This window comes from Tetrao urogallus, assembly GCF_951394365.1.
Source record: "Tetrao urogallus genome assembly, chromosome: 17".
Classification (NCBI taxonomy): domain Eukaryota; kingdom Metazoa; phylum Chordata; class Aves; order Galliformes; family Phasianidae; genus Tetrao; species Tetrao urogallus.
Window position 1 is genome coordinate 9,198,953 of NC_136830.1, and position 279,694 is coordinate 9,478,646.

General features: G+C 47.7%; 18 protein-coding genes across 21 annotated transcripts in view; 9 read left to right on the top strand and 9 right to left on the bottom strand.

The window, feature by feature from the left end:
- Nucleotides 1-2,169: 2,169 nt before the first annotated feature.
- RNF10 (ring finger protein 10) lies at nt 2,170-16,476 on the bottom strand (the record flags this gene model as incomplete). The annotated part of the gene is made up of 17 exons (XM_079543902.1): nt 2,170-2,246; nt 2,520-2,678; nt 2,823-2,883; nt 3,089-3,186; nt 3,875-4,009; nt 4,445-4,546; nt 4,854-4,971; nt 5,466-5,599; nt 5,810-6,068; nt 6,222-6,350; nt 6,868-7,028; nt 8,569-8,705; nt 8,782-8,966; nt 9,966-10,056; nt 10,745-10,944; nt 11,963-12,165; nt 16,314-16,476. 17 exons carry the CDS (start codon nt 16,474-16,476, stop codon nt 2,170-2,172), a joined length of 2,412 nt encoding a protein of 803 aa, XP_079400028.1.
- Nucleotides 16,477-17,741: 1,265 nt separating this feature from the next.
- Nucleotides 17,742-18,108, bottom strand: LOC306952956 (dynein light chain LC6, flagellar outer arm-like; the record flags this gene model as incomplete). Its single annotated transcript, XM_079543733.1, has 2 exons — nt 17,742-17,879; nt 17,977-18,108. 2 exons carry the CDS (start codon nt 18,106-18,108, stop codon nt 17,742-17,744), a joined length of 270 nt encoding a protein of 89 aa, XP_079399859.1.
- Nucleotides 18,109-18,595: 487 nt separating this feature from the next.
- LOC306953123 (dynein light chain 2, cytoplasmic-like) lies at nt 18,596-19,926 on the bottom strand (the record flags this gene model as incomplete). Its single annotated transcript, XM_079543973.1, has 2 exons — nt 18,596-18,733; nt 19,795-19,926. The coding sequence occupies 2 exons, from the start codon at nt 19,924-19,926 to the stop codon at nt 18,596-18,598; spliced, it is 270 nt and encodes an 89-aa protein (XP_079400099.1).
- A 673-nt stretch (nt 19,927-20,599) lies between these two features.
- LOC306953211 (dynein light chain 1, cytoplasmic-like) lies at nt 20,600-22,179 on the bottom strand (the record flags this gene model as incomplete). Its single annotated transcript, XM_079544080.1, has 2 exons — nt 20,600-20,737; nt 22,048-22,179. The coding sequence occupies 2 exons, from the start codon at nt 22,177-22,179 to the stop codon at nt 20,600-20,602; spliced, it is 270 nt and encodes an 89-aa protein (XP_079400206.1).
- A 1,000-nt stretch (nt 22,180-23,179) lies between these two features.
- Nucleotides 23,180-28,227, top strand: COQ5 (coenzyme Q5, methyltransferase; the record flags this gene model as incomplete). Its single annotated transcript, XM_079543629.1, has 7 exons — nt 23,180-23,330; nt 23,700-23,849; nt 24,150-24,374; nt 25,869-25,975; nt 27,612-27,700; nt 27,898-28,009; nt 28,126-28,227. The coding sequence occupies 7 exons, from the start codon at nt 23,180-23,182 to the stop codon at nt 28,225-28,227; spliced, it is 936 nt and encodes a 311-aa protein (XP_079399755.1).
- A 1,284-nt stretch (nt 28,228-29,511) lies between these two features.
- Nucleotides 29,512-30,714, bottom strand: LOC306953001 (dynein light chain 1, cytoplasmic; the record flags this gene model as incomplete). The annotated part of the gene is made up of 2 exons (XM_079543792.1): nt 29,512-29,703; nt 30,583-30,714. 2 exons carry the CDS (start codon nt 30,712-30,714, stop codon nt 29,566-29,568), a joined length of 270 nt encoding a protein of 89 aa, XP_079399918.1. The 3' UTR covers nt 29,512-29,565.
- A 3,436-nt stretch (nt 30,715-34,150) lies between these two features.
- Nucleotides 34,151-35,195, bottom strand: GATC (glutamyl-tRNA amidotransferase subunit C; the record flags this gene model as incomplete). Its single annotated transcript, XM_079543690.1, has 3 exons — nt 34,151-34,206; nt 34,551-34,654; nt 34,768-35,195. The coding sequence occupies 3 exons, from the start codon at nt 35,193-35,195 to the stop codon at nt 34,151-34,153; spliced, it is 588 nt and encodes a 195-aa protein (XP_079399816.1).
- TRIAP1 (TP53 regulated inhibitor of apoptosis 1) lies at nt 35,194-35,683 on the top strand (the record flags this gene model as incomplete). The annotated part of the gene is made up of 2 exons (XM_079543852.1): nt 35,194-35,340; nt 35,529-35,683. The coding sequence occupies 2 exons, from the start codon at nt 35,194-35,196 to the stop codon at nt 35,610-35,612; spliced, it is 231 nt and encodes a 76-aa protein (XP_079399978.1). The 3' UTR covers nt 35,613-35,683.
- A 2,093-nt stretch (nt 35,684-37,776) lies between these two features.
- On the bottom strand, nt 37,777-39,011 carry COX6A1 (cytochrome c oxidase subunit 6A1). The gene is made up of 3 exons (XM_079543630.1): nt 38,893-39,011; nt 38,549-38,688; nt 37,777-38,033 (listed from the first exon to the last, which is right to left on the bottom strand). Exons 1-3 carry the CDS (start codon nt 38,990-38,992, stop codon nt 37,947-37,949), a joined length of 327 nt encoding a protein of 108 aa, XP_079399756.1. The 5' UTR covers nt 38,993-39,011; the 3' UTR covers nt 37,777-37,946.
- Nucleotides 39,012-80,282: 41,271 nt separating this feature from the next.
- Nucleotides 80,283-105,118, top strand: MSI1 (musashi RNA binding protein 1; the record flags this gene model as incomplete). Of its 4 annotated transcripts, none has more annotated exons than XM_079543804.1 (14): nt 80,283-80,341; nt 80,592-80,632; nt 80,753-80,834; nt 80,949-81,033; nt 85,407-85,448; nt 87,022-87,114; nt 96,262-96,310; nt 98,315-98,397; nt 98,942-99,059; nt 100,128-100,208; nt 101,500-101,556; nt 104,310-104,405; nt 104,486-104,658; nt 105,077-105,118. In XM_079543804.1, the coding sequence occupies 14 exons, from the start codon at nt 80,283-80,285 to the stop codon at nt 105,116-105,118; spliced, it is 1,101 nt and encodes a 366-aa protein (XP_079399930.1). The 4 variants fall into 4 exon arrangements, with proteins under 4 accessions (XP_079399930.1, XP_079399931.1, XP_079399932.1 ...); XM_079543805.1 differs by having other exon boundaries at nt 104,310-104,378; nt 104,504-104,658; XM_079543806.1 differs by lacking the exon at nt 101,500-101,556.
- Nucleotides 105,119-110,249: 5,131 nt separating this feature from the next.
- LOC306953092 (phospholipase A2, minor isoenzyme-like) lies at nt 110,250-111,934 on the top strand (the record flags this gene model as incomplete). The annotated part of the gene is made up of 4 exons (XM_079543936.1): nt 110,250-110,283; nt 110,366-110,525; nt 111,291-111,418; nt 111,810-111,934. 4 exons carry the CDS (start codon nt 110,250-110,252, stop codon nt 111,932-111,934), a joined length of 447 nt encoding a protein of 148 aa, XP_079400062.1.
- Nucleotides 111,935-121,952: 10,018 nt separating this feature from the next.
- LOC306953035 (phospholipase A2, minor isoenzyme-like) lies at nt 121,953-123,277 on the top strand (the record flags this gene model as incomplete). Its single annotated transcript, XM_079543851.1, has 4 exons — nt 121,953-121,986; nt 122,069-122,228; nt 122,667-122,788; nt 123,156-123,277. The coding sequence occupies 4 exons, from the start codon at nt 121,953-121,955 to the stop codon at nt 123,275-123,277; spliced, it is 438 nt and encodes a 145-aa protein (XP_079399977.1).
- Nucleotides 123,278-129,466: 6,189 nt separating this feature from the next.
- Nucleotides 129,467-132,270, bottom strand: SIRT4 (sirtuin 4; the record flags this gene model as incomplete). The annotated part of the gene is made up of 3 exons (XM_079543998.1): nt 129,467-129,619; nt 130,492-130,786; nt 131,771-132,270. 3 exons carry the CDS (start codon nt 132,268-132,270, stop codon nt 129,467-129,469), a joined length of 948 nt encoding a protein of 315 aa, XP_079400124.1.
- A 4,119-nt stretch (nt 132,271-136,389) lies between these two features.
- Nucleotides 136,390-175,550, top strand: PXN (paxillin; the record flags this gene model as incomplete). The annotated part of the gene is made up of 12 exons (XM_079543691.1): nt 136,390-136,591; nt 157,896-158,122; nt 158,564-158,679; nt 160,632-160,771; nt 161,111-161,312; nt 161,813-161,948; nt 168,761-168,883; nt 171,821-171,994; nt 172,339-172,512; nt 173,072-173,153; nt 173,504-173,652; nt 175,284-175,550. 12 exons carry the CDS (start codon nt 136,390-136,392, stop codon nt 175,548-175,550), a joined length of 1,992 nt encoding a protein of 663 aa, XP_079399817.1.
- A 1,902-nt stretch (nt 175,551-177,452) lies between these two features.
- Nucleotides 177,453-179,871, top strand: RPLP0 (ribosomal protein lateral stalk subunit P0; the record flags this gene model as incomplete). Its single annotated transcript, XM_079543794.1, has 7 exons — nt 177,453-177,506; nt 177,658-177,833; nt 177,903-177,990; nt 178,234-178,380; nt 178,777-178,962; nt 179,399-179,539; nt 179,675-179,871. The coding sequence occupies 7 exons, from the start codon at nt 177,453-177,455 to the stop codon at nt 179,834-179,836; spliced, it is 954 nt and encodes a 317-aa protein (XP_079399920.1). The 3' UTR covers nt 179,837-179,871.
- Nucleotides 179,872-180,117: 246 nt separating this feature from the next.
- Nucleotides 180,118-220,054, top strand: GCN1 (GCN1 activator of EIF2AK4; the record flags this gene model as incomplete). The annotated part of the gene is made up of 58 exons (XM_079543921.1): nt 180,118-180,135; nt 181,912-182,014; nt 182,664-182,727; nt 183,291-183,422; nt 184,361-184,469; nt 185,005-185,103; nt 185,194-185,328; nt 185,783-185,851; nt 185,938-186,046; nt 186,440-186,514; nt 186,753-186,881; nt 187,105-187,155; nt 187,527-187,625; nt 187,907-188,080; nt 188,714-188,866; nt 189,589-189,681; nt 190,506-190,581; nt 190,736-190,895; nt 191,771-191,960; nt 192,089-192,213; nt 192,564-192,742; nt 192,914-193,007; nt 193,708-193,821; nt 193,905-194,103; nt 194,890-195,045; nt 197,817-197,998; nt 198,149-198,229; nt 198,718-198,861; nt 199,575-199,702; nt 199,867-200,056; nt 200,452-200,522; nt 201,323-201,488; nt 202,519-202,713; nt 202,887-203,133; nt 203,516-203,637; nt 204,284-204,398; nt 204,885-205,064; nt 205,417-205,637; nt 206,320-206,388; nt 206,542-206,680; nt 206,780-206,976; nt 207,335-207,477; nt 208,232-208,349; nt 208,489-208,704; nt 209,030-209,194; nt 209,597-209,758; nt 210,204-210,296; nt 210,534-210,677; nt 211,724-211,993; nt 212,282-212,395; nt 212,911-213,141; nt 213,737-213,930; nt 214,555-214,669; nt 215,765-215,861; nt 216,728-216,876; nt 217,490-217,594; nt 219,042-219,260; nt 219,929-220,054. 58 exons carry the CDS (start codon nt 180,118-180,120, stop codon nt 220,052-220,054), a joined length of 8,013 nt encoding a protein of 2,670 aa, XP_079400047.1.
- Nucleotides 220,055-225,217: 5,163 nt separating this feature from the next.
- Nucleotides 225,218-238,218, top strand: RAB35 (RAB35, member RAS oncogene family; the record flags this gene model as incomplete). Its single annotated transcript, XM_079543680.1, has 6 exons — nt 225,218-225,380; nt 229,383-229,437; nt 230,176-230,295; nt 237,218-237,342; nt 237,431-237,555; nt 238,090-238,218. 6 exons carry the CDS (start codon nt 225,218-225,220, stop codon nt 238,216-238,218), a joined length of 717 nt encoding a protein of 238 aa, XP_079399806.1.
- A 7,104-nt stretch (nt 238,219-245,322) lies between these two features.
- Nucleotides 245,323-279,694, bottom strand: part of BICDL1 (BICD family like cargo adaptor 1) — a gene marked incomplete at both ends in the record, with an annotated part of 41,115 nt that continues 6,743 nt past the window's right edge. The window contains 9 exons of the mRNA XM_079543968.1: nt 245,323-245,523; nt 248,920-249,040; nt 252,153-252,283; nt 253,796-253,939; nt 255,170-255,388; nt 255,861-256,040; nt 257,453-257,599; nt 258,853-258,864; nt 259,462-259,578. Coding sequence (XP_079400094.1) covers nt 245,323-245,523; nt 248,920-249,040; nt 252,153-252,283; nt 253,796-253,939; nt 255,170-255,388; nt 255,861-256,040; nt 257,453-257,599; nt 258,853-258,864; nt 259,462-259,578 — 1,272 coding nt within the window. The remainder of the gene's footprint in view (nt 245,524-248,919; nt 249,041-252,152; nt 252,284-253,795; nt 253,940-255,169; nt 255,389-255,860; nt 256,041-257,452; nt 257,600-258,852; nt 258,865-259,461; nt 259,579-279,694) is intronic.

Genomic DNA, 279,694 nt, shown 5'->3' on the forward strand with positions numbered 1-279,694 from the left:
TTGGAAAACAAAACACAACTTGAAGATCTGCCCCATGGAGGCTGCCCCTGCACACAGGAGAGCCTTCTTTGCCTGCGTTCTTCCCTTAGTTGTTACAGTGCCTGTGAGACAGGGAGGTGAGTTGTACCAGCTCCAATTCCTCTTTCTTGTCAACTCAAAGAAAACTCGACTGTAACAGTGTAGGAGATAATAAACAATATAATGGTTAGACACTCAAGTAGTTACTCCTGTTCCATGGCTTAAAATAACTGTTACAAGTAAGAAACAATACCATTGTGAAAACAGTTAACTGCATACTTGAATTTTTTTTTATTTAATGGCTTTCTGTGCCCTCACCAACAATTTTCCAATGTGCATTTGAAGCATTAACAGCAAGCTGTGTGCCACTCCTAGGCACTTTGTTTCTTTATATTCCCTTGACAAGCTGTGCTCTTTCCCTCAAGTGTCGTTAATTGTGACCAAGTGTGAAATTAAGCTGCTTTCAAAGAATGTTTTGCCAGTGTTTCCTCTGTTCTCCCCTAGTAATAGAAACATTCTTGCCCTCCCCAGTCTCCCCACTCTTTCTGGCTCACAGCTGCAGAGTTTTTTGTGCCCTTTGGTACTTTGGTGCCTGGAGGAAACACCTGTAAAAGGAGCCTCTTTTTTTTGAAGCAGCAATTTACTGACAGACTTTTCAAGATAGAAATAAAACCAGTGAACATGTCAGTGGTGTGAGGATACTTAATAACAGAAGTTTCAAATCCATGGGATCCCTGCTCAAACTGGTCACAGCACAGAAGAGAGAGAGGGCATAGGCTGCTTCTTAAAGGATGCCCATAAGCTTTTTGAAAGCTATGTGAACACCCTTGGTACAGGTGGGGCTGAATATAACAGAAGACACCTGTCACTATGTTATGTGTTACTTCATAGCAGCTTCCTGAAAGGAAATCTTAGCATTAGTATGATGCTAAACTTGCTCGTGTTACCAAAAGTGGTGTGACACTGTGGTGATACAAACTTGGAGCTCAAAAAGTCTGCAGTATTGTAAGTGTGCGCATATGATTTATTGCGACTGGTGGCCTTGACTGGTACATTACACCTACAGTTCATTTTATTTAACAAAATCCACACCACTTAACTCATTAGCTTCAAATCAAACCACAAGCAGTGCAGAATGCAACCACCCAAAGAAAGAGGGAGGAGGGATCCAGAAGAGGCATGGTTATAGCCGAGGTGCTTGCTGCAGATCAGCTCGCATCCCAGAACCAAGCAGATACAGAACTTTATCCCAGTGCAAGAGATCCATGTTTCTTGCTGAGGGATAAAAGAGTCTATACACTCCAGCTATCAGTTGTTCCTCCAATAATGTAGTTCACCTATTTACCAAGAGCCCTAGGGTGGAGTGTTTGCTCTGGATGATCATCAGGTTACAAAGAATTTGTCAGCCGTGGTTGGCAAAAGGAAAAAAAAAAAATTAGCAGCCTCATTCAACCCACATTAAAACAGAGTTAAACAACTGAGATAAGCCAGGAGTTCCTTCTACCACAGTGCCAGTATGCACTTTGAAATACACAATTTCAGCAACAGTCACTTCAAAGCCAAGTAGCCAAGTTCTTTACACTCACCTCAGCTTTAAGCCTTTCAAAGCCAGGAGAACAGAAGGAATTCTTGCTCTTTAGAAAAAGAACAGATAGCAGCTAACACTTGAAAGCCAGAAAGCTCTTTTGCCCCAGTGCAGAGGAAACCAGTTTCCAAAGAAAGCAGTTTAATAGCTTTACTGAAACAGCACTCACAATCAGACAGACTTCTGTCCGTGCATTTCTGGGGGAGGTAAAGACTCTGCCTCTTCACTTAGGCAATATTGCAGCACTCTGGCAGTACCATTCAGATGTAAACACTTTCATACTGCTTACTAGGCCAAAAGAACTGACGTGGTACAGACTAGAAGCCTTGGCTGAATAATTTCTGGGTTTTTTCTTTCAAAACTTTGTTTCAGTATAAACCAATTTGGTAAGCTGGAATAAAAAAAGAAGTCTTCAACATATACTGTCATGGTTTCCTCCTGAAACACCCTAGAAGCCCTGGAAAAACAAGTTTAGTCTGTTCAAATTTAAATACTTAAACTATAGCAGCAAAACAAAGCAAAATGAAAAGAAAACCAGGAGAGGAAACTTCTCTTGAATAGCAGAATCACTTTGTGTGAACAACAGAGGTGCTGAACAGTAGCTTCTGCTTCTGTTTCTTTCTTTTCTTCCCTCCTTTTTCCTCTGTGAAGAATGAAAAAGACACTGTCATTCTTCTTGTGGAACAGGGATATCACACAAGAAACCAGTGCTGAGATCTTCTAAGCTCCCTCTAAGATAACTGCTTTAAGCTAACCAGAAGCCCTAACCAAGTGGTTCAGAAACCACAACCTGATACTTTTCAGACCTGCTTTGCAGCTGATTTTTGATCCCCAAAATTGCTTCTCTTCCTTCTCCCGGAGGGAGAAATATTCATTTTTTCTTGCTTCAGAATTTTCAGAAGCCTCCCCTCCTCACCTGACAAATGATCAGCTGTGGACGGTTTGTCCAGTTTCAGGAGGGCAGCTTCAATAGCTTGGCTGAAGGAATTCTGGAAGCTGGGCACAGGTATGCGGTCAGAGCTGTCACTTTCTGCATCGCTCTCCACTGGCACAGGCAGTGCCAGAGTGTTCTCATCTGAAAGGGAAAGGATGTGTGAGACTTCCACAGTGCAGATGCCTTCCCCCCCCCACTCCAGGTGTCTCTCATTAAGCTACAAAATGTCCTTAAGATTTAGATGCACAGTAAAGAAGCCAATGTAGTAATATTAAGTTTTCTTACCCTTTGTCTTTGGAGCAGGTTTGGGCCACGTTTCAGGTTTTGCCCTTCCAACCCTCAACATCTATCAAAAAAGTGGTAAGATCTGATTAAACCCCATGCATCAAAACAATCCTGCTTATGCCCTAAGTAGCAAGAAAACCCAGGAATACATTCAGCCTCCAAACCCTATATTTTCTCCTTCAGATTTATCCCAGATTGCAATTGTGTTTTCAGACTCATCCACTAAGATACAAGTAATTCTGACAAGATTTACTCTTGTCTCTTACCTGGGCAAAGGATGGGAATGGAGACTCTTCTTCTAAACTCCCACAGAGTGACGGGCTGGCCTGGCTGGCAGCAGGAGAAAATGGAGTTGGAATAGAATCTACCAAGAAAAAGAAGTTGGTTAAAGCCAGGTGCATTTTAGCAAAGGCACTTATGCAGCTCATAAATACGAAACAGAAATAAAGGATTTTATTATCTTCCATTTTCTCTCACTGGTTCCATCCCTTAATCACATAGAGGGAAGTTTTGAATTTGCTCAATATTTAAATTAAAGATTGTGGGATGGTTTTTTTTTTTGTTTTGTTTCATTTCTGAGTTGTTTTTGTTTACTTTAAAAACAGCACTTATTAATAATTTGTACTTAATGTTTTTTAAGAACTGCAAGATACAACATTTGGAGATGCATCACCAAATAACAAATGGGGTGCTTATCAGTTATGTTTTGCTATGTTTTTGCTACACCATGAGGGAAAATGGAGATAGAAGAAATGCCAGTGGAGTGTTCCTGGCACACATGCATTACTGCCTTTCCCCAACTCTGTCCCCTTTATTCTCTTCTGTGTCAGCAAAGATTTAAAAGATGCAGTAACTACAGTGTAGATATCGTTGTCATTACAGTACAGGAAAAAGCAAACCCCTCAGCAGTGTTAGTCATTACAGTATGATCTTTTAGGCAACCTAAGAAAGTAGTCATTGGTCAGTATTAAGAAACCTTAGCTTGACCTGAGCAGCAGATCCTCAGAGAACTGACCAAGAGCTAGATGTAGTAAGTTTCTCCAGATGCTCACCTGTCTGAAACACAGGGCTTCTGCCAAGAGGAGAGAGACAGAAGCTCTGATGATCAGTGCTGGTAGTTTCTCTATGGCAAGAGGTAAAGGCAGGGAACTGCTGCAGATTCTCTAAAGCAATATGGACTTCTGGATCTAGAAAGAGGTTTTAATTAAAGTAGTACACAACGTGGGGGAAGACTGTCAAGCAAGTTGTTTCAGGATGCTAGTAGGTGCCACCTCAGAAATTTTCTTTCCATCCTCTATTTTACAAGCTCTGCTGCTGGATGGAAGCAGCTTTCAGGCTTCTCCCCCCCCACCTTCTCCACTTTCTACTATAAAAACAGAAGTCAAAAATCCTGAGAGCTAGATGGAGACAACTGTGCCCTCAAATGCTCTCTCCCCAATAACGTACAAGTATGCAGGAACGAAATCACATCATTTAGCACCCTGAAAACACTTCGTCACTCAGAACCATTTCTGAGTACACACTACAAACTAAAGGCCTTACAATTCATCCCACAGCTCAAGAAATCAGCTCAGCACTAAAGATGACCATGAACCCACCAGTTACGCTCGAGCAAAACTTACACTTGCCCTGTTTCTTGTTTTCCTCTATCTCAATTCTGCGTTCGCGACGCCGCTCATCGCGAGCCTTCTTCTGCCGCAGGCGCTTCCTCTTCTCAATGTCATCTAGGAGCAACACGCAGCATTGGATATAAAAGAACCACACCAATGCTTTGGCAATGTTTCCTCCAGCTTTGTGAACAATGTGCTCAGTTATATTAGTAACAAGACATGCTTACAAACTACACACACTCTTGCAAGCAGTCAAGCCTTTTTATTCTTTGTGTAGTTGTCGTCACAGCAGTGAGTAAAGGTTGTTCTGTCTTGCAGTCAGCAGCCAGTTACAAAGCTGCTACTTTTGTAATTTTTCCTGCTATTAAGGGATAGGAAAGATTCCCCCCTTACCAAGATTTTTAGAAAGGTAAATACCAACCTGAGAACAGCTCTAAGGTCTCCTTAGAGATGATGGGTGGCTTCAGAGCCAGTTCACAAATGCTGAACTCGCAGGTGAGGGGCAAGTGACAGAGGTAACGATGACGCTGTCTTATATCCTGATTAAAATAAAAGGCAGACATACAATTGCAAAATCTAGAGACTGCCATACTGATGAACAACAGTAGAGACTGAATGCCCATCCTTCATCAAATCAAATGGGGGGGAAAAAAAAAACAAAGAACATAGCAACACAATAATTGTTTCATGAACTACAAAAATGTGAATGATGCCTTGGGTCAGAACCAAATACTCCAAAATCTCCAACAAATGCATCATACCCATACCTGGATGAGGTTATCCCAGATCTTTTAAGATAGCTCTAAGAACAAACCAACACCAAGCTTGCAACTCTCTCACTCCTACAACTTCTTACCTTCTAGAAGAAAGCAAGCCAAACTGCAGCCGTGCATCAAAAACAACTTAAAGTATTGCAGCTTACACAGATGCCTTCCACAGATTAGCACACCCATCCATTTACTTCTTATTACTGAAGAGAAACATCTCACCTATCAGAGATCAAACTGCTAAAACGTGGAAGTAAAATAACTACCTCTGTCATTGAGTATCCAGCTATCTCCACCACAGCTGCAGTTATCTTCTCCGGGCTCTTCTCCAAGCTGCCATATTCACGAACGAGGCATCGAACGTTCACAGGGTGAAGATACATGCACTGTCCATCCTCCGCTGCAACATAAGACACCATCAGCTGTTCTTTGCCTGTTAATTTTTAAAAGGCTGCTCCCCACCTCAGTCCACTCAACCATAATGAAATTGAAGTTCCTTTCTGAGGGTGTGGGAGTTTTACTGCGCAGACTTTAGCTGAACCTAACAAAGTGACAAGAGCCCCAAAGGCGGCATCTCTGCCCCATGACTCCAGGATTTCATTGCACTGACCTTGATAGAAATAGTAAAAAGGAGAGCTGTTAAGATGTCCGCTGCTAACTGTTTCTTTAGACTCCTGGTAGCTTGTTTCAGCTGGATTTGATTCTCCTCTAGTGTTCACTTCAGGTTCCCCTATGTTATCCACCTCATGTATTTCCTCTTCATCCAACACCGCCTCTTCTGACTCGACAGGAGGCAAAAAGGAACTTGCTACATCAGAGCAAGGCTCCACAAGCTCCTCGTCAAACGCAGAGAGATACTCCACATCACACTAATACAGCAGAGAGCACACAGTTAGGACCACATCACCTCCTTCAAAAGATAATCACCGCCGCAAAAATCTTTGGTACCAGTTCGCCCTGCATTGCAGTGTAAAGTGGCAGAACTAGATATTAAGATCTGTCTGATCAGAGCTGTCACTCACCTTTTTCTCTTGGGAAACTGCAGGCTCCATTGGCTTGGAGCTGTCTAGGACCAATTCTTCCACAGCTGCACTAATTCCAGCAACACCACTGTTTTTATCCTGGTCAGCAGAGAGCGCCGCTTCTCGCTCCTGCAGGTCATCAAAAGAGAACAAGAGTCAGTTTCCTATTTCAGACAGGAGACTGTCACCACAATTATTTTCAGCCCTAGCCTATGTTCAGGTTTTCAAAGACCTTTAATCCATCTGTGATAAAAGGTGATCATTGAAGAGAGGTCCCCTCCCACTGCATGGCACCTAAAGGCTTTGAAAAAGAATACTCTACAGGTTTGCTCATATTTGTGGCACAGAATTTACCCCAGAAGCTACTAGATTTCTTTTGAGAGCAAAACCCTTCCACATTTTTTGAAGGAATCCCATTTAGTGAAATGCATTCTATTGTCACGTGAAGGCATCACGCCAGGTACCTGGAGCCCAAAGGCTACGGCCTCCTCCAAGATTTCTATCACTCCTCTAGCAGCAAACATTACCACTTGGATAGCATGTCTATCACAGAGACCAGAACAATCACACACAGCCACGTCAGTGGCAGAATGCTCAGCATACTGTTAAAAATAAAGTTACTAAAAACACCCAGAAAGGCTCTTACCTTCAGTTCCTGGATGGCTGCCTCAATGAAGCATGCCTCGGGAGTATGTTTTTCCTCCTCATACTGCTTTAGCAATGCTGCTTTCTCCTCCAGAATCACCAGCTGCAGGACCTGCTCCCTGGATGCCAGGAGCAGCTTTGAATACTGGCTGTGCTGGTCATCTAACAGAAGCAGCAGAAACATTAGTATCTTCAAGTAGAGACACCAGTTTGAATAGGCATAGGGAATTACAATTTCTTCTGAAGTTTCATTACTGCTCAATTTTGTGAGTTAAACCACTGTGAGGTGGACAATACTTAGAATGTGCTTGATACAAACTCTGCACGTTACTGTTCTATTACTGATGGCACAAACTGGTGCCAAATGCCTGCCCTGCTACATGGATCTCTGCTACAGCACTTTTATCTGCCACTTTCAACCTGCCAATTCACCACCTAATTGCTTAGCATCAAAAAATTGCATCCAAGCTTCTTTTCTATGGAAGCATCAGCCCTGTAAAGCCCACAGTGGTCACAGCTTCCTGAAAATCCAGTCTGCAGCTTCTTCCTCTTCTCTGCATACTCACACATACTGCAACTGTTTTGTCTTAAATAAGGTCATAATCCCTTACATATTCAAAACCCATAGACTGTTAACAGTCTAATAATAATTAGCCCAATAACAATTAGTCTGATAATTAGTCTTTTACAGTAAGCACAGCAGAAATAATAGATAAACTAAAGAAGCTTAGCAAAATGTACTCATCCTGTTACTAAAGTGCTTAACTATAAGCTTTACAGTAGGAACAGCAGCACACACTGGTACAGTCTGTATTCACTGCTTTCTAAGGTCCAACTTGTGCATAGCTTTGTCTACACAACACCCCATTAATGCTGAACTTTCTGGGTTTGGAATAATCTCACAGCCAGTACTGGGTTTTTATAGAAGGATTTGTTCTTTTGTAAGAGGATTTAAAGTCTTTTACTCTCAAAGGCCAGGGAAATGCAAGCACACGTTCTGCATACTTGGGTACACATCATAAGCTGTGAAGCTTGACTTTTTACAGAGTGATTAAATGCATGCAGCTTTTTACAAACACAGCTGCAAAACGAAGTGAGCCAATACAGCCCCAAAACAGCAATGTTAAGTAAAATCATTTATTTAATCAAAGAATTTTTGCAATATTAACAGATAAGTTGATGTATTCAACACACATCATTCGAGTGGAGAAAACTGAAGAAGTCAGGCAACAGATGTTTGCAGTGGGTCTGCAAGAATTTTTACTATTTCCCCAAATTGTTCACAGATCTTAGTGGATAAGTGAAGATGGTGAAAACCTTGTTGAAAAATACATCCTTGAAATAGTTCAGACACAGAGACTAAGCCGTAGAATTGAGGAGCCAGAAGGCACAGTTAAGGCCACCAAAAAGCCAAAGCAGTGAGTGACACTTGTGACTAAACAGTACAGAATGCACAAACTAATAACAAAAGTACAGGAAGCCTGCTTGCAGGAAAACAGAACTCATGTTTAAGCCTTACACAAAGTCAAGCGTGAGTAGAAGGATAATTAAGATGTGATCATTATGGTTTTCAGATGCTAAAACACACACTTTGGTCTGAACTATTGCAAGATGGCAGCACGGAACTTTCATGGGAAATCTTTAGGCAAGTCCTAATGACAGCTCAGAACAGGATGCCAGCCAGCAGGACCGAGACACTCACCTCCAACATAAACAGGCTGCACCATATTCATCCACTGAGATTTGGGCAGTGCTATCAGAACACCTTTCTCTCTTCTCATCAGTTGCATTGTGATGACATCACCGATTGCATACTGACGTGTTGCCATAGCTACAACACTGCAATGCAAGGACGAGGTTAGCAGGGTAAAACTGACATTTCAAAAGACTTATCACTTAATAAATATCATCTCACCTCTTGAGATCCTTCTTGTGCACCGAGCCGTAACAAATAGGACATTTACTCCAGGTCTTTTCACTCAAGGAGAGATAATGAAGGATGCAGGCCCAGCAGAAGATATGCCCGCAGCGGGTGATCTTTGCTGCTGTGGGTGGGTACAGACAGATTGGGCAGGAGGGCACCTCATGGCTGCAGATTCGCTGAAATGGCACATGAGAACAGCACAAGTTACAGACTTGGGAATCATTCTGTAGCACAGAAATAAACCACCCATGAGATCTTCTCTAACGTGTTTGACTCCCAGCTTAGGTTCTGCTCGTGTATCAAGAAACGAAGTACACTGTGGACTAAACACTTACAGTCTATACACACAATAACCCACAAAGTCACCCATCTGGCATTTTTACCCTAATAACATTGAAATAGCAACTTCTTCTCATGTTTTCCTTCATTTGCCATCTCTTAAGAGTTGACGACATCATCTGAATTCAGATACGGGGAAGACAGCAAATGAATCATGTTACCTCACTTACACAGCACCCATGTGCAGTCCTGAGAGACTGAACTTACCTATTCCCATGAACATACTACTTTAGTCAGATGCTCTGTTAGCATCTGGATGTTGTGGGGACAAATCAGCCACACAAGCATCTTATTTATCAGATCTCTCAGGGTCACACAGCAATAAACAAACATACCTGCCCATCACCTAGCTAATACACCATGACTGATCTTTGCAGACTGTAAGTTTCTACTTGAGGCAACCTAAAGTTATGGGCACAATTATCAGAAGATTTTCCACTTTGTTGCTAGGCAAGATGGGCCACGTATGCACACAATAATTCTTCAAAACTCTACACTGTAGTCCTGTTTCATGGACTCATGCCCAGGTTTTCTGTTAATATCTTGATCACAAGGACTGAGTCTATAGAATGTCAGATACTATTTTTGATGAGCTTCCATCTGCAAAAGCAAGAAGCTGCTAATTTTCCTAATAGATTTTAGCACTTCTCTTTTCCTGTCAAAGTACTTCATAACATATTCCATGACAGATCTTCCCCAGTATTGTGGGAGTGACAGAAAAGGCCTCAAGCTTAGAAGCAGCTGAGTTTTACGTAACATCACAAAGAAACAGTTAAAAACAAGTTGAGTTTCTTAATAAAGAGGGAGAAAAAAAGATCTATCCCATCACAACTGACCACTTGCTCCACAAAGTCCCAGTTGACCAAGGTATCTGGATCAGCAAAGTGGACTGTGTAGTCCTGTTCTTCAGAGACAACAAACTGGCAGCTGGGGAAAGGCAAAGAGACAGATGATGTACTCAGTTGTTTCTAAGAATTCTTTGAAAACTACCCCATAGGACTCTCAGAGCTTCTTCTTTGCACAAGACTGCTGGACGCAGTCGCTAATCTCCACCAATAAAAAAATGATGTTCAGTTCACAATCGGATTCCCAGAATACAGGTATGTCTAACTGCAGTTAGAAATAGCATCACAGAGTGGTCTTCAAAAAAAACAAAACAAACAAACAAACACAAAAACCAAAAACCATAAGAAACAGAGTCAGGGTCTTTGCTTCTGGGACTTACAAATTCAGATTGGCTTTGATTCAGCAATTGCCACATCCCTACCATCTCAACATGTTGAGTTTTGGAAGAAAGGAACATCTTCCATAAGGAAGCTACATAGGTCCTCCCAAATGGAGTGTCAGATTCCACTGATGCTAGAAAATTAAGGTGGAAGTCCAACAGGTTTGTGCCTAAAGGACTCAATTAGATATCCTGTCAATAGGCAAAGAAGGGAACTTGATATATTTCTATCTCTTCCACGTACAGTTGTGACCTCTAAAAAGTACAGAGGCAATTTCACCCTGAGGAAGTCAATACAAGTATGCATGGTCAGACAATTCCCTGGCTCCTCAACCCTCACAGCTTACTGTCTCTGTAGAAATCTAACAGCCCTGCCAGTCTTCCACTCACTTGGCCTGTAGGAAGAGCTCCTTGTTGAAAGGCTTATGTCCCCACTTGTTCCTTTTCCCCCAGTTGCCATGTCCATTCCCGTCAAAATGACCAGTCTGGCCACGGGGTTCAAAAGTGAAGTTCAGCAAGTGGTTCAGATTAATCTTCTTGGGACCAGAGAACTGGGCAGGACTGAACTCTGCCCGTTGAGCCTCTGCTACCTAAGAGACAACAGCATTTATTAGAACTTGCCAGAATTTACTGCAAAAGCATCAGTACAAGTGGATACCCAGGCTCCATCAATGATTAAGTACAGAACGTGCAGCACTCACTCACTCACCTTCTCCCATTCCCACCGTGCAAATCAAGCACTGCAGCATAAGAAGGGCATGAGAACCTGAAAGTTAGAACTGAGCGGTCTTACCCCACACTGATCAAATGGAGGAGAGTATAAAATCAACCTACGTGATGAAAAGTAAAAGCCAACAATACCCAGCAGCCAAGGTTAATAACAGAAGGAAGTTGTTCAGATCCTCACAGTATTCTCTCAGATAGCCAGCAATACAAGTTTGATTCCTATTTACACAGATCATATTTGTTTTTGTTAGTTTTCATATAACAAAGCAGAGAATGAGAATTCAAGAGACAGCCAATGAGTTTTGACAGTTAGCACTTCAAGCAAAGGAGCGTTGCTCACCCACTAATACTGACATCAGTGTCTTCTGTATCAATGCAAAACCACCAATACTCTACAGTTTTTACACCCACATCACCATAAGAAGCCTCAGTCTGGTTTTACTCCATCTTGTTGTCACCAAGGTTAATTTGATTACTTTCCCAATGATGCTACCATGTGCAAATCTGTACACTCAAATGGTTAGATACAATCATCTCAGACCTTTAAAAGCTAGAAATTGTTACCACTACACATTTTCATGGAGGACCTTTCCTTCACGAGATATGTACACAGCCTGCCTAGGTACCCATTCCTCAGATGGCAATTTCACTAGTTTTACTGTTCTTTTTATTGCGAGTCCCTCAGAGCAGACAGCACTCCTCTTCTGTTGTTGAGTGGGAGCAGAACAACCTTGCAATCTGGCATCTCACCGATGTGAGCACCTCTTATTGCTCCTTCCCTTCCCAGCCCAGGAGCTGAACACGGAAGACCTATCTATGCAGGTCAGCGATCCTCTCGTTCCAAGAAAGAAGGCCTTGGAGACACCACGTTACAATTCTCACCTCATCTCGTCTTCCACCATTACTAGAGCTAAAAAGTTTGCCACTTCCACCGCTACCGCCCCTCTGAGGGGGCATCTTGTTAAAAGCTTTGCTTTTCTGTGAATTGGAGCGACGGGACTGGCTGGAAAAGTTCTCATTTTTGGAATATGAAGTTTCTCTTTTCCGATTGTAGCGCTGTTTGGATCCATTCGTATTCTTTCCATCTGAAAGAAAAGAACCACACAAGGATCAGCCAGAGCCCCAGCAGCCCACGGCCCAGAGACAGCACCACCTTCCCCCCTGGTTTGAGCACTGCTCAGAAGGAGGGCATGGACACAGCCCAACAAACTGGTCTGAGCACAGGGAAGGATTGATCTCCTGTGATTCAGCCCTTACTCAAACAGTTCTCTTAGTTTTATTCATCAGCACGTTCCCTGGTGCGCTCAGTGATCAGCACCAACGCTGTGCCTCCATGGCCCATTACAAGAACTGACAGCAGCCGGGTCATTTTTCATTCCACTTCTGAATATTTTATATCCTTCCCTTAAATAAATGCAGCCACCCGCATCTGCCTTGAAGTCTCCCTCTTTTCAAAACTCCACTGCCAATTTTCACTCTGCCCCCAGCTGATCTGTTTCAAAAATTAATACCCTTTTCTTTCACAAGGCCAACAAACACCCACCGATGCTGACACCTCAGCCTCTCAGTGCACATTCCCAATATCTGAGTACTGAATCCACCACCCACACAACAAGGACAGTTTGCCTGGCAGTGTGCTGAGCACACAGCTGCCATACAGCACAGGAAACGAGCACAGAGCAACACTGCAGGACTGAGGCTCACAAGAGCAGAACAATCAGTCAAGCTCCTGAGAAACGTTTCCTATGTCTGCACAGCTACTTCTTAAATGGTTAAACTGAAGTCTAATGCTATGGAGATGTCTCCAGTAGTCTTAACCTACTGCTGGAATTGCCTCAAATACGCAGCAGGCTGCTTTCCCACCACCTGCCATAAGCTTTAGTGGCAGAAGAGCTCTGCTGATGAGCTTAGAAGCTGAGCTCCCCAGGCTCAGCAGGTTCTCTGCACAACTGCCACCCCCATGCTGCAGCTACTGAGCACCACACACACCTCATATTGGCCATGGCATCCAGCTCTGCTTTGTAAAACAATCCTATTAGTTTCTCCTTTTTCACCCCTTCAGATGAATCTCATATGGCAGCAAACAGGTCAGTGTACCTCACAATGGCACTGCTCACACAAATCCCTCAGTTCAGAATAAAACCAACCCCACCAGAACCACAGACATGCAACTCCAACACCTGCTGTGCCCCACAGCCACACGCAGGCTGAAAGGACACAGGTTTAGAGTTATCAGGGAAAAAAACACACCAGAAGCTGCCAAGTGCTCAGGGTGTAACCAGGCCTGGTTTCATGATTAGATAGACCTTTTCTGGAGTGTTTGCAGGAAAGAGGCCATAATCAACACCCTTCAGCCTCTGGTCAAAAATCAAGTTATTTAGAGCAGGTTTGGACCACCGCTTCAGTTGTTTACGAGCAAAGCTCACTGCTTCAGAGCCCTCTGAAAACCACAACTGCAGCCAATGCCACAGAAAGGAACGTTCCTGTTTTGCCTGTAGTGGCTTTGCAGTTTTTTCTGCAACCCCCAATGGAGAAAAACAAACTCAAGAGGAGACGTTCAGTCTGAAGTGAGTTTTTACATTTCTCTACGAGGTCCAGGAGCAGCTCTCCTACGTGCTGCTAACAGAACTTCCTTCCCCTTGTCGTTTCAATCACATTAGTCATCATCAAGGGCACCGGTGTGTCAGCCAGCTGGTTTACACACATTCCTGCCACACTGCATCACTCCAGACAGCTCTGGACATTTTACAGGAGAGTCCTCCCCACCTGTGCCTCTTCAGGAAGGTCTTCACATTACAGCCTGACACCACTTCAAACTTGATTTTATTGATCCCTTTTTCCCCCTCCCAAAGTAACTAACCCCACGAGGATTCCAGTCCATCAAGGTAGCAATGAAATAAGTCAGCAGACAACCAAGAGTTTAAAATATGCATCTGTAATCTGGAACATCTCTTTTTCCCCCAGCAAAACTAAGCAGTGCCATTCCTGCTGACCTTTACAGCAGGCCACGTGCCAGAGCTCTGCTTTGCATCACCCCTCCCTGCATTCCCTTCAGAGCTGCACAGAGCACAGGGATATCTGCCCTCACGCAGGGAGAAAAGCAAAAGATTCTCACACCAGCCACTCGTTAGTTTTAAGCAGGGTATGTTTGGATTTGGGGTTTATTTTTCCATCTTTTCTTGGCAAACTGGACACGGGCAGCAGCAGTGCAGGTGAGGTATTTTCTCTTCCCCTACATCCTCAGTTCTCCTTAGACCTAACCTGTAATATTTACCCACTCATGCTCCAGGAGCAGACCTACAAAATGCTGTCTACATAACTTTATAGTGCTAGCAAGAAAACTGTTCCTGCCTTATGGAGTAAAGTTTAATTTAGTTTCTAAGGCCATGTTTGAAAGGAAGTTGGAATGCCTCTCCCATAGTCAGGAGCACCTGCAGCATCCCTATTAGCTCGCTTCAAGCTGTGCTGCAAGAGAACAGGAGGAGCTTCTCCACGGTTTCAGGAATGTCCTTTCCTTCTTCTCAGCTGGACACAGCTGCATCAGGTAACTGAGCAGCACATAAAGGACAAGAGCTTGGCTGGACTTAAAGCCGGCGAGCACTGGTGCAAAAGCATTTATGAAACAGGTCAGCCTTCTGTGGAGAGCATTTCAAAAGGAGACACCAGAGTTTCAGAATTCCTCCCATACAGTTCTCAACCTGGGCAGGCTGCATCAGCTAGCCTCAGCCTGGCTGCTTCTGGGTGGATAAGGAACTTGAGAAAGAAAGCCTGTGTGAGAAAGAGATGTCAGTGTCTGCTGTGAGACAAGACAGTGAGAAAACAAAGTCACTGTTCAACACCACTGCGTTGTGTACACTCAGCCCAGGGCTGCTTGATCCCATCCAACCAAGGGAACCTTCTCATCTTAGTTCTCAATACACTCCAAGGAAGACACTCCCAAACATACTCATAACATACTCATAACTCATAACAAACATAAACTCCTGCTGAAGAAGTTGCTGCTTGCTTTACAGACCTCCTCAATGTGCCATACAGGCAGGGCCTCATCCCATAGCACCTCCCCACTGCAATTAACAGATGTCTCAGAGGCAGAACTACATCACATCAGATATTCTTTACAAGCATACACTTTAAAATTATTAAAAAACAACATCTGTACACTTGAAAACAGAAAAACCCTATGTATCTAGAGAGAACTACGCACAGGCTGCTCAGTGGGAGATCAGTGAATACAGCTGAACAGCAGGCAGTACTCAGCCACCTGGAACCTGAACACATTTACGAGATCTAAAAAGGAGCCAGCATCTTCAGGACACCTAATGCTGTGTGTGGGCTGCCCGAAGTATTTCAGCTGAAATAAACCAGTGAGGAAGGAAATATGGACAGCGATGGTGTTGAAGCAACCTGTAGGCACACACACACACTTCCGGGACCACAACCACAGGCTCTGAATGCTGCTGCCTCGCTTCTACAATTTGAAGAAAATGCAGGAATGGGGCTTCTGATCACCCTTAGGGGTCTGGGGGAGGTTCAGGTCTTACCTGGAGAAGAACCAGGAGAGGAAGCAGGAAGGCTCATCACCAACTGCTCCGTCAGCAGAACCAGCTGTGTACAATGACAGCTGTGGCACTTTGATTACAACACCAGATATGCTGCAACATGTACTCTGACCTCTCCCAAAGATGGTCAGCAGAGCACTCAGTGAGGGACTGCTGCAGGGACACAGCACCTCCTTAAGCTCAGCAAAAAGGCACAGGCCTGAGTGCAGAACAAAGTCAGTGCTTCTTGACAAGCAGCAGCACACGTGTGTTCTTAGTGCAAAACCAGAGCTCTGTCTCTCAAACAGATTGCTCCAATGCCAGCATAGATCATGGAGCCATTGGGTTGGAAAAGACCTCTCAGATCCTCAGCCCACCATGCCCTCTGACCGTGTCCCTCAGTGCCACATCTCCCCAGCTCTAAAATGCCTGTCACAGCCACCCCCAGGCAACCTGTGCCAGAGCCTTACAGCTCCTAACAACACGCTTTTCTTAACACCCGACCTGAAACCAAACACAACCCTGAGAGAAGAAGAGAAACCCTTGGAGAACGGGGCCGAGGAAGAGGGAAAACCATAACCACACCAGGCACCGAGCTGAACGCACGGCCCGGGGTCCCTCCCCCCCGTCCCGAATCACGGAGCCCCGCGCAGCCCGAAGGCCCCGACGCCCCCCCGTCCCGTCCTGGCTCTTACCGCCTTTAGGCTTAGACTCCCCAGCGGCGGGCCCGGCCGAGGCGGAGCGCGGCGGCTGCGCTTTGCCGCCGGCCGAGGAGCCGGGCGCACCGGGGCCGCAGGGGCCGCTCTTGTCCATGGCGGGGGCGGAGGAGGGGGGCGCTCCGGGCGGGCTCTGCAGCATCAACGGGCGCCCCGGCGGGCGAGCGGCGGCCCTGGGCGGGGGAGCACAACGGGCGCTGGAGGAGCCGGCGGGGGCCCAGGCTCATGGCCCGCGGGGGGGACCGGCGGGGGCGGCGCAGCGCGGACTCGGCCTCCTTCATGGCGACATCTTCTCGGCGCTCCGCTTGAACCGGGGGAAGGCCGCGGAAGGCCGGGCCGGGCCTGCGGGGCTCCGGGCGACGACGGAAAGAGCTGCTGGCGGAGCCCCGCGGGGCCCGGCTCTGCCTGCCGCCCGCGCGGTCGGTCGGCGCCACGCAGGCACCCTACGGCTCCTCGGCGCCGCCCCGGCCCCGGCTCGGCCGCCGCCGCCGCTGCCCCGTAATGGCGACGAGTCGCCCGCAGCACTGCCGGGACCCGGATGGAGCCGGGGCCCGGGCGGGGCGCGGGGCACGCCGGGAGTTGTAGTGCGGGGCCGCGCGGGGCACGCCGGGAGTTGTAGTGCCCAGCGGCTGCCGGGCCACGAAAGCGAGAGGTATCGGGGCGGGGGAACAGATCGCAACCCGTTCTCGGGGCTCCCGTGTGAGCCTACCTCGATAGCACGCAGTAACTGTGACAAACGGTTGTGAAGGTTATAAATAAAAACAAGTCCGTTCTGCTGAATTTGTGTAAGACTTGCAAATTGGTCCTCTGAACAATAGATAAATAAATAAAATGGGGATTCAGACTGAAATGACAACGGCTTCTTAAAGGGGTTTTAATTCAATCGAAAAATAGCGTTTGAATATCCTGAGTGCAAGCGCTGATCCCTTTCCTGTTATTTTCTGGGCAGGAACTTCAGCCTCAATGCAACAGCACTGGGCACAAAAGGACAAGGAGAGTTAACAAAAAGACTACATAACCATACATACGTTACCCTTCAGCAAAAGCCTTACAAAGGGACTGCTTTCATTTGTCCACTATTCATCTGTTACCTTTCGATCACTGACCAAGCTGTGAGTATATTCACTGCAGGGCTCGGGGGGAAATAAGCAGCCCAAGCAACGTCAGAGAGAGCACAGACAGCCACACAGCTTCGAAAGGCAGAACGCTTTTATTGGGAAAGAAGCCTGCTGTAGAACACAAATAAACACAAGGAGGGGTTCCTTTTTCCATTTCGCCCCTAGGAACAACAAGAACACCATTCACTTCAGCAAAGCCCGTGCCCGGCGTCCTCCCCCGGTCGGTCTGAGAGCAGCGGGCTGCGGGTTACGGAAGGCCGGGGCGGGGCTCGGGAAGCGGCCCCCGGCTCTAAGCAGACTTGAAGAGAAGAAGAGCGACGTGGCCCAGGTAGGCGAAGATGAAGTGATTGGTCTCATGCGTCACGCAGCTGGAAAAGTTCCTCCCCACAACGCAGTGCCACGTGGGGTTGTATCTCCTGTCAAACTCCTGCAGGAGCGGAGAAGGCGTGACCCGGCGGAGCGGTGCAGAGCGGGGCGGGGTGCCGCGCTCAGCAGCACGCAGAGCCCGGCTTTGTCACATTTACCCTCTTTATATGAGCGGCAACGCTGCACTCAGGGCTGTGTTCCTCCAGGAACCGCAGGGCGCACTGCACGGCCTGCTGCTGCATCTCCTCCGGCATGTCCGTGTCCTTTATCACCGCCTTCTGCTCGCCCATGGCCCCCTGCACCAACGGCGTGCAGCCAGGAGCCGCGCAGTCCCGCGGGCGGACGCGCACCGCCGCCGCCTCAACGCTTTAACCGCCCCGGGAGCCGCTAGCCCCGCCCCCTCCGCTACCCATTGGCCAACGCCTCCACCACTCCGCGCGCTCATTGGCCACGGGGCGGAGAGCGGAAGATCCTCGCGCATGCCTCGCGCCTGCACTCGTTGCTATAGCGACATGAAAGAGCGGTCCCAGAGCCGGCCCTGCGCTCAGGCTGCGCGCACAGCGCCCCCTGCCGGCCCGCCGAGGCTCCTTCTGGGCAGGGACTGACTTCAGAAAGACGCGTAAACACAGCATTTGAATTAACGAAGGAGCTGACTTCGGAAATAAAAACAAATAACTATTCTTTTTTTTTTTTTTTCGTGCCGAACACAACAGCGTCCCAGAAGCACTGTGCTGTCACCTGCAGCCTGCACAGCACTGCAGCTGCCAGCAATAGCTGCTACCCAGCCTTGAACAGGAGCACGTTGAGGCCGCGCACCAGGAAGAAAATGAAGTGCTTGGTCTCGTGAGACACGTAGCTGCCAAACTTCCTTCCTACAACGCAGTGCCAAGTGGGGCTGTACATCTTCTCAAACTCCTGGGGAAGAGACCACAGGGAAGTTAGTGCTGGCGCAGCTCTTCTCTTGCCCTGGCTGTAGATTTTCTGTCAGGATGTCTCTCTTCTCAATAGGCAGCCATTTGGAACAGCAATTAAGAAGAGCACTGGGTGCTGTTTGCTTCAAAGACTGTTACATTTTGCAGCTCACTGCTGTTCAGACTACAGAAAGTCAAACCCACAGCACTTCATAGCTGAGCAGGAATGAGCTCAGGGACATCTCAAATATCAAAGTTTGGCCTCAGCCCATACCAGGTAAGGGTCAGCTCGTACAACCTTGGTTAAGCAGTTCCTCACTCCCAGTTTTCAGGCTCCACCAAGGAGCCACACAACAAGCTGCAAACCCTCTGCTCACCAGCACCAGAGTGTATTCCTTATGAAAGGGAAGGAAGACTCCCACAAAAGAAGCATTTGTACTCCTATTGAAGGACCGAACAGCTCCCTCTCAGAGCTGCAGTACCTTTGGATTCCTTCAGCAACTTAAGATGGCAAGGCAGAAGGAACTTCATGCACCCCTTGTTGCTTCTCACACAGCCATAAGGACACCAGGCCCCCAGGCCTCAAGATGTTTGCATAGCTCAGCACAGGGGAGTGAATACAGAAGCTATGCTGAAAATTATTGCCCACTGCAAATTTCAAACCAGGCAGCCAGTGTTGCACAATAGCTACAGAAATGTGAACAGAACCTTAAGACCAATTCAGGCACAATTCAAGTGTTCCTCAGAGGAAAGCTATGGCAGACTCAGTTTCCTACCAGCTCCAGGCACTGGGACAGGCCAGCAGATGCCCTCCTGTTGCTCAATGAGAGCAACAAAGAAATTTAAAACAGGAGGTACTGCGAAACAGAATGGGAAGGACCTGGAAAAGTACACGTTCTAGATAAGACACATGTAAGGGTGACAAAAAGGAACAGAGGGAAAGAAGCCCAGGGCCCACTGTGCCTTGCCCCCGCAGAACTGGCTTTTCCAGGAAGCTCAGTGCTACCCACCCCACCCTACCTCTGATGTGAGCAGATCAAAAAGCAGGATATCGCAGCTATTTACCCTCTTTATAAGGGCAGCGATTTCTCTTTCAACGCTGTACTTCTCTATGGCCAAAACGGCACACTGCACAGCCTGCTCCTGCATCTCCTCCAGCATGTCCGTGTCCTTTATCACCACCTTCTGCTCATCCATGGCCACCTGCACCCACACCCCCGGGAGGAGGGAGGTACCCGCAGTCCACCGGCAGCCCCGCACCGTCTCCCTCCGCCCCGCTGCGGTTTAACCGCTCCCCACGTGCGAGCAGCGCCCCGCGGCGGTGCTGGGCAGCGGGCGGGGGCGCGGGGCATGCCGGGAGTTGTAGTCCCGCGGGCACTGCAGCCCTGCCCAACAAACAAGGCGGCAGCCGGGTGGATCTCGACGTTTATTTTCCAAATCAAATCTCCAAGAGGCATCAGCAGAAAAAGAAACAGCTCAGGCTCTGCAACAGTACAGCTGTCAGTATATCCAACAGTACGAGAGAATCAGAAAGGAAAAGGAGAGCTTTGGAACAGAACACTGTCAGTACTCACAGAGCATAAGCAGTAATGGACTGATACTGCAGATGGCATAGAACTCTTAAAGGCCACACTCCTCCATCAGCTCTACTAGCAAAAATGAAGCCTTTTAGAAAAAAAAATAAATATAAGGAAGACTTTTTTTTTGGTATTTTTCATTTTCATATCCACAACGTAACACCTTCTGCTATATCATGATCCCTGCCATTGCCCTTGAAGATCAAGGTCTGCGTCCTCAGGAAGGCTGAAGGATCTGGGCATAGGAGCCAGCAGTCCTGCAGCCAGATGCAGTGTCAGAGAGAGTCCGTGGTTTAACCAGACTTGAAGAGAAGAATAGCAACTTGGCCGAGGTAGAAGTAGATGAAGTGTTTGGTCTCATGAGTCACGTAGCTGCCAAAGTTCCTTCCCACGATGCAGTGCCAAGTAGGATTGTATTTCTTGTCAAATTCCTGCAAAACAGACCACTAGATGCTAAGAATACTTCTAAACAGGCATTTAATTTCTGGGCAGGGCAATTAGAGGAGCAGCAGATGCTCTTGAATACGTTCTAAACAAGATAATCCTGGCATTGTTCACCTGCTGCTTAGTCAGACCAAAAAAAAAAAAAAAAAAAAAAAAAAAAAAAAAAGAGAAAGAAAAAGAAAAACACAGTGCCTCCCATCTGAGCAGACAGAAGCTCAGAACACTGCCTTTGCTCAGTGAAGGTACTCTTCTCCCTCCCCTAATTCATCATCTGAAACTACAGCCTCCAAGTGAAGGCTTCACCACCAGTTTTGTATCTATGGAGACGAAGCCATTATTTGAACTCCTTTGTTCATGTCTAACACGGGTGCTGATGGGACTGTTTGTGGAAAACACTCTGCCAGAAGCTGTGTAATACCAGTGCTATCTATTCAGCTCCTATGTAGCTGTGTTTTACACCTATCAAGTAAATTCTCTAGAAGTCTCTAGCAGTTGCCACAAAAAGTACCTGAGTAACATTAGGCTAAACTCTCCTCCACTATCACAGATATCTCCAGCATCTGGGGAAAAAAAATACCTTTCTGTATTATGAGCAGCATTTTCTCCAAAGGAAAGATTTTTTTCTTAGTTTCATTGCTTTTCAGGTAGCTCTGCCATTCAAATTAGTCACTTCCACTAAAACTCTGATTTTTCCATTCACCTGGGCTGACAACGCTCCTCATTCATTACAGTTAATCTGATATTAAAAATAAACAGCAAACAGATTAAAAAACAAGCAGATGTTATTTACTTTGGTTTTAAGTTTTGGTGGGTTTTTTTTGTCTGTTTGTTTTTTTTGCTTTGGTTACTACATAAGACACAATTACAGTAAACTTGCAGAAGAGGATGCTGCCACACAGTTTCTGTTTCAGCTGTACAGAACTGAAGAGATCCTGAAGATTAAGTTAAATAAAGCTGTAACTGAGAACTCCATCAAACAAGCCTTCTCTCAGAGGGAAGCTGTAGGGGCACTCAATAGAGCCACTGTATTTTGGCCCAGATCAGTCCCAGGGACGGCTCAGCTGCCCCTTTTGTGTTCAACCGGACAGGAGACAACAGAGGTAAACGCTTAAATGGGAAGTATTACAGGACAACAGCGAAAAGAACAGAGAAGTCCATGCAAAGGCGAGGAAAGCGATCTCAGCCTTCAAGAAAGCCCAGCTCGGGGAGCCGGTACCTCTGGAACTCGTTCCTCGAGCGCTACTCGCCCAGCAGCATTCCCCCCGTCGGTGTCACACACAGCACCGCAGCCCTTTACCTTCTTGATGTGCGCCGCGATGTCCTTCTCGATGTTGTACTTCTCCAGTGCCTGCGTAGCGCACTCCACAGCGTCCTGCTGCATCTCCTCCGACATGTCGGCGTTCTTGATCACCGCCTTTCGGTCACTCATGGTTGCCTGCAGCGGGCACGGAGCGCCGTGCTGCGGTCACACGCGGCCGCTCCCTCCGACTCCCGCAGCCCGGCGCCGCGCGGAGCCCGGCAGCCACCGCCCCGCAGCTCTTCCGCAACGCGAGGCCGCCGCCCCACGGAGCCGAGCGCAGGCCGCGTGCTGCGGCGCTGGAAGCGCCCGGACGCAGCAACTCACCGCGCGCAGCTCCCGGCCGGCCCCGATCGGGAGCTGACGCAGCCCGGTGCCCTCCCGCCCGGCAGCCCCCCCCCGCTCCCCAATCCACCCCTTACCGTTCCGCGAGCGCGGAGCAGGAGCAGCCCTGGCGAATCGGCGCGCAGCGGACCGGCGCAGGAAAGGGAACGCGCACCACAATCAGCCGCTCGTGCCGCCGCCGCGCCGGTTTAACCGACCCGCGCGCGTCGCACCCGCCTCCCGGTGCCGACAGCCCCGCCCTCTCCGCACTGCCCGTCGGCTATTGGTCAGCGCCGCGGCCGCTCCGCGCGCTCATTGGCTACGAGTCGGCACTCTCGCCGCGTTTTACTCCTGCATTTTCTTTCGGACCGGCGTGCTCCGCGGCCGTTGCCATAGCGACGTATGTGCCGGCCGCCGGGGCGGGGTGTGGCCGTGGTCTCCTCGCGGGGCTTCGCTTGCCGGCGTGCCGCCCGTGTGGGGCCTTTCCCATTTGTTTTTCCTCACGGCTGAGCCGCCCGGACGCGGTTCCGTGAGCGCAGCGTGTGGGGCTCTCCCAGTAACGGCCTTAAGCGCGCTACTCCCTCCAACGTGACATGGAGCTCGGCGCCCTTGTCATGTCTCTGAGGCGCTGGTGGTCGCGGATGGCTCCAGCGGCGCGCGAGGGGGAAACCGCTCGGTGGGAGTGGGTGAGCCCAGAGCTCTGCCCGGTGCGCTGCGCTAAGGGAGTGGTGCCGGGCCGGGGCAGCCGGGCGGGCCGAGCGCCGGTAGGACCCCGCGCGGTGGCGGAGTGGCGGACGCGCCCTCCAAGATGGCGGCGGGGCTGAGGCCGGGCCGCGCGCTGCTCTCCCGCCGCCGCGGGGCTCTCTGCGCGCTACTCTGCGCCGTCCGGGGGCTGGCAGCCCGGCCGGAGACGCATTTCGGCTTCCAGAACGTGACGGAGGCGGAGCGGAGGGAGAAAAGTGAGGGCGGCAGCGCCGGGGCCGGACAACAGTCTGGGGGGGCTCAGGGCCGGGCGGGGCTGGGGGGGCTCGGTGTGCGGCGGCGTCCCCACTCGTTTCATCCCCGCTCATTTCATTCCCACTCATTTCATCCCCGCGGAGCCACAGAAGGGTTACGGGAACAGACGCTGTTCCTCCAGAGAGACCTTCGTGGCTCAGCAAGGTCAATGGGATCCTCTCGTTTTCTCGGTATAAGGAGTTCTCGGGTGAACTTTCCCAGTTCAGCACGGTGCCAGACCTCCCCAAGGAGAGAAGAGTTTCTCCCGTCTGGTTTCCACGGAGCCGATTTTAAGTCGGTCGCATCTCATCCTCACACCTCTCTCTTTGCAGTTTACCAGGTGTTTGAAAACGTGGCCGAGAAATACGATGTAATGAATGACTCGATGTCCCTGGGGATCCATCGGGTGTGGAAGGACATCCTCGTGCACAAAATGAATCCTTCCCCAGGAACGCTCCTTGTGGATGTTGCTGGTGGAACAGGTAAACCCTCCTGTAGTTCTGTATGACCACGTCACTGTAAGGCTCTGAAGTTACCGCAGTAGTGCCATGATACGCTACCAGAAAGTTTCCTTTTACAGGAAGATGTGGAAATGTTTGCTTTTAGTATGTTCCCTTTACTTAAATACATACTTACATACTTGTATTTGCATACGTGCTATATGTGTAATGTGTATGTGCTGAGTTTGATGTTCAAAGCTTTATGTTCCAATTTCATGGAGTTTCAGTATTTCCAAGTTGAGAAAACATTCTAAAAAACATCTCCTTCTCAAACCATTGCAGGTGACATTGCCTTTCGATTCCTTAATTACGTTCGTTCCGTACGAGAACGCCAGCTCCAGCAGAAGCTTAAGCACCACCAGAATTTGTCGTGGCAGGAAATTTCTAAGAGTTACCAGGAGGAAAAAAATAATCCACTGGGGGATTCCCAGGTTGTGGTTTGTGACATTAACAAAGAAATGTTAAAAGCTGGGAAGCAGAAAGCGCAGCATCTTGGCTACTCTGAAGGTAAGTCATGCTTTGTACCGTTTCAGTAACATGGTTGATAGAATTTGATGAGTGATAGCCTTCAGGTAATCACCACTTTGGGATTTAAAATATATAGCCATGGTTTATACCAAAGCTGTGCTTGAAAATTAGAAATTTTAAAGAATTAATAACAGATTCTCAAAATGAGCGTTTAGATTTCCACTTCCTTTCTCTGTAGAATGCAGCTTTAGAAACTCAGTTGTCTTCCTGTTGCCTGGGTTGTCCCCGTGCCACAATTCTGACTTCCTCTCTTCTTCACTCCCTTGTTCAGCACATACCCACTGGGTGTGTCCTGCCTTCTGCTCTTCCTGTGATTCCCCCTTCTGCCATGGAACTCATTTCTGAGCTCGTTTGCTCGTTGTCCAAGGTCTGACATTTGCCCAATTTCAAGGAGCATAGTTTTTCTCTCACTCTTTTCCCATGCACACATTTCTGCGTTCATATTTGCCAACAGTGGTGGCTGCGCGTGCTGAGAAGAAACACGAGAGCTTCACAATGGCTGATGCCAGCAGGAGTGGTAGGGTGCACCCAGATCTTGTTTGCCACCAGCAGTCCCTGTCATCTCTCCCCTTACAAACTTCTGCCCTGTGATTTTGTTGCAGTGTATTCTGAGGGACATTTTGCTGTTGCTTAAAACCTGTTCTTGATGCTCACTTTTTGTCTTTCCAAACTGCCGGGGTTTAAATAAAGCTAATATTTGCTTAATAATGTTGCATGCTCCTTTGCTTACAATATTTTCTACAACTGTTAACATACTGACTTCATAAAAATGAAATTTGAATGCTTCCTGGCAACAGCTCAGGTTTTCTGTTGTTCTCTGTGCCTGTTTCTAGCATACTGTCCTTTGAAACTGCTGCTCTCCAGTGCAGAAAGCTCCTGGTTGTTTGGGTTTTTTTTAATTTATTGTTATTGTTCTGCATCAGTCACCAAAAAGTGACCTTAAATACTGTTAATTCTAAATTAAGCAGCCTTATTTATAGTACAAATAACCCGAACATCTAATGGTGCACAGATGGTCCTTGGGGTTTGGGAAACAACACAGCTGCAGCAGGGTCACAAGTTGAGTGCTGATGGAGTGTGGGATTTTTTTTATATTCCTCAATCAATGGAAACTTTCTAGCAAAAAAATTTTAAGTGTTGGAAGCCAGTTTGTGTCACTTTCCACTTCAGTGCAACATTTGGGTGAAATCTTTCTGGCAGACCAAAACCCTGTGAGTGCAAGGCATTCACATGCACACAGAGGAATGCTTTGGCTGCTATGCTGCAATACAGGGCATTGAGAGATTTGTGAGTGAAGGCAAAGATGATGTTGTTTTGCTCCAACAGAAAGGCAAATTGGAAGCACTGCTTTTCAATAGCAATTTGTTAACAATCACTTCCTTCTGGAATAGGGAAGTTCAGTTCGTTTTGGAGTAGTCTGAGGAGCAGGAGTTATGTGAAGTCTGTTCAGGATGTTCTTTGTTTTTATCTTAGGTTTGTCCTGGGTGCTTGGGAATGCTGAAGAGCTGCCCTTCGATGATGACAAGTTTGATGTTTACACAATTGCCTTTGGAATAAGAAATGTTACTCGCATTGATTTGGTAAGTTGCCACAGCATTTACTGGCACAAAGTTCTTTCAGTCCATCTGATGTTTTTGTGGTTCTAGCAGAGGAAGCCAGGGAGGAACACCTTTAGATAAAGAAATGGCTTTGTCTACTCCCAAGACACTTAATATAAATGACGTGTAGTGTGCAGTGTGTTTGAACAAGGAATGCAATAAAATGCCCCACCTTTGTCATAAGAAGTTAGATTTATACCATTTGCAGCCAATCTTTCCAGCTTGGCAAGCCATGCAATCTCTTCCTAAGGCAAAAAGGGCTGAATGCTATATTCCCCACCTTTTCTTAACCGATGACACTGCAGTCTACATGTCCCAAAACTTCCTGAAGCACCTGATCTGTATCACGCCTCTGGTGCAGGAAGCATCTGACCCACTGTTGTTTCCCTGCTTGAGCCAGCAGAGCTCCCAGAGAAGAAAGTATGAAGCAGCAGGTTGATGTAACCTGCTCAGCCCACTTCCGCTCAGTGTCTTTACAGTTTGCCATAAAAAACAAGTACAGTTTTAATTAGTGAGAGTGGTACTCTGCAACTCTAAGTACAGCTCTAGATACAACTCTGAGTTGTATGTGCCTTTGGGAATCATAGGCTGTCATGTGGATGATGACAGCTCAGAGCACCCGTGTCTAGTTAGGTCAGTTGCCTGTGTTCTGGAGGAGCATGTTACAGACCTTGGCAAAGCTCCTTCCGTGGAAGGTGCAGCGTTCAGATCCAGAGCACCTTGAAAAGTCTGCCCTTGAACTTACCTTAATGCAGTAACCTTTCATGGTGCTTCATCTGCACCCTTGGAAGCAAAGCTCGGTAGCTCGTATTTCTTTGAGGAAACCAGGTGCAGCAGTCTGGTAGCGTGACTCCTTGGAGAGCTGATACAAACACACTCCAGCCTCTGATTCTGTTTCAGAGTTCCTGCCATATATGTGTACTGTTCATATTTTGATGTCGTTTCCTCGGGAGGATGACAGTTGGAGCCAGTGAGACAAAACCTGCAGAGGCTGTTGAACACAGTTTTGTTGTATTCTTGGTGGAAAAGACACAGTTATCAGTATAACTTCTTGGTGGTTCTTCTAATGCTTCTTGGTGTTTCCTTTGGTTATCTTGTTTTGAATACAGGATGGAATTTTCTAAGTAGCTAAATATTCTCTTCTTCCCTTTCCCTCCTTCCTGTTCTCACACATTACTCCTCCAAACCCTAGAATCATTTCTTTGATTCTCTGGTGTGTCTTGCAGTTGAACGAAGCCTTTTGATTAAAAGTATTTGTATTACTCTTCTCGTTTTCAATTCATTCTAGTTGAGTCACCTCCTTTCCAGATTTGGTCTGTAATTACAAGAGCTCTGTTGGCAAATGTTGATCAACTTAAGTGTAGGAAAAAAGAGAAGAAAAATTGCTTTCCTAATATCATAGTTTAATCTTAAAGCCTGGTATAAATCTATTTATGCAACAGTCAGAGGGTTCTGGGTTTTGAGGGTCTTGGAATGCTTCCCTACAAGTAAAAATCGGAGATTGCCAGTCAGGATTGTCTTTACTGCCCTCAGCTGATCACTGAATTGCTGTTACGTGCGTGGTAACAGAGAGGTGCTGTCCTACAGAAACAAACTCAGTTTGTCTGCTTTGTCTCAGGCACTTCAGGAGGCCTATCGTGTGCTGAAGCCAGGAGGGAGATTTCTCTGCCTTGAATTTAGTCATGTCAGCAACCCTCTTCTTTCCAGGTAGGAACATGGTGACACCTTATGCCATGCCATCAGACTCTTCCATGTACTCACATTAAGAGATGGAGATGCTTTGGGCCTTTTCATTGTGCATTTAAATCAAATTCAGACTGCAGAGTGATAAAGATACCAACTTTTGGAGAGGACTGATTTTAAATTCGTTTGTACTAATATGTATTTGCTGTCTGTCTTTGCAGGCTCTATGATCTGTACAGCTTCCAGGTCATCCCTGTTCTGGGTGAGGTTATTGCTGGTGACTGGAAGTCTTACCAGTATCTTGTGGAGAGCATCCGGCGCTTCCCCCCCCAGGTAAGGCTGCATTTCTCTGCATGCACCAACGTGCAGAATTGCTTCCAAAATAATCGTGGTGGCAGCCGGCTTGTAGGCGTTCAGGTGGTTGTAATGATGGAACTGTTACTTTTCAGGAGGAGCTGAAGGCAATGATAGAAGATGCAGGGTTTTTAAAAGTGGATTATCAGAACTTGAACTCCGGCATTGTCGCCATTCACTCAGGTTTCAAACTGTGAGTCTGCTATGTAGTGAAACACAGCAAGTATGATTTTCCTGAGGGATCTGAAAGCCCTGGAACTGTAACGTGTGCAGCAGATATTTGCTCAGCAGTCAGATCCAGAAGGACATCAGTTACTCTTTTTCCCTCAAGAGACCTGAGGGTGAAGTGAATTCTGTGGCCAGTTTCTTACCCTTGAATTTCCCTTCCAAGTGCATAAAGGATGTGGACAAAACTGAGCAGTGCCAATGAATGGGGCAGCTTCAGTCACACCTGCTGTGGATACAGACTGTCTAGTCTTCAAATAAGATTCCTCCTTTCTCTTACTGAGGTTCAAGGAGGCTACTGTAGCAATGAGAAGTAACTTGGATTTATTAAATCTGTATTAAGCTCTGATTGTCTTTCAGCCATATGGACCTTAATGGACTTTTCTGTGTTCTTCTGACTTCTTTCAAACAAATGAAAAGCTTGTGGAATAAAACAGCTCTCCATCAACTACTTTTCACTTAACTTGGTATTTTTATCTTTCTAAAAGAGAGGAGATTTTTCAGAGAATAACTGCATAACTGTTCCAAAATCAGACTACGTATGCTCACCTACATGTGAAGTCTTCCCCTCTGTCAATTCCAGATGTATATTCTCTACATGAAAACACCACACCTTTCTTTCTGTTCCTTAAACTAAACTGTTGAAGATGTGGTGCTGCTGTTGCAGGCTGCAGGGATAAAGAAAACTAAAAACCCTTCAAAACAAAACTAGAGGATGTACAAAGTGACAGCTGTGTAATGTAAGCATATGAAAAACCCTGTGTTCTGAAGACCAAAAAGGGCAATTGCTCTTAGCTCAGCGCTTCACACGAGATCAGAAAAGCAGCTCCACAGCTTGCATGGGAGGTTATGCATACTGAAAAAGACTCTTTTTTTCTACCTTCTCTCAGAGAAAAAAATCTTTCCTCTTATTCTTTCTTAGTGATGGATGATCTACTCATAGATTAACTCGGCACTCACACGCTGTGCATTTAGGAGAAAAATTGGTGTGTGGATGTTCCTTTAGAGAGGAATAGAGTTCAATGCAAGCACTAAGACAGCAGAAGGGTAGATAGAAATCTTCCAGGATGAACTGTTCCATTAGTTTTATTAGCAAATAAGCTTTGTTTTGAAAGAAAATAAATATGAGGAAGACACCTTTATAGCCACAATGAAAATACCAGCTACTACAGAGAAATCCCTGATCATTAACAATACAACACAAGACCTGGAGATGGAGGTCTGTGTCCTCAGCAAGGCTGAGGGTAGCAGGCTGCTTGGCTTGGCAGTGCAGTCCTGCAGCCACACTCAGTGCCACTGAGAGTCCATGTTTAACCAGACTTGAAGAGAAGAATAGCAACTTGGCCGAGGTAGAAGTAGATGAAGTGTTTGGTCTCATGAGTCACGTAGCTGCCAAAGTTCCTTCCCACGATGCAGTGCCAAGTAGGATTGTATTTCTTGTCAAATTCCTACAGAAGAGAGAACTACAAATTTAGCATTTCTTATGAGACCTGGCCTAACACTTCTGTTTTGGCACTGATACGTCACTTCTTAGCAAGTACCGCATTTGAAGACAGCAATTAAGGAGCAGCATATGCTCTTAAGTGCAGGGATCATCTGTTGTCTTATAACTATCTGCTGCTTACTTTAAAAAAGCTCACCAGGAATAAGACGAAATCTGGTTGCTTCCTCCAAAGCCACACTTCACTGCTCGTTCTGAATCTGTGCAGATTATTTTAACTTCATTAGCTGTTCTTATCAGCAAGGATGCTGAAAGGACTCTGAAATATTCTTTGCCCATATCTTTACACCAGTGCCATGAGAACATTTTTTCTACCCATCGTACCAGGAGCATGCTATGAGATTATTTAAAACTCATCAGTGCAAGCCCAGTATGAGCAGAACCTTCCAGCTGGTGGCTGTGTGCTGCAGTGCCTGTCCACAGCAGTGAGAGCGTGCAGGAGTTTGTCTTCTGCTCAGCTCAGTCAGGCTCCAAGTAGGAGGCAGAAAATGTGACACACTGTAAGGAACGAACCATCTGTTCTGCTTTAGTGAGAACAGTTTGTCCTGCGTGCGGTGGGAAGGAAAGCCGAAGGGTGACAAGGTCAGCAAAGCAGCCCTTCTCAAATAGGTTCGTTTGGATGGGGAGGCAATGGAAATAAAAGCTTAAAGTACTGCGAGAGAAAGGCAGAAGGACCAGAGAAGTCCTGCAAAGGCGAGGAAAGCGATCTCAGCCTTCAAGAAAGCCCAGCTCGGAGAGCCGGTATCTCTGGAACTCGTTCCTCGAGCGCTCCTCGCCCAGCAGCATTCCCCCCGTCGGTGTCACACACAGCACCGCAGCCCTTTACCTTCTTGATGTGCGCCGCGATGTCCTTCTCGATGTTGTACTTCTCCAGTGCCTGCGTAGCGCACTCCACGGAGTCCTGCTGCATCTCCTCCGACATGTCGGCGTTCTTGATCACCGCCTTTCGGTCACTCATGGTTGCCTGCAGCGGGCACGGAACCCGGAGCTGGAGGTGCAGCCACGCGCCGCGCGCTTACGCGCACATCGCCGTTCCCCTCCCACCCCGGCAGCCCCCCGTCCCGTTCCGGCAGTCCTCCCCCAGCCCCGCCGCCGTCGCCCCGCACTCTCCGTGCCCGGACCCGCTCACCGATGCGGGCGCTGCGGACCGGCGCCGATCGGAGCTGCCGACTGCACGCCGCGCCCGGCGCACGCCTCCGCTCCAGTGGCCCCGCCCCGAGCCCCACCTCCTCCGCGCTGCCCGCCTGCCATTGGCCGCGGCCCCGCCCCCCCGAGCTCTCATTGGCCAGCCGGCGGAGCTCCTCTCGGATTTTATTCCGGCGTTTTCTTTCCGCCCGGCATGCCGCGTGTCCGCGTCCGTTCCCATAGCGACGGGCGGGGCGGCGGGCGGCGGGCGGGCGCCCGCTCCGAAGCTCGGGAACCGCGCTCCATCGATCTTCACATTAATGTGCCTATTTTCTGTTTGTCATTGTCTTTCTGACCGACCGACCTCTGATAAAAGCCTTTTGCCCACGTCTACGGAGATCGATCAGGTCCGGCTCTAAAATCGGCTCCTTTAACGAGCGGAACCCATCGGGTCCAAGTTTGATGTCAGGCAGTTTGGCAGCCATCGCCATCTCTGCGCCGTTCTGACTGAGCGCAGCAGTGAGGAGGCAGAAGGAGCCCTGCTGCTGACAGCCTGGAAAGCTTTGGGGTCCTGAGGCCACAGCGTGCAATGAATGCGCAGAGCACCACAAATGGCTCCGTGTGTATGGCAGAAATGAGGCACTGAAGTGTCTGCCCTGTGCCTGCAGTGACCTTCAGAACCAGCCGTGGGCTCTGAGGAGGCGGTGTTTGGTAGCTGCAGGCACATTTCTGTGCTTTTATTAAGAACGGGTTTGCTGAAGGAGCAATGTGATGACAGCTGCAAGAACCGTCTGTGGGTGAGACGTGGGGCTGCACAAACACGAAAGCCAGAGATACGTGGCTTTAGAGAAACACTGTACGGCTTTTCCTGTTGATCAGGAATGTGAAAGCGCGTTTCCCTCAGGCCAGAACTGCAGGGGAAGGCAGAACATACATGCAAGGAGATGGCAGCTGGAGCAGAGGACGTGCCAGAGATGTTGGGCAGGGGATGGTGCCTGTCAAGAGACTCCTGCTGCAGGTGGAGGTTGGACAGCCAGCACTGTTCAGCCGAGGTTTCTTTTTTTTTTTTGCTCTGTGTTGAATACGTATCAGAATGACGCTTTTCCTGGGGCTCCCAGTTACTACCAAAACTTCAAATAATAATTATTAGCAATAGAACACCCTCAGTTTTTGTATTTCCATACAACTGAAGAAATCTCTGCCTTGAAATGTCTTTGTAAACATAGCATCTATCTGCCATGGCATCTAGCCCAGTGTTATGTTACAGATCTGCATAGCTATGGAGAAAACATAGCAGGTGTAAGTCAAACCAGCTCCATGGTCTCCAAGGGAACCCAGAACACCTATAGCAGCTCAGAATATGGCTTCCTTTCTTTCTTTTTTTAACCAAAAAGACTTTTCTCTTTTGGCTGTAGCAATCCACTGAGAAAAACAGTTGTTTTACAGGTTTGTATTATGTTGGCCTCACTTTTGTTTTTGTTGTTTTTTTTCTCAATTGTATGTAGCAGAACGGTGTAAGGATGTGAGCCAGGGGCGCCTCCTCTCCTCTGGGTGCAGCCCACCCCGGTGGAGCTCAGGCATCCCACAGGGCAGCACCACCTCATTACACGGAGCTGAGGCACCGATCAATGCATGCTGCCCCACAGGCACCTCGTCCACCCTGTGCAAGGGTTCCTAAAGTGCAGGTTGTGGGGATCTGAGTCAGGGCTGTAATTCCATTATTAGCAGGGACATTGTAACAAACCCCTTCATTAAGGAAATAGATGCTTTCAACTTGTAAGACAGTTTGAGGCTGCAGGGAACAAGCATTAGGCAGTCTGTCCTCTCACCAGGGTGTGTGGTTAAGGGAGCAGCAGAGAATTGTAAGCTTTAAGCTCAGCCCGTGCTGCATGGGGAACGTGGGATCATCTTGGTCCAAATTGCTTTGATTGCTGCCTGATGATACACTGGGCTGCTGGCTCCTGCGGCCATGCTGTTCAACTCCTCTCCCTTTCTTTATGTAAATAATGTCCCCATTCCCTCTGACAGGGAAAAGACGACAGCCAACATGGACAGAACACGCAGGGATTTCTCAGGGTGGGAATTCTCTGCTAACGTGTGTGCGTCATATGGTGCACCTTGAAGTCTGTCCTTGTGATTTATATACAAACACAACTCGGTTTACAGTTTGCAGGGTCGGATTCTTGACAAGTCTGACACAAGTTCTAATTTTCAAGCTTTGCAGTGAATTTGACAGTGGGAAAGAGACTTAGTTTATTAATTATGTCTTGTTTGTAGGGATGTAGAAGATAGAGCCCATAGGAGAAACAATTACAACTATGGCTGTTTAACGTCTCCTCTACCAAGCATCACATGCACAAAGCTGGTGTTGTTCATTATACAGAAATACAGAGAAGCAAAGTGGGAGTAATTTTTTTTTTCTGCAATCAGATACAGAACATGCATTGTGTGAAGTGGAGGACACTGAATTCTGATCTGAGGAGGAGTTTCTGCCCTCGAGGAGTTTGTGCCAGGAGCTGTGGAAGACCCTCCCATCCTGGCACATCTCAAGAGCCACAAGAGCAGACTTAAAACTGCTGACCAGCAGTATTCCATTACAACAACTTCAAGGGTCTTTTCTAGCACTTCTTCAGAAATTTCACTGTGGCTCAGCATGTCGTGATCTTTTTTAGTGCATGGCATTATAGCCGGAGGAAATAAATCTGGAGTCTTAAATCTGTATTTGGAGGGGCACCACATGGGAAGAAAAAGATTGGTTTTAAGCCCTTAAGTCCAGTTACTGTGGCCTGGAAATGAATGGTCTGGGCTATTTGGTTCTGGTTTGCTGAAGCATTCTTCAAATGTGTCACTGCCTTTCCTCAACAAGCCTGACCTTACCTTGTCTCTGATTTGTACAGGTTCAGTGAGGAAGCTTCTCAGCCAGTTGAGAAATGTTGGATACAACCTTCCCTTGTTTTCCTAACAAACTCGTTCAATAAAACTATCTGTTTTAATCTTCAGTTTTTAATGTTCTCTTTAAAGCCCTTAAGCCATTCAGGAATATAAAATACATAAAATATGCTTTGATATATGGAAGCACTTGTCATGCTGCCTTCCAGTTTCATGAACATCAAGTATTTCAGCACTAAGAATTTACAGAGGGATGGGACAGAAAGCTTAGCAGAGCAAGTGTTCTGTGGATCCAAATTCGTGCTGGGGTATTTCAGTTGTGACCACACAAAACACAGTTTTCCCAAATAAAATACGGACATGGCATTTGAGTTCTCTCACTACGAACCCTTCAGGACAGTATCTCGTTCTTCCAGCTCTGGTAAAGGGATGTTACCTGGGAGAAAACAGAGTTGTGTGAGACCAGATGTCAGTGAGCAGTGCAGCTTAATGCAACAGTGCTACTCCAGTTCATCCTGAGCGCATGCAGACAGTCTGAATTTGTGAGCACGTAAGGAAAGTCAGGAAATTCTGTTTGACTTCCTGTAAGCAGTGATGTGCAGAAGAGCTGTAAGGTAACATTAAACTGCTTTTGGCTCAACAGTTTGCAGTGTGCCCCAGGTTTTGTTAGCACAGATGATTGCAGTCATTCCTTACTTTGGAAAGCACTTTGTGATGGCAGGTGACGCTCCTCGGGTTAACTCAAGCACGATACAAAGGTTCTATAAAAGAAGGCAGTACCTGGTGGGGCTACGAAATATTCCTCTACTTTCTCTCTGGCGTTTTTCAGCAGCTCTGCCGTGCAGCTGCCCTCTGTAACGTCATCTTCCCGGAGATACAGACACCTGAGGACAGCGGCCAGGGGTCTGTGCGCTGCGCAGAGGGCCGGATGCGAACGTGGGCGACTCCCAGCACCAAGGCGCCCGACGGCCGCACAGCGCAGAGCCGCGGCCCTTACCTGTCCTCCAGCACCGAGTCCATCGGCTCGACGCCCTCCGTGTTCACCTCCCGCAGCCGCTCAGCGAACCGCACCGCCTCCCGCAGCCGCTCAACGCCCTCGGCATCGCGGAAGTCCACCAGGGCCAGGCGCTCCAGGTGGTCGAGAACCTCCACCGTGACGCCGTCCTGCAACAGAGCGGAGACCGGGCTGCTCAAACCGTTACCGCCCCCAACGGAGCGGCGCGGCCCCGGGCGCTGCCCGACCTGCGGGGGCGGCGCGGAGCTCGCAGTGGCCGCCCCGCGTCCGAGGGCTCGCACCGTCCCGCCCCGCAGCCACCGGCACAAGCCCAGCACCCGCATCGCGCGCCACCGGAAGCGGCTCGTGACGTCATCGACGCGCGCCGGAAGCGCGTCGGAACGGTGGCGGAGGGGCCGTGCCGCCGCCATGAACAGCGTAGGGGAGGCGTGCACCGAGCTGAAGCGCGAGTACGACCAGTGCTTCAACCGCTGGTTCGCCGAGAAGTTCCTCAAGGGCGAGAACGACGGGGACCCCTGCGGGCAGCTCTTCAAGCGCTACCAGCTCTGCGTGCAGGTGCGAGCTCTGCGGAGCCGCCGCCTGCACGGACTTCAGCGTCTGTAACATTAGGAGCCCACCCGGGGCAGACCTGGGGCTGCTATTTCTAGATGATGTTTTGAACCGAAGCTTTTGTTTCTCAGCACTGTAAAGCGCTGTCTGAAACACACTTCCAACATAACTTGTTTTGTTCTTGTTCTTTCCAGAAAGCGATCAAGGAGAAGGACATACCCATCGAAGGGCTGGAGTTCATGGGCCCGAGCAAAGGGAAAGCTGAAAATTCCTCTTGACTTCAGCTGACTGGAGGGAGTCATTAATACGAGCCTGTGGGCTGAGAACGGTGACCAGCCAGCAGCCGGGACGCACCTGGATAGCGTTTTGCTAAGCTGCTTCCTCTCTGTAGCATTTTAGGAAGTGGGGTGTTTTCTATGCCTGTAAAAACAAACTGTCATGAACCAAAAGACTTCATGATGTGCTACCTGCTGCCTCCTTTCCAATGAATTGTGGTGGTGGTTCGGCTTATAAGAGTGCAAAAAGATGATTTAACTAACTTCTATCGAATGTACTTTGTAATGGGAGATGTTGAACTTATCGTTAATCTCTGACCCATTTCTCTTGCTTATTTATATAACACGTGGAGGTGTTTAACAAGAAGGTTGATTTACTTTGCCTCATCCCTGTGGTGCTGAATTTGGGTGGAAGAAGTCTAGTTTATGTGATCCCAAAAGACGAGGGGCTAAAGCATTGATGTTGCCATTAACAGAGATAGTGTAAAAGCACTTTTGCTGGACTCGCAATAACTGAAATGAAATAAATATAACAAGTTACATTTTGTTCAAGTGGATAAGTGTCTGGTAGCGTCTGATTGTGACCTCCAAGAGGAACAAAGGCAGCCTGTAACAGAAGTGAAGGAACAGTTAATGCAGAGCCCACTTTCTTCAGCCTTTTCTGAGGTACTGAAGCAATCCTGAATTTGAATTCTTGCTCCTTTGGTGTAATGTATCACTGCAGTAGAACTGCACAGGCCTGGCCATCTTTGTACACGCTACCAATGGAGCACCAGGTTGGCTACAACTACTGTTACATTTTTCATTGAGATAATCAAAGTGTGTGTTGAATGAGAACAATGGTGAACTGAAGTTTTACAGCTGATAAGTTAAAAGCCCCAGCAGCTTGTCCTACCTCACCTCACCTGCTTACGAAGCTGCTCCTGGACTGTGTGCACTTTACACCTTGTAAAGCAAACTAAAGGTACTGTTGGTCTTAATGCGTTGGCTCGTAAACTGCAGAAACTCCAAGTTATTCAGCAATTTGGTAGTGGATGCTGAAAGAGTGAGATGGTTGGCTGATGTGCCAGACGCCCCATCTGGGTGTTTGTGTCACTCCTGTGCAACTTGGCTGAGCAGCAGGCACTTTGTTTTTTCCTAAAATGAGTATCTGAAATTCTCTTCCTTTGAATGTAGAAAAGTAAAGGAGGCTTCTCAGCAAAAAGAATAGGCTGGTGTGTATTTTCCCATCTAATTGTGAAGTTGTTAGGAATTACTCTTCTCCTCTCCAAGTATTTTCTACTTGGTTCACCACGATATTATAGCACAAAGGTTTCTTCACTCCTGCAGATCTTGCAACAGTTAGAGAGAAAGGGTGCAGGAGGAGAAGCACGAGCTCAGGACTCACGCCATGTCATCCCATGGCCTTGTGAGCACTGTGGCAGGAATGGGCAGAGCTGTCCCCTCTACACCAACACAGATAAAAGAGGCAATAAATATTCTATACTGGGGACAAAATAAGAGTAAATTTCTTAATTTTCTTGGAATTATAGTGAGGGGAAAATGGAGAACGCCACGCTCCTTGGCTCTTACACGCTACCTGAAGGGCAACTTGGGTTTTACTTCTTTATTTTTTTAATTAAGAAGTTAGGAGTTCTCAAACATAAGTGCTGGCCTGTCTACCCCACAGCTTCTAAGTAATAACTGCGAGCAATTAGAGGTTTGAGGCTTGTGCAGCTCAGAAACTGCAGCACTGGGGATCGTTGTGCCCCATGCCCTCAGCAACAGCAGTAGCTCCAGCACGGTCACATGGCCTGCATTAACCACACTCCTCACATGCACGAGGCAGCTGGCAAAACAGTCTGTGCAGAAATTAAGCGTAGGACTTACAGAGTAAGCTGTTAACGCTTACTGCTGGGTCACTCAGTATAAATGGAACTGAATTTATAATATTAGACTAACAGCCATTCATCTGCATGTGGGATAACAACTATCAGTTAAACCAGACAAAATCCATTATTTGATTTTATATCCTTTGTGATGGATGTGTGACTTGTTAGCATTACCAGATATGGGAGCAGGTATTAACACTCAGTCAAAGCCCCCTGTTTCTGTGCTGGGGAAGGTTCAACGCTAAACTTAGGAATTTTTAAAGAGTCGCATATTAATAAAAAAGTCGGAGCCTAAATTCAGGCTTGGAACTGTTTATTTAAAGGACTTCTACAGAAGTACTGGTGGAGACCAGACCACCATTCAACTTGACTGTAGAAGGAATGCAGATCTTCTTAAGTGACGGTTCCCACAGAACAGCCTGGTCCAAACACAAGAAGAGCCAAAGTTGTGGCTGTGGTTGAGATTTTAGTTTTCATCTTCATAACCGGTTGGGAGAGCATTTGTACGAGGGTTATGGAATAGAGTTTTGTTCCCATCACCCCAGGGAAAAGGCTGTTGGAGGAAAGAAGGAAAATAAGCCTTTAGCAATTAACTGAAGGAGCATAGCAAAAATGGACTCAACACCAAACAGAGACTCCAGCTTAAGCAAGCTGGTAGCACTCCCAGGCTGTACAAAACTAGAGATGAAAAAATCTCCATTAGCTGACAGCTGTTGTCTCCAAACAGCAAAGTCACTGCTGTCATTTGGACATCCACTGTGCTGTGCCATGAGGACCCCTGCTACGAGAGGCTGGGATCAGCTGTTAATGTGCAATCTGTATTAGCCTGAGGTAAACACAGCATCTCTACACCTGAGATGTTGTTCTGGGAGACATCACCAAGGCTACCTGGGGCTGGGAGGTGCACGGTGGTACCAGAGCTTCCAGACACTGCTGAGCTGGGAGCAAAGCCGCGAGTTAAAAGCACGGCTGTACACACAGCACCTTGCTCAGCAGATGCCTGTGCTCCTCCAATTTGAAACTCTGGGCACTCGGAGCTCACAGAACACAGCAGGTAAACAAATGCACCTTGGTGCGGATGCGGAGATGAGAGTAGCGGATGAACTCGGGCCGCTCGTGCTTGTGCTTTGCCTTCAGGTAGCAGTTCAGCATACAGACACCGACCGCAGGCAGCGCCACGACGAAGCTCAGCGTCTTCCACAGGCGGGCTGGAGGCGGTACGGAACACAGCAACAGTGACCGTACGCGTCATGGCGGGACCCGAGGGAGCGTTAAGCGTTAACACGTGAACGGGGCCGCAGCGCTGGCCCCTGCCAGCCCCCAAAGGGCACCCCGGGGGCAGCACGTCCCGGCCCGGCGCGGAGGACAGCGGCGCGATGCGAACCCGCGCTACGCCCCCTCGTCCCCGTTACCTCCGCCGCCTTCGTGCGCCACCGCGGCCGCCATGCTCCGGGCAGGCACTGAGCCGGGAGCGGCGGGCAGCAGCCGGGACAGTCCTCTGAGCGCCGCCATGTCCTCAGCGTCCGGAGCGCCCTCCGGAACCGGAACTGACGTCACTGCAGCAGGACGGAGCACGCGCGGTGCTCCGCCACCGCCTGCCTGACCTTGAGCTGCGGCACGCTTCTGCGCATGCGTAGTCGCAGGGCGGGAGGATCTTTAGTCACGTGAGCGTCCTCGCGCTAAGTCGCTGAAGGGTGGTGAACGGGCGCCATTTTGGTGCTCAGGGGTGATGCTGATGTGTTGCTGTTGGAGGATTGGGGTGTTGCTGTGTGAGCGGCTCTGGAGGTGTGAGGATGGGATTGGAGAGCCCTGGAAAGAGGATGGGAAGAGGCCCTCGATTGAGGCTGTGCAGAAGCAGTGGTAGTCGGTGCAGAACAGTGAGGAAAGGAGCCAGCTTTAGGAGGTGTGGGCACAGGGTTGGCTGGGCTGGGGCACAGAGGAGGCTGCAGTGAGGCTGTGGCTGATTTGAACTCATCCTGGATACTGCAGGTCAGCACAGGGTGGAATTGGTGTTCAGGCTGATCTCTAAGCAGAAGAAGGGAAGGTAGCCATGTATGGCACTGTATGCAAATGAAATGTAGAGGAGGAACGTTTCCTAGTGTTCCGTGGCTGAGATTCAGAGTCTGTGCTCAATGCAGGCAGCTTCAGAGATGTTCCTCATGTCCTTGATAACATTCCCTGCCAGTGAGGTGGTTGCACTGCTGTATTTTGATTGCTTTTAGGCAACATCAAGAGGACATCTGTTGTGTTTCTTAAGGTTTTTGTTTGTTTGTTTATAGGTATGTATTAGGGACCAATCTCCTCACTGGGATATAAAAGCTATGTTGGTCATAACAGTAAAAATATGCCTGTAATTAAATGTATTTTTGTAGCCACTGGTATATTTTTAATTATGTGGATTCCTGGGATAATTCTGCTGACATCATAATATCTTTTGGATCAACAAAACATCTCCAGAAGAACTCTTCATGGTAATTAATTTGCAAATGTCTGGATCCTGTTTGACTGTGGTTCTTACTGGAGCCTGGCAATAGCCTGTTTGACCTTTGGTAGAAGCCAGGTCGATGCAGGGCACAGTCAGAGCAGCAGCCTGCGAAGCTCCAGAGGGCTCATGGAGAGCAACTAAAAAGGGTTCCTGTCTGTCCTCCCCTGGGTGTGCTGGTGGTTTCATTACTTTCTGATTTAAAATAGTACTTCCTCAAGCTTTATCATCCCTACAAATAATCTCTATCTTGGGCATGTCAGGAGACTAATGGGTCTGATTCACCTCTTCTTTAAATGTGGTATAAATGGGGAGTGACTACTTAAATATACCAAAGATTCCATATGAAAAATTTCCTTGTGGATAAGAAAAGCCAGGCAGGTATTTGAAGAAAGCAAGCTATTCTAAAGAGAGAATTGTGAGGGATGTTTTGCTAACAGTTCTGAATGAAACATGCTGAACTGTGCAATACGTACTGGTTGTTATCACCACGATGACTGCACCTATCATGACAGCATGTGTCTTTATGAAGGTGTGGGGAAAATACTGGTGAGCAAACAGGCAGCTCTGCCATCGACTCTGGCTGCCTCTGATCACTGAGAACCACTGTTTGGACTCACTTTTATGCGCTGTTTCCTTACAGAAGAGACTTATGCCATTTTCTCGTCCAGCTGCAGTGCTGGGTAGCAGGGAAAAGAGGACGTGGGTAACACTACGAATCTCGGGGTGAAATGTGATACGTGAAAGCCTTCGATACTGTCAGCTGGAGTTGAAGCCTCTGGGAGCAATGCCGGGCTGGCCCGCCTGGTGGCAAACTGCTGTCACTGGCAGCACGTCTGTGCTGAGCAAGTTTGGAAACAACGAGCACGCTCACTGGGATTTCAGGCTGTAATCTCATCTCTCTGCGTTCTGAGGCTTTCAGCGGCCTGCTCATCCCTCTACAATAGCAATGCTTCCTGCATCAGATACTGACGGGGCACTGCCATAACGAATGCGGAGTTCGAGCTGCAGAGATAGTGCCCGTGTCTCAAACTTCACAGAGTTTCTGGGGGGGGTTCTTCATCTTCTCCCTGTAGTTCTGTGACAGTGGAAATCAATATTCTGCCATCTGTAAATTCTTTGTTCCCCTTTTCATCAGGGCTTTATCAGGTTTGTAAGTGGGGGGGGGGAAGAGGGCGTTTAGGGGGCCATTGTCCCTTCTCTAGGGAATGATCTGGAAGTACTATGCAAATCTTCATTTGAAGACTCTGGGAACCGGGGGAGGGCTTTAGCTGCGAGCTCAGTAGGAGGGGAGCTCAGTGTCCCTGCTCGCACACTCCTGCTTACTGCAAGTAGCTGGGAAGAGTTTTTTGAACTGGCAGAACAGACGTTTTGCGCTTTGTGCGCTTCTGGGAGGCTTTGCTGTCCTTCTGCTTTGTGCTTTTTTTCCCTGCCTACTTCTAAACTTTTGCATAAGAATTGGGAAGGGGGGGGGGGGGGGAGGGGGGGGGGGAGATCGAGGAGTTACTGTTACTGATTATGAGGTCAGGAGGTGCAGCACCCCTCCTGCCTGCCTTCCTTGCACGTTGATCTGGAGCCTCCTACCAGGCAGTGGTGCAGCTGCAGTGTGCTAGTCTGAGTTGCATGTCAGCATAGCCTGACTGCTGGCACTGCGTTAGCATAGAGCACAGACCCGGTTTCAGTGAGCAAACAGTTCAGCTGGTAAGGAATAGTGGAGTGCTATAGTTTGCAGTTCTCAAATTAGCACATTGTAGCCAGGTCTTAAAAAGCCCTCTCTTACTGGGGCAAAGACTCGCAGCCCAGTACCTGCTTTATGAAACCCTGCAGTCTGTCCTGGCATGGCTTAATGCTGTGTGTCACCTGTTTTGTATTAGGAGAGGATCACACTAACTGCCAGCTTCCTGGAAACTGCGTAGGGTCCTGCTTAGGCCTCTTGGAAAGGGAAATACCCCTGCTGCACAGACACGAGGGAGAACAGGGCGGCGGGGGAGGGAAGCATGGATTCAAATCTGGGCATTTTGGGGTTTATGCATGTTAAAGGCCGTCATGGACTTTTTACTTTTCTCACCTTCTTTTTCATGGCAGTAGCCCCACTGTTTATTTTCAAACGTGGAGGGGTTTTTGTGTTCCAACAAACTCAAAAAGAATGACTTTCTCCAGGGCTGTCATTGTTTCAGTGTAATGCTGTTCTCTATATTCATCCAAGAAGATGCAGCCTTTTCAAAAATCTCCCCTTTAGTCAAGGGAACGGAGGACTCCATACCACAAGGCCTGGTTCTCTTAGCTTCCACATATCCAGTGCTATGTAAGCCTACCAGTTTGTTCTGCAAGGACTTTACTGCTTTTTGGGGGTGTATTGCAGGCGTCCTCTTGTGCCCAGCTGGTTCTAAATTCACTTTTTTTTTTTCTTCATGTGTAACTCCGGAGTGACTCAGCTGACTTCAATGAATGCCCTGTGGAACTGTGCTCGCTGGAAACCAGCCTCACTCCTGCAAGGGCTGCAGCTACCTGTGCACGCTTCCATATCCGTGTAGGTGCTTTTCCAAGTACACTTGTTTGCATGTGGGCCAGCGTGTGAATGCACATTCTGCTCACCCGCTCTTCCCATATGCATGCAAACACACGCATTCTCAAGTGCACGCATCCATTCCCTTTCTCTCATACACGTTTACGCATATACACAGACCTTTTTGAAAGCTCCTGTTTTCAGAAAGGTTTTATTTATAGGTCCTGCCTGGTTGTGAATGTGAAAGGGAGAAAGCCCCTCAGAGGGGGCCTTTCATGTGTAAATCAGCCCAGGCTGAGAGCATTGGGGTCACTGAGAGGAGGATTTCTCTCTTAATTACTCAGAGAGAAAGCAGGCAGGGGACTTTCTCAAACTAATAGGGTTGTTCTCTGCTGGGGAAAGCAGCTTGAGACGCCCAATTGCATCAGACTTCGGGTTCTGAATCACAGGACTCCTCTTCCAGTAACAGAGCTTGTGTGTATGTGGCACTAAAAACAAGTCAGCTTCCAAACCAGCTTACTTATTAAAGATGGTTATGTTCAGTCTGATAACTGTGTGTTTTGTGGAGGCTGTCTGCAAAGTAGAAAAATGTTGTTTGGAGATTAGTGCCGTGAAAGGGGCTCTGAACTTGGTCTTAAAATCAGCACTGAGTTCCCAGTTCAGCCATAGAGGGCCTTTGTGGCCTTTGACAAGAGGCTGCCCTGTGCCTAGCTGTGAAACAGCATCATCTTTCCAGAATGGGGCTGTTGAGAACAAAAGATATGGATTGTGATGCTCTTGGTTTTCGGGCTGAGTTCTAAGGTGACTCTGCATGTCTGAAGAGGTCGGTCTTTTTCTTGGAATGCAGTGCAAGCATGCGGATTTCCCTGCTGAAGTTTCGTGGTTGCTGTTCATCCATCAACACAAAATCGAATCTGGAAATCCATTGCAGAGGCAAAGCATTCCCCAGTTGTGACAGAAACCAGCCAGTTCTTTACAGGAACCACAGGACCTGCTTGTGCAACCACGAGACAGTATGAAGTGCAGCTGCAAAATGCAGCTGTCAGCAGTTGCAGGGAAGAGATCACTTGTGCAGTGGTGTGCAAGTGCACGCAAGTGGATTTGCATTTATTTATTTATTCAGCTTCAATTAAGGTTACACCGTGTCATTTGTAGCTGCTTTTCATATGGTCTCTGGCTTTCTGGATTGGACATAAATGCTTTGAGAGGTAAATGTTCCCAACCTGTGCCACAACCCTCCTGGAGCCCCAGTGCAGGGCTCTTGAAGCTGCATTAGGTCAGCTTGCCTGGGAAGGCCGAGGTTGGAGGCCCTGAGCACCTGTTTGAGGAGCGGTGGGGGCCAGCAGCCTGAAGTGCCTGCAGAGGTCAGGGAGAAATGAATGGGTCATTTCTTTTGCAAATGAAGAGCTCCAGCCTGGAGCAGCCTTAGCAGGGCCCAGCATGTGGGTCCAGGCTGTTCCTTTTATGAGCTGATGGAAATGGGGCCCGAAAGGACTTTCTTGATAAGAGTTCTGTCGCAGCCTTTGTTATCTTTGCCTCCCTCAGCATGCACTGGCCATAGAATATGGATTGGGGTTATCCTGGCTACCAGCATGGTCGGGAGGATGCAGGCTTCATGGCAGCAGAGGAAACCAAAGGCTGCAGGGTATCCTTATTGCTATTCCACTAGGAAAATCTTGTGTTAAGATGTAGAACACATGTTTCTCTCTGTGTTAGTGCTCCTTCTCTTCTTAGATCCAATCTAAGGGGTGCTTTAAAGTAATGCACTTAACTGAGCATCAGGGATTTAAAAGCCTTGATTCTCTTCTTTCTGATGGTAAATTTTCACTTACTTTGACAAGTCCTATGAATACCTGATGCATCATTTTCCCTGTAAAACACTGAATAGTAGGAGTATCTTTTTCTTAGAAGTGTTGAGAATTTGGGATCCTTCATGTATGCATGTGTGCTGTTAAGTAGCATGCTCTTATTGGTGGTCATAGTTATGTCATATGTTGTAGTTATGGTCATAGTTACTGGTTTTGTCTGCTTTTTGTGCAACAGTGTTAATTCTTTCAATGTGTTGGTTTGGAATTCGCCTGACAGCAGATAAACAATGTCAGTTCTGTCTTTCCATTTGCTTTTGCTTTGCAGACCACCGTGGAACTTTTTTTTGCTGTGACATTGTAATGGGAGGTGGAGACACCTCGAGGAGAAGGTCGAAACAGACAGCAGCAGTTGCAGGCAGTAATGTCTGTCTATGACTGGAGAAAATCCGGCCCCAATTACAGGTTTGTATGATCTCTGTATGCCATCTTCACTACGTACAGGTATTTAAGGCAAGACATGACACGGAAATAGCTGCTTCCCCTGTAGCAGCTCCAGGAACAGCTTTCTATTATTGTGGAGCAGGGGAGGGTGAGGGTTTTAAGGGAAGGTGGCTAAGGTCACAGTAGCTATGCTCTGGGTTTTTCCTTGCTGCTGTAGTGCTACAGCCAGGGCCTGAGGCAAGCAGCTAAGAGTTAGAGAAGTCATGGGACTTATGCTGAAGATAAAAACAAACTTAAGCTTAGACTTTATTTTTTGACCTCTGCTGTATGTGAAGGATTGTTTTTATGGCTTTATTTCCATTTTCCTTTAGAAATGTCAGGAAGACTCTCCATGTTTCAGATCTGTTTCGGTACGTTTTCACTTCATGATGCCGAGTACTGTCGCTCTCAGGAGGTTGCAGAAAAAGGACATAAAACCATAATAAGTTTTCAGAGAGGTAAACACGCTCTTTATTTCTTAGAAACGTCAGCCAGGCTGTAAGTGGTGCTGAAAGAGAAGATGGATGTTTCTGAGGGCTTAGGGACAGTTTTGTGTTTGGGGTAAGGCTGAGGTTAGCCATGGCGCCTGCATCCAGGCAGTAATTTGACAGCAGACATGGGCACACAGTAAAGCAGTCTCTGAAAATCACAGAAACCTGCTGAGTTATTGTGAGCTGGAGGAGCTTTTTCTGTTTGTGGGCACATGAGTCTGCCTGCCTCACATTGTGAACGCAAAACTGAGACGTAAAGGAGGCTGGCAGATATTGCAGAACGCTGATGGAAGGGGGGACAGGGCAGAAGAAATGGTAAAAGTTTGTAGATAAAGGGCTTGGTGCTAGTTGTGAATTCCTATCAGGTAACTGGTCTTCAAATGGAAGCATTTGTTAAGTAAAGTGATGATTTAAGGTGGGAGTTGGATAAATATCTGCAAAGGTTTTTGAACCCTATTTGCAGTGTGATTGTGGGATATGCTAATAGAGAAAGCAGTTTTACTTGCTACCTAGTCTTTGTATTTGTTTATGTATCTAAAATACACAGAGCAGGCAGTGTGTATGATACCACTGAAAGAGGGAAGCAGGTAACACTATGGGGTGTGGGCATATAATATCCCACAGAAAATCCTGTCTGCAAAGAAGGCATGTGAATTTCCTTCTGGTAACCCCCTGACCCCTACCATCCTGTGAGCATCACTGCTGGGTTATTTGGGGCCTTGTACCTGGCTGCTGGCTTGTGTCCCCTGTTCCACAGGCCCACTCCTGTTCCACCATGGACAATGCAACCTGCTTTATGCATATTGGCTTTCTTGGATGCTGTGTGTCTTTTTTCCTTTTACTGGGGCTTAGGTAACTTGATGTAGTTGTAGGCTGTCCTTGGCAGTGCCTGCAGTCTGTGGCTGAAGTGATGCCTTCCACAGAGCACAGCCAGCAGCTCCTCTTGTCAGTGCATATAGTGCATAGCCCTTCTTTGTGCCTGTCAGTGCTCTGCTGGAGAACATAACAGGCTCTGCCTGGCAGGTCTGGGGCAGTTCCCCACACAGGCACACCCTGATTTCATACCACAGCTCTGCTGTTCCACAGCATTGTAGCAGTTTGAGATTGGTGCTTTATTTCAGATTTTTTTTTAACTTTTGAGAGTCTGTTGGTGAGCCTTGAATCATTCCCATGCTTCAGCCTTGTGTGTTAATTTCCAAGGACGCTCAAGCTGCTGATAGATGTGTGCAGAAACAACCTTCGACCATTCCTGTAAATCACTGTATTCTTCATCAATTTCATTCCGGGCTTTTTCTTAAACTGGACGCAGGACAATGGACACCAGCAGGCACGGCTCCCAGTGACTAGGTTATTGTCACATATCCAAAAGCCTGGTGGGAGGAGCAGACATCAGGTCTGAATTCATCCTGCCGGGGAGATTCGGCTGAGAGAGGAGGAAAAGAAGGTCAGAGGAGGCTCCAAGGAAACGGCTTTGGTTTAAAACGTTTCATTAATTTTTTCACACTGGAAATATAAAGTGCAGAAATACAATTGCTTGGCAGAGAAACCACATTTATTAAGTCCTGTATACATTCAGTACTCTATACAGAAGGAGACAAAATATCTCCCTGGCCAACTTAGCAGAATTACAGGTCCCTGTCATATATGTGACTTCTTTTTTTGCTTCCCAAAATAGCTCACATAACCTGGAGCTGTTTTTTATCATTGATAAATGTATTGATAAAGAATGTTCTTTTTCTAGCAAACCATTGCTCTCTTCTGTAGTCACACAGTCTTTGCAGAGCAGCCTACCTTTATCTAGGCAGTGTATCAGTGTCAGTCCAGCTGGGAACACTACCGGGATACTCTCCTCATATTGTTTCCCTTCCCTTCTGTGTCTGCCTTTGATTTTTCCTGTTGTAACTCTATAAGATAATCACAGCCAACCTTTTTGAAAGGGTTATTCTTCTCCCTGTTGATTTGACAAGCTTCTTTTTGGAAAGCTAGTTTGCACCTGCCACTTGAGCTTTGTAACCTCAGGATGTTCTGCCTCATGCAGGCAGCGCTGGGAGTTTGGGTTCGTGCACATACCTGCAAGAGATAGCCAATGCAGGGTTACAGCAAATGTCACCAGTTGGAAGGCAGGAAAGGAGCTGCCAGTAAGTCTCATCTGCTTTCTTCTTTTGGGGCATAGTTTGGCCAAAAAACTGAGCAGTCAAAATGTCACAGATGTATGCGGATGGGTTTCTCCTGGGAAGCCAGGATTACTTTACGTTTATTTTTTAAATGATAGGTGAAAAACTTGGAGGGGTTTTGTTATTACATGCCAGTGGTAATTTAAAAATTATTCTGGCTCTGAAAGAAATGTTTCCCAGCAGATTGCCAAAACAAAAGCAAGCACACAATGCCCTACAAAAAGGTCAGTCCTGTCCAGGCACTGAAACACCTGAAGTACATATTGTCAGCCTTTCGCACTGCCAACCCCTGTGGTACATTTGTACCCAGGCTCTTGTCAGCACTTCACATAATTTTTATGTTCTTTACTGACTGTGCTGGGCAGCGTGTTGTCAGGCCCTGCATGCACCAGCCAACTCTGCAAGCTCCTGCAGGTCCAGCTGCATGTGTTCAAGGTCTGCTCTGATATGGTGGGTGTATCCTGGGACCAGAGTGCTGAGAGAAGCCTGCTGGGAGCTCTCTGCTTTCCTTGAGAGCTGTGACACAGAGCTGTCCTTGTCTGGGGGTAGGCTGCAGGTGTGTCCAAGTGTCACCCTTCCTGATTCTGACTTGCTGACTTGACTTTCTGCCTTGGCCTCAAATCAGCAGGCTCCTTTGATGCTTCTTGGACTCCTGGTTAAACTTGGTTAGTCTTACCAGACCTGCTCCACTCTTGTTTCTGCACTGTGCCTACTGCTGAGGTCTCTGCCTGCCCTGCTGTCACAGTGTGCCAGGCTTCTCTTGTGCTCCTCTGCAGCTCCCACACTGCTCTGCTCCCAGCATTGACCTCAGCCTCCCTGCAAAGCATCTCTATCTGGAAAGTTAGAGAGCAAGTGGGCAGGAGTACAGGAGATGCTGGGAGACCATGCTGGTTTATTGCTATGACAAATAAAAGAAACGTTGCATTAGTTTTGCCTTCCATGTTTTCCAACTTCTTAAAAAGACAAACCCCAAATTGGGTCTGTTGGCAAGGGCTTGGAATGCTAAGCAAACAGCCGGCAGGAGGAGCTCTCAAGACATTTTGCTTGATCAGTTTTTGGACAGTCCTAGCGGTATATTTTAAGGGCATCACTTTAGAGGCACTTTCTTGCAGAAAAACTGACTTGATTGAGCTGCTTCAGTGGCTTTTATTTTACATATTTGTAATTCCTCCACACCCCCATTTTCTCAGGTCCCTTCTTTCATTGTGATGTCTTTCTCAGTCGTTGATTGAGAAACTTACTATTCATGAAAACCTTAGGGATCATTTTGGTTCCTGGAAGGAGGCAGATGGGTTTTTTAACTTCCAAGAAAGCTAATGAACAGCATCCTAACCACAGAGTAAAGAATTCCTAAGCAATCTTTATCTCTGAGTAGACAGATATCAAGGAAAGATAACAATTTGGATTCCTTACACCCTATGAGGGAACCTCTAAGCAAAGGAGCTCTGCAATGTATCAGCACCACTCTGAGTGTTCAGCTGACAAAGTTCTTCAGATAGCTCTGTCTCCTGGTATACAGTTGACCTTTTTCTTCTGTAAGAAACAACAGTCATTGGAGGAACAGGAGGACAACAGTCATGCTCTGTGTTCCCCCTGCTTCTTAAATCCAGACCCAAACTGAGTGGGCCCTGTAGCCACGCCTCCACACCACCTCTAACAACAAATCCAGATTATTATTTTTTCTTTCATATGATGGACTTTTTTTGTAAGTCTGGCCTTTGTTTAGTTATCCAAACGGGAGCTAAGTGCCTTCTGGTCTTGAATATTGCTGTAATAATTATTTGGAATGCACCAGGAACTATTGTAATGCATATCAGTGCAAGTTAAGTCAATAGAGATTCTTCAAATTTATCCTGGTGTTCAGAGAATGGAATTCATGCACTTCAATTTACAGCTTATCAGATTTAATGAATTCACAGTGATCTTTTATGTTCTTGTTTACACATTTTCTTCCTATTCAACCATAATGTATGTGATTTAGAAAATGTAGAGCTGAAAGGCAGTGTATGGGTCAGATATGTCCCACGGAGCACAGCGCTGTGCTTTGGATTTCAATCACATTTGCAAAGCCTCTGTGCAGAAGTGCTACTTTCTGACTCACTTGATGCACAGAAATCCAGCTTGATTTTTCAGAACTCTCTTTGCATGCTGGGAGCTAGAAAAGTGTACTGAGGAGCAGAGATGATGTTCTTTAGCGTCATTAGATGATAATTATTAAGAGAAATTCTTTATTTTATTTTTTGAAGGCGATTTTTCAATGTAGTGCCATATTTTAGTTTGAAGGCTGGTAAATTGGAAACCATTGGATCTACCTTTTCAATTACTCTGATATTTGGAAGTCATTTAGTACATCACCAAGAAAACCTCATAATCCTTCCTTTTCCCAGGATATCAGCATACCATCTGAAGGTTATCCCACTGTGGTTCATTCTGTTCAGGGTTTGAAGGACAAAAGGATCACATTGATTTCCATGATGTTTAAGGCTAAACACGTGAAACCACGTTCTCACCTGGACATTATTTCTCCCTGACTTTATGAAACGTGACAACTTGAAAATGCTGCATCTGATCAATTGTAAACATTCAGGTAATTCCTATTATTACTGTGGGAGAGTATCACTACTCTGGGAAAACAGTAGAAACCAACATGGAAAAATGAGGTAGCAGCAGTAATTTAGATATCACTGATTTGCAGATCAAGTGATTGGGCACTAGCACTCATTTGTGTCCCTGGCACACCAATACATTTTTTCTCCTCTCTGAGAACTGGAGTTATCACATCACTGAAAGATCTGTGGCTGGATAAATAATACAGAGCTTGTATGCAATCTGTGCAAAACTGAAGGAAAACAGATCTGAAATTCAGAATGGAGGAAAGGATGGTGGACATGCAACAACAGCAGGAGTGAAGGTATGCATGGAAATGCTGATAGTGACATTGAGAGGAGGTAGATGGGGCACCGTGCTGCTGTTGTAGGAGGGAATGAAGGATTCTCAAGGAGAGTAGGAAGAGGATTCCTGAAGGGGAGAAGTATTGGCATCACACCAACCTGTGTGCAGCCTGCTTGTGAGCACGTGTGTGCTTCAGGTGTTATAGGGGAGGCTGAGAGAGGGCTTTGGAAAGGTGGCACATGAGGCATCTGTGAAGCAGGGGGGAGTGTTAAAAAATGAGAGAGGCCCTTAGAGTGAAGGGAAGTGGGGTGAGACTGGATTCGTTCTGCGGATTTGTAAAAATGGGGGAGAGGATAGCCTGTGGTGGGCTTGAGGAAGGTGAGTGTCCTGGCTTCACAGGGCCCAGCTTTTAAGTACTGCCTTAATGCTGTTGAAAAACAAAGGAGCCTTAATGGCTTTCAAGTACTGCTCTATTTTCTGAACTCATTAGATTCTCTTCTTTCCATCTTAGTACTGGATGTTGAAGCTTGCTAAGCAATAACCTAACAACACTGCTAGTATTTCCACATTCTGTTTCTTTAAGAAGTTCATAAAACTTGTCACACTGTCCCAGCAAAGCTCTCTCTGCTGCACTATCTAATCCAAAATACTGTGTATGAGATTTATGTTCTGTGATAAACTTGGACCCCACCACATTACAAACGAACAGATTACTTAAAGTTGCCCTTATTACTGAGTTTGAAGGGCTCTTCTGTTTCGTGGAGTACATCACCCTCAGCCCACAGCTGTGGTCTCCACAGCTCTGTGCCTCACACATCTACAAACTTGGGCAATCTGGAATGAAGAGCTTCCTCCAGAGGCACTTTAATACTTTGGTGGATTCATTGTGTTCTTTGTGATAAAACTGTGCGTGTCTGAACCACAGTAGAAGATAGGAGGCGTGGAATTGACCAAAGGGACCTTGATATGTAAATAATAGGTTTCTCCTCTCTTGTGTAAGTCCCCTTGAACTTGATATTTTAATATATAAGGCTTCCCCGAAACTCTGGATCCATCTTGTAAGGTTCCTAGAAAAATAATTATACACAAAATCACCGGACTTCAGATTCACCCCATTTAAAGCCTGGCAAACTTGAGCCTGAAGACCAAGAGGACTGAAAGTGTAATGCCAGTCACACCCTCTACACAAAGACTACAGGCCTAACCAGAGCAGGAATTTGCTACAAAATCTCTCTGATCTGAAATCAAGCAGAACTCTGGGAACAGCTGCTAAATACCCAAGGCCAGAGACTTCTCGTCCTGAGGCCAGTTCTTGTGTTATACGGGGATCTAAAGCTTGTGTTTCCAGTTTATGGAAAGATTGCTAATATTCATTGTAGCAATTGAAATATTTTGCCTGGTCTTTGTTGCTGTTGTTGAAATGAGTCTACATGTAGCTGAATTAATAGTTCTTCTCATAGTGACTGCAGGACAAAGAGACATCACTATCTCCCCGTTTCCAAGCGAGAAGTTCACCTTCCAGCTCTGGGTGTACCCTTGGGATGGCAACAGTGACTACCATCACTAACAGTAGCATAGTTTATACTGTCTAGATAGCCTTGGGGCAAAAGATCAGCTTAATCATTAATGAATTCATCTTGAAGTTACTTGCCTTGAAAAGGCTATCTATTGCTCAGGTGTGACCAAGCAGTCTGGTCTCTGTATTGTTTCTCAACTCAGACCATTGCCATCAATTTCACGTGTTCATTGTCTGGTTCAGCTGACACTAAGAAGTCATTTGCTGAATACTGGGGTTTTCTTCTGATTTTGTATCCCAAACACAGCTGTAATTCAGTGTGACTCTGGTGGAGGGTCACTGCATTACTCCAAGACCTGTCAGATATCCAAGTATTCAATGGCAACAGCTGAGCAGAGACAGACAGAGAGGAACACACTGAACTTCTCAGCTGGCTTCTTATTTCCAGCCCCACATTCTGTACTGTTGTACTGGGTGGTCAGAATCCTTCAGTTCTTCTTCTTTTTGGTTTGTTAATGCTGGCAGATGGAAATCCAGCTCAACTTTCAAAAATGCTGAATAATTTATTAAGAACAAAATTGTTGGGTTTGAGAGCTGGTTCCTTCTCTTTTTCTCCTTTTTTTTTTCTTTCCTCTCCAAACTGACTTTCAGAGGCAAAGTTTCTAATTACAGGTCAGAGAAGCAGGTTTAATCACACAGCAGAGCCCTTGATGCAGCATTAGAGAGCGTTATTTATACACCTGAATTAATAGGGATGCAGCATTTCAGTAGAGAACAATAAGGTGGTTTTCAATTTCACTCTTTTTTTTTTTTAATGTGAAACAAGCCACATCAGATTAATCGGGCTTTTTGACCTAATTTATTCAGATTTTAAGTAACCAACGAGTAAGTGCTATGCAGACTTGGAGCAGAAAGAAGCAGGAATAGAGAACTGCACACGTAGCAAGGGCATATCAGAGAAAGCCAGGAGGAGATCAAAAGAGGAAGCCTTTGGGCAAACTAACCAGGGCAAAAATACAAATATGCTGCTGTTTGTCCTAGGGAAGACTTTTGGAGAATGGTAGCAGCCACAGAAACTGGAGGACAGTCTGTGGTGTGTTGATATGCACCCAGATACCTCAAAGCTTTGTTCTTGTAAAACCAGGAATAGGAGTGGTGAAGATGAAACCTGAAGCATACGAAGAGTCCCTTGTACTCCGTGCTGCAGGGAATGGCATCCCTGCACCATCAGCACTTCGAGTCAGCTTTTACTGGAGGTGTTGGTTCTGTAGCACTGAAAAGAAGTGAGAAGTCCTGCATTGTTCCTGCAATGTCATGGTCTCCAGTGTGACTGATTTGCAGCAGTATGGAGGTGAATTTTCTCAGGTGTTTTGGAACTCAGGCTTCCTATGCACTTTTCTCCAGTTTCATCTCTAACTCGTGTATGGCTTTATGTGTTTCACTCGGCTGCTTGGAAGGTCTATAAACATTTATAGGACTTTCTTGGACTTTTTCAGGGTTAAAAAGTGGGAGGCTTGTGACTTTGCATTTGATTCTCTAAGTTATAGGATAAGCTGGGCTGACTGACATCCTGATGCCCGGGTAGGTAGTGTGTCCCTTTGGTCCATGTGATGGAAAAGGCCCCCAGCACCAGGCTCATGCCTTCCAGCAGGAGTTTTCCTGTGATTCATTATCCCACGGTGTGCCCAGGAACCTGGCAAAGCTGTGGAGCTCACCATGACCCAACAACCCATCTCATCTGCCATGTGAAAATCCTAAAGCACGAGAGAGAAAGAGAGAGGGAGTCTATGCTTCAAAAGAGCTGAAATGCAGGTTCTGTGGGTAGGGAGCAAAGGATATCAGCAAGAGTACCCAGGCTTATGCTCTATATGTGAGACTTGACATAGCCTTGAGCTCCTGTATTTTGCTGTGAGTGATAGATGTCTAGATGCCATACTCAGCTAAGAGACAGATGAATGCAGTGCAGTGAGAACCTATATGGTATATATTACTTATAAGGTTAAGGAAAAAAAGGTTATCTACTTTTGTAAATTTATTTTCAATTTGAAGATATATATTTTTTTGTGTGTTTAGATTACAAAGTCTGTGAACCTTAATCTCATGTATGTCTGCAAATCATTACCGTGGTGCTGGAATAGCATGTGCAGGAGTAGAAACTAGCATGGAATGTCACAGTGCTGCAGCTCCCTCCACCAGGCTGGGTCTGGAGCAGTGTGCTGGGATCCAAAACTGGGTTACAACCTGGATGGAAACTCAATTGCAGAAAAAGGTTCACAGATGTGAGAGCAAGCAAAGCCTTCAGGAGAGAAAATGGAAAATTCTGCTCCCCAGGACACAACAATAGCCACTCAACTCTACTTTGTGGGCCTTATGTTGCCAACAGGAGGTTTTCTGCCAGGCTGCAGAGATGCAAGATCTGTGCTGCTCTCCCTGTGACATCCTTGTTATTACTGTCACATGCAGATGGCTGACACCCACTGTGTCAAAGTCAAGGTTTGGTGTTGCGCTGCAGCAGACAGCGTGCTGGGTGTGTGATAGTCAGACTGCCCTTCCTGTGGGAGGAGATTTAGAGGGAGACGTTGCTTTTTGGTGTGCAAAAATAGCTATCTACCAAAGCTGGAGGATTTCAGAGAGGGAGGAGGCTTGTTAGGGAAAGGATTAGCAGCGAGTACATGGATGGTCATATTTCAGGACAAACACCTGTAAATCAGCCTAAGCCCGTAAGTAGCAAGCTATTAAACTGAGTTCACCTCTGCAGCACTCGCCCTGTGCCTAGTCAGCAAGGCCAGCTACCAGCCCTGAGCGGTGCTACAGGCTCAGCCTTTTCCCATCTTGTGTACCATGGAAATGGAGAAGCTGCAGATGTTTACAGCTGGCAAGTCAAAACACTTAGTGATGTATTAAGGAGGTGATGCCATAATACATCCTTTTTTAATACATATTTCTTCATTTCTGCTTCTTTTCTCATTTCTAACCCTTCGTAGAGTTCTGAAATTATTTTCCTTCTTGTTTGCTTTTGAGAGGCTTTTTTTATTTCTCAAGAATTTGTTTTTGACACAGATTATAGGTCAAGTCTCCCTGTCCTGCCCCCTCTGTTCAGCAGAAGAGCTGTTAACTGAAGTGTGGTGCCTGTTTTCCTGGAGGTGATCCATACTATTCTTCTGGCATCTCGTGCCCCTTTACTCCAATTGTAGGATGAGAAATCAGGATTTAACTTGGCTTCTCTATTACTGCACTGGCAATGCATTTCAAATATTGGGTTTTAATCATAGTTTAAAAGGTTTTTTTTCCTTTATTAAAGAAAACCTGTGAAATTCTATCGTTGTTATTATGTTGTCACCACTAATTTATATGATACTTTGGTTGTTACCTGAGCTAGCAGAAGACACCTTCAGAGAAGGTATTTAATGTAACAAGACGTATAATGAAGAGCCATTTGGATTTCTCACCTGTGAGGGAATTTCTCTCCTGTAGATAAGGCAGGGTGAATATCTGCAGTGAACTGAGGCCCCAGCTCTGACCTCAGCACATGGGCTGGTCCCAGAGGGTCCAATAAACCCCTGATTTCAGTAATACTACATCTTTGCTTCAAGCAAAATATATGCTTAAATGGTCTACTGATCTACTGTTTAACATAACTGTCTATTACAATTATTGTTATAAATCCCTCTTTCTGTTATTTGAATACTAATGTGAAGGTGCCTAGCTGGGCAAGATCTGAAACTGTTCAGAGCACAGTGACACCTTTAGGTCTGCTGGAGAGCAGCACAGTTGAATGCCTGTGTAACGTGGAACTCACAGTGCAGCTCTGGATAACTGCACTGGACACACTTCCAGGTGTTCATGGCACTTCCTTACGTTTTTCTTGAAGAAACAAGCTTGGCTCACCCAATTGGTACTTGTGAAGTTCAGCAAATTATGGAGCTATTTTCTTTTCTCAGATGTTATCAGGATCCTGCAGATATTGCAGCTGATCCCTTTGTTTTGGGCTGGCTGCTGTATCTGCCAGGTCAAGACAGTTGATGTTCAAAGCCCAGAACAGCCTGTTGTGAATGATGAAGAACTGTTGTTTCCTTTGTATTCACAAATAACAAAATGTAAAGGACTGAGGAATTTGTCTAAGCTGTGATTACATTCTAGATGGATGATACAGGTACATCTTCACACTGATGCTGTGTTTGCCTGCCTCTCAGTCGGGGATTCTGGTGGCACCAGTGTTGCATTTTCCAGAAGGAACTGGAAATGAAGAAATGGGGCAGGTTGGACAATGTATGTGAGCCCTGTGTGCTACTGGAAACTCGTCTGAGCTCACAAAGACAACTGCTGCAGATCTAGAGGGTTCTTAAACAGCACCACCTCTCCCACCATCCTCCCAAGGAAAAACGGGCCATTTGTATTCAAAGAAACCAAAGTGAATGTTATCATCCCTGTTTTACAGATACAGGAGCTAAGATACAGAATAGAGATACAGAAACTAAGATTTCAGCAAGTTTACTGGGAGGAGATCAGGAATCAAATTTTGTAAAAGGATGTTTTTGTAAATACTTGTCCTGTGTCTTCACTGGTGTTTGGAGTTCCTTCTGGCTTTGGAGTTTGAGAATTAGTGGGAACAGCTGATGTGCCTCTAAAATGCTGCGTTCATCTCTTCAGGGCTGTTCAGGTAGTCACCTTCCTTGCTGAAACACATCGCCTTACCTTCATTCCAGGAAGCAGGATGATAATTTCTAAATAAACTTTCATTAATTGTAACAAAAGCAATTTTGGAAGAGGAGAATAATCAGCTGTGTCAGAAAAAAAAAAAAGTGTATGTGTGTATATATATATATATATATATATATATATATAAAGTTCTGCATGTACAGAACAGAGACAGTCAGGTAAAACCACGCACCCAAATTCTCTCGGGTGATTTTGGGATAGTCTGCACCTCTGTGGGCAGCACGACTGGCCTGGCTGAGGCCAGCTGTCAGACAGAAATGCAGCCTATGCCATTGCCTGAGCAAAGAACATTTCATTTTCTAGCAGCCATAAGGAGTTGCCAGTGTCATTGAGATTTTGTCGCTCTGAATAGTTGCTGTAAATTTCATCTGGGCAATATCCCCAATTGTGTTAGATATAATTACATTCAAAGTTCTTTTTAATCATTTATTTGGAACATGCCCCAAGATTCAGCAGTTTTGGATTGGGATAGAAATTGAATTATTTATTATCAATTAGAGGTTGTCAGAGCCTTTGACACCACGTCGAGCTGGCATTGTTTGGTATCTGTATTAATGATCAGATAGATAAAAGCATGAAATTATTGGTTAGGAAGCTTTTATTCTAGGCTGAGAAGGCTAGTTTGCATACTTGGCTGGATGCTTCCCTACACTCACAGTCATTATGGCTCTGTTTAATCAAGTCAGCGCTGCCTGTACAATTGCTTGCCCATAAATTGATGAATTGAGTGTAAGAATAATTTCCCCTAGATGGAACCCAGTTGTGACTTCCCTTGCCATCTCTGCCCGGCACATTTAGACTCTTGTGCTTTGGCTGTTGTCTGCTATAGACCCTGGAACAATCTTTATCACATCTGTTCTTTTCTTACAAGAGCAATTTATTTATTGCTATTGCTGCTGAATGGTAATGCTGGATGCTGAGCTTTTGTTCCCCCAGGTGAGGAGGAGGAGAGGACAACCTCACAGGTGTTCTTCAGCTCTCTTTACAGCTCTATTCTGCACCCTTCTTTGATCAGTGTGGGTATCAAAAATAATTTTTTATACGGCATTTTGGCACTTTGCAAGAAATCTCAGCTTAAAAGAAAGAAAACAGAAGACTAATCAGAGGCTAATCCCAGATACATTGCTGTGGGTAGGAAAATTTGGGGAAAATCAGGGGATGAACAGCTCAAGGCAGGTGGCACTGATCTTGAGACACAGAAGAGCAGCAGAGGAGAAGGGGTGTTCCTGTGAAGTTATCTCACCTCTGTGTCTTCTGGGTGTAGCTGTTGCTGCAGTAATATCGCCTTGGTGAGGATGCAGCTGCACAGTGCCTGCTAGCAGCTGTGTAGCCTTTCCTGGAGCTGCTGGCAGCAGTGTGCAGTGCACTGGCTTAGTACAGAGACCTGTGTAACCACGTGCTTTGAGCAGGTTACACTCTGCATCCAGAGAGCAAGCAGGAACTTCTCACACGATGGACACAATTCCTCTTGTAACTCCCTCCCAGTTCTGCTTCCCACTGGCACTGGTTTCTGTGAACTCCAATACAATTTCTTGAAACATATGTCATTTCCTCAATGGGATTTCTGATTTGTTAAGGTTTTTCTACTGGGTTGTTTTTGGTTTTTTTGGTTGTTTTTTTGTTTTCTGCCTCACACATACGTATCAAAATCAAGGTCATCCTGCTGTCACAGGTAAATTATTGCACTCTTCTTTCATAAATATTTCTTTAGATTAAAAGAAACTGGGAGTAGAGAAGGACAGAAGTTTTCATTTTACTAGGAAACGCTAAGATTTCAAAACCTTTTCTATTCCAGGATGGATAAAAGTTTCTTACAAAATGAAACTGAAAACATTACTGTGATCAGAGCAGTTCCTCTGACTGCAGTGCCTTTAAACTTACACAACTTTATATGACTTATTATATAATTGCTTTTTTGTTTGTTTGAGAAGCTTTTCCCAACAACCCCCAAACGCTGAAGATGGCAAAATGGGTTTCTGACATTATGGAAATGCTTCATTTATTTTTTTGAACAGAAAAAAATCATTTCCCCAAACGGTTGCATTTCCACAGCCATATTTTTTCCTTTTGCATTCCTCACACAGACGTTCATTATCTAGACAAATATTTTAATACTCCAATTTAATACATAGCTCCCATGCTTTTAAAATTGATGTCTGTGCATTAGGAAATACCTCTCCCAGTGAACTCATTTGGAAAAGTTAGGAGCTGTGTGTATCTGAACTCTCAGGCTCAGTGCTGACTTCCACAAAGACAAGTATGCAGCTGAATTCCTGGAACAGCCCTCTCCTGAGGTATGTTTTGTGTGAGCAGTGCGATTTATTAAGAGAACAAACAAACAAACAATTCAAGCCAACCAAAGTCCAGTCAATAAAAACCAACTGACAAAAGTAAAACCTGCTTTTGTTATAAATCACCTTTTGTCTTGACTTGCAGGAGGTGCAATGTCCCCTTCCTCCTCTCTACTCAGAGGAAAAAAAGTTGGAAATTGAGAATATGGAACATCACCCTGCAATACAAACAAGTCTCAAACCCTGCGTGCAACTTTTCTTTCTCAATCTGGTAGCGATGTTTCTGATTCCCAAACTCCCTTTTAGAAGCTGACAAGCAACAGCAGCTTTCAGCTAAGGCAGACTTGGGAAATGACTAATTAAACAGTGATTGCAGGATTGCTTCCTGACCTGGATATCAGACCACAAGGGTGAAGCTTCATAAAGATAGAGTGAATGCAGGAAGCAGTCCTGCATATTTCCACAATAGGGGCATTATGGAGACATGCCCCGGAGGCTGCTTGAGACCTCGCTGAATGGAGTCTGATACCATCGGGGAATGGAGTACCTGCTAGTTCAAAGCGGGCCTGAATGCAGGTTTTAATCCCTTCTGACAATTGTTGAGAGGAAATGGCCTTTCCTCTGACCTTATCGTTGTAAACAACAACTAGTCATCAGGTCCATCCTGCTAAGGGAATAGTCAAGGTCTATGCAAGGATTTTGCTTCAAATTTTTTTTTCTTCTCTGATTGATTACAATGGCTTAATTCTGTAGACCTAAAATGCATTCTCACCCCTTAATATTCTGGCTTCAGGTACATTCTTTGTTAATTATTGAGTTTGTGGGGCTTGGTCTGATTCAAATTAGCTTCTTGGAGCTGCAGGGAGCTATCTGTCCCATGGCCAGATTCGGCGTTCAGCCCCGTGGCTGTTTTTGTGTTGGGTGAATGTTGTGAGATGTCTTTTGGATACACCAGGACTGCCAGAGCCAGGTGTGAGACAAGCTGACAAACTCTTCTAACATGACAGAGAATCACTCAGAGCTATTTTCAAATGACCAACAGGAAGGATGTAGGCTTGCTGTTGAGTACATTAGTGTGGTAGTTTTCGTGCACTAGAATGATGTATCCACCTCTGGAATCGCAGCAGTGGGTGGATTTAACTATGGATCTGTATGTCTTTCAGGGTTGAGAGAAGGCAGATGACAGAGGAAATGGGACAGTAGCCTGTGGTGCTCCTAGAGGTAGACCCAACTGCCTGTAGCCAGTATGATAGAGTGACGATGCAGAAGAGGTCTTACCTGCTGCACTGGCAGAATTTCAGGATGATGGAAGCCTCCTTTCCCCAGACCTGTGCAGGAATCTGCCACTGGTAGGCTCTGTATTAAGAAGCACGTTTCTGTGGCCACCTGTAAGCATCCCCAGGCAATGCTCCCCCTTCCCAGCTGATCCTCATCAGGTGCTAAGTGCTATATCAGTGATAACCGTTACAGCCCTTCTAAAAGGGAGTTAGCAAGGCTATCAGAAGAGAGCTTCCATGCCTAGCCATAGATCTTGGTACAGTATAGGAGGTTACTGATGGCTTAGTGTGAATAGCTTTTTAATTCTGGTGAAGGTTTTGGGTAGCACTCCCATCTGCTCTTTGGTCTGCCGCACTGAGCTAGACAGGGAGCCAAGAGAGGTTTTTGCCTTGTGCTACATGGATTGGGTGATCACTGCAAAATGAGGGAAGAGCTCTACAAGATAATGTTCCTGAGATGTCTGGAAGCTGCAGAATGAAATGATCAAATGAAAGATCTCTTTCATTGGAGCAAAGGTAAAGGCTGTTTCCTTGGATAGGGAAGATGACTTCTTCCCCAGATAAGGATAAATAATTATGATTTTTCTTCTTCTCTTGATTGATACTACTTAGTTTCTGCTTCTCTACCTTGTAAGTATTCTTATGCGTGCTTTAACAAGAGAAACTGTCCCTCTGTGCTCTTATGGAGATCCACGGACTACCTCAGAGCCCACAGTAAGCCTGCCTTTGGTAGGCTGAGGTTACGTGCAGGTCTGTACCTCTTGTGAGAAGCTTGAAGGGGTCTGCAAGTGAGATAATACTTAAAAAACACTTTCCAAGGTTTTGAAAGAATGTTTGAAGTGGGATGTGGCAGGTGAAGCAGAGACTGACAAACTTCTATGGAAAAGATGTCTATCTTTCACAGTTGCCTGTCTCCTGTGTAAGTTTGGGCTGTCTCCTGTCATATACCTGTGAAGCAGAGGGGAAGGTCTGAACAGCATGCACACCTTCTGCTAAATGGTTGGTCAGGGCTCAAGTGCTGAAAGGAATGGGGCTGGATGTGCTCTGTGTCTGGGACCCAGGTGCATGAACATCTCATATTCAAGGTAAAGGGATTTCTCTGATTGCTTTTAAAGAGCTCTTAAAAGAGCTCGTGTGTGGAGGAGGCTGTGCTTGTGCTCTGTCCTGCAACTGTGTGACATTGTTTTGTTTAATCCATACCAAAACCTGCTGGGATCACTTTACGTTTTGTTTTGTTACACAAAGCTGTGACCCACATGTGAGCCTGGTGGCACTGAGGTACAAGTAAATGGGGAAGATCTCAAGAAGCTCAGAGATAATGTCTGAAAGGATTTCCTTCCCTCCCGCCCAGAGGGTTGAACCTTGTGGAAAGGTCACTTGATTGTGCTGTTTGGAGATCTCATACTGGGCCCAGCACTCCCTGTACCCCACAGAACACCAATGACTGGGGCAGCAGTAACATCATCCCAGTGGCTTTGTGTTGTCTGCATCACCCCTGCATTGTCTGTGTCAGGGGTGCGTTTTCAAAAGATAGGAAGAAAGCATTTTAGAGGAGGCATTTCTGTGTGGGATTAATGGGATTGATACATCTGGATTAATGCAGCTGTTCCTGAAAGAAATGCTCTCTTTTTTTGCCCACCCTTTCCCCTCTGAAGTTTATTTGCTTGCAGCTGCTGACTGTTTGCCTGTTGTACTGCCTGTGCTAAGGGGAATTGTAAAAAGCTCAAGCATTTATTGATTCAGTAGTGGGATCCATTCAACAGTGATAAAATGCTGCTGCTTCTTCAGATATGGAATACCTGTCGCAATTTTTTTCTTCTTACCCTCAGATTCCCTTGAAGACTTTTTGAATTATTTCCTCTGCTTTATAGAGCTGTAACAAAGCACGGGTGCCTGGATCACTCCACCAGCTTCACCTGAGTAAAAGGGGCCACAGAGAGGTTGAAAGGGCGTCTGTCAGCAGGCTGCTAATTGCATGTGTCCGTCAGCAGGCTGTCCTTATACCGAAGAATGTTATCTCGAGATGAATCCATAGGCAGCACAGAAGGGTCTTGTTGAGAGAGGCAGGCTGGGGAGCTATAGAGTGCTGCTACTTATCAGGACGGTGTCTTCTCAGCAGGTGCATGAGTGAAAGAGGAGCACCAGCTATGTGAGAACTGCGTTGCCTTGCGGTGATCGTGTTAAAAGGGAGCACGCTTTGCTTTCCTTTGTCGTAAGGGACCACTTGCACTGCATTCTGTGCTCATCTGCATCCTTTCTGGAAAGGTGCAGTCAGTGGTTAGCATTCTGTGGTGCTTGTGTGCAGTGAGTGAATGCTGCTTTTCCTGCTTGTTGTCTCATGCATGTTATGCTGTGACATTTCACATATGCTGTTTGTAAGGAAGAGCAATGCTGTTGTTGAGAAGCTCAGTGAATACCATATCACTCTCTCTTGACAGTTTTTCATATCTGAGGATTTCCCCCTCCCCCTGGAGAGGAGCACGTTTTGCCATTATGCATTACCTGAGTTTTGGAAATGTCTGAATATTCTGGTGTAGCTCTGCTCTTTCCTGTGACCTGGCTGGGAAGCTGCTCGCTGAGGCCAGGGACAAGGGCAGGTATTTAAAAATGTTCACACAGGGTTAGACTTTCTTCCTGATCTACTGAGAAATAATCACAAATGCTTCCAGATTGTTTCTTTCTCTCAAAGAAAGCATCGCCAGGCCCAACAAGGTCTCATTCTCAATATGGTATATATGGTAATTAGGATGTATATTGCCATCAGCACCATGGGACCCCAGGAGAACACGAGCTGAAGATTTTGCTTGTCTGCCCTTACTGAATACATGTGAGAGTCTCATGAATATTTTTGAAGCAGGTTAAATACTTGCCATTGCAAATCTATAGAGGCCCTAATGAAAGCAATCCTTTGAGCAGGAGTGAAGGAGGATTTCTCCTTCCTTACAAGAAAACTCAAGGAGTTCTGGAATAATTTTTTTAAGCAGTAAGTAATGCTCGTGGGGTGAGATTTCACTGTGAAGTTGGGGAGGCGAGGTTCCTGATTTTCATTCAGCTGCAGGCTGGTGCCTGGTGCATGTCTGGGGGCAGTGGGAGAGCCAGGTGGATCCGTGGGATGGCAGTGATGCACTCCGATATGGAAATCGAGACAGTTCCCAAGAGCATATTTGCTGATTACAGAGAAGCAAACAGCTTGATGTTGTGGAGACTGGGAGAAGGTGGAATCCGATTCTTCAGTCACCTATAATTTTTGTTATGATTGTCCTTCTTTAGAAGTATGACATTAAATGAGCAGCTGACGAATGTCATTGCCCAGCTGATGGTCACACATGACCCTGTTGGGAGGTGGGGAAGCAGTAAAACTGAGGCAGTGTCATCCTCTTGATTCCTTTACACTGAAGTAGAGAAAACCTCCATGGCTTTCATGCAAAATGTCTCCTGGGATCCTCTTTAACCTGACCAGGCAGCCGAGGAGCGTCTGAGTCCTCCAAGGGGAGGGCTGGGTGGAGATGCGGGTTGTGAAACACACTGTGGTTAGGCTGAGTGGAGCTGGTAAGATGATGTGACCTTACCCACTCGGAAACTGACTGCCAAAGCACCTGATTCTCATCCTGCTGGGTGAGAAACAGCACCACAGAGGAACCAAGGGATTTATGGTAGGGCTCAGTGGCAATACTGGAAGCAAACAGGTATCAGCTGAGGTAATTGCTGTCTGCCTCGAGAGCCTGGCAGCAAGCAAGCCTGCGGTTCTGAAGAGCCTGCATTTGGCCACTGTGTCTTTTGGCTGTTGGAAATAGCCAGGAATCTTCCTTTGCTGTTGAGCCAGTGCTACATCAGTGATCTGGACTGCATTTTGATCAGTTTCCTTGAGCTTGTGCTGCCATACACACAACTTGTGCTGCTGGGTCTCCCTTCTGCAGTTTGGCTACATCTTGAGTCAAACTGAGTAAAGGACTGCTGAGATGCGCAGGCGGGAACAGCAGTCCTCCTCTGGCACCCATGGTGCCCTGGCTGGGGACAGAGATATTGCAGGAGGGGAATCCTGCATTTGGTGGTGGCTAAGAAGAGGTAGGTGTCTTTGGCAAGTAACGAGGTCTTTCTGTTCTTCAGGGATGCATACATCAAAGCAGACTTTGTGCTTTTAGGAGAAAAGTCTCTACTCTGACCTCAATACAGGAAAGTTCACCCCAAACTCCTGCTCCTGTTGATGTGCTTGGCTCTGACTTGGAGCCAAGGAGGACCTTTTCTGCAAGCTCCCGCACAGAAGAGGCCTGTTGCTGTGAACTCTTGCATAGTAATTAGAGGAAACAACTTTGGGCTCCCACCACTGTTTATGCAACAGGGCTGGATCTGGCTGCTGTTCGTCGCCGCACGGCCCAATGCCACCAAGCTGGTGCCTCTTTCCAGAAACCCCTCCTTCACCTCTGTCTCCCTCCTGGGGAACCTCTGTGCAGGCTGCAGGAGTCAGCAAATGGGAACTTCTGCCCCACAGTTGACTACCAGGTAAATCCCGTCTGGACTTACTGGGGAAAGTTGTAACCGCTTGGTAGAAATGATCCAAGTTTCCAAGGCAACTACTCTCTAACCCTATTTTGAACGCTGCCTTGTTCCCATAGAAAGTTGCCCGTTAGTCTCGTCAGCAGCTGCCGCAGAGAGCACAGCACCTCCAGAGGAGTTGTCCTCTGCAGAGCTCTTTATTCCCATAATGAGCAGCTGGGGGGTGGCATGTGCAGCTTGGTGCTGCTGGCCCCCAGCCGTGCTCAGGCAGGGCTCCGCACAGCCCAGGAGATCCTTTGGAGCGAGCCAGGGTGCTTCTGCCTCCCCAGGGAGGAGGAGGTGCTTGGGGCTCCCTGGAGGTGCAGGGAGTTGGGGGCTGGAGTGCAGATGGGGCTGCTTGGACACTTTTTGGCGAGCTGGAGGGTGACAAGTGAAGAAAAAGGACACAGCGTTTTATTTAATTAGAAAAACCAAACTCCCTAAAACTAGCCTCCAAAGGGCCTCCGTTGTCATCAGCTTCACAAAGAGCTGTGACAAATGAAAGGAACTGAGCAGAGAAAAGGCTGCTTTCTCTTTGTGTCTCTTTCCCAGCTTCTGTTTGCTTTGCTGTCTCCCTTGCTCCCATTGATCAGGCATGTGGAAACATTCCTCCTCCTGCGCTCCCATTGTGGCCGCCCGGTTGCCAGGCTGCCGTTGGCTTGAATAACTTCACTAAGCCAGGCCTCTCCAAAACCATGCCATCCGGCATGCTGGACGCGGGGCCAGACGCTGCCCTCCCATCCTCCTCCTTCCCTCCCCCTCCCAGGCAGCGCAGGGGTGCAGTGAAAAAATGCCTGAAAGAACAAGGGAGGCAGCGCAGAGCTCAACTGGTCTGGGAAGGGAAGAGGTGCGAGCTCACCCAGCAAAAACAGGCTGCAGGGAGGGGAAGATGGCCTGCCTAGGTCGCTGTGTTAAAAGGAAGGTGGGTGGTGTGGTGAGGGTTGTTAGCACAGAGTTTTTGCACGGAGAAGAGACGCAGAGTCACGCTTCCAGGCCAATAGGCCTGTGGGGAGAACCAGTAAAGTGCACCAGGAAGGTGCAGGTGGCAGTTCTGGTACAGAGCTGCACTCCCTGGGCTTGCCTCTGAGATTGCCTTGGGGATAGCCCTGATGCTGAAGGTGCTGCACTTGTGCTTGAGGGGGTCTTGCGCTGTCACTAGCTCCAAACCAAACTCAAGTCTCATCTCATGCAGCTCCACTGCCTATGGTTGTTATTATTGATGCAAATCTGGCTTATTATTCTTAATGCTGTGTTTCTATCAGTGAAATAACAGTAAGCTTTTGTACTCCTAGATTTTTAATATTTGTACTTTTAGACGTGCTTATTGATTCAAAGCAGCCAGGGTTCCGTCCACAGGCTGGTGAAATGCAGCCCTGGCCCATCAGCTCACAGCATCGCCCCCAGTTTATTGCTGACCTCACCTAGTTGTGGTCCTGCACTCAGGGTGGGTGGCACAGTGTGACCGTGGGCTGTGCCTGCTGGCAGACAGGGGCTCCCCCCCAGTGCTGGGTGGCCCCAGGTCTGTCTGCAGGGGTGGCATCGTTGTCCCCATCCCCAGAGGCACAGGAGATGCGTAGGGCAGCTGGAGCTGACGCAAATGAGGTTGGGTTTGTTCTGCAGAGAGGTCCCGGGTTTGTACTGGGCTTGTACTGGTTTGAAGGGCAGGGACTGCTGAGCTCAGGTGATTAACATAACAATCCTGGGGCTCTGCCTTCATCCTGAGGCTAAAGCCTGGTTTGCTCAATCCAATTTCCAGCCTCTGCCCTTTCTTTAGCAGGCTAATTACGTCGGCAGGACAGTGGAAGTGACCTTCTTAAAGCCACAGTGCCCCTCGTCTTCTTACTTGCGTGTCAAAACATAGGAGATGGAGCAGTGATACCATTCAGGGAAATAACATGTTTAGATACAATGGGCAAAGCACTCAACGTGCTCCCAGAAGTTTACAGTGGTAACTTGCATGTTGTTGGTCGATATCAGCCATGTATGTTTGTGAAGATCCTTCCAAGCAAGGCACAATGCTGGTGGGGCCCAAAGGTGTGGTGTTGTGCTAGCTTAAGAAATGATAAGTATGTGGTGTTACACCAATAAATGTGCAAAGCTTTGCCATCTTACACAGAAACCTGTGAGGGCACTGGACGGGAAAGCTTCTGCTGCACTGGTTTCTCTCATTAGTCATCCTAGCCTCATTCTGTCTCTGCAGTACGTAGCACCCTGCTCTCGTGCTGCTTTCTGCCTCTCCCTGCACTAGCTGGGATGTGGCTTTTGGACCCACAGTGACTCTGCATGTTCTGAGGTCCAGTCCTACAGCAGCTGCAGCCTTGCATGGGCTGGGGCTGAAGCTGGTGTTGGGAGCCTGCCAGGCAAACACAAGCAAAAAGCTACAGCCTGTTTCTGTGTGTGCAAGTTGCAGGAAACCTTTGGTCTGTGTGCAAGGTGCTGGCGCGACCAGCCGCAGACCAAGGGATAGGTGCTCCCAAAGCCATTGCAAAGGCTTACTTGACTGCTGGAGCAGAAACAGATGATTTCCAAGGAGAGTGGAGTATGTTGCTCTGCTAGTGTTCTGATCTAGTTTTTAAAGGCTTTTGCTGGAGTGGTCTTCATTTTTGTGGTATGAAACTGTCAACAGTCCTACAAATACTTCACAAAGGAAGTCAGTTTGTACCTGACCATTGTCTTGGTGTAAGATGTATCTGCTGTGATCCTGTTGAAGCTGGCAGTGTTCCTTTGTTAAGGCTGAATATTGTCTCTGTGCGATATTGGCTCTTGCAAATAGAGTCAATCTTTTCATTTCAGGAGGTCCTGAGAGGTGAAGTTGGCATAACTGAGGGAGCAGCCATATCTAAGCTTCTTCTAGAGCTGAAAGGATGGCTCCTGCTTTGAAAAAAGAGTGTGGTGAGCATCTCGAGATTTAATGTAACAAAACAGGCTGGGAATAAAGTTAATAGATAGCTGATATAGATGTGTCAGTCACACTTTGCCCCAAAGCCACTGCTGATTGCTGAGATACCAGTTCCATCACACATTGAGAAGAGGTAGGAAAACAATTTTCAATTCATGGCAGTCTTAAAGGGACCTGCTGCATACAACAAATTTGATGCTGCTATAACTGACACTGTTTGTGACAGACAAATGTGGAGCTTGTTTAATGAAGCACTTCAGAAGCGCCTGCTGCTGCATACCAAGAGCCCGTGGAAATGGTACCTGCTAGGAAAGGTGTTGTAAGAGGATCTCTGCTACCAATGGCGTGTACAGAAAGCTGCAAGATGACAGCAAGATTTTGAGCATAATGGGAGACTAAAAAAAGTATAAAGGTATTTTTTCCAAAGGCACAAATAGTACTTGGTGGTCTCATTCTGCCCTAAGCTACAAAACAGGGAGCTCCTGGGGAACAAGGAGATACTGGAAAAACCGATAGTCTTGTGCTGAGATATAAAGATAAACTGAATGTGTCTGAAAGAAAGGGAAACAATTACAGGAGAGACCATTACTAGAAAACTATTGGGAGGGAGAGCAGATACATCCAATGCAACAGGAATAGAACAAACCTTGGGAGCTATCTTAGAGGCATGACCTTGCCCATCCTTACCGTGACAGCCTTCTCTTAGGCTTTTTGACTGGGAAGATGATCACAGGAGTTCTGTGTCTAGCATAGCACACAGGGCTATAGGGAACAGTTCAGTGACTTTGTCCTCTGCAGAGCACTGTGGCTTTTTGAGAAGGCAGGAATTACAATTGTGCACACAAATATGGACTTACCAAATATTACTGTTGATGATGAAGAGCAGCTGGGTGCTCCAAGCAGGTTGGGTATTGTTTGAAATGATGCTGTGGATTAACAGAAACGTGCAAGGTGGAAACAAGAAATTAAATCTGTAACGTGAGTGCTATGTGAAGTGCAGGTTCATCTATGAGAGGAGGCAAAATGAAGCGCACAAGAAACATTGCTTAAAGAAAAATCGTATCTCTAACATTACTTGCGGGGTTTTTTGTTAACTTTTCCTTCACCAGCCTTGCAGGGGAGGCTGCCTTGTTAGTGAAAAGTTCTGCTGCTCCTGTAGGGCAGGGCTGTTGTGGGTTGGTGCTGGTAAAGCAATGACAGTAAGCAGCGTGGTGAAGTCAGAGTGTGGAGTACGCACAGTTTAAGATCAAGGCGAAGTATTGTCAGTTGTCCATGTGTGGCTGAGCACTCTGTGTGGCTGGTGCCAGGCACTGTCACATCCCACTGCTCACGAATGCCTTCCCCAGGTGGAGACCCCGTCTGCTGTAAGTTGGAGTTAAGGACCAAATGAGACAGTTCTGTGTCACTCTGAAGTGATGCTTAGGCTCATGTTTCAGGGAGGGAGTCTGGAAAATGGGATCCTATGACTTTTTCAATGAGTGAATTCGCTCATCTTTTTTTCCCCTGAAATACATGAATAACCTACACGTATGTGAGAGCTGCCCCATACCGCAGCTGGGTCAGACAGTCTCCTGAGGAGAGGCCAGTATGGGAATGTTGTTTTCAGCATCCCATAATGTACTGAAGCCTGAGAGCTCCTGATGGAGTCCATGAAGTAATTAGTTGCAGTGTCCCTGTTTTGGAGATTAGTGTTGTGGCTAAGTCTACAATCAGAGACTGTGCACTCTAATTTTGTAATTGAGAACTGTAAACAGTAAGCCATGCTTCCTGAGTAGCACGTATCCTATGTATGGCTTTATACAGGATAAATGTTCTGTCTTAAACACAGAAGCAGCATTCTTCTGTCAGGATCTCTAGAAGAAAATGCATTAGGGTTAATGCTTGCAAGCGGTGTGTTTGGTACGTTGTTCACTTATGTATCTAAATTCCAATTGTAATAGGCAAAACAAGATTAACTCACTTTGCTGTGATATATTGGGCTGATGGGAATTGTTATACATTTGAAACATGCCCCATCACCCCATGGCAGTCGTTCGTTGGGGTCTGGCTTGCAGGTACCTACAGTCTCATAAAGCAGGCAGTGTGCCATAGCTCCTACAATGCTGACTGTGAAATCTCCTTAGCTCCCAATTACTCCCTTTCTCTTTCACTCACAAGGACCTTGATTCAGCTACTTCTGTAGCGGGCTCCTAGTGACAAAACTTCTGTCTGAAACGTGCTGTGTCTGGCAAAAACAAGTGGCAGCTCTTACAAGGTCCTCCCAGACAGGTTTCTCTTGCTGCTGTCGTTTTGTGCACACGCTCGGTCCTGTGCCTATCCCAGTATTTTCTTCCTTCCTCATGATGAGTGACTTACTACTGAGCGCAGACTCGCGGAGCCAAGATGGAGGATCTCCAGGGGAAGTTTCAAGTCTTCAATAAAAGAAGGAATGCAGGCAGAAAAGAAAGCCATGACTCAAATGGCATCATTTTCTTTCGTTCATCCCTTGGAGGTTCTCCTGCATTCCCTGCCTGTGTGTGACCTTCCTCCTCTCCCAACCAGCCTTTCTTTTTTCAGTCTTCGTCCTGCCCCTCACCCTCCTCGTTCATTGATCTCCCTTTAGGCTTTATTAGTGACTCCCCTCCCAGCCTTTCTCTCCTTCAGTTTTTCTGATTCTCTAGTGTAAGACAATTGAATGGGGCCAGACTCCTAAGCTGAAGCTGGGGGTGTGGAGCGAGAGGGAAGAGGCGTTAAGATTTAATGATATTGCCTCTTTAAGGAATCCCTAATTCCTAACACCCGTCTCCTCCCCCACCTGAGAACCAATTAAAACTCAATGAATTCAAGTGGAGGCTTTTGTGCATCACATGTGCTTGACTAACAAAGCTTTCTCCATGCTGGAATAAAAGCTTCTATTCAGCAGCCGGTTTGTTCTAATTCAAATCACTTCCACTCCAGCATCCTCTCCCTCCTTGCTGCTCCTGAGTTCCCAGGCCAGGCTGCTGCCTGCACACCCTGCCCAGAGCTCTGTGCTGCACCTTGCAGAGCCTGGCCTCGGTGGCAGAGGACAGGAGGTGACCACTCTGTTGTTAGCCGAGTGTCCCGTGGTGCTCGTGGCCCCATCCCTGGGAGCCTGCTGAGCTGCAGGGTGAGTTGGCGTTGTGTGCTGCTGCACAGCAGCTCCAGCTCTGGGAGCTGCTTCTGAAGGGGACTCTTCTCTGCCCTTGGGAAGCAGCTCATTTGTGCAGTGCTCTGTGTGTGGACGGAAAACTTCCTTGTCTGTAGACGGAGTTCAGCCTTCCTTGACACCAGTGAAAGCTCTCTCCTTTCTTCTTTGCTACAGGGGTTATGTGGATATGGTGACACCTGAAGTGAAAGAAGAGTCTGAAAGCACGTGCAGTCTAAGAGAGTCTGAGTAGTTTCTACTTGCACTTTCAGCAGCCTCAGTCTATAAATTGCACTACCTGGGCACCTGAGGATAATTTCCATCCTCTAGCATGCCTTGAAAATAAAAAGGGGGATTGAACAAGGTTGCCTGGGAGATAACATACATTTCATGCTATTCAACAATTTTAAAACCTCACTTGAAAACTTTGTGATCGCAGATCTGTTTTTTGGGTGATTTTATGTAGGGAGGCAATTACCTGTCCAGATGTTAGTAAGGTGATCTTCACAGTGTAAAACGTTCAGAGCTTCTGACTGTCCTTACTGATCACAGTGTTGGCTGAGCTGTTCACAAAGTGGTACAAATGGCATTAACTGGGCTATCTGTTCTCTGTTCCTGCAGTCTTCTATTTGTAGAGACGTTTGGATTTTTTTTTTCTCTTGTGAGAAATCTCTGGTAGAAGCAGGTTGAGCGCTTTGCTCTGAAGGCAATGAGGTTTTTACTCTCTCTAATCTCTCCTGGGAGTGAGCTCCAGCATGGAGGGCCAGCTGCCAAGAAAGCTATCTGCTCTGCTCCAGAGCCTTGTGCTGGTACACAGCAGTTGCGTTGCTCCTGAAAATCATGCCTTTGTCGGGGGCCATGAAGAAGAGGTCTCTTGGGTCACTGGGACCTGTCCCACAAAGAGTTCTGGCAATTCAGATGGGCTCTTGGAAGCTGTGTTGGTATTTACAGAGGAATCAATAGTGAGAGCAGAGATTGGGGTTATGTGTAGCTGGGGAGCTGTGGTTGGCAACTGGGATATTGCGTTTTGAACTCATCTGAAAGTCTGCAGGGCTGGTAATTCTTTCTACTGCAATGTTTTGTAGCTGTCGAGCATGGCAGTGAGCAAGCATTAACACATGTCAGGGTGTGCTGCTGTCTTGTAGTCAACTTTTATCAAAGAGAGACTTGAGCATCACTGTTTGAACATCCCCTAGCAGTCCCACTTCTCTCCATAGCTCAAATCTCACATTTGATCTCCAACCCCAGTGGTGGCCAGCATCTGGAACTGAAGATATGTCAGTGTTCCCAAGGAGCGTATTTTGTTCTACTCTTCTCTCCATGTTTTCATGATTTGGACACCGTAACCCACTGTCAAAACATCTTACTTTTTACTAAATTGACTTTTTGTTCTTTATAATCTAGCTTTTTTTTTTTTCTCTTGTAAGTGCAAGCTGACCTCTTGTCAGAGTGATGTGCAAAATTTGTGCTAAGGGTGGGCTTTCTTTGGCAAACACAGCCCTACGTCCACATAAATGCAGAAACGGGGGCTCTGAAAGCACGTGAAATGTATTGGTCTTTCAGTCTAACCCACAAATGGTAAAGAACAGTTCTTCACGTGGCAAGCTAATTTCAGTCAGTGTTTTGTGGTATGGTGACAGTATAATCTCTGTCCGTGAATGTGGTGAGGGGGAAGAAGATCAGATCCAAATCTGTTGATTTGAAAAAAAATACTTCATTCCCTCTCTGAGTTAGAGCGCTTAAAGTTAAAAAGCATTTTCCTTTACAGCCTGTAGGTTATTTTCTGCAGCATGTTCTCTCTGAAGAGCTCAAAGCAGTTCTTGAGGTAGGGAAGAAAAATCCCAGATTTCAAGTAAAGAAACAGACTTTCTTGCCCCCAAATCACTTCGCTAACATGTGAGAAGAGGCAGGAGCAGCATGAGCACTTCATGAGCTGTGCTGAGATCAGTTCTTTCTCAAGCCTCTTACTATGTGCTGTAAACTCTCTAAGGTGAGAGGCTGACGATGCCATTGTGCCAGACTGGGGACTGGCACAGCCTAGTTGGTCCCTGGATGCTTTTGTAATAAACATGCTTAATTGAAGGGAACAGGAGATGTGAGCCCGTGCGGCTGATGGGCAGAACGGCCCCTTCCTTAGTGATGCAGTTTGGCAAGCCCTCCTTGTGTTCTACACTGACCTTCGTCTCTGGGGCTCTGCACTTCGTTCCTGTTTCTTGTTAATGAAGAGAGTTTGATGGTCTCAGACCCTTCCTTGCTAGTAAATGGTTTCTACTTCAAAACAAAGCGTGGTTAGTTGGGCAGGAGAGTCCCCGGTCTGACCTAAAACTAAATTACAGCTGACCCTGAGACAGTGAGGCCCCTCCAGGTCAGGGACAAGGGCATTGTCAGGACACTGAGAGCTTGCACTGTAATTAGCAGCAAAGGTATCAAATACCTCTGTTTCCAGCATTCCTGCCCTTAAAGCAACACAAGCATAAAATCCCCAAATTTCTCCTATTGCAGCCTCATTGGAGGGGGTGGAAAAAGGAAGAAGGCTGAACAAACTTCCATTGATTGGCTTTTTCTCTGTTCTGCAGTAAATCTCCCCATCTTGAATCGAATCCCACAACCCCTCGTTCCCCCAGCATCTGGGAATGAATTTACCAGACCTTGCATTTCTTGCAAGGCTCCAGAATGACCAACAAACTTGAGCACGTTTCGTCTGCCTAGCAGGAGTGTGTAAGAGGAGCTTTCCCACTTGAAAAATTTGCTTGGCTCTAGAGCTGCTTTCCCAGCAAATGTCTCTTCTGTCCCCAGCTTTCTCCAAACACCAGCAAGGGGTTTTTTTAGGTTCAATTCTCTAAAACGTGTTTTGGTTTAAATACGCCTTATAAGATGTAACAGGAATATGATAACTTCCGAGGTAGGAAAATATTTGTGCAAGCTTTCCTGGTGTCTAGCAGCGTGCTGCTGAGCAGAAAGCAGGGTGTTGTTGAGCTGAAAACACAAGGTATGGATTATCTGAGTGTCATGCTTTCCACCTCGACAAGTTTGCTACTATGCATAAGGACATACAGACTGTGGGCATGCATCGTGGGATACTGCAGAAATGTGAGCCCATAGCTCCCATAGGCCTTGTCCAGAAGTAAGGATGTTCCCTGCACCTCCAGCTTTTTGACTAAAATGTTCAGAAACAACAGTGAATTTTGAAAAAAAAAAAAACATTTCCTGCCTCACTGTTTCCATCCTTCCCAAGTAGGCAGCTTCCAAACCCCATGGGTGTCTGAAGCAGCAAACGCGGTGATCTCCAGAGGGGTAATGCTGGGGCAGGGCAGGACACACTAAACAGGGCTTCCAGAAACCCGTGTAATCAAAGTACAAGTCCAGTGAGTCAAGATTTCACAAGCCTGAGTATGATCTTGCTATTTCCAGTATAACTCATGAGATTCCTGTATTCTGAAGCCTCTGGAGCTGCCCTGGTCATTCCCACAAACAGGAGCATGAGGATCTGTTCTCTGATCAACTTGGAATGCTGCAAGTAGATCGTAGAATGGTGTGAGTTTGGAGGGAGCTTTAAGGGCCTCCTGGTCCAACTCCCCTGCAGTGCACAGGGACACCTACAGCTTATCAGGTGCTCAGAGCCCCATCCACCCAACCTTGAATGCCTCCAAGGAGGGGACATGGAGTTAAAAAGCAATAATAATTACAAACATTCCATTACTTCTTTTTCTAAGACCCATAAGATTTGATACTAGAGTGCTGCATTTTGATATGTGTATCTGACACTCTGAATTGTAGAGGTTACAGTTTCATTCCTACTTCTAATAAAGGGATGGCTCCGATTTATATTGCCTATCTCCACTGTGAGAGAGCTTTCCTGCTGCTCCTCTGCATCCCCCCATTTTTGGCAGCGTCTCCACGTTGCTCATGTCCCAGCTCTGGGCCGAGCAATGTCCTGGATGGCTGTTTGGGTCCCTTGTGGTTGTGGTGGCTTGGCCACCTAACAGCTGGGTGCTCTGAGTTGACAAATTGCTGCTTGTTCTGGAGGGGAGAAGGCTCGATGCCTCAGTTTCCTTCAGCTCGAGGATTGCCTGGGTGTGAGGTGGGTGGTGGAGGTCTGTGTGCAGCAAAAAAAAAAGAAAGAAAATGGCATAAGGACCTGAATGTAGCAAAATCAGCCTTGAGGGAAATCCGGAGCAGGCAGAGGCGTGAAAAGATAAATGCTTAAAGGCTGTGAAAACTGAGCAGAAGATACAAGGGCAAGAACAGACAAGTAGCAGCAGGAGCAAAGTATTTCCCACTAGGTTATGAGTGATGCAGAATCAGAGCTTGTGTTCAGTTAGAGGTCAGCTCGCTGGTCTGTGGGCAGGGAGGAATCGCTGTGTATTCAGACCAAGGAACGGATTTTGAGCTGCTTTCAGTTCTAAACATAATTGAAATCTGGTCGAGGTTTCTGTGACTGGAGTCTCGAGCAACAGTCCCCTTGTTTCACATTCCCAAGCCTGAACAGCTCAGCAGCCTCTAAGCCTGGGAGAAGATGGTGTGCCCTGGGGAACAAGTCAAACCCTCCTTCTCTGGAAGATACCACTCCTGGCCCCAGAGCGACTGTGCTGAGTGCACTACTTTGGAACGCCAGGAGTTCTTCTGCGTACTGCACCCTCTGGGTGCGTTGGAGCCTTGCTTGGTGAGTGATGCTTCAGTATTCTTCAGCAGCAAACAGGAGAATGACCATGAGGTCTCCAGGTGCACCTGGATGTTGTAGTCTGGCTCAGCAGAGGCAGCTCAGGCAGGAGTGACATGCACCAAGCAGATAAGCTGCTTCTGCAGGCTGAAGATGGAGCTTTGCCTGGGAAGACGATGTTGTCCGTCTTGATTAGGACATGATGCCTGATGTAAGTCATGTGACAAGCACAAACAAAATACCTTGACAAAACCTTGAGGAACCAGGACAGGCTGAGCTGCTTAAGGAGATTTGCAGTGTGTATTTCTGTCCTGTGCACTTGCCTTGGGCTGAACCTTTCCTGTCTCAGGAGCTCCAGCATATACCTGGGATTTTGAAGAAGCTTTTTCCTGTTCATTCCCCAAATGATCTGCAAACCTTCTCAATTTTGTGCTCTTAAGTTTAACAGTGTAGTCCCGGTTGCTTTACACCACCAAGGTACCAGAATGCTATAAAGATGTCTTCTGGGGAGTGCTGCTGGGATTTGTGGAGCAAAGGTCCCATCAAATTAGATTAGAAAATAAGTCCTGAAGAAATGGGAGAGTTAAGAGCTGATGTGAGTGTTACAGCAGAGGTGGGAAACTGATTGTGTCTGGAAAGAGAAGGGAAGGAGAAACAGCTTCTGCTTGCTTGGCTCCTGTTCTTGTGTTGGGCCAAAAGTTCTCTGCCTGCTCCTGTCAATGCCTATTCCTTCTGGTGCTGCTCTGGGGCAGTGCCAGGACCCAGACTTCTGCCTCCTGCAAGCATCTCAGCTGGGGATCCAGCTGTCCTTCATGCAGCCTTGTTCTCCCCTTGCTCCTCTTTTCCCTCGCTTTCTCTAAGGTGGATTTTAGAGGTTCTTGACCTAACAAGGTGAAGAAATAATAGAAACTGAGTATTAAAAAACACTGCTGAGAAGTCGCCTCTTAGCCACAGGCAAGGGCAAAGTATAACCTGATCAGCAAACCAACGCTTGCTTAATTTGTTCTTAAAAATCTTCGTGGATGTGGATTTCTCAGGCCTCTTCCATCTTCAGCCATCACCACAATTGCTGAGTTTCTTGGCGCATCTAACCTTGATGTCTCTCTCTGTCAGCTGAGCTGATTGTCCTATCCTGGGTGAGCACAAGGACCAGTTCAGTCAGTGTCATTTGCAGAAAAGTCTGACAGATCTGGTGGATTTCTGTTGCATGTGTCCTCATCTCTTTTCTCTGACAGTGGGGAAATGGATTCTTCTGTGTTACCACCCCACCACGAGCTTCCTGGTGAAGAAGGAAAGAACAGGAGGCAATGCAATGCGCTGCTTCTGGGGTGGGTGGACTGACGATCCAGGAAGGCCACCTCTGTGTGGGGTGCTGAGTGAGGGCTGGGCATAGGTTAAGCAGGAGCCAGGGTGGAGCAGAAAGCAGTGGCTGATGAAAGTCTGTGACAAATGGTAACGAAGTGATGAAGGGGGAAGTGGATAGGAGAGAGAGGTCCCATTTTTCGGATCTGCTGTTTGTTTTGAGACGAGGTTAATGGGAAGTGGAGACGTTGCCAGCCCACCTTTGGAGAGGGGAACCCCTTCAGAGGAGAGCTGGTGCCTGCACAGGGGCAGGCTGCGCAGAGCTGGGCGCCCGCGGTGCTCCTGGCTGAGCAGGCAGTGCTTCCTCCCTCTGTGCTGTATCGCTGTAGGTAGAAGCTGCTGGAGCTTGTGGAGAGGGAGAGCAGTGGGAAGGACTGATTTTTATTTTTATTTTTATTTTTATTTTTTTCCCCGTCCATCAGCAATTGGAAGCCTGCTGTCCTTCACAGACCTCTTCTCTTCTGCTGTTTTATGCTGAATCCCTATTCACCAAGCTGAAAGTTACTTTTTCTTCTTCTCTCCAAGAAAGCAAACTGATATTTTATTCTGCTTTTCTTTCCATGCAGGGTTCTTTCCGTTCTTGTTTCTGAGGTTCCAGTCTCTCCTGCTGCCCTGTGGTAATTTGAATGGTCTCCTCTCTTCTACCTCAGTCCTTTTTCGTTATCCCTCTTGTCTCTATTTACTCCTTATTCACCTTCACTATGCACCTATGTATTCATATCTTAATATCTTCCAGATTTGCTTGTTCAGCATCGGAACATGAATTCGACAGGAGAGATTTGGATTCCAGTTCAAGTTTGTTTATTAACTGTCCAAACTGAATGAAAAACAAAACTTCTCTGAGTACCGCTGGCCAGAACCTCCCGGCTCCAGGACTTGGGCTGTCTGTCACTCGTCTATGATGGAGGAGCAAAGGAGGCCCTGCTGCCCTGCCCCTCCCCTAACCTCCACTTCTGGGAACCTCCCTCTCCCCATGAATACCTCCAGTGTCTGCCACTGGTGCTGGGCAGCACTTTGCCAATCATCGTCCCCAGCAGGAAGTGGACATGATTTTGATAGTGTCACTCTACCACACACGAGACGCTGAATAGCAGCAAGAAAACTGAGCAGTTTTGTTAATCTCGCTGGTGTTTGGCAACCTCTCAGCAGCAGCCACAGAGGCACTACAGCTGTCTGTCTGCAGCCCCAGGAATACAATGCTGCATTATTTTATATTTGGAGATCATCTTTCCAATCATAAGGTCTGGAATGTTTTATATATTTACTTCTCTGTGAGGAAAGCTTCCTACTGTCACTAATCAACAGATTTTTCAGGCTTGTGTGTTATAGAGATAAATGCATCGATACTTCCAAAGGGCTTTGGGGTCCTGAGGTGGAAACTCAAAATATGACTTGTGTTTTGGAAAGGGCCTTGGAATAAGTTACGTGGTACGGCGTGCCGTCACTCCCAGGGATGCAGCTCCAACCACATTCTCCATCCAGCCCCTCCTGAAGATTGCTTTTTCTCTTATGTTCACAGATGGTAGCTCACTTTGATCCTGTTCTCTCTCCTCCAGTATTGGTGGAAGAGAATAAAATAATAAGCATAATGCAGAAGATATATATATTTATAGTGAAGTGTTTTAATGCTGCCTCTGAGTGCTCTGCATTATCTGTTGTTTATAATGCACTTAAAATTATAACAGTCTGCTGGGAGTAAACCGAAAGATGTTGTCCTTTTGTATGCCCAGCACTGATCTCTTGTTTCTTTTCTCCTTTCTGGAGTTTAATTAGCACTGCTACTCTGCCTAAGTTGGCCAGTCAATGGAGCATGAAAGCCTGTGCCAGGTGACTTGCAAAATATTAGTTCCCCACTTGAAGTATTTGCCATCCAACTCGGAGCAGGTGCCAGGAGGCAGCGCAGCAGCAGTGAGTTTGGGCAGTGAGGCAGGAGCAGCAGTGGCTTTCTGATGGCCCAGAACTCACAGGGTATGCAAGGGGAGGTGACTGCCACGTGCTGCTGTGCTGCAACCATGGCTGAGGTACAGCTCAGTCCCTGGGGTGGTCACTGAGCGTCTGGTTGTGAGCTCACTGAGTGCCAGGTGCGGGGCCAGAAGATGAGATAGTGCCACTGACTTCAGCTCAGGAAATGGAGCGGGTGAATGGTGGTTTGGCAGAGCTAGTGGGTGGATGAATTCAGCTCTCGGTTGCAGCCACAGCCTTTGGGATGAGCCTAGGTAATGAAAAATGCTATTATGGGGGGCTATTAAAACAAAGGTGTCCTGGTTCACCTCCAGGAGGGAGGTGAGGTGTATTGGCACAGGGAAAAGCGGTCGTTAAAGAAGAGGAAGAATGGTCATGTGAGGCTGGTGCTGACCTACAGCCGTTTGGCTGAGGAAGGCTCATGCTGCGGTGCAGAGATGGGCAGGAGAATGTTTGGCAGCACCGTGGCACGGAGCAGGAATGGCCCATCAGCCTGTGCCGCCCCTGTCCCGAGAGAGGCTTTGTGTGCTGCTGTGTTCTGATGTGTCACCACTGCTAACAAGCGCCCTTTCTCAGGGTGATGCGCCGTGCAGGCAGGGCAGAGAGGCTCCGGTTCTCCTCTGACACCCAGCGTTATCAGTTGTTCCTCGCTGGGCTCCTCCATGCCAGCTCGCCCGAGCGGAGCGCAGGGCCCGCAGTACACGGGTGAACTTGCGAGACGCCGGAGCCTGGCACGGCTCTGTTGATTTATACGGGCGAGGAAGTGCTGAGCGCCGGGGGCCGCTCCGCTCCACCCGCGGGGAAGGGCTCGGGCCGCGCCGAACCGCCGCTCCGGTGCTGCGAGCGGGGCCGTCCGGCAGCGGTTCGGGGTTCTGCCGGAGGAGCCGCCCCGAGCTCCGAGCAGGAACCCCGGGTGCGAGCCGTCCGCGCCCGCGGCCCCGTCGGCAGCCCGAGCCCGCGGGCAGGCTCCGCTCGGCGGGGGCCGCGGCCTCGGGCGCGCTCCGGGCGGGCAGGGCGGCCCCGGGGGCCGGGCCGGGCCCTCCGCCCGCCGGCTTTAACCCGCCCGCTGCCGGCGTCTCCTTCGCCGCCGGGAGCTCCGGAGCCGCCGCGGCAAACTCGAGAGGCCCGAGTCGGGCCTCGCCCCGCGGCACCCGGAGGACCCAGCCCGGCCGAGGCCGCAGCGGCGGGGCAGAGCCCGCGGCCTTTTGTCCGCTAGCGCAGGTGCGGAGCGGCGCGGCCGAGGACAAAGCGCCCGCGGGGCCCCGGGCCGCCTCCGCTGCCGCTCCGCTCTGTTCCAGCTGCCTCCGCTGCCTCCGTTCTCCTCCGGCGCGGTCCGGCCGCGGCTCCCGGCGTTCGGTCCCGGCGTTCGGTCCCGGCGCGGCCCGGCGCCGCCGGCGGGTTTTATGCGCACGGCGGCCGGCGGGCCGGCGGGGGTGGGAGGAGCCGGGCAGGTTGTGCCCGCCGGGCCCTCCTCCCTCGCTCCCTCCCCGCCCGGCGGAGAGGGGTCGGGGGAGGGGGCAGCATGGCCTGTCCGTCCGGCCCCTTTTCCAGCGCTCATCTGCCCCGGGAGTGCGGCGCCGCTCCTCGCAGGGAGAAGAGGTCCGAATGGAGACAGACGGCAGCCAGCCCGGCCTCGCCTCCCCGGACTCCCCGCACGACCCCTGGTACCGGAGTGGCGGGCGCCGCCGGCCGCCTCCTCCGCCGCCCCCCTGGTCCCACTCGCGGCCGCGGCCGCCCCCTCCCCCCGGCCCCGGCCGCCCGGCCCGGGCAGGCGCGGCGGCGGCGGTGCCGCTGCCAACATGGCCGATCCGCGCCCTCCCCTCTCCGCCCGGCCCCGCCGCCGCCGCCAACCCCGCGGGGCGCCGCGGCCCCCCGGCGCGGCCCCGCTCACGGCTCTCTCTCTTCCTCCCGCAGCAAAATGTTCATCGGGGGACTGAGCTGGCAGACCACGCAAGGTGAGCGCCGCGGCCGCCCCGCACCTGCCGCCGGGGCCGGGGGGCGGCGGGGGGCCGGGGCCGGGGGGCGGCGGGGAGCCGGGCGGGCCGGGACACCCACGGCGGGCGCTGTGTTTGCAGAGGGCCTGCGGGAGTACTTCAGCCAGTTCGGCGAGGTGAAAGAGTGCCTGGTGATGCGGGACCCGCTGACAAAGAGATCCAGGTGAGGAGGCCGGGCCCGCTCCTCCCTTCGCCCCCGCCGCGGCCCGGCCGCCACTTTAACCAACTTTCTCTCTTCTCTCCGCATCCCCTCTCCTGCCCGGGCTGTGGGGCTCAGGGGCTTCGGGTTCGTCACGTTCATGGACCAGGCTGGCGTCGACAAGGTTCTGGCCCAATCCAGACATGAACTGGACTCCAAGACGGTGAGATGACTTCTCTCATCTCAGGGGTGCGTTGGCCGGCGGAGCGGCTGCTCCCGGAGCAGCCATTGATTGCGGTGTTTGATTTCCAGTTAGAGGTTGTAAACTATCGATTACCGATAGAGATTGATCGGGCCCTTCTCCACCCCACTTATCAGCTGGTAACGGAGCTGCTGCCCGCGCTCCATGCTTGCTATTGACCGCTGACCCAACGTCCGGGCATCGATCCACGGATCCCGGCGGCAGCCATCCTCTTCCCATTGATCGGAGGCCCCTCCGTGAGCCGGGATGCGTGGGCCCGGCCATGCTGAGGGTGTTTGGGCAGAGGGTTGCTCTCTCTTGGCAGCCCCGTTCCCCACAGCCCATGCTTTCCCCTCGGTACAGAGCATTCATTGCTCGCGCCCTGGTGCTTTCCCCAGGCGAAGTTTTTGTAACGGTTGCGGAGGTTCAAGACTTTATTGTCTTCGAGCGTGGCCAGTGCCCGCCCATGTGGGCCACCAGCGGTCTCTCCTGCTCTCGCTCTGCAGCCCCAGGGCCCCCAGCTGAGCTCCGCGGGAGATTTCAGTGGCGTGTGGCACAGGGAGCTGAGCTGCAGCGCTCAGAGATGTGTGGGCTCAATTTTGGGGGTGGGGGTGAGGTGTCTGAGTGGGAGGTCCCTGCTCCATGGTTTTAGTGACTTCCCTTTCCCTGGGTTCCTTTTCCGTGTTGCTGCCCCGGGGTGAAGGTGAGGGTAGGGATGGGGAGCGGTGGGGGCTGCGTGGGGCTGCTGAGGTGCAGGGAGGTGTTTCCGTGCCAGGCACAGGCCGTACAGGAGTCCAAATGCTCAACTTTACTTGCAGCGTGGCTCGGGCATCCGTGCCTTTATTGTGGAAGAGCAGGACCCCCTTTCTGAGGGTTTACGGCATGGGTTGCAGTGAGATTTATGTCTGTTCTTGTTAAACTGCCTGGCTCGCTCCCTTTGATGTGCACAGGTCCTTCCTCCCCATGGCAGCTCCGGGTTAAGCCTGTCCCAGCCTTCCTGGCCAAGCCTGGGTCCCCAGGACTCCCAGACCTCCTTCTAGCAGTGGTGTAAAGGGAGCTGTGCTCTTGGGGAGGTTTGTGGCGAAGTATTTTGAGGAGGACCCAGGGGTTTTCTTCTGTTTTTTTTTTTTTTCTTTCTTTTTTTTTTCTTTCTTCCTTCTTTCTCACTAACCCACGTAAACGCAATAGCAGATCAGCTAGTCCTGGTCAGCGTAGACCCTCTTGGAAAGGCAAGGGATGGAGGTCTGCAGCAGCAGTTCTGCTGACTGGGAGCACAGTGCCATCCCGAGGCTCCATTCTTCTCGCTGCCTCCTGCGCCATGCAGCTCCGCTGTGCGCCATGGGGCTGGGGAGGGACGGCAAGGGGACGGGCGCTGTGGGGAGCAGGCGGCCCCGCGGCAGAGGGCACATGGGGACCGGCCATTGAAATTCCCGGCTGCATCTGCTCCACTCGCCTTCCTGGCGTGGCAGAGAGAATGGGGCTGTTGCAAAGGGTCCTTCCTTTGTTAGGAACTTTGATCCTCCTCCCCATCCTTTCTGTTTTTCACTTGGGTTGGCTTTCAGCTGTCGGATGTTTTGGGGTGTTCTGCCCAGCGATTGCCGGGTGAGCGGTTGGTGCTGCGGTGCTGCGTGGAGCTCCGTCCTCCTTTTGCCTGCTGAAAGGCTCTGCTGTGAGTCACGGGTTAAATGACACAAACTCATCTGAATCCTAATTTAGGGTTTTATGAAACTATGCAGGAAAAGGCCCGGTGGCCCGAGAGGACAGCCTTCTCTCTGGGCTTGGTGTCTCCTGGTAAACAGCGTTTGATAGACAGTGGCTGCCCAACTTGTTGCTTCATTGTTTTCCAATTCTCCCTATCCTAACGAGCGCTGTTGGCCTGAATCTCCGGGGAAACCTTGTGCTTTTCAGACTTCTCTTTGTTTGTAAGCTAGATTGCAGCAGCCCGTGGGGTTATTTATGGAAATGCTTGATATGAGAATTGGCTTTGCAGTCTCAAGGTAAAAGATTTGCGTGACTTTGTAAAGCTGCAGCTGGCCGCTGCCTTGAGCTTCTTCTTTATGTGCTCTGGGAAGAGCGGGCTCCATGGTGCTGCTTCGCTGACTCGTTTCTTTGTTGCCATTCCTGAGTTTTTTTTTTCTGGATTTGCTCTTTTGTGGAGGAGAGATGTAGTGCTGGCAGATGGAGGCAGGGCGGCCGCAGGTGTGCGGTGACCGAGCAGACCCAGCGGTGAGGTCTGGGGTTCCCCATCCTACCCTGCTGCAGGGTGCCCATACCTCCTCTGTGCAGGATCTGCTCCGTGTGCCGTGCATCAGAAGCCTGCTGCGCACGCACCTGCAGCATCAGGTACCCCACAGCATCAGTGGGATTCCTGTCCTTAGCGCCTCGTGGGGTGAAGCGAATGCGGTTTGTGCTCAGGTGACTCGTGCTTGCCACAGCCTGACATGGGGTTTTGTGTTTTTGAATGCAATCTGAACAGTTCTGAATGCTTTTGCTCTTAGCAGATTTCTATCTGGGTTTGTGAAAAGGATCTGTTACGTCAGTGGGTGACACTGAAACACAACTCCTCCGGGGCTGTTTGTTTGAACACCAGAAATTAGGGAAAAAGGTACCAGTGCTTTTGCTTTCATTAGACTCCAGCCGCTGAGGAGCGGACCGGTTTTAGTAACTTGAGTCCGGCGCTGAGCTCGCTCCCTCTGCGTGTTCCCAGGGCTGCCCCTGTGCCGGGCGCCCGGCCTCCCCTACCTGCACAATGGCTGCTTGTGCAGAAGAATTCGTGCAATGACTGCCTGCTCCCTCCAGCCAGGGGGACGCGTTATCTCTGCCCAGTTGATCACACTCGGGGTAATGAGAAAATGAGGCCGAGCTTAGCATTGCTGAGTATGAAAGCATCTTCTTGGCAGGAGCTGAATGACACTGGCTGAGAAGTAAAAGACAGTAGATTATTGTTTTTGCTTATTATCTGCCATCAGCCTCCTGGTCTCCTGCCGTCCCCTGTCCTCAGAATTCGCCGTGGGTTTCTGTGCTGGCCAGGAAGCGGCAGGGCGTGCGTGTGTGCAGGAGGGGAGGGACGGCTCGGATGCCCCATGGAGGCACCCAGAGGGTACAGTAATCTGCTTGCGCTTGCAGCCTGGGGAGAGAAGTTTATTTTTGAGTTTATTTGTGCTCTTCACTTTTGCCTCTGTTTACTTACGTGCTGAGTTTATTTATGTTGTAGGCTGTGAGTCAGGATGGAGGTGGGGAAGGCTGGTGGAAGGGGCTGGGGAGGCCGAGCTGCAGGGTGGTGTGGATGAGCAGGAGGGCTGCAAAGCTGAACAAAGCAGTGAGAGGGGCTGAAGTAACACGGCTTCCTTTGGGCTGTTTGAATTGCTGGCGGGTGGGATGGTGCTCTGGGCTGCCCTCTCAGCTGCAGCCCTTCCAAGCACGGGGATGAGCCAGACCTGCCTTTACCACAGGTCTTAAGCTGATTTGTAGGTCTGGATCATCCCTGATGTGATGTAACTTTACAGGAGTTGCTGTAAAAATAGACTATAAAGAAGGAGGAGCACAGGCTTCATGGATGTTTGGTGTGCAGCTGCATGCCCAGCTTTGTGGTGCTGTGAGGCCGACGCAGGCATGTGCTGCATGCAGCTCATCCATGCTGATTCCAGCACAACGAGCAGCACCTGGATGGGGTGCAGAGCCCGGCGGCTTGGCCAGCAGCAGGTCTGTGCAGCAGCCGAGCAAGCACAATGGAGGGCTCGGCCCACAGAGGGGAGGCATTGCTTCATTGTGTGCAGTGTGGCCCATAGGAGAGGGGCAGCACGCTGCCCTGCAGCCACAGCTCCTGCTTGTCTGCAGCTCTGGATCCCTGTGTTTAATTGGTAGCGTCCTGCCTGCTCTTTCATTTCTTCGTCCTCTGGTTTTGGGGTGAAACGTTGGGCTTTTTGCCTTTTTTCTACCCTGTTGTTAACAAGGTGAGCTCTGTGCTTGTAGATAGAGCGAAGGGGGAGGGAGAGCAAAAAGGCAAAAGAAAGCACTTTTAATATGACCCTGATGATGGAGGGCACCCGGGGGCAGGCTGAGCGGGAGGGTGCAGCCGAGCCTGTTAATCCCAGCACGTGATGGGCTCTCGGGTGCTGTCTGGCCAGCGCTCAGCTGGAGACAGACTGCTGCATGCTGGGACTTGTAGTCTCTGTGGGTTACACCTTACCGAGCAGGGAAGATGTCTGCAGCGTGCTTCTGTGCACTTCAGCTAGATTCTTTGGGTATTTAGCAAGGTGCCACGTGGGTGGAGACAGCTGTGCACATGGAGAAAATGCCGTGTTTGTAAATAGGCAACAAAAGTGTGTTCACCTCTTCTTTGTCTTCTCTTTCAGATTGACCCGAAGGTAGCGTTCCCCCGCCGAGCACAGCCCAAGGTGGGTTCTGTGGGCAGACATTGCCCCTCCAGGGTTGCAGCTGGTGGTGGTGAATTTTGTCCTCTGCGTGGGGTTGCAGTGCATGCAGCAGAGTCATTCTCTTGGTTTGCTTGGAGCTGCTCCTTTCAGGTGTGCAGTGCGGTGCTGGGGTCGTGTGTTGCTGCAAGAACCAGCATCCTCCCTCGGTTATACTGCGGGATGCAATAGTTAAAAGTGGTCAAATAAATTCTGCCCAGGGTGAACCTGGTCCTTTGGAAGTTGCAGGCCTAAGGAGACACAGGACAGCTCTGTGCTATGATGTGATATAGGTGGAAAAGGGAGTCGTGTGTACCAATGTGTGAATGAATATGTGTATGGCAGGGAAGGGGTGAAGGATTTCGTTTTGTGAAGTGGCCTTGTGCATTCAGTGCTGGAAAAGGCAGAAGGAATTTGGTATTGGGCCTTGGCTGCGAGATTGGCATTGAAGTGAACAGTTGCAGGAACTCTTTCCAGGTGTGCAACTGGAGACTTCTAACTGAGGATCCAATAGCAGGCTGGATACTGCTATTAGGCTTTGGATCTCCTTTTAGGTTTGTTCTTAGATGGGAGTTTTGAAGTTCAGGATCTCGGTTCCGTGTGCTGTCACAGGAGGAGGAGCTGGGCAGAGAAGCAGTGTGAAGAAGCACAGAGGGAGGAGAAGGCTGGTGCTGGAGGGAACTAGGGGGGATCAGGCACGGAGAACAATTGGTGAGCAGGTATCCCAAGTAACTGAAGCCAGGAAGCACATGGTAGGAATTGGGTTAATTCCATTAAGCAGTTTGGTGACAGAAGGTGCTTTAGTGTTAGAGTGGGCTGCTCTCCAAGCCAGGGAATTGCTGTGGATTAGCCCTATGCTCCTTGGGGTAATTAGGACCATGTGTTCCTCTGAGAGCAGGGGTGTAGCCAAGCAGCTAAGGGGAGGATGCAGCTGGAGAGCCAGTTGAAAGGATGTTAGTGTGTCTCAGCCTGGCAGCAGTGGCCCCTCTCAGGGTAGTTAGTTTGTTCCCTTGTCCCAGCAGTATGAGCGAGAAGTGGCAGAGAGGTCTTTTTGCTTTCTTGCAAAGCCAAACAAGATTCAACTGGGAGGTGACTGGGCAGTGGTATGTGATGAGTCTTATCCCATTCAGCTTGGGTGCTGTGCAGTTAGGTAGCTAGGATGGTAAAGCCTGGAGAGCCTACCTGTGCTGCAGCCTGTCTTCCTGCTTGGGGAAGCGGTGCATGCTTCTCCAGGGGAGCCTGGAAGAGGCTGGGTGTGTGAAGCAGTAGGGCTGTGGGAGGAGCTGGAAGGCCGGGGAAGTCGAGGTCTGCTCCTTTGGGGTGCAAAGGTGCCAAGGCGGCGGCTTGGTGAGAGGAGAGGCTGTAGTGTGCTGTGCAAGGAGGAGATGGAGTCACTGAGCTGCTGTGGGCATTTGGGGCGCTTTGGGTGGGTGGGAGATCGACTGCAGCAAAGAGGCAGCCGCCTCCTGGCAGCAGAGGGTGAGTTAGTGGCCTTTGGAGTCTCATTCTCCACTTGCTCTCAGTTTATTTGGTGAATTCCTGTCCTTCCCTTTTCCAGATGGTGACCCGAACGAAGAAGATATTTGTGGGTGGTCTGTCAGTGAACACTACTGTGGAGGATGTGAAACAGTATTTTGAGCAGTTTGGGAAGGTAAGTCTCTTGAGTGGTGTTGGATCAAAGCTTTTGCTTCTGGGGCAAGCAGGAGTTTTATGAACTTTCGGAGGCGGGATTAGGAGCCTGCAAGTCTTTTGCATGGGGTTAAGTAAATTGAAGGTCAGATACAGAGGTTAGGTAGCTGCAGTGTGTTTGTAGGGGCCGTAGCCCTGTGCAGATTTGAAACAAAGAGCTTGTGGTTGTTCCTGCAGTCGCTAAGACCTGGGTTAAGGGAAATGGCTTTCCATTTTTTTCCCCCTGTTTGGAGGTTGGTGATGGGATTTTGGTCCTGTAGATTTCTTGTTTGTTCAAACGCTGAAGGATGATTTGGAGACACTCTTAACAGGGCTGCTGCAGCATCAAACCTGTGATTTTTGGTCTGTTTTTAAGCCTTGTGATTGGTATTTCTGTAATCTTTTATTAAAATAAGCCTTTTTGTCCTGAAACTTCCCCTGCTGATTCTTGGGCAAGTGCTGATGTTGTTTTTGGATGTTTGAAGAAAAACTGGTGTAATTGCTATGCCTTGTGTTGCCCTGGGACTTCTGTGCCAGCTGGTGGCTCATGGGAGAGCGGGCTTCTGTGGATTGAAGTTGTTTGTGCCCTTGCTCTGTGGCAGCCAGGTGTGCAAATCATGAGTAACAAGAGTTGGAGGATGTGCGAGGCTCAGTCTTGGCCTTTCAGCTGTTTCAGGAAGCTGTGAGTGTCCTCAGGAACAACTCAGTAATACTAGACTGAAGGGTCCCAAGATTTGTGGTGGCTTTAGGAACTGATGGGAGTGCTGTAGCCAGAAGCTGTGTGTGGTCACTTCTGGGACAGGGCGCTGTAACTGTGTCACTGTTGCTCAGTAGCACTGTGCACTTACTGTTGCTTTGGGGGAGAAAGGTTGGATTCTGTAGCTGTTGGGAACTTCCTGCCTGGCCATGGAGACAGAATGTGGTTTGCTGGGTGGAAGCCTGGCCAGGGCGTTGGTGATTACACCCTGGATGTGGAGCTGTGAAGAGTGTGAGGGATGAAGGCTTTGGTACTCATTTTCTTCTGAAAGATTATGCAAAAAGGTGATGCTGTTTTAAGGTACATTAGTTGGTGAACAGGAGGGGAGATTTTAAATCAGTATTGTTGCATAATTGGAAGTTCTGGGATGAAAATTTGGAACGAGTGTCAGTTCAGTTAGTTCACCTTTACTCAGCTTCGAAAGCCAAATCTGTGCGTGTTCTGGGATGTTGTCATGGTTGCAAAGTGGAACTTCTTAGTGTTTCTGTTCAGCCCAAAGGGAGTGGTAATGGCAAAAGTCGTCAGAAGTCCTCACAGTTGCTGTTCGTAAGTGCTGTATGGTTTTTATTTTCTCTTAGAAATAAGCAAGCTCTGTTGTTGGGAACTTTCACATGGTGTCACTGAAGGGCTCCACTAAAGGTGGTGTTGTCCACGTGTCTGTCGTCTGAAGTCTGTTAGCTGCATGTGTTTCCGTGCTGCTGCTGCTGGACGTGTTCGATAGGAAACCAGAATGTCTTGGCCATAATCCCCTTTCAACCTTAACTGTACCTCTGTTAATTTGAAGCAGAAGCCATATCACCTAGCACTCAGTTTACAAGCAGTTACTGTCTGTTGTTCTAGTTTCAGTTTCTTTCCAGTTCTTTTAGTGTTATCCTCTTGTGTTCCTCTTGTTCAATGGTCACGTGTTGAAAGGTGTCCTGACACCAGGAGACTGGCAAGAACTGGTTGTGTCAGATTGTTTTCCTGGGTCTGGGCAGAAGGGAGAGTTCTGCATAGCTCAGGGTGATTCACTGCTCAAGAACCGGCATCCTGGATGACATCCGGTGCTCAAAGTCTGCATGAGGCCAAATGCAGCTGACCTCTTCTCTTGGGAGTTTCCGTGGGGAGAGGTAAGGGCTGGTCGCATTAACTCTGTTTTTGGGGCAGTTTTCTGACTCATCTGGCTGTATGAGCTGAGGAGGTTCCTCAGAGCTCTGGTGTAAAGCGTGCTTCCTGGCCTTTAACTATCTTCTAGGCCATGCCTCAGATAATTCATCAAAGGCCAGGAAAACTGTTTCCCGAGAAATGCTCCGCAGTTGGTAGTTCTGTATGGCTGTTGTGTGGGATCAGTGGAAACACATTTCAGAGGAAAGCCTCTGTGGCCATCAGAGCTGGGGTTCCGGGCTCAGGATGTGCCTTGCTGGTTTCTAGGGCAAAGAAAAGCCTGTTGCTGCAATTTCAGATGTGAGTCATTATTACGGAGAACACGATTTTGGTGCAAAGGCTCTTCTGGTGTTTGTTGTGATACTCTGAGGCCTCATAGCTTTCAGAGGTTCCTTAAGATCCCTTCTCCAAAGGTATACACTGCACCTGCCCTTCATCTCCTTAATTTAAGACACCTCCAAGTGAGAGGTGAAGCTTCAGTCACGTCATCTTAGAAAGCCTCTCTGAAAAAAAAAAAAAGCTGCTCAAGTCATTTGGGATTGGACTGTGACTGTCTGAAAAGAGCTGTTAAGGATGCCCTTCTTGAAGGACTGGCTTTGTCTGTGTTCCCTCTTCTTTTGAGTGACCTCCTGTTTTTCCAGGATCTGACAGGGAGAAAAATCTCTCTTCTTTCCTCCTGTCGGAGAACGGTTAGATTCTGGAAGGGGTAGAAATGGGAGACGTGCTGTCTTGATTCTGCAAAACCAAGCTACCAGGTTCCTGGGGGTGACTTGTAGCCAGTTGTCAGTGGCAGATTTGGTGCGGATCTTGGCTTCAGAGAGAGCTCGTCCTCTGCTCAGGCTGCTGGAGGTTATCTTCCCAGTAATCCTGAGGCTGCAGGCCTAAGACTGGCCACCTTGAAACCTTTGTATCACAGGTGCTTTTTGAAAAAGACATTCCAGTCTAGCCAGAAAGCGTGCACGTGCTGTAGGAATGATGAGAGGAAGTTCTATGGCCTGCAATGCAGACAAGGTCAAATGAGATTATGGTCATGTTCTGTCGTCCAAATGCATGAATTGCATCTTGTGAGTCTACCAAGGTAATTTAGTTGGTATTGGTGTATTTTGGATAAGAAGCAGCACTTGGAGCCTCTAGTGTTCGCTAGCAGGAAAAATAATGGAAGTTTGGTTTCAAAATGAAATGCTTTTCCATTAACAAAAAAATCCCACAAAATTCCCAGGACTGCCATCTCTGTTTTGGCATTTCTCCCGACCGTCCTATTTTCGTTTTGGTTTCTTTCCTTGCCAACTCCAGAATCTTCTCTGAGCTTTGTAAAGTAGAAGTGACAACAGAAAAATGAAGAAGTGTGAGAAGGAAATCCCTGAGCAATACGAAATGATACAGGGAGAGATGGGCAGGGTAGCACCCCAACTCTTTGTATCAGAATACTTGGTTTTGACAGGAAAAAAAAAAAAGGTGATTACAATATGAGAGTTTCTCTGCTTAGAAAAAATACTTTCTTTTTCCCCCAAAACCATGAATGAAAAATATGGGTTGAATGTTTTCATGAGGAAAAAAAACATGTCTTTTTTTTTCTTTTCTTTTTTTTTTTTTCCCCGGTTTGTTTTGTTTTAGTGCAGGGAGAGAGACTGAGAAGTGCCTCTCAAGATGGCTTTTGTTTGTCAGGTGCAGCTGCTTGGGCTTTAAACATAGTGGGATCTCTAGGAAACACTTCTGGCTCTAAAACCTGCATCTCTGAGGTGTGAGCTGAGACCATGGACATACTTTGTAAAGGACAAGATTTTTTTCAACTGTAGAAGTCCAGAGAATTACATTGACAGTATGGGTAGCCAAATGTCTTGGCTCGAGTTGGAGAGTGTTGGAGATCTTGAGACATCACAAGGAAGTATTTCAACAGCCTCTTTAGATTCAGGGTACCACCCTCATTGAAACCTGAAACAGAAAGAAAGGAGGAAGCTATCTTGTAAGTAGCACCTCAGGCATAGCTAATAGCTGGTTCTTTGTCTTGCTCAGCATGTATGAGGATGCTTCTGGAGCTCAAGTCCCAGCTTCCTCCTTTTCTACTTCAACCTGTGGGGATATGTTGTTCTGATTCTTTTTTTTCAGGGGGAAAAGGGCAGCCTATCAGAGTAATTTCTTTGGACTGTTTGGTCTCTGAGCTTGTAGGCAAGGTTACTTTATTTCAAATAATAACTGGGAAAAAAACCAAAACAACCTCATACCATCTTTCTTTGTCAAAGGTTGATTTGATGAGGTTTTGGGGTAGAGAGGGTTGAATAAATGGCAAAATAAGAGGCTCAAAACAAATAAGGTCGATTTTTGTCACAGCCAACTAAAGTGTGAAACCTTTGCCCCAGGATATTGTTGATAAAATTTATGTAGATTCCCAAATGATGGGACAAGTTTGTGGATGCCTTTTCAACACACAGACACCCTCTCAAGTTTGGGAACTCTCTGAATCGCAAATGACTGGAAGCTGAGGGAGAATTCTGGGGTCTATCTTGTCTTTCCTTCGCCTGTATGTTCTTCTGAAAATGGTTGCTGTTGATGCCTTGGGTGTGCTGGGCAGTGTGGACCTCTCCTCTTACTTGGTGCAAGCTGGCTTTTATCTGTCATTGGTAGAGAAGTTGTTCCTTTCAGAAACTTGAAATGCAGAGGTACTGGAAGGAATGGGAGCCACAGTCTTGTGCTTGGTGGCTTTCTTGCGCTTTTGCATTGAGCGAGGAAGAAGTGCAAAAAATTGATTCACAAGGAGGGTTCTGCATGACTCACTGATCAGCTGTGGCTCCAAGAGTGCTTGAAAAGTACTTGAAGACAGTCTGCATCCCTCCTTGGGCTTGCAGGTGATCCGCACATTTGGATGAGCTGCTCATGAAACCTCAGCTTGTCAGTAAGGCAGATCGTGCCCAGAGAGAGACCTGCTCTCCCTCTAAAAATATCCTGGAAGCGAGCAAGAAAAAAAAATCTGCTGAGGTCAGAGTACGATTGTGACCTTTAGGTTGCCATCTAATACTCGGTCTAAATTCTGGACCGTTTGCTGAAGACAGATTCTGAGATGTCACTCAGGCAAAAGCTCTACTGCTGCCCTGAGCAAGAGAAAAAACACTGCATCTTGTGCACTGGTTTTAATGACAGTTTGCATGTCTATCATAAATACATATTTGTGTACACCTGCCAGAAAGATGGTGTGCTTGGCTTGGATATGTTAAATGAATTTTCCTGCTGACTAATTGGAGAACCTTTAGATACTGATGAGAGTTTCTTTAAAGGAAAGAAAGTTTCCTGCTCTTGTGGTAGATGTGATTTCCCTCACTTTGGATTGGGAAGCTGTTTAATTAATTAATCTTTAATCTGCCATTCTCTGGAAATTTCAGGGATCAAAGCTACTTGTCAACCTGCTATGGATTTCCAAACTGGATTTTGGATTTTCTTCCACAGATCAGAGGGCAATTTATGCAAATTCTCACACGTAACAGGGTTGCAATGAACAGATGGGGAGGGGAGGAGAAGGGGAATCTGATCACCTCTCTTGTGGCAGTAGGCAGTTTGGCTGGTGGTAACAAAGCCTCTGGAACAAAGGGTACTCTGTGCACCGCATCTGGTAGGCACATAGCCAAAAATGCTGGAGCACTAATGGTCATTCAGGTCTTCGGTGGTTCATTTGATATTTGCCAGGTGCCCCCAGTGCAGTATGAGAGCAGGAAAGAACACCTGGAAAGGCTGCCTGCTCACCTGTGGCACGGAGTGGGCTCTGTCTGTTGGCTTAGTCCCGTTCCCAGAGTTTGGAGAACGGTTCTGCAGAAAAGAGGAAGAAAGGAGGAGAGCCTGGTGCCATGTGTGTGCAGCATGCTGCTCCATGGAGTTAGGCTCTGGGTTGGTGCTGTCTCCTCCTTAGAATCAGCAGAATCAACCTGCCCTGTCTGAGCAGCCAGGAGAACCTCTCTGGTTGCCAATGCCCTCCCTTGGCTGAGTGGTTTCTAGATCATTTGGTTTATGTTTTCCGTGTTGAAGTGCCTCGCCAGCTATTATTCTTTTACCTTTTTGCCAGTATGTTGCCATGGTTCCTTCTAGGACCAGTGAGCAGTTCAGGTAGAAGGAACCTGTCTCTGCAAAGCATTTGCTTGAACATGTACAACTGTCTTCAAGATTTGCCTGTATGGAAATGCACCCAACATTTCTCATCAAATCTGTGTACAATTTTTTTTTTTTCTTTTTAATCTGAGACTGTCATTGGCTTCCTCTTATGCAGAGACCTATGACTGTCTCAGGAGTGATAGTCGAGTGGGACTGGGGTCACTTAAAACAGCCAGGCCTTTTGGCCAAGAGGGATCGTACAGCATTTTGTTTCGTACGTCTCCTGTCTGGGCACCTGGATGTTTTGGCTGCTTTGGTGGAGGTTCTCTTTGTGAAACCCGTCTTTGTGCTGGTGCAAGAAGGGCCTCTCCATCTCTTGTGCCCACCTGCAGCGATGCCAAATCCCTGCAGGATGAGGAGAGGCTCCTCCCCAGGGGCAATATATATATGTACGTGTTTCAGTTTGCTGTATGCTACCCCTCACTGAGCCGAAGCCTTTCTTCCGCTTCCATTTGGTTTCCAAAGCTGAAGAGCGGTGATGTTACCTTTGGGGTAAGGCTCAGGGATGTGGTACCTACACTCCTACTGCCACGTGCCTCTCACAGCCTGATCTCCTGCGGTGCAGCTCCTCAGCAGGTACCAGAGCTGTGCCCTTCTTTCTCCTCCCTGCCTGACCCTCGTGGCGGCACCCAGGAGGCACCATCCGTCCGTGGCCCGCAGTTAGCAGACCTTCAACTTGTGCCCTCGGCTGCTGGGCAGCTGCAGCCCGGACCAACAAGCCAAAGTGTTCCCTGAGCGAGCCTTAGCCGCGGAGCTCAGCAGCTTTCTAGTAAAGAGATCTGCTGCTTCGGCCGTGTTTAAAGAGTTGAAACAAATATTTATTTAAGGGCGGGGGGGAGGAGGAGAAGGACGATTCACCCAGCGAGAAAGCCTTTGTCCAAGTACAGCTTGGTCACAGGTTGATCCCGCACCCTGCAGCAACGAACGCGGGCCGTCCGTGAACCGCGCGCTTCTCGCCCCGCAATCCCTGCCGGCTGAGCCGACATGGCGGCTCCTTCCCGCCGCCTTCCACTTTCCCCTCTGGGCGCCGCCGGCCGCTCCTCGCTCCCTCTCTCCCCACGCGGACGAGAGCGGGCGCCGCGGGGCGGCTTTGTGCGGGCCCGGCCGCTCGCTCTAATCCGGGAGGCAGCTGCGATTGGCGGCCGCGTTGCCGCGGAGACGGCCCCGCCGGCGGCCGCCTTTGTTGGGGCCCGGCGCGGCCCCCGGCGGGCGGCCATTGTGGCGGCGGGGCGACGGGAGACCCCCGCGGTGCCCGGCACGGCACGGCACGGCACGGCACCGCCGCCACGATGGCCGCCCGGCCGGGGCTCCTCCGCGGGGCCCGGCTTCACCTCTGCGAAGGGCGCCGGGAGCCTCGCGTGTGCGCGGGGCCGAGGAGAGGTGCCGGTGTCCTACAGTCTCGTACCTCCTAACGGGAGGCGCGCTGTGTGCCGTGCCACGGCAGCCTGATTTCAGAGCTCAAACTTAAAAGGACCCCGCCGCGGCAGGCTCGGCTCTCAGCCTGCAGGCTATGGGATGGAGCTGCTGCCCTTTTCTTGTCTCCGAGTGCCGTTGCCATGAGCTGGTGGTGTGTGTTCGGATGCGCTGGGCTCTGTGAAGAAGAGCGGCCGGTGCCGATCTGCCTTTCCCTGAGCTGCACGGGGGGGTGGATCTGGCCTAAACCAATAAAAATACTCGGTAAAACCTCGAAATATGTTAAGCCACTTCTACTTTCCCCTAGCACAGCTGCAAAGGGAGATGGGGCACCGTGCGCTGCGCTGCTGCCGGCCCTCAGCTCCTGGGGAATCACCCCAGCTGGGCGTAGGGCCACGTGCCCTGTGCCCGCCTTGCCTTTTGTGGGTGCTGTGTTGGCAGAGGGACACCAGGGCAGGAGGAGCGGGAGCCAGGTTGTCTGTTGTCACCTCACTCGTGTAGGGCGGATGTGTCGGACAAGCCCAAGGGCATCAGTGTTGACGTCTGTCTGCTCGTGGTGGTGCTGCTGGAAACGTGAGGAATGGCTCCTGCCATCATCAGGGAGCCGAGCCGGGTGCCCTATTTGTTGGTGTGGGGTTAAGGGGAAGAGCTCTGCCTGTGCCCGTGCTGCAAAGCGGCGGTGCAGATGTGGGTTGTCCCGCTGCAGAGGCGGCGAGCGGCTGCATGGCACATGGGAGTTGCTGGACGCAGAGTGCAGTCACCTCCCCCGAGCACTTGCACGTCCAGTTTCATAATCGGATTAAGGCAGTGGTATTAGAGAGGAGGGATGGGTCAGTGGGACAGGTTTACACTGGGGCTTACACAGAGGGGATTGAAGTATATTTTTTAACCCTGCTCCGCCTGACCTGCGGCGCGGTGCAGATGTGTCTGTGCAAGGAAACGCCCAGCGGGAAGATGGGGGGAAAGTGGCACCAGGCAGCCATGCGATGCGCTGGGAGGGGGCTCGGCTCGCCTTGCTGGGGGGAGAGCAGCCCCTGGTCCTGGGGGATGGGAGCCGTCCGCCCCTCCCCCCGGGAGGCAGCCCTCGCTCAGGCCTTGCAGTAAATTTGCTCTAATTACAGCCTCCAGCAGTGGGAAACCTCACTTAGAGGAAAGGCTCCTCGGGGTGGGGGCGGGGGCCGCTTCCCAGCTTTCCCAGGCAGGCTCTGTTGTCTGAGGCCTCCGCTTCCCCTGTCGCTGGGAGGCCCCTTATTCCTCTCCCCTCTCCAGCTTTGCTTCTCTCCCCCCCTTTAATTCTCCTCTCCTTTGAGGCTGGGATTTGGGAACAATGCCTTCCCTGCTCTTTGCCCCCCGGCTGGAGCCGCAGGCAAACAATTGGGGTCGCTGGCTGTGGCGTGGGGAAGGGGGGTTTGGTGGGGCTTGGGGCCGGGCCGAGGGGCTCAGCCCAGCAGCACCTGCCCCGGGCTGGGGGAGCTTCAGTTGTGAAGAGGGGAATGGCGGCCTGTGCTGTGGGATGAGCCTGGTGCAGTACCAGAAGCATAGTTTGCACACACCCTGTTTCCTTCGTGCGGGTGGGAAGTCTTGTCCTTATTCCCTCTGGTTTTGGGAGGCCAGGTCTTTGTAAATATGTCAGTGGTTCTTGTGACAAGAGCAATAATCTGATCAGAGCCCTTCTCTCTGCAGGTGGATGATGCGATGCTGATGTTTGACAAGACGACCAACCGACACCGAGGTGAGAGCGATCTCCTGGCTGTAGGAGTGGGAAGCAGGGAGGGTTCCCCTCCTGCCTTAGTAGGGAGGGGTTGGTATCCCAGCAGCAAGGCACACGGGTCGCAGCTGCTCTTTATCTTGCCTCCAATTGCCCCATCCTTTTGCATCTGCATCCTTTACCAGCGTCCCTTGCAGCACAGAGAGCTTTTGTCCAGTGCATTTCCTGTGCTGTAAACTGGATGAGTTGCAGATATGTGAGAGCAGGCAGCCCCCTCCCCTTCCCGCTTACCTCTGTGGCTCCAGCCTGCAGTGTGTCTTACCTTGTCCTGCGTAATCCGAGCTCCAGGAACGCTGACATGAGAGCCTTGAAGACTGCCTGCTTCTCACCCCTTCCTCGGCATGGAGCCCACTTGTGCTCCCAGGTCACCTTTTCTTACCCGAGTCCTGGTGGAGTCTGGTTACAGGATGGGAACAAGGCTGCAATATTTGCTGTGTCTGGACCCAACCCATCCATGGGTATCCTTGTCTCCTATCCTCCAAGTATGTCTTCAAACTGCCTCGGTGTATGGCAAGGGTTGACGCCCATATTGCATTAGTTCAGAGCTTTATTGACAACTGGTCTTGGCATCTTCCAAATCAGGGCCAGTAGCAGCCCTGTGCTAGGCCACTGTCTGGGTTGTTTGAAGCACTTCCAAGCACCTCTGCCCCCAGATCAGCAAAGGGACGCTTCATTCTGCTTTTGCTACACTTTGTACAGAAACAGTGGGTTTTTTTTTGGTGTGGGTTTTTTTTATTTTTTCCAAAAGCCATTAGATCTGTTCTGGTTGCCTGCCTTAAGGTGTTGTTCCAGCTTCATCCTAAAAGGGAATAAATGGTGTAACCCCTGTTACTCCCTGGGTACCTTCCAGTCAGTAGTTAACAAAAGAATTGTTGGGCATTTCAGAAGGAACAGGGAGAGCTGCATGCTGCCATGTCAGCAGTGTGTGGTGCAGCAGGCCTGGCGGAGGTTTAGCTGGTCTCAGGGCTCATTTTGGCATCAGGATTTCACTCTTGAATTCCTGAGGCCGCCTTCCCATAGATGTTGAGATGAATGGTCCGTAACTACCTGGACACAGACAGACAGGAAGAGTTTATGGAGAGCGATTTCACATGTAACATGGAAAAAAAAAGTGGGGTTCAAAGTAGCGGATCTGTTCTTAAAAGTTATTTTAAAGCACCATGAAACAGGCCAGTTCTGGAAAGTGGGAAGCGGAAAGCTCTGCTTAGTGCTGATCTCGTTATGTAGCAAATTTAGAGATCCTCCACCTTCACATTTCAGAGAGAGCTGCAGTCAGCTAAACTTAGTCTGCCCACCCTAGGTGGTGTTTGCCAAAAATGTCAGCAGAGGATTTTGTGAGAGAAAGGTGCAGGCGTGAACTAGGGATATGCTGTCCTGTCTTATGACAGAGGCTAAACTTACTTGGATGAAACTTTGCAAATCCGTTTGCTTGTAGGTTATCTGTCCAGCTCTGTCTTGCTCTGTACAACTGCGCTGCTGGTATTTGCTTGCTTGTACCACTGGTATAGTAGTGGCTGAAGAGGAAACATGCAGGTTGTTATTGCTGGCCTGGTGCATTTAGCATGGATGGGGATGTCCTGGCAAGCAGCTGTTCATTTCTTCAGCTCTCTTTGTGTGAGCGTCTGCTGGGATCCTCCCCAGCATTATCAGCCATGTGGTTTGTCTTGCAAATAGTTAAGTTAAAAAGCAAAACAAAACAAAACTTGGTTTTGAAAGAGGTTGGGTTCAGAGAGGGTGGGAGGTACAAAAAGAGAAGGAAAGGGGAATCCATATGGGATGGCCATGTTTTCTTCCACACAAAGGCAGGATTTGCTGGAGAAGGAAGATGAGGGACAGCCGTTTTCAAGGGCTGGATTGTACTTCCATGAAGCCTGTGGCTCCTTTTCTTCTACCAGTAAGAGAGTGTAGGTAATGGGATCCAACTTTGTAGAGCTCTGGCCTGACCGAGAAGTTTTGCCTTTTCTTCAGGGTTTGGATTTGTCACATTTGAAAGTGAAGACATTGTGGAAAAAGTATGTGAAATCCACTTCCATGAGATAAACAACAAAATGGTGAGTGCCTGGGACAGGTGCTGATGCAGGGCAGTGGCACAGGGGCAATGTGTGAGGTATTTTCTCTGTTGCTAGGAATTGATTCTTCTCCCCGCTACAGCCAGTCTGGGAAGGAAACATTGTGCTGTGAAGCAGCACCATGGGGAGATGGCTGAACTGCTAGTAGGAATTGCAGTTCTTGTGGGTTTTGAAGTTACAGTGAAGCCTCTTAGCAGCCCAGTAAGGAGCAGAATGTTACCTTTATTTGGAAGTGAGGAAAATGACGCTTTGAGGCCCTTGTGCAGGGCCAAGTGCGGAACATGGAGGGCAGGAGAAGAGTAGTGTCTGAGCTCCTCTGTCTGTTGTGTCTGCAGAGCAAAGGGGAGGCTGGCAGCATGCAGGGCGCCTGGGGAAGGACACGGGGACTGGCTGGTGGCACTGGCTGGGGCTGAGAAGTGCTATCCCGGTAGCAGCCTGGCCAGCACACAGCCTAGGATCTGTGTGTCCCAGTGGGAATGCTCTGTGCCAGTCACAGCCAGGTCTGATCTTCACTTTCTTGTGGCAGGTGGAGTGCAAAAAAGCCCAGCCCAAGGAGGTGATGTCCCCAACAGGCTCAGCGCGAGGGCGGTCCCGAGTCATGCCTTACGGGATGGATGCCTTCATGCTTGGGATCGGCATGCTGGGTAAGCTTCAGGACGGATCTCGTCCCCAGCTCCCGGTCGTGCCCGGCAGCAGCTTAGAGGTTTTATTCTGAGAGCACTTCCTGGCGCGCTGAGCCGAGCAGGGCGGCCAAGGGCAGCTCTCCCTGGTGCGGGGCTGGGGACACTGGGAGCATCGGGACCGTTTGTGATCACAACTTGCCCTCTGGTGGCACCTGGAGAAACTGCACACTTGTCTCTGCTGTCCTGCGTTAGGGAGGAACTGCCCGGAGGGAGCCCTGTGCCCTCCGGAGCTCAGTTTGTGTTCCTGCAGTGTGATAATGTAATTCTCTGATGGCCAGCGTGGAATAGGATGTAGGTTATTCCACGTTCAGTTCAGCTGTGCCCAAATATCTTCCTCCTGCACTTCTGTAGGCTTTCTGATGAATTAGTTCAAGTAGCCACTGAACAAAACTCCTACAGGGGCATATTTTCTCCCGAAAACACTTCTCGAGTGTTTTCACTCGATTTACTGAAGGAGAACAAATCTCCAGCCCATGGTTTGCATTTTCTGAGCCATCTGAATTTTCAAGTAGCAAGGCTCAAGCTGAGTCATTGCAAAGTCCACATACTTGCTTCTTGGGAGATCTCAAATCAAATATTCATCTCTGAGTCGATGTCCTGTGTTCCCATAGGCCTGTAGGGGTGGATGACTTCCTGGGAATGGGAGGCATTGTGCCCAGCACCAGGAAGAAGCACTCTGCCTGTGTTTGCCCGGCGTCTCTGAGTGACTCAGAGCTATTCAGCCTTTCAAATGCCACCACCTCCCTGATCTCCTGTTCCTAAATGCATCTGATGCATCAGAAAGCCTTAGTCTGCAAGCTGTGAGCTTCTGAGAAGGAAACCTCCATGTCCTTACATGTTTGCAGTGACGAAAAAATCTAATGGGCCTGTTAAAGCTCAGATTCACATACATCCTGTTCTCTGCCTCAGCAGTTTCTTGGGTTTTCTGCTATTAGTCCTGTTTGTTCTAACACTGCCTTGCTGCATGTGAGCAGCTAGTCACAGAGCTCACTGTGAGCTTGCAGTAACGGCACTTTTCTACTCCCCCAGGTTATCCAGGCTTCCAAGCTGCCACCTACGCGAGTCGAAGTTACACTGGCATTGCACCTGGTTACACTTACCAGTTCCCTGGTGAGTGGTGCTCCCTGCTCGGTATTTTTGTCTGCCTGCAGGTGATGGGGTTCTCTGGCATGATCCGTGACCCAGGCTGTGCCCCTTTTACCCTCTTCCCTGTTTGGTCTTTGTTTAAATTGGAGACGGATGTGGAAGGGGGAGGGGAAAAGCCCTGGAATAGGTGGGAGCAGCCTGTCCTTCATTAGGATTATCCTCACACCCCAGTGACAGGAAAAGCCCTAGGCTGCTCTGATGCCCTTCATGTTAGCCTCCTCTGTAGGGCTGCTGCTGTTACACAGGAGGGCCCCTGCAGCTCTGCCTGTCTGCTGCCTTTATGTGTGTCTGTCTCTCTTTAACAGAGTTGCCACTGCTCTGAAAATAACACAGGAGTTTGAAGTGTAGCTTTTCATGGGCTTGGGAACTGCTGGGCACCCAAAATAGAGATGTCTGCAATGTTAGTTCTGAACAGTGCCTGGGCCACTTCTAGGCCCTGGAGAACATCTGCTGGGGTGGTGGGCTGCAGGCCCCCTGTGTACTGGGTAGTGTCAAGCTTCTGGCCCCACCATGTGCTCAGAGCATGGACCCTGCAATCAATGGCTGGAACCTGCTGTGCCACAGCTGCTCCAGGCTGAACGGGGCCTCTTCTCCTCCCCCTCCTCTGTGGTCCTGGGGATTGAGGCAGAGCACACTCAGAGAAAAGACCATCTCGCTATTTTCTAGAGAAGTGGCAACTCTGAGCATCCCTTCCTGACCTCAAATCTGAATTTAATGATTTATATATGAAACCTTGGTGTTAGGGGCTGGAAATGGGCACTTGTCTCTTTGCCTGTGGTGAGCCCAGGCTGTCTGTGGCTGAAAGTTGCTGTTGCCTCCTAGCTGCCTGGAAGCTCTGTGAGTCCAGTTTATGGGTCTCGGTCATTGTGGTTTGGAGTGATTCATTATAAAAACCGTGCCCAGCTGAGTCTGGCACACACTGAGCACCTACTGCCATTGCAGCTGAGAGGTCAGATCTGATGAGCTGTGGAGCAGTGCTCCAGGGCAGGCCTGAGGCTGCTGAGCTGGGCCACAGGTAAAGCTTGCACTTGCTCTGCCTTGCCAGATTTGTTCTGAGGATAAATAGATCCTTAAAGCCTCTGGGGCAGGAGTCCAGCACCTTTCAGCACCAGTTATAAATTAGTTTAGAAATGGCACTGCCTGGTTGCAGCTTGGCTGCAGGCTGCTTCTCCAGCAGCCCTGGCTGCTGTCTGTGTGCGGGGTCTCCTTCGGGGCGTTTGACAAGTTCTTAAGCTGTCTTGCATTTCATTTTTAGAGTTCCGTGTAGAGCGGACCCCTCTCCCGAGTGCCCCCGTCCTCCCTGAGCTCACAGGTCAGTCCCACTCATTTCCTAAACTCACAAGGTGGGAGAAGGGGGCTTTGGGCTGTTCCAGTGGTGTTGCTGCTCTGCAGCCTGGCACAGTTATACTGGAAGTGTTTCTTATTTCTTCTTCCATCTGTACAAGCTCTATTGAAAGCTGGGGCTGGAAAGGTGGAGAGGGAATGAGAGCCCAGGGCATTGCCTCTGGGAAGGGCAGTGCAGGTCATACCAAGTAAAGGCATGTAATTCCTATGTGGCATTTCCTGCTGCTTGCCTCATTTTAGCTCCTTGCCCTGGGCTGGATGTAAACCAGAGCTGGAAAAGTCCAGAGGGCAGGGTGGCTTCTCAAAGGTCTACAAATGACCTTAACCTGATCTGCATGGATAAGTACTGCACTGCTGGGAGGGAGGAGAAGGTGTGGGGCACTCCTCGTCACTCTACACATCCTGCACAAGGAAATGGGTGAAGTCCCACAGCCCATAGGGTACTGTGGATAGAAGTGGAAACAGAGGGCTGTTCTCCAGGGACTAGTCCTGACTCAGTGTCCTGTCAGTGGAAATACCCTCTGGATCCTCAGCCCCAGACCACGTACAGTGTTTTCTCTTTGGGTGATGCTCCTTCTGTTGACTCTCCCTCCCATGGTCATGTTTTCCCCAGCCTTGTTGTGTCCATGGTATTTTGTAGATCAGCTTTGTGTAGCACCCTGCTCCCCCTGTGCCATCTCATTTCCGTAGTGTTCCTCCTCTCCAGCGCTTCCTTGCCCCCACCTGTTTCAGGGTGTGAATCTCTCTGCAATGGGGACGTGGAAAAGCTTCTTGAGAAGCTCTCCTGGATTTATCAGTACAAACAGGATTGAAATCACTTTCTGTGGCACAAAACCATGCCAGTCCTCAGGGAGTTTGCTGAGGTTGGCAGCCACCGAGGCACAAGTTGTCCTAAGGGAAGTAGGAAGAGGTTAAATCCTAGCTTTCCCAATAAAACACTTCCCTGATAACATGTATGCAACTGCATATGCACCTGACCCCTAACTCTAAGCCTTTTGGTTGCCACACGAAGGAGATTCAGGTCCAGTGTGTACGTGCATGATTTTTCCAGCAAACCCCATAACATTTGCAGGGGAGCACTGATGACTTGGCAAAAGTGCTTTTCCCTCCAGGCAGGACTGTGCCTCTCCTTGTGGGTGTGATTGCCTGGGGGCTGCTGTCACTGGCAGCCAGGGTGTACCAGGGCTCTGTAAAACAAGAAGTTATTAATGCTGCTCTCCTGGCTGAGTGCCATGGCAGCTTACAGTTCTGAGTGCCTTACTGAAGTACCAGCTGGGGATTGTGGCATTCTTCCCTTGCCATTACGCTTACCTACTGCTAAGCAGCCACTGTGCAGCCTTTTGGCTGGGTCGAGAGCTGCAGTTCCCATGTATAGGCTGGAGCTGGTCCCACACAGTGCAGGGCCCCTTCCATTCCTACAAAGGCCCTGCGAGCTTGAGGGCCCTTGTGCCTTGGAGTGAGTGCTTGTGCTTGATGTCTATGGGCTTGGCAAGTGGGACTGAGCTGAGGGGATGGCACAAACAGGGATGATTGCCCCAGTGTGCAGGGTGACAGCGTGCAGGTGCTTTGTCATCACGACACAGACCTGTTTTTCTGTAGGCAGACTACAAAAGCAAGAAAGGGTTTTCCTGGAAAAAGAATCAGAATCTGTGAGAAGGCCTGGCCTCCATTCTTATTAAAACCATATTAATTCAGTCGTATTTTAGGACCTCGAAGCAGTGGTGGGGCAGAAGAGTGGCTGCAAGCAGCCTTTCCTCCCCAGAACAGCATCTCTGGGGGTGTTGCAGAATTGCAACACACTCATGTTGGCCCAGGGTCTGGGACGAGCAGGAAACCCAGACAGAAGCCCCATATGACGTTTGTTTGAAACAGACTGGTGGTGCCTGCTACTAAATATTCCCTCATAAGCTAGTCTGGATTTCAGCCTTAACAAGATCGATTTGTTCTGACCTCTTTTTATGGTGCTCTAAACAGAATCACAGTGAATTTCACATTCAAGCATGAAATGCTGACCCAGTCATTTTAAGGGCAAAGAGAAACACACTGGCTAGATGCCTCCTGCCCTGAGGGTTGGTTGCCTCTGGCACTAGAGTTGAGAATTAGAACTGCTATGTATAAATTAAGACTTACTGTTTTAATTAAGCCATTTCTAGATCCTGTTCCCTAGGTATATGCTTCCTCTGTTCTACAGTGAGCAGCAAGGGGTTGAGCAGTTCAGGAGGAAAGCTGAGTGGAGAGGATGGAGAGTCTTGACTGGAAAAATAGGTAGAAAGAAGCTATTCAAATATTAGTATCAAAGGAAAGAGGGGAGGGGATTGTGCTTCAGGACACGGAGCTGCTAGCTACTTCCCTGTGCTACTGGATTTCTCCACGTTTATCCAGCCTAAGTCTGGATCTATAGCTTCAGATGTAACTGCACCTTGCAAGATAAGGAGCAATGGATGCATCTGAAACTGCTCTCTGGTTCAGCTCTTCACATCACACCTCGGCTGCTCCAGCAGGTGGGCTTAGCAGAGCATGGCTGGTGTCCCCTCCAGCACATTCACTGTGCAGCCAACCCACCCAAGGCTGTGTGCTTTCCGTTCTCGTCCACAGATGTGCTGTGTGATGGCTGATGTATCTTTGCAGCCTTGGTATTTTGCAGCAGGAAACAAAGGCTCCTGTAGAGGAGTTCACCATGTAACCTCAGTGCCCCTGAGATGCCTTTTCCTTCCTTTCCAGCAATCCCCCTCACTGCGTATGGACCAATGGCAGCAGCAGCGGCTGCGGCAGCAGTGGTGCGAGGGACAGGTAACTGCCTCTTCCCTCCCTGGCACGGTGTCCCGCCACGGAGGTTTGCCACGGGCTGTGGGAGGGGGGTGGGATGGGGTTGCACTTTTGGGATTTTCACTCTGTAGTTTTGCTGCCTCCTTTAGGTTCCACCCCCAGTCGCACCGGTGGATTTCTGGGCACCACCAGCCCTGGGCCGATGGCAGAGCTTTATGGAGCCGCCAACCAGGACTCAGGGGTCAGCAGTTACATCAGCGCTGCCAGTCCAGCCCCGAGCACTGGCTTTGGCCACAGCCTAGGGGTGAGTGTTCCTCACTGGGCTCTTCACAGGGGGAAGGACTGCATCTCCATGTGGTGATGGAGGTGAGCAGCGTTGGGAGCCTGCTTTCTTGTTAAGAGCTGCCACCTGCTGAGCCCCGGGCTGCACACTGCTGGTGCAGGATGCAGCAGTTCACCTGGAGCCTGCGTCCCTGGTCTCCAATGGCTCTCTTCTCAGCCTGGTCAAGGTCCTGATCTCCAGACCTTTCCCTGGTCTAGCCCAAGAGCTCATCTTGGCCCTGTCACAGTTTCCTTCAGGTTGCTGGGGCTCTCTGTACCACCTCCAACTGGAGCCGGCTTTCCTAACATCTTTGCCATGACTGAATTTGTGTTGGTAGTAATTTTCCTGGCTTTTTTTTTTTTGTTTGATTAACAGTGAGTTTTTATCTCCTTCCATGCAGGGTCCCTTGATTGCAACAGCTTTTACCAATGGGTATCACTGAAGCTGGGGACCAAGGAGGCAGGAGGTAAGAGAACTTCAAGCAGGAGCGGGTAGAGGGAGAAGTGACGATCTGAGCTGGTCCTGAGCTGGTCCCTGTGTTTGGGCTCCCGGCAAGTGCTGTGGAGGCTGCTGGGAGGCTCGCTGCCTCAATCCAGCCTGTGCAAAGCATCTTCTGACCAGCGGAGGGCTCTGTTCCACACCAGAGGCGTGGCAGGTTGCTTCCTGCCTTGTGCTCTCCGGGTGCAGTGTTGTGAAGAGATCACTTAACATCTGGATGCAAAGGGGAAGGAAATGAGAGCAGTGACTGAAAGAGGGAAAGGTCTACAGGGCTGGCCAGAATCATGGCCCACAGGTGATCCTGTGGTAAGCCTCACTCAACTGTGTGGCTGGGGGAGCATGGCTGCTTGTTCTCATGGCTGCCTCATCATGGCCTGCTGAGCAGGATTTTTCCTCTCCTGTGCAGGAGAAGGGCAGGGGGGATCTGAGTCTTAACAGTTTGTTTCTTGTGCTCTTAGCTCGGCCTGAGAGAGATGATCTCTGCTTTGCAAACATGGCTGTATTTTGTTGGCTTTAAAAAAAAAGAAAAAATGCTTCAAAAAAAGAGGGCAAAAAACTTGAAGGGAAGGCCCCACAGCAGCCTGAGCTGAGCTGAGCTGAGTGCTGGAGAAATGGCAGGGCCCTGCTTTGTAGCCAAGAGTGGAGCCAAAAGTGCTGCAGGTTGGGGCAGGCTGGCTGCAGAGCGCATGGAACCTTGTTTCCTGGGTCTGAACTTTGCCATTAAGCGTGAAAGCATCACTGCTGTGCCCTGTGCCATGCCAGCAGGGTACAGAGCAAGTCAGGGCTGGGTCAGGTCCGGTATTGAGTCGCGTAACACTGGCAGAGAGCCCCAAAGGCAAAGCTGTTGGGTGGTCTGGATCCTGCCCCTTCTCCCCTGCTGTGTCTCGCAGATTCCCCAGTGCCCTGACCGAGGACAGCGGCTGGAGGGTCTGTGAGCCTCGGGGGATGAGCCACGGTTCCCTTCTTGAATCAAACTGCACACCTGCCGGCTGGCTGCCAGGCTCCTGCCCTGCCCTGATCTCTCCCTTTGACCAGACCACACTGGACTGAACCCGAGGAGATCATCTCGCTTTCTTACTAACCGCCGACGGTTTACGCTTCCCCCTTCCCTGCCCCCAGCCCACCGGTTCTTCTTTTATTTATTTTATTAGCTGTTAGTTTTATTTTTTTATTTTATTTTTTTATCTTTTTTTGGGGGCTCCCCCTTCTTTTTGTTGTTTGCTCTTTCCCGAGCTAGTAGACATATTTTATGAATTGGCTTTGTGATTGTGTTAGGTAGTTTTTATTGAGGAGTATTTTTATTTGGCTTTGAAACTGTTTTGAATATTTTCAACTCTGTTGTTGTTGTCGTCAGTGTTTTTAAAGCACGGTATGTAATGAGAATGCAGTTCTGAAGGAAAGAAAGAGACGCAGAGAGAGCAAAGGCTGAGAGGAACTGATGTATTTCTATTTTTTTTAAAGAAACTGTTTTTAATTGTTTCTGTTTTGTAAATGTGAGGCTTTGAAAAGTGTGAAACTCCAAGGATCCGAAAACGTTGGACATCGCTATGGAACAAAACAAATGTATATTTTGCTAAGTGAAAAACACTATCTTACAGCTGAAAGAATTTTGTTTTCCTAGGTTTAGTTTTACGTGGGATTTTCTTTTTCCTCCTGTATAATATGTAAATATCGCGAGCTGAACCTGGCTGCCACGCGCAGCCTGGCTCCGAGGAGCAGCTCCAGGTCCTGGACTTGGTGCCGCAGTGTGAGCAATACTCTCCAGCAGAATCCTGACAGGACTCCGTTCTTTTTTTGTACACCTTTTACTGTAAGATTTTAAGACCTCTGATGAGATGAAAGGGGGGGTGGGGGTGGGGTGAAACGTACCGGCCATCGGCTGTGTTGCTGAGCGGGTCAAAGCTGCTTCCAATCGCTCGATGTACAGACTCCATCGCTGGGCTCCGTAGTGCCAGTGTCTGGTTTGGCTTTAGGTCAGGGGCTTCACCGCCACCGTTTGTCTTGGTTACTTTGAAAGGAATCCACTCTCCAAACGCTATCGCTTGCGTCAAGATTGCCTGGGAAAGGGGATCCTCCTCCGGAGGCGAGGGTATTGGAAGGGGAGTCAGCGGGGGGAGGCGGGGATGGTCGTTCTGTGAGGGCAGGGTGCTGGGCTGGGGAGTCGTTAATGGGGAGAAAAGCATTAGGGTGGTGATTTGGGGGCGGGTTAAGGGCTTCTCAGGGACTATATGAAATATAGAATCGCAGCTTCCCATTTGCTTTACTCTGTGTTCTGAAGACTGTGGGAATTTGTCCGTTGTGCTGTGCGGAGGTGATCTGGTCCCTTCTCCGGAACCTGCAGGGACTTCCCCTGGCACGATCCAGGCCCCAGCTGGGGAACACTGTGCCAGGGGGAGCCTCCAGCAGGAGCACACGGGGCAGGTTTGGGTCTGGATTTCAGTGAACCAAAGACCTTGTTAAGGGGGGTGATTGAGCCTTTCATTAAGATGCAGCCAAACTCTTTTCCCAGGGAAATAACAGCTTCATCTTAAGTTTTAAAAATCATTCCCTCTCTTCCCCCAAACTGAGCCCTTGTAAGGGAGAGGGGTATTTGAAAAAGGACTGAGAGGGCCATCGTGCCCACAGGGCTCTTCTCTTCCATCCCTCCCCCTGTGTGCCGGAGCTTTTCCTGACCTGGGTGATACGTTTGGAGAGTTCTGTTTAGGTAAGAGGGTACTTAACAGATTAGTACTGAAAACACAAAGCAATAATTTTTGTTACTGAGACAAGAGTCTGTATGTCTGTTTTTTTAAATATTTCCTAATGAAAGAAGAGCTGCATTTTATTGGGTTTATTTTTATTCTATATACTTCAAATTTGGGTCTGCGGACAGCGCTTTCCTCCCTCTTGGTACATGCGCTGAACTGCTTCTGTGCCCCCTCCAGACATCCCAGGCCAGCTGTGCTGCCGCTGGGCTGTGAGTCGCTCGCTGGCCAGTGCCGCCACTGCCTGGAGGCTGGGGCTCCGCTTTCAGGGTGGGCATTTTTTAAAAAGAAATAAAGCTGTGTTTTTAAGCCAGTAAGTTATTACACTCCAATGTTTGTTCTCTCCACACCTGTAACCCTTTTTTTCCAGATTTCAGTTTTAAATTCCTAATAAATTATTTGAAAACTGTCCTCTGTCGTTACTCGGGGGGGGGGGGGGGGGGGGGGATTTTCATGCGGAGGGAACTTGCAGGTGAGTTTGGGCCTGGCAGGAGTGGGCTGCTGTCAGGATGAAAGCCCCAGAGCTTTGGCTGTGTGTTCTGCAGTCCAGTTTATAATGTGAGAGAGATCTGCATTTAATAGAGACTGTGCCTCTCCTTTGCATTACAGAGCTCCGTAGCTTCGAGGAAGGGCTGTGTGGTACTAAGAAGGTTGGCTCTGCAGATTCATGGACTGTGGTGAACCAAGGAGGTTAGACTTAGGAAGGAAAAATGGAGAGATAGGAAGAAGATTCCTCAATAGATAACTCTACAAGAGAAAGGTAATTTCCAAAAGTGTAAATAAAACAAGGTGGGGAATCCTGTGCAGCAGGTCGTCATCACAGAGAATTCTTAAAAACAATTTAAGGCTCGAGCCAGTGACTTTGGAACCAGTTGTACACTGGGATGGCCTCAAAAGTGTACTGAGCACCAGCAGCTTTGTGCACCGTACTGGTGGGGAAGGCTAGAAAGCTTTGATGGAGAGATCCTTACCCTTCTGGGAGTTTTCCCATACAGCACTGCTGTTTATCACATGCTGGCTTTCTCACACTGAGTGATCTCCTTGTTTAAATCCCAGATATGATAGTATTTTTGGCTTGTGACTTAGCAAGGCCAGTTTATTGGAAGTTCTCTTGGCAACATCCATAAAAAATCCCACTGAGAAATGGGGAAGAAGGAACGGCAGAGTCCTGAGGATCATCAATAAATGAAGAGAGAAATAAAATATTTAAAAAGAGTAAAGGTGGCCAAAGTAGCAAAGGAGAAAGAGAACACTTAGATATTGAAGGGAAAGCCAGCAGCTTGATCCGTGTCAAAAGAACAAGCTGTTTTTTCCCCAAGTAAGCTGAAGCACTGGCTCCTTTACCTCAGCCTGCAACGTTTGCTCAGTGTGCTCACTGCGAGGACATAGGAATCTTGAGCCTGCAACTCAGCACCTGTTTGGCCTTAGTTAATCTGTGCGTGGGGAATCTCAGAGACTCAGCCTGTGAGAGATGCCTTACTGGGTGCTGCTTTGGTGATGGAGAAACTGCTGCCTGAGCTACTGAAGTGTGCTGTGTTCATGGAAACTCCTCCTAAGGACAGTTCATTTCCAGCACACCTCCCCCAAGGCCAGGTACAAACAGTCACCAGTTCTTGTTTCAGCCAAGCCATGTGGCCTTGCCAGGAGGATGGGTACCGTGCCACCTGCTTGTACCTGAAGTTAAATTATCTGCAGTTATTTTTGTGCGCGACGTTATCATTCACCTGGTGATGGTGTGAGATGGTTTCAGCAGTTATGGAGGAAGTTGGCCAAATCTGCACAGCCAAGATGGAAAACAGGGAACTGACTGCATCCCATGGACTCAGTTACAATCTCTGGTTTCAAACTCCCATGGCTTTGTTGCATTCACACCTTCTTTTGTCGTTGTGGTTGTTTGTGATGAAAATATTCCCAAGAAATTTCAGAGGCTCTGCAGGTTGCTTTGCTCCTCGTTCTCGCCTAGGAGGACCTCTGAGAATCTTCAGATTTGGAGGAGACCTTTAAAGACTGTGTGGTCCCACTTCTGTACAATGAATGGAGACACCCACAGCTCCATCAGTGCGCAGAGCCCCGTTCCCTGACCTTGGAAGTTAAAAGAATTCAGCAGTAAAACCTAGAAAGCAACTATTTGCCCTGCTGGCTTCCAGAGTTTGAACTCCACTGCCCTTCAGAAGTTAATGCCACAATCTGCTGCCTGCAGCCTTTGATAAGAGAAATCTGTTAGATAATATAAATGCCAGGGGTTGCACCTCGCTTCCATTTCAAGGTGAGCTCGCAGTATAAAGAGCTGCGTTTCCTCCAGCAGCAATCTCCTCGTCAGACCCCACAAGAATGAAGGCTCTTGGCGTGCTGTTCTTGCTGTCGGGTGCGTAGGCAGCGCGTGCCCCTCTCAGCAGCCCCGGCCTGCTGCCTGCACACCCAGCGCTAACCTTTGTGCTTCTCCTCAGCGGTGGCTGCCATCGCTGCTGTCTCACCTCGTGCATTATGGGAGTTCCGCAGCATGATCAAATGCACCATCCCAGACAGCCACCCTTTCCTGAGATTTGATGACTACGGCTGCTACTGCGGCTTGGGAGGCAGTGGGACACCCGTGGATGAACTGGACAGGTTTGTATGACTGCTGTTATAAACCTCTTTCCTTGGTTCTGCTTTTGTGGTTCTGCATGCTGGCTTCTCCTCAGCCCTGTCTGCAGACATTCACTGAACTGTTTGCTTGCTGAGGATGAAGCATTCTCCCAAAAATGGCTTCAAGGGAAAACAGTGGCACACTACCACACCTTTGTGCCTTATTACTGTATAAAGTACCATCCAGGTAATTGTTTTCTGTAGTGCCTGTGCCACATATATACTCCAGCAATTCTTTTGCAGCAGAGCTGTTCCTGCAGTCCCAAAGGCAGCTCTGAGCCCACCAACCAGAGCTTCAGCATCGACACACTCAGGGCTGAGCTGCAAAATGCTGAGTGGCTTAGCAGCCATTGGTCCCACATGACTGATGGCCAAAAGGCTGTGGGTTCTGGCAGCTGTTCTTCAGGCACCAGGCACTGATGGGTTCACAGGATAAATGCTGCCTTTTGCTGTCCTGGGAGCTGCTGCAGTAAGCACGCACGTAGCAGGCACCTCATGGAGCGTGGGCTGGCAGGGGAGGAGTTGGACTTGGTGGTCCTTGTGGTCAGGATACTCTATGAGGTGAGGCCCTTCCAGGTCCTTTGAGCTCTCAGCTATCACTGAATATTTGAAGGGTTTGGTGATTCTTGTGTTCAGTGCCTTGTCAAAATCTACTGACGAATGGTCACACACTTACACAGCCTATAAGTCAGCTGAGTTTGCGTTTCAACATCTTCATCTTCTGACCTTTTCTTCCATGTTCCCCAGGTGCTGTCAAGCACACGACGAATGTTACTCTGAGGCAGAGAACAAGACGGTGTGTCCCTCCATCCTGGACACTCCCTACACAGAGATCTACAAGTACTCCTGCAAGAACGAGGAGATCACGTGTAGCAGTACGTCCTGCCCCGAGTCCCTGCCGTGCTCTGTGTCACTGTGCCTTCCCTGTCTGGAGAGCGTGGGGCTGCGTGGCCTTGGGTGCGGGAGGGATGTGCAGCGGGAGGCCCTGCCAGGTGCAGCGCCACTGTTGGCACACATGACACCATGGCTGCCTGCATGGTGTGCAGAACAGCGGGAAACTCATCCTCCCCTCGGGGTGACAGAGTGACTGCGGCGCCTCGGACAGCCGAGGGCTGTGGGCTCAGTGGGGAGCACGGCACAGCTGTGCCACGTGGTTACAGAGTGATGGCAGGAAGCTCGGGAAGGGATGCGGGGCCGGAGTGCCGAGATGGGGCAACGCGTGGCAGGGCACCGCGCGGAGCTCTGACCGCCCACCCTTCCCTCCAGGTGCCAACAACGAGTGCGAGATGTTCGTCTGTAACTGCGACCGCACGGCCGCCATGTGCTTCGCCAAGGCACCGTATAACAGCGCTCACCACCACCTGGACAAGAAGAAATACTGCAGCAGTTAAATGCAGCGCGGCTGCCGCCAATAAAAGCCTCGCACCACACGCACCCAGCCGCTCCGTGCTGCGCCGCGGCCTCGAGACGGGGAGGGAGGGAGAAAGGCGGGGAGGGAGGGAGACAGGGGGCGGGTTGGCGCGAAGCCCCGCCCCTTCCGCCACCCGCGTCCTTTGATTGGCCCCGAGCGGCGCCGGGCGCGGGGTCAGGAGAGGGCGCGGGCGGCGGGCGTGTGGTGTGGCACCCCGAGCGGCCGTTATCCCGCGCCTCAGGCGGCGGTCGGGCCGTTCCGTTCCTCGCGAGGGCGGCGTCATTCCCGGCCCTCGGCAGGGCGCGGAAGGCGGGCGGTGGCGCTGCGCGGGTCGGCCTCGGCCTCGCCGCTCCTCCTGGTGCTGCCCGTCCCTCGGGGCGCGGCCGTGTGCGGGGCTGAGGCGGGAGGGGCTGTGCGCCTTTCTGAGGGCCGTTTGGCCGCGTCCCGTCCTGCTGAGCGCGCCCTGCACTGCAGCACCGTGCAAAGGGCCGCTCTGTGTGTCCCTGGGGCTCTGAGGGTGTTGGAATGGACACAGAGTAGCATGGCGAATCACATCCTTAAAAACCAAAAGCAAAAAACTTGAGTGTGTGCATCTCGCATGCAGCTACTCCGTGTGAGGGCAGACTGAGACCTGGCTCTGTGGCAATGTTCGTTTCCTATTTCCCTCAGCTGTGCACATCTGTGAGCGTTCTGGAAGCGCTGAGCTCACAGAAATGTGGAGGATCCCGGATGTGTTCCCATCACACAGCTAGGCTGGATAACTTGTTGGGGTGGGAGTGCAGTAAGAGCACCCCTGTCTTAGACTGACTTTGATTCGGTGGTCATTGTAGAGCAGTGCAGGTCCTAAGTGCGAGTGTTACTGCAATCCCTTTGTGGTGATTAATGACAAATCCATCGTAGAAACAACAAACCTTTGCTATCTGGAAGAAACACCGGGCTGTAAGCAGAGAAGAGAGCTGGGATGCAGCTGGCAGCATTTCAGAAACGCATCCTTGCCTGTATTGGGAACAAGACTGGAGGTGGAAGTGCATCTGCTCCTGCAGAGCAGGACTTGGGCTGTTCTAACATAAATTCAGTGGATTGGAAAGCACCAACTCATCCCATCCCTTACTCCATGTAAGTCTACACGTATCTTTCAGTCCTTGATCATGTTTCTTATTTACACTCATTTGCTGGTGCAGAAGACTGAACAGTAGATTTAAAAAGCCTCCCCTGGCAGCAAACCCTTATGTACGGAATCTTCTCACATAGCCTCGAGTCCCAGGCAATGGCAGGCGTGGGGCTGTGGGGGACTGAAGGACTGTTGAAAGTTTCTGTTTAGGGCTTTGAGGCACACTGTGGAAAGCAGAGCCTAACAGCAGTCTGGTGACTGCTCAGGCTGACAGCCTGGTGGGAAGAACAAAGAGTGAGTGAAGATCTTTTGCCACGCCAGTGGGTGTTTCCATTCCAAGAACAGAAGCACTAACTGGAAAAACAGACATCCCTGTGCCTGTTAAGCAGGGGAGCTCTGGAACCACGTGCAGCACCACAGCCACTACAGCTGGCATGTGGCATGCTGGACGCACTACTTGGGTTTGTATTGCTGAAGTGAACTCAGCCTCTTATCTTCCTCTTCTTTATTGTTTTCTAGGCCAAGATTTGCTGGACTCTGCAGGGACATTGAATTACTCCAACCATATGGGCATTGCAGCGTTAAAGGAGAAGATATGCCAGCTGAGACAACACATACAGAAAGTAAACAACTATGCTCAGGGTAATGACTGTGTTTCTGTTTCTGTCTGCAGACCTATACTACACGTTTCCACTTTTATTCTTCCACTCAGGCTCAACTTTTCCTCTTACGGTGCTTAGTAGTGAAGGAGGGGAAGAAAATACAGACTGTGGTAACGAGGTACTTTTTGTTAGTTAGGGAAGGGAGAGGACTGGGGTCTGCACACAAACCTGCAGGAAACATCTGTATCTGGAACAGTGGTTTTAAAGCCCAGCTGGCTGAGCTCTACCTTCCACCTTCCACCTTCCTGAAGCAAGTTTGTTTCTGGAAAAAAGCAAAAGGAAAAAAGGAAAGATCTGGAAGAGCATAGCAGTACTATTTACCTGCTGTCTGATTCATGCTTTTTCTCCGAATGCGTTGTAGAAAAGTATGGGTCAGGTATCGCACCTAATACATTATGGAAAGCACGTGCAGAGAGGCTGAGTGACTTTCTGAATGTCACAGTGTGACTTCTAGAGTGATCAAAGGGCTGAGAATCCGTGCTGGTCTCATCCTTCCAAACCCAATGCTCTTGTTTGTGTTGCATGCCCTGTGTGCCTGTTGGCCATCGTGTTGGCTCCTGCTGGCTGCCCCAGAAAATAAAAGATGTAAAAAGCATGCATCTGTTGAGTGGGAATGTTCCTTAGAATGACAAAGGTGGTGTTTATGAGGAACCCAACATTCCTGGAGCCTCTTTTGCTGCCACAGCGTTTCGTATATGGAAAACAAGTCCAGTGAAGGTTATGGCAAACTTCCCACTTCATCCAAAATATTTCTTTGACTCTTTGTCAGGTCTGGAACTTACGGTTGCTGAAGTCAGTGTCAGCACTGCCACTGTGCATCCCTGATCACTTAGCACAGCTCCTCGTGCTCCACCTGCAAGCCCCAGCATGGGGACGGTTTTGTTGGTTAAGCAAAACCATTCTGTGAGTGTTTTTTCCTCCCTCTCTCCTTAATGATCTTTTGATAGGGGAATAGCAGAATGTCCCAGAAGTGCTCCTAGTTAGGTGGATCGTTATCATGCAGCAATTGCTCAGCTCACTTGACTCTTGTTTTTGTCTCCTGGAGGTGTCCCTTGTTCTCAGCATTCCTCTGTTATTTATTCTACATTTTCTGCTCTGATTATTCTGTCTTAGATTTCCACATTTCCCCCTTTTTTGTGTATTAGCAAACTATTAGCATGCTACATAATAATGGCACTAGTCATGTTAATAATATAATCATGCCTTATAATAAATGGCATCCTGATTGCTTGACTTAGAGCTTTTTCCTTCATTTTGTGCAATGCTTTGTAACAGCGTTGTTGTAGGCATTTATGTTATCATGACTCGATCAAGGCTTCAATTGACAACACACTGAAAGCAAGAAGAGACAAGGCAAGCACAGCATAATGGCAAGAAATGCTGTTAGACCCATTAAGAAAGAATGGACACGTTTGGCCCATAGCCCAAATTCCTACAACCTGGAAGAGAATCCAGAATGTTCCATTCTGCGTACCTGTAACTGAGAATCTTCAACTTTTGTACACTGATGTATTTGTGAATGACCACTAAGATTCATACAACACGCTTTTAAAATCCTCACAACTGCACCCTTGGGTTGGTAACAGAAAATCAACGGCCACGCAATTTCGTTGAGTTGCATGTTGGGCAGAATGAACATCAGTGGGCAAGCCTTCAGAGCATCACTTGTGGCACTGCTTTCCTTAGCCAGCTAACATCCTAACTTGGTGAGTGTGCCCAAAGCCTTAGCAGTGTTGTTCCAGGGTACATTTAGATCTGAGAGACAGGATGTCTCAGGAGCAAAGGCAAGCAAACTGCACTGAGAGTAGCACAGAGGATTATGAGTTTTATTCAGCACGCACACACACACACACACACACACACACACACACGCATCCATTTTACATGATCCCCATAAGTGGGAAGCAGAAACTCCCTGAGCTAGTGCGTTATTACTTACCAACCCTTGAGAGATGGTGAACCACTGGAAAGAAAGGAGAAGGAACGTGCCAGTGGTGGATGCGACAGGCAGTGCGAGCGGGGCGTCCCCTGCTTCAAAGAGCTCTTCTCCTCTCTCACCCACCACAGCGTCTCTCCTGCTTTTATTTTCCCCAGCAGCTGCAGGGTTTTTCCATTTGCACACCATATCTGCCTGGCCAGTGCATGATACAGAGCCCAAGTGGAACACCTGCTTGCAAAACAAGTCTTTGCAAAAAATGAGATAAACTACGAAGGCCAGCTGTCTCTACGAAACATTTGCTGCTGCAGCCACAAATATCAGTTCCTTTAAAACTATTGGAATACTTTGTTCCATCTGGAATCCTTCCGTCAGGAGCCTGAAGGTCCCTGGCATAGGTGCCAATTGAAGGGACCGGTGAAACAAAAACTTTGTTGGGTGGGACTCCAGAATTCTATATTAGAATCGCAGGTTGAGTCAGAGTAAGAGCGCATGCGCCTTCGTATCGAGTGATGCATGGTCATACTTCCAAAATCCTGATTAGTGGGACGAAAGAGAGTTGACTGTTCTACAGAACAGGGTCCTCTGTTAGCTTTGCCTGGGGATTCCTTTCCAGGTTCTGTCTCTGCAAATTAAGAAGAGGTTAACTGGCAGGCTAATAGCATCGTGACTGGGTGTTACTGATAACGGGGTGGTGAAATTACCCCAAAAAGAGCTATTCCCACAGATCCCAGCACTGATAGCATCGAATCCTGGTCAATTCACATTTGATCCACTACTAAAATTGAGGAAGAAGCACACAGCAGCTTAGATAGTGCCTAATAATTCTAATTCTTGAGGCTGAATCGGTAACACAGGAAAATCACCCACTTTTGTCATTCCATTACCAGTGTCATGGATAATCCAGCCATTCTGTACCACTCAGTATGGCATCTGTGAGTTATCTGCAATACAACAAATTGCAAAACAATACCAGTAGGTAAGAAACACACAATCCCAGTCATTATGAGGGCTGGATGCTATTTTCTGCCTCGAGATGAGGCCGAATATATTGCTCTGGAATCCACCTAGGGCCAGACTCTGTGGAAACACAAGCATGTCCATGACCTCAAGTTATTAATGGTAAAGGATATTCTCAATGCCCTGTGGCCATATTCTGAATATTAACCATCAGTCGTTCCCTGAGCACTGGGGAGGCCTCAAAATGGTTGTGTACTCGAGTTGTATCTGTATGATTGTGATTCAAAAGATTCAGCACAAGCAAAGCCTTACTTACCTCTCGCGGTGCATCTCCCGTATTCCCCCTTTGTTCTTTATTAAGAGTACATTTCAATGTTTGATGAGCACATTCAATGATAGCTTGTCCAGTGGGAGAACGAAGAATGCCTTTAACATGTCTAACCCCCAATTCTCGAAGGAAAATTTGAGGGGCCCTGGAACTACGTGCAGGGCCATTATCCATTTTTACTGTGTGTGGGATCCCCACAGCAGTGTAAGCAGATAACCAGTATTTATGGGCACTGTGATGGCATTTGCCTGTATGCACTATGGCAAACATGTAAGAAGAAGTATCTGCTGTTAAATGCACGTATTTTAGGTGGCCAAATTCTTCAACGTGGGTGACATCCAATGCCAGATTTGAAGAGGTGCTGTGCCATGGGGATTTGTTCCTATTTGAGGCAGAGGGCCAATTGCTTGGCAGTCAGAGCATGTTAGAATAATGTCATAGGCCTGATCCACTGTCACTTGGAATTGTTTTTGTGAGGCTCTCCTGTTCTGCTGGAAAATGGATGGGAGAGTCACTCTTGTTGAAATAATTGAGGGGTAGCAAAGGCGATTGTGGCTTGATCAGCCTTACGGTTGCCCTCGGTTAACAGACCATTATAACTCAGTGTGTGATCAAAAATATAATAAATAATAAAATAACGTTAATAAAATAAACAAAATAAAATAAGGAAGAGTACAGTGAGAGATATCACACAAAACTCTCTTGAGCTGAGCACACAAGGCAGGGTTGTTAACTTAAGGAAAGATCTTTCAGTCCACTGAAGGGTACCTGTAACATACAAAGTCAGTTGTTATATTAAGCTTTTGTTCTGCCGAAATTTGAAAAGCTTGAGCCACTGCAGCAAGGCCTACAATTTGAGGTGATCCATTGACAACATGCACATCTGACTGCCATCAGGTAGCAGTCGTATTCCAGAGAACCACTGCTTGGTGTGTCTTACCAGAGCCGTCTCAGTACAGTAACAACATCAGGCAGTGGAACATGCGAAATCAAATGTTTGTACTAAGGGACAGATCACTCAAATTATGCAGTAACTGAAGTTTTGGGGGATGAGTGGAGATTTGTCCAATATAATCAGCCATAACAGCTTGTAAAGTGAGCAGATGCACAAGCATCCAATCTGAATCTTTTCAGCAGTGGGGATATAGAGGCAATCAGGGTCAGAAACTTGCAAAGTTTGTAGACTATGTTGACCTCACTGTATTTGCACTGCAAACAACTCCACTTGGGATGGTTTTTGAAAATGCGTGTGGTAAGAATATCCATTTGAGGATGATGAAAGAATCTTTCCTTGAGGTTTCCCACTGGCATAACGAGCTGTATGGCTGGTAAGAGTTCGATATTATTGTAAGAGATACCAGAAGTGATAAACAAACACAACGACTGTATAGATGTTGCAGGGATGTTATTACAGAGTTAAGCATTGGAGTAGTTCCAGTGTTAAGTGTTGTTTAGAAGTTAGATCTGGGTCTCCTTTAAGCAGCTGGAATAGAGGGTGTAGCTCTTGAGTAGTAATATCCAGAAGTGATGGTTCCTAGTAATTTTTGCAGATCATTTAATGTCTGCACATGGGGTACTATTTTGAGGGCTTGTGGCTGAATGGTATGAGAGTAATTTGCACAACCCTTGTGGTCCTTGAGGCCAAGGAGCAGCACCTCCTCCATGAGGGTGGGCCATGGAGGCAACTTTGTGTCCAGTATGGCAGTGCAGGCTGATTTGCTAATACACCAAAGGAAAGGTTTGCAACGTATCAGAATCACCCCGTGATATCACCTCTCTTTTGCATTGCTCTAAAGCACCATAGTAAGCTGTACGAGCGACAAAATTTTTCCTTCTCAGCCCCTTCAAACTATCATCAGGAGGGAAAGGGTCCAGTCTGTCCTCCAGATCTATTGGACCATCATCAAAAGGATCTTCTGGTTCCAGGCCATCCTTGTCTTTAACTAAATGACAAGGTGGAGGCAGAGGCTGTGCGGAGGGCAATGGGGAGCGGTCTGAAGAGTTTGCCTTTTCTTTCTGGATTTATTTGAGTGTTTCTGATGCTTAATGCAAAAAAGGTAAACGCTCAGCAGCAGTCTTGTCTGCAGTAGTGGTAATGTCCCAAGGTTTTGTGTTCATTTTGTCCCAAACCTCCCAGTCAAAGGAACCAGTTATCAGAAACTCAGGCATTTCTTCTTACCCAATCAAGAAAAGTAACTAAAGCTGAGGTAGATACAGGTAGATTCTGAGACTTGAAAATTCTCTGTAATACTTGACAGTTTACTTGTTGCTCCTTCACATTAGTGACTTCTCCATGGTTCTGACTGCTCAACTTCTGTCCTGCAGATCGATGATGGGTGTGCAGAATAATCCTCCAATGATTCAGTCAGGCAATGCTGCTGGATGGGACTCGTTCAGCCTTGGCTTGATTTTTGCCCCACAGGGGCACCATTGGCAGTGTCTGAAGGCATGGACTGAGATGTGAACAATCCAAATAATATACTGCAGGTTCTAACATCCCTTTTATAGATTTCCAAGATTCCTCTTGTAACTTTCCCACCCCCACTTACATGTCAAGAAAACATTCCGCACAGGCACCCCTGCTCTGTCCTTACCCATGCATGCAGGTGCTTATCCAACCAGAGCCATGAGTTGCTCCTAGCCACGCGCTCTGCCTCCAGTCAGGGTAGTTATCAAGCAGCAATCACGCGTCTCACTTGACTCTAGCCTTAGTCTCCTGGAGGTGTCCTTTGTAGTCAGCATTCTTTTTTTTTCATCTGTTATCTTATTCTACAGTTCTGCTCTGAATATTCTATCTTGAATTCCCACATTCTCACACTGAGTGATCTCCTTGTTTAAATCCCAGATATGATAGTATTTTTGGCTTGTGACTTAGCAAGGCCAGTTTGTTGGAGGTTCTCTTGGCAACATCCATAAAAAATCCCACTGAGAAATGGGGAAGAAGGAACGGCAGAGTCCTGAGGATCATCAATAAATGAACAGAGAAATAAAATATTTAAAAAGAGTAAAGGTGGCCAAAGTAGCAAAGGAGAAAGAGAACACTTAGATATTGAAGGGAAAGTCAGCAGCTTGATCCGTGTCGAAAGATCAAGCTGTTTTTTTCCCAAGTAAGCTGAAGCACTGGCTCCTTTACCTCAGCCTGCAACGTTTGCTCAGTGTGCTCACTGCGAGGACATAGGAATCTTGAGCCTGCAACTCAGCACCTGTTTGGCCTTAGTTAATCTGTGCGTGGGGAATCCCAGAGACTCAGCCTGTGAGAGATGGTGCTGGTTGTGGCTGTTCAGTAGCATGGCCGGCTTACAGAGGCATCCTGTGGGCCTGTCAACTCTGGATCCTGTGCTTGCCACGACAATTTCAGCCACTCTGAAGGGGAATATGTTGTCACCATCACTTACAGAAAGATGCAATTGAACTTGCTGTAGGGTGCTAACTCCAAGTTTCCTGAATAAGTGCTCTGGTATTTTAGATTGTTGTGGAAAGATGAGCTTTGCCTCTTTCCTTGCTGTTAAAACGGAAGGCTTGCTGCGTACTGTAGAAATAAATGCAGGCTCTTACTCTAAAGGGGAATATCTGAAGTACGTAACAATGCCAAACCCACAGCCTTGACAGTGTTAAGGCCTCTGAGGTTTGATAATGAGCAAAGTATTCCAGGACTCACTCCTGGCTGACTCCAGAGGCTTTTTCCTACCGTTTTTTCCTTATTTTCAAATCTAAAGTCAAGGTTCCCAACTCACCTCATGCTTTTTGATAGAGAACCACAGTGCCTAACTGGGTGCTGCTTTGGTGATGGAGAAACTGCTGCCTGAGCTACTGAAGTGTGCTGTGTTCATGGAAACTCCTCCTAAGGACAGTTCATTTCCAGCACACCTCCCCCAAGGCCAGGTACAAACAGTCACCAGTTCTTGTTTCAGCCAAGCCATGTGGCCTTGCCAGGAGGATGGGTACCGTGCCACCTGCTTGTACCTGAAGTTAAATTATCTGCAGTTATTTTTGTGCGTGACGTTATCATTCACCTGGTGATGGTGTGAGATGGTTTCAGCAGTTATGGAGGAAGTTGGCCAAATCTGCACAGCCAAGATGGAAAACAGGGAACTGACTGCATCCCATGGACTCAGTTACAATCTCTGGTTTCAAACTCCCATGGCTTTGTTGCATTCACACCTTCTTTTGTCGTCGTGGTTGTTTGTGATGAAAATATTCCCAAGAAATTTCAGAGGCTCTGCAGGTTGCTTTGCTCCTCGTTCTCGCCTAGGAGGACCTCTGAGAATCTTCAGATTTGGAGGAGACCTTTAAAGACTGTGTGGTCCCACTTCTGTACAATGAATGGAGACACCCACAGCTCCATCAGTGCGCAGAGCCCCGTTCCCTGACCGTGGGTGTCTGCAGGGACAGGGGCACCACCACCTCTCTGGATTATCTGTGGCTGTGCTTTACCACCCTCACTGTAAACAACTTCTTCCTTCTATCCAGTCAAATCTCCTCTCCTTTCTCCTATATAGTTTCAAAGTAAAGAACATATTAGGTTTTTTCACTTCAGCTCATGCCAGATGATCATTTAGGATGAATTAACAACTTCTTCCTAAATCAGGCCAGGTGAATCTGCGGAGAGGTATGGGATTAGTGTAAGAGGGATACCATATGAGGAGCATGTCACCACTAGCAGGACGGATATTAGCATGCAAGCAATTTCCAATGTAAATACTGCACCTCTGTATTTTTCAGCAGAGAACCCTTGAAAATATGCTTACCTTTCAGACTGGCTCTTAATACTAGCACAAAAATATATTAGTAGGAAAACCTAGAATACAGATGTTTGCCCTGCTGGCTTCCACTGGCCTTCAGCACTTGAGCCACAACCTGTTGCCTGAAGCTTCTGATAGGAGAAATCTGTTAGATAATACAAACACTGGTGTGTGCACCTCGCTTCCATTTCAAGGTGAGCTTGCAGTATAAAGAGCTGCGTTTCCTCCAGCAGCAATCTCCTCGTCAGACCCCACAAGAATGAAGGCTCTTGGCGTGCTGTTCTTGCTGTCGGGTGCGTAGGCAGCGCGTGCCCCTCTCAGCAGCCCCGGCCTGCTGCCTGCACACCCAGCGCTAACCTTTGTGCTTCTCCTCAGTGGTGGCTGCCATCGCTGCTGTCTCACCTCGTGCATTATGGGAGTTCCGCAGCATGATCAAATGCACCATCCCAGACAGCAGCCCTCTGCTCGAGTTTAATGACTACGGCTGCTACTGCGGCTTGGGAGGCAGTGGGACACCCGTGGATGAACTGGACAGGTTTCTACAACTCTGCTGTTATAAACCTCTTTCCTTGGTTCTGCTTTTGTGGTTCTGCATGCTGGCTTCTCCTCAGCCCTGTCTGCAGACAGGTGCTCCGCGGGCACCAGGCACTGATGGGTTCACAGGATAAATGCTGCCTTTTGCTGTCCTGGGAGCTGCTGCAGTAAGCACGCACGTAGCAGGCACCTCATGGAGCGTGGGCTGGCAGGGGAGGAGTTGGACTTGGTGGTCCTTGTGGTCAGGATACTCTATGAGGTGAGGCCCTTCCAGGTCCTTTGAGCTCTCAGCTATCACTGAATATTTGAAGGGTTTGGTGATTCTTGTGTTCAGTGCCTTGTCAAAATCTACTGACGAATGGTCACACACTTACACAGCCTACAAGTCAGCTGAGTTTGAGTTTCAACATCTTCTCACCTTTTCCTCTGTGTTCCCCAGGTGCTGTCAAACACACGATGAATGCTACACCAAGGCAAAGTCGGTGTGTGCTGCCTCCAATGATACCCCCTACACAAAGACATACAAGTACTCTTGCGAGAACGAGAAGATCACGTGTAGCAGTACGTCCTGCCCCGAGTCCCTGCCGTGCTCTGTGTCACTGTGCCTTCCCTGTCTGGAGAGCGTGGGGCTGCGTGGCTTTGGGGGCGGGAGGGATGTGCAGCGGGAGGCCCTGCCAGGTGCAGTGCCACAGTGATGCTGCTTTCACGGTGTGCAGAACAGTAGGAAACTCATCCTTCCTCGGGGGTGCAGACAAGAGCTGTGGGCTCATTAGGGAGCACAGCACAGCTGCGCCACACAGCTGCTGTGCGACGGCAGAGAACCTCAGATGGGAGGAGCGGCCTGTCTGCAGCCGGAGCCTCGTGCCGAGATGGGGCAACGCGTGGCAGGGCACCGCGCTGAGCTCTGACCGCCCACCTTTCCCTCCAGGTGCCAACAACGAGTGCGAATTGCTCGTCTGTAACTGCGACCGCACGGCCGCCATGTGCTTCGCCAAGGCACCGTATAACAGCGCTTACCTCCACCTGGACAAGACCAAATACTGCAGTTAAATGCAGCGCGGCTGCCGCCAATAAAAGCCTCGCACCACACGCACCCAGCCGCTCCGTGCTGCGCCGCGGCCTCGAGACGGGGAGGGAGGGAGAAAGGCGGGGAGGGAGGGAGACAGGGGGCGGGTTGGCGCGAAGCCCCGCCCCTTCCGCCACCCGCGTCCTTTGATTGGCCCCGAGCGGCGGCGGGCGCGGGGGGCGCGTGGTGTGGCACCCCGAGCGGCCGTTATCCCGCGCCTCAGGCGGCGGTCGGGCCGTTCCGTTCCTCGCGGGGGCGCCGTCATTCCCAGCCCTCGGCAGGGCGCGGAAGGCGGGCGGTGGCGCTGCGCGGGTCGGCCTCGGCCCCGCTGCTCCTCCTGGCGCTGCGCGTCCCTCGGGGCGCGGCCGTGTGCGGGGCTGAGGCGTCCGTTGGACATCGTCCGCTCCGGGCGACTCGTGTCCGGGCTGGGCTGCGGCGCTGAGGCAGAGTTAGCGGGGCCGTGAGGAGCTGTGCGGCCTTCTGAGGGCCGTTTAACCTACAGCAAGCTGTGCCTGTAAGAGCTGCTCTCAAAGATGAGATGGAACCCGAGGATCTGTGAGAGGGCTCTGAGAAAGCAGGAGCAGAAGAAGAAGGAAGGAGCGGGAATGGTGCTGTGGGGGGGCTGGGGCTCTGAGGGTGTTAGAATGGTCATGGGGTGGGATGGTGAATCACATCCTTCTTAGGAAATAAAATGAAACTTGAGTGCGTGCATCTTGCGTGCAGCTACTCTGTGTCAGGGCAGGCTGAGTCCTGCCTCTGTGGCAATGTTCATTTCCTATTTCCCTCAACTGTGCACATCTGTGAGTCTTCTGGAAGCGCTGAGCTCTGGGTTTTCCACAGAAATGTGGAGGATCCTGGCTGTGTTTCTTGTTCACACTCATCTGGTGGTGCAGAAGACTGGACAGTAGGTTTGAACGGCTCTCCCCCAGCAAGACTTCAGGTAGGGAATTTTGTCCCATAGTGTCCAGTGCTAAGCCCCAGGCAGTGGCAGAGATGAGGACGTGCTGGGGGAACCGTGGCTTTGTGTTGCTGAAGTCTCAGCATCCTCTTCTTTACTGTTTTCTAGGCCAAGATTTGCTGGATTCTGCAGGGACATTGAATTACTCCAACCATATGGGTGTTGCAGCATTAAAGGAGAAGATATGCCAGCTGAGACAACACATACAGAAAGTAAACAACTATGCTCAGGGTAATGACTGTGTTTCTGTTTCTGTCTGCAGACCTATACTACACGTTTCCACTTTTATTCTTCCACTCAGGCTCAACTTTTCCTCTTACGGTGCTTAGTAGTGAAGGAGGGGAAAAAATACAGACTGTGGTAACGAGGTACTTTTTGTTAGTTGGGGAAGGGAGAGGCCTGGGGTCTGCACACAAACCTGCAGGAAACATCTGTATCTGGAACAGTGGTTTTAAACTGAAGGAAGTTTGTTGTAGTAAATAGGCACAATTTTGATGTGCTTATGCTGAAGCTGCATTGTGTTGTCAGGGGCTGAGCAAGGGCTAGCAGCTCGCTTGGGTCAGGCTCTCCAGCCTGCTTGTGTGGAGTGTGCACGCATCACTTTCTGTGCTGTGCCGTCCTCTGACACAAACTGCTTTTGTTCTTTTTTTCTTTCCCTCCTCTTCTATTCTTGGCCTTTGTAATTGTTGCCTGCTTAGCCAGTTGTCAGTGTGAGTGAGCATGAATTCCTCACTGTCTGTCTGTGTCCTCTGCATGGTTTCCTGTATCTGTCAGGACTTGGGTGCACAGGTGACAGACCCTAATGGGGAATCCTCCACTTAAAAAATCTTGCAGAAACAGTACGATCAGAGGAAAAGGATTACTGGTCTGCTTTCTGTTGTTACTCAAAAAATATCATCCACTTTTTTTCTTTTCTTCTTCTTTTTTTTTTTTTTTTTTTTTTTAAGATCCACCTGAAGAAATCAAAGCTATCTAGCAACCCATGTTCCAGAATTTCCTGCCCTTTGGAAAGAAAGCTTCAGCCAGAAGAAATCTGGCATCTGAAAGATATTTTCACAGTGTTTGTTTGGTGATGAAAATGTCCCCACCAGTCAGACTGAAGAGGCGAAGTCCTCTATTCTACATTTATTGTTTCATGTGTGTAATTTTTTCTGTAATCTAAAAACACAGCTGTTCAGGTGAAGTTAATTTAGATCTTGAAACCTCTGCACTGAGACACTGTAAGGGATTCAAGGTGATGTGATAAGAAATGCTGATGTCAGGCACTTGGCTGAGACCCTTTTCATTCCTTTCCCACTAACACCAGTTGTCCTCTCAGGATTGCTGCTGTTTACCTGGTACCCCAGGACACAGGGTGTGTGAGAAGGCTCCATCTGTCCTGCCCAAGCCGTAGGTTTTGAGTGAATAGACCAAGGAAAGCAGTCAGTTGGCTCTGCTTTGAAATGTCTGCTTTTTCTCTGTACAGGTGAGAAGAATAGGAAGGGACGGCATCCAGGACTGTTGTGTGGGAAGAGGTACACTCTAGAAGGTGGATTTTGCCCCTTTTGCTCCAAGGCTCCAGAACCTCCCCAGTTCACAATGCCAGAATCTTTGGTCCTTTCTAAGCAATCATGAATCAGCAGGTTTGTTGGTAGGAGCAGTCTGACTGCAAGGCAGCATCCTTCGGGCCTCCTGTAGTCTGTGCTGCCTTCACTGGAGCACTGTTTGTGAAATGCCTCAGGCTGCAGGGCTCTGTTACAGAGTTTGCTCTGAGGGTTTGCTCAGAACTGAAGACAAGGATTGCTAAATAGGAAGCAGCTTTTATTTGCTGTGGGTAGCTCCTACCCCACTTCCAGAGGAGGGGCAGAAGGATCTGTTCTAAGGTACTCACAGCTCCTGTAGCCAAACCTCAGGAACTTGTCCTAGTGGGAAAAGCTGTAAGAAAAAAGGGAGGAGTACATTGTGTTCAAGCTATTGATTTCAGCTAATTTTCTGGGGGGAGAAAAAAGTACTGTTGGCTAATGTGTGCTTTTACTAACCACAGATGGACAGAGTTGCCACTTCAAGCCCAGGTCTGAAATGTTGGTGTAGTGGCCTAACAGTGATGACCAGAAAAGGTAGGAGAAGGTTCAGTTGTGGTGGATGGTCCAGGCTGGTTTTGAGCAGACAAGGCATTATTTCCTCCCTGGCAAAGGGGGAAGAAATCACTGCCTCACTGCCCCAGCTCTGTGACATGCCTTTCCTGTTAGTTTCAGCCAGTGGATGATTTATGTTCTTTGTACTGAACTGTAGAGGTTTCTGTAACTCCCTTCAGAGTGGTAACTACATCAGTAAGCCTGAAGCAGGCTTCTCAAGATTGGTCTTTGCTAGCTACCTGCAGTGACAGCTTTTGGTAGCTGTTACCTCTCTGCATCGCACCTTCCCACACAGACAGTCCCAAAGAAGTGACAGGGGAAGGTGTTGGTCAATGGTAAGCAGGTATGGCTTTTGGTTTAGAACTTCAGGCTTTCTGTGGCATTTCTCAGATGGGCAAACTTAGTTCCCAATGGTGTGTAGGTCAGTTTTAATAGTGCTGGATCAGCTTGGCACCAAAAACAGGACAATTTCATTTCAACCTCATATACTTGTTTTAAACGTATGCTTGTTAACATATGATAATAAACCATGCACAGGAAATTTACTGCAAATGCTCATTATCTGCTTTAATCTGTCCCTAGCGACTTAAAAGCATGTAGTGTAAGCAGTGGAGGGTCAGGGTAACACAACCCATTTCTCAGTGATGCTGAAGAGACACCCTGCTTCTCTCCCAGATACTCAATGCTGAACTGGAAGATAGAAGGCTGAGTTACCTGTCACATCTGGTAATTTTGAGTCCTCACTAGAAATGAGGCCTCTTGTTTTGGACTCCCTGGCAATGCTGCCATCTCAGAATGTTGGCACTAATGACATCTAACCTGCAGCCCCTGTTTTTAACACGCCCGTGCTGTGCAAGCTTCCAGATGGTACAGAAGATGATGTGGAGAGTGAAAACCCCGGCCCCGGTTCCTCTGCCAAGGAGGCTTAAATGACTTCTTACATGGAAAACCTTAGTGAATAAACATGGTGCAGGCTTGGTTAGTAGGACAGCTGTGCTGCACAGAAGTAGACTGACATCTCTGAGCTTTTTTCACTACCAAACAGCAGATTTCTTCACACTGGGAAGTGGGGTCTCCCTTGAATGGGAGCAGAATTGAATGCTTCTCATGAGGCTTTTAAGTGAAGTATTGTCCCCTTTGGCCCTTAGAACTGAGTGTTGAAACACTGAATATCTGATTCCCTTTACTTTCTGCAGGATTGATCCCCTGTATCCACTGGATTCTGTACTTGGGATGGGTTTGAAGCGACAACAAAAGAGAAGCAACGCAGCATTTTGTGGTCAGATCTCCTTGCTTTGTTACTGCCCTCTTAGCAAATGACTCTGGCACCCTTGCTTCCAACAGCTTGTTAACAGTTCTTGTCAGAACAGTAATATGGGGCATGTTAGGTGAAGGGCAGGACTGGGCTTTTGAAAGACCCCAACATGGCCAGGAGGGGAGTGGTAAAATGATGTGGGAGGTTGGATCCAAAATAGAATCTTGCCCAGCCTGAAACATTACATCTTTTACTCCACATATGGTATAATTTGTCTTAAGATACCACCCTATGGATCAACAAAACGTGGCTGCCCAGCAGGGACGGATCTGCTGTTAGGAGTGTACCAAATCACGTCTATAAAAGCTTGAGGTAATCCCTAGGGAAACCTACTGTACAGATTTAATTGTATCTCTTAACTCATCAGCTGTTAGTAATTACATCCTGCATTTTTGCAATGGAAAAAATGAACCAAGCTGGCTACTGAGACTGACAATAAATCACGGGAGGGAGAGGAAATTACAACGCAAATAGTAGCAGTCACGTAAACAATTTTAATTTGCTACTTAGCTATTCATTAATTAAATAACACCTTTTAGAAATGCAGTTTTGAAAAGGCAGCAGTGACACTGAAAGCAGCTCTGGTCAGATTAGCTGAAACTAAATCCTCTGGCATCTCAACAATATGCCATTTTTAAAAGGTTGATAGTAAGCAGTTCAGCTGGTGGTTAGTCAGCGCTGACTTCCCCTCCTTGCTGATATCAGCTCTGTAGCCCGTGCTTTCAAATAATTTATTACAAGAGCAGTATTCTTGTTCAGCTCCTCTTTTGATCCATTTCTGGGGGGAATGACAACTGTGCAGTTCTTTTTGCCTCCTTTACCCTCTCTGTATGCTCCATGTTTGTCCACAAATGACCTGGGATCCAGCTGGTACTGGGTGTTCCATATCACTCTCCTGTGCTGTTCTGTGTGGAGTAACTCGGTCAAACTCCCTGTCCTCCATTCTTGACAACTATTTAAAAAAAAAAAAAAAGTAAAAAAAAAAAAAGTATTTTGTTCTCAGATGTCTGAATATCCTGTCCCAGTCCGGTCCTCTGCCAGTGAATGCAAAGAAAAGGAACTGTTTACACAGTAAGGGAAGGCAAAAAAAACTCCCTCCTTTTCATCATTCTTCTCCTTCCTTGTTAAGTGAAGATGGTTTCAGTGCAGAAAACTGTCAGGCTGACGTGTGAGGCTTGCTGCCCTCTCCTGGCATCACCGGGTGCCATGTGTAAAGATCTGATGGCTGCCCTTCAGACCGAAGTAATTCCCCTGTGGAGAGATGAAGTCCTGCAGGAATGGAGAGAAGCTGCTGCTTTACAGATGAAATTGAATATTTACATTATTCACGTTTCACAACAGCGGTGTTTTGATGAATCAGATCAGTTCAACCAGGCACAGCTTTCAAATCAGCAGGGACTCAAGAAACCCTCAGGAACCCGCTCTGCTACCAAGAAAGATTGCAGCGTGCAAAGGCACCAGCACTGATCATGTTCTCTGAATCTGCAGATGATCCCCTGCAGCTCTGCCACTGTGCCAGACGGACTGGGAGCACCCTCATGGTTGTCCATGATTGCAGGAGGTGGTACCACGGCCCACCTGAGCACCCCAGGGACAGGTGGGAGGATGCAGCCAGGCTCCGATGCTCTGAATGGATTTCAGTTGTCTGAATGGATTTCAGTTCAGCTCCAGCATCTGCTGGCTATTTAAACCCTCATTCTTACCCTTTACGGTGACTGCCCCGGGAGGTACCCACCTTGTAGAGAGAATTTTGCCCCTGATAGCCACTGCTGCTCAGCTCGTTGGCTCAGTGTGCAACTATCAAAGGCAGCAGCTCTCCACAGCGGGAATTCAGCTTGAGGGATGCAAAGTGATCTAACCTCGTGGGCCCAATGTTGAGGACTGCTATTGGCAGCTGCTTCTCTCTGGCTGCCAGCGCAAACCTGTAACCAGAGTACACCTGCAGGAACAGCAGAAGACAGAGTTATCGGCAGCACAGGCAAAGAACAGTGACAGAAAGGGAAACAGATGATGGTTGGCTGGGAAATGAGGCTGTATATGTATGCTGTGTTATGCAGCTGCACTTAATTCAGGTAGGGGGTTTCTCCATTCAGAAAAGGACAACAATTTTTAACCTCTCACCAGAGAAAAGTTTTCAGTTTTGGAGGAAATACATCAAAGGGAAAGTTCTTGTCTTTCACTAATTCTCTGCAGCAGTTTTTGCTACTCATCATAGGTGCTTAAACGATTCTGCTTTGGTGGTTCTCACATGGCCCAGCTTAGGTGCTACAAGAATGAACCTAAGGCATTTCAGTCATTCCTGTATGAAGGATTATGAGCTCAAAAAGGGCGAGCTCAAGGAATTTATCTCCAGTATCCTGAAGCAAAGAGAAGAGCAATCAGGCCTTTGGTTTATGCCTTTCTGGAAGGTGTTAAAGTTGTTTTTCTTAATGTAATAGAAGTTGTTCTTGCAGAAATTGCTTATTAATTCTCCAAAAGCTTCCACAGGTTCAACAGCAGGGTTTTCTAAACCACCTTACTTTTCACTTGTAAGATAATGGCTAATAGAGAAAACACACTGCGATACAAAGTGCAGCAAGTGGAGGCTTTTCTGCTCTCTTCCTCAGAAGTTTAACTAGGAATTAGAGGTCCTAAAATCCAAATCCCAACAAACAGTAATAATTACTGAGACGCTGAAGTGGCTGTGGTGATCTGCTGTAGGAGGCAATGCAACAATCTGCCAGCAAGCAGCTGTCCTCAGCTATGGGACCAAGGGCTGCTGCAGACAGCAGTACAGAAACAGGAACTAGCATGGGAGGAAGACTTCGCTACCTGCATAGAGGATCCTGCCACCAGCATGGAGTCTGACTCTGCCAGCCGTTGGTGCACAAAATCCACCTTTTCCCGGCTCACTGTGTCTCCAAAGAACGTCACATCAGGCTTCAGGATTCCACCACACTTCCTGCAAGCTGGGACTTGGAAATTGCGCACCTGCTTGTCCGTGAGGAAGACATCCCCATCTGGAGCCACACCAAGGGCTTCAGCTTTCCAGCTAGGGTTCAGAGCTTCAAAGTGCTCCTGAAGCTCAGAGCGTGAGGTTTGATCACCACAGGTCAGGCAGAAAACCCTGAAATGCAGAGCAAAGCCTGAACAGAGACCTTTACATCAGCTGAAGCCCTGGAGCCATAACTTGTTCTTTACAAGGCCTGGGCAGTCTGTTTCCATTACATTTATTTACTGCGTAGTGCAGGTGAGAGGTAGATTGTGTTTTTGTAGTGGAAATTCCCAGTATTTCTGTATGTAGCATAGGAGATAAGTTGCCTTTCACAAATAAAGTTGCTGAACAGAGTAAAGTTAGGACTGGGGCATTCCAACCTAGGTAAAATTGGCATGGGCACTAGGTAAGGTAATTGTATAGGGTAGGGAGAGTCTGGTACAGGACAGAACAAGCATGCAGATAGTTGAAAATATTGTCCTCCTGTTGCCATAAAAGGTACAGAACATACCCAAAGACAGTGGGTTGGTAACAGACATTGTATGGAAGCATAACATAGCAACAGTGTTGGAAGATTGTGAGCCTGAGATGCTGAACCAATGAGTGCCAGGAGAGGCTTTACCTGCATTGGACCCAGGGTATGTTTTTTACTGACCAGTTGCACAATTTCTGCCTTGTCAGTAGCGGGTGTGTGTCCATTACTGCAATAATGAATAAACTGCTCTTCACAGAGATCTTTGCCTAATTAGAAATTTTTGATCTTGAGCGTGTTTCTCTCACAAGCCAGCGAGCTGTCTGCCTGCCTCCAGCTGTTGCTTTGCAGGGATGCTCTACTCTATGCACTTTGACCCCTACCTTGAATTCCATCTCGCAGTCAAGGCTGTGCTTTTTCATCTGGAAGTTTTGGGTGATCACAGGCAGCTTGCAGTGCTCTGCTCTGATGTGCCTGACCTGAGCGTTCCTGGCACTGCCCTCTCGCCTTTGAGCCCCCCATCTCCACTAGCACAGCGCATTTATGTGCTGTCTCCCTTCTCAGCAGCTAACACTGCACCTACACACTGGTGACCCAGAGCAGAACAGCAATGGTCAACCATCTTCCCTCTACCCAGAGAGTACCTGTGCGTGCAGCCGTGCAGTTCTGTCACGCGCTGGCTCCCAGCTTTGGTGTGAAGCGCATCCACGTTCTGGGTCACCAACCAGTGCAGCTTCCCCAGCTTTTCCCACTGCCTCAGCACCAGGTGGGCCGTGTTTGGCTGATAGGAGGAGAACTGTGGCCAGCCCACAAAGTTCCTTGCCCAGTAGCGCTGCCGGGCGCTGGCACTGCGGACGAACTCAACATGCTGGATGGGCCGCCGGTCCGACCTGGCATAGAGCCCCACTCCTTCTGAGCGGTAATCAGGGATCCCCGACTCAGTGGAGATTCCAGCTCCGGTCATTACAAACAACTTCTTGGAGCTGGAAATAAAACGCTGCATCTCTTCTACTTCTGCGGGATGCGGGGGGAGGCAGGCCGGTACAAAAGCCAGGTTTGGGGACACGCTGGGGACAGAGCGGTGCTGGAGATGGTGTGGTCTGATGGCTCTGCAGCCTCCTGGGAGCTTCCTGGCAGGGAACATGTTGAGCTAAAAGCCAAGAACAGGACACGAGGCAGGTAAATGAGAGCAAAGGGCCCGTTGTCTTGCAATTCTCCAGAAAATGACGCTGATGGTTCTTTGCACTTTTTTTTTTCCTTTTTTTTTTGTAAAGAAACCCAAATTACTTTGGAAATAAGACAGCATTCCTACACTTCCATGTCCTGTTCACAGAATAACACTGAGGAAAGCTCAGAAGGTACAGAGTGAAACAGTAATTGGCTCTGAGAAGAACACCCATCCCGATGCTCCCAGTGGCAGCTCGGCAGTGCTTAAACTGCTTCCAGCGCCCCATTCCTGTCCCTCACCATCAAAAGAGCTCTCAGAAGGAAATGTTTTGACGGGCAATGAAATGGAGCTGTGACCCACAAATGGAGACAGCGTGTAGGCTGGCCCACAAAAGGGGGATGCAGGGAAGGCTTAGAAGCAAAAAAAAAATACGTCTGAGAGACACTGCGGAGCACCAGAACAGCATCAGGGAAAAACTTACAGAAGAATTCTTGGGAAATGCAAGGCTGCTTTGAAAACCCGAGTGCTCAGACGTCAGCGGTACAAACCAAAACGGCCCACGGATAGCGCTGGCTTTAGCACCCACCCGAAACGCTGTGCAGGCAGAGGACAGGCAGCACAAGGCAGCAGACAGGCCGGGAATTCAGAGCTGTGCCACCCGGGTCCTTTCTGCTGTAACAGCGACATGGCGGGGTCACACAGCGACGTGGCTGGTGAGACAGCAATGTTACAGCAAACAGAGCCCAACCGCGTACCTTTCATCGCGCTGCCAGCTCCGAGGGCTTCCTGCCAGCAGGGCTTTGTGGGAAGCGCAGTCTGCACGCAGCTCAGCCCTCAGCACGGCGACTACAGCTCCCGTGGTTCAAAGAACAGAAGCCCAGCTTCCTGCAGGGTTACGGCCCTCGTGCGGCGCCGGGTGCCTCGCAGCTGCCCTCTAGGAACAGTCCTGGAATAAAATAAACTCTGATTTGTGTTCAGATGGCGGTAGCAGCTGTGATAAAATGCATCGTAGGTGCTTGTATTAAAAAAAGGCATTTTCCCTTCCCTGCTAGTGTCAGGTCCTGGCCTCAAAATGAGGAACAGTGGGAGAACTGAGGGCTCGCAGGATGCTCAGCCTGGTGTATGTGTGGCATAACTGGAAAATATGGGCACGTCAGCAAGGAGGGACAAGTGGAAACCCGGTCTGCTGCATTGCAGTTAACATGGCCAAGCCGCTCTGCGTGCAGCTTTCTAGGGAGGCATGGAGGACAAAGATGAAGCTGCTGCAGGAGGTGCAGCTCTGCTGGCTCAGTGAGCCACTGTGATGATGTATGAGGTTGGATATCAGGAAACAGAAAGGGTTTGCAGAAAGGGTCGTTAAGCACTGGAACGGGCTCCCCAGGGAGGTGGTTGAGGCACCAGCCCCGATGTGTTTAAAAATCGTTTGGATGTGGTGCTCAGGGACGTGATTCAGCAGAGGGTTGTTAGGGTAGTTGGGGTTGGACTCGATGATCTTTATGGTCTTTACCAACCTGAGTGATTCTACGATTCTATGAGGTGGCAGAAAGCCAACGGAGCAGCAGTGGTGCGTGGTGAACGATACTGAGGCTCAATTGCTATTAGCTTTAAAGGTTTTCAAACAGTGCCTGAAAAATCCTGTATGCCTTACAGTCTGCAGAGGCAGTTCTCTCCTTGTCTTGCAAGGAAGCCGATCGGTTTCGGTGCTGGCTTTCTCCGGGCAGTGATGCTCTCTGCAATTCGGTTATTCAGAGTTTCTGGAAAACTGGATCCCGGCTGGAACAAGCCCTGTGCTGGGCTGCCTGCCTGCTGCCCCTGCCAGCACCCGGTTGTGCCTCTCTGCTCGGTGCACGTTTCAGTCTCCACATTCCATCCATATTCACGATAAACCGCAGGATTTGAGGGGTTGTTTCATTAGAGAGGAGCCTTTTAAAAATAATTATTACTTTACAAAAAGGAGGAGAGAAAAAAGGAGAAGGAGGAGCGCCTGGCCGCACAGCACAGCCCGATCCGGCCGCCCACCTACCGGCACACCGCGCGCCCTCCGAACCCCTCCTCGCTCGCAGGCGCCGCCCGCCCAGAGCTGTGACGCGCCGCGCCGTGGCGCCCGTCCCTCCCCGCGCTCATCAGCATAGCGGGCTCCCGGCACACCCCGCGCGCCAACGCCGCCGCCGCTCCGCGCCGCCGCGCTCATCCCGCACACACGGGCGCTCCGGGCGCGGCGCGGCAGCGGCGGGGAGCGCGCGGGGCCGGAGGCGAGGGGCGCGCGGGGCCGCGGCGGCGCGCTCTGATGTAGGCGGCGGTGCGGCTGCGGGGGCCGCGGCGGCGCGGAAGGAGCGGTCAGCTTTGCGCAGTGGCAGTATCGTAGCCAATGAGGTTTATCCGAGGCGCGATTATTGCTAGTTGAAAACTTTTCCCAATACCCCGCCATGACGACTTGAAATATAGTCGGCATTGGCAATTTTTGAGAGCCTCCCCGGAGGCTGATTTCTCGTGGTTAACGACAGAGCGGTGATTGCTGAGGATGTTCCTCGCCTCGTTTCTTCTTTCATTCTCTCACTCCTTAACGTAGAGCGTTCTCTCCCTCGGGGCGCTCCCAGCGGCCCGGTGGCGCTGCACGTTCCCGGAGCAGCGGAGGGGAGGCCGCACCCCGAGGGCGGGGCTGGGATCTGAGGAGCGCCCCGCCGGCGGGGAGAGCCGGGGTTTCCCGCGTGACGTCATGCCTGCTTTGCATAGCACTTCCCAGCATGCCTCGCGGCCGCCCGCTCCCTAGCTCGGAGGTGGGCACGACGGGGGGCTGCGCTCCTCACCGTAACCCCGGGACCGCGGTACCGGGCGGCGCCGGCGGCAGTAAGGGCGGGGGACCTGCGGCGATGGGGAGCCACTCGCCGTGACAGCGCCAGTGGCCTCGGTGCCTGGGGTGGCGGCGGAGAGAAGGGCGGTCAGCTTTGCGCAGTGGCAGTATCGTAGCCAATGAGGTTAATCCGAGGCGCGATTATTGCTAATTGAAAACTTTTCCCAATACCCCGCCATGACGACTTGAAATATAGTCGGCATTGGCAATTTTTGACAGTCTCTACGGAGACTGAATCGTGCTGGTTAAGAGTAGAAAATTGTATTCCTTCGTTGCTCGAGTCTGTAGTACCGGCGCGGCGTCTTGCGGTCGTGGCGCGCTTCTTTCGCACCGCGGTGGGTGGGGAAGGCGGCCGAGCAATGAATGGAAGCCGGGCTGCGGCTGTCCTGTTTTTTCCCTTCCTTACTGGCAGCATCCACGTGGAAGTGCGGCCTGAAGCGCAGGGCTCCGTTGCCCGCCTTCCAGTCGCGCTCTGGGGCTTCGTGCGCGTTCTTCTCTGCCAAGCGTTCAGTCTGATGCAAATAAGGGCGCTGCTCGCAACACCGCCGGAGAAGTGAGCTCTGATTTCTCCTGGCTGGCAACCTGAGCGCTGTGCGGGGTCACGGGGCTGGCCCGGCAGCGCCGGCTTCGAGAGGGATGGACGGAGGGCTGGCAGCAGCAGGTGCTCTGCATGGGGTCGGTGCTTAGCTTGACTCATTGACTTCATTTCCAGCTCTCTGACCCGCTTGCCATCTGCCCAGCGGGGCGATAATTCCTTACCATAACTTCTGCAGAAGATAAGGAAGGAGCCGAGTCACAGCGCTGCAGTCCCGGGGCAGAGCGCAGGAGGGGAATGGTGACACGGGCTAAAGTTGCTTCCAGCAGCCGGGTAGCCCCGCAGCAGGCATAGGGCGAGCTTCGGGGGCAGAGCCGCTTTATTTTTTGTGGGGGGCGGCTGAGGGGACGGGGCGGGCTCAGTCCGGAGCGGGGCGGGCTCAGTCCGGAGCGGGGCGGGCTCAGTCCGGAGCGGGGCGGGCTCAGGGAACGCCTCGTCGCCCTCCGCAGCTCCCAACACGAGGTCGGAGCGCGGGGACCCCGAACTGCCCGCCGCGCCGTGCCGGGGCGTTCCCCTCGCTCCCGCCGGCAGGGGGCAGCCGCGGGCACGCGCGACGCCAACGGGAGCGCGCGGGCGGCGGGCACGCGCGGGGGCGGGGCGGGAAAGTTGCGAGGCGCTGAGGAGAGCGGGCGGCGGCACCACCGGCACCATGGACGACCTGGGTGAGTTCCCGGCGCTCCTCAACGGGCTGCGGGCCGCCTCTCTGGCCGCGGGATTCGGCCGGGATCCGTGCCGGCGGCCGGGGCTCCCCGAGGTGCCGCGTCCCTCCCGCTGGCCGCTCGGGCCCGCCGCCCCGGGGCACGGCTCGGCTCGGCTTCGCCCCGCCTGCCCGATCCCGGCCCGTGCGCGGGGTGCGGCCCGCGGAGCTCGGCGGCGCGGAGTCCCGCGCGTGGAAGCGATGGGAGCGGGCTGGGAGGGGCCGCAGCGCTGCTGCCATCCGCCTCCAGCAGCGAGCGGCGGGCTGCCTCTGAACGAGGAATGGAGGGCTGAAGAAGGTCCGAGTTTGGACCTCTTCTGCTCTGCTGAGGCGTTGCTCGTTAGCGCGGTCGAAGTGGAGGTTCTAGGATAAGGTATAACTCCGTCCCAACAGCTTGGTTTCATCGGGTCACACACCGGGTCCTTCTCGGTTTTTGTGCAGTCTTTCATGTTGGACGGCATCTGACGATCCTACAATAACCATCCGAACAAGAAAAGCTCTCTTTCTCTCATCTAAATCTACAGAATTTATCTTAAAAAGAGCACACCAGTGCTTTCCCTCTGCAAATCACTGCAGCTCCCTTGTTTTTCTAAAGGCTCTCAGCTTTTGGATATCAGGGGAAGCTCTTCACAGATAGAGCGGTGAGCTGCTGGGACAGGCTGCACATGGAGCCTGTGGATGCCTCAGTGCTGGAGATCTTCAAGGCCAGGTTGGATGGGGCCCTGGGCAGCCTGATCTGGTATTACAGGTGGAGGTTGGCTGCCCTGCCTGTGGTGGGGAGTTGGAGCTTGGTGACCCTTGGGGTCCCTTCCAACCCAAGCCATTTTGTGATTGGGATACATAAGTCAGGCGAAGCGCTGTGCTGTGCTTGTACACTGTGTAGGTTCAGAGTTGATGCTGCATAAAATCAGCTGAGATACCCCTGTGTGGTGCAGAAACTGCTCTTGCGCCTGGCTGGGTGTGACAGAGCACCGCACAGCACCAGTGATGTCTCTATTCCTAATTCCCTCAGCTTATCGTAAATCTTTGGGCCATCCCTCTCCCTTCCAGAGGAGCTGATGGAATGTTGGTCAATGCGTACTCCTGCACTGTAAAACTCAGACCCAGAGGTACTTTACTTGGTCTGGACAGGTTACAAAACACCAGCGGGTGTGGGTTTGGGTCACACTGGGGGTTTGGATTTGATCAGAGCTGAAAAGACTTTTCTCGTTTTTTTTTTCCCCCACCCTCAGTGCTGGAGGAATGGCGTTGCAGTGCACAGCTCCTGCAGGAAGCTGCGTCCCAGCAGCATAGGGAGCTCAACGCTGGGCCTGACAAAACTGCAGCAGCACATGGTGGGGATGGGGGGGGTGGGGAGCCTGGGCAGCTGGCCAGGCTCGCATTGCCTGCCCTGAGCCTCAGAGGAAACGCTTTGCGGACGTGCTTGGAGTTGGGCAGGAAGCTCGCTGTTCTGTGGCGCTGTGGATGGGTGTGGAGAATAAAACCTGGTCCTGAGCAGTGTGGGTCCTGGCTTGGGAGTGTATCACCCAGAGCTTCCCAGAGTGCAGTGTTGTTACGTGCTGTGCCCCCAGCAACAGGTGATCTGTCACATGCGTTTGCTTCGGGCAGATTGAGCTGCTGAATTATTCCTGGTTCCATGGCACTACCTTGTCTAAGTCATGTGGAGCGTTATTTATTTACTGAGAGCTTTGGCAACTCCAAACAGAAGTTGCTGTTGCTTTTAAAAGCTGTCTTTTGGAGGCTTTAAAATTCCCGTTTCATTACTGCTTGCTTATTTTTTCAGACACTTTTTTTTTTTTTTTTTCACTGGGTTTTGCAATCAGAAACAAAACAGCATTCAGTGGAGCTTGTGAGAGATCTTTTGCAAAGTTGTTTCTGCTGTTTATTAAGAATGTACTTACGGCGGTGCTTTGGCTGTGCTGTAAGGAGCTCGTTGGAGGTGTGCTTGCTCACTGCTAGGAGGATGTTTCATTTTGGAGAATGTCTGCCTAGCGACGTGGCTTTGGAACTTCTGGGCACGAAAATTCAGAGTACAAGAGATTGTTCTTTAAAACTTGTCTCTCTCTGAGGAGCTTCCAGCACCCCATCTGTATGACTTAACTCTCAGGGTTTGCTTACTGCTGGTTGTGCACGGGGAGGGGGCTCAGCAAGGCCTGCCTGCCACCTCTCCCATCAGGTCTGTGCTGTTGGCCTCGTGCATTCCTGCTGCTTCTGCCTGTTCCTTCCGTCTGCAATCATACGTATTGGGTTTTGGTTTTTAGTTGACTGAAATTGCTGGGAAATTGCTGACAGTCAGCTGTGCCCAGGGAGCGGTGCTGGGGGGAAGGGCTGCTCAGGTAGTTTGGTGCTTTCTGCTGGCTCAGGTTTCCGAGTCGTTCCTGGTGCTGGGCAAGAAGACTGCAAACAGAGCTGCTGCTCTGCACAATGGGGTTCTGACTTGTTTCAGCTTCTTAGCTGTTCTGAGCCCTTGTAAAACAGGGGCTTCATTGTCCTGAGCAGCTCAGACGGGGAGTCCTCTGCCTCAAGCAGTGTGCAATGCAGAGAGGCTTCTTTTCTTGCTGCTCTATTTCCATGGAAAGTCGGACTCTGTGCTGTCTTTAGCTGCTTTGTCTCTGTCTGGGAGAGGTCAACTTACCCCGAGTGTTCAGCCGCCCTCCTGGTTAAAACTGATCCTCTGACACCATCTCAACCATTAGAGGAAGAAACGGGTAGTTCCATCTCTGCCTGCTCTCTCATGCCAGGGGAATCACAGCGCCTCGATTTCTCTTCATCCTTTTTTTCTCATCCACTTTCCCCTTAAACTGTATTGTATGAAACATGAAGCTCCAGAAAGGTCAGATTTCGGAAGTCTGGCAGCGGAACAAGTGGTAACAGTGCACTTCTGGTGACATCGGGGTGGTTTTTCTGACCTACTGCTATGACAGAGATGTTTAAATTCCTTAAGCTGAATCTGTGTGACAGCAGTGCAGCTGCGGGGGAGCAGGAAACAGCCTGCGGCCACCAAACAGATCTGTCAGGATCAGAGTGCTGTGTTAGCTGTGATAGCCCGGAGCTCCTGCAGCTTTGGAGAAAGCAGGAGCACGTTCTGAATTCAGCCATGTTACCCTGGTGAAAAGCAGGGTGTGTGAGCGGGATCTCGGCTCGCAGCTCCCTGTTCCGCAGCTCAGGCTGTGCTCCCATCTGTGTGCTGCTCTGTGCCCCGTTCTGTCTGACGAGGAAGCTGTTAATGAACATGTGCTTCAGCTGCATGAAAGTGAGGCATTGTCCAGGGAGCTTCTCTGAGTACGGCAGGAGGACGGGACACAGGGAGTGAGCTGCTTGCTCAGAATGGCCTGTCCACACTGAGTGAGGTCTGATGGCACTCCCCGCAAGTCTGGGATGCCACGGCTATTAGGCAATTAAATTCAAAATGCTGAGTAGGGAACTGCAGAGACATTTGGGTCCTGTTCTTGTTTTTCAGTGCGTGTAACATCTCACTGTGTGTCTCATCCAGTTTGGTTTCAGATTGCAGCCAAAAATGGTGATTCCCGCTTCCCCAGCCCTCGTGTGCTTCTGCTTACGTAGTGAGTGGGAATGGGGCTGCAGGGCGGATCCGTGCTCGCTGCTGACCTGCTGGAAGCCAGCCTGGACAGATGTGTGCTGCTGGGTTGGGAAGCAGGGCTCCTTTGCCCTGTGGCGGGGCAGCTGGACTCAGTGCAGTGCAGGAGCTGGGCTGCAGCTGCATTTTTTCCCATCTCCCTTCAGCGCAGTTACTAACCACAGCACAGGTAGCTGGATCAGCGAGCTGATTTCTCTAGAAATTGTTTGAATTGGTTGGTTTTTAGCCAAACCAGTTCCTTGCTCTTTATGACCATGTGTTCATACAAAGCCACCTCACTACCAGGGTGTGGATGAGGCCATAGGTGAGGCGCCTCTTTCAGCTGGAGCTGATGTTTGATTCAGTATAAAGTAAGCCTTTATCCACAGATCTGCCTTTGGGCGAATTGTTTTTCCATCTGTGCAGCAGGAGTGACAACTCCTTACCTGCAGAGTGCGGTTAATGTTTATTGCCATCTTTGTGTTTCCAGAACAGCTTCCTGCAGGATCTCAGAACAGTCACTCTTTCACGCTTCCCATCACTTTTGCTGGAAAAGCACACAGTGGCAAGTTTGAATTAGATTTATACGTGTCTGTTCTCAGCTCTGTTTATGTTCCCGTGCTGCCATTCTGATTGCTCATCCTTTCTGCATCCCCTGTTAGGACAGTCTGTGAGCGGGAAGATATTTCCTTTCCCTTCCATGTTCCCCACAGCACTTCTACTCCAAGTCTCTACCACAAAATGTCGTGAAGTCATTCAAAGAATGTCGTGTTCTAAAGATACCCCATAAAAAAATAACATATGACTGTGTCATATCACTTGTAATTCTTTTTTTCCCCCTGTTTGTGCTTGTTCTCATGGCAAATAGCACCAGGGCGGCACAGGCCAGCTGGCTGGGCTTTCTGGGCAGAGGTTCCAGAGCATTTGGACACTTTGAAGTTATGTTTATAAATCCTCATAAAGCAAACAAAGCAGAGTGGGAACAACTTTGGTGTTCTTGGTGTTCCAGCCATAGGAGCTCGTGTCGTGAGGTTACATGCTTGTGCTGTTTAGGAATCTGGTAAGCATTTTTTTTCTGCTCGTATAAATGCAACAGACAGCAATTATTCTGAACTTACATGGGAAACTGATGTGAAGCTGTTGGAGAAATCTCTGTGCTGTGGATCTGAGGGTGCATAGGACAGCCCCGGGGGGAGGCAGCCAGTGCTGCCAATGCCCTGCTCCTTTCTCCTGCAGCACTGTGGGGCTGCCTTCTACTAAATCTGTTCACAGTGCAGAAGTTATTGACATGAGGTTGGAGGAGTTGGACTTGAAATGCTGTTTGACACGCTGCTGGTCACAGCACTCCTGTGCTTGGTGTGTGTGGCTCTGCAGGGTGGGCTGCTGAGCGTGGCTGGCTGGCAGCGTGCAGTGGCTGTAGCCACATTGCAGCAATGATTGCTTGGCTTTACTTTCCATTCCACTTGCCTAAACCTCTAACGTTTTGCAAATGTTTAAAGAACATTAAAAAAAAAAAAAAGAAAATAAAAGTGTTGCTCTGGGGGATGAACTTTCTGAATGATGCTTTGCGTGGGGAATTGTGCTTTAAATGGCTTAGCTGTGAAGCAGACTGCATGGGATCTCCAGGAATAAACCAGATCCCGTTTTTGTTTTTTTTGTCACAAAATTGAGCTGGTGGATGGAATTAATCCATGTCTGTATCTCTGTAGTATCTTTATTTCCCTCCGTGCAGTGCAAAGTGAGCAGAGGCCTCCTCTCCCTGCTGTAAAGCTTGTGGTGGCTCACAGACCGTGGCTGGGTCAGGTTTTCCTGAGAGTGGAAGAGGGCAAAGAAAACTGCAAGTAGGAAAGGTCACAGGTGGGAGGGCTGTAAATGATTGGCTGAGGTTTAGCAGTTTAATACTGTCTTGCTGTAACCTCTTTGGGTCTGAACAAGTTCAGGCTCTCTCTGAAAGGAGTTCTGTTCGATTGGAGCCACTTCATGGAACTGGATCCTCAGACAGAGGAGCCTGAGGCTCTTCAGCCTGAGGCACATCAGCTGAGTTCTCTGATGCCCCAGGGGCTGCAATAAGACAGCAGCCTGCTGGCAGCCCTCACTGCCTGTCCTTCGGCCACTAGCTGTGTCTTTGTTTCCCATTTCTCAGCACCAGCGGTTGCCTCACGAGCAGGGTCAGAGGGTGCTGCTAGCAAATTACCCTCTAGGGCAGGGGTAACCCTCAGAATGAGATGCTAAGGAGAAGCACTGTCAGGCTTCGCAGCTCTCCCTCTTGTTGCTTTGAGGGAGGCTCTTCTCGGGCCACTTTGGCCCGGTTAGGCAGAGTGAGGCACAGCTGGAGCTGCTCTGTGTGCTGTGAGCAGCTCCAGCAGTTGGACTCCATCCCTATAGAGCGCTGGGCGCTGGGGGAGGGAGTGAGATGCCATTTCAGCCACGTCATGAAGCCTCTTATCAGCGGCCAGCTCTGGTGTGGGTGGGTGAGCGGTGTGTGCCAGAAGAAGCTGCCTTTTGTTTCTGCTGTGAAATGTGGGGAGCTCAAACTGTCAGTCAGGCCGAGCGCTTGGAGGTTGGGATGTGTTTGTCAGGCAGGTTCCTCTAACATGGAGCTGTCAGCCTGGTGCTCTGGCAGGTTGGAGCTCTGCTGTCCTGGGCAGTTCCATTGGCAGCACCTGGCCAGCACAGCTGCTGTGGCACACTGCTCATCTGCTTCTTCAGTGCTTAAATCTGGTGCTTCCAGCACCATCTGTATCAGGACCATACAGGGAAGCCTTGGCCATGTGAATCTCAGACCAAATCAGCTGGGTTAGCATTTGTCTTGCTGTAAGAGTTGGCTGCAGGCACAATGTAACAGATGCTAATTTACCTCCAAACAACACAAACAGATCACCGTGCTCCCACATACATTGCCCCCCCCTTTGGGCCTGTTGAGGCACATTGGGGTCCTCTGATCCTGCTGCCAGCATATGGAAGATGCAATCTGTGGCCAGCCCGGCCAGCACCGCGCTCTGAGGCTCAGTGCGGTCCTGCCCTGCAAAGCTGGGGGCTGGGGGGTGCAGAGGAAGCTTTATGTCATTCTTGGCTGCCTTCTGAGTAATTGTTTTAATGAAATGGAATGCAGTGCGTTCAGTGCTTGCTTGGCAGAAACAGCCTTTTTAAAAAAATGTTGAATTTTCTGGGGAAGGGGTTGAGGTTAGTCTGTTTTCCAGCTGCTTTAAGCAGTTACAAATGGGTTTGCAGCAGAGAGAGGAATGGGATGTTGTCCTTGGAGAGGGGATGGTTGCACTGCTGTGTGTGTGGGGACGATGCCCTTGTGCACACAACGTGTAAGCAGTTGGGCCTGGTCCCTCTGGTTCCCTGTGTGATGATGCCAGTGTGGCTCTGAAATGGATCAAATTAATTTCAGAGTGTTGTGAGTAGGTATGTGTGTGCATAAAACAAGTATGCATTGAGGAACTTGGTAGGAAAATGTATGGAATTTCTGTTATCCCTGCTGTACCCTGAGCAAGGGTAAGATTATGATGGGTTGAGACAAGCAAAGTCAACTCAATTTTCAGCAAAGCAGAAATGGAGGAACCAGGCATCTCGACTTCTGCAGATGACTGTGAAATATTTCCCCACTTCTCTCAGCTGCTTGGTGATTTGTGTCTTAGGAATGGGTGGAGGGACAACCAGAGATCATGCTGAAAACCCTTTTTTAGAAAGTGATTTGCAGAAGGATTTATTTCGTGTACCTACGGAGGGAAGTTATTCTTATGCTGCTTCTATTTCAGCATTGCTGGCATTTCCATTTTTGGTCAGCTCTGGAGATTGGTCTCTTTTACTCATCTTCTACCTCTTTCTACTCTGTTTCCATCATTTTTAAATTGTGGTCTTACGTGGTCATGAGTTCTCTTGTGAGCAAAGCAGCCTTCGGTTGTCAGAGCAAAGTGCTCCTGAGCAGAGCACTGAGATGGAGATGTTGACATGCATGAGCTCATCTGCCTTTGTGCATCAGGAGGTGAGAGAACCTCAGATTCCCTGAATCCACTCCATTCTCTGTTTAATGCGAGTTTTCTGTCTGCTTTAACAATTTCCTTTCATCCTGTGGGTGTTTGTGAAACTCTTGAGCCACGGTCTGCTGCTGATGCTGGGAGAAGCACTGAGTCCTGGAGTGCCGTGCTGTCAGCGTGCTGCTCGGCTGCCACCCACATCTCCCACAGCACGCAGGGGAAGCAGTTCCCACACTCACTTCTGGAACGTTCTCCTGCCATTCCCATTGGCTGCTGTTGAAGTTAAAAAGGAAAAAAAAAGAGCCCAAAAAGAGGATTTTCTACCATGGGTCCTCTGCCTCCATGTGCTCAGTGGACTTTTCCGGGAGGTGGATTTCCAAAGATGCCACTTACCTGCTCCGTATTTGGCTCATCTTTAGGTTTCAGTAGAATGCTCATTGAAAACCTCCTTTTAAAAGTTTCTGCCTATTATAGTTATAAGCAGTTTTAAGATCTACGTGACTGAAAAATGCTACATGTTGTTGTTTCCCCCTGCCCTGTTTGCATCGTGCTGCTGGCAGTGCTTTGTGTAAGTCTGTTCCCGGTGATGACTTAACGCTTCTTGGCTTGGACAGAACTCACCACTGCTTCCAAGTGTGCTCCCACTCTGTTGCAGAGAACCCTTACAGAAACCACAGCTTCCTAACAAGACGGAGCCTCCATTTTGAGCGTTTTCTTAGTAGCCAAGTTTTTAAAATGCCAGTTAGACCATATGGCAAGTTGGGCAAACATTGGGTTTCTTGACAAGGGAGAGCAGCTCCCCTCAGAGCAGCTGGCAGGTCAGGCAGCAAGTCTGTAATCCATCTTAACTGAGAGAGTCCTTTACGTTGGAAAAGACCTTTGAGATCTCATTTGGCATCCACAGTGTCTGAGGGAGATGTGCTGGGACTTCCTTTCTCCTTGCAGGCATAAGTTTTGCAGTGTGATACACCTTGGTTTTTAAGGGCAGATTTGCATCTGTTGCACTTTGCTTGCACTCTTCAGAGCTATTCTTGTTAACTACTAGCAAGTTGCTACAGTGGAATAATCTCTGGTAAACTACTGTCTTCCAAGTTTATGGTATCCTTCAGGTTGGGATTGTCTCAGAGAGGCTGTACTAAATGTGGATATGATGGCAGTGCCTCTTTAGCATGCTGCCCTGTGCTGCTGGACTGCTGTTTGGTAGTCAGAGGGTTCTGTATCTCATGGGCAGGATTTGTGCTTCTAATGCTTGTAATGAATTCAGAATTCATACTAACATTTCTGTCTTTCATTTCAGCATCTTTTATGGGTGTCTCAAATTTTGTCATTGGCGCTTTGCCTGGAAGGGTCTATATCAGATCTGTTTATGCTGTTTGGATAGGATTTCCACTGTTTAAAAGATACAAATTTTTTTCCTCTTTGAAGTTTCATGTCTATTCAGGCTGCCCAGAGAGGCCATGGATGCCCCATCCCTGGAGGTGTTCAAGGCCAGGTTGGATGGGGCTCTGGGCAGCCTGGGCTGGTATTAAATGGGGAGGTTGGTGGCCCTGCATGCGGCAGGGGGGTTGGAGATTCGTGATCCTTGAGGTCCCTTCCAACCCTGGCCATTCTGTGATTCTGTGACACCTGCTGGACTTCTGTCTCCTGTACCTGCTGCTGCCTCCTATATCTCTGGCCATACCCCATCCTTTTTGCTGGCTGCTTTGCTCACCTCACTTTTCTAACTCTGAAGAAACAGTGTTCTTTGGGGGGGGTGGGAGATCTGTATTCTGTTGAACTGGTTGGTGGAGGGGTCTTGTAGGAGCTGGAGCCAAGAGAAGTAAGTGGCAGCAGCACATCTGGAAGAGAGAGTAAAACCTCTCCATTTTTGGCAGTGGTGAGCTGTTAATTTGTCTTTCTGCATCTTGTGAAACTGTATCCTGAGCTCTGTGGTGCTCCCTGTTCCCTGGAACTCTCGCGCTCTGCTCTTCTGCAAACCCCGATGCGACGTTTTCCTTCCCCAGATAACTAGAATCAGCAGTTCCAAATCGTGATCTGCGAGTGCTAGTGCTGTGCAGCTGTATGAGGTGCCCTGTTAAATCCTCACATTCACCAACGTCTTATTTCCACCTGGGGGCCCTGAAATTACAAGTGAAGGAGGGCTGGTGTGGCCCAAAGGTTTGGAGCCACTGCTGTTTTGGCACACCTCGTGGCACTGTGCTCCTGCTTAGAAACCCCCCAGAAGAGTTATTTGCTACTGGTTAGTGCATACTGCAGCTTCAGTGTTGCCTACAGTTATGCAAATGCAGTCCACCCAGGGCTTAAAAAATGCCATTTAAATTCCTGTCCTCCTTTCATTGGGCCCGTGGAGGGTTGCTTGGAAGTAGCTGGGTGCCCCACACCTCTGCTCTGGGCCGTTGTTTCCAACACATCCAGTGTCTGGCACACAAGTGATGGGGGTTCACTCCTACCTGCATTGCTTGCAGTCAGTTCTGTTCTTTGCCTCTGTGTTCCCTGGGAAGACCTGGGAACAGTTTGCCTGCTTTGGGTTGCTGGAGAGTGCTGGAAGAAGAAAGCTGCTGGTCTGCTGCAGGAGGTGTGTGGCAATCGCTCCCCGCATCAGCATGTGGGAAGGAGAGTAAGAGGTAGAGGGAATCCTTCCTTTCACTGCAGATAGACTTTCAGCGATGTATTAATTACATGGCATCACTGTGGTGTATCTAGCTTGAAGAGAGCAGAACGAGGTGAGGTGTGGCAGCCTGTGGAGCAGCACTGCCTGGCCTAATGGCTGTGGATCTGCGTGCTGCTCCAGCAGGAAGGGTCTGGTTCCTCAGATAGCTGCCTGGGCTGAGCCCCTCTTCCTGCAGAAGAGAGCTGGTATTTGGATCAGCCTTGGCCCTGGGAAGTTGTCCCTGTGAGGTCAGCTCAGTGCTGCTTGTTTGGTTTTCGTGAGTATTTTTTGTTGTTTTGGCAGAGGAGAAGCAGATCTTGTTGGATTCTTTTCTGAATGTTGATCCCTGTTTCTAGAAACGTTCTGAAGGAAACCAGCAGCGAGTAAGAATTCCTATGGCATGCATGGGGAAGCTTTAATCGCCCTTTTGCATGAGAGGGGTAGAAAGAGTACTAAAATACTGATGTGCTTTGATTCATTTTTCTTCAACTTTTTTCCTCCCAGGATGCTGGCAGCCATCCAGCCCAGGTCAGCGCTGAGCACTGGCACATCCAGACCTGCCCCACTGGAGTCAGCTGGGAGCCCTTGGGCGCTGTGCGGTGCGGGGGTGGCCCAAGTCCTTTAGTTTTGTGTGAGCCAACTCACCTCCCTCCTGGAGGCCGTGAGGTCAGTGCTGGCCATGTGCTGGTGCCTTTGTATGGGGCTTCCTGGCAGTGCCCGAGGAGCCGTGTGCTCTCAGGCTGAGATCAGAAATAGATCTTGCACAAGAAGAGCCGCGCTGGGAGGGCGCTGTCAGAGGCTGTGCTCACCCTCCTTGGAGACCAAAGCTGTTTCCAATTTGGTGGTTGAGAGACTGAGACAATCTAATTTGTGCAGATTGTTGCTTCTCTTGTTCAGGGGGCCCAGCTGTGACGTCCTGTATGAACATCAGTTCATTTGCTCTCTGGAGGAGAGGCTTCTGACGGAGACATGGTGGCAGGTGGGGTTCATAGCAGGCAACAGAATGAGACTGAGAAATTCCAACTTAAGTATTTTTAGGACAAGCCTGAGAGGCAGACTTACTTTCTATTCTGATATAACATGGACTTGCCATATTAGATTGGGCTTGCTCTGCGGGTCAGCTCCACTCCAGCATGGCAGATGATTTTTCTTGCTGTCAGGGACTTGTGAGTGCTCTGATTTGTGGTCCCCATCGGAGCTTGGGTGCTGTGGCTGCAGGCTTTGCTGCGAGTTGCAGCCTGTTGTATCAATGTCACATGGAATTCTTGGAGGTTTGGGTTTAAGGTGTGGAGTTGTCAGCTGCTGTAACAGAAAAATGTGGCTGAAAACGGCTCCCACTTCTGCTGTGAGTGCTGTAACATTTGGGCAGACGGTCGTCTGGGGGCTGTGGTACCTCCTCAGTCCCATCTGAATCACTGATAGCCATGAGCTGAAGCACTGAGTGAAATCTGGTCGAGTCTTTGAAATACGTAGAACATTTCCCAACTTCTCTTTTGCAATCTTCAGCTTCCCAGTTCAGAAAGCCAGAGCACTGCTTTGTGCTCCTCAGCAGCGTGTGAGCTGTGGGGTGAGCTCTGCTGCTGTGTCACGGGATGTGCTGGGGCTGTGACTCGCCAACTCTTTCCATACTTTTCCTGATTCTTCAGGAGACTGTTCATAGAACAGCAGAAGAATTTTTTGACTTAAGCTTGTCCATTTTTGGTAATTGTTTCCTGTTGTTTAGGATTCAGCTTGAGAGCGCGGTGAATCAAGATGGGAAGGAACCACGCAAGCCGTTACATTGTCTGGTAGCTTCCCCCAGCTGTGCCACAGAGGAGTCGAGATTTGAGCTGCTGGGCTCTGGAAGTGCTGCCAGCGCTCGGCAGCGCTGACACCAGAAGCAGTCATCTGCCCAGATGGAGTGTGAGTTCAGCTTAAGGCAACTTAAGCCTTAACTTAGGGTGTTTTTCCTGGGATGAGCTGAGGTTGCTGCTCAGGACTGTAAATTTAAACATGGAGTATAAGAGGTCTCTTTTCACTTCTAGTGCGGGGGAAACCATGCTATTTAAAAGTGGATGCGGTATGTGACAGGAAGTGACTCCTCCCTTACATCCTCCCCAGGACTTTCTGGAAATGAGAAATAAGTAGGAGGTCACACCGTTGGGCGCAAGCAGGCTGAGCAACCAGAGCTGTGGAGGTGCTGCTGGTGAGCTCAGGTGCTGCTTCCTGGATGCAGAACACCAGACCTGAGCAGCCAGGTTAGGTTGCATCTACACAGCCTCGCTTTGCTCTAGCTGTCTTTGAATCTACGCAGCCATTGAGAGATTGTTGCTTCTGGTCTTTCTGTTGACAGTTTCCAGGAGTGATAGCTACAGCCACGGAGTGGGCTGAGGGTAACTGGGAGGGCTGGAAAAGGCCGTCCTGTTTGTCTGCAGTGGGGTCCATTCCAGTTACACACAGGAAACAAAACCACGTTTCATTCTGGATGTGTGTCTGGTAATCTTCCTGCTCTTTATTTTCTGGTATACCAACTGCTTCCCTTCTGAAAGGAGACGATACTTAAATCACAGATCACTTTCAGTGTGAGAATGTTGAACAAACGTATGTGGAGGAGTAATAATCTCTGTGACATTGTGACTGTTAGACACACTGGGACCTGGCTGCTGTTAGCACAGCTTGGCTGATTCTGTTTAACTTAAGATTTTTCAAGAGTTTAAGGACTCTCATGGCTGTGTCTCATTTGTACCAGTCTGTGTGGGGGTAGCAATGTCTTCAAAGCATTGAAGATGATGTGAAACACCTCAGGAGTGTTCTGAGATAGCAGAAGGGATGTGCAGGTTTTTCTAGGGAGGTCAAAGGAAGGCAGAATGACTGCGAGTTCCTCTTGTGGGTGGTGCTTCACTTCCCTCTGTCTGAGCTGGGGTCTCATTTACTGTTCAAGAACTACATGGAAAAATTCTGTTTCTACAGGAAAATCTGCTGTGGTTCCTTCATGCAGGACTGTAGGCCAGGGAGCACTCGATTTGTGTTGTTTCATCCATGAAACTGTGCTGACACAGATCTTCAAGGCGGTTGCTGTCTGTCAGCCTGCCCGTTGCAGTGATGATCCCATGCTCTTTGGTCTGGGTGAGGTGAGATTACCTTCCTGCCAGCCTGTGGGTTGGAAGGGTTTCCCAGCCTGTGGCATCGGAGCTGCAAGAGATGGTCAGGGCTGCTCCCTCCAGGTATGGAGCCCTGAATCCCTGGGGGTTCTGATGCCTCCTGCAGGCTGCTGGCAGTCCTCAGCAGTGCCTGTGCCCTTGGAAGCCTCATGGCTGGCTGCACAGAAGCACGCTGTCCTCGTGATGCTGGCAGGCTGGCTCCATCAGCATGCTGGCACTGCCCCATTGCCAGGTTACCGGGCAGTTGCACGGCACAGTGAAATGCTTCTGTTAATTTGGAAGTACTGTGGTGGGTTACAGGGAGGATCTTGTGCTGACCTCTGTGTTTTCCCAGGGCAAGCACAAGTTGCTCTCTCACCTCCGCCCCTCAGAAGGATCCTGTAGCAGGTGCAAGCTCTCTTAATGCCTTCTCTTGTAGCATGCTGAGTTGACTTTCCTTCACAGTTTTTGGGGGGGGGTTGTCTGTGTTAAAAGCTAATGCTTAAGCACTGTGGCACACGCTTGGTGTGAGCAGAGCAGCACCAGTCAGGCTGTACACTCTGTAGCCCTGCTGGATCCCTGTGAGGCTGCAAAGCCCGTGTCAGTGGTAGTAGCTGGTAGTGGTGGGGGACATCTCCTGAATTTGCAGTTTGTCTGATCATTGTTCTCTTTTCAGGCTGCAGTTTTTTGTGGTCTGCGTTGGAGGCACAGGATAATTAGGGGAATGGGACAGGAGGATGGGGGATTTCTTTCAGCTGGATGGAGCTGGATTTCAATTTGTGCTCTGGCCAGAGTTTGGTAGGTGGAGGTACAATATTTCCTGCCTCAACCAGACTGTTTATTCTGTCAGTTTAGAGAAAGGCTGAATTTTGGCGTCACACTCTTTAAAATGTTTTCTAAGAGCTGCTTTAGTCACGGAGTGGCTGGGGCTGGGCTTCCAAGAATCAAGTGAGTTTATCTAAAAGGAATAACTTCTGCAGGGTTGCGAGGATGGGTTGGTGGGGAAGTGTCTGACTGTGGACTCAGGGGCAGTGTGAGCCTGCACGCCCTGCTGTAAGCTACAGCTACAGCCTGCGGGGCTTGAACTCATCCTCAAACCCCAAACGTGCAGGGAGCCAACAGACCGCTACCAAAACAGTTGGACGGGCTGCATTTGCACGCCCCTGCAGCCCTGTGCTTGGGGTGGTGGCAGTGCACGTTAGCTGGCCACAAGCCCTGGGTCAGACTCTCCGCTGCAGGGCTCAGCGGTTGGGAGAGGAAGCTGCAGCTGACTGTACAGACCACATCTCAGCACGGTGTGTTCGACCACTACCAGCAAACGTTGAAGGAGAGCTGGATGTGTGGGCTGCTGCCCTGGGGAAGGCTGGTGGGTTTGGCTGTGTTCTGGTCGGGGCATGGCTGGGATTCGTGGTGGCCACCAGCAGGTGATGCTGGAAGCAGTTCTGTCTGTCACAGTATGAACTCTTGTTGAGCCTTGGGTGCCTTTGCCATCCACCCCTACTTCTAAGGGGAAACGCTAGCTTCAGGGACTGGTGAAGTCCAACAGACTTATTGCTGTCTGTTGGAGCTGCCCATGCCATGTATTGATACCAGTCCAGATGTTCCTCTTATTCAGCACTGTGTCTGTGACCCCAGGCACAGCTTGCTCTGATACCTTGATGAGGAGCAGTAAGCACCATGGCATACATGACAAATAGTGAGTGGTTTTTCAGCCATGTCATCTGAATTTCCTCTGGGTGGATCTCAGCAGTGGGAATTATAAATACTGGTGGCTGCTTGGTGCAGGCAGTCCTGCAGTTGTTAGGGCTGGCAAATGACTTACCTCCTGTGCATTGGATTTTTGTCTTAAAAAAAGAATCTGACCCCGCTTGACAGGAGAGCTGAGGGCTGCTATGTGTCCTGGATGTTAACCACCCTCTGTGTTAGGATTATAGTTGGGAAAACTTTAAAATGTCTCCTTCCAAAAATGATTTAGAGAGTAAGCCGGCCTATTTTCCATGCTTTCTATTGATGTGAGTTAGTGAATGCCAGGATTTGAAGAGCATCTCTCTGCACATCCGGTTTTTCAGGTCTCATTCTGAATGTAGCCTTGGATTTTATTGCTCTTTTAGCTTCTGATCCTTTTTTCATTTAAAAACATTGGTTAGGATATAACACCATAAGGACCTGCCACTACATTTTTACCTGGAAGTTAATGCCCATATTCACCTGTTCATGTTGTCCAATTTCTTACAGTTCTCCTCTGTTTCACTAAGCCAAATTTACCACTGAAAAGGAGATTGCCGACAACAGCATTGCAGGTCTGGGGCTCCCACCGGCGCCTGAAGGCAGTGAGAAGTTGTGCAGCAAGGCTCCAGCAAGTCCTTGGGATGCAGCTTTGAGCATTGCACATGTTTCTTCTGAAAGGCCATTTAGCAGGATAAATATACCCAAGCTCCCCATTCCTTTGCAGTTACTCACAATGTAAATCTGTCTTGCCAGGGGTTGGGTTACCGCCCTGAGCTGTCTCCCTGTATGTGAGCTGGCTTTGCTGGAGCTGAGCAAGGGAAGACTCACTTGAACCTAAGGAGATTTTTCATGTTTGGATTCCAGGATTTTGCAAAGAGGCTGCTCAGATGAATGTGGGAGCTCAGGATTTGATTCTGCATGTGCAGTTCCCCTCATTCTCTTTAAGGCTACAGCAGAAATCTAGGACCTGAATTCAGCATCTTAAGCTATTGAGGAAAAGTGGCTAGAGAATGGTTTGTCATTCTGCATGTGGGGATCTGCAGCTGGTCTTATGCTGAGAGACACAACTATGACACGTGGTCCATGTCCTCATTTACGCCAGTAATTGCAGCTGTTTTGCTTTCTATTTCAATAAGCCAAGTCAGTGGCAAATCTACTGCTGCCTAACCTCGGGGAACGTGGTGTGATTCTGGTTGTGTGGGGAGGAATGGCAGAGCTGCAGCCACCTGCACTGCACTGTGCTGGGTGAAGCGTTGCAGCACGTGCTGGCGCATCTCGCCCTCATGTCCTGGTGTGCCGTGCCTGGGCTGTCAGGGACACGTGGCAGGGTGATGCTGGGAGGTGGGACTATGCCTGAACGCTGCAGCACGGGCTCCATGTGGTGGCCGGGTGAAGAATCCCATCTCTAGCATGGCTTGCTTTCCAGATGTCTCGTTTGAAGCAGAGCTGCAGGCGGTGTGTGGTTTGATGGATGTGTATAAGTGGCTTTCAGCTGCTCATATGTGGAGCACTGGAAGCATCTTGCCTCAGCTGTGTGTCTGTTTCCTTCCCAGCAGGTAGGAAGAAGAAGAAAGTGTGACCACCATCTTTTTGATGAGCTTGCTGCACTGGTGATGCTCCAGTGTGCAGTGCCAGCACGGCTTAATGGCTCATCTTCAGCCATGAACTCCATGTGGAAAGCCCAGGTGGTTTTCTCTCTTGTGGCACTAATGCTGGCATCTTTGTGCTGAGGTTTGTTTCCAGCCCTCTGAGCCTGGAGTCATGCTGGACACTCAGTATGGAAGGCTTCTCTTTAATCAGCAAAAGCAAATTTACCTGTTGCTGATGGGCAGATGGGAATTTGTCAGTGCCTTGTTATGCACTGGTTTGTGATGTGTTCTGCACTGCTGAACAGGTGGCACACCTCAGTCTGGGAGCATTTCTGATGTGCATGGAAGGCACAGGGGGGGAGTGCTCCAACAGCATGCTTTGCACACAGGAAGATGTGTGTCAGTATCTTTTCTAACTACCTTACCATCTATTAAGCAGGGCTGAGTGCAGCTCAGATTTATAGAGAAGGGAGTTGCTGTGTTCATCAATACAAAGGGTCCCCTGTTAGCCATCAGTTCGAGGCTGTGCTGTGACCCCAGGTGGGCATTACTGCTCTTTATCAGATGAAGCCGAGGAATGTACCCTGAGGCTGCACATGGTTCAGAGCATTCAGAGGACAGCAGGTGCTGGCACGCAGGGATGGTGCAGGATCCTGTGCTGGGAATGCATGAGGTGTGCACAGGGCCATGCAGGAGATAAGTGCTCTTCTCAGTGCAACTTGAACTGATGGGTGGGACTTCCCCTAAGGTACTGCTGTGCTCTTTCGTCTTGCTAGTTGTCTTGGTGTGAGGGTTTTTTGTGGAGAGTTCAGTGCACTGGACGTCAGTTACCTTTTCCTCCATCCTCTAACATTGCAGAGCGTGTTGTGCTGCAATTTCAGTCCCAGGCTGAGAGATGGGCAGGGCTTTGATGAGGCTGGCAGCAGTGCAGTCGGTGTTAGGAGCCACTCATCCGTACCTAATGCATCTGCAGTGTGGGATTGGAAGGCCAGGATCCCAAGAACCCTGTAGATAATAATGGCTTTTCTTGCACAAGGGAGAGTCAAACGTGCCCAGACCTCTAGATGTCTCAGAGTGCTGTTTAGTAGTAAATTATCAATCATGATATCACTCTTTAACTGTCCCACCTTCCCAGGAAACAGCATTGAAATGTCACTTGAAGGTGAACACAGCTGTCTTCCCACAGCAGGCAGGATGTGGGCTGGGCAACCCTCTGGTGGAGTGTGATTTCCCTTGTGTGTGCAAGTTTTGGGTCCTGTGGTGGAGGGAAGAAAACTCTTCTTCTATGCCTCTCCCACATCTGCAGGGTGCTGTGCTGAGCAGTGCCAAGACGTGGTGTGCCCTGAGGTGCGCTGTGTGCACAGAATCACAGAATGGCCAGGGTTGGAAGGGACCTCAAGGATCACGAATTTCCAACCCCCCTGCTGCAGGCAGGGCCACCAACCTCCCCATTTAATACCAGACCAGGCTGTCCAGGGCCCCCTCCTATCTGGCCTTGAACACCTCCAGGGATGCAGCACACGGTGAGCTGAGGCTTTGTGACTGCAGTGATGCAGCAGTAGCTCTGTTGGTATCGTGTCCCTTGCTCTTCCACACCCCCTCCTTAGTGCAGAAGTGCTGACAGAAGGCTTCAGTGTGCCGAAAGCAGGAGGAGGCTGTAGGTGACCGGGTGAGGTGCATCAGTGCCAACCCAGCCGCTGCCACCCCGGGTTCCTGCTCCATCCTTACAGGCTGTGGTGGTGCCTTCTGACGGCTGCACTGCTCCATTCTGGTGTGCCCTATGGGCTGTGTGGCACTGAGCGGCTGATGGCTGCCTCCTGCAGCTCTGTGCCATAGAGTCGCCTTGGGAAGGAGCACTTCATTAGCTGAGAAATCAATAGAGCCTTTAATATTTCTGTTTAAGAATTGAATATTTCTATTTGTGGAGCAGTCACTGCAGTGACAGCGCTGCACAACGCACAGCACCTTTGTTGCAGTCATCCAAGTTAGGGCTGTCTGGTCCCTGAGGTCCCTTTTGTGAGAGAAAGGTAGGGAGCAATGGCTCTTTTTTTTCCATCAGTAGAACTCCCTTCTTAGTTTCTTCCCTTGCCTCATGTTGTGTTCTGATAATTGGAACTGGTCCAGGAAAGGACACGTGTGGCTGGAAAGAGAAATGGGGACGGCTGTGGGTGGAGAAGAGCTTCCCTCCATCGTGGCAGCGAGCTCAGGGAGGAGCAACCCGGCTCTGGGCACGTCAGATAGGCACAGGGAGAGGGGCTTTGCAGAACACGGGGGGGAGCAAAGAGGGTGAGGGATCCTGTGCTACAGGGGAAGCGAGGTGTGCATGCATTCCTGAAGCTGCTGTGGCATCAGTTGGGAAGTTGAGAGCAGTTGCAGTAACCCTGCAACGGCGCGATTCCTCTCCAGCCTTTTCTCCTCCCTCTGCTTCCTGTTCCTCAGTTCTGCCTTGTTTGCTCAAGTTGGGAAGGGGGAGGGAATGGGGGAAGTTAATCATTAAACTGCAGTGTCTCCTTAACTCCTTCGCAGCCTGAGAGCGGAGTGCTCCTGGCACTGCCAGACCCCTCGCCTGCAGACTTGCTGGAATAAACCACTCCATTTAGCTGAGCTCCCTTCATTACTATTAGTAAAAAAAGAGCTGTGTTTCTGCCCAAGGAACCGTTCAGCAGAGGGTGCTGAGCTGAGGAGGCAAACTGTGTGGCGAGATGGTTACATCTTCTGTCCTGCAGGGAGGGCTGGGGGTGGAAATACGACTTGGGTCCCCATACGGGGCTGGACGAGCCATACAACCTCATGAGATTTTTACTTCCTGGTAGAGTTTGATTTGCTTTTGTCATTGGTGGGGAGAAACAAAAGCCACACCTTCTTGGGTAGCACTTCTGTTGGAGGTTGTGTGCACAAAACCTCCAGCCACAGGACCAGGCTGAAAAAACTGCAGCTCTTCAGCGTTCTCCTGAGGTATGTCTGTGCCTTTCACTGTGGAATCCACCAGCTGCTCTTTTGCTTAAAAAGAAGATCAAACTCATTCTTCCCCAGCTGCAGCAAGCTGTATCCCTTAGGAGAATCTGCTCCTGGGCTATTTTGGTCCCTCTGGGAAGACGCCTTTGGTTGAAATGATTTTGGAGCATCTTTCTGGCTAAATGAAAGGTGTGTGGAGTTAAATTAACTCAGTATTTAATTTGCTAATAGCGAATTTGTTATCTGTGGGCAGAGCTGCTCTTTTTTTTTTCTTTTTCTTTTATGATGCTTTGCTTTGTGGAAGAGTTGAATATAAAAGCAGTACCTTCCTGTCTTGTAATGCGATGATGCTGTCCTCCATTTGACCCTTTAATATATTTTTTGGAGGCTTGCTAAGTGCCTTGGCTGCGCTGAGGAAGTGGCTTTGGGCTGGCAGGTGCCAGTCCCTGGGAGCTGGTAGGCAGCCGTTAGGGTGAGCTGGTTTAGCTCCTGTTCTGCTGCCTCCTGGTCACTTCAGCTCCCTGCCACCCTGCCTGCAGGAGGCTGTGGGTCCCTCCGCCTGGGCTCAGTCCTCAGCCCCACAGTCTGGGAGTTGAGTTCCCTGTTGTGCATGGAGGAAGGGCAGCTCCTGCACACCGAGACTGCTGTGACAGCTGGGGCTGTGCACGGGGCAGGGGCATTCCCAGGGCCTCTCCTCCAGGTTTGCCCAAATCGTGTCGCTGGTGTCTGGCTGAACTGCACATCACCACAGGGTCCTACCAGGTATGTGATGCTCTTGTCATGGAGAGCGCTGCCGTCCCCAGCAGCCCGGCTCCTCTCTAATGGCATTAAAGAGTGTGTGCTCGAGCTCACTGGAGAGCTGGGCAGGCGGCCAGCGAGGCTTTCTGTTGGAGTGTGTGCAGTGCAGACCTGCAGTTGTTCGCAGGAGTTTCCCCCACCCTGGTCTGCAGTCGGCTCAGCGGGGTGGAATTGCAGGACAGAAAACCCAGCAAGCTGGGATTTGCCTGTGAGTCACAGCAGAGCAGTGCAGGGCTTGGAATGGGCGGAGAGTAGTTTGCAGGAGGAAATCCAGGAAGGCGAAAGGTGGGTTTTCTCCTCCTGCTATTGAGGGTGTGTATTTTTTCCTGCTTTAAGATTTGAGAGGTGCTAACCTTATGGCGTGGGCTCCTCTGCCTGACACGAGCGCCGGTGTTTCTAGCGAGTGGAAGTTTTTTCTTCTCTTCAGGAATCTGTGAGCAGGCTCCACCCAGCAAGCTAATTGTTTCCAGGAGAAGAAATTGCATTTACCTGGCAGGCTCTGGAAGCTCATTAACTGTGGTATGTGCAGAGTATTCTTCTTAGGAAAGCTGAAGCGCGTCTTCCTTCTGCCACGGTGATAGACTCATTTGAAAGCTGCATGCTTCTTGCAGTGCCTTCAGCTCTGGAGAAAACCCCTCCCGAGATCTTGTTTCCTGCAAAAAGCAGCGCCTGCGGCCACGTTAAATGACTCCATGATGATGTGGGGCCTGTAATTAGCCTGTGTCAATATCCTGTTGCAAGTCCATCTCTAGGCAGGTTTCTCCTAGGCTGCTCTTCTGCAAAGCGTACACTGTGCGACTGCAGGTCGCAGTTATTGCATGGTTTTCCATTTAAGACAAAGATCTGAGGCTGACACAGTTTTTCTGACTGCTCTGATATCTCTGAGCCTTTCCTTTGTACTGGAAGTCCGAGGTGCAGCAGCAACTCACAGCACATTTGGTAGATCACCTTAAGTGAAAACTTCCTGAAGACTTTCTGATGTGAATATTGTGAACGAGGCAAAAGAATCTGTTGTCTGGGATTTCACAATACTGTGTGTTTTAATTTTTGTTCCTGCAGACGCCTTACTGGCAGACCTGGAATCCACCACCTCGCATATCTCTAAGCGACCAGTGTTTCTAACAGAGGAAACGCCTTACTCCTACCCAACTGGAAACCACACGTACCAGGAGATTGCTGTGCCACCACCGGTGCCTCCGCCGCCTTCCAGTGAGGCCCTAAATGGCACTGTGATTGACCCCTTGGACCAGTGGCAGCCCAGCGTATCCAGATACGCCCACCAGCAAGTAAGCACGTGCTGATGGAGGTGGGGAGAGTGTGTGCGTGGTTTGTTGGGGCTAGATGAGGGGAGCAAACAGCAAGGAGGGAGGATGACATTGGCTAAAGACTGGGGAAATGAGGGAAGGTCAGATCAAATAGCAGAAAAGACCTCAAAACCCATCGTTGGTGCTCCAGCAAAGTGGTAGTGTGATGGGATTAGGGTTAGTCATCAGTCCTGTAGCCTGTAGGAAGCAAGCTGGGGCTTTCCAGCTCAGGTCTGGGACTCATAGGCAAATCTGAGGCAAGAGGAAAACAGTTGTTCCTGGTGTAGGTCATCTGATGGGGGCTGGGTGGGCTATGTAACAGGTTTTTGCTGCTGTACTTTCTCCTGCAGCATGTGGGGTTGCAGTACAGTGTGTATATTCTTGTTGTGTTCCCTGTTTCCAGTGCAAATTTTATTTCCACAGCCTCAGTCCCAGTCTCCGATCTACAGCTCTAGTGCCAAAAGCTCCAGTGCCTCTGCTCCTAGAGACGGGCTCAGCTCCCCTTCTCCCCGTGCCAGTGAGGAGGAACACGTCTACAGGTACCTCGTCCTTGCTAAGAGAGAAGCCTGACTTGCGGGTTGAACCTTCTGTGGCTCAGGCTGCCTTCTGAAACTGGAAACAAACACTGCACTTCCTGTATATTTTCTGTTGCCCTGTGTTGGTTTCTATTACCTCATTTGTAAGAGGCTACTGCATTATCTTTTACATTCACTTAAAGGGTTGACCTGGGCCTTCAGTTTGCTCAGCTGTGGAAGAAGTTTGAGGATCCATCAGGATCTGGGTTGTGTTGAGGGATACAATCCAGAGACCAGAGACAAATCCGTCCCCCTCTTAAGCAACCCCACATGCTTTAGGAAGTGGGTGGCCTTTGAGTCAGTTGTCTCAAGGAGTGCAGTACCCATCACCTAGCAGGATGTGCCATTATTTGGATTTTCAAGTACATTTAAATTTCTTCATGAAGGCTTTAAAACTTCTGTTAGTATTTCTGACATTACCAGTTACTAATTATATTATACTAATGGACAGCTGTTATTGCACTGAGAGGTTGCAGGGATGGCCTGTGTGGTGAGACAGACCTTCCTGCTGACATGGGGGTGAGAGAGGAAGAAGCTGCCATAGCTCCATCTCTGATGGCCCTGTGTGATGCACTCTGTCCTGGGTACCTTTTTATAGGTGTGGGGATGAGTGTTGCTCTCCTGTCAATGTTCTAACTATGCCTAGGTCTTCATACTGAGCTGAAGGCTGCTTGCAACCAGAACTACTACAGGGTAGAACCAGAAGTATCCAGGGATGGCTCAATGGAGGCAGTAATTGCAATTTTTCAGAGGGCTGCATGCAATTAGTACAAAATCAAGATAATTAGGGCCCTGAATCCTCCTGTAAAAAGAGTCTGGCATGGTCTGGTTCTTGTGTGAATTGGAGCTTGTGTGCTTAGGCCAGGATGAAGTACGTCCTTCTCAGATTGTGTTTGTGGACTTTGTTTTCAATCTGAAGAGAAAGATGATAACTGCCTTTATGAAGTTCCATAATTGTCACTAGTGCTATAGGTATGGTAGTGCTCAACCTGTTATGTATTAACTTTCTGAGCAGAAAGCTGAGGTGTGCCCAAGACAAATTCCCATTTTGGATTTAGGAATAAGAATTTCTAAAGCATTAAAAGTTATTTGTCCGTTAATAAAACTAGGAGAAAATTATTTCCCTGCTATTGACAGTGGGTCGATTGTTATTAGTGTAGTTACTGTACAGATCCTTGCACTGGTACTGTTCTGCTTTTAAACACTTTGCAGTGAGCATGGCTAAATGGGATCTCCCTTATAGCCTAAGCTGTAATTACAGGCAGTGTGTTATATATATATATATATATATATATACTCGTGTGTAGGTAAGCCTCTCTAAAGGCTTCTGTGTTGAACGCCGTGGAAAATCTGTCAGATTACTTTCTTATAAATTGATTAAAATTCATCAAAGTAAAGATTTGAGGACTTGAAAAGAGACCTCATGGCAGCCTTTTGTGGGACACACAATCTGCTGCTTTTGGTAGCTTTGGTAGCTTGGCATTTGTACTTCTTGTCCATTCTGCGCTGGCCCTGCATCCCCTTCCTTCAGAGGAGAGGTTTTTGCTGCTCGGTGTGCTGTCAGCAGAAACAGGCCCTTTTCCTGTATGCCAGCTAATGGTTCTGCTGCTGTTCTGTGCATCTTGGATGTGTAGACAGTTAACTCTTTGCTGTAGGACAGTGCAGCAGAGTCCTGAGATCTGAGCCCCTTTCTATCAGTGCTGTTTCTTTGTAACTGACAAGTGAAGATGTGGCTAAAACAGCAGCTGTGGGGATAGTCATTTCACAAAGCACACAGCTTTGCCCACAGAGCAAAAAACCTCAGCCTGAAAATAACACAGTACCTGTGTGAACTCTGTGAACTTAATATCTAAGTTTCCCTCCATCGTTCTGCTGTGTCTTAAAGCAGAAGTTTTACACTTCCCTTTTATCTCTAGCTTCCCAAACAAGCAGAAGTCTGCAGAACCATCTCCCACAATGACCAGCACCTCTCTGGGCAGCAACCTCTCGGAACTGGACAGGCTTCTCCTGGAACTGAATGCTGTTCAACATAATCCCTCCAGTGGCTTCCCAGCAGGTAAGGACTAGCAAGACATTTGGTGTTAGTGAATAGCTTACTTCCCAGAGTAGCAGCCTGCTTCTTCCTTCCAACAGCCTTGCTGAGGAAGATGACTGCAGCCCTGAACAAAGATTCCTTTAGTATGGATAGGATCTCTTGAGGTTCAGCAGTGCTGGGCCAACTTTGGAAATGACTCTAACTTCACAATTTCAAAGTTAGAGCACATGTTGCTTGTGCTCTAAGTTCTAAATATTCTGAAAGATGGAGATTCCACAGGGTTTCTGGGCAGCATGTTGCTCTTTTCTCTTGTTTGCATACGTACATGTGTCTGAACAACTCTGCTCCTCTGTTCTAAAGATGAAGTCAGCAGAAGCCCATCACTGCCCAACGTGACCGGACCTCACTATGTCGTCCCAGAGAGCAGCAGCTCTGCAGGGGGGAAGGCTGCACCCCCTACAAAAGAAAAACCAAAGCGAAATGGTGGGCGTGGGATCGAAGATGTGCGTCCCAGTGTGGAGAGCCTGCTGGATGAGTTGGAGAGCTCTGTGCCAAGCCCAGTGTAAGTAGTGCTTTGGTGGATGCAGTGGGGTTGGGCAGGCTGTTATGGGAATAGGGAGTGTAGTGGAGGGGCAGATGTGGGACAGTGACAGACAGACGTCCCTTGGCTGTAGAGTGGGAAGTCAAGCAGGCACTTGAAGATGCTCCTGCTCTTCTATCTGCTGCAGCTCTTCCTGGATGAAGGAATACTTGAGTTGTGTTACTAGTGGCACATTTTTTTTAAACTCGGATTTATAGCTGTCTGTCCAGATGAGTGTTTGGTCATGATCTGTTCAGTAATGGGTGGATGTATGTGCATTACACTCATGTTAGACTTGGCAGAGAGACAGGACCTGTGTGTGTTGCAGAAGCTGGATCAGTGGGAGGGCTGGCTAGGGAGAGCAGTGTCGATGACACTTGCCACGCTTGCTTGTTTAGAGGAGCCAGTGAGGCTTTCAGTCTAGGAGCTCTCCCCAGGCCTAGATGCACTCTTTAAAAATAAATATATTTTATTTTCATCAGCCCTGCAATCACTGTGAGCCAAGGGGAGGTGAGCAGCCCCCAGCGTGTCACCGCCAGTCAGCAGCAGACCCGTATCTCTGCTTCTTCAGCCACACGAGAACTGGATGAGCTGATGGCGTCCCTCTCTGACTTTAAGGTGCTTTATCTTGACAGCTCGCACCTCATCTCATCCCTTCCCACGCCCAGGCTCTTGCATGTTGGCCACATCTGCTGACCTTAACTGATTTCCTGAATGCCTGCTTTACCTCTCGTCTTGTGGAACTTCCTTTGGTGGTATTTGTGCTGCTATAGGTTCTTGACCGCAATAGTTTCCTGTCGCTGGTGTGGGCAAGGGAATTCTGGGGTCTGTTTTTCTATCCATTCTGCAGTTTGTCTGCATTTGGCAAAGATAATGAGCTTAGTTACTGCTTGGTGCAGGGTGAATTATTTTGCTATGCTGCAACTGAATGAGAAGTAGGGAAGCTTGAGACAGCACCGCTCTGCTCCATGACAGGGGCCAGGCTCTTCTGTTCCATGGGCTGACCCTCTGCAGCAGTGTGCTTATACTTTGTGCTTTCCTGAGGAGGGTATTTGGGGCTTAAAGGCATGTGGTATGAGCACTGAAACCTTTGCATCAAGCAGCTGAAAACTTCAAGGGTTTCAATTTTAAAACAGTATCAATTATTCAGCTCCAAATGGGATTAAAGACTGAGCTTGTGTGGGTGAAGGATGGCAAACACTATTCAGGATCTTGTTTGCAAATCAGTGTACTGTGTTGGAAAAGGACTGCTACTTCAGTCACAAGTGACACACGAAAAAATTCCCCTAATAGAAGAAGTGGAGGAATAACTTGCCACTGGAGCATCAAGCACTTGCTCTGTGAACTTAGAGAACTTACAAATGCATGCATTTCTATTCAATTAGGTATACTATCCTTTTTACACTTGGTGGTTAACTGTGGAGTTTATTTTCATGGTTCATCTACCCACAGTCATAGCAAAATAATTTTGTTCTCTTTACTTGTTTGCTTATAGCATTGCTGAATTATTCCCTTGAATTTGTTCTGAGAGAGGTGGAGAAGCAAATACCTAATATGTTGTCATTGTTGGGTGTGCCTTTCTTACATACACGTGCAAGTCTGCTTTGTAATCCTACAAAAGTTCCAAACTCTCTTACATTTTCCTCACATGGAAGAATCTGCCAGTGCTTGGTGATGTTTCTTGGCTGTGTTAACCTCCATCCCCTACCATGAGTTTGGTCCCGAGGCAGTCAGAGCTGAGCAATGTTTTCTGAGAAGATGTAGGCAGCTGAGAAGCCTGCATGCTCCTCGGGACTTTGCTTGCCCTGTACTTATTGGCTTCAATTCAAGTCTGCAGTCTGTGACTCACGTACTTGACTTTGTGAGACTCAAGGAGCAACTCGCTGTTTTCTCTGGACTTAATTTAGTACGTATTTAGTCACTGCAAATAGTGATGCCTTACTGGTGCTTTTCTTTTTCCATATTAGGTCCTAGGGCAGAGAGCAGGCTATCAGCGAGTATCTGTTCCATGCAGTTGAAAAATTGTGCTGTTGTGAAGCTGGAGAGTTCCCACCTGTGCTGCTGGCAGCGTACCCTGCCTCGCTGCTTCTGCGTGCTGTCAGTGCCAGGGCCTCCTGCTGCTTTATCAGGGCTCAGAAAACAAGCTCAAGGTGTGGTTGCTGCCACCAGCCTTTGCTCCTGGTGAGCTTTGGCAGCAGGGGACGTCTTTGCCCAGAACAGGCCTTTTTGTTTTGTGCAACTCCAGTAAAACTGCATGAACGAGGCTAGATGCTTTCTGTAACACTGCCCTCCTTCCTGGCTTCTTTTCTGCTTGAACTCTAAAAGCAACCTGAAATGCAACAAGATCTCAAGATTTATAAATGCAGTGTTAGGGTTTTTGAAAGGCATTGAGCTCAGGATCGTTGTCTGTCTAAATGTTTTTCCCTACAGAACCAGCAACACGATTTCTGTAATAGTTTCTCTTTTATTGTTATTGTCATTGGCTGCTTTTGGACAGCTGCTTTACTTTATCCTGTTTTTCCTTTCAATCCTTTTTCTTTGTTTTTACCTCCCCTATTTGTGCCAATGGGTGGTGCTGACTTCTCTGTAAAGATGGTCTAGTCTGTACCAGTGACAGGGTGTAAGGGGGAGAAGTGGGGTCTTTCCCAATGGTGAAAAAGAAAAGGCTGTCATTCACGTGCCAGACTTGTGTGTGGTTGCAAGAAAAAGGACAGAGGAACGAAGTGCAGTATGTAATTAGCTGGAGTTGGTGGCTGCTGCAGGCCCCAGTGGATGGCAGTGGGAGAGGTGGCAGCACCAATGTTTCACTTCTGTCATAGCCCAGAGTAACAGATGCTGTTACAGACTGATACATGACCCTTTTATCTTTTGCTCACTTTAATGAGTTGCTCGTTCTTTTTGCTTACAGGATCCATTTGATTTTGGTTATCTAGCTCATCAGCACTGAGGTTACTTAATGCACTTGGTTCTTTTGCCTCTGACATTTCTGTGTAATGTGACTCCAGCTGACTGCACATTGTGCTGCTCGTGTTTAACTGTTATGTTACTGTTATGTATTTAGCCCTTGCTCTTAATTTGGAGTTAGTATGCTTTTAGTATGCTGGAAATATTTGCTTCTGAGCAAAATGCCAGCCTTGCCTTGCCAACAGCTGACTGTTTTAGAAAGTCTGGAAACTGAGTAAGTGAACTATAGTGTAACATCCATTTGTACAGGTACATCCACGTTAGGCAAAAGACAGGGAGGAGGGCAATATGAGGAAATTCCCTTGTTATTGTAACTAATTAATGTACTTGCTGGTTCTTTTCATCTTGATTTCCTCCTGGAAATGAGGAGCAACCTGTGATAGTCCCCCTATTGCTTTCTAAGATGCCCCTCCATGGCACTACTTGGGGACTTCACCAGTGTGTGTGCTTGCTGGCTCCTGACTCCTTGGCCTGGGAGCTGCTTAGGTCACCTGCAGGTCTCTTCCAGCTATTGGCAGATCATGTTTGAGTTCTGGTTAATTTTTTCCTTTTATTCATGACAAGTCCCCATACAGGTAAGTAAAGACTGAGCTGTTGCTACATTAGGATGTGAGGGTCTAATTTCTTAAAGCTTTTTCAAAAAACACAGTGAAGAATCAGAGCATATCTTGATATCTGTTGGGTTTGGAGAACTTTGGATAGGTTTTTTAAAATGACAGGGCTCTGCATTGGCCTTAGGTTGACCTACTGTGCCTCCACCTTAGCCCCAAGTGTGAACTTGGCTACGGCAATGTTCTGATTTTTCTCTCTTTGAGGAAAAGGTGCAATGCCAGTTTGTCTCCTAAGGCTCAGCCAGGAGCCACTGAAAACAGGAAAAGGAGGATCCATGATTCTTATTTTATTTTAAAAACCCTCTGAGCCAAGGAGAGCAAAAAAATTTGTCTCAGTCACTCTTGTTAGGGTGTGTTTTGGATTAAAATGAATACTGATCTTGTCACAATTGAACTGTGGAGATTGTGACCTAAGGAGAAGAGGTTCATCTGGCAATCTAAGCAAAGTTTAGAAGGGCATGGAATGACTGGCAAAGCTGTTGTGATTCACTGTGTATCGCCTCCAAGGTGAGATTGATTCAGTGAGCAGAGCAAAGCCCGCGTCATCTGCTTTTGTTGTGCATGCCCTGAGGCTTTGTTTTCACTGCTGTGAACTCGGGCAACTGGAGCAGTTTTAGTGCATGGAGAAGAAAACGTCATGGTTTGTTCTATTCATCGATTGCTTTTTTTTCTTCTGCTTTGAAATATAGAATGTACATAGCTGAGTATGAGTGAGCTGCTAATGTGACCTTCACCCGCAGTGCAGACATTCCTGGGCTTATAGTTGGCTTCCTGGCAGCTGCTGCGTGCCCCCATCGCACTGCAGGTGAACACATGAGGTGTTACGTAAGAGGGTGGCAGAGAAAAACGATCTTGATGGCTGTTCAGCTTCATATCCTGTGATCTCATGCAAAGATCAGCACAATGTCACATTGATTCTCCTCTTTGCTACCCTGTTCTCATTCCTGTTTCTCTGATGTAAGGCTCAGGATCAACATGGCTCCTGATTGGGAGATCACAATTGTTAAAACGCTTTATACCATGCTTCTTTTTTCTGCCCTCTGTTTCTTATTTCTTATCTTTCTTTTTTTTCTCCTTCTTTCTTCTCTCTCCTTTTTGCAGACTATGTCTCTGATTCCTGAACCCTCCCTAGAACTGGCTCCCGATTCAGCAGATGCAGACTCCAGCAGCATTCCTCCTAGTTTAACCATGCTATCCCCTTCCAAATGCCCTTCTGTCAGGCACAGCAGGGATGTGGCAGTGCCAGCAGGTTCCCCCTCAGCAGTTCTCTCTGCTGAGGAAGGCATTAGCACTGTAGTGTGGCCTGCTTCGGGGCAGTGTGCCACTCTTCCACGCGTACCCTCTTTGCCACAAATGGTCCCTGTGCCCCCTCCACGCGTCTCTTCTGTTTCTGCTACTCGTGGGGAGCAGATGGCCTCTGCATGTTTGGTGAGGCTGGCTGGAAAGCCTGACTCTTCCAGGAAGACTTCCCAGGCTGTGCCCAGGGCTGAGCTGCTGTGTAGATCTGCTAAGGTGGAGGCACAGGGCCTGGAGCTGGCAAAAGAGAGTGAGAAAAAGGAGCAGAGAAGTGACCCCAAACTCTCAAGCGTCTCAGTTTCAAACACTGGTATAAGTGATCAAGGGAAGGAGCAGGCAGCTAAAGAATTGGATCAGCAGGGAGTGTTCAGGGATAATTCAGCCCTTCCTTCTCAGGGCAGAAGTGTGAAAGCAGCTTTAGATGAGCTGTGGGCCCTGGAGCTGTCTGAGCACGTACCAGAAGTACACAGAAAGGGTGACAGCATTTTGAGTCCTGTGTGTGACCCTTCTGTTGTGGACCTGGATCAGTGGGCTGTCTTCCCAGACACTGAAAAACAGTTGGGCTTTGCTGTGGAGCGAGGACAGGAGCAAAAGGCTGAAGTATCACCTGAAATCCAAGCAGGTGGCTGTCCTGAGCTGGTCAAGAAGAGGCAGGGCAGGGAGAGAACTCCCAGAAAGGCAGGTACTGCTAACACGAACAAAGCTGGAGAAGATGGAGAAAATGAGCAGATCAGAAGCTCTGCAGTTGCTCCAGAATCTCCTGAAAACACTTGGAAAGCTGAATGGGATTTGCCGTGCCTCTCCAAACCACCCATTGAAAGGATTTCTGCATCAGGCCAGGCAGGCACTGAACAAATGTGGGAGGAGGATGAGTCCTAGCTGGGGCTGTCCTGACTGCACTAACGTTTTGTGTGTGGTGTGAGTGTGCCTGGGCCCACCCACACTAACAGCATGTGGTGCTGAGCAGCGCTACTGGCAGCTGCATGTCACGGGGGCTTTAAGTCCTCTGCTTTGTCCTCTGGTCTGTTCTGCAGGTCAGTCAGCAGCACAGAACATGGCAGAGTGTAGGGACTGCCCAGTGAAATGGGTTTTTATTCCTTAAATGGAATAAGGCAGATGCTTAGTCCATAAAGGCCTCTGAAAAGTTAAAGGGCTGATTCACTCCTCTGGAGGGTGTCCCTCTGCCTTTTTAGGTCTTGTTGTTGGACCTGTTAGTGTTCCTTCCAGCTCTGGAGGTATGCTTTGTGCACCAGACCACGAGTCTTGTGCTTGTAAAGGGCACACACTGAAAGTCTGCCGTGTTTCTTTGTGATGCTGAAGTTTCTTTAATGCTCAGTGGAATGGTTGTGCTGCACCTCGTATCTTGGCTTTCTGCTGGGTAATCTTTCCCTTCCTTTTCTAGATAGTTATTTTTGGCTACAGTGGTTATCCTTACAGAGTTTTTCCTTGCACTGAGTCACTGTTCTGGACTGTGCCAAGAAGAATTTTGGCATTGTGGAATTAATGTCATCACTCTCCCTGCATACATTTGTCACTAATGGCTTGAGTTTGTGCTGTTGCATCTTGAGGCTTGCTCTTACTCTTTTCTCTGCTGACACTATTGCCTTTTTCATCTAGATTAAGTCTTTAATCAAGAGGACAAAAGAAACCTCCAATGTGCATCCAATGAGTCGTGACCTCTCTCCAAGGCGTAAATTAGGTCCTGCAATATTTCACAAGACCGAGTCCCAAGATCGCTTGATTGAAGAGCTGCAGGACAGACTGGGAGTTGCTAAACAGGAAAAAGAGGAGCAGAAAAGCCAGAATGGCTGGCTGGCAGAGGGGGTCATTATCACTGCCCGACCCCAGGGGGAAGAGCAAAATGGTGGACAGCAAATAGAGAAGGTAGAAAGTGAGGGGATCCACTTCTGGGAAATTGGAGCATGTTCCTGTCTAGGCAGCATTTTGTGGAGGTGTATGTTAGGTGACACCTTAAGCAACATGAAGTGAAGAACTAACTCCTCAGCCTCTTCTGACCTGAAAAGTAAACTGGCTCTCAGTTCCTAGTTCATGTTTACGAATTGGGGTGATATCTAAGGGTGCTGGTAATGGTATCTGTTTAGGCAGTCTGCTGCTATTGCATATCAAATACCTGTGTGGGTATTGTTTGAAAACCCTTCTGGGAGGCTTGTCAGAGAGGGATGCCTTGTCTTTCCCAGTACGTGCCTGCGCAGGAAGTTCTGGGTGTAAGATGGTGCTCTTAGAGCTACACAGAGAAGGAAGCTTTCTGGTTCCCTTCTCTGTTTTCCCTGTCCCTTGGTTCTTTGCTGTTTTTTTCCCCTTAGATAAAGATGGTAGCCAGAGGCCTCTGTCCTTACTTGCTTTGCTGGGCTGTGTGGCAGTGAGGTTGATGTTCCAGTTGTGCTCTGATGTAAACCAGGGAGGTTCAGAAGAGCAGGAGGGAGAGCACGGGGCAGCAAAGATCGTTACTCACTGGTCTGTGCTTCCAGCCTTCCTGTTGCAGGAGGTGCTTGTTGGTTCCTCTTTGGATTTACTCACTTTTCTTCCCTGTCTCTCTAGGTGGTATTCCCTCCAGAATCCCCACACCCTCGAAGGAGGACAGTCTCTGTTTCAGCCTCTCCCCCGCTCCAGCCTTCCAATGAAGCTGTGAAGACAGTCCCTGCTAATGCTTCTCCCTCTCACGTACCTGTCCTCCCACTGCCAGCTCAGCCCTCCCATGCACTAGCTACCTCAGCTCCATGTCCAGCCTCCTCCTATTCCTCCCGCTTGGCTCCCCAGCCACTTTTCCAGTGGGAAGCTTCTGGTGCTGATTATCATGAGCTCTCTGTTGTGGGCACCCCTCCTTCTGAAGATCCTAGGCACTCTTCTCCCCAGACCTGGACCCCTAGCACCAAGACAGTCGTTTCTGTTGGCTGTCAAACAGAAGATGAGGCTTTCTTCCCGCGGATGCAGGCAGGATTCTCTTTTCTGCTTTCTTTTTTATTTAATTTTAAGCACAGTGTTGTCCAGTCTTTCCACTGCTGTCAGCTTGGTAGCTCAGTAAACACGATGTTCAGGTGAAGGCTGGCTCTGAACCACTTAATGAAAGAGCAGAGTCATTAGTGGTATCAAATCAATGCCAGCCGTGCCTGCCTGGCACTGCAGACTACATGGTTGTGCACCAGTCTGCTGAGATGTTGGTGCTGCCTGTCTGCCCTTTGTGCAGCAGGGATTGTGGTTTGTTTCCCTCTGAGATGAAGGAGGTAGCTCTGAAAGTCAGGTCTCAACTCTCCCTGCCACAACCTCTCATGAGATGGGAAGAGGGATGGAAAACTGACAGCAAAATCTCAATCCTTCCTGTGCTTACCCGTGTGATGAGGTGTCCCTGTTGCATTTGGAGGAGGAGCTGCTGCTCTGTGCCTCCTGTCAGGGAGGGGTTGCAGCCCTGGGATGCTGGAAAGGTGTAACGCATGTGAGCGGTGCGGTGTTTTGCCATGCTATTTGTACAAGCAGGTCTCAGCAGCTAGCCAGCCTCTGCATCCTGAACTGTTGTACTTTTCAGGTGACCTCTGCTCCTCCCCTCACCCGCAGTGCCAACCTGCTGGCTGCCTGTGTGCCCCCAGCCCCTCCCAGCCCTGAGAAGGCAGGAGCTCCTTTGTTTCCTCTCAGCATGGTGTGCTTTTGGGTGGATGTGTGTGCTGGGAGCTGCTCCTGGAGCTTGCAGCATGGTGATCCTAGCTGCTGTCTGGTAGTGCATGGTTTGGTGCTCCTACAGCACCCAGCTGAATCGGAGTGCTGGTAGGTCTTGTGGCAAAGGGGCAGCTTGAAGGGCCTTTGCATGACAGATTTGTGTGGATTCTGTGCTGTGTCCCCTTCAAATAGCAGGCAGTGTGTGCAGGAGGTTGGAAACAAACTTGTGAGCTGGCAGAAGGCTGAACCAAGTAGTGGTGGCGGTGTGCTCAGGTCATTGGGCCTGCACTGAGGTCATCTGCATGGGCCACACCAGCAAGGCACCGCAAGTGCTGTGTTTCTACGTGTTGAATTCTTCTCCTCTCCTTTCTTTCCAGATGGTATTTATGATTTGTCTCTGTGTAACCTGTGCCTTGTGGCCACAAGCCCCTGCTTAGCGAGAGAGGATACGATTCTTTTAGTTCTGTCCAACCTGTTCCTCGTGCTGTGCCTGACCTTGTCCTGGGACTCTGCCCTGGCTCTGTGTACACAGGGCCCTGCTGTCCCTCTCCTGTGAGCAGTCTCCTTGCAGTGGAGTGCTTTGGAGATGTTCACTGTAACTGTTTGGTAGCAATAACAGCTGTATGGCAGAGAGTTTATTCCAGGCTCCGGACACTGGGGCTTTTTTGTGCTGCTGGGCTGGGAAATTATGTATGTCATGAGAATTTTTCTACAGACAAGTGGAAACCAAGGTTGGTCACTGAGTCAGCTGGTTGGCTACAAGCACGACTGGCTGCAGGACAGGGAGTAGAGCTCCTCCAGTGGCTGGAAGGGCAGAATCTGCCAGGGCTCTGGAACACCTCAGGAAGTCCTGCTCCCCTGCCCATGATGGCAGCTAGTGGGTCGTTCACAAGTGTGGATTTCACATCTGTTTTTAATCTGACTCCATGGCAGGAGAAAACATGCTTCAGAGCAGCATCTCGGGGGGGGTGGGAGGGGGAGGACGACGACTTCTGTGGGTCTTTCTAGGCCTGAGAGTAGCTATTGCTGTGCAGTCAGCTAAAATATCTATATCTCATTACTGCAGTTCTCCTGTAAAAGTGGCTTTGGTGTCCAAAGAGAGCACATACTTTGTTCCTAAGTTGTGAACCTAAATAAAACTTATCTCCCTGTTCTCCTCTGGGGAGCCATTCCAAGCCGTGTGTACTGTGACTGTGGAGTTCCAGAAGCTGCCTCTGGGATGAGGATTGTAGCCCCTTCCCTGTGCATTTCCAGAGGTCCAGCAACAGACGTGGCACTGTTTCCATTGCAGCCCTGTCTGCTCAGGCTCTGCTGTGGATCCACTGCCTTCTGTGTGGGTAAACAACAGGCAGCTTGAAGGGAATTTCCTTCCTGCTTCCACTTGCTTAGCTTTGGCGTGGGATGAGAGCCACCTGATGGGGCAAAGGAGATTTGGCAAAAAAGGAAATGTCCGTAAGGAGTGCAGGTGGAGGAAAGGGAGATCTAGCTGAAAGGGAGATGGAGAGTGGAGGAGGAATCCCTTTAAGAAGGATAGAGTGGCAGTAGGAACAGAAAGAGGTCAGAGGGAAGGGGCCCTCTGGATGGAGTCTGTGCTTTGACAGCTGGCCAGGAACTGATGAGGTAAAGGGAGACTTTTGGCAGAGGCTTGCAGAGCACTGTACTGAGTGTTTGGGAACAGCTAGTAACTTCTGCTGTGTGTACAGCAAAAGAAAGTCAAATCCTTAGTTGCCAGCTCTGCTGTTTTACATCCCATGGTCTCTGCATGTCTCTGCATGGGCAGAAAGTGTGTGTGCTTGATCCTGGCTCTCCCAGGCTTCTGCAGAGAGCGTAGCTGTCTCCTAGCAGCCTCTGGTTTGTCTCTACAGAAGTGCCACTGGCAGCAAGAGCAGAGATATTTCTGGGAAGTGCAGCAACGTTTGCTGTATAATCTTTGTTTTGTCCTCCCTGCAGTTCATGGCACAGGGGAAGGCCGGCGGCAGCAGCTCCCCACCGTCCACCACCCCCAAGCCTGGCAGTCAGCTGGACACCATGCTGGGAAGCCTGCAGTCTGACCTGAACAAACTGGGGGTAGCAACAGTCGCCAAGGGTGTGTGCGGAGCCTGCAAGAAGCCGATTGCTGGGCAGGTGGGTTGAAGGTGCTGTCTGATTGCTGAGCCTTGGCCTGCAGCTGGGAGCAGTGGGGAGGGTTTCTTTCGTGAGGCTGAAGAGACTGGAGATGCTGGAGAAACTGAAGTACTCTATTTATCCACTGGCTAGGTACGCTGTAAGCTCCTCCAGTGACCTCTACTCTGCCCTTGAGGGACTGCCCTCTCCTGAGATGATAGGTAATTCAGTTTTCATGCTACCCCAGTCCAGGGCTCACTTGAGTAGTAGAACTTGCCATTCTTGCTGACCTCCAGCTGGTGTCTTGTCATGTGGTCTGGGGAGAGCGAGATGGAGTTGTCCTTCATAATCTGTCTTCCCAACAGGTGGTTACAGCCATGGGGAAAACCTGGCACCCTGAGCACTTTGTCTGCACCCACTGCCAGGAGGAGATCGGGTCACGGAACTTCTTTGAGCGGGATGGGCAGCCCTACTGCGAGAAGGACTATCACAACCTCTTCTCTCCTCGCTGCTACTACTGCAATGGGCCAATCCTTGATGTGAGTTCCTGGCTAGGGTTCAGAGCGCTGGCGAGGTGCTGCAGGCCTTGCTGTTAAAAGCTCTATCTGTGTGTCCTGCGTGAAAGGTGTTTTTAGGGGCTTCTGTTTTGCCTTTGCCCTTGCTGTGAAAGGCAAACAGCACCATCTGGTACAACTTTTTACATTAATGAGGTGGTTCGGTCCCCCTCACCTTCCCTGAAGCTGTAATGCTTTGAAACTCCATGTGGTTTCATCGTTTTGATGATGACTCCCCAGCTCTTTTCTGCTGGTAGTCTGTAGTAACAGCACCAGTGCTAGTCCTGAGAGCTGGAGGGGCCCTGTGTAAGGGAGGAAGCAGTGTGCAGGGTCTTTTTAGGGTTTAAAAAAAAAAAGTATGCCATAGGGAAGGTCTAAAAGAGCTAGAGACGGGGAAGAATTGACTCAGCTCTATAAAGAACAATCTATTTTGATGCGTGCAGTTGGCAGTGTTGACTTAAATGTGTTCTTCCCTCCCCTCTTGCTCACCTCCAAGCTGAAGCCATGATTTATGTGACTTTTCTTTGTGTCTTCTTCTGAACAGAAAGTGGTGACGGCTTTGGACAGGACGTGGCACCCTGAACACTTTTTCTGTGCCCAGTGTGGAGTTTTCTTTGGACCTGAAGGTATTATTGGTTAATGTGAGGGGAAAACATTCTCCTTCCTGAACTGCAGACAAGTCTGTAAGGCAGAGCTGCTATTAGGGGCCGGCTTGAGTTGACAGGAAATACTGGAGATGGAAGTTCTAAGGAAGTAGCTGTTCATGGGGGAAGGATCTCACAGAAATCTTTTCACTCTCTTAGTCTCTGGAGAGGATGAGCATTTGTGTGCATGGGACAGGAAGGGCAGCAGGAAACAGCTGCCTGCTGTGTGTTAAGGGAGAGGAAGGGTGATCCTACCCACGCTGCTTACCCTACAGAGCTTGGCTGCCATAGATGAGGGTCTGGAGCTGATGATCTTTGTTCTTCTTTGGCAGGATTTCATGAGAAGGATGGCAAAGCCTATTGCCGCAAGGATTACTTTGACATGTTTGCTCCCAAGTGTGGAGGCTGTGCCCGGGCTATCCTGGAAAATTACATTTCTGCCTTAAACACCCTGTGGCATCCTGAGTGCTTTGTCTGTCGGGTAAGAAAACCAAGGTCCTTTGTGGCTGCTGGACCCCTGTCCTTCACATCCTGCAGGCATCTGGTCCCTTATCAGGAAGGAGGAATCTGTGGGGTCATGAGAGACCACCAGCACCACGAGATAAAAACATCAGCAACCAAACACCTTCTTGCTCCTCCGCCTGTTTACATGAAACCTTCTTGCTGCATTGCTCTTTCTGTTCCCAGCTGCAGTTAAAGGGCTTCTGCAGCAGTGCACAGATAAACAGAGACATGTTTTGTGACCTTTAAACAATTATAAGCTAAGCTTCTCTCTAAGCACTTGCCTCAACGATCAGATTTTGAGGATCTTCCTCTCATGCTCCATCTGACAACATAAACTAATGAAACTGACCTTGTTCAGACAAGCATGCACGTCAGTGGAATAGTGGCAGGCTCCATACAGCAGGCATAATAAACAGGAATACTGCAGATTAAATGCTTGGCACTCTTTCAGAGAGCCTTGCAAATATTATCTCTTACAGGCCCCAAGAGAAGAGCAAATACAAGCCAGTGTTTCCTAGAGTGAAACAAAAAGGCAGAGGCCAGATTAAGCAGCAGAATCACGAGCTGCTGGTTCCTGCTGTTCAGGGCACTGCACTGCCTGTCCATTGCTGTCTGGCTCCTGCAGTGGCACGTAGGGAGTGGAGCCAGAAAATGGCAGTGCTTGCTGCGTGGGGCCAGGCAGGGCCAGGCTTTTTGTGCCAGCACTGAGCTGCTTTCATGCAGTTCTGCTTTCCTTCTCCCTGCTGCTGCACTGCTTGTTTTAGTGGGGCTAGCTCTGATGTCTTCCAAGACACAAAGCAGGATTCTCTTCCCCATTTTGCCAAAGCAGAGAAGACTCCCTGCTGCTGAGGGAGGAGGCTGTTTATTGGACTAATTGTCTGCACTAGATAAGGTTTGGACTTGCTGTAGGCAAATGGTGTTTGACCATGGTGTTGTGAGTGTTCAGCTGCTTGTGGCACTGCATGTTATTTGCTGGGCTCTTGTTTGTGTTGGGGCCCAGCTGAGCTTTCTTTGTGGGAAAGAGGTTGGTGTCTGGGCTGGATTCTGGAGATCTGGCTTCTCCTCTGCGCCCTTCTGCTGCGGTGTTCAGTGAATGGAATCCGGATCCTGTGCAAAGCATATCTCTAATGCCAGCTGTGCTGCAGAGACTGCTTTTGAAAACGTTCTTTTTTGTCTTTTGGAATCAGCCCCAAATTCATTACATTTTGCTGTAAGAAAACTTTGTTAGTCCCCGTTCCCTGGTTCCCACTGTGGGGAAGCTGGGCTGAGATTAGGAGATAAAAGGAGAGGAAGGTGCTGCGGTGTTTCCTGTCCCAAGGGAAGGAGTGTTCCTCCTCCTGCCTGGTTTTATTTCCTTTGTGCGAGGGAAGCCAGCTGAAGCCATGGCTGTTTCCCTTGCCTGTGGCTGTACCTGTCCATCTCTCGGCCTTTCCTCGGAAGCTCTTCTCAACAGACAGGAGTTTGGTTCGGTGCACGGCAGGATGATGAAAGGCAGCAACTCGCACTGCCTGCGGTGTGGCTGGTTTGTGCCCAGAGCTGAGGTCTGTGAGCTGCCCGCGTCCCCAGCTCATTGCTGAACCTGTCCCCTTCTGCTTTCTCCTCCTGCAGGAATGTTTCACACCATTCATCAACGGCAGCTTCTTCGAGCACGACGGGCAGCCCTACTGTGAGGTGCATTACCACGAGCGCCGCGGCTCGCTGTGCTCTGGCTGCCAGAAGCCCATCACGGGACGCTGCATCACTGCCATGGGCAAGAAATTTCACCCCGAACACTTTGTCTGTGCCTTCTGCCTCAAGCAGCTCAACAAAGGAACCTTCAAAGAACAGAACGACAAGCCCTACTGTCAGAACTGCTTTCTCAAACTCTTCTGTTAAAGGCATCATAGATGGGAGCTAAGCATCTTTCTGCCGCCCCTTGTGGCAGTTCTGTCTCTTTGAACATTACTGTGATTTAGAAACCTTACCAGGCAGGGGAGGGGGCGGGTGGCAGTGCTCAGTGCTGCTGCAGAGAGGCAGTAGATCCAGAGATGAGACGGACCATTAAACTGGAAATGCCCTTGCTGTGTCTCAGTAGAGAGAGGCTCGGTCCCCTCATTACGGTGTATCTGTGTATGACTGACAGCTGAGCTTAGCCACAGGGCTCCACCGGGGAGGCTGTCCTCAGCCCCTGCTGCCAGGAGCAGCTCTGCGTGCAGGATTCTGCCTGTGTCAGCTCTGGGCAAACCCTGACACTTGCAGACAGCAGTTTTGACACCTGGCACAGCGAGGGCATCCCGTGATCTCAGCAGCACCCTGCCTCTGCTCCTAGAGCCACGTGGCATGTGTGACTTACAGACCAGAGCCTCAGCACAGGCTGCCACGGCCCTGCAAGGGTCTCTCCAGTTCCATTACACTGTAAGGAGTTGATACCACTTTTTGTTGTTGTTGTTTTAAGAGGAATGAAGGTGTTACTCTGTGGGTTCTTCCTGGTTTGTTACTCCGTGCCTCTTCTCAGCACGTGGAAGCAGTGGGTGCTGTCCCCCTTCAGAAGCGTTGGTGCAGGGAGTCAGAGCACAGCATTGCTGCCCGTCCCCAGCAGGAGTGCAGGCTGTGTCCCACTGTCAGGGCCCGAGCTCCTCCCAAGGGAGGGGGGGAAGAAGCGGAGGGGTTTAAGAAGCCAGGAAACAAACCAAGTCCTAACTTTCTCTTTCTTCTTCCTCTCTTTGCTAACGAGAGCTGCCAGCCTTCGGCCCTTCCCCTCTCTGCTCCCGTCCCACGTGTGCTACTAAGAGATGCTACAGCAATAACTTTTATACTGACTGTTCTGCCAAACCCCGGGCGGGCTCTGCGACACGCCCGGTTTTACTATGGGAACGAATACTGTATCCTGTCTTTGATAAGATTTCTACACTGATTTTCGAATTCGTATCTAATTTGCTTTTAATCCTCTTATACAGAAATTGGTTTTGAAGTGATTTTAAAGAGAGCGACTTTTCTATCAGCGCTGCGGTGGCGGTGCCGTTCAACCCAACGGGCGCGGGGCGCCGCTTAGCGCGGCTCGGGGCCGGGGAGCGCAGCCCGGGCTGCGGGGCGGGGCGGGGCGGAGAGCCGCGGGGGGCGGAGCGCCGTGCCGGGCTGTGCCGGTGCCGCCTCCTCGCAACGGCGCTACGGGCGGGCCGAGCCCCGCAGCCCTCGGAAGGCAATAACCGGCTCTGCTGGGCGTCGCCGCGTCGCCTCCCCGCCATGTAACGCTCTCGCTGCGCTTTGCTTCCATTTAACGTTCTTGCAGTTACGCCAATAAAGTTTGTACCGTTATTCCGTGCCGGTGCCGCTCTGTCCGTCAGCGCCGCCCCCTCCGCTGCAGCGCGCTCCTCCGACCGCTAGGGAGCGCGCCGCGCCTTCCGCCGTAGTGCGGCGCCGCTCCTGTGAGTGACGAGCGCGTCGCCCAACCGGAGCCGCCGTCCGCCCCGATTGGCGGTTTCGGGCAGCCAATGGGCTGCGCGAGAGCCCTCCCGTGGCTCGCTGCGATTGGGCGAGAGCCGCTGTATGAAAGGCGGCGGCCCCGCCCTCCGGCCCTTCTTTCCCGGAGCCCTCGTGGAGGTGGGTGCGCCGCGCGGCGCCTCCCGGGCGGCTGCAGGCCCGAAGCGCCCCGGAGGTGTCGGGGTCACGGGGGGAGCGCGGAGTCCGGGCCCGGGAGGGTGGGGAAGCGGGCAGGGCGCGGGGCCGGCTGACCGCGCCTTTCTCGCAGCTCACAGCTCGTCTTTAAACCCGCCGGGCGATCCTTGGAGCACCGCCGCGATGCCCAGGGAAGACAGGGCGACGTGGAAGTCCAACTACTTCATGAAAATCATCGTGAGTGCCGCTGGGGCGCCGGGGGGAGCGGGGCCGGGCCGCGCCTTGCGGCTGCTGCGCGATGCGGGCAGGGCCCGAGCGCCGCCCGGCCGTGATAAACGCACGGAGCGGCCGGAGCTGCGCGGTGCTGACGGTGCTCCGTGTGCCGCAGCAACTGCTGGATGATTACCCGAAATGCTTCGTGGTGGGAGCGGACAACGTGGGCTCCAAGCAGATGCAGCAGATCCGCATGTCGCTGCGCGGGAAGGCCGTGGTGCTGATGGGGAAGAACACGATGATGCGCAAAGCCATCCGCGGGCACCTGGAGAACAACCCCGCCTTGGAGAAGTGCGTACCGCCCCGAGCCTCCCTGGGATGCGTGTGAGGAGCGGGGCTGAACGCTTTGCTTTCCTTCAGGCTGCTGCCTCACATCCGTGGGAACGTGGGCTTTGTCTTCACCAAGGAGGATCTGACCGAGATCCGGGACATGCTGCTGGCCAACAAGGTACGCGGTGGGACCTCGCAGTGCCGGGGCTGGCGGTTGCTGAGTTAAAGATGATACAGAGCTGTGAGGGTTACCTGGTGGCTGGTTGTCCCTCCAGATGTGGGTGACTCAGCCGTGTTTAATTCCATCTCACTTGTGCGTGCCCAGCTGACGTCCATCCTGCTGGAGCACATCGGGATGAGGCTGATGCCCCTGAGAGGTCAGCACTCCTCCAACAGCTCTCCTTGTTTCTTCTTCCTGCAGGTGCCGGCAGCTGCTCGTGCTGGTGCGATTGCTCCCTGTGATGTGACTGTGCCTGCCCAGAACACTGGTCTCGGACCTGAGAAGACCTCATTTTTCCAGGCCTTGGGCATCACCACAAAGATTTCCAGAGGGACCATTGAAATTCTGGTCAGGAGCAAGGATTGATGGTTCCATCTGTAATGAGATGCCGTTTTAGCAGTCTCACTGCTTCATTTTGGGCTTGGTTCAGTTTGGTGGTGGAGTGGGACATGGGTTTAAGTTCCTCCATCAATTCCCAGCTGTGTGGTTAAGATCTTCTGGAGGACTAATGAGCTGTTAGGAGCCGAGTTAAGGCACTGCTTTCCTCCTGTTGAGCAGCACTTGCTCATGAGGCCTTAGCTTGTGGAGGTGAACTTTCAGTGTTCTTTTCAGAACTTTTCCTTGTGCTCCTTTATTACTTCAGTTCCATTTCTTGTCATTAGGAACATACTTTTGTGTGCTGCTGTATTGGTTTACCTGAATATCTCAGTGTGTATTCACTCATTTTTTCTCTTCTTTTCTCAGAGTGATGTGCAGCTCATTAAGACCGGAGACAAAGTGGGTGCCAGCGAAGCCACCCTGCTGAACATGCTGAACATCTCTCCCTTCTCCTTTGGACTGGTGATCCAGCAGGTCTTTGACAATGGCAGCATTTACAACCCTGAAGTGCTGGACATCACCGAGGAAACCCTGCACAAGCGTTTCCTGGAGGTCAGTGCTACAGCCCCTGTTTATTATTATGTTCAGCTCTTCCACTGCAGGCAGAAAAGGAACAGGAGGCCCTGTCCCAGGGCGGAGTGTCGCCTCTGGTGTTTTCTGCAGTGCTGCAGAGCCAGGAGCTCTCCCAGGTGTCCTGGAGAAATGGTTGGCCAAGGAGTGCCTTCTGTTGGCTGTTTTGGCTGAAGCAAGGGAAAATATACCATGTCTTTCATTAAGTGAGGTGTGTGTGGGATCGGTGAACATGTTAAGACAGTGAAGCACGTGTGGAATCAAGAAGAGGCTTCAGAAAAGTCTGGAGATGGTTTAGATACCGATGTCTTGTGTAGTTCACCGGAGCTGTGTTACGTGGGTTCTGTGCGATGTGCCACTGCCTGTCGGTTGGAGCCTGGGTGCTGGCCCCGCACAGACACAAACTTCTCCCTCACAGGGTGTTCGTAACGTTGCCAGCGTCTGCCTGCAGATCGGGTACCCGACCATCGCTTCCGTGCCCCACTCCATTGTCAATGGGTACAAGCGGGTGCTGGCGGTGGCGGTGGAGACCGACTACAGCTTCCCACTGGCTGAAAAGGTAACGGCCACAGCTGACCGCGGCTCTGGGGCTGTGGGGGCTCACAGCGCTTGCAGCAAGCGTTGCTTCTTCGGTAGCAAAGGCCCCATCCTGGCATACATGCGGTTTGCCTGAGCTCTGCGTTTCTCTTTGCAGGTGAAGGCATTCCTGGCCGACCCCTCCGCCTTCGTGGCGGCTGCTCCAGTGGTCACTGAAACAGCTGCACCTGCTGCTGCTGCTGCTGCCCCGGCCAAGGAGGCGCCAAAGGAGGAATCTGAGGAGTCCGACGAAGACATGGGCTTCGGCCTCTTCGACTAGCGGGCTGCCGGCCTTGCGGCCGCAAATAAAGCTCTGTACCGAACGCTGTCCCGTGTCCCGGCGCTGTGCTCGGTGCTCCGGCGGGCGGGGTGGGCGGGCAGCGGTGCGGCGCCCCCTGCAGGCGAGGAGGACGGGGCGGAGCGGGGTGGGCTGGGCTGTTGCAAGGCGCCCCCTGCAGGCGGGGTGGGGTGGCCAGGCGCGGTGTTGTATCTGTCCCGGCATGCCTTGCGGCGCTCGCCGCACCGGAAGTAGGGAGCGCTTCCGGGGGCGCAGGCGGCGCCATGGCGGCCGACACGCAGGTGGGTGCGGGATGGGCCCGTGTCGGTGGCGGTCCGGCGGTGGCGGCCGAGATCCGCGCGGCTCGGCCTCACCGTGCCTCTCCCCGCCGCCCTCTTTCGGCCCTTCCGTGCGGCCTGGCTCGGTGCCGCGGACGTGGCGGTCAGCTGGGGGCGGGAGGGCCGCGCCGGAGCCGCCGGGAGTTGGGGAGGGGGGGCAGCGCTGGAGCCGCGTCCCGCCCGGCCGTGCTCTGTGCCTCTGCGGGGCGCAGCGCACCGCTCGGCTCCCAGCGGAGAGCCCGAGGGCCTCGCGTCCCGCCGCTGCTCCCTGGGCGCTTCCCGGCGCTCCGACACGTACTCGGTGTCCCACGAAGAACCCGGCGCCACAGCCGATGCCGCTCCTGCCCGTCCGCGCTGCCGGCGGAGTCCCTCGGTGGTGCCGCACGGCTGGGCTGCCGGCACAATTAACTGGTTTTTCACGTTTGCGTGTCTCCGCACTGCTGATTCAGCAGCACGAGGAGACGCGGCTCGGTTGGTTCGCATAGGATGAGGGCTGAAGGCTTCTAAAGGAGAACCTTAGGTCCTTTACGGTTGCGGTACCGTCCCGCTGGGCCGGGGATGCCCTCCAGGCGCCAAACGGCGTCCCCTCCTCCGGGACGGACCGCCCCCCGTGCCCGGTCCCTGTGCCCCACCGAGAGGGCTGTGCTGGCGGCAGCTCATGGGCAGTGCGGAGGCGATCCCCGCTCCTCAGGTCGCTGTTTCCTGTGCTTCTGAAACGCCCTTTGTGGCAAAGCCGGTGACGCTTTGCCTGGAGAGTCGTTCAGCTTGAGAGGTGAATTTTACAAGCCTTTCCTGGAGCCCCGTTGTTTCAGCTGAAGCGAATGCAGGGCATAGCAGGCTGTGATCCTGAGTGCTGGTCGGGCTGCACAAAGCCTTTTCTCACACGTAATTTTAAAACTTGTACGTGCCTTGGAAGAGTTTTAGCAGCTGAAGGAACAAATCTCTGAGAATCGAAACTGCCTTCCAGTTTTTTCTCACCATCCGCACTGCATGAAGGCTGCCTCAGGCTTGTGTCTCACTCGGCCAGCTGTCTCAGGCCCCGGCAGCCTGCATGTACAGGAACACAGCAGCCACGGTAGCACGGGCATGCAAAGGCATTCAGTTCTGTTTATTTTGTGTTGCTTGGGTGCTATTGATGGCATAAGGGAGGAATTTTATAGCAAGGCACAAATTCTTCTAATCTGACGAGTCCGGTGTACAAAGCTCCTGGGTCATGTATGCTGATCCTGGATGAGAATAAAGGCAAGTTGTGCATTCTGGTCCTGATTCCTTGCAAGCGATTTCACAGCCAATGACAGAAACCACAGGTCGATGTTCTAGGAAGTGTGGTTAACTCTGTGGTGGGCCCCCAATAGATAGAAGTGCATTTAAGGGGTTCTTTAGGAGGTAGCACACCCCTAAAAAGTACCTTTGCATTCTTGAAGTGCATTGGGTTTTGGCTTTTCAGGTCCTTGTGCTCTCAGGCATTGATTTGTCACTCTGTGCTTTTAGAAGGGTGAATGAACCTTAAGGGGTGCCATTATAGATTAGCAAGCAGAAAGCCATCATCCTACAGTTTAACAGGGAGGCCTTGGAGCTGCAACTTGCATGAGCCTTTCCCTGCTAGGTGAGGCCACGGCTGATTGCATTTGGTCAGTAAGAGGTTGTGCAGCTGCTGGTTGTGCTTGCTCTGGTTCTGTGTTCTGTATGTGGACACCAAAGGAGCTCTGATGTCTTTTCCCCATCCCTGTGTGCTTTTAGATTTCTGACACACTGAAGAGGTTTGCAGTGAAAGTAACTACAGCCAGTGTGAAGGAGAGGAGAGAGATCCTCAGCGAGCTGGGAAAATGCATTTCTGGGAAAGGTAAAAGCGTTGGGGTGCTGATTTGATCGGGGTGGAGGAGAAAATTGGAGTCCATTGTTTGAATTGCGTGTGAAAGTTGTGGGATGGTTCTTAGAGCGTGGGGTGGCAGCACCTGGAATGTGTGCTTTCTGCCCAGTTAACTCCAGGCATGGGTTTTGTGTGTAGCACAGAGCTCTGTTACTCACGTGGACTTTCTCCATTGAGGAGCTGTAGCACCACGTGTGTCAGTTTTTCATGGCAGCGTGGGTTGCTTGTTTCTCTCTGACTCTTTGCTTGTTTCTCTCTGACTCTTTGCTTGGTTTTGCAGTGATTCATGGAGTGTTGATATAAACCCACGTAAATATTTCCGTGTATGGAGGGAGCGTGTGCAGAGATTTTAGATGGTCATAATTAAAGCAACACTCTGATCAATCCTCTTGATTTCTCCCGTATTCTGAAGGCGACTGCGGAATAGTGTGTTTATTGTCCTTGTTTAAAAAATACACATAAAACATGTATAAAAGAGAGAAATCTAAGTATGATCCTTGCAAACGCCCTCATCTATGATGAAATCACTTCCTGACTGCAGTTGCAAAGTGTATTAAATATATCGTGTATTAAAGACATCGGTGATCTATAGGGAAACATTCTGAAATTCAATCTGTTGCAGATCTTCCCGAGGGTGCAGTGAAAGGCCTTTGCAAACTCTTCTGCCTTACTCTGCACCGATACCGGTGAGTAACTTGATGCAGAAAGCTGTGTTATTCAATCTGTTAGTGTCAAGGCACTGATCAGTTAAACAGGCATGGAGCATCTGGAAATGTTACCAGGCAGTGCTGCGTAAATGCCAGAAAGCTGATGTCTCCTAATGATCCTCTCAAGTTAGGTTTGACATTAAGAAGTTTTACAACACTTTGTGCTTTTGATTTTGAAATTAAAACTTGCATCCTGTGGCTCAGTTTGCAAGAATGCCCATCTCCATGTCGTTGTCCTGTTGAAGTGAGATGGAGATGTCCTTTAGACACACTTAGGCAGGGTTGCAGAAGAGAAGCTGCTCAGAGCCTGTGCGTTCCTTCGGAGCCTGCTGGAGTGTCTCCACATGGCTTCTGTCAGCTGGAGAAGGAAACGGAGCTTTCTGCCAGAACCTTCTCTGCTTTTTGGAACAGCAGGGATAAAATAACTGTTGGCTGCAATGAGAAAGCAGAGCCCTTTGTGTGCTGCGAGGGTTGCAACGCGTGTGGTGTGGGCAGGGTTGCAGGGTTCATCGTTCTACAGAGCTGTTCTTCCTCCCCACCAGCGATGCGGCGTCGCGCAGAGCCCTGCAGCTGGCACTTCAGCAGCTCGCAGAGTCCCAGCCAGATGCAACAGCAAAAAACCTCCTGCACTCACTTCAGTCTTCAGGGATCAGTGGCAAGGCTGGAGCTCCCAGGTGCGCGGCGCTTCGTGTGGAAGCACTTCTGAATTGCTGGTGCTTTCAGAATGGCTGTTAAAAAGCAATTTGAAGACTAAGTAGTAGCGACTAACTCAGTGTAAATGTTGTTATTTTACCTCTTTCACATCTTCTGTGAAAGCAGAAGGATTTTCTCGGTGTTACTGCTGGTGGATTTGGTCCAAGTTACAGTTTTACTTCTGTTAAAGCCTGAAGCGCTGAGGATAAACTCTTATGGGTGCTCCTTCTCCATCCACCTCTTGCCTTCAGGCTGAGCAGAAGTGTAGCTTTTACAAAAGCACCTGATCTGGGTATAAAGGTCTGCAGGGTTACAGCATTTAACCTTCAGATGTCTGTGTCAGGTGGCTGGCATTGTGCATGAGAATATTTGCTACCTTATCTCACTTAAAGAGAGATCAGAATGGGGGGGGATCCTCAGGGAGCTGAGAATTGGCTTCTGCCACCTGAAGTGGAGGAAGGAGAGGAGATTATGGCATGGATCAGAGCTGAGCTGGGAAGGAATGCAAGCTGAGAAAAGATTTGGCATCTATGGCTGTGAAGATGAGCAGCAGATGAGAAATCTCGAGTTACTTTTTGGGCAGTCTCAGTTGGCAAAGTATTTATCTCATTTCTGTAACGCTTCTGGAAAGATCAGAGAAAGATCCTTTCATTCTCAGCAGGTGAGATTTGGCCTCTTTTGTGCTGAACAGAAGTTCTGAGTGTTAAACATGCAAGCAAATAAGCAAGCAAGCCCCATCAGAGCTTATGAGCACCAGTTATTTCTTCTACAAACTATGAATTTAGCTAATTTTTTTTCTGCTGTAAAATGTCTTGCTGATGTAAATTGTCTTGGTGTAGATGCATTGGTTCTGGATTAGGAGGTGTAATGCATGTACCAGGAGCTGTAGATTTACCTCTGCCTCCTGTTTCTGCAACAGTAAGAGCAGTGGGTCTGCAGCCCTGCTGGCACTCTCCTGGACATGCCTGCTGGTACGCACAGTCTTTCCAACACCTGACAAGAGACAGGGAGAAACCTGGAAGAAACTGGTAGGTTCTTTTTGGTTTGTAGAAATACCCTTTGGAGATGAGGACTTACATATTTCTTGTGTCTTCAGTTTGATGAAAGACTGCACATAATTCTGAATATGACTAACAGCGTCACCTTAAAACCTGGGTTTATAGGATGCTTTTCTTTGCTTTCTGGTGGGTTTTGATCTCTCCCGTTCTTGTGGAGGAGGCAGGAGATGGGGCAGCCTTGCCCGTGCTCTGCACACAGTGGTGTGTAGCTGTTTCTAGGCTAGGCTGTGCTCGTGGTGCCTGCAAGGTGCTGTGTGAAACACACTGTCGGCTCCTTGTGCCTCCCTGCCTTGCCTGTGATAATCATATGGTATTAAGTTGCCTTTTGCTTTCTTTCTGCCTTCTTTGGTAATCTCTTGCTGGAACCACGCTTGTAGCATCTTGAAACAGCCTAAGATCTTCTTTGTAAGCACGTGGAGTTGATCACTGGCATCTGACGCTTCTGGTTTGACACGAGCTCCCTGAGAAGCAGGCCCATGAGGCTCTTGGCTGTTTCCCTTGGCAGGTGGAGGTTCAGTGTTTACTTCTTTTGGAAGTCTTGGGAGGCTCCCATAAGCAGGCAGTGGTTGGAGCAGTGAAGAAACTGAACAGACTTTGGAAAGAGGTGATGTATGCTTCATCTAACTTTATTCAGTAGCAATTCTAGTTTCTGTTGCATTAATGTGCTTTTTTTGTTGTTGTTGTTCCTCATCAGAACCAAGATCTGGTGGATCAGTACCTGTCTGTCATCCTTGGTCTTGAACCAAACCAGAGCTATGCTGCAATGCTGGGCCTTGTGGTACAGTTTTGCACAGCTCAGAAAGAGACTGATATTATTAAACGCCACAAGGTAAATTTGCCATATTCCTGTTGTTTTTGTTTTTTTTTTCTACCTTTTTATTGGGGGCTGGATGATAAATAGCATTGCTTTTTGTCGTGGAGAAGCAGAGCTTCATTATCTATCAATTCAGTAGGAATGCACTGGTTAAAATTGTGGAATGAATTTATAAAGCAGGTAGGAGATATGTGAGTCTGTGCTTTTACACAGAGTGCCTTCTCCCTGGCTGTAGGAATTAAAGGCTGCAGCTGGCTCTCAGTGGGTTTTGAGTGTTGGGCTGGTGTGTATAGCAGAGAGCACTGATCTCTGCTCAACTCTCTTATGTGAGGATGAGATCAAAGCTTCTGCTTAGTGGATGGGGCTGTCTTCCAGAGCAAAGTGGAGTGAAGTGTTGAGCCTGGCCAGTGGTGTGCAGAGGGCTGTGTAGGTTGTCTTGTGGCTGTCATTGCTGTTTTTGCTTGTTCAGAGTGCTCTTCTGGATTTCTACGTGAAGACCATCCTAATGAGCAAGACAAAGCCTCAGAAGCATGTGCTGGTGAGACATACTCTTACAGGCCTGGTTATACTTCTGTCCCATGTGCAGTGTCTGCTGCTGTGCTCAGCACTTTGTCCCCTTTGCAGGACAGCTGCTCTCCACTTCTTCGCTATATCTCTCACGCTGAATTCAAAGAGTTACTTCTGCCAACTCTGCAGAAATCCTTGCTACGGAGCCCTGAGAATGTAATTGAAAGTGAGTGTCACCACTGTACGTTGCTCTGCCAGAGTGCACGAGCAGTTGTTTCTCCAGAGTTCTGGAGCTGTGAGGGGTGTGCATCCCTCTGGACTATGCCTGTGGGTCTGTGAGCGTAGACAGGGGACCCGAGGGCTGGATGTGGAGAGGTGACATTTGTGGTGTTATTCCAGGAGTCTGGGTGTGTGATAGCTGCTGTTTGTGCTGAGGATAGAATTTCACAGCTGAGTGCTAAGAATAATCCTGAATGAATCTGTTGGTTGGGCTTCAGTTTTGGTGTTTTTCATCCCTACTGGCCCTGTCTGCTCTTGATGTGTACTGTGTGGAAAGATGCATTACAAAGATAACATCACTTAACAAAACATAATGAGACATTATTTCTTCTGTCTTCAGCAATCTCTTGTTTGCTCTCGTCTGTTAACCTGGATCTTAGCCAGTATGCTCTGGACATTGTGAAGGGACTGGCTGGTAAGTGCTTAATTCTGGAGGGAACGATGAATTCAGAATAAGGCTTTCTTCATCTTTTTGTCTGCACCTATAACAGCTGGATTACTGGTAACGAGATTGATTTATTTGAGTGGGAGAACAATACTATAACTTGGTAATATAACTTAATATATAGGGCCACACTTAAAGATATATCCTTGTCTCATTGGTTTTATGCGGTTTGTAATAAGGATCTCTTAGTCTGTGCATCATGTTTTAGGTCATCTGAAATCCAACAGTGTGCAGCTCATGGATGAAGCAGTTGTTGCCTTAAAGAATTTGGCTCGACAGTGCAGTGATCCTTCAGCTGTGGAATCACTGGGCAGACACCTTTTTGCCATCTTAGGGGGTGAGTAAATTGTAGGTCAAGCAATGGAGGTGAACAAAGATTTGTTGCCTTCAGGGTGTTTTGTGTGTTTTGTTTTGTTGGTTTTGGTTATCTGTGTCATAAGGGTTGCTTAGCCAGGATCAGGGGTAACAAAGCTAGCATTTGTATTTCAGAGAAGATACTTGATGTAGCACGTGGCCATTGTCTGTAAGTCAGCTGTCATCTATTTGTTTCTTGTTGACAGGCTCAGAGGGGAAGCTGACAGTTGTTGCACAGAAGATGAGCGTCCTTTCAGGTGAGGATCCTAAAAGAAAGCTGCTTCTCAAGTGGAGCAAATCCACCAGGTGGCTGAATGAGGGAGTTCTGAGCCTTGCGTGGTTATTCTGAGTTAGCTGTAGGTACTGCTGTAGAGAGTTCTGGATACTGCAGGCAAATTCTTGACTATCTGTCATAAGCTCATAAGTTAAAATGTTTTCTGCAAGGAAGGTGACTGTATGCTGTGTAAAAATGAAGGCAGGGTTGGAGACAAGTGTTGGTGGTGAATTTGGCATCCAGATGTAGCAGTGAGAGAGAGATGTTTGTGCAAAGACCGAAATGAGATTGTTTTGAGATTTTTGTGGTGACTGCTTGAAGTTTGGGCATTAATGAGACAAGTCTTTCCTTCAGGGATTGGCAGCCTTAGTCACCATGTGGTTTCTGGATCATCTAGCCAAGCTCTGGCTGGAACTGTGGCTGAGCTTTTCATCCCCTTCCTGCAACAAGAAGGTGAAATCTTTTGCCTTTTTTGGGAGTTTGCTAAGCTGCTTTTATCTCAGGCAGACATTTTGTGTGGCCTGTTATTCAAGACGAATCCTAATTCTTGCCTGTTGTGTTGTAAAATCCATTGCACTGTTTTATTGAGTAGCCCTGTGGAGACAATGCTGTGTCTGCTAGAAGCACGTGCATTAATTTCCTTCCTCACTCCAGCCTTGTTACCTGCTTTCTGTTTCCCGTGTTCCTGTGTTTCATGCCTTTACTGTACTGATGTGGGCACTGTTATTTCCTAGTCCATGAAGGCACGTTGGTTCATGCAGTCTCTGTCCTGGCTCTGTGGTGTGTTCGCTTCACCACTGAAGTCCCTAAGAAGATGGTGGAATGGCTGAAGAAAGCGTTTGGCCTTAAGACCTCTACTTCAGCTGTGAGGCACGCCTACCTGCAGTGCATGCTAGCCTCTTTTAAAGGTAAGGCTGTAGCTGTCAATAATTCTCTTGACTGTGGGCTTAAGAGAAAAGCAGTCAACTTTTGGACTTCTGAAGTAGGTGACTTTGTAAACTCTGACAAGCTTACGGCTAAAATGTCACCTGCAAATACTCCAATGTACAAAATTGCAGCATCTTTTTACTTTCTTTTAGTATCATGTGAAGAGTTGCTCCTGGAAACATCAGGAACAACTAGATCAGTTCCCTGGGAAGTGAGGGTCGCAGATGAGTGAGATTCCTTGGCTTGTGACCATTAGAGATGCAACAGATGGTTGTAGCTTGCCAGGAATTTACTTTTGTTCTCTTAGAGAAATGTAGTCTTCAAAGCCAGATATCCCATAGTATGAACTACTTCCTTTTATGTCAGTGAATTGCCATTTTCACCCTGTAAATAGAAATTGTGTTGGGATGAGACCATTTTACCTGTGACAAAAGGGCTGAAGTGGTTCTCACCTTGATGGTCGCAGTCTAATTCAGTCAGTGATGGGCAGATACCCTGGGAGATTCTCTGTCAGTGTGTGGTTTGCTTCTTGCGTCTTGCAGCAGAAGAACCATTGGTATCTTTGGTAACGTGAAGGACCGTGTTTTGCAGTTTGTCTTGTTGTGTCTCCCCAGGTGACACGTTGTTACAGGCCATGGACTTGCTACCCCTGCTGATCCAGACAGTAGAAAAAGCAGCATCTCAAAGTACTCAGATTCCCATGGTAACGGAAGGGGTTGCTGCAGCTTTGCTGATCTGCAGGATGTCTGTCATTGAGGGACAAACTGGTAAGATGACAGAACATCTTGCAGAGTCCAATATGAGCAGCTTCTGAGGAACAACTTTTTTTTTTTGACTGTGTGCATGAAATGCCATTCCTTAATTGGTGCATTGCTTCTGCATGGAGAATCACTGCCTTTGCTAAACCAGGGAAGGCTGTGTTCTGATCTCCTGGTGATGTCAGTGGTGAATGTCTGCAGCCTTGCAAATTGCAGCATCCATTCACTTGGGGCAGCATTTCTCTTTCTGACAGAAAATTCACACAGACCTTACATGCTGGGACACCAATGAAGCTTTGCAAAGTGTTACTTGCTTGCCATTTTGTACAAACTATCTTTGGAAAACAGCAGGACCAGATCTGAGCATATTGCAAGAACTATCTGAATTCATACATCTGCCAGCATATAAAATCCAGATGTGTTCTGTGTATCGAATGATAGACATCAACTTCCTCCTTTTCTTTTTTAGAAAGGCTTATCGTATGAAAGTTAAGGTGCAGCAGATTTTATATTTCACAGGCATGCTGTACAGAAATATCTATTTTTTCAGCAGATGTTTTTTAGACTGGTTATAGTTCTGAATGAGAAATGAGAAGCTTTAAGCTGAAGGCAAGTGAAGCTAGAAATAGCTTCAGTAATGTCAGGAGAAAAAAACAACTGTATTTTGTGTCCCCTGGTAAGCTCTTACTTGTTTGGTAAGCCCTTAATAGACATCTGTTCTTTCCTACCAGAGTCTAAGCTGAGTGGCTTCTGGCAGCTGATCCTGGATGAGAAAAAACAAATTTTTACCTCTGAGAAGTTCCTGCAGTCTGCTTCAGAGGAAGGTAAATTGTCAGATATTATGTATCCAGCTACTGTTTAATTCTATGAGCGGGTACTTAGGAGAGCTACCTTTGTAGTTAGCTCTTCTCTAAGCCTTAGAAACTTTTGTGTCGCTCCTTTACCATGTTAGCTCCAAAAATTAAAGCTGTTATTGTGAGAGTAAGCACTGTCATGATTTGTTATTGGTTAACAGTGAGCAGAAATATCCAGCTAATGTGTTGAACATCCTGAGCTACTTGATGCCTTGAATGTAGAAAGTCACCTGTGCCTTACTTGGTATGCATTATAACCTACCCTGTATTCCAGGGCTTTCTGTTCCTTATCTTATGATATGATTGAACATTGATATACAAACCAAAGGGAAAGGGCTAATGATAGTGGAAGCTCAATTGATGATATGAGATCAAATACCAAGGCTACAGTTCACATAGCATTATGCACTTTTATATGAGTTCATTACACATTTTATTGTCACTGAAGGTGTTGCAGTAGTGCTTAGGAATTAACAGTACTGACGCAGTGAACAGGATGGTTATTATTTGGTTTGCTCTGTTATTTACACAAAAGTAGACATCTCACTGGTCAGTGAAATTCTGCAGGAATGAAGCCAACTGCATTTCTGTTAGCTCACAATTCTGCTTCTGGTCTTGTCAGATCTGAGCTGGACTTATCTCTAGCTTCACTGAGAAAGGCTTATGTAGAGGCTCATTTTGGACAGTTACCTGAATGTGTCCTGCTTGCTGTTCGTTCATTCTCAGGCTAAAAAAAAATAAATCTGCTTCCTTATGACATGACTTACTGCTTTAAATGTTTGTTTGTTCCCCAGCCATGTGCACTGTGCTGCAGCTGACCGAGCGCCTCCTCCTGGACCACGCGCAGCGGCTCCCCGAGAGTAAAATCCAGTATGTAGAGTGCACTTACTGCTACTGATCTGTGTCTGATTCCTGGAAGTTAATGCAGGTGGTGGAGAGGGAGGGCCTGGGACTTTGCACGGAATGCTGAATGCTTGGTGCTCCTGTGTCCTGTTGCTAGACCTGTTTGTTGCTCTGTTTTCAGGCAGTATCACCGTGCCCTTGTTGCAGTGCTGCTGAGTCGGACCTGGCATGTTCGAAGGCAGGCCCATCAGACAGTTAGGAAGCTTTTGTCCTCTCTGGGAGGGTACAAACTGGCCTATGGGCTCTTAGAGGAGCTAAAAGTGGTTCTCAGCTCTCATAAGGTGAGTAGTCAAGAAGCCTCGTTCCTTTTTAGCTGTTTGTATGCTGCTGGTCAGCTCTCTACCCTAGGTTTGCTGTTAGCATTGAAATACAACGTGTTAGGAAAATGGTTCAGTTCCAGCTTTGTTTAAAAAAAAAAGAAAAGAAAAGAAAAAGAAAAACATTGTGTGATACCACTGAACAAGGTAGCACACCTTGCACCTTGCTAAATAGACTAAGTTGTATTAATTAGGTACTAAAAATTTAAGTTGAGGGAGGGAGGGAAGATTTAGGTTGGATGTCAGGGGGAAGTTCTTTACTATGAGAGTGGTGAGGTGCTGGAACAGCTGCCCAGAGAGGTTGTGGATGCCCCATCCCTGGAGATGTTCAAGGCCAGATTGGATGGGGCCCTGGGCAGCCTGGTCTGGTATTAAATGGGGAGGTTGGTGGCCCTGCATGTGGCAGGGGGATTGGAGATTCGTGATCCTTGAGGTCCTTTCCAACCCTGGCCATTCTGTGACTAGACTTAATGAAGTCTTGTGTTACAGATACTGCTTGAACAAAGTGTTTTTGAAGGATACTGAGTACAAGTAGACAGCAGAATTTGAACATATTCTAGCCAACTGTTCAACCTTTTCCAAAGTCCTGTTTGCTAAAAGTACTAGTTTTAGTTCTATTTTACTCCAGTATGCCAAATCTAGGATAGTCTCCATTCTTATTCCTTCCATCACTGTCAGCACTTTGCTTTGCTTCCTTCCACTGTTGTCCTTTCTTTTCTTTGAAAACTGAAGGATTGCATTTTCAGAATGAGCTAAATTTTGATGTTATGTATGGTTTCACTCTAGGAAAGTTCGCTCAGGAAGGCTTGCTGTGATGTTAATGATGAATTGTCTGCTAGGTTATGCCTCAGGAGGTCCTGGTGATGGAGTCGGGCGAGCTGTCGGAGCAAGGAAAGACTTATGTTCCTCCCCGTGTCCTTCATGAGGCACTGTGTGTCATTTCAAGTGTAGCTGGGCTGGATGTGGATTCCATTGAGACAGAAAAGCTGGCTCTGGAGATGCTGCTGGTGAGCCATCATCCATCTCTGGGTAAGTGAAGGGATAAGATCGCTGTCGTGGGTGATATACCTTGTTTTGTTTCATTTTTAATCCTGCCTTTTTGTTCAGTTGTATTTGCAATCTGCTTTGTATTTATTATATTTGCTTCTTCATGCTAGTGGCAGTGCAGCCAGGTCTTTGGCCAGCCCTCCTTGTCAAGATGAAGATAGATCCCAAAGACTTTATTACCAAACACCTGAATGACATATTGCCCAGACTCACTGCCTACGCTCCAGACAACCAGGTGAACTTCTGCTTTTCCACCGTTAGCATGAAGATGTGTTTTTGAACAAAGTAATCTTTTAGTGGAGTTAAGTACCAACTGGCCTGTAAGGAAGGAGGTCTGCCTGTGAGTTAGGGAAAAGGCAGTTCCAAAGAGAAGGTCTCCAGTGTAAAAACTACTGGGATTTAAGGTGGAAGAATGTGCTAAGTAGAACTCTAAATAAATCACTGGTACCTACTGGATGAGGTATTAAAACTTGAAGGATGTTGCTATCAAGGAATATGACGTTGCCTGCTTCATCTGAACATACTCTTAAAACAATGTCAAAGAATACTTATTACATGGTTTTTATCTCTTTGTTTTCTTGGTAGTCATCTATGAATGCAGTGGGATCTCTCTCTCTGCTCTCACCTGGTAGAGTGCTCCCCCAGCTCATCAGCACCATCTCAGCATCAATGCAGAATCCAGCTCTGTGTCAGGTTACTCGAGAGGAATTTGCCATCATGAAGACACCGGAGGGAGAGCTGTATGATAAGTCTATAATACAGAGGTAGGACTTTTATAGTTTGTCTGTGAACATGGAGATTGATTCCTTCTGGCATCTAGCTTGTGGGCGAATGGATTTGTCAGCTGCTCTTTTTCTGGACAGGAGTTCCTATATTTCTATGCCTGAATCTTTATTCAAAGCAGTCCTGATTCATCTCTGAACTTCTTTTCTCAGTGCTCAACAGGATAGTATGAAAAAGGCTAACATGAAGAGGGAGAATAAAGCTTACTCCTTCAAGGAACAAATCATTGAGCTGGAGCTGAAGGAGGTGAGTTGGTGGAAAGCAGGAAGCCATTAGTGATGATTGTGACAATAGGTATCTCATCTGTTTTGTTGCATGGCTTATGGCATGTGTTTACACTGTTGGGAAAGACTATTTGAATTTCTCTTCTCTTGTAACTTATTTGTATCAATTTCTGCTGCATTCTGGTGATTTGTGAGTGTGTTTACTTGTTGGTAGTACCTGGTTTTATCTCTTCTTCAATGCATTTTGCATGTCTGTCTCAGTAAGAGTTGTTAAATAGATGCTTTGGTCTTGTTGACAGCCAGCAGTTGTGTTCAGTCTGGCCAGAGCAGTGTGTGTGTTGGGGGAAGGATTTGATGAAAAGAAGGGAACATACAGGGTTGATTGGAGTATTCCTTTTTCAAAGATTGACTTCTTTGTCCTGGGGAGAATGTTGTGTCCACCCTCTGTCGGAAGAAGTAGACAGCTCTCTGATGATAGAAAATAATTTTTGATCAGTTGAAAGCTGGGAAGAACTAATGTTATGCTGCTAGTAGAACACTGAAGTATCGCTAACCTCCTGATCTCCATTTGTGTCTTCGGAGTGATATGCTTGGAAAAATATTTTCATACCATTTTAAAAGTAAATTGTGAAAAATAACGTGTCCAACTTGTTCCTCTTTCTCAGTGAGGGTACAGTGTTAAGAGTTCCCAGTTGGTGATGTCCATGATGCACTCTTTGCAGGAGATAAAGAAGAAGAAGGGGATAAAGGATGAGGTGCAACTGACTAGCAAACAGAAAGAGCTGATGCAGGCACAGCTGGAAAAGGAATCTCAGATAAGAAAACGACTCAAGGAGGTAAGTGTTGATGACAGTTTTTTTGCCAGCTCTGCAGCTACCAGAGTAATTTATGGTAGTCATCCACATTGTTTTCCTTACAGCTTGATAATGAACTGGAAACAGCCTTGGGACTGCTGGACACTGTTATCAAGAGAAAACCTCCTGGTCTAACTCAGTACATCCCCAGTCTCGTTGGTTCCTTTTTGCCACTTTTCAGATCGCCTTTGGCTGCTCCAAGAATTAAGGATCCTTTTCTTTCCTTAGCTTCCTGTGTCATGCCTGATCGACTTAAAACCTTTGGTTAGTATTTGCAGTTGCTGTTTAAGGGCGGGGTACCTTATTTTCATAGCAGGGTACTCAAAATCCTTGCTCTTATGTGGTGTGGATCATTACCAAGTACCAGGGGAAAAGAAAACAACAGGGAGGTGACTGTAACATCCCAGTGATCCTACTGCTACATAGGTTCTGGTTGAAAGACAAGTTGTCCGCTCAGGGTGCAGGTGATCACACTGGGATTGTGGCTCTTCTGGAGAGCTTGGAGGTTGTGAGCAAAGCTGTGATAGCCCTGAGGACAGGACAGGCGATGCTGACTTGGAATCAACAGCTATGGGTGATGATAACGGTGCTGGCAAAGTGGCAAAGGCTAAAGATTTCAGTGGGATATAAGCTGCTCAGTTACTTATGGTGTCTTCTGAATCCAGTGCTCTGATGTCTGTTACAGTTGCTGCCTTCTCTGCAAGATTTAAGTCAGTGCATGCAGGGCTACTTTCACACCTTTGGCTGACCCATCCTTGGAGAAGTTTGGAAGTGCTGAAATTTCTTGACTGCTGTTGCAAAGCCAAAAGGATTTGCTTCTGGTTAGAGGGAACGCATAGTAGTTCATCCAGCAGTAAATGTAACTGCTGTGAAGGAGGATGTCCCCTGTTATCCTTGGGGCTGTGCTTCCTTCTCAGCACCTCTTCTGCAGCCTGGGCTGTTTCCCAGAGATTTGTTGGAGTTCTTCAGTCTGTTTTCCTCAGGATTTTTTTTCTCAAGAAATGTTTGGTTTTAGTCCTCTCGTGGATTTTTTTTGTTCTTTCATTCCAGGTACTTTAGTGAGCCATGTGACCCTGCGCCTGATGAAGCCAGAATGTGAATTGGATGAATCGTGGTGTCAAGAAGAGCTTCCTACTGCTCTCAGCAGAGTAGTTAGCTTGCTGCATGCCCACACCATTCCTAGTCGAACTGGCAAAGGAGAGGCAGGTAAAAAATACTGTAGATCTTACCTCTCCACAATATCTTAGTGAACTGTTTAAGTTTGAGTGGTTATATATTTAATAGGGGAGAGTGCCATTTTATTTTGTCCTTTTAAATTGGATTAAGTCTATTAGTAGACATGAGAAACTGTGCCTTCCTCTTTTTCTGGTGTCAGGAGTAAAAATGATGTTATAAGAACATCAAGTGTAGAAGTGAAATAACTTTTTCTGTAAATGATTCAGACAGAAATAATAGCAGTGAAATTAAAACTCATCTTTGCTGAAGAGTTCTTGCATTTCAACACCACTTGGTGTAAGTGATTTAGTGAGACTAAGTGGAAAGATGAAAATAATTGCTTGTTATCTGTGATCTCAGCAGTGAAGTGCCTGTGGCCTCTGCTTCTTTGCTGTGTACTACTGCAGTTCATGAATATTTTATTCTGGCATGGTTGCAGAAGAAAGAGTTCCTTCCTCTCTTGTAACATGAGGACAAGCACCAATGTTTTTACAGTGCAAGTATAGTGATGTGAGTTAAAAAGAAGCTGTTTGTTTGCTCGTTTTTGATCACGTGGTTAGTTCAAATCCAGATCCATTCCAGAATTTGCTTCATGATGAGATGTGTAAATACTTGTATCACTACACAGAAATAGGCAATAGTGCAAAAAGGGTGGGTAAGTCTTGTTTTGGAGGAAGGGATGGCTTAGCCTGTCTTTATAAATACAGTGTAATGATAGAGGTGATAAATCCATGCTTTGGAGCTGATTGCTTTCAAGCTTAGTCAGAAACTGCTCTGGTAGGCAATTTATAACATTTTAAGGAAATTTAGGATTCCATTTGCTTCCTTACCCCAGGAGTTCAGTCATCCCCTTACAGTTCTGTTGCCAGTCAGCTCTGCAGCTGTGTGACTGTGGCACAGATAATCCTCACTGCTGGGTAGTAGCAGTTGACCCTGCTGAGCACCACTTCAGTGCTAAGCATTTTGCTGATAATTCAGTGTCTCTGCTGTGATGTTTATTTCCATAGTAAGTGCAGATTCATTAACATTTGAATCTGTTTGCTTGCTTATTTCCAGAAAGTAGCACAAGTATTTTCAATGTTCCTCCTTCTGTGTGTATTTCCTAGTGTTTACTGTCTGATTTTCTTGTTTCTATTCATTTTACTTCCTCTGGAGGAGAAAGCAAGTAGGTTTGCTAATACTTTGTTGCACAACTCAAATTCTATTTGCAAATAATATTCGTGAAAGTTCTTAAAACACTTCTGAGTGCAGTCTTACAATGCTGTTCAGTAGGGGTTAGTTTCTTTGGTTACCAACAGACCTCAGAGAAACCAACTGTCTTTGTAATGTTGATGGAAAGAAATATCATTCATTGCTGACACGACAAGATACAATTCAAAGTCATTTCATATTGATCAGAAACAGCTATTATGTGTTAAGAGAACATTTATCTTCTCAGATAAAGCCTTCTCCTGCCTGCTGCATATTGTGGGACTGTTGCTTAAGCCAAAAAATCTGGCCAATAATTGGAGGGGGAAAAAAAAAAAGCAAGTAAAAATCCCTCATCTGAGGGTTTTTTTTTTTTTAATCTAAAATATTCATGTTAAGTAGTTGAAAGCTCACAGTGTGTTTGGTATTGAAAATTTCTCCCTTGAACTACTTTTGCAGTATCCATGCCCTACATAAGCTGACTAATACTGCAGTGTTGTATCTGCAGTGCTCTTCATCTGCATCTTAGAAATTCATAATGTGACATGCTCTGACAGCACAGATAGGATGTTGAAAAACCCCTTTTCTCTAGATATCCACTGCTTTAGTTTTAGCAATATATATATATAAATAATTTCTCCAGCAGAATCACAGAGGTATGTGTTCAAGAATGTGTTTGATAATGAACTGTACGTGTATCCAGATGGTGAGAGATGTTGAGAGCTTATCTGAAACCAGGAAGAATTATTCATTCTTCTGTAATGTGGTATTTAGATTTTCCTTAGACTTTTTTGCTTTGAACTAACTGGATTATTGGGATTAGCATTTGTTATGCCCAATAGCCAACTCCCTGTGAGAAGGAAGGATCAAAGTCTGTAACAACAGGAATCCAAAGTTTTAATTTTTTCCAAGGAGAAGAGAATTTGAGCCTTGTACCAGCATTAGAGAAGCCTCATTCTCAGGAATCCGAGTGAAGGCTGGAGGAACAGGTTAGCTGGGTTTGTAGGAAGTGTTTGAAGGGAATGGGGCTGGCAAATGAGCTGTTACTTTGTGACAAAGCAACTTTAACACTGAGTTAGTTACATGGTATCAGATCCCGTGTGGATTCTCTTCCTCAGAATAAAATTGACTTTTTTTTTTAAATTTAGTTGAATTCATCTGAATTCTCAGAGAGTGCACATTCAAACAGTGTAATTTAAATGCTAGATTTTCAGTTTCAATCTTGGTGGATTTAATTTTGTTGCCTCCTCCTCCAAGTACACATAAGACAGACAAAACCAAAGTTTTGCATGTCTATCTATGTAGTACAGGAGGTTGAAGATGGCCATATATGTTCGAATCTACTAAAGTGCACATTTTCATAGGATCTTAGAATGGTTTAGGTTAGAAGGAGCCTTAAAGATCATTTAGTTCCAACCCCAGTGCCATGGACAGGGTTGCCAACCACTACATCAGGCTGCCAGAACGCTGTCCAATCTGGCCTTGAAATCTCCAGGCATGGAGATTGATATCAGTCAGTATTTTGAAATAACGTTGAACAGCTCTGCTTACAGGATTGTTTCTCCTTTTTGCAGGTGCTGCTCCATTATCAGCTCCAGCATTCTCTTTAGTCTTTCCTCTCCTAAAGACTGTTATGACTGAGACATCCCATGACAGTGAAGATAAGGAGGAATTCCTGGTCAAGATTCTGCAGATCCTTACAGTTCATGCTCAGCTGAGATCATCAGCAAACAGCCAGGCTTTGCTGGTGGATGAGGTAAGTGAGAGCTGTCGGTTAACAAAGTGAGATTGTTTGATTTCTGGCCGTGTGCATCAACCTGTTTTTTTTATGAAGGAGTTCCATATGCGGGTGAAGTGCTCTGGAGTCACAAGATATAAGGCTTTTTCTTCCTACCTCCTCTTTCAGAATGGCCCAGAGTTGCTGCCCCGAAGGGAAATGCTGCTCCTGCTGACCCGAGTGATAGCAACGGGCTCTCCACGGTTACAGGTGAGTCCCCAGGAGTTCTGCCTCAGCTACATAAGCATCTAACCAAAGGAAATATATCCACCTGATTAAAAAGTCTGAGGATGGTGGTTGATATATATATTCTTCATCTCCTGTGTTTACAGCATTTTTCTTGGAATAAAATATTTGTAATTTTTTTTTTCCTGTAGGTTTTATGCATCAAATGCATTCTTCAGTTTTCCACAGGTGTTGTTTTATTTCTCCTCTAACGCTTTGCTCAGTCAAAGGCAATCAGTAGTTACTCCCCCAAGTGGCCAGCAGTAAAGTTTATTCTAGGGATGGGAAGACCAGTAGTGACAAAAAGGCCAAGGATTGGATTCAACTCTTCAGCTCTTGTTGTCATCCTGAAGCCTTGTCAGTGTTCTTTCAGAATTTCTTCTCTTGTGATAAAACTCACATCCCACCCTCTGCATGCTTTGATGAAAAGAGGGCGGTAGTGGAATCTCTAATACCTACTCATGACATTGCAGGTCTTGGCTTCCAATGCACTGACCTCCGTGTGCACAAGTAGCAGTGGAGAGGAAGGCTGTGCCTATGCAGAACAAGAGGAGATTGATGTGTTACTTCAGGCCCTGCAGTCTCCATGCATGAATGTTCGAGATGCAGCTCTCAGGGTAGGTGGAAAGCATTCGTGGTCACACTGAATTCGTTGACGTTTGGGAAGTGAGTCTGCTCCAGCTCTGTTGGAGAAGTTTCAGCTGTGGTGATAGCCAGTGGGCAATGTGTCTGCAGGAGGAGGCAGTAGCTATGGAGCAGTAATTGTCTTAGTAGTGCTTCCTGAACCAGATTTACTCTGGGTCTTTTCACACCTTTATTTTGTTAATAGCATTGTTACAACAGCTTAACATTCTCTATTTTGAACTGCATAGAGCTTAGTCATAGAAGGAGGAAGCTGTCAAAAAATTGCTTTTTCTGTATTGGGCCTGGTGTTTTTGGAAAGCTTCAGGCTCAGTCAGTTCAAAGAAGATAAAAACATAAAACCCAATTGTACTCTTTTTTTGCTTTGCTGTAAAACAAAGTTCTGCTCAGCTCTCCTGAAGTAGTTTCTCTGTACTTAGAAGCAGAAAAGACTGTACTCACCAGAGCTCAACCTAGTGCCTACTTGTGCCTCTGCGCATGGAAAATGGAGCACTGTTCCTAAGTTGTATGATCTCAGCTATTCTCAATGGAATGTCTTTGATCGGCACTGGCAGTGTGCTGCACATGTGGATGTGAATTCTGACACTTCTGAGTAAAAAGAGCTTGACTTGGCAAAAGCTTTAAGTGTTTTAAAGCATCTGTTTCTAAAATCAGATATTTACGCTGATTCTCCTGTAAATTAATTCAGGGACTGATGGAGCTACAGATGGTTCTTCCAACCCCAGACAGTGATGAAAAGAATGGATTAAATCTGTTGCGTCGCCTTTGGGTAGTGAAGTTTGATGTGGAAGATGAGATTCAGAAACTGGCAGAGAGGTGAGAGTTTTTTGTGGCTGGTTAGATCTCTCTCCTTGTGAAGCTTCACAGGCAAGGAGTTTGCCTCTCAAAGGCAGAGGGCAGCTCTGGGTCAGCCTTATACTGCATGTAGCAGTGGTTTCACTAGCTGAAACGTGATTCATCACCTCTTTGTGTTGCTGCAGGTTGTGGGAGTCCATGGGTCTGGAATTGCAGCCTGACCTCTGTTCTCTGCTGATCAAAGATGTCATCTACCATGAAGAGGCAGTGCGACAAGCAGGTGCCGAAGCTCTTTCCAAAGCTGTGGCTCAGTATCAAAACCAGGCAGCAGAGGTTATGAATAAACTTACAGAAATTTACCAGGAGAAGCTCTATGTAAGTCTGCTTGTCCCAAAGGGTTGACAGGCCCAAGCTTGTGCTCTATTTTTTATGTTTTAATAATCATTTTTCCCTTGGTCTGCCAGAGGATATGTGAAGCTTTCTGTTGCTGTGTTTGAGTTTGTGATGAACTTTAATGTATCTATCCTCAAGTTACCAGCAAGCAATGGCAGCATTGCACAGTTGGATGATATGCTTTAGGTGATAGAAGATGACTGTGGCATAGAGCCACGAGGGCTGCTCTTGATGCAGAGCTAGCTCTCTGCTTTGCTTTTCTCATGGTATCATATCTCTGCAGTTATTTTTAAAATGGCATAGCAAGTGTGCTTTGCAGCATCCTCTGTGTATGTGTCCTTGAAAAAGGCATTCTGATGAAATTTTCCTCCTTGCAGAGGCCACCTCCAGTTTTGGATGCCTTGGGACGAGTGATATCTGAATCACCACCTGACCAGTGGGAAGCAAGGTACAGTTATCTTCAGATTTCTCTCAGCACTTCCTGTCCATTCAGATGCAGTGTTCCAGATTTGTATTTATACAGTCAGGTGGTCTATAAATACAGGAAAGTTCAAGGAGCAAAATGCAGGTTTATTAACTTGCTGTTTTCATAGTTCCTTCTGGTAAAGAATATTTGTGTCTCTGAAGCAGGCTGTGCACACCAAATGAGGTGCTCTAAGTTACGTCGAAATATTGGATGCTAGCTTCTCTGTGTCCTTTTGGTAAGGGCAGACCTGCCCTATCAGTCTCTCTGAATCTGACTTACCTTACTGGATTCTCACCTCTGTATGGGCAATTGATTGTTTCAAGAGTAGCAAGCATCAGTGATAGCCTTAATGAACTGAACAAATATCCAGTTTGTGTAATTACTTTTTGTCTACTTCTGTGCCCTATGCAGATGTAATTGCAGCACATCTTGTTTGCTCTCTTAAATTAATCTCTTCTTTACTGCTGATGTATGCTGCTGTACAGTGCTGTACTTCAGCAGTAGATGAAGTGATCCTAACATTTGTCTACGTGTTGGCCCAAGTATTTGTAATGCTAAATCAGCATAACAGCCATTATATGGCTGAAGGATTGTTGTTCTTTCGGGAACCTGCAGCATGGAGTTATGAAACAAAACGCGTGTTGCTTGGACACTGAAACCTTTTGATTTCATACCGTCTCTCTCTTAATTTCTGTAATGAATTGCTGACAGCAAGAGTGATTGTGACCTCAAGCAAAGGTTTTGGAAGGTCAGTGAGCTCACACAACTCAACATCTTTACAGGTGTGGCATTGCTTTGGCCCTTAACAAGCTCTCAGAGCATCTGGACAGTTCTCAGGTGAAGCCACTCTTTCAGTTTTTTGTGCCAGATGCTCTGAATGATCGCAATCCTGAAGTCAGGAAATGCATGTTAGATGCAGCTCTTTCGACACTCAACACTCATGGCAAAGTAAGTTTGAACACTTCTTTCTCTATCAGTGGGAACAGGTGGAACGAAAATGTAAATACTGTACTGAAGCCTATACGTAACCTTTTTTTTTTTTCTGGGAGTGTGTTGTTGCTTGTAACATCTGAACCTTTCGTATAGCATGGACTTCTTTGTGTTCAACAACGTTCTGGTAGCGACTAGTGTTGACTAAGGCTGTTATTCTTCTTGGTCATTGCTATAAAAATAAATAGGCTTGAATTAACAGGAGTTAATATGGTTTATAACTAGAGTAAAAGAAGTGAAATCATATCACAGATCTTTTAATTCTGGGAAGGTGAGATTTCCCTTTCAGGTCTCCTGGGAAGCAAAACTTGAAAGCTTGCTGTTGGTTGGCTTAATGAAACTGCAAAACTACTGAAGCATCTCAGAGAACTGAAAGTGATCTCCATCCTGACTGTCAGCTCTTCTCCAGCAAAGTGTTAAATGAGGAAGGTTTAGGGAATGTAAATTGTTTGGCATGTGGTTTCTTTATATGTGCCAGCCACCTCTTTTGGACAGTGCTCTACATTCCTGTACCTCAGTGTTTGCCCTTTTTTCACTCGTGTCTTACAGTTGCCTTTATGACTTCTCCTTACAGGTGAAGACCAGTGGAGTGCTTTCATAATATTTGGTCTTCCCCTCTGTTTCTTAAAAAAGTAGTGAGAGGTTTGCTTTACCTTCCTGATCTTTCTTTGGAAATAGAGCAAACAAAAGAGCAGGCTCTGATGTTTAGGCTAGCAGCTTGCCTGGAAACTTGCGTTACTTCTGGCAGAACATTGTGCTGATGGGTTTGGGCATCTGATTTTTTAAGAGCTAACTTGTCTCTAGCAGGAAATATTTGTTGTCTGTCAGAATGGCTCAAGATTTTATGTGATGTGACATATTAAATGAACTGTAAATACTGTCTGATTGTTTGTTTTAGTGGCTCAGAGAAGAACAAACAAGTCCACAAGCATAGCAAATCTCATTCTGAGTGGACTCTAGTGGCAAGTTCTGTGGTTTTGTTTTTCAGGACAATGTTAACTCTCTCTTGCCAGTGTTCGAAGAATTCCTGAAAAATGCTCCTAATGATGCCAGTTATGATGCTGTCAGGCAGAGTGTGGTCATTCTGATGGGCTCACTGGCAAAACATCTGGACAAAAGCGACCCTAAAGTGAAACCAATTGTTGGCAAACTGATTGCAGCTTTGTCCACACCATCTCAGCAGGTGGGTGCTTTCTTGGAGGAGTTCCCACATTGCATGTAGAGGCAGGTTAACACTGTGATGTCAGAGAGATGAAAAATGGCTCTAGTGACAGGAAGTTCTCACTGTAGGTGCAGTCCAAGAGGAAGTTATGTTAGTTACGAGCATCTTGTGATCTGATATTTTGAATTTTACAGGTTCAGGAGTCGGTGGCAAGCTGTCTTCCACCACTGGTGCCTGCAATTAAGGAGGACGCAGGAGGGATGATACAGAAGCTAATGCAGCTGCTTTTAGAATCTGATAAATACGCCGAGCGCAAAGGTGCCGCTTATGGACTGGCAGGCCTGGTGAAAGGCCTCGGCATCCTTTCTCTCAAGCAGCAGGAGATGATGACCACACTGACTGACGCTATCCAAGACAAGAAGAACTTCCGGCGGCGGGAGGGTAAGGAACAAGAGCTTTTTATTCTGAGTACTTCGCGTTTCTCTTATTTCTTCTACCACTGTGACTGTATTGACCCGACCCCTTGCATTTGTTTTTTCTGTATTTAGTTTACAAAAGTTTGCAAAATAGGAGATGGGGATTGTCTGTCATGATGCCACTGATTGTGTATGGCATCCTAAAATCGGTCTGCTTACATTATGGTGGGAGGTTAACTGGTCCTAGACAACATGCTTGCACCCATCCCTCCTGTTTTCAAAGACAGGTGTTGCAAGGTGGGCTTCTGCCTCTTGAAAGACAGATGTATAATGTAAATATGTAAATATTCCATCCCATCCCCTTTAAATCAAGTGTTGTCTTCTGACTATCTTTTCTCTTCATTTAGGGGCTCTGTTTGCCTTTGAGATGCTCTGCAGCATGCTTGGAAAGCTCTTTGAGCCCTATGTGGTTCATGTGCTACCTCACTTGTTGCTTTGTTTTGGAGATGGGAACCAGTATGTGCGAGAGGTAAGACTTCTAATTTTGAGAATATGCAATGTTAGGAGAAAGCAGAAATTGAGGATACGAATACTGCTTATAATGGACAAATTGAGAAAGTGACATTTGCCTTGAAACACCCCTAATATAACTCGATCTTAATAATGGAAAACATCTTATTTCAATGGCCATTAGAATCATAAAATGGCTTGGGTTGGAAGGGACCTCAAAAATCATCACCCTGTGCCACAGGCAGGGTTGCTAACTGCTAGATCAGATACTAGAGCAGGATACTTGCCCAGCATTGCCCATCCAACCTGGCCTTTAATGCCTCCAGAGGCATCCACAGCCCATCTGGGCAGCCTGTTCCAGTTCCTCAGTGAAAAACTTTCCCCTGACATCTAATCTGAATCTTCCTTCCTTTATTTTAAAACCATTCCCTCTTTGTCCTATCACTATCTACCTTTGTAAAAAGTTGATTTCCCTCCTGTTTATAATCTCCCTGTAACCAGTGGAAGGTCTTAATGAGGTCTCCCCACAGCCTTCTCTTCTCCAGACTGAACAAGGGCAGCTTCCTTAGACACTGGTTACATGAAGGCTTTGTTCCCATTGCTCTTTGAGGGAGAAAGGAAAATGTGATGTGACAAACCTTATAAGTGTTCTCTTCTCCTTGAAGGCTGCAGATGACTGTGCCAAAGCAGTGATGAGCAACTTGAGTACTCATGGAGTGAAGCTGGTTTTGCCATCACTTCTTGCTGCACTAGAAGAGGAATCTTGGAGAACCAAAGCTGGTATGGACCAATATCTGACAGACGTGACTGAGAGTAGCTTACACTTCCTTTTGCTGTCATTCTCCTTTGCTTGTTGTTTCCGCCTTAATGATGATTTTGATAGTTTATTGTCTCATAAGGGGACTGGAAACTTATAGCTTAAGAAATAAAAACCAGTTTCCTGACACATTTGAGCAAATTCTTCTTCCCCTAGGAGATACAAGAAGCACTTTTTATCCCTCATCTCTCCAGAAGTGTTTCAAAAAGTGGATGTTTCTTTCCTATCCACAACTTCCTTAGTACAAAAGCAGATAATATTTTTTTATTTTCAGGTGGCACAGAGTGACTTAGTGCATTTCAGCCATTGTGTGTGTTTTCTGACTGGTCAGACCACTTGTATATTTAAATTTGACATGAATGTAATCATCTGTTTGCATCTCTTCTTAATGCTTTGTATTACTTTGTGATTTTTTTTTTCCCCTTTCTTTTTGCATATTTCTTTCACAGGGTCAGTGGAACTGCTGGGAGCTATGGCATACTGTGCTCCCAAACAGCTTTCCTCCTGCTTACCCAATATTGTGCCAAAACTTACTGAAGTGCTCACAGATTCCCATGTGAAGGTGCAGAATGCAGGTCAGCAAGCTCTCAGGCAGATTGGGTCTGTCATCAGGAACCCAGAGATCCTTGGTAAGAACTATCTGTATCTCTCATGGCTAACAGCAGTCCTGACGTGACCACAGTTTATAATAGCAAGTTTTGTCCTCGTTACGTTTGGGATTAAATCTGAACCTCTACAGAAATGAAACTGCTCCTAGAACAGTATAGCATGAAAGCTTCACAACAGCTGTCAGCTTTAAAGCTGTTCAAATACTCCCTTCTGGTTTGTAATTTAACACTGATAGGGTTTTCTCTGTTCCTGTGCTTCTAAATGACTTTAAAGGATGTAAGACAACCTGTGAGAGAACACCATCTCACTCTCATGTGCATTTTTGGTTTACGTACAACTAAATTATTTTCTCTCCCTTTAAAAAACACTCAGCAATTGCTCCAGTTTTGTTGGATGCTCTCACTGACCCCTCCAGGAAGACCCAAAAATGTCTGCAGACTCTACTGGATACCAAATTTGTCCATTTCATTGATGCTCCATCCTTGGCACTTATTATGCCGATTGTTCAGAGAGCTTTTCAAGATCGTTCCACAGACACCAGGAAAATGGCTGCCCAGATAATTGGGAACATGTACTCCTTGACTGATCAGAAGGTACAGTACCAAAAAAGCTCTCCGTGTGCTGTGTTTACCAGGTAGAAGATAACAGGAAAGCACTTAAGATAGACAGGAGTAGAATCCAAGCAGCTTCTTTAATTAAATAAATGTAAATGAACGGAAAGTGGCTATAAGTACAGTGAAAATTCTGAGGTGCTTGAGACTGTTGGCTTTGTACTCTGCTCATTTAAGTATTACCAGATTTATCCCTGCAAAAAAGTCTTTTGATTTTTACTGTCAACAAAATAACAAATAAACAAGCAAAACCACTACAGGTGAAACAAAGATCAGTTGCTTACAAATGGATCCTGGGTTTGTTTAAAAAGTATTTGTAGAACTTCACCATAGGCTGCAGAACAGTGTTTAATGTTTGTGCTGATAATCTCTGTATTTAAACCCTGTGTAAATGCCAAGAGTGTTGGATTTTCCTTAGGTGCAAAGTGCTGGGTTGTGAGCAAGCATCAAAAAGGTTTTGAATGGTTTGGACTTTGTGTTGTTTCTTGTACTTAAAGAGCAATTAAATGTGCAATTATTTGCAGGATTTTAAAAGGAACTGATTAAAACTCTAAGAATGTTAAGAATGATCCCTAATAATAAGGGATGCCCTTTACATAAAGATGATTTAGGTTTCTTGCTGGATTTTGAATCTAGTTCTTATTCTTTGGGCTGTTTGTTTCAGGATCTGGCTCCTTACCTACCCAGTGTGACTCCTGGACTGAAGGCATCCCTGCTGGATCCTGTACCTGAAGTAAGTCTTTTCATACGAATACAGTTAGTCTTTCAGTCCATGATGTTGGGCTTTGACCTCATCTTCTGTAGAAATGTAATCAGGCTGGCATATCTCAGTCTTAGTAACTTTGATAGAGTATCTGGCCAATCTCTTGTTTCTCTTGTCTCTTAGGTGCGTACAGTGTCTGCAAAGGCACTGGGAGCCATGGTGAAGGGCATGGGAGAATCATGCTTTGAGGATTTGTTGCCTTGGCTGATGGAGACACTGACATACGAGCAAAGCTCAGTGGACCGATCTGGTGCAGCTCAAGGTGAGGACGACAGGGTCTGAACACTGAGCTCAGACTTTCCCCCATTAAATCAGCTTGATGTTTCTTGAGTTTGTCAGCTCTGTTACTTTTTTTCTCCAGGTCTGGCTGAAGTGATGGCTGGTCTAGGGGTGGAGAAGCTGGAGAAACTTATGCCAGAGATTGTAGCTACTGCCAGTAAGGTGGATATTGCTCCACATGTACGAGATGGTTATATCATGATGTTTAACTACCTGCCCATTACTTTTGGAGACAAGTTCATTCCGTATGTCGGTCCCATCATCCCTTGTATCCTTAAGGTATGTAGCAGAAACCTGAAGGGTTTTATTTATTAGAGGATAAAAAGAAGACTCCAGAGTATTTTAAGCAACATTTCCATTAATTCTATGACAGGCAGATGCTTTTCCAGCATTGCTGGACTAAAAATAGCCACAAACACACATTAATTGAAATTATGAATGAGTCGTTTTTGCAAATTATTTGCTTGCTGTCTTTTGTCCATGGTCAGGTGTAATTTCTTGAAATCACCTTTGTCCATCTGCAGCTCTACAGTTCATTTACTTTTTGTTGCTCAGAAAAAGCATTTTATTTTCCTTGTCGGTATATTGTGCTGAGTAAAAGGAAACAGCCTTCACAGCCACTTCTTTCTCTGGTCAGGCACTGGCAGATGAGAATGAGTTTGTGCGGGACACTGCCCTGCGTGCTGGCCAGAGGATCATCAGCATGTATGCAGAGACAGCCATTGCACTGCTTCTGCCACAGCTTGAGGATGGCCTGTTTGATGACTTGTGGAGGATAAGGTAGGGGATCACCATCTTATCCACAGACATTCCCATGGTTAGAGAAAAGGTGTGATTCAGACTTCTGCATGTTCCTCAAAAAAATGCAGAGAACAGTGAAGCAAAAGCAAATGTCTTTCTGCTTGTGGATTGGACATGATGCCTTTATAGCACCGAGTCTGAGAAGCCCTGCTAGCCGTGAATCAGGTTTTCTGATATCTGCAGTGCATTCTTACTAGGTTATTAATTCTTATAGTGGCTCTGAAAAGCACTTCCGAGGCAGTTGATGTGGCAACATTTAGTCCTAACATATTGTTTCTCATTTTTCAAAGTGCTGAGTAAGTTATTGTTCTCCTGTGTGTGGAAAAGTGTGGTGGAGCGCTCGCAGCTAATAGCAGTTGCTCAGAAATCAGCTGTACTAAAGGCATTGTCAGCTGAGTGCTGATGGGTGACCTTATCCTAGGTGAATGTCTTTTAAGTTGAGAGAGATACTGTGAATAGCTTGTTCTTTTTTAGAGTCCACACTATTCCTTGATACATTACTGTGATACTCTCTCATCTCCTTTTGGTTTGGAATTAATTCTTCTCCCTTCTCTTTACCGTGCTTTTTCACTGTCACGTAGGCAGAATGATCCGACCTCTCAGCCCATACAGCATTTCAGTGCTGACACAGCTCTTTCCCTTGCATTTTGCCCACGTCTGTATTTGTTGCTGTATTTGGACACATACTGTCTGGTTATCCTGTTGTAACACTTGACATGCTTCTTGTTGCCAGGTTTAGTTCAGTTCAGCTCCTCGGAGATCTTTTATTCCATATCTCAGGAGTCACTGGGAAAATGACCACAGAAACTGCCTCAGAGGATGACAACTTTGGAACAGCCCAGTCAAACAAGGTAAAGCTGCTCTTGTCTGTTGTCTGCTTTTTTAATCAGCTTGAAAAGCTTGCTGGAAAGACTTAATGAGTAAACGTGCATTTTGTTCCTTTTATAAATTTCAGGAGTGGTTACTACGATTTTGTACGTTTCTTTTCAGGCTATTATTAATGCTCTTGGCGTGGAGAGGAGGAACAGGGTGCTGGCAGGGCTGTACATGGGCCGCTCTGACACCCAGCTGGTGGTGCGTCAAGCTTCTTTACACGTTTGGAAGATTGTTGTTTCAAACACTCCTCGCACGCTGCGTGAAATTTTGCCAACGCTCTTTGGGCTTCTGCTGAAATTCTTGGCCAGTACCTGTGCAGATAAGCGAACGGTGAGAAATCCAGTAATGCTTTCCTGTTTCTGCAGGCAACCTTGTAAAGTGATTAAGAACACAGGATATTCTTTTCTTCGAGTTGTTCTAAAGCTGTAATGAATTTAACTGGTCAGAGCATATCTGAATTCTTCACTGAAAGGCAGTGGTGGTGGAAGTAAAACAGTTTTTCCATGGCTACTTATTTTAGTAGTGTTTCCATTGCTACGTTTTTGTCTATACTTGGAAAAGTAGCTTATAGTCAAAAAATAGCATTTGCTCAAAATTCAGCATCTTAACTATTTTCCTCGTTTAGAAAACGTAATTAAATAAGTTTAATTAACAGGTTGCAGCACGGACATTAGGAGACCTTGTCCGAAAGTTAGGAGAGAAGATCCTTCCTGAAATCATTCCCATTCTGGAGGATGGACTAAGGTCAGACAAGAATGATGAAAGGCAAGGAGTCTGCATTGGGCTGAGTGAGATAATGAAGTCTACCAGCAGGGATGCGGTAAGTTAAATAAGGAAGGTGAAATCTGCCATTTCCTAGATGCTGAAGTTACAATCTTGCAGCTGAGATGCAAAAATACAGTAACAGTGTTGGACTTATTCTGTGGACTAAATTAAAGGCTCATATCTAATGTGAGTTTCTGTTGAGGCAAATGTATGTATCTGCATCTACCGGTACATTTAAAATATTGCACAGTTCTGACGTTTATGAGCCATAGGAGGCATCTACAAAGTAGTCTTAGAATGGTGCGAATCTTTAATTAATCCTTCTTTTCTTCCAGTATATTACAAACAAACAGCAGTTTAGTTTCTGTTGTCCAAATTCAGTTTTGTAGCTATTTTACTGAGATGCTTCTGTCCATTGTGCTTTACATAACCTGTAATTTTATCTCTATTTTTTTAGGTACTGGTTTTCTCTGAGTCCCTGGTGCCTACAGTGAGAAAAGCACTGTGTGACCCTCTGGAAGAAGTGAGAGAGGCTGCAGCCAAAACATTTGAACAGTTGCACTCAACAATTGGGCATCAGGCTCTTGAAGATATCCTTCCGTTTTTGTTGAAGCAGCTGGTAAGCATTGCTCAACACGAACCAACAACTTAATTGGTAATGTTATGGACAGGTTTTGAATAACTAGCTTAAAAGAGAAGGAAATATGCAAGGGCAAACCTTCTAGAGAATGCCCATCTCTATTTTGTCTCCTCTGTGGAATCATTGCTGGTCATCAGTAGGGAAAGTTTTGTGGTTAAAGCGTAGGCTTAAGAATTGCTACATCCATAGAATTGCTCTGCTAGGGAATTGCAAATGTCACCTCCATAAATTGGCCAACATGCCTGATATGTCACGTCTTTTTCTTGGCTTAGGTTTAGCTATGTAGTGTGAGAGTGATTTTATGTAGCAGAACCTGTGTGAGCGTTGGTTGCATGATCATGAGGTGAATTGTCACCTGAAAGAGAGGATTAGCTGGGTATGTCACAAATCACATCCTATGTTTTCATGTTCTCTCTCTCTGTAGGATAATGAGGAGACATCTGACTTTGCTGTGGATGGTCTTAAACAAGTTATGGCTGTCAAGAGCCGTGTGGTACTGCCTTATTTGGTGCCAAAGGTACAACTGGAAACAAATTCTAAACTTTTTTTTTTTTTTTTTTTTTAAGCTGTGCTTTTTCCTGTGTTTGCTGCCAGTCTTCTTTGGAACTGTCTGCCAGAATATTTCTGTGCTCAAAACTCTGTCATTGTGGTGCACTCATACTTAACAATTTTCATGTTATAAATGACCTGAGATTCCACCTGAAGAAATTTTCTGCTTGTCTCATTTTTATTTTTGTTTGGTTTTGCTTTTTAGCTGACTACTCCCCCTGTGAACACCCGTGTGCTAGCTTTCCTCTCATCAGTAGCAGGGGATGCTCTGACAAGGCACTTGAGCGTCATCCTGCCTGCTATGATGTCTGCACTGAAAGAGAAGCTGGGGACTAGTGAAGAGCAACTGGTAAGTAGCATGGCTCAACTCTCTGCTATGACAGGCTGCCTGAAGATAGTTTGGGTTTACCTCTCAGCACTGAGTCTGTATTCCCTAGATATACAGGCTGTGTGTTTTAATTCTGTCCACTAACTTCTTCAGGCAGTCTTCTTGCATGGTGACATGTTGAGAGTTGAAAAACATATGCTTTCCAAATCCATTTGTATCCTTAAAGAAGTCTCTTTGGCCTGAACAAGATACAATTCTCGGTTTACTTATTCTTCGGAAACTGAGAGTGTCCAGTTAAGTTTGTATGCATTAGTGGGAAATAAGACTGAGAGATTAAAGGGCTGAAAGGAGAAAATCTCCTGTTTTGCATGCAGTGCTCCTTCTGAACTACTTTCAGAAACATCTGTTGTTTGGACTCCAGAGAACATCCTTGAGCTGTGATTGCATATAGCTGTACACAGGCTGGTGAATTGAGAGTGCTGTGGATAGAGTCCTGTCTGCTACAGATGCCCATCTGCTCAGCTTCTAGCCCTGAGTTTGCTTCTAATATACCTACAGCTGTACTTGCAATTAGTATTATGACACAAAGACTTGAACTACCTAAATAGAAAAAAAAACCTTACCTGATAAGACCCATGGTCTCTAAGGGTGAGTAAGACTGGGCAGACCGAGCTATTCTCATTTTTGGAATTTAGCCCTTCTGTGGCTGTAAAGCTACCTGTGCAACTTTTCAGGTCATTTCTTGAATGTTGAGAGTTGATTATGTCCTTCTCTCTCCTCCTGGACTGGTGACCCATTGATAACATTTTTGGGGGCTTTTTTTCCCCTGACATTTGTTACTAAGTAAGCATAAGGATGGAAGTAGCAGTAAGAAAATGGTTCTGAATTAAACCTTTGATGGCAATACAACCAGCTATTCCAAAGGAGAAGATTAGCAAGTGGTATACGTTGTGTATGTTGTATCTTTTCTCTTAGAGATGATGTTCTGGGTAACATGGGCAAACCTAGGTCTAACTCTGGTTTTATTCTACTTGAGAGTTAATGTAAAATTAATTTGGACTCTTTAGGAAATGGCAAATTGCCAGTCTGTAATCCTTTCTGTGGAAGATGATGTTGGACAAAGAATTATAACTGAAGATTTACTAGAAGCTACCCGCAGCCCTGACCTGGGAATGAGACAAGCAGCAGCTATCATGCTGAATATCTACTGCTCCAAGACAAAAGCAGACTATACTGGTCATCTCAAGAACTTGGTTTCAGGCTTGATACGTTTATTTAATGATACCAATCCTGTAGTTTTGAATGAAAGCTGGGATGCACTTAATTCCATCACTAAGGTAAGAGGAAGCTTCAAAAGTTTATAGTGGTAGTGGTTGGCAAGGAGAAAGTGAAGATAACTGGTAAAATACTGTCTAAATTGAATCTCCTGTTTAAACTACATTTATGTTGGCAAACGCTGCAAAGATTTGAGACGTAAGGTGAGCTTGGCATCAGCATTGTCAGTGAACAGTTAGGTCTATGGGAGGGTTGGGAAACAAGTGTCTTCTCATGGTGCACCTGAGAACTCAGAGGGAACTGTCAGTTGTGATATTACTTCATCTTTGTCTTGCCTCTCTCTCTTACAGAAATTAGATGCTGGGAACCAGCTTGCTCTCATTGAGGACCTACACAAGGACATCCGGGTTGTAGGGAACGAGGCCAAAGGCGAGCATGTGCCAGGATTTTGTATTCCTAAGAAGGTAAAGCATCAAAATGAGCACGTGGTGTGAAAATGGACTCAATCACAGCCATCCTATCTCATTTTTGGGGGAAGCTGATTGATACTATGTTATGGCATTAGAAATAGTGAAACTGTAGCATTTTAAACTCCTATGTTAAAGAGGCTTTTTGTAGGTTACTGGTGCTTTTGAATTACCCTGTGACAAGATCTTTGACAATTCTATTATGCCTGGAAGTCCTACTTGCTGCTTTTGTGGAGGTGTAATGTTGGACTCCTGTGCCAAATTTCTATGGTTTAAAAATTCCCTTATCCACCAGCACTTTCCTCATAGCAACTGGCTTTCTAAGGCATAGATGCATTAAAGCAAATTGAATAAAAGTAGCTTTGTAAATGTGGAAGCAGGCAGCTGAAGGTCAACAGGAAATTGAGAGAAACTGTCTAAGTCTGTTCAGCTGGTATATAACAGGAGCAAAAATAAAATATGTATTTTTTGCATTTTAGCTTCTAAGCTTTCTTATCTAATTGTTATGACAGGGAGTGACCTCTATACTTCTGGTGCTGCGTGAAGGTGTTCTAACTGGTAATCCAGAGCAAAAGGAGGAAGCAGCAAAGGCCTTGGGGCTGGTTATTAAGCTGACTTCTGCGGAAGCTCTTAAACCATCTGTAGTGAGCATTACTGGACCACTTATTCGTATCTTGGGAGATCGGTTCAGCTGGAATGTCAAAGTGGCTCTGCTTGAAACATTAAGTCTTCTTTTAGCCAAGGTAAGATTCAAAGTAATTGACTGTAGTTTGTGAGCATTTTCTACAGTAGCCTTCAGAAAATCTGTTGCTGTTCATTTTAATATAGCTAGGATATTAGCTGGTGTAGATCTAACATCTAGAATGGCAGTGAAGCTGGATTGTATTCTCCCAACAACCGAGTCACTGGACCTCTTAGAAATACTGCTAAGTGCTCATCTCACTTTCACGTGATTGACAACTGCCAGGTAGTTAATTTCTTTTCTGCATCCATGGTTTTTGTGCCAAAAGTCCAAAGATAATCATCTTACACATCTGAACTGAGCTGGGCTTTTATTTAGTGCTCTGTATAGGAAAGAACATCCATGATGATGTAGAATCTTTCTAGTGTTTCATCTGCAGAAAACAGAATTCGATTGGAAAAGGATAAATGTTTTGTTGTGAAAACACAAACATTTTGTGTTTTTCCTGTTTCAGTAGTGTTTTAGATCTGAGTAAAGGCTATTTGGCACTGTGATAATTAACTGTTATACAAGTCAGGCTGTTCAGCAGGCTTTGATTTCTAGCCACGGTTACATTCTCAACTCCATCACTTTTCCTTCTTTTATCTCTGTTAAAGGTTGAGATAGCCCTGAAACCATTTTTGCCTCAACTGCAAACAACCTTCACCAAAGCTCTGCAAGATTCAAACCGTGCTGTTCGCCTTAAAGCTGCTGATGCTCTTGGTAAACTTATTGTTATCCATGTAAAAGTGGATCCTCTTTTTACTGAGCTTCTGAATGGAATTCGTTCCAGTGATGACTCTGCCATCAGGTAAGCAGTAGGTGGAATCTCAGGCCTTACTGCTTATTAAGAATAAGGGGCTAGGATTAATATGCTGTACAGCAATTTGAGATAATTTTCTTCCCCCCCCTTGATTTAGACAGTAAGATTTATTTACTGTTAATGAAGGGTCATAAAGCCAATAATGTGGATGATAGGGACATAGAGGGTCCAAAGCTGTGCTCTGATACATCTTATCAGGAGAGGTGTTGCTTGGCATATGCCCAGTTCTTCTTTCTTCTTCAGTCTCTAAACCCACTGCGACCCACTTTCAAGTACAAGACTCTATCAGTTTTCACTTTGACCTGAAGTAATGCAGCTGTTTTTGTAACCTATACGTACACATTCCTGAGAAATTAATTTCTTGGGTTTTTTAAATTTTAATCTTTGAATAGTCAGAAGATACTTAATTTGTAAGAGAGAGACACAAGTATGCAAACATGGAATGAACTCTGGCATGGGTTTTCATCAGTGGAGAGAGTCTGGGTTTCCTAAATTGTAAGGCATATTAATCTGATAGCTGTGTAAGAAATTCTTACAGGTGTCCAGACCTCATCTTCTTCTTTGGGGTGATGGAAAAGGCAATCTCTGACTGTATGTTGTGATCACTTCTAGGGACACGATGCTGCAAGCACTGCGGTTTGTAACACGAGGAGCTGGTGCAAAAGTAGATGCCACAATTAGGAAGAACATCAGCACGGTGCTTCTTGGGATGCTGGGACATGATGAGGTATTGCTTCAGCTGTAAAGGATCCCTGGTGTAGATAGTCTGATTTCTAAATTTAAAATCAGAACTAAGAAAATTATTTTCTAGAATAATCTTCCAGGGCAAATTGTTACTATTAGAGTGGAAAGAAACTGTTCTAAAGAAACGCTGCAGTTGGACATCGCTTGGTAAACTGAATGTGGTCTGTAAACTGATTTCACTGGAGCCCTATGGTGTTCACTGAGCTAGAGCTCCCCAGCCAATTACTTCTAACTCAGAAAGCCTGTGAGTTTAATGTTTCCTTAGCAACCACAAAGGTAGATTTGCAGTTCCTTTCCAACATGCGTGAGACAGCTCTGAAGTCAGGATATGCTTTTTTATCTCAGAGAGAACCCACAGCACCTTCTCTATAAGCACATCTGTGTTTGCAGGCTCTCAGGTGGGGTTTATCATTAGGTGTGAGGAATTTTTTTTTGTAACAGATTTTTCTCCAGTGAACTAGAAACTCTCCTAAGTTGAATGTGTGATCTTCTGTATGTGGCAGATAGCAACAGTCTCATCTGTGAGATTAAATAATCAGGTAATGTCTTTATGTTTCAGTATGTGCAACACAGACATACAGCTGTTAGCATGACAGAAATAGAGCAATTGAACAATTCCTATTGGATTTTAAGTTTTAGGGTAGAGAAGTGCAGATATTTATAGTTGCAGAACCAAACAAACAGGAGTATGGAAGTTTAAAATTAAAATCTTACCACAGCAATAAGCTTATGCAGAGATGGCTAGAAGTAATATTTGTTTTCTAGCCTGTGAGTCAAAAGGTAACTCAACATATCTTTTAAAATACTCACTTTTGTCTTTATAACTTTCCCATTTAACAAGTCACAGTTTGTATGAGACTTGTAATTTTACAATCTCTGCTGGCTTTTTTTGACTGGACGTACAACAAACCTTACAAAATGACAGAAATCCACACTTAGCAGGAGGCAAAGAGTTTCTGCTAATACTTTTTTTTCCCCCTCCTCTTTTTATTTCATATTTTTGTCCCTTGTCCCTCTTATGCTTGTCTCTGATGTGGATTGAGCTCAAGCAGTGTTGCTCTTTCCTTCCTTTCCTCAGGATGCCACCCGCATGGCTTCAGCTGGCTGCTTAGCAGAACTGTGTGCATTTCTGTCAGAAGAGGAGCTCAATACTGTTCTCCACCAGCACCTATTGGGTAGGTGAAGCTACAGTGACTAGAACTAAGTCTGAAAAGCAGGGGAAGATACGTTCTTAGCCAGTAGTTTGTGAAAATTGTGACTATTCAGGTTCCTCCTCTTTATTTTAAACAAATCTCTAGATTTCCTTGTACTCTTCTTTGCTCGTGGCTGCTCTTACACTCTGGTACATCACTGAGCACAAGGTGAGAATTATAACTTTGGTTTCCCATATTTTTTGTGGATTTGTGTTCAGGTGAGTTGATGCAAGTACCAGCATGGCTGAGCAGTTCCTTAGTGCTGATGCACAGTGAATGGGAGGTGACAGTGCATTCAGGCAGCATGGGGGGAGGGCTGTTCCACTTTATTTGATGACACTGTGATCACAAATTGGCTTATGACTATTGCAGACCACATCCAATGACTTCAAATGCTTTTGGAGAATTAACTGAGCCTGTTAGTCAGAAACATGAATTTTGTAGGAACTTGTAGTGGTTGGGAGTGTTACAGTGCTCTGGAATTACAGAGGGAATCTACTAGCTGGTTTCAAATTACAGATTACTTTTACAATTGAATTGGTGTCACAGCTTATGTAATTGTAATAGCAAGCTTCTTCATCACTAAGTGATGTGGGTGTGATTACATGTATCATCAGAAAAACCCACTTCAGTGGTATAAAGTCAGTGTGTTGGGTTTCAATATCTGCCCAGAGAGAATTCCTCTTTGATAGAGACATTGTGTTATAGTACAGTTTATATCTCTCTTTTGGAAGGAGAAAGATGCTGCTTTAAGTGCTGCTTTTATAGAAGCAAGTTGACAAACTGACAAATGCTTTCTCAGCTGGATACAGTAGCCTTTCTTAGAGATAGTTCTTTTTGCCTTTCAGCAGACATCTCTGGAATTGACTGGATGGTGAGACATGGACGAAGCCTGGCCCTCTCAGTGGCTGTAAATGTTGCTCCTTATAGGCTGTGTTCCCCTAAGTACTATAACAGTGTGCTGGAGATGATCCTCAGCAATGCCATTGCTGACAGGGTAAGTGCTGCCTGAGGAAGGGCAAGTTCTATTCAAGTGCTTGTGGGAGTAGTTATAAAAGGCTCAGAGTGTTACAAAAATTTAAAATAAAAAATAAAATCGGAATAAAAATGTATTCTGAATGTTCTTCCTTGACTAGATGCAGTTTTATAGTGAAACTGTATGATTGTGGTTCTGATTCCTTTACTGCTGATCTCTGTCAAGATGAAGATTATTTAATCCTTAATGGTAGAGTAACTTTCACTGGGAACAAATTCCACTTCTGTTGCCCTATTAAAGTTCTCATTCACAGGCCAGGTTTACAAGATGAACAAATACTTCAATTTAGAAGGAAGACTTGAAAAACAGAGCTGAATGAATAACATAACATAGGGAACTTGTGGGCTCTGTGGGGCCTGTCGTGTGGTTCCGTGTGGCTCAGTCATGATTTTTCATCCTCTTTGTGCAATAGCATTACCTTGTTTTCATGCATTGCATGCTGCAGTTCTTTGACAGATATGTTCAGCCTTTTGCAAAAGCTCACCAGTCCATGTGACTGTGGGCTAGTTATAAAGACTGTTGAAGTGTACTGTAATAACATCAATCATATCAAATTTCTGTTTTTACATTGAAGATACCCATTGCAGTTAGTGGCATCAGAGGGATGGGCTTTCTTATGAAATACCATATGGAAGAAGGAGGGAACCTGCCTCCAAAACTTTCCAACCTCTTTATTAAGGTAAGAATTTCTATGTTACCTGCCGTTGTTTTCCTCTGATCTTAACCAGTGTAGTACAGTCAATTTCAGCTAATTTGTGGTGGTTTTTTTTGTAATATTAACACATTGTAACCCAGCACAAAGGCTGAAACCTCAGTTGCCTTATTTTTAGGAAGCTGTAAATCCTTTGACAGTTGGAAATCTATACAAGTCTTTTTTGTTCTAAAGCAGATGGAATAATTTTACAAGCCTGCTTTGCAGCTGTGAACACAGTACCTCCATCCCAGGGATGTTGTAATGTGGAAATCTGACTGGCTCTGTGGTAAACTTTGATTCAGTGTGAATAATTGTTTTCCTCTGCAGTAACAAGCAGCTGACAGAGATGGGAGGAAAAGCATGGAGGGGGCAGATGTCAGTTTGTTTTTAAAATCTGATGAAGATCAAAGGGGCTTTGTTAGAAAGCTGTTGAATACCAACTCCTTACCTTCTCTGGTTTTGCATCAGTACTTTCTGACTTCTATTCTTTCGAATGGGAGTAGCTCCTAGAGCCTGGATGGAAAGAATATTGCCGTTAGTGCTCTTTCCTTTTCAAACGATATCTATTTGAAAATCTACTTAAAAATTCCTTTCTTTCTCTATTGTTCTCTATTTTTTTCCCCATGAAAGTATCCCTCAGGGCAGGAAGAATCTGAATTTTGAACATGAGAGTGTTTTCAATGTCTTAGAAAAGATAAGGGAAGACAGAGTTGAGGGGTAGTGGTGGAGTGAGTGAGCTGCTGCCTTTTAACTTATCTGTCATTGTTATTGTAAATATAAACGTATTACATTTAACATTTTAAATTTCTTCTAAATTTACTTGAAAATCCATCATAAATGCAAGTCAACATGGAGTCTGTTGTTTTTCAAAGCAGACTTTTTGCTGAAACATATTTATCTGTATCGTAGCATTCTGTTTAAATATAAAGTGAGTACCACATTTGTCACAATACCTTTATCACAATATTAATAATGCAGTTGACATTCGGGTATTGGTTTTCATGTTCCGATGCCTTGAGATTAAATCAAAAGTAAGCATCCCTAAATTTTTTTATATTAAAATGAAATACACTGTTGAAATGTAGCTAACCAGTGACTTTGCTGTTGCTGCTGACTGGTGTGTTTTACCAGAGGTACTGTCAGCTTTTGCTGCAGTTAGATGTCCCTGTCATTTCCCATAGTCTGTACCTCTGTCACCAACCATTTTTGTTTTCTTTTGAAGAAGTGTCTTGTTTTCAAGGTTTCATCCACTCTTACTGTTATACATAAGTTTAATCAAACTTGTTGATGATGTTTCGCTCTATGAATTGAAGGCTACTTGTCTTTCCTGTTGCAGTTAACGATACTTAAGTTAGGAAAAAAAGGTAAACTTGTGCTTTCAATACCTTGTCCTTGGTATATCTAAACTTAAAACCATCTTTGTCTTCTTCAGTGTCTCCAGAACTCATCCAGTGACATAAAGTTAGTCGCAGAAAAAATGATCTGGTGGGCAAATAAAAACCATCTTCCTGCACTGGATCCTCAGACAATTAAGCCCATTCTGAAAGCACTTCTGGACAACACAAAAGACAAAAACACCAGTGTCAGAGCTTACAGCGACCAAGCCATTGTTAATCTGCTGAAGATGAGAGCGGGTGAACAAGTGCTTGAGGTATGAGACAGAAGAAAACATAACCATTGGTAGTAGGCTGTGTCACATAGCTCTGCTTACGTTTAAGTGTTTGCCTGGAGTGTCAGAACGCGCTGGCAGTCTCTTATGAAATAGGTGAAGTGGGATGTTCCTGTTTGCATTTAAGCCTTCATTAGTATTCTTATGGTAAGCGCTGGAGAAGTATGGAAGTTATGTGATACTGCACAGCCATACAGTGTGGTATTATTGCAGTCAAGGTATTTAATGTGTTCTCTGTGTTTAATGCCTGAAGCCATATTGTGCTGTAATTGCCTTAGCTAGGAAGGGTAGTTTATTGCTTTTGTCACTTTTATAATCCTATTGCAGCATCAGTACATGGATGGAATACTCCTTTGTACATCCATATCCAGACAGAATCACAGAACGGCCAGGGTTGGAAGGGACCTGAAGGATCATGAATCTCCAACCCCCCTGCCACATGCAGGGCCACCAACCTCCACGTTTAATGCTAAACCAGACCTCTCTTCTAAGCCCCTAGCTGGTTTGGTCTGGAATCCTAAAACCAGATGAAGGCTTTGGGTATATTTGAAGATGCAGATAAATACACCTCGTAAGGCACTTAAACCTGTTCTGATTTTGAACGGCTTATCATAAGGAATCCATAATTTGGTGTTTTCTTCCTTCCACAGTCTGTTTCCAAGATTTTAGATGCTGCCAGCTTGGAGCTTCTCAACGAAAGCTGCAGGAGATCTCTTAAGAAGCTGGCTGGCCAGGCTGACTCTGAAGAACAGATAGATGACACTATACTGACGTGATAATCGAGCTCCCGAAGGCAAAACAACACTGACCCAACCGCTGCATCAGCATTTCAACTCAAAACACCTACTTTAAATGTTTTCATTTTTGAAAATGTTAATTCTGATGGGATTTCATGAAAAGGACTCCCAGAGAGTATTTTAGTATCAAATATACCAGAATAGCCTTAATTAGACCCACTTTAGCTGAAATTTGAAAATTTGGTCCCCTTTTTGAAATAGTTAACGCGCAAGAAACAGATATACTAATCTATACTGATAAATTGTGGCCAATTGTGAGATGTGGCTAGAGCACATCAGGCTTAAACTCTGGTGAAATCTACTTGTTTTCCAGGGTCTGTGCCAAAACTCCAGTCTTGGAAGTACTGTTGTTTTTTCCAGAGACCCTGTGAAGCCAGAATTGTTTTTGTGTACTGCTAACTTGCTGCTTGTGACGGTTCTGAAGACTGAAAATCCCTGTAAAACACAGTATTTAAAACAGCCTTAGAAATCACAAATACAAGGGGGGAATTAAATGCAGTCTGTTTAAAGAAGGAACATTTAATAAAGGCTTTGACTTTGATCCTTCTGGTGTAAACTGTTCTCTTTATGCATTCATTTGCCAACAAACGAATGCTGTGATTTACTTTGTGGACATGCATTTATTTTTTTAGGGCATACAGCCTATAGAGTGGGCAGTGCAGTAATCTATATAAACCCTTTTGCAGAACCAAGGTAAGCTAGGGTTTAAAACCAAGCTAGAACTGACATTTAATGAAATTTGTAATTACTGCTGTTCATTTCTGAAGCATTTTGGACTATAGGCAGCTTTTTATTCAAATTGTGAAAACTCCTCTATTTTTGTCTTCAGAGGCTTCAAAAGATATTTGGCATTTCCAACATGCAGAGTTATTTTTTGTCAATGAATTGTACTGCTCCAAGAAAGCAGGATTTTATTTCACCTGGCCAAATAGTCACCTTTCTTTTTTTTTTTTTTTTTTTTTGACTGATGCCTTTTGTGCTATTTGATGGAAATAGTGGAAAAAATTGCATTGCAGAATAAAACTTCAAAAAGAAAATTGCTTTCTACATATTAAAGGGAGCCCTATTGATTTGATGAAACTACGCAGAAGAAAGAAGGTTGCTCTTCAGAAACCAAAGCTTTACAGTTTCAAAAGGGGGCGATGATCTTCCTGTGATATAACTCTGGATGGCTCAGCCATCATGATCAGAGGAAAAAAATGCTACTAATCACAATATTTGAGAGCACAAAATGCAAGCACATGGGAACGCTCTGCTAGAACCGATTTGCCAGTTGCTGTGATTCTGTAACACTTTATGCCATCCTTTTAATTATATACACTTTTCAGAGTGTTACAGTTCACTTCAGTGGCTATCAAAACCTTCCTTGCTGCTATTTGAGTCCATTACTGTGTGTCCTGTTCCCACAGGCATTGAGAACAATTTGTTTGCAGCAGCCACGTTATCCCTGCAGTATTCTCATCCTTGAACATGAGATCCATCCTCAGATTTTCCAGGTCTTTTCTTGTGGATGATCTTTTCTAAATCTATATTGTTGCTCTTCATGTTCGTTCCATTCAGATTCACTGTTGCCTTGTAGTGCCCACTGCTGGATCAAGTCTTCTGCTGGAGAGTATCATCTTGCAGGTTGTACACAACATGCTGCTATCTATCCCCACAAGAGACTTGGCTGCAGTAGCAGACATTGTGCAGTCAGTACTGAATCCAGGCCACAAATCTGCTCTTTTGCTATTTATGTCCAATCTTGTATTTATGCAGTTCATTATTTCTATAAATCTCCACCACTTTCCAGTTGGTCTTACTGAACCTGTAGTCCACTCATTTAATAACATTTACCTGCATTTTGGAGGTGGTTTTAAATTCCGAGTTTGCCTTCCAGAATACTTGCAAATCTCTTCTGCTTTCTGTTATCTACCGATTAAAAATGCGTTCTCTATCCCCTCATCCAGATAATTAATTGAAGTAATAAGCTCTACCAGTCATATTTCACTGCGGAAAGCTACTTGCCTGTATTGACAATGAGCTATGAGTGACTACACTGAGAAGAAAACTTGCAAGTATTGTTGGTGGGTATCCCTCACAGCAGTGAATTCAGTCTGTGTGTCACTGCCTATGAGACTAATGTGTGATCTAAAGGCTGCTCCACTAAAACAGTCTCGGGCAGCAAAAGTTTATCTGCCATGTTCTTCTGTGGTCCTAAGTCTCAATTCTTGTCTACAAGAACTCAAGGATGTGTGGTAATCAACCAATTCATCTTTGTATTTTTTATTCACTATCCTTCAAAGTTTAAACTCTGTTTTTGCATTGCACTGGTAATAATCAGAGTGAAAACTAAAAATGCCCTTAAGGATCTGACACCTTAGAACACTGTGATTCATTCACCTGTAATTCACCTGTAATGAATGAACTGTGTTTGGAGAATAACAGAGGAGAGGCAGCTAAACCACCAAATGCAAAAGCACTGTGTGCTATAGCAGAAGTAAACAAAATTTTAAGCCATTTTATAACTGCAACAGTAGGTGGGAAAAGCTCTGTAGTTGTACTGGAATAACTTCTTTGATCACTGTGGACATGGAGGAGGAAGAATGTGCAAGTTTTTCTAAAGAGTGGCAGGCTGAGCACAGTCAGAGATAGCTATTTTACTCCAGGATACTGATACTTCTTCAACACGTGGAAGAAAATAACAGTCAAGCTGAAGGTTTTTTTATTAGCTTATTAATTTTAGCCAATTACTACCTTTTGTAATTGAATTAAGGGTATTCTTTGTATTTTGTTTGTATTTTGTACAAACAGATTTATATTTTAACTTCGTCTAATATGAAGTGGAAAAACTCATTCAAATGGCAGCTGAATTTCTGTGCTCGGTTTAGTTGTTCCCGACAGGGAGGAGTAAAAGGTAGGAAACTCACTTGCACTTATTGAGAATATGCTGATTATTCAATTACAGCACAACGCAGAATCTGGAATTTGATAGCTACTTTTCACTAAATTATTTATATGCTGCAATACAATACATCAGAGCTAAAATACCCATAATTTTCGCCACAACGTGAAAGATGATGAATTGATTGTGCCAACTTAGAGACTAAGGAATTAATTTTTCCCTCACTTCAAACATCTTGAAAATACTAGTTGTCAGTCTAAGACCATTTTTTTCCCACAACTGACTGTAATAACATCTTTGAACTGTCAAGATGCTGCCTCTGAGTGACAGCTGAACTGTGTGCATTTCAAGAGGATCACAAAATAAAGTGCGATGTTTTATCTTACAAGGTGTTTAAAAAATTCAGTGGAAAAGAGACAAATGTGAAAACACAAAATATTCACATATGTTGATATTTTTTAAAGGTAAGTCAGCCAGTTGCATACAGTCTGTTTTATTTAGCAAAATGACCCCATCTTATGCTTTCTACATGGGGTTTCATAAGCTTAAAAATAAGGGTAATAGGAAATGCTGACTTGAGGTTTGAGTTGGTGGTTTGTATGATAGATTCAAGGGGCCTCCCCTTGGTTATGCTGACACGGGGGGGATGTGTTGGGTTATTTGATGGGCTGCCAAAATGCTATATTGTGATGTAAGATAGACAGGAGATGTTGGCTTTGAGCTGGATTGGGCTTGGGCTAGCTGCAAACCCTTCTCCAACAGTGTTTCTGTGAGCATCGATCTGCAGAACTGCATGTGCTTATGTCTGGTAGCACTCCAGCCTCAGTGTGGTGTTTTACATGTATGAACTGCAAAGTCCACGGCATAGGAATGAGAGATGGAGGACATTCAAATGGATTTCAGCACGAGGAGGATGTGACAGGGCTGAGCTCTGAAAGCCAGAAGACTTTTGTGAAGGTTAAGATCATGGAATGTTTATAACTAAATGCATAGTTGTGTTTTCAATCAGAAGTATTCTGTTAGAGGATGCTAAAATTATCTTCACCCTAGAGATGCTATTTTAGCCATACTGGGTTGGCTTGTTTTCAGATGAGTTGCACAGAAATAGCAAAAATGTAACTGCACAATACCATACCACAGTATCCCATGTAGAAGAAATAAGCAATTCTAGAATTGATTAGAGACAATTACCTTAAAAATATTCTTATTTCTCCCAATCAAACCCTACTGCAAAAACCCAGAGGAAAGAATCTGCAGCTTTTTAGTCCTCTCCTATATTAAGGAGAATGCAGCACCACCAGCAAATATCTATCATTCTGTAAGGATCACTCACAGCTCAGCACATAGCTGGGGCTAGCAGCCATCTCAGAGGTCAACAAGCCCAATGCCCTCTCAAAGCAGCTGACCTGAAGCAGGCTGGAACTCCTTGAACACGCTCACAATGTTCACGGGTGTGATCTGAAGCAGTGCTTTGGTTCCACCAGAAGATTCTCACAGCAGGTGCATCCAAGTGTCTTTGTAGCTCAGCTGATGGGAAAGTTTGCGTTCTTCAGAGCTGATGAGGCTCTCACTTGGAGGACCAGTGCATGTTAATGAGACACTTCCCTCAGTGAACTGTAAAGCTGATGTTTCTAATGTTACCCATATTGTAATTAAATGAAGTCATTATTTTGGTTTGGACTTCTGCTAAACAAAATTTGGTGAAGTAATTATTCTGGAGGACATGTATTGTCTTGTGTCGCTTATTTTTGAGATGCTGAGGCCAAAAAATAACAAAGTCCTGAATAACTGAGGTATTCTAAACCAAAATGCAGCACCACTACGGAGACCAAACACCAACACAAATAAATGTTTTTGTAGCAAAGAAACCACAGAGAAAACAGCACGCCTCTCGTGCTCGATGACAGCCAGGTCAGAACCAACATAAGTGACAGGGCAAAGATAACACCCCAAACATAAGCAGAACTCTGGATTAAATCTCTGGGAATCGAACCCTAGGTTCAAGATGCCAGTAAGCCTGGCCTTGTCTTCTCACTTCTCTGCGAACTCGCCCAGGGCCTGGCGCGCGCTCCCCTCACAGCTCCATCATGGCGGCCTGAGACGAACTGGCAGCCCCGCCCCACCCAGTTCAGGGAAAGCGCGCATGCGCAGCGCAGCGCCGCGTTGGGCGGGCTGCGCGCACGCGCCGGCGGGAGGGGCGTTGCGCGTGCGCGGCGGCGTGCCGGCGCAGCTGGAGGTCTACGGCGGCGCGCAGACGCATGCGCGTTGGCGCCGCTGTCAGTTCCGGCTGTTTGTTCGGGAAGTGGATCCGGGCCCGCCGCCGTCCCCTCCCCCTCCTCCCTCCCGCCGCGCTCCCGCCGCTCCCGGCCATGGCCCGGGATTACGATCACCTCTTCAAGCTGCTTATCATCGGCGATAGCGGTGAGGGCTCGCGGCTCGCCCTTCCCCGGCCCTTAGGCAGCGAGGGGCGAGGGCTGCGCGGGCGCGGCGGGGCCTGAGGGGGGCGGCGGGGCGTTGGGGGGCGTTGGGGCCGCGCCGGCCGTGTGGGGACCGCGGGGCTCCGCAGCGCCGTGCGGTGAGGATGCGGGATGCGGCGGGGAGCGGGCCGGGCATGGCCGAGGGTGGGCGAACGTCGGCCGTGTCAGCGTCGGTGTGTGGGGCGCGGGGTGGGCTGTGTCTGTCGGGTCTCTGCCGGGTTCCCTCCTGAGCTAAAGGCCCGGCCGTGCTGCTCTCATTGCAGCAATCGCTGCTTGCTCTTCATTGTTAACTCTTCGTTATTAACCAAACCGTCCATGGGACTGCCTGGAATCTCGGTTCTGGAGTTCGACACTTCTTTAAATCTTCGATGAGCTCGAAGCCTTGCTACGTGCACAGATAGCTGGGAGAGCTGCAGAGAAGGAGTCGTTACACGTTTTGGAAATAAACCATTGAATGCTTCCACTGCACTTTCAGAAACTTCTGGAGGGCTGGCGGTGAGCTCAGGTTGTGCCCAGTGCTTTGTGCTGGGGACGCGGGGCTGGGAGATCCCACCCTCGGTCCCATTCAGTGCTGGTAACCCTCAAGCAGCTCACAGTTACATTTCCATAAACTGGAAGAGATGGCATCCACCCTCTTCTTTTAATAGAGGTGTGGTCCATAAGGCAGCAGGTCCCAGCATGCAGCATTGCTTGCTCTTGGCAGCTGTCACCTCCAGAAGCTTTTGCTGTATGTAAAAATATTTTATTCTATGCTAAACTGTGTCTGCAAGAGGAAAAGGCTGTTTTTAAGACGGGAATAGGAAGAAAGGCCTGGGACAAGGGAAATGGTTTTAAGTTGAGGAAGGGAAGATTTAGGTTGGATGTCAGGGGGAAGTTCTTTACTATGAGAGTGGTGAGGTGTTGGAACAGCTGCCCAGAGAGGTTGTGGATGCCCCATCCCTGGAGATGTTCAAGGCCAGATTGGATGGGGCCCTGGGCAGTCTGGGCTTGTATTAAATGGGGAGGTTGTTGTCCCTGCCTTTGGCAGGGGGGTTGGAGATTCACGATCCTTGAGGTCCCTTCCAACCCTGGCCATTCTGTGATTCTGTGAAAGGCTGAGAGCTTCAGAACAGCTTAAAGCCCTAGGCACTTCTGGGAGCTTGTGGATTATTAAAACCAAATGCTTCATTCTGAGTAAAGCAGTAACACTGCTGCTTGCTGATGAGTTCCAAACTGTTCAGGCAAGATAAACAGGATGGTGAAAATTCTGAGGAAGGCTTCTCCTTGTCTTGAACAATTAAATGCAGTGTCTTAGCTGAGTTGTACTGAGCAAAGTCCCTGCACTGCATCCAGAGAGGAAAAAAGTGTTGTGAGAATTGTCTGGATGCATGAGGTTCTCTGTTGCTGTAATTAAATCTCACTGTGTAGTTTAGATATTGATTTTCTTTTTTTTTTTTGCTTACCACAACAGTAAGGCTTTGTCCCTGCTTCCACACATTAGTCTGTTTGCCTTGTTTGTTGGTGTTCAGAAAGGCCTTGTAATAGGAAGTGGACTGATACTGGGTGAATGATAATGTTTCATCCACTTTCCTCTGTAAGCAAATTTGTCAAGGGTAGTAGGTTTGTGTGTTTTTAGAACAGGTCATCTGGAGAAGCTGCTGTTAATCTCAGTTGTTCCAAATGTTTAAAAATAACACAGATGATCTGTGCTTTGCATGTGTTACTTCATAACTGCTCATAAGATAACAGCTTTTAGAAACCGATAGGATGCAGAAATTTGCTTTTAATTTTGATTTTGCCAAGTCAGTAGGCCGTTCCTGTTTTGTTTCATTTTACTGTCTCCAGCAAGCCAGGAGCCCTGTTATCCTTCTCTGTTCTGATCTTCAAATAACTCTGTGTAGGAAGCAGAGTATGAAACAGAGTGCGGTTTCTCAGCACTTGCTGTGCGGGTCAGAGGCAGTGTGTGTTCAGAGAGATCGTTGTCATCTGGAGCACAAGGAACTCGCTGAGCTCAGGAGGCTTCTCTTCTCTGGCAGCCAGCTGAGAGCTGTGGATGAGGTTGAGTCTACGCTGCAGTGCATGGGCTGATGGAGCAGTGGTCATGAGCAGCACATGCAGCTCTGCAGCATAGCTTGGTGCTGGCCAGCCTCAACACAGTGGTGTGGTCTGACACGTCTGTGGGTTCCAGCATCTCTTTTCTTTTTATTAAGCTGGAGGCGAAGGTGGTTTGATCAGAAAGCAGGGTGCTTGCTGAAGACTTTTATTTTCTTCTTCTTTCTTTTTTATAAGCTGACTGGCACTTTGCATGGGCTTAGCTCTTTCTAAATAACCAGGGCATTGTTAAAGTTTGGGAGCTGCTCTGCTGCCTTTTTTGAGCTCTGAGATGTATCTTCAATATACATGCACTATGATTTCGTGGGTTTTTTTAATTGCTTTTTTTTTTTTCTCCTCCCCTTAACAATAAATAATACCTTCTCTGAATTTATGATGACTTAAACTTTTTGCAGATGAGTTCTGGTTTACTGATATAATGCTGATCTTATTTGTCATGGATTTTTTTTTTTTTTTTTGCTGATAGCTTTCTTCAGATGTGAACAGAGAAGAAATATTCATAGAATCATAGGATGGTTTGGGTTGGAAGAGACCTTTAAGATCATCCAGTTCCAACCCCCTGCTATAGGCAGGGACACCTCCCACTGACCAGGTTGCTCACAGCCCCATCCAGCCTGGCCTTGAGTGCTTCCAGGGCCTCAGGGCATCCACAGCTTCTCTGAGCAACCTGTTCCACTGTCTCAACCACCCTCAACTTCTATATATGTGTGTATATATTTATATATATATATGTAGGAGTTCTATATAGCCTTTACATCTACCTTTAGAACATTAATGTTAGGAAGAACTTTAAAGTTATACATCATCAAAATAATTAGCTTAAATAACTTCTACCTGAAAAGATTGGATAGATAATCACACTGGTGAGCTTGAATTTCCTCCTCATGCTGTAGCAGTTTTTTTGGGGGGGGGGGAAGGAGGAGGAGTGAGGTGGAAGGGACAGCAACAGAAGAGTTGTATTGCAGAGTTAATAACTTTGAGGCATTCTGATCCCCAGATTCCCTTGGCTGGATGTGCAGGAATGAATTTCTTGTGATTCCTGTTTCTAGAACAGTGAGAAATGTTTCCATGCAGCAGGGTGTAATCAGGGTGCAAACAATTGTTTAAGGAAAGCATGGATGATGCTCGAAGCACATTGGAAAATGTTTCATGGAATGTTTTGGCTAAAGGTACAACTTGAGAAAGGTGTGAGTCCTTCCTGGGAAATGTAGAACAAGCCTTTTTCGGATGCTCCGAAGCAAACAGCTCCTCTGCTTGGCTCAGGGTTTGGTTAAACTGTGGCCATGATAACATAAGCTTTATAGTACCAAACCCTGGTCTGATTATCTAAGTAGTCCAAATTCCACTGCTGTTCAGCACAGCACAGATGAATGGGAGGTGGGCAGCGATATCAGCCTGATGTGCAAGTGGAATTCAACAGAGGAGTTTAGAGTAGTGTTCTGAGCACTTGTTAATTAGCAGGATGTCCTCATTTTTGGACCTTTCCTGAGCAAATGTAAACCAATGGGTCATAAAATTGCTTTTGGTCATTAGACTCTTGAGGCCTCTTTGAACTGTGGTCTGCAACTCATTCTAAAAATACTGTTTTGAGCTTGCTGAGGTCAGGAGAAATGGGGGGACGCAAAACCCATAGCAACCCTGTGCTGAAGGAGTGAGTGCAGTGCGCTACCTGACAGCTGATCAAATCCTCAAGAGCAGTTCTGAGGTGACTGCCCAAGGGGGATGGTGCTAACGTATCTGCTGAGAAAAGCTTCGACTTCCAAAAGGAAATGCAGAGAGTGGTTAAAGTACTGTTATGTTACCTGACATCCAAGATGAGTGCACTGAAGGTTCTCCATGTCTTTATTTGTCATAGGTGTGGGCAAGAGCAGCTTGCTGTTGCGTTTTGCAGATAACACGTTTTCAGGTGAGTATTTTGTCGGCTTGTGTAAGTGAAATGGTCAAGGTTTGCTCCAGGCCTGCTGGCTGGCAAGGAGCTGTAGTGCTGCCTTTGCATGCTGGTAGCTGTGCTGGTAGCTTGATGCATTGTTTCTAACTCTGCTTCTTTTGCTACAGGCCTATATCCTGTTTGATCTTCTCTTATCACTGAAAGTACCACAGTATTTAAATACTGCCATGGTTCCAGAAATAGCTTGGGTGTTTTAGCTTAATCAGTGCTCTGTGCAGACTTCCCATTGGCCCTTTGGGATTTAGGCTGATTGACTATTGTAGCTCAGTCATTCACATTTGTGACATAACTAATTTATTGGGAGGAAACTCTTAGAACAGACTGTATTAAAATAAGCAATTGCATTAGCAGTTGAGGAAAAGCTTTGTCTCAGAATTTTTACACAAAGAATGCCTGCATGGTTACTTAAGATGTTTGGGTGCATACTCTTGACTGCCAATAGAAGAATAATTTTTCAACACTTACAGTTTCTTAGGATGGCATGGAAGATGTGGTTTTATGGCTAGAAAAAAATCTATTGGCTGTGGATAAAAACACACAAATCAGCAGAACCTGAGAGGGCATTTTAAAAGATGAGCAGACAGGGGGAAAAGTTGTCCTCCTGCCCAGTCTGAGAGCTGCTGCCGAACAGGAGTCAGAAGCATGTTTTGAGATGCACAGAATAAACGAGACTTACGTTCTCACTTATCCTTTCAGGCAGCTACATTACCACAATTGGAGTGGATTTTAAAATCCGGACAGTTGAGATCAATGGAGAGAAAGTGAAACTGCAGATCTGGGACACAGCTGGACAAGAGCGCTTCCGAACCATCACATCAACGTGAGTGGAACTGCGACTTGCAGCTTGGTGTACAGAGCTTGTGGTTGGGATGTTTTAATGTTGCAGTTGATCAGCTAATGATGGCTTTGCTATCTGTGTAGTGGGACTTCTGTCAGCTGGTTTAGGGCAGATGGGGTGGTGTCACTCTGGATAAGTTTGAAACTGAGATTTCACATTTCTTCAACATTCTTGGTATTTCCATGATGGCTTTGTCTTACTCCTCTGCTTCTAGTTCTCAAAGCAGAGTTATTTCACTGGTTTTCATATGCTAGAAAACTCGTCTTGAAAGCTTGCCCAGGAAGATCATCCCCTGGTTGAACGTGCTGCAACGTGTGGGTACAGATTCTCTGTGTTGTATAACTGGGCAGCTTTGAGGACTAAGAATGGGGTCTCTCTCTTTTAGAACAAATGCATTTTAGAGGCTATCTTTGTGTCGAGTTCTGTGGAAGCAGACACCCACACGAAGTTAACCTTTTCCTTGGTTTGGGTTCAGTTTCGTGTTCATTGTCCTTTCGAACAGCGTGTGCGCAGCTTTTCCTGTTCCTGGACAAACCACACCCAGAGCTGCAGCAGGGGGAACTAAGAATAAAATGCGTTTGTAAATGGATGGCAGTAAACGTTTGGGTTTGTGGTGCCTGGCTGGGGGGAGTAGGAAGAAATGTATTTGAAAGTGGAACTTTGGTTTCCTTTGAGTATTAAAAATATATATATATTCTTGAAAGACTCAGGTATTTCACTTCGTCTTTCGTGTCTGACTTCTTTTTTTGGCTGCATTTTGAGAGGAGGATCATTTTCAGCTGGTGTATTGATTAAATTATTCAGGCATGAAAACAGTGGGATTGCTTGCATCTGTGATGCCTGGACAGCTAGAAATGGCAAAATCGGGCATGTGTACCCCCCCCCCCCCCCCCTTTTTCTGCACTTCTGTACAGATACTGCTGAATTACTTCCATTGTTTCCTAAACGTTTAGCTAGAAAAAACTCTGTTACCTTTTGTAGGGTTCCTGTGTGTGACATCACTTCTTGTTTCAGCGCTGCAGCAGCTTGGGGCAGGAAGCAGTGAGGGGAGGGCAGCAAAGCACTGCTGCAGCTCCTATCAGCTGTACACGCAGGGCAGGCTGAGCCCCAATTAGTGCTGAGTCAGCAGAGGGCCTTCCTGTTTTCAGATTCCCTGACACAATTCAGAGCTGTGTTAATGAGCGTTGGTTCATGGGGCTGAGGGGCTGATGCCAGCTAGTTTAAAAAGCCGTGGTATCCGGCACTGAATGGGGAATACCAGGAAAAGAGGCTTCCTTTTGTGAACAGGAATAGCTGCAGGTCAGACTTTGCAGTGTATTTTATGGATTTTTACTTTTTTTCTTCAATTGCAGTAGAAAATGGACAAGCTGAAGAGATTGGAGGCAGTTGTGCCATGACCTGTTTGAACTCGGTTCTTCCTTTATTTTGCATTGCTTTTTACCAGAACAACTACAAGTGCTCTCGGGGAAGTGAAGGCTGCAGCCTTCGTGCCCTAACGCTGGTAAAGCAGCTACAGAATCCTGCGTGGCAGGGAAGGAAGATTTGAACTTTGTGCAGCTGTAAGCAGAGAAGTTCCTCTGTCCAAGCGCCTTTGTGCTGTTGAGGAAAACACTTTGCCAGTGCTGATTATATTGTCCTGAGGGCTTCTCTTGCAGCTGGGTGGGCTGCTGTGACTGTGGAGCATTCCCTGGTATTTTCCCAGAGGCTCTCTTGACCTAAATGTATCACCTGTGAAAACAATACGTCACAAGATTCTGATTTTGGAAAGGGTGTTTTTTTCTCTCTCTATTTATTGGCAAAGTAATACAGTAACTGATTCGCCGAGGCCAAACTGAGCCCCAAGCAAATAGAGTTATGATGTTAGTATTTATGAAAGGGCTTGGCTGACCGCATCAGGGGTGGAGTGCAGGCCTGCTGTCAACAGAGTGATGTAAAGTCTTTGTTACAATGACTATTCAGAGTGAGGTTAAGGATGTAAAATGTGTTCCTTCAGTGTTACTGTGGGCTGGAAGTGCCTTTGCAGTTAGAGATTGGTGTTGAGCCACGAGGCAAGGCAGGAATTAGAGTCCACTTGGTAATTAGTAGTAATAAGTTGGAAGTGCTGCAGTTTAGATCTAGGGTTGCACAGTCAGTGAGACACTAGGAAATTAATAGTAAAAAATTGGGAAACGTTCTTGTATTTGTTTCAACTGTACTTGACTGCAGATGCAGAAACAGAAGAACAAAGTAAAAATGCTAAGGGATAGAAATAATATAGAAATAGACTGAGAGCGTTCTGCAGAAACGAAGGAAAGCCAAACTTAAATCAGAATTTCAGACTGAAAATTATAAAAGACAGCCACTGTTTTTACTGTTTATTAAATGTGAAAGAACTGGAATAGCTGCTAGGTGGTGGGGGGGAGGACAAATTGTATGGATTTGGTTGGTGTGGAACTTCATCCAAACTGTAAATTTGATTTAAATTCACCAGAGATGTGCATGCCATGACTGTACTAGCAGAAATACTTAAGATGTATGAACAACTGGGTTCTGTACTTTATTTGCGGTTGGACTGCTCTTCTTCTGGTTCAGAACTCTGGTTTTAGGATTTAAGTTTTGTGTGGCAGTTATCAGATGTTAGCAGATGAACTTTCTTCCATGTATTTATAAGGCATGTTCATGATAGGAATAAGCTTTCTGAGATGATAGAACTGATATATAAAGCAGATATGGTGACCAAAAGACAGTCAAACAGGCCTCTGACAGCAGTTGTGCTTCCAGGACACTCCCCCAAAAAGGTGAATATGAAAATAGCTATTATCTTGTAATAGATAAATTAGGCTGCTGGAGGAATGGAAAACAAGGAAACGTCCACAACCGACAAGTGGAATACAAACAAAAATGCTTGATTTAAACCAGTGACTTCTCTTTCAAGTTGGCCAGCTATAGTTATTTACTGATTGATTTCCCTTCACAAAACTAATTCCCAGACCTCCAGATGTTAATCTTTGGAAGTGTTTACTGGAGGAAATTTAAGAGGTATGTTGAAGTAGAGAATAACCAGCGAATGTCAAGGAGGTGGATTGCAGGTGGCTGAAGGGTGTTATCAGTTTGGTTAACCAGTTCTAAAAGTGTTGTGATTTAAGTCAGCTGTATTAGTAGGTATTGTTTTTAAGGCAGTGTTTTATAATCCTGTAGGTAAAACAAGCTGCTTTGGTGCTTATTTTAACTTAAATGCTGTCATCCTTAATCATTTCCCACCCCAAAGCTGTAGTTGAAGCCTCTCTATCTAGGTAGGTTTTCCAGTTGCATGGAAGATAGTTGTGTACTACCAGGCACCCGACTGCAGAGACATGTGGAAATAGCTTAGGTCTTTCAACAAAATGGAATCATTTCTTGGGCACTCTGAAAGCAAATAACTCTTCTGTAACTTTTCACTTGCTATATTTTGTTAGCATGTCTGTCACTGAGACCAGCAGATACTGACCTTTACAAGGTCTGTGGAAGCTGCCATCAGTTATTTAGTCCTTCAACTGGACGCTGAAATAGAGAACTTCATGTCTCTTCTGCTCTCCTTCTCACAGTATCCATCTTCCATGAGGTGTGGATGGGAAGATGCTAAGGCATTCTTTCTCTTGTGCCAAAGCCTAAACCTCCTCTTGCTTGCCAAAGCACAAAACCTACATGTACTTATCCTTGAATGCTGGAAGCCCCATCTGTTCTCTACTCACCAAAGCCTACAACTTCTTATAAAAGCAATTCTGCACTGCATCATACTGAAATTTGAAGTATGGAATAGGATAAACCAGATTTTGTCTTTTTTAGTGCTGTCCTGCTCTTGAGTTTGGAGCATCTCTGCTGTACTTGTTAAGCTTAAAATGTTATCTAGGACACGAGGATGTATCTAACAAATGAGAGAAAATAGCATGGCTAACTTTTCTTCAAAAAAAAAAAAACCACAAAAAACAAAAACCTGTGTATTTTTAAGGCTTAGGAGTTAGGGAATAAAAGGCAGTCGTAGTCTTATCTCTTGAGCTGCTAAAAGGTAATGTCAGCCAATGGAGAAAATGACATCTTAGTGTAAATGAGGGGTTGGCAACCTTTCTAGAAGGATGCGCCAGGCAAATCTCTCTTCCAAAAATAGAAGCAATGTATGCTGATAGGAACTCAGCAGGAGTCAGGGGGTGCTGTCTTGCACAAAGGAAGACGATTCTGATGAGGTGGCTGGCAATATTAGAGCTTTGTAGCAGGAGATCCCAGCTCCTGCAGAGCTTTGAATGTCACTGTGGTCTGTGCTTCGTGGCCCAGCCCACAGCTCTCATCTCTAGAAGCAAATGGCGGTGTGCTGCCGGTGTACCAGGAGGGGGACCTACACATGCAAGGTGCACATTATCCTACTCCCCAGCACCATATGCTTTTGCTTAGAGGAAAGCTTGGGTGTGGAGGCAAGGTAGGAGCTGCTGGATGCTGCCTCCATTGAGTCTCTGGTCTGGGTGATGGGGATACAGGGTACGGTTTTGTGGTGTGCCCCCAGGATGAAGCAGCTCTGCGTAGGTGTAACTAAACCATTGCTTTTCTGTGAAGGCTGAGTGATGTCTTTGTGAACGTGATGCTCAGTGTTGGAGAGGAAGTGGTAGGCCAGCCTCAGAGGTGCTGAATTAAAAGTCTGTGAAGGGATAAGGGCGAGTTTGAAGTTTACACATATTGGCATCCAGTGTTTTGGTGGGATCAAGTCTTTCCCTTTCTGATACTGTTGCATGCGACAGTGCTGTCAGGAGGTTTTGCATGTGTGGACTCAAGCTGTAGAATGCTTTTTTCTCTAAGGGGTATAAATTTGCAACTAAGTGAGGCACAAGTGCAGTGCTGTAATGAGTTTTCAGGTGTTAAAGGAACTGATTGAGAATGGATTAGAATATGAGGTAGTGCAGGGCCTCTTTCTTACTGGCTGTAAATAATTCTCACCTGAGTTCTTGCCAAGGAACGTGGATGTGCACTCATAGATGTCTGGTAAAGCGTAGCATGGGAGGAGTGTTTGGCTGTCTTCTGAAAGCACCCAGGTGAGCAAGAGGAATGGCTTCTACTCCTGCAGAGTGTGCATCTCATCACAGAGAAGTGCTGATGTGCCATGACTATCACTGCAAAGACATCAGCAGATGAAAAGAACTGAAGCTGTGGGGGTGAGATGCACTCAGCATGTGATGTGTGCCTATCTTTGGCATGTCTCTGTTGATGTTTCACAAAGGTGGATGGTGTGGCCTCACCATCCATTCTTTAACAGAAGGCAAAGGTGAGGGAGAGGCAATGGCTCACTCAAGTGTATCAGCTGCAGAAGTCAGACAACACTGAGTTCTAAAAGGTGCACGTTTGGATTAGATTATACAGTTTTGAATTTCAAAAAGAAATTATCAGAGCCAGGGTGATCACATCTAAAATGCAGCAGAAGGGAAACTGCTGCAGTCAGTGTTTGTGGTAAAGCTCTAGAAACGCTCTCACAAGTTAAAGGAAATTCCTCAGGCTTGGTATGCGTTTGTTTAATTAAAGATCTTAATATTGATCATAAAAAAGAGAGTGAATGAGGAAGAAATAAAGCTACTTGAAATATGAAAACTGGATGCTGGTGAAGGCCTTGCTGTCAGCCGTTTCAATTACCTTTTTTTTGGTCAGAGCTGCCAAAAACTTGCAGTAAAGAAAAATACCTGGTAGTCCTGGGGATGTGGCTGGAAACTGAGGAGGTGCAGCTTGCTTTACATAGCTTGTTGAGGTGTGCACACTGCTGCCTTCAGCAGCTTCCTGAAGTGACAACACCGGAACTTGAATTTGGCTTTTTTATTTTTGTATCATTATTACTTATTTCTTAAAGGTGCCGATTGCCCAGGACTAATAGGAATAAACCAAAGTAAAGCTTATTTTTAATGGCTGGAGGTAGCAGAACGCACTGAAAGTGCATATGGAGTAGATCTGTTGAGTAGGAAGGTGTGATTGGAGCACAGTTGTTCAACAGGACAGAAATTTTTGTGAGCTCAAGAGAACTGTGACTGGGGGTTGAGTATATTTGGAGATTTTAATCTGGAGGTGATCTTTCATCGATAACAAAATTACTGCAGGGAGTTGATGTGGCCGGTGGAGCGCTCAGGTTCACCACGCAGCCGGTTCTGAGGGCATGCTGGGAGCACTGCTGCCTTTTGCTTGCGTTGCCAGAAGACACTGTCATCTTCCAGGGTTCTGGCAGCATGAACAAGGGAGTCAGCAGCAGACTTCGGGCTTTGAAATCTGTTAGCATGGACTAAATGAGCAGGGAATTCTGGATCTAGAGGAATAGCTTGTGGCAAAGCTGTTACAGAAGAATTAAATGGCTCCCCTTAGTAAGGAAATTGCTTGCCAGCATGACTCCCATCTACAAGAAGAGTCGTAAGGAGGATCTGGGGAACTACAGGCATGTCAGCCTGACCTTGGTGCCAGGAAAAGTTATTGAGCAGATCATAATCAGATCATCTAGAGGGAGATCACACACATAAGCTGGACAACCCAGGGGGTCAGGCCTAGCCAGCATGGGTTTGTGAAAGGCAGGTCCTGCTTGACCAACCTGGTGTCTTTGTGTGATCGAGTGACCAACCTGGTGGATGAGGGGAAGGCTGATGTAGTCTACCTAGACTCAGCAACGCCTTCAACACTGCCTCCCACAGTATCCTCCTGGAGTCTGTGGCTTGGACAGATGCACTCTTTGCTGGCTAAATGTTGGTGATAGGTGGATGGTGGGACTAGATGATCTTAGAAGTCTTTTCCAACCTCGATGATTGTATGAAATGGAGACATTTGATTGCCTTAACGTGGGGATTTGTTATGAATCTTGTCAAAGCTAAGTGCAAGAGCTGAGAAGGTGATACGTAGCTTGAACTAACATTTGTTGTCTTTTTCTGCTCCGTAGGTATTACAGAGGAACACATGGAGTCATTGTTGTCTACGATGTAACCAGTGCAGAATCTTTTGTGAATGTAAAACGGTGGTTGCATGAAATTAATCAAAACTGTGATGATGTCTGCCGGATACTAGGTAAGTCATTCATCATAGATTTAAAGCATCTTAGTTAGTGCACTGACCTGCCAAAGTACTCTGCTGACTTTTTCCTTTCTTTTTTTAGTGGGGAATAAGAACGATGACCCAGAGCGAAAAGTAGTAGAAACAGAAGATGCCTATAAATTTGCTGGGCAGATGGAGATCCAATTGTTTGAGACCAGCGCCAAAGAAAATATTAATGTGGAAGAGGTAATGTAATATGCAGAGTATGGAAAATAACTACTTGGAGATGCTGGCTTGGGAAGAAGAAAGAATTACATTATTTCTGTTGAGGAAGAAAGATAAAATGCTTCACCCAAATTGCCTGTGAGTAGGTAGTATGACAAGAGACATCTGACTGCATTTGGAGGAGGTTGAGGAAATGAAGACCTCGCTGCGTTTTTACTGGCTTTGCAGCACTATCATACTAGGCTTGTTCTCAAGAAAGATGTCTCACTGGGGAGGATACTTACAGAAGGTAGAACTGCTCAGTCTTTACTCCAGGCTTCAGTTGCCAAACTCACCTGTTTTTATTTATTGGTTTGGGAAAGGGGATGGAAACATCACTGTTGTAGCTTGGAAGTGACTCTGGTGGACATCCGATGTGAGCTTGGTGTGTTCTGGTAGGTTGGGGAGGATCTCTGAACTGAAAAATGTAAGAGTGGACACTTTTTTTTTAAAAGCAACTCCCTAATGAGTAGCCTTAGCTCCTAGGTGGTCTGATCTTGCTTGTTTCTCTTGCAGATGTTTAATTGCATTACAGAGCTAGTTCTGCGAGCAAAGAAAGAAAACTTAGCAAAGCAGCAACAGCAGCAACAGAATGATGTGGTGAAGCTAACGAAGAACAGTAAAAGGAAGAAGCGGTGCTGCTAATGCCCTTCCCCTGCTGCAGAGACTCTGCTCTGACAGATCAGCCCTTCCAGCTAGACTCGGGCAGTTCCACTGGGACAGGCTTTGGGAGGACTTTCTCAGTTTTGTGCCGTTATTTAAAGATTATTTTTTTTCTCCATGTTTTCTATCAAGAGGCGCTGGCACCTTACCACTTCAGTGCCAAGAAAGTATCGGATGGAATCTTGCCCCTCTCTCCTCCCCTGCTCATTCCAGTGCGCCTTGTAGACAAGAAAGGACGTTGCCTACCAAGTGGACTAATTAACCCAAGAGTTTGTATATAATGTATATTGCGTTAACCAGCCTCGCCTCCCTGTTGTTGCTTTGGCTTATGCCTTCTTAATGTCAACCAATCATGGACTGCAGAGTTCACCTTTTTAATGAAATAGTACCAAGTTCTTAAATCAAGTTGGCCTCAGGCTGGCAGCAACTGCTTCCTGGGGCCTCTGGCTTCACTTCTGTTGGGCTCCAGGCTGGCAACTGGTGCCCCTGGGGCCTATGGCTTCACTTAGAGTTCCAGGCTTTTACTTGGGGCTCTGGCTTTCTTTTTCTAGGTACCGGGATTGCAGGTGTTGTTGCTGAAGCCTGGGGTTTCACTTCTCAAGCCCCTGGGCTGGCAGCTGGTGCTGCTGCTGGGGCCTTGAATTTCAGTTTGCCATGATCCGGGTTTTTGGCTGGGTCCTTGGGTTTCATCTTCATGTGCTGCAGCCCAGCTGTACCCATGCTCTCCTTCCATTTCTATCAAGATACTGAAAAAAAAACAACCAGCCTGCAGAAGTGGGATTTATTTGGATAAAACTTTTTTTTTTTTTAAGGTGAAATTAAACTCCTTTGACCTCTGCTTCTGGTTCTGCCACGGTCCTAAGTGAGGGTCCACTTCTTTTGAGAACAAAAATCATGTTGTTCTGCCAAAAAAAAACAACCAACAATACCCCTTCCTCCTCATTGTCCCATCAACAAATAGGAGATGTGAACATGAATGTGAATTTTGGTGGCAGAGCTGCGTTTTTCAGTGAGAAAAGGCATGAAAAGAAATCTAGCTATTCTGGATTGATGTCTGAAAATGAAAGCTGCTGCAGGATCATTCCCAGGACTCTTCTATTAGAAAGGAGGACTGCTCTTTAATGTAAGAAAATGGAAAGCTTGCTTGGAGGATCACCTTTGAAAACAAACCGGTCTTGCTGTGCCCAGCGTTGTTTTCTTTGCCCACGTTGGCATTTCTGGGAAAACAGTGGCTCAGTCTGTTGCCCTGGATAGATACAGTTAAAGGGGGAGAGATTGTGTAACTGATATTAGATTTCTGGGCTGAATGTATGTGCTCAGCACCTGAATAATTGCCTACATAATAATTAGGAATTTTCTTTAAGATGACAAAAAGGCATGGAAGATAACGATTTCCTTGAAGACCTTGAAGGCAGACTTACTCCATTTGTCAGTGAGCCCAATGGAATTGCTGGCCTTGGTTTGGTAGGATGTGGTTCACTGATGTCCATGAGCTCTGGATCAGCCCTCCTCTCTCCCTTCCTCCCCGTTCCCCCAGGAGAGGCTAAAATTTAGTCACTTATTTTGCCTGTATTTTTTTTTTTTTAAGATTTTTACGGGTTGTGGTAAGAGCCCCAATCATACAATCACATCACAATCAATCACTTTGGAGGCTTTCTTTTTAAAAAAAAAATGCAAACAATGAATGTGTAAACACATTTTTAATCAGTTCAGGTGCTGGGAGTACATTTCCAGCTGCCTTCACCCATCTGTTTTCTTCACATATCTTGTATTGGTAACCCAAGAAAGAGTTGGGATGACGTTGCTAGCGTGAGCTCTGATGATGGTTAGACTCAAGCAGCTGTGGAAAGGGGCAGCTTAAGTTGCACCAGGTGTCATTCTGTATGCTTTCTCATGTTGAATGTGGTGTATGCACAAGGAAGGAGCTCTGTCAGTCCTCAAAGCCTTCCTGTTGAAATGAAGCTGTGCTGTGATGCTGTGACGGTTACCACTTTCTAATCAAAGGGTCCAACTGTGTTTCTTTTGGGCTCTCGTGGTAGCAAGTGTGCAGATCCAGGAAGGAGCAACTTCTTACAGGCTGAAATAAATGTCTGAAATGACTGGAACTGATGCAATAAAATGAGGAAATGGTGCACCCAAACCTGGAGTGTTCTCTTATGTGGGAAGATTGGTTCTCTTTGAGTCCAGGTCTTTGTGGCCACAGTTTGAACTCTGCCAATCCAGGTGTCCAACTTCCTGCAGTGGGAGTTTTTTCCTAATACTGGCTGTAGAGGAGTGGTTATGTCTGCTCTTGCCACTGACTGTTCAATTGGAAGGGGTGGGGACTGCATCTCTAGTGGTGTGCTGATGTGAAGTTTCCTAAATGTTGAGCAATGGAATGTCTAACTGGATTGCTAGGATTATTTCTGTAATGAAAGTTTCTAATTATGCTTTTTAAATAATTTTAAAAAACTAAAAATAAAGGTTACAAGCTGCCAAATCTTTTTTTGAGGCTTTGTTTCCTCTGCTGTCCATCATCTGGAGGTGGAGGGTGGCAAGCCAGGGCTGAGCCCTTCTGCTGGATGTGGAGGGGGCTTCTTTCTGGGGAAGGAGGTACTGATGAAATAACAATTGATGTGTATCTGTCCTGTGCTGGCTGCCAGTTCACACAAGCAGGCTACTGGAGGCAGCTCCTCGCTCCTGGAGGAGTGTCATGGAAACACTCCCAAGTGTTTTGGGATGATGCCTTTTCTCCTACCTGCCTTGTTCAGCTCTGACTGTTGATGGGAGAATCTTCAAGGCATGCAGATGGCCTGAGCTGCAACTGGGGCACGTAGGACGTGTCTCATTGGTCATTTGAGATTTATCTAAACTTGTCAAAGTTTGAATGCTCCTCCGTGTAAAGGCACCTAAAGGATACAGATGGCTGGATGGTGGAGGAGACTTGAGTTTGCCTGTTTTCCTGTGCAGCAGGAGGTGTAAACGCCTCAAATATTCTTTCTCCAGCCTTGTTCTCTGCAGAATGCATGCAAGTGCTGTCTGGGTGAATTTCTTGGGATGATGAGGTGCTAAAGATGCTTCTAGGTGCTAAGATGCTTCTGCAGGTGGGCAGGATAAGCAGTGACTTGAGAGCTGAGACAGTATATAAATGGTCTGTTTTATTCTGAAGAGAACTATTTACAAAAGAAGAGCATCTTTTTACTAAAAATATGCCTTTATAGATTTTCATAATATGTATCTTATAAAAACCATACATTTATTTACATGACTGCTACATACAAAAATTACAGCACTGTGGTTTATGTACATATCTATAGATACATTCTTTCTGCTTGTCCCTGCTGTGTGCTTTTCCCTCTCAATCCAAGGGAATGGTTACTGCAGCACCCAGACGCTTCCTTTCTTGGCTTTTGGTTACAACAATCTTGCTTTTTATAGCCGAGTGGGGAGTGGAGAGATTGCCTGCTGCAGAGGCATATCAGGAATTTAGCATTCTAAGTAGGACAAGTGCATACAGCTATGAAGTCCTTGTGCATGCAGCACTGCCTCTAACCTCACTTCTTGCTGCTCTGTGCAAAATTATTCTGTTGTCATTAATTGATTTAGCATTCATCTTGATGGCAAGTTGCTGAGTTTGAATTAACATAAAGTGCTAGTGACTTGCCTTTCATTCACGTATTCCTTGTTTACTGTTGCTTCCCTTGCAGAGTTTACTAAAGGGAGAATCATCCCTTCTCCCTTACACAGAAAACATTTGCCCAGTCACCTGTTGCTCAACTGTGGGAAAGTTCTTTGTAACCTTCATCTCAGCAGGTGTCTTCTACACGTGCAAAACTCAAGGGTGACTGTGCAGCACTGCTGGGTTATTTACCATCATCTCAGAAGGGTGAGTGTTGTATTTAGAGCTCCTGATCCCTCTTGTTAAGTCTACTTTGGGATCCTGTGTGCCTGCTGGATTAATGCACTTCCTCCATTCCATTTAGTGGAGCTGATGTTTTCTTTATGCCATGTGTATCCTAAAATATAAACTATCACAAGCGGAGCATCTTCTAACCCAGCCCTGCAAGGACAGTTCCAGGTTCCTGGCCTCTACAGAAGGGGATGAGTGCTTCAATGACCATTCAAGGTGAAATAGTTGGGACCTTAAAACACAATGTGACACACAAGAATGTGAAGGACTGAGTTAGTTTTCAATAAAACGAAACAAAGCTTAGCTGCTATGTTAAGGCAGTTTCTGTTCCTATTGAGTAGCAGCTGAGCACAAGGAGGTCTCCTTTGGTCTGTTGTCCAGTTCATTAAACACAGTTCTCTTGTATTTCTGGGTTTAGTAGTGCAACTAAGTCTGTAGGATTAAGGGGTTAGTTTGAAGAAACCATACCCAACTGGCACCTTGGGACGCGCTGTCCTTCCTTTTGCATTCTCTTCCATCACTGCTAATAAATAAATAAAATTGCAATGGGATTAGGGTAGGTTTCTCCTTAAATGCAGAGATGTGCTGTGCATTTCAATTGCCTACCCCTGCAACCAAATGAGTCACTTTCCTCTCAGCAAACGTGTAGCAGAAGGCACCTTTCTTCGTCTCATTACTGCATCTTCATTGGGTAACTGAAGGTCCTTTACTTAGGATTGCATACAGACAGACATCTTCAAGGGGGGAAGGTCCCACTCAGCTGTCAGCACGTGGTCTGCAGAGAGCTGCTGGGGCCTGGGAAGTGATTGCTGACAGCAGAATAAGGAGCTGTGAGGACGGAGATGTTCACACGACTCCCAAAAATATGCAGTGTCATTTCCAAAGAATTGCTGTGTAAGACAACTGCTCACAGGTATCGCTGGCGTCCATCTATCCACGCCAATTCTGCAGGTAACAGAGCTTCTTAATGCATATGGGCACGAGTGAGTCCTGAGGGCAGGAGATGCTGAGCACGTGCCTCGTGTCTCTGTCCTATGAGGAGTCATAATGTAGGTATGATGGGAGGATGAGGGTTTTCTGTCCTGAGAGCACTCTTGGCACTGCACGGAGTCCCTTCCCTTAGTTTGCACTACAAGCAGATGCTCAGCAGGAGGAGAGGTTTGGTTTCCTTTCCTGCTGATGAGGCTCCAAGCTCCCTTCCCTATTAGCATCAAACGATGTTGATGGTGCTTTAATTACTTCTTGGGTAGGACCTGGGATCCAGGTTTCATTGCTTTCAGGTAAATGAGTTTTACCACTCATCCTTCTCTATCCCCAAAGAGTGCTTTGCTCTTTGCAGAGCTGGCCTGATGTTTACTGACTTTGTACCAGCGTGGCAGCTCCGTGCTAATAAGGAAACGTGGGGATGCTCAGATCTTTGTAGGCAGAAAGGATATTTCTACTGAGGTATTATGTATGCTCGATGCAATAAATAAATACATTAAACAACCCACCAACCTTACCTGCTTCTAAGGAGGAGGTGCTGGATAGCTAATTCTAGCAGCATACCTGTGACTGTCAATATGGAGCAGGGATTGGCAGCTCCCCCTAAGAAGGTGTTTTAGCACCTGTGCTGAGCTGGGAAGAGCTGTATGTGTTCCATCTCCTGTGGGACAGTGTAGGAGGGAGCCTCCTCAAAGCAGCAGGGAAACAAATTGGGGTCTGTGGGCATCGTGAGCTGGGAGAACATGTGAAAATCACATGATGGAGGCAGGACAGCTCTGAGCTTGGCCTGGCTGCCTTGCTGTCTCGTGAAGGCAGACTCTATCAAAGGGAAGAGCTCTAAGGTGCCCATCCAGTGCATAGGGAAATGTATTGCAGGGTTTCCAGCACCACCGTGTGCATACACCAGAAATACTAATTTTCCTTCTTGTCGGCCGAGTCTTGGTTGCAGCAAAGCAGGCTTTGATCACCTTTGGTTAAGAGGAGATCTGGCTGCCTGTTTGCTGAGGGGCTGAGTGGGAAATGACCCGTGGGCAAAACAAATGCACATCATTTCCATCAGACCACAGCTAATGGTACTGCAGGGCACAAAGGGCAAGCTGCAGGATCCCCAGAGCTCTGCAGGTGCCCTAATTGCCTGGGGCTTTAGCAAAGGTAGATGCCCGTGTGTTTTCGGCACGGATCACATCTGCCTGCGGATGTGATGTGATCCGGATGTGACACGGATTTAAGGATCACATCTGCCAGCCTAGCATTGGTGAGCCTTTGATTTCATTATGGACAGGATCTCAATGAGTTGTGGGATTTTTTTTGGGTGGGAGGCTATCCTGTTACAATAACAGGTTTCTTACTTGGTTTGCGAGAGATACATGGCTTTAGGGGAAAGGTGTGCGACGTGCTGAAGTTCCACATCTACCTTTGACCTTTGGAGGCCCCAGGACTGAACATCCACAGCATTATTCAGTTTGTAATCTGTTGCAGGTGGCCAATAGGGATGGGAAGAAGTCCTTAACATTTTTGTGCACCTACAGACTCTGCAACTCTTCTAACAGGCTGCAGAAGACACAAACTTACAACTGCCCTGACCTGCAAGGAGCCTGGGTTCCCTGCGGGGGTGAGCAGCTCCACAGAGCCACAGGCATGCCCAGGTAGGATGTGCAGTGAGGGTTCATCTTCTCAGAACATGGCAATGCTGCAGCCAAAGCAGCTCTGCTCCCAGTGGGATGGATGAAGGACATCAGTTGCCAGGCCTGGAGGGCTGTATGAGGGCTCCTCTCTTCTCTTGCATTGGGCTCTCTTCTTCCCCCTGCACTCGATGTGATGGCAGTTCCCAATCCCCTGCGCTGCTTTGTCTTGGGGCTGCTTATTTCCTTCTCCAGCATCAGAATGCTTTTAAGACAATCAATCACATTATTCTTCACAGCAGAAACTAAACCGTGTCAAAGCGCCTAAAATATACCCTGAAGTTCATCGCTTCACTTGAAGAATAAGAAAAGTTGCTTTCCATCTGTAGCACAATGTCAATTTGCAAATTTCCAATTTATGTAAACATTTGGTTCAGACCAGGTGCGGTGTTAATAGTGCAGAGTCTCAAGGTTAACTCCTTTGCCCCTTCTTATTCCCGGTGGATCAGCGTTGGGTCCATCAGCAAGCTGGGCAGCTGCCCCCTCCCCATCTTGAAGCAAGAATGGTTGGAGAGGTTTCTCTTTTTCAAGTTAATTTTTCTTGAAAAAGGAAAAGAGACGGTGCCCTTCTGCCCCACTGGGCTCATCCCCCTGCGGCTCTGGCCGGAGCACAGGGGAGGGTCTGGCACTCTGCTTTGCGACGTAGCCACTGGAGAAGGAATAAGCAAGCTGGCTCCATTCCTTCGGGTGTTTGTCCATCAGCTGCTGGTCAATGACCCTGTGCATGTCATCCTGCAGCAGAGGGAGAGGAGATGGGCGTTAGAGGCAGCTGATGCTCGTGGGGAGCTTGTGTGGGGATGTGGGTGTGAAACGTGCCGCAATGAGATGGAGAAGGGATGACGACAAGCGTGGGGACAGCCCCAGCTCCCTGCCCAGCAGCAGGCTCAGCCCCAGTTCCCACTGTGAGGTCTTCTAGTGAGTGAGAAGGTAACTCGCATTGCTTGGGGGATGAATTGCTTGAGCAGACTTGCAAACCAGGGAATGGCAGAGCTGTCTGTGCAGCCCCACTGAAGGGCCCTCCTGGGGAAGGCGCTCCCCAGAGCAGAGGGGCTGGGGTCAGGCACAGGCCCACAAAAACCCCATGTGGGTCTTGTCACTTCGGTGCTCATCCCTTAGCCCCAGCTCCTTTCCAGTGGTACTGGCAGAGTGATGGGAGCTCTCTGACTGACAGCTTGGCACTAACAACTGCACTCCAGTTTTTTGTTTGTTTTTTGAAGCACTGGAGATGCTGTGGTTTAATCCATGTTTGCAGCGGAGTGAAGTTGCTCCACACAAAACAATCAGTCAGCTGTACTGCTGCTAATGACACGTACTGATGTGCTCCTTGAAAACCTGGCTGCAATTTGACAAAATCTTAAACTTTCAGATACATTATTTCTGCTATAATTGTGTAATTAAGCTGGAGATTAGTGAAAATCCATGTATGCAGATTAGCCCCATGGGAGATGTCACTTATTCTCCCATGTTTTGGTCCCTGATTAGGACTGACAGTGCTGGCTGGTGAGAACAAAGTTATCTGGGCAGACTGCAGGATGAGAAGTGCCATTTTGGGGGGCTCTGCACACAGGGCAGGGCTCAACTGTGTTTTTTGGGGTACCTGTGGACCCCACCAGTTGGGAAGGTTGGAAGAGTCTCAGCAGTTGCTGATGTGATGGACCTAGCAGTGATGGTACACAGCCTCTGCTGGGAGAAACCCTCAGGTGGAGTCTGGGTGACCTGGATGGCCACCAGAGGCCATTGCCTGTGGCCCTAGTGGGCTCAGGTGACCTCCCAGCCCTGTGTCTCCTTGGGACAGCATGGAAGATGGGGCTGCTCAGGGCATTGTGTGCTAGCACCCATAGCCAAGGGCTACTTGGGATCCTTGTTTTAGGAGCTGAAATCACTGTGACACAAGGAAACTTGTTTTTTGTTGTTTGTTTTTTGGAGTTTTTTGTTTGAGCAGATAGATGCTTCTCCATCTGGGAAGCTGCAACATGACTGGTGTTGAACTGGTATATGCCTCTCTTTATCACTTCCCTTCCTTCCTTTACTGCTCCAATCTCAGTTTCCCACCTGGATTTAGACATCAGACTTGGTGCTGCTCGCAGCTGGGCTATTTGGCAGTTTGGGGAAAGCAGTGTCCTCTCTGCCAACCCTGGGACCCACAAGTGGGGCTCAGAGGAAAGAAAAAAACATGGGAAAATGCCACTTCCAGGAGGGAAAAGGATTGATGGCCATGAATTTAGTATTTGGGGTGTCTCAAGAAAGCACAAGGGTGCAGAGCTAAGTAGACAGAGGAAGCTTTGGACTGGAAAGGGAAGAGGCAGAGGGAGAGTTGAAGAGGTTAAGGTAAACATCAACGTTAATGGTTTCTAGAGGTGAAGCTGCCATGCAGAAATTTATAGCAGTTGGATTTGGAAAGCAACTCTACTATCATATGAGATGGACATCCAGCATAGCAGATTCACCTTTGGTTAATCACATAATGAGAGATGGGTATGATTTTATATAGAGTCATCATAGAATTGTTTGAGTTGGAAGGGACCTTTAAAGGCCATTTAGTCCAACCCCCTGCAGTGCCCAGGGACACCCACAGCTCCATGAGGGCTCACAGTCCCATCCCCTGACTGTGGGTGCTGCAGGGATGGGGCACCACTACCTCTCTGGGCGCCCTGTGCAGTGCCTTGCCACCCCATTGTAAACAGCTTCTTCCTTATATCCAATCTGAATCTGCCATCTTCTTTTTGTTTGAAACCATTTCCTCTTGTCCCATCAGAACAGATCCTGCTAAACAGTCTGTCCCCTTTTTCCTTATAGACCCCCTTTAGATACCAAAGGCTGCTCTCAGCTCTCCCCAGAGCCTTCTCCTCTCCAGGCTGCACAGCCCCAGCTCTCAGCCTGTCCTAACAGGGAGATGTTCCATCCCTTGGAGCCTTTTTGTGACCTACAACAGGTCCATATCTTTCCTGTACTGAGGACTCCACATCTGAACGCAGTGCTCCAGGAAAGCTGGAGCGTGTGTATATGATATACATACACATATACAGATTAGGTGGTACTAGTAAGCAGCTGAATTTACACCACTCATTCAAACTTGCAGAGTGCTGCATATCACTTGCTAGATAATGAGGCTGAGAAGTAAAATCCCAGCCTGCCCCTCAGGAATTTTCCTGATGCTAGACAAACTGAGCACACAGCATTAACGACATGTGGACCTCAGCTTGGCTTTCCCCATGATGACCTGGGGGCAAAGCCTCGCTGCGGGGTTCTGCCCCTGATGCTGGGGGATGCGGGGCCCTGAGGAGTGATGAGGAACCCCCGCTGGTTTCTTGCCAGATGGTGGTGAGGACAGAGGTGGATGCAGGTGGAGACAGCAGTGAATGGAGCAGGCGAGGTGATGGTGGGTGTTCGGTGGGTGCAGGGATCTCACCTCAAAGGCAGGAGGGGTGTACGACTAAAGCTGTTGGTACAGGAACTGAGAAAGGCCACTAGATCAGAAACCAAAGGAGCCAGATAGTAAAAAGCCCTGAGGAAGCAAACTGTAAGCAGGAGAAAGAGAAGAAGAAAAAAGAAACGAAAACACGGTGGAGTTGAAACAGGAGTGAGGTTGTATGGGAGAGGTTTCTACCGGTCAGGTTGGGGGGTAGTAGAGTCGGGGTCTTGCAGGGTCTGCACCAATTTCCTGTACTGACCCGGACCTTTTCTCTTGTATCTGCTCATTTTCTATTAGCCATGCTCCCTCAGCGCTGGTTTCTCAGAGGGCTCAGCTTTGTCTGCCATCAAAGCTCTCTGCTTGGCACGGGTCCGTCCCACTGACCCTAAGAAGGACATCTCTGGGGCATCTGCCCTCACCTGCTGTGGGTTTGGGATCCGATTATTCATTTATTTGTTTATTTTACCTTGGTTGAGAGCTCTGATTTTAGCTTTTCCATCGTGCCACATCTTCTGCATTGACAACAGTGCTACGCAGTGGACCAGTGACCACAACATCCCCACCTCCCACCTCCTGCTTGGCTATAGGAACAGATGTGCTGCATCTGCATATCTCGATGCTGAGGGCATCCCCCACACGGACACCCAGGTGGGTTCCTCTGCTGTGTGCTCTGTATGCCCTCAGACCCTGCCCTGTGGCAGTGGGGAACTGCTCACCTGCCAGGCCTCCAGCTGCTGCGAGAGGTTCACCTTCTGCTGGATGGCATCCAGCAACTGGCTGTTGAGGGACATCATGTCGATCTTGCACTTGGCCAGCTCCACCTCCACAGCGTTCTTCCTGGGGGGAGAGCAAGAAATGGGACTTTTCACTTCATTATTATTATTATTATGTTCAACATACCCCTCGGAAGTCAATGATTTATTTATTTTAATCAAAAAAGGGGCTGGAATCTTTAGCAGGGTCTGTGTGATAGGACAAGGGGAAATGGTTTCAAACAGAAAGGAAAGATTTAGACTGGATATAGGGAAGAAGTTTCTTACACTGAGGGCAGTGAGGCACTGCACAGGTTGCTCAGAGAGGTGGTGGTGCCCCATTCCTGCAGACACCCATGGTCAGGGAATGGGGCTGTGAGCACTGATGGAGCTGTGGGTGTCTCTGTGCACTGCAGGGGAGTTGGACCAGTTGCCCTTTAAAGGTCCCTTCCAACTCAAACCATTTTATGATTCTATTTAATTGGCAAGTCCCTAAATCCTCAGCAGTTCTCCATTGTTTTCTGGTCTATTTACCTGGCCCAGAAGAGTGGGCCAGAACTGCAGAAATTCTTACCTTATAAAATAAGCAGATTTTAGGTAACATCATGAAAAATAGGAGAAAATATTCAGATGTGCTGCTCTACAAAATAATATTGTACATCTGAACGATGTGCAGGATCTGCCATTAAAAATGGAGGACTAAAATGAGTTAGAATCTCTGTACACATTATTTTTGCATTTCTTCTGTTTACTAATGTATGGGAAATGAAATGGAATGCTCTAAAAAACAAAGACCCCTTTTCTGCCCAGCAATATGAAAAAATAACCCTGCAAAAACTACAACTCTGCTTTCAGTTTCTAGAGATGGGGCCTGGGCTGAGCAAAGAACCGAAGGAAGGAATTTATCATAGCATATACTTTAACAGTTTACCATTCCTTAAAAAATCAAATTAATTATTTGGATTAAATAACAAGCTTTAAAGAAAGCTCTCGGATTCCATGGAGCTGTGCCACTCAGGAATGCCACTCTGATGTCATCCCAGGCATTCTGAGGGCAGGTGAGCCCATGGCTGAACCCTGGTGGTGGGATGCTCCAGCTGCTACAGGGAAGCAGGAAGGAGTTATCTCCTGGGAAGGAGCAATTCCCTAAGCTGTCTGAGCTGGGAAATGCTTGCTGTGCTGGGAAGCATACAGGTAGGTGCAGGCTGCCTGGCCACAAACCTGAAGTTATCAATTAATTGCTGTGTGATGGGGAAACTGTAATGTGACTTGCTGGGAACGATTTGTCTTTGAAAATATTTTGGGGAGGAATAATTGCATCTTATTAACTGTCTCTCATTCATCACTTCCTAGCAGCTCCCTCACGCTCCCCTGCAGAAGAGCAATTTGGGAATCTGTGTTTATATTCCAGGTAGCGATCGCCGAACGCTTCCTGTTCTAGAATCCTCTTTTCCTATTGCTTCCCATGTTTGCCAAACTTCAGCTTCAAGCTAAAAATGTTCCACGCCAGATGTCTGCTTCAGGCGGTGGTTTTATTTTTGTGCAGCGTTGAGTTGGGCTTTTTTTTGAACACTTCAACAGCCGTGACTTAACCCTTGAGGTGCAGGTGGGCTGAGCACTGCATGCCTGCTGGGCAGCTTGCTGCTATGCAGCATCCCCTCTGTCTGCACGATGACACTTTCATTCCTAGCATCTCTATGCTGTCTCCTTTCATTTGCAGCTACTGCTCGTTAATCACCCACCACTCATCCATGCACACTTGTCACGTCCCCTTCCTCTGGGCTTTATAGAGTCATTAACCACTGTGAAGAAGCTGTACCCTTCTGCTCCTGGCTGTGGGTCTGAGAACCTGAAATAGCCTTTTCCTCTGAAGCTCCCCACTGCTGCTTGGATATTACAGTGGGATTTATTGCACGTTGCCATAGCCACAGCAAGAACCAGCAGCCCACAAGCACAGGAAATGTCAGAACAACGTCTCTGCACGCGGCTGTGCAGCTGGGACACTCCTGCTTTATGCCAACAGATGGAGGTGTAACAGAGGACAGCAGTGGGAATTTGGAAGCTGGATACCTGGGCAAGAGCAGCATGGGTGAGAAGTTCACTTCAAAAAAAGACAAAAGGTCTCAGCATGGAGATTTAGCTCCCTGCATCCTCAGAGCTGCAATGCTCTCACTTCCTATTCTCGCAAGCACCTGAGTATTAGGTGTGTCTGTAAGGAGATACACTGGTGGTGTTCTGGCCAGCTCATTTTGGAGGAGATTATCAGGACTTTCCTTTCTACCTAGAGGATGGGGGATGAATTATTCTGCCCATTCTTCTTGAGGAAAAGAACTCAGGGCAGCACTGTTCTGCAGGGTTGCAGGGTGCAGAGCCAAAGGAGGAGGTATGGGGTACAGGGCAGCAAAATGGCAGAGGGCTGGGAGGAGGAAGATGGGGAAAAATAAAGATTCAAAACAGTGTGAGAATCCCGACCAGAGGAAAAGATAATTGCAAAAAAGACCCAGGAACAGGAAAGGATAGAGAGTGAGCAGAGAAATGCTTTAGGGATGAGGTCCAGGCAAGGCTGCAACAGAGATGGGCAGGGAAGCAAGTCTTGTGTGTTAACGGAGCTTATAAACAGGAGGGGAGCCAACTTTCATTTCACTCCTTGAAAGGATAGATAACAGCAGGACAAGGGGAAACGGTTTTAAGTTGAGGGAGGGAAGATTTAGGTTGGTTGTCAGAGGGAAGTTCTTTACTATGAGAGTGGTGAGGTTCTGGAACAGCTGCCCAGAGAGGTTGTGGATGAAGGTGTTCAAGGCCTGGGTGGGGCCCTGGGCAGCCTGGCATGGTATTAAGTGGGGAGGTTGGTGGCCCTGCATGTGGCAGGGGGGTTGGAGATTCATGATCCTTGAGGTCCCTTCCAACCTGGGCCATTCTGTATATGTGGAAGAGCAAAAGAAGAAAAAGACAGGACAGAGTTAGGGATTCCATTTGCTTCCCTAAGGTTGTCGTGTGCCACACACCAGCACCACGGATGGCAAAATCAGGGCTCACAGCATCCTCCAAAGCCCCCTAGTCCTGCCATAGGGTAGCTCCTAGGAACTCTTAAGCTCCTCCAGCGTTTCCCATCACCAGCAGGGCTGAGACCGGCCACCCTGGAGGCAGGTGCTCCTGTACCCCTAACGCAGCCTGGCTCAGGCTGTGTCCCCACTCACTTGGCGATGGCCTCGTCCCGATCCCGGATGGCCTGCAGGAGCCGTTCGCTCGTCTCCTTGTCTTCTGCAGCTCCCCTCAGCCGGTCCCGCTCCTCCTTCAGCGTCGTCATCTCCACGCTCAGCAGTGTGACCTGAGCTCACAGGGGAGAGTGGAACAGCCAGGATGAGCACAGGGCAAGGGAGGGTGGAAAACAAGCCAGGGGGCAACCTGGAGACTGAGGTGCCCTGCCTGTAGAAGCTGCAAATCTAGCAGCAAGAGAGATTGTTTTTCCTGTTGGTTTTTTTTTCAGGAGAGGGAACAGTTACATCATTGCGTCTTCTGAAGCGGTGCTAAACTGAAGACAAAGGATGTGAAAGTTCCCTTTCGCACCACAGAAGGTGTTACTGGCACGTCTTACATTTTTAATTAGACTTCAAAATGCGTGCAGAGTCTTAAATAGTCTGGGAAATGATCTATTGGTTTGGTCCTGTGTGGAGCAAGTTAATAGGGTGTGAAATCATGGACGGATTCACAGTATTTCATACACATTTCTTTGTCTGTGGCACACGCTCGCTCTGTTATGCTCCTCTACCACCTGGAAACCCTTCCAGCACCTGACCCACCTCCCTTGAATCCTCAAAGGAATCTTCACATGAAGGGCAGACAGCTCCCACAGCCCTGTGTGTCCATCAGTTGTGCTCACTTTTTGGACAGGGTTGTGTTTTCCTTTTTCCAAAAGGATGCGGTGAAAGGGCAAAAGCAGCCAAGGGTGGTAACCCCATTCCCTGCTCCAATGCAATTGGTATTGCACGAGCAGCTGTGCCAAAGGCTGCTTCTACCACAGCCTCCACATCTCCTGTGGCATGTGGAGCCTTGTCCCATAGAAGACAGGCTTTGCCAAGGGTGTCTTTGGGTGTCTCCGCTTGCTGCCTTTGGAACATGACCTCAAGATGATGCCTTTGCTGGCTTCAGTGTGGATAGATGCGGTCTGATTCAACGCTCTGGGTGTGGGGTTTGGATTTGGGATTGGATCGTTTGCTGCTGTTGTGTTTGATTTAGCATTAACCTTGTTGGTTCAGGGGTGTGGCATGGTGCCAGCTTGGCCATGATTAGGGCTCCCTGGGTGTGCAGTTAGCACGTGTCACGATGCTGCAGTGGGAAGTGCTGGAAGGGTGTGAGCCTTGTGCCACGTGCAACACAGCAGTGCTGGTTTGTCTGTTCAGCAGATGCATCTGTACTCAGGTAAAAGCAAATTATAAAATAGAAAAACAGGACTTAGTGCAAGATGGGTCAGAATGGATGCCTATGGGTTCCAGCACCCCATATCAAGCAACCCTATATTCTGGGATCTTCTGCTGAGAAAAGTTTAAGTCAGACGGGCTGGCTGCTAAAGCAGATTGGGTAAAAAGTTCAAAAGGATATTTGGTTACTTGGGATGATGTCTGGGATGGGCACCCGGACACCTGCAAAGTGCAGAAGCTCTGATCCAAACATGCACGAAGCCTCTGCACTGGGTTTAATACAGATTTCCTTATCCAACTGTAGCTGGTGCTCACCCAGATCCTTCTGGGCTACTCACCATGGTGATCTCTTCTACAGAATGTGTGTCTTGGAGATGAATGCTGTGTTAAAAGGCCATCTGCAAAGTGTGGGCATTACTAACCTGGCTGTGCAACCTCTGCAGCTCCTCCAGACTTTGCCTCAGTTTCCCCCGTTCTCCCTCCATTAACTCCCTCAGGGCTCTCGAGTCCTCACTTGTTCTCCTGATCTGTTCCTCTAAGGAGTCATCGTCGCTCCGCCGAGAGCTCTGGCAGCAGGAGAGAAATCTCTTGATCAGGTTTTTATTGTTTGCTTTTTCTTTTGCAAAGGGCAGTTGCACGAATTTGAAGGGCAGTGCTCTTAGCTCAGCATAAACCAAATTCACTGAGACCTAATGACCCCACGTGGGACTGCATTCTGTGTTTGCAAACCTGTTCCAGGACTCTGTTTTTTTCTTTGGCAAATACCACTTCACCTCCATGTTCAGCTTCCTACCAGCTGCTACAGTTACTGAAATGAGGAGGGTGACAGCTTGCACGTGACTCTGCATTTGCAAGGTCTGCACTGCCTGCATCAGCATGGCCTCTCAAATAAGTCATGCTAGCAATGCTTGCAGGTGATGAAAATAGTCTTCATTTTTTATACTTTGCAAAAATCCAGGTGTTTTCTTGTAATTCTATGCTCCTGTGGATGCCATCCCCTCACAGTGCCAAAGGTGTATGCCTTAACACCACTGCATACCAGCAAAAGCCTCAAATGGTGATGGATTCATGGTTGGTCTCACCAAAACATCTGTATGCAGCCCCAATCGTAGAGCCAAAATTTACCTGTACAGGGGTTACAAGGTTTTACTACACTATTGCTACAAAGACAAATCATAACAGAAATAACTGAACTGGGATGCAGGCAACCATCTGCAGTATTTCCATGTTGGAACTCAAACTTGCTGCAAGCCTTAAATCTCCTTTCATTCATTTCCCAGAATAACTCTCAGATTGACAAGAGTTGCTCAAACACGTAACCTTGAAATCCATGGGGCTGAAATCCCATGTGCTGGTTTGGCTCTTGGCTGACGTGAGGGAGGATAGTGATAGGACAAAGGGGGAATGGTCTTAAACTGAGACAGGGGAGGTTTAGGTTGGATATTAGGAGGAAGTTTTTCACACAGAGGGTGGTGAGGCACTGGAACAGGTTGCCCAAGGAGGCTGTGGATGCCCCATCCCTGCAGGCATTCAAGGCCAGGCTGGATGTGGCTCTGGGCAGCCTGGGCTGCTGGTTGGCGACCTGCACACAGCAGGGGGTTGGAACTGGATGAGGGCTGTGGGCCTTTTCAACCCAGGGCATTCATGACTCTACGATGTTTTGACAGAGAGCAGGCAGTGCGCCAAGACAGCTCTTCCCCACGGGCTTTCTCAGAGACAAGGGACTTCAGGGTCAAGTGAGAGCCTGTGACATCTTGGGCAAGGAGACACGGGCAATAACAGTGCTGCCAACTCACCGTGGAGTCTGCCCCATCCAGCACGTTTTGTATCAGTCTTTTCAGCTCGCTGAGAGCTGCCCGTAGGCTGCCGGCCGGGACATCTTTGGCTGATGAGGTTTCTGAAGACTCATCCATGGAGGAGTCCGTGGAGACGGCGGAGTCTGCGCTGTCATTTCCTCTGAGATGGGAGCAGAGATACCGCACTTGGCAATATGCCTCCCAGAGCTGCAGCCTCAGCTGGAACGAGAGAGCCCCAGGTAAGCTTTGGGTGTCAAGGCTGCAGAGGTCCTCCACCCCCACTGCAACGAGGCGTGTGATTGCTAAAGCTCACAAATATTCACCTGGTTTGCTATATTGGTTTTGAAATTTATTCCTAGAGTTGGGACGACAACCCCAACAGAGGTGGGGTGGTGACACACTGGAACAGGCTGCCCAAGGAGGCTGTGGGTGCCCCATTCCTGGAGGCATTCAAGGCCAGGCTGGATGTGGCTCTGGGCAGCCTGGTCTACTGGTTAGTGACCCTGCATGGAGCAGGGGGGTTGAAACTAGATGATCATTGTGGTCCTTTCCAACCCAGGCCATTGTATAATTCTGTGATTCTATAAATTTCTGGCTGTGGGCTCAGCTTCAAGCCCAGATCCAACATTTCACATCTCTTTCTGGGCCTGGTGAGGTCCGTGGGCATTGTCAGGGGCAGGAGGGCAAATACCTGTTCTCGTTCTTGTTCCAGCTCCTCTGCCTCCATGCTCTGCTCTATCTCAGACAGCAGGGACGTGCTGGTTGTGTTGAAATTTTGGAGACTTCTCTCCTCGCTGAGCTCTTCTACCTTCCCCTGCAGCTGCCGGTAGGACAGCCGCACCTCCTGGAGCTCCATCTGGCTTTGGTGCAGCTTCCAAAGAAAATTAAACAAGCAGAGGAAACAGTGTTAGTGGAGGTGATATGGACTGGATGAAATCTCTTGATTCATGAAGGACCTGAAACGGAGGAGGAGCTGGCATGAAAGAGGGTTTCCAACCAGAAGGAAAACACTCTTGGCTGATGTTACTGTTTATTGGAGCTAAGTAATCTCCAAATGTTATTAGACACTGGAAGATGAAATCAGCAGGTTAATCTGTGCTAAAATGAGGAATGCTGTGAAGAAGCTGAGACTTGGCTGAAAAAAGCTTACTAAAGCTAACACAACAGAAACTGAACCAAAAAAAGAAAAGCAATATAAACACACCTTGAAAGACGTCTCCTTATAACTATAAACATTCTGCCACAAAACTCTGATGTCAAACTCCCTAATTCACTGCTTTGCAACCTGAGTTAGTGGAGTGTTTGAAACACACAAGACGCAGCACTGGCACTGATTTGTTTTGGGGCTTATCCGTGGTCACCCAACTGTGTGATTTCATAGGCACTGAGCTGTGCTCTGCCTGGGCAGGAGCTGTGCACGGGGCTGGGGCACAGCCAGGTGTTGTGTGAGCAGCAGAGCTGAACGTGCTGGGGAGGGTGCTGCTGTCTGACACATTGGCAGCTTTTTTTGCCTCTAAAGAGAGGGAAAAAAAAGATTCTGACTGTTCTGAAGAGCTGGGGGTGCAAGAGGTTGTCAGATGTGAAGAGAAAGTAAAGTGAGGTACAATTGTGCTCTCTATGAAGATGCCCAAAGCTACAGCCATGCCAGCTTTTCTCCAGGGAGCGATGTTTGGTGAGATGGAGCTTGCTGGGAAACCACCCGAGCTATGAGAGCTTCACCGTCCTCCAGGCTAGAGTAAATGACCCCCTTCTGGAGCCAATGCTGCTATTAAAACATGAAGTGATATGAAACACAGTCAGTGTTTTCTGCTTCCTTTTACATTTCCCTTCTTCTCCCAGCCTTCCCTCCTGCTCCTTTGCTCGGCTCTCCCCCCAAATTGCTCTTTGTATCAAGATGCTCCATCTTTTTTTCCATCTCCACGGAGAACAGATCCTTGCATTTTATTCCCTCACAGAATCATAGAATCATTACAGTTGGAAAACATCTCTAAGATCTCCGAGTCCAACCCCAGCCCACCCCACCATGCCCAATAACCACATCCCACAGTTCTGGAACACTTCCAGGCATGGTGACCCCATCACTCCCTCAGCAGCCTGTGCCACTGCATCACCACTCTTTTTCCTAATATTTAACCTGAACCTCCCCGGTGCAACTTAAAAAGATGTTCAGTTCTTCCATCTCCCAGTTCCTTGTTATCTTTCCGGTTGATTTTACCCCAAACCAGATCCTTGGCCCATTTCCCACCTCCTGTCCTCTTCCCTCTCCCATTGCTGCCTTCTCACCTGCAGGTCCTTGTCATGGCTTTGTCTCTCCAAGATGAGGACTCGGTCCTGCAGCTCCTCCACCGTTCCCTGAAGCAGGTCGTTCTCCTCCATCATGGCACTAAGGCGATGCTCCAGCTCTCGCTTTCTGTCCGTCAGCATTTTGATCTGCAGAGGGATGAGAGCTGGCTTGAACCCCATACTTTGCAGGAAGTGCAGATGGGGGAAACCACATCCCCATGAGAGAAACGAAGCAGAAAAAAAACCCCAAAATATACGTGTATGTATTCAGCACCTATGTGCAAGAGAACAACTGCTACCCCTTCTACCCTAAAACTTGCAAGAATGAAACTAGCTACTGCTCCAGGTCCATCCCTGCCTGAGCAGATGGTGGGATTTTCTGCTGCATGGATGCTGGAGAGCACAGGGAGGAGAGCCCCTGAGCTCCTGCTCCCTGCGGGGCTGTGTAATGCACTGCCTGTATGCTTTTCTAAATTGTTGTACATTCACCAGGTTCTCACTGGGGATTTTTCTTTCTTTTTATTCATGAAGGCTCCTTTCTGTGCCACGCTTATTTTTAATTTCCCAGAGATGGGATGCCTTTAAAATTGGTTCATTTCTTTTAATTGTCAAGGGCGGTGATTTTAGGTGAGGAGGGACAACGTGCCAAGCAAAACCTCTGTGATTCACTTAGCTGGGAACGGTGCACAGGATGAATCAGCACCAGCCAAGGTCACATTTTGTTTAACCAAGAAAAAGGAACCTTTTTTCCAGATTTGTGCACATGGGACCTTTGAAAACTGTGTATGCTGTTCTCCACTCCAGTACAACCCTAAATATGCCCTATGGTCTCTTTTCAACTCCTTTCAACATGGATGACAGACAAATTCGGCATATCCTACTGTTCTCTTGGCCTCTATGGGCTCCTGTCTTTTGTTGTTTTCCATGTTGCTGGAAATGTTTGGCTGCACGAAGGACTATTAGCAAAGCACATCTTGCTGTTTCTGCAGGGTAAAGGCTGCTGTAGGTATTAGAAAGCTGCTTGTAGGTGAGTAATTGTTTCTGAGCTGTCTCTTCCCACCACCGTCATGATTTGTGTGGGTTGGAGAAAAGGGGTACAAGGAAAATAAGAGGTATAATACAGAGATTGTACTGAGAGCATTTGATATCCAAACCAGTGATGAACACGCTGTGAATGACCATGTAAGAGAAAGCCAACGCTCTGTACTAAATAATCCCCACGGGGCCCTTCCAACCCCTGTGATTCTGACTCCAACGTGGGCCCTGAGCCATGCAAATAGGGAAGACAGATCTGGAAAGCAAGAGATGGGAAGAAGTCGAGGTGAGGCATACATAACGACATGCATGCATGGTGATTGGGTGCACGTGTAGGCAAGCGCCCTCCAAGCCTCCATACTTACTTCAAGGACCTGCTGCTCCACACCGAGGGGAGGGGAAGAGAAGGCGAGGGACCAGCAGGGAGCAGGTGGGAGCAGGAAAGAAGAAATTGAGAGATTTTAGGAAAAGCTCTTCCAGATAGCTTAAAAAGAAGCAAAGTGGCAGGGTGGTAGGGTTGGACACCTTCTACCCCACTAGTTCCAGTGATTCTCATCAGGGAAGGGAAGTAAAAAATGCTATACATCCTGCTAATGTATCGTTCTACTTCCATGCATGACTGGCTCAGAGGTAGGGGAAGATCGCTGCTTTCTTTGCAAGCATGGGAAACAGCAAAAAGGACCCAAACCTTACAGATCTTCCCACCATGGCCTTAGAGGTTAAGCTGTACAGACAGAAGCTCCATGGTGAAGGTCCTGGAAGATCCTTCCCATCCATTCATTTTGCAGATGTGCTTGTGGCTGAGGCAGTGCTTGACGTTGTCCTTTGCCAACCTGGCCAGCACAGCTACCAACCTTCTCCTCGCTCACCCCAAGCAGCTGGTTTTGTTCACCCAGCACAGAGGGGTTCGCCCTATGGCTTACAGCAGCCCTGAACGCTGTCTGAAGGAGCAAGGCCAAGCACAGGTGACTCACCTCAGCCTGGAGGCTCTCGAGCCGCACGATGTGTTGATTGCTGGAGGAGTTCTTCTCCCGAAAGTCCTCCCGGAGCGTGTGGACCTGCAGGGAGAGCTGCCGCTCCACCTCGGATGCCTGCAGGGAGACACCAGCTGCATTACCATGGGGGGCTGTCCCATGGCTGGAAAGCACAGATCACCTCCCGTGCAGCAGAAGGTCTGCAGACCTGCCCTCATATGACTTCTGCACAAGCCCTGGTTTTGTTAGAAACTCTGAAGTTAGTCGAGTTTGGACCAGGGAAAATCTCTTTCTGGACAGGAATGAAGGAGAGCAGCCATTTAGATAGACCACGCTAATTTTCCCTTGGGTAAACTTTCCCTTGGAGGACACAGCTCTTAAGTTTCTCTTGCTGCAAAACAGCATCCATCGTCCAACATCTCCCATCACCCATACGGAATTTAGTTTTCCTGAACACACCCAGCTGGGACTAAGGAAGAGACCAGGCACTGGGGGACCCGATGTCCATATCTCCTGGGATACCCCATTATATTTACGCTTCGTAAACCTCCAAACATCTTCAGTGCAGATTTGAAACAAGTGTCCTCTGCTTCTGATCCCTAGTTCCCGTCAGGGCCAGACAGAGAAGCATCTGCTCCAAAAGACTGTCAGCTCTGGGCTTGGCCCTCTTTCCCATTTCGAAGGAGGGATGCCCTCGTTATGCAGGGTGCTTTGAGGACAGCAGAAAGGCCATTCCTTACCTACAGGATGCAGACGCTGTATAAACGACAGCTTAGAACTTTACAACCCTGTGGACAGTTTTATTGCTGTTTTTCACATGGTGAGCACACTTGTTTAGGTTTGTAAGAGAACATAAGGTTTTTATGACAAATCCCTAATGAGATAGCACAAATGGATGGTTTTCTGTTTAATTAGCCTCCATTACGCTTAGGCACAGACTTCTCCCCTGGCAGATTAACTGGAAGTGAATTAATCCCCTTCAAGACCCAGCATGCTCAATGGGAAATGCCATGAGCAGCCCCTATGCCTCAGCCTAGGAAGCAAGATGGGTGGGAGGGATGGGGACAAGAAGAGAAAACCCCTATCATTGTCAGCAGCTGTTTGGGAGTGCATTCTGGTGTCTGTCAGGATTTGACCAGGGGTGCTTGGCTGCTGGAGAGCTCAAGGCAGCAGCTCCACCAAAGGGTGCAACGATTTTGCTTCAAGAACTGCCAACCCGAGGAAGGAGCACACAGATCCAGCCTGAGCTGCTCATCAAAGCAACACTGCCCCTTCTAAGGATGGTCCCCGAATTTCTGCAGCATGGAGTCACATAATCCAAATCAGAAGCAAGAGACATTGGCTTCCAGAATGACAAATGTTTTCCAATAGTAAGAAATCATTTGCCTACCAGTTGGTTTTAGTTTTTAGTTCCCTTCCTATCCTGGATAAACATAAGCAGTCTTCTTGCTTTCTTTTAAAGTCTCACATCAAAGGCCATTGCACACTCCCCCTCATTTCCTCATTTGTTTATTTAATAAAGTTCCCTTGCACAGGCAGAGCACACAAAACACAATATCTGCACAGCACTGTAGGAAGGGGTTGGCTGTTTTTCTTCCTTTAAGCAGCTATAGATCTCAAGGCATCCTGAGCCGCTATTAATTGGTGACACTAAAGGAGATGGATGAGTTGTGCTTTCTGTGAATGATTCACTTTGCATTTGTAGAGGCTGCTGGAACATCTCTGTGCTGAAATACTCCGTGGGGGCTATCAAGGATGAGAAAGCACCAGATGAGAAGCACTGAAGGACTTCGCCTGTGAGATGCTGACCACACTCTCAACGAGCACAAGTGGTACGAGATGAGATGGCATGCCAGCACCCAACGGTTAATTGCAAAATGCCATCTATATGCTTGAACAATTCTAGGTGCAGACAGTACAAGCACACAGCATAGCAGTGAAAAAGAAGGGAATGTTAATGGCATCGTAAAACCTCTGGTAAGACAGTCTGTAGCTGCTGGTTCTGGTTCTGGTTCCTGTGCTCAGACTGGAGAAGGTGAAGGAAAGGGCTGCAAGGGCGATCCAGAATATGGCAAATCTGTTATATGGAAGGAGACTTAAAGAGGATGGCTTGTTTCGTCTCATGCCATGAGAGAGGGCTCCCTATAAATACATTGTGGATAAGCACACAGAAGGAAGTGCTATTAAAGCAGAAGCAGAATTTTGGCAGAAGAGCTGATGTGAATAAACTGAGTAAGAGCATATTGAGGCTGGGAATTGGAAGATTTCTAAGTTTCCAAGGAGCTGCAGTAAGATTCCTCTTCTTGCACAATTACAGTAAGAGGAATGGTAGCAAAAATGAATTTTGCAGTGGAGCTGGATCACTTCATCACCCAGAGTCTTTCAGAGGCCTGCCTATGACAGAAGGGAAATGAATTGACCTCAAAGGTCTTTTCCAGTTCTACAGTGCTTGCAGGACTGTAAGGTTTATATTAACCACCTCTACATCATCATCTGGAATTTATCTACTTGCTGCTTAGCTTACACACTCACACATCTTATTCCTGCAGCTGCAGCCCTCTGAAGGAAGAAAGGACTCCCCTGCTGCTAGTTAATGCAGACAGTGTTGTTGCCTCAGCCTACACCATTTGCACTCTATCTGGCACAGTAGAGAAAAGTAAAAATAATTCTTTAGCCTCATACAGTGCAAAATACTATCCTTGAGTAACAGTTTGACAGAAATAAACAGGAATGAGCCCATCATGTCTTTCCTTACACAGGAGAATGAGGAAAAATCCTCATCTGCTTCTTCTAGGCAGTGAAATGGCTGATGCATGTGTATCACTTTTTGAGTTTTCATAGACAAGGCAAAGTCTGCTGAGCTGAGCTGAGGTCACACAACCCTCCCTATAGTGCTGCAGAGTTTCACGCTACATTTGTTTCTGAGGTTATTAATACTGCTGCCAAATTATCCCTCCTAATTGATTAGAAAGTCGAGATTTTCACGTTAATTTGCATAGCACATAGGAAGCCACCTTGACAGCATCCAATATTCTGCAGGTTTTACGATGTATTTTCATATGGTTTCTGCATGGGTTATCACACTGTTGTCAGCATTTGCATGTTGTGCATGTTTGTTTTAACCCACGAGCTCACTATTGATTATTTCAGACATCAGTGTCATCAGGGGATGTAACCTTCTATCTACATTTTCCATTCACCGCTCAAATAAGCCATGGCTCTCATGTCTGTTGAACTGAAAAGATGTTCCTCTGTCTCAGCCAGGCTGGCTCTACTCTTACTATACAAGCTGTAGTGCTTCCTCTTCCCCATCAGTGCTTTCCTATACAATAAAGCCTACACCAGCTGCCCAAGGGGCAGTGGGTCACCATCCTGGAGCTGTTCCAGAGCCATGGAGATGTGGCACTGAGGGACGTGGGCAGTGGGCATGGTGGGGTGGGCTGGGTTTGGGCTGGGGGATCTGAGAGGTCTTTTCCAACCTCAGCGACTCTCTGAAAATAAATGTAAATACGGTGGGTCACTCCTGTCAAGAGGGGCTCTGTAACATTTGGGATTGGCTGTGAGAAATGAACGCCTCGCTGATCAGTTTCATTCAAAGAAAACCTTCTCTGGGGAGAATATTCGCTCCATAAATCTAACTTTATACAGAATATCTGGTTATAAGTCATGTCAGGAAGGAAAAGAGAATGCAAAGACAGAGCAGACTGTAACTGGGTAAAGAAATCAATGCTGCCATATGATTTGCTTCTACAAACAAGATGATTCCAATTTAACAAGGGATACTGAAGATTTACTTGCCTAAAATAGATAAGAGAAGCACTAATTAGTGCTAAATTCATAAACCCCAGAGAGCATTACACCTTGCATTAATTTGCTCATCACTGAATTCAAGGGACTCCCTGCTCCCACTGTGGTACTGTTAACACTCCATAAAGCACAGGGCACTTCCCACTAGTGAGAGCACACCTGCTGAGCTACTGCAGGTAAGATTTACTTCCTAGCACAGATTTCTTTCTGTTCAGGACCCATCTCAGCCCTCAGCTCACTCCCCAGTGACCTTGCTTCCCACCTGCAGCTCTTCCATTTAAGTGAGACCTATGAGGTGGCTGTAGTAGAGACACACAGCATCCAGCCAGCAGAGTCCTCATTGGCTCCTGACATGAAATCATACATTTATGTGAAACTCTCAGCAGAATACAGAGCAGTTTCTTACTATTGCCTTCTTTTTTCAGTGCAACTCAGGCAAACTACTCTGTACCTGGCATTTGGTACCTTTGCATCATGTACTTTCACACCCAGCTATCTGCAACAAGGGCTCCTCTTGTTATTCCTTCTTATTCTGAAGAGCCAATAAATCCATATCTACTCAGACAGAAGGGTTTGATGCAGCATGCTGCCTAACCTCCACTGGTGGCTCATCAACTGTACAGACTGGCATTGTAGGGTGCAGGACAGCCAGAGTGATCATGGCATCCTATGCTAACAGCAGATGCACAAAAGAGGAAACAAATAAGCATCTTTTAAGCACAAGATTCATCTGTCAATAAAATAAAAAATAAAAAAAGGAATGAAAGATCTAAAGGATGAGGATTCTTAATTGCCGCTCAGGAGCTTGGTAAGCAAGAAGACCTGGAATTGCTCTTTTCCAAGCAACAAGCTCAGGAGAGGTTACTGATGGGAAATGTCTCTTAGCCATAGCATTAAACCTACTTTATGAAACAGTGGAGGCAGCGGCATCTCATGTTAAAATCTGCTCTTGTCACACAGTCATGGTATTTTGGGAATGAGATACTTTATAGCTTGCATTAAAGTGAAAACTCTTTGCTGCAAATCTGTCTTTTACTCTTCAATTTTTCCCTTCTGTGGGACAAATAGGAAACGCTTGGCTTTGAAAACCTGAGTTTTAAAATAAAAAATGACAAGATTGAGAGTGGTTACCTCTTAGCACACTGCAGTGACACAAGGGGTTCTGGTGGCAAAGGGTTAATGCAGCATCAGCCCAGATGTCTCACACCTGAGCCACAAGGGCCAATAGGGGAGCTGGCCTATGGAAGTAGCTGACCTGTTTTTGTGTGAGGGGTAGGATTTGTGTTTCCCCTAGGAGATGAGAAGTTGTTGATAGAGTGTTAGATGTTCAGTTCTCAACCTGAAGCCCCTTTTGAAGGGGAAAACTGCCTGCATTGGCTGGTTTTGGTTGCTTCCTGTGTTTCATGTAGCTGGAGAGTTGGAAATGTTGCTGGAAATAGCTGCTGTTAACATCCAGGTAATACAATAATGTGCTGCTTTTTTTTCCTTTCTAAGGGTCCTTCTAATCCTTCTAATAAGGGGAGCAAGCTCTTGCTGAATCACAAGCAAAGCATGGAAGAGTGGGTAATTGAGGGTTTCCTGGCAATGCGGTTCTCTTTTCCTTCCCTAAAATGCTGGTTGATTTAGAGAACTAGTTTGCAAGGTAAACATCTGAACAGTTTTGGCAAAGAGCTCAGTGGAGTGAGTGTCAAATGGTGGCATTCCTCTTGTTTGTCTGTGAGAACACAGACAACTGGCTGGCTGAAGCCAACAGCCATTATCTTAGGCTAAATCATCTTACAGGATTAGGAACTGCTGCTCACAGCAAAAGCAAAGAGCTGAGTGCCATATGGGGGTATCTCAGGCTGGGTGTAATAACTCTAGATTCATTGTTTGGGAGAAATAGCTTCACAAGTGGGTGCCTATTGTATGCACGTTTTAGAAGGTGCTTAAACACAAGCCTCCCTTTTTTTTTTTGTGGTTTATTCTTGACCTGAGCGCTTGGCTCTTATGGAGAGAAAAATAGAGTGTGTGGAAAAATGAGTCAGCCAGCTTCCTGTGGGAGGGACTGCTGGAGCCCGCTGCTTTCAATGCTGCAATAAATTAGTGCTGGAGATAACTCAGAGGACAAAGTGTGCCTGGAGGACACGCGATGCTAAGTAGTGCAAGAAGTGGCTCTTGTTCTCCGTATGCAAATTCTGTGGGAGATGAGGTGGCCCTGCACAGTGGCTCCCAGGGCTGATGCCTGTCATTGGGCTCAGGATGGAAAGCTGGTTCCAGGGCTTGTTAATGGCAGCTCAGCTCCTGGGTGTCGAGAAGGAACACCAGCAGCTCTTCCAGCTCTGTGCTGAAGATGCACGTGGCATTGAATCAAACATCTTTTGCTCTGCAGTTTAGTTATGCACTTGTAGCTGGAAGCAGGGAGGCTTATAGCTTCCATCAAGTCAATGATTCTACATTAGAACCAAGAGGAACCATCAGGCCGGTTTCAGTGGAGCATAGCTCAGGTTCACTATTACAGCAGTGTTTAGGACCTTCTGGTTAGCAGACGCACCCCCACTCCCCCAGGTCTGGTTCCAAAGTCTTGCCTTGATCTAACAAAGAGAACTGGTAATGTTTGAAAGTGGAACGGTCTGTGTTTTGCATCAATAAATTCAGTTGTCTGTTCTGCTTGGTAATTTCTAATGCTTTCTTTCCATAAGTTATTTTTCCCTTGCAAAAGCCATATTTTTTTTCATGATAGTGCATTTTGGCCATGCTATTTCTAATGTGGGGGTTTTAATTCACAGTTCTCGAGCTCAATTTGACTTCTCAACTCAAACGATGGAAAATATTTCTTTCAGTAAACTTCTTGTGAGCAGTAAGCATGGGTCAGGTGGTAGCCTAATGAAATATGGCACGCCTGATCAGTTGATAAGCTGGAAAAATGAATATATAACAGTCATTAAAGCCATCTGGAAAGAAAAAATAGATGCTTATGATGGTGGAGGCAAAGATTGGTGTATCATACACTGCTGCTCTTGAGAGGCTTTGTTGTCCTTCCTTGCAGCAAGAAGAAGCCAGGACACTCTGCATGAAGCGGGGGCAGTGGGGGGTGTTGAAACTAGATGATCATTGTGGTCCTTTTCAACTTGGGCCATTCAGTACTCCTATGACAGCAAATCTCCATTCTTGAATTTAATTTATTTTAAATGAAATTGTTTTAGTCTAAGGCTTCAGACCGGAGGTGTTCAAAAATCAATTGTGTGCCTAGGAGCAAGGCATGATAACTGAGCTCCTTGCAGCCTCTTACAATGGCTTTAAGCACTCTTCCTTTATTGCGAAGAAAATGAACTGTGTTCTGCTGAGGATATTTCATATGTGATGGCAAGTTAGCAGCAGGCACCAGGGAAGAAATGCTCACATGCTTTTAAAATCTTCACCTATGCACTCTCTTAAGCTTAGGATACATTCTTCTGGGATTTAGTGGTAACGTACAAACTAAAAGCCTTCCAATGTATTTAGACCTGATGCTCAGACCTGCACTCACAAACACGATTGCATGGAAACAGCAAAGTCTGTTCCTGTAGTTGTGAAACCAGCGGGTGCCAAAACAAATATTGGAGCTAAATTCTAGGAGTTGGCTTAAAACCTTTTCATTTCTATGAGGAAGCTTTGAGACAAGAAGGGAGAAAACTTTCTAAAACAGATATGTATTTAAACTTGGATATGTTGACCTGGGAGTTAGACGTGGCAGCTAATGAAACATCTCCCACTAACTTGTATTAACCTGTATCTCAAGAATAGCACTAAATGTGACATCCTGAGCAGTTTATCTCAAACCCCAGAGGAAGGAGAGTTAAAGAAATCTTTTTTCTTGTTCGGCTTGACTAAGGCGAGATAGAAGATGCTCTCTGCAGAATGCTTATTGTAGTTGATGCAGTAGAACTTGTAGTTACTTTCTGTAGAAAAATAAGGAGAGCTGAAAAACTGTATATAAACTGCTAATACTAGCTAGCATGGAAGCCCCAGCTTCAGGCTATTACTTCCATAAAATTATTAGTTCATCAAAGCCTTCCCCTCACAAGTAGATGTTAGATAGGGCCCTGGGCAGCCTGGTCTGGTATTAGATATGGAGGTTGGTGGCCCTGCCTGTAGCAGGGGGGTTGGAGCTTGGTGATCCTTGAGGTCATTTCCAACCCAAGCCATTCTATGAGTCTGTTTTAATCACCAACAGCACCTGTCAGTCACAAATGAAAGGTGAAGGACACACAAAGGGACAGGCTTGTCAGAAAGCCTCCAAAAACCAAAACAACCCCATGTGGCAGCACATCACAACTATGGTGCTTAAGTAAAACCATCCCAATGTGTTTTGTTGAAGATAGTTCTGGAGCTGACAGGTAGCATTTCACTTCAAAAAAAAAATATATATATATAATCTATTTCCTGGTCAACCAGTATTTGATTTGTCACTCTAAACATGACAAAATCATGCTGGATTTGTGCAGGCAAAAAGCTTTGGGAGATATCATGTAACTCAGCAATACTTCTTGCTGCCTTCAGCTATTCCTCAATTGCTGTCCTTTGCTGGCTCTTTAGAACATGAGGTCTTTGGAGCAGACTTCTAACACGAGGCAGACCTTGCTCTTGGTGATCACTGACAAAAGATAATTACCGTGTGTTAGTAATAGCATCTGAGCAGCCTGATCTGCTTAAGCAGAATACAGTCATGCACAAAGTGTGGGTCTGTGTGTAGTGAGTATATGCACGCTTCTCTGCTCCACTTTGCTCTGTCTCCACTAATGTGGCTCAGCTTATGACTCAGTGCAGCAGATGCTCCAGCACTGAAGTGCTTGTGTACCTTTTTGTGCAGTGCCACAGATGTAAGCACTATAAGGATTGGGCCTTTGTTGTAGATCCTCAGGGCAGGGCCTTGACCTTCAGAGCACCTCGATAGCAATATGTACAGTGATTTATAGCACGAGCCAGAGCTGCTAAATTAAACCACAGCAGGTCTGTTCCAAGTCCAGGATAGAGTTTCTGAATAGCACCTGTAACTCAGCTCGAAAGCTGAGTGCATTTCTGAAAATGGGCAGATCCTGTGCACGTGTCAGCCGGGTCTCCTCTGAAGACCTTGCATAGGTATTGCTATTGCCAGAGACACTGGGCAATGTGAGAGTCCAGAAACAAGAATATGGATCTCTCCTTGGAGTCTTGTCCTCCCACAGTCTTGTTTTTATGAAGTTTTTGCATGAATTTCTTAAAATAACAGGTTTTGGCAAACACACAGGCGTTCTGGTACTTTAAGTCTTACAAGGAGCCAGGCTTGGTGGAAAAATATATGGAGAAAATGCAGGCAGCAAACTTAGCTCAAAAAACAGAGTGAATGCAGCACATGCTGTGGGATGGTGTATAAAGTATACGTGCCAAATCATGGACATGCAGGAGAATGCATTATCAGTTCCAGTGACTGGAAAGAGCCTCTTTCTGTAACTCCATGTGAATGGGAGCCCACTGAAAAGGATAAAGGCTCTGTACTTGGCTGTGGGCCCCAAATTTGGCACGCACATACTCCTAGATTTGTACCCATAGCCAAAGTTTTTTCAAATGTAGGTCATGCTTCATTGAATCAAAAGCCCTTTTTTCCCTTGCAGTCCGAGCTGTTGCTCAGAGGTATCATTCCCAGTGTGGCTTCTGGCACTGAGGTTGCTGCTTTCTGACAACTGCCCTGATGCAGAAAAAGCATCCTGGACTCAGGTGCTTGGTGGGCAGCAGGTGCCAGGGGGACGTGGGGCCAGGGGAGGCACACAGCCTGGGTGTCCATGCAGCTGAGCTGTAAGCTGTTCAGGTGTGGGGTTTTGTAGGCATGGCACAAGGGCTGAGATTGGGAATGCTGTGATAATAGGGGCTGTGAGAATTACAGCCTGTCCTCTCTGTCTGGTATTAAGATGTTTTCTCCTGGTGGCTAAAGGCATCCTTGGCAATGTTAGCATGGGCAGAGCAAGGACAGTTCTGGACTCCCCTCCTCCACCAATACCTTCCTTTGAACCTCAGTGCTGTGGTTTAGAGATGGAGTGGGAAATGTCCATGGGCCCCATTTGGGTTATAGAAGTGAGGTGGGAAATGCTGTCAGTTTTGGTGTTTTTTAAGCACCAGGATGGATGAGAGCATTTTGTACCACATTTATGTACTTTGTGGCCCTAAACAGTAACAGAGGGCCCGTTAAATTACCCCAAATAAAGCACAACTGAACTGGTGTGTCAGTGGTTGCTCTTTACCTTCCAAATCTCCCTGATAAGTTACTGAGTTGTTGGGAGTGGCTTCCTTCTGCAATCCTGAGTGTGCTTAGATTTCAACTGGAAATCAAAGCAGCCATTCTTTAATTGCTTTGCCTTCAAAGGAGGGTGAGGGCTGCTTTGCAGGAACACGTGGCTTATCCTGCATTAGAGTGCAGGCAGATCTGCTGCCCACTTTTTACGCTACTACAGCAGGATTCTAAACTGGGACCTATCCTAGCATCACTGCCTCTAAATGATTTAATTTCCCTTCCTCTTGCTGCCAGAAAGCAAGAATAATGTGATCAGTGACAGGAGATCATGGTATTTGGCTCCCAGCAAATACTTCACTCCTGCTGCTGCAGCTGGATTTCTTTGTGCACAAGCCTGTGGTAGCAATATTACATCTACTGACTTCTTGCTGTGTTGAGAAGTGTCTAAAATGGTGCTGCTTAAAATTTCTGCTGGAGCACAGGCATGCAGTTCAGTCAGAACCATTTAATCCTCCCTGTGCTAAACCACCTGCTTTAGGCTGCTGACCCCTCTCCCTGTCCAGCATGTGACAAGGTGTGTGCTGCAGTGAGCAGATGGCTGGGGAGCAAACAGATCCACGGAAGCATGTAAGGAAATCATGTTGCATCATTGCTAAGGAGCTTGTGCCAAGACTTGGATTTTCTTATTCTGCCCACAGCGGCTTCCCCACCGCCCCTTTCCTTGGCTGGTTTGTGACCTAACTCCTGGAACAGTCTTGGAGACCTTCCTCAGCTCTCCAGCTGATATCTGATGGATATCAGCCATGATACATCACATCAATACAGCACTGTGCCAGAGATCTGTGTGTTTAATTACAGCAATACACTACAGCAGAAATTAAGAATATTGGGTGATTTCTTCTTTTTTTTTTTCTTTTTTTTTTTTTTGGTCCTGTTGAATTAGAGCAGATGCTCCCAAATTGAGGGATTATAAGAACTGAAAGGGACTGAAGGGAAAAAAAAATAAGTAGTTTAAACATGGCACCTGTGCACCACAGCCCCCAATGCCACCTATCACGTGGTGCTGCTCTGCTTCATAAGCTAGGACGCTGCTGTGGGATGGGTCTCATCTGTGTGTCATTAGCTCTGGCAGTCCAGGCAGCCTACCTGGAGACAAACAACTTCTTCCTCACTAAGCCCAAGTGTGTTTTGTTACCTGGACAAATGCTCTGCACGCAGAAAACTGGTGGTGTTGGAATTGTGCCTCACTGAAGTGATGCTTTGGTTGTGTCTGCAAGCAGCTGGGTGAGGGTGCAGGCCTTAGCTGCTTGATGGGGCAGAAAGCTTTGATGCAGATGTCAGAGGACGCACCTGGATTTCAAACACTGACCTGAATTCAGGTTATTTTTCAGAAATTAATTGCTTTAAAAGCACTGCATAAGTTTAAGCTCTTGTGGGGGATTTGGAATTTCCCAGCGTGATCCTCGCTGGCATCCAGGAACAAAGGAGATAAAGATATTAGAGGCCAAGTTTTCAGCACAAGCCTTCTCTTAAGCACTAGTTCAAAACACAGCTTTACTTGTCAGGCTGTTTATCCACGTGTCTCAAACTGCTTTTCTGGAGGACAGAAGACATACTATCACTTAAAAAGCACCATATTAGTTTTCATCCTTACTCAGGTTTACTGAAAGGTTCTTGGATTTAACATTATTTATGGCAACACTTGAACGTTACCAGGAAAGAAGCGAGTCCTGCCAGGTCTCCTCACAGAGCAGGAATTTACACGGGGGTTATCAGGCTCACTGAGGCTAATCCCTGCTGGCATTATACATCATCTGACAGTTGCCAAGGAGACAAGAATAATCTCAGCGAGACAAGATATGCAAGAAGGGTATTTATGGCCGTTTGCCTAACGATGCTGGTGGAATGCACCAAAAAGCGATTCTTTGAATGCCTCTGAAGTATCACCACCTCTGTGCTAAATATGGGAGCCGTGCTGCTGCAAAAGCACGGGCTTTCCCTATGATATTAAAGCAGCAGCTTGGCCTTCAGGTTTCCAACTCATCCTGCAAAAGTCTCGTCTGCCGTCACGTGAAGGGGCGGATGGGAGCTGCTGAGATGGCTGCCCATCTGTCTGCGCCCCGCAGCCTCGGCAGGCCGTATGTATAAACAAGTCATTATGGGCTGCAATGCTGACACAGGCTTAATGAAAACCATCCACTTCACGTGTTTGAAACACTAGCAGGTGTCTCCTGCAAATGTCTTGTATGGCAGACAGTGTGAGGGGAAGGGAGAGTGGAAAGCAGTGCTTGTATATATACAGGCAAAGAAGTGTGTATTCTGGCAGTGGCCAGAGTGTCCTTAGGGTGAACCCAGTGAGGCCAGCTGGCAGAGGATGGGGATGCTAACTAACATCACGTGCTGCTTGATACGTGGATCTGAACGGGCATTTTGCTCAGGCTGGGCCGTTTGCCCTGACCTGGAGTTGGCTTATATCTCTGCTTAGGGAGACTTAAGAGAAGCAGGAAAACTCGTGTCCTCATTCAAACAAGCTCACGCTGTTAGGAAAGGCTCCTGCATTGCATGTTTCACATAGCAAGACATTTTCTCAGTTGTGTGCTCTCTGGCAGTGAGAAAGGGCTGATGGAGGACCTGGAGCACTAAAACTGCCACTGTCCCACACAGGGCAAACCTTCCCTCCCCCGTGCTGAGGCAAGGCAGTGACCTGTAACAAAGGAGTGAGGGCTGCCTGTCTCCTTCCTTCCTTTCACAAGTTGAGCTTTTTGGCCTGATACTCTCTCTTAATAGAGAATTATGGAGGATAGGGAGGAGGGGAGAAAAAATGAAGTTTCCCAGGTTTTTGATGCCTTGATGCAAGTGGTTTCCTTAGAGGGAAGGAACCACTGAGAGGCAGCCCTCAGCTGATGCACTGTGTGTCGTGGTGCCAGAGTTAATCTCGGTAAGTAGCTCTGAGCTGCCGGGTTGGATAATGCCTAGAATGGAGACCTCTCTACGTGAAGTAAATCAATCTGCTAATCCTCTGTGGGTGGGTTTTGAGTTGTTTTAGGTCATGCAAATCAGTGGTGGCCATCCCAGATGTTTCTGCAGAGGCACCCATTCAGGGTAGGGTGCTGGCCGACAGGTCTCAAGGTGTCTACGTTTACTTAGCTTTAGAAGCATCAGGGATATGCAATTGCCTCTGGTGGGGAGAAAATGATGTTCCCAAGTGTGCATCATTGCCCTCCACCTCCCTGTGGAGTGAACTCATTCCTCCATACTACCAAAGCAAGCCAAGTGAGCCTGAGCAGGTTAAATAGTGGCTTTCTGGGCTGCCTGCTTGCCTGCAGTTCTGCAGGATGAGGATGTGCACACAGCCCCAGTGCTCCAGGGACAGAATGGCCCCAGGAAGAGGAGATATTACTGAAATCATCAATTTCATGCACTTTTGCCTTGAGCTTTTAAAGCTTTGAATATTTACCAGTTGTTGAAGAAGCATGCTCTCCAGTGCTAAGGTGGAAAGGGAAAAGTCAGCACCACGCTTAAGAAGAATTTGTACTCAAAGTGAAATACAACATTCAGTAAAGCCTAGGGAAATAAATCTCTCTGGATCAGAGGCAGAAACTACAGAAATCATTTGAGTTAGCAAATCCCCATGCAGCTTTGCAGCCGATCAATGGACGCTATTTGAAAAATGATCACATAATTCAGAAGAGATGGTAGATTTTGGCAAAACACCATCATTTGAGACCTTCTCATTTGGCATCATCTGTGCATAATTCTGCTGGAAAGCACAGCTCCCCTAGCAGCTGAATCTGCTCGAGATCTCATGTTCAAGCAAAGGTTGGAACCTCTCTGAATCCTTCCCTGTTTGCATTTGTTTTGACCCCCCCCTCCTCACCCCCAAGTTGCTTTGTGCCCACACAGAGTAAAAACACACGTGTGTTCCAAAGCTGTAGAGATGGTGTGTTGTTTGTGTGTGTTCCCTGGGGCCTTTTTCCTTCAATATTCACTAACAGCAGGATGATCTGACCTCACGTTACTGGGAGGCTTCTCTGCATGAAAGATCAGTTGATACCAGTTGTACTCTCACCTCTGGGAAGCTTCTCGCTCCCATCTGTTCTGGAATTGCCCAGCTGCATGGCATGTCTCCATTGCATTGTGGCCTCTATTAGAAGCTACCAAGAATCTCACTGATCCTCTGTATGTGCTCAAAATAAGCAGGATTTTGCTAAATGCAATTCTGAACAAAGCACTTGATGAAGCTTTAGGCTGTTTTGCGAGGGGCCTCTGATTTCATGGCTAATCAGAGCACCTAACACAGCTTGCAGACCTCCCTTCTGAGCTGTCTACCAAATTACAATTAGAAAAAGCAATCCTACTTAACAGAAAAAAGGAATTTAAAGACTTTCATTATAATGCGTGCAAAGTTTATAACCTGGAATGGCTCTTGAAAGACCAAATGTTTAATTGTTTTTTCTTGGGTAGAGATGTGCTCTGGTTCTAGCTAGTAATGCAGTGGCTGGATGCAAACACCTTCTGTGTCCTACTTTCTAGAATATCCTGGAGGAAGTGTTTACAGCAAGTGTGAATAAGCAGAAATATTCCTACAAAATCTTTTCTTCCCACGTCTCCTTACCTCTGAGCTACTGCATAATGAAGCAGCTCCTGTAAACATCAAGACCTGGACCCAAACAGAATAGCCACTTGAAATTTTTAGTACAGTGCAACAGGGGAATGAAGGGTTCATTCAGATTTTTATTTCCTTGTCGTATTATGAGGGTGGATGGTGATAGGGCAAGGGGGAATGGATTTAAACTGAGACAGGGGAGGTTTAGGTTGGATATTAGGAGGAAGTTTTTCACTCAGAGGGAGGTGAGGCACTGGAACAGGTTGCCCAAGGAGGCTGTGGATGCCCCATCCCTGCAGGCAACCAAGGCCAGGCTGGATGTGGCTCTGGGCAGCCTGGTTGTTGACTCTGCACATAGCAGGGGGTTGGAACTGGATGAGCACTGTGGTCCTTTTCAACCCAGGCCATTCTGTGGTTCTATGATCGTTTATCAAGTTCAATTTCAATTCCACGTTGGATTCCTGCTTTCAGGTACTCACGGCTCAGTGATGCTGCCCATCTGTCAAGGCACAAAGCCTTGCAGAAAGCCTTGAGGTCTGCTCCAGAACTACTTGCTAGAGGTGAAGGCAGAATGTGAGCTGGGCTTGGCTGGAGTACAAGGAAGAACAGCGTACAGCTGATTACCAGGTGATAAACAGTTGTACATAGGTGTTACCTAGATGGTGCTCTGGACACTCATTCCAGCTGATGAACTGCCCATGGAGGATGGGATGGCTGAGCTCTGGAACTGCTCCATGGGGCCAGTGTTTGTGGCTCCACCTGGGCACCACCAGCCTCCAAGATGGGAGATGGGCTGTGACAAACAACCAGTCCTGTTGCACCGTGCCTCCCAGAGCAGGGCTCACTGGAGGGTGGATGCACACAGTGCCCAGCCCTGGCAGAGTCACTCTGAGTAGAGTAGCAGACTAGAAAATCTCCCTGTGAGTGGCATGGACAACAGGCTGCTTTGGGCCAGGAGATCTCCAGAGTGATTTTTTTTAATTTTTATTTTAAATAAAGAGCAGTGAGCAGGAGAGGAAATAAGGGGATGAAATGGTGATGCCAGGGACACGTCCTGGCAGCGAGCCGAGCCCGCAGCCCCCACCACTCACTGCCTTGGACGTCACCAATGCGTTTCCCTGCGTGTCCTCTGACTGTCACAGCATCACAAGCAGCAGAATCACACCCAGTCGCCGTGGCAACATCACCTGCTGTGATGTGGTGTGCTGTTGCCTAGCAGCAAGCAAAGGGTCCCTGCAGATGGTGGGGTGCAGGTCCCCTGTCCTGAGGCTCCATCCAGCCTGTGGGTGGATGAATGCTCTCCCTTTTCCCCATGAACAGGGATTTGTGCAGTTCTGCCTTTCCCTGTAATGTGTTTTTAACCTCAGTGATTTTTAACTCTTTCCCTCCAGAGGGCTTTGTGCTGTGGTTCGCTAGCAGTGCGTGCCCTTGTTTTATTCTGTGTACATCCAGAAGAATGGACAGAAATCCATTCTGCCACTGCTTGCTAGTAACCAAAGGACACAGGGAAAAGAAACTGCTTGAAATGGATAGGTGCAAAACCTCTGAGCAGCCTCTGGGAGTGCCTGTTCCCCTGCCTGCTCCTCTTCCCTCGGTGTTTGTTACAGTTATGCCCTGCTGGTTCCCAAAGCTCTGGGTGCCTTGAAATGGGGTTAATGGGTGCTGCAGGGTTGGCAAGGCATTCACTGGGGGGGTTGAACTTTTCCTTCTGCCTGGCTCCCTTCACCCAGATGGATGGAACCCCACTGAGCAGTGACCTCGAGATGTCTTCTTGCCTTCTAGGGCACTGATTTGTTTCACTGTAGGACTTTGCAGGAGAGAACATGCAGCTGCAGTCACGTCCTATATTTACAGCTTGAGCATAGGAGGCCTCGGCGCTCCAGTCCTGATGTGGCACGAAGCTGAATTATTAACAAGTGCTTTCTGCTAGGGGAGAAGTAGCTGGTAAGAGGAAGCCATTCCTGCCTGCACAGTAATCAGTATTCAGCAGGTGATGGGGGATCTGGTTACGTGCTGCTGGGGTTTGGTGATACTCCAGAGGGGGCAGGCAGACGCAGGTGCCTCGTGTGGTCAGTGGGAGGTTTGCTGCTTTCAGTGGCTGGCCCTGGTTTGTGCAGTCTCTCCATTCTGTTGAATTTACACTGTCCAGAGGCGAAGCAGACCAAGGTTTGCTATGCAGGGCTCTTCACACCATCCCCGTTTCTGAAGTTTGTTTAGTGAACGTTTAACTTTATATTTTGCCATGACAGTCTTACAAAGAATTCAGTGTAGTGACCGATTCACACCTTGAAATGTCACAGTAACTCTTCTTCAGCTTTGCACCACTTGGGGCTCTCCTCTATCTAAAAAATAAAGCCCCCAAAGCAGTGCTTGGCTTGAGCCTGATTCGCTTCCATGCTAAGCATGGAGATTCACAATGTGCCCTGCTGTGCTATCACAGACAACTCAACAGACATAAGGCAGCTTGCATTAAGCATCCGTACATTAGAAATGAGTAATTAAAGACAAGCCAGCTCATAGGGTAATGGCTGCACATCTCTGGCATGGAAAAAGCACCGAATCTTGCCCAACACACTTGTTCAGTCACTGACAACAGGCCATTGTTTTTTCTAAGTGTGTTGTTGACCATCGGAGAAGATATTTAAAGCACAAGTGATTTGCAAAGTATGGTACCACATATTCTGTTCATTCTTGAATCATAGAATGGCCTGGGTTGAAAAGGACCACAACGCTCATCCAGTTCCAACCCCCTGCTGTGTGCAGGTTGCCAACCAGCAGCCCAGGCTGCCCAGAGCCACATCCAGCCTGGCCTTGAACGCCTGCAGGGATGGGGCATCCACAGCCTCCTTGGGCAACCTGTTCCAGTGCCTCACCGTGTTTCTTTCAGATCTAAGTCAAGAAGTGCCTGTTGGTCCTCCAGAGCTGCATGCTGCAGCACAAAGCAGGAAATGGAACTCCTTCCCTTGAAATATCACTGAAAGGAGGTTTTGTGGCCAGCAAATGCAAAGTCCTTTGGAGACTTCGAGGGCTGGCTGGTCGCTGCCTTTCTTTATCAAAGGGACTGACTGAAACCTCATTCTTTGTAGCAGTGTGTTGGCACTGGATGCTGAGGGAATATAAGAAGTTGGTGATTGAGGGTCCCTCTGAGGGATGCTGCAGTGCTCCTCTCTAAACAAAGAGCTATTTCAGCAGTGCAAGATGACACTTTGCTTCCTGCCACTGAAAAGGAACTTTCATTGCAAAAACTACCTGAGCTCGATGTCGTGAGATTACTGCCTTGTACTCGGTGTACCAGAAAAGAAACCCAACAGAACTAGGAAGGATGCATCCTTGCCCAAGTTGCAGCAAATAGCTCCAGGAGCCCAGAGCTGGTAGCAGGAAATGTGTGGGAATGCCATCTGGTAAAGCTCCTTAGAAACAGTGTGAAAGTCTTTTTTTTTTTTTTCATTCACTTCCTGACAAAGTAGTAATATGTTGCCTCAATATAGGCAAAGGTTGCTGTTGCTATTTATATTAGTAGCTCCTGGAAGCCCTGAGGTGGGAACAGCACTCTTGCTGTGGTTGCTGCTGTGGGTGCATGTAAGAGGAAGGCTTTCACTACGTGGCTCCCCATCTCCATTCTCCCCCTTTACTTTATGACTTAAAAGGATAAAGATTTTATTTATTTCTTCCAAATGGGGAACTGAAACAGATGGGAGAGACTGGAGAAGTTGGATACAAAACAATTTCCAAGCCAGGTGGAGCTGTACTTTGCCTCCTTTACTCTGAGTGTCGATGGTGAGCTGTATACCTTGGTGTGTGTGCTCTGCAGCTCTCCCAGGTGAAAATGAGCATCCTGTTTGGCCTGGGCACTGCTGAGAAGTACTACCTGCTCTGCTATGCTGAAGCAGGGGGAGGGAAATCCAATCATGCAGAAGGGATGCAATCACCACATAGAAAATTAAAAAATAAGGTTACTGTGAAGATCTTGAACTTGATCTTCGGCATCTGAGTCATGTCTTTCACTATGAGCTCCCAGCCTTATCTCATTTCCATATTGTTCAATGCTGTTAGAATCTGGCTGGTATCTCTGTTCAGTGTGGTTCTTTGCTTCTAACAGAAGGCTGTATTGCAAGAAGAGGCAAAGTTCCTTATAGCCTACTTACTGTTATTATATATGTAAAGTTCTCCTGTATCATCATCTCATCTGAAGACCTCAAGTCATTTTACAGACCTGACTGTAGCCTCTTGGCAACTCTAAGGCAAGACAGTTATCCCCAGTTCTAGAGACAGCAACAGTCTCTAAATCCCCAACGCTGAGTTTTCCTTGCCAGTCTGCGCCAGCATCAAGGATGGATTTTCCAGTCCCATGCTTTAATTGCAAGACAGAGCTTTCTAGGTCCCTTTGCTATCTGTGTGTGGGAGTGTGTGCTCAATTGGTTAGCATTTGTGCCAGGTTCATACTGGAAAAAAGCATGTGGTTGAGTTGGCCCTTCATCTCTGGGAAAGGTAGCATGAATTAAAAAAAAGAACTAAGGCTTAATTAGTAAAAGAGTATGACAGCAGGAAGGAGGAGGGCTAGGAGTTAGTGGATGCTGCCTGGCTCTAAGGTAGAAGGGGTAGAAGCTTGGAACCCCCAAAGAAGCAAGCTGGACGATGTGGGCTGGTAGGTTGTGAGGCTGAGACCATTACTTGACGTACAGAGCCTGGTGCCTTTCCCAGGGAGATGCTCAAGTATTGTGAAACTGGGCCACGAGGTGTTAATTGCTAATCTGTAGAAATTAAATTTTAAAGAGCCAGTGTCTGTTTAGCATAGAATGACTCATATCAGAGAGCAACATTTCTTTGTCCTCCTGTGAGTGAAACCTCCAGTAGGGGACTCAGTGACAGATGGGGGTAGAGCTGAGGCTCTGAATGAAGCTTTAATTGCCTTATCACTGATTTTTCTCAGTGTACTCCTCCCAGACAGAGCATTGTGACAAAAAATGCAGAGCTGGGGGCACAGAGGCTATCAGAAGCTGTAACTGCCCACCTTTGCAGGATTTTTTCTCTGCTGGTGATCAATCAGTTTGTGATCTCTAGAGAGACCCCAGCCTATGGCAATACAACTGTAGGCAAGTGTGTCTGTGTAGCTGCATCTGTTTATTGCACTAACGGGTCAGAATGATGTGGGTGACCAGGGCTTAGGCACTACTGCTGCCTCAAACACTGCACACACAACCACTTCAGAGCAAGAGAACTAGAAATTCTGAACTGCAAACACGGCGTAACAAGTATGCAGTAATCAAGGGCTGAGATATTTAAAAGCCTCAACCAAAGCCTTGGCTGAGCAACAAACCACTCCTGACCTGGCTTTGGTTTGCTTACGTTCTCATGACTCTAGGAAAGCTGTTTGCACACCTACCATGTCCTCGGCTATATCTAAGTTACTGGCAAGTCTTCACCAGGTGACAAAGCCATTGAGCAGTGAATCTTGGCCAGGAAGTCTCAGCAAGAGTAAGCTGCTTCCTCTGCTCATCTGAGCATCGCAGAACATCTGGTCCCCTACACAAAGCTGGGGGCAGGGGGGGGCTGAAGCAGCGAAGTTACTGCCAAGGAACCATTTTTTTTCCTGA

Excerpts from the sequence above, each read along its gene's own strand:
- COX6A1 (XM_079543630.1), bottom strand. The coding sequence starts at position 38,992 with ATGGCGGCGCTCAGAGGACTGTCCCGGCTGCTGCCCGCCGCTCCCGGC. Across the intron at positions 38,689-38,892 it reads GGCGCACGAAGGCGGCGGAG|CCCGCCTGTGGAAGACGCTG; the intron begins GTAACGGGGACG and ends TACCGCCTCCAG. Across the intron at positions 38,034-38,548 it reads ATCTCCGCATCCGCACCAAG|CCTTTTCCCTGGGGTGATGG; the intron begins GTGCATTTGTTT and ends TTCCTCCAACAG.